Raw genomic sequence first — 246,614 nt, forward strand, 5'->3', positions numbered from 1 at the left:
CCCTCAGAAATATACTGTCGATGCAAGCATTTCAGTTGCATGAGTACTTTGCACCTTTCTCTCCTTCATTGGATACTTTTAAAGCAGAGGTTGGATGGCCATCTGTCAAGGATGTTTTTGTTTAGATTTCTGTTTTGCAAGGGGGTTGTCCCTTCCAATTCTACTATTATGTGATTCTAAAGCAGATCAGCTGCACAAGTACTTTGGACCCAACTGAACCGAAGTAATTCCCACTGAACTCAATGGCGATTGCTGTTAGGGATGTATGTTAAGGATTGCGGCCAGAACTGGTTAGTCTTAAAGGTACACTGCAGAACTGTTAACTAGGGCCCCCATACATTTCCAGACCTATAGGAAAATATTGTGATCCCCCAGGATGTGAAACAAGGTGGAACGGTGCCAGTACAAAAGTATTTTGTGCCCTAATAAACACTGATTCTCCAACCCCCTCTTCACTCGTAATATAACACTCTGCACTTTTGCAGAGGGACCACACTTTCGGCTCGCCACACATCCTTCAGGGAAGCTGAGGCCCACTTCAGATTAAGGTGGAAGGAGGTCCATGCCACCTCAGAAGGCAACAGCTCTAGGTCACACCCCACACATAACACCATCACCCCCCATTTTCCTACAGCCCTTTGAAAGTGGGTGAAGGGAGGCTTAAATGGGCCAGTTTACCTGGAGGGAAAGGTGCGGGTGATGGCAGCGTTTGGATCCTGCCTGTTCTTTCCATGCCCTCCCCTCTTCTTCAGTTGCTGCCTCCTCCGCTTGGACAACCCAGTGGCTGCAGCTGCCCAACACCATCTGAGCTTGTGGAGAGCTTGTCTCCTCTTTTCTTGACAGTAGGGAGGCGGCCAGTCATTGGGGTGACCCCAAGAAGGGGAAACTGGGGCGGGTGCACTGGGCAGGAGCAAAACACAGCCCAGAGGAGTGGTGATGGGGCAGCAGCCCTCAAAGGTGCAAAATATTATGAGCGCCTTTCAAATTTTACTGGCCTTCTATTTTGCCATTCTTAAAATGTTGCTGCCCTAGGTAGAAGCCCCATTCACCTGGTGGTTAAACAAGCTCTGAGATGGAGTGATATTAAGTTGCCTGGGATCTAGGCAATAACGGTTAAAATCACCACTCAGCTATGGAGTTGGCCTTGAGCTAGTCACTGTTTCTCTGCCTAACCTATGTCACAGGGTTGTTTTGAGGATAACATGGGGAAAAGGAGATCCATGAATACCAGCTTGAGATCCTTGGAGGAAAGGTGGAATGGATATAAACTCAGTACTAATAAATAAAGAATAATAATGATAAAAGTCTGCTCTCCCTGGTTTTGAATCTGGGATACAACCAGGAGAAAATGTACATAGATAGACTAAGTCTGCAATCCGCCAAAAGCATTGAAGGGATGTTGTGCTGTCCAAACCACACCTGATGTTGGGGCTTACACTTGAGTAAACATACAAACAGTAAGGCTGCAACCATAAACACACTTACCGTATTTTTCTGTGTATAAGACGCCCTTATTTTGGGGGACTCCAAATTAAGAAAACACCCCTCAGCACTACCCGTGTATAAGATGAGCTCCAATTTTAAACCTAATTTGGTTAAAAAAAACCTAGCCTTATACACGGAAAAATACGGTACGTAGGAGCAAGATCCATTCATTCAATGGGATTAACCTCTAAATAATCATGTTGACGACTGTGCTGTAACTATGTACCTACCAAATACATTAATTAAACAACAGCTATTTACTGTGTTGGATAGTGCAACTATGGTGGAATCTACACACATAAAAAAACGCTGTGAAAATGCTTTAAAAAAAAGTTTTGAAAAATACATTGAATTTGGCATAGCTTGCTGTTGCTGTCTCGTGTGACATTTGTTATATTGCACTTTACAACACATTTAAAACGTCTTATCTGCAGCTGTCTAGCCAAGTCCTACATGTGCAAAGACTAACCTGAGTGTAAGCCCCACTGAGTTCAGTAGGACTTACCTCTGAGTAGACATGGTTAGATTCAGGAAGATGGAGGCCATATATTCCTAGCTTTATAGATGTGGACTTCAAGGAAACAGTTCTGAACATGCTCAGAGCAGACGTATGATTCTACTAGAGGCTGGTGGTGGGGTGGTGGGCGTTCCTGGATTACCCTCATGACAACAGAAAGAGTGGGATCCCACACAACCGGGGCTAGTTACGCAGCAATATAACAATTTCACATGGTTTAATGGCTGGAGACAGATGGGAGTAACCTAATTGCCATAGTAGTACAGTATTTTTGGATTGGGATTGGCTGAATGGTGCAGAGAGCTAATTGGCCAGAGAAGATTGTGTGGCTTTGAGATTTTGGGGGTGGGGGTTTGAGGGCTGTTTGCTTATTTGTTTTTTGTTTTTTTAAAAAAAGCTTGACCTTCACTTTGGCAGGGCTCTTCCCCAGTAGCGCTGCTTGAAGAACCTTCCACTGATCCAGTGTGGTCATGACATTCAGAATGAACTGGATCTCTTTAATGTGAGGGAATGCTCTGTGTGTGCACCAAAGCCCTTGGTTTTTGCAAAGAAACTGTTCTACTTGGAAGGACCTCTGAGTGGTGCTTCCAAAGAAATCAAGATGAAAAATCAACTCAATTTGGGCAGTTAGTCTAATGCAGAGTAAACTGGCTTTTAATTCTCCATGTAAGACCTGATTTGTGGAGAAGAACATGACAGCAGGACTACTGCACTTCTTAGAAAATCAGGGCTTGGCTCTTCCAGCTGTAAACTAGTCTGAAACTTCTGGCTGGTTGACCCTGGACATGCCACCTCTTCTGGGACAACTTGGGACATACTTAGCTGCAGAACAAAATTTGTACTCAAGTGGAAGAATGATTACAGCCCGTTCTGAACAGCTGTACTTTTCATTCTGCCTTTAATTAACCCCAAGTTTTACTTAATTCCTAAAATAACTTCCTGGGGAATGTGGCAATTTTGACATATAATCATGCCCAACAAGATTCTTCACTTGTTCAAATTAATGAGTTTCATTTTTATGGAAGAAGTTCACCAAATGTCAGGTATTTAAGGCCTTGGTCTTGCCTAATCTCATCTGAGTTACATGGCTTTGGTTTTTTAGACATTCCCCTGGTCAGGTTACTCTAGCTCACGTATTAAAAGTAATCCAAGTCTGTAATGGAAAGAAGAAGAGCCAGATGGTTCAAGAAACACTGATAATTGAACAATATTCAAAGGTAAAGGGTAAAGGGACCCCTGACTGTTAAGTCCAGTCGCCGACTCTGGGGTTGCGGCGCTCATCTCGCTTTATTGGCCGAGGGAGCCGGCGTACAGTTCCTGGTTCATGTGGCCAGCATGACTAAGCTGCTTCTGGCGAACCAGAGCAGCGCACGGAAATGCCGTTTACCTTCCCGCCGGAGCGGTACCTATTTATCTACTTGCACTTTGACGTGCTTTCGGACTCCTAGGTTGGCAGGAGCTGGGACTGAACAACGGGAGCTCAACCGGTCGCGGGGATTCGAACCACCAATCTTCTGATCGGCAAGTCCTAGGCTCAGTGGTTTAGACCACAGTGCCACCCATGTCCCGAATAATATTCAAAACAGAGGGCAAATCCAACCTGGAGGTTTGAGCTAGTTATTTCCCTAAATTTATATCCCACCTTCTTCTTCCATCATGAAGCTGCCAAGCAGTCGTACATCCAGGCATTGATCAGACCCAGACCTAGACCTCCAATGAACATCATGGTGTATTACTAGGCCCCACCTCCTCTCTTCAGCAGGGGGGGGGCATTTTTTCACAAGCAACTTCTGTCGACCATGACAGGCACTGAGACCCATTGCTACTCTATTAAAGCTCCCATCCTTCAATCGTTAACCTTCAGGAATCCTTCAGGGACACAGCAATTAGCCTCGAAAGGTGTTCCAGTGGTTCACCAAACCAGTTGATCCCATTTGGAGGCCATCTGGAACAGCTGTCCTGGATCTAAGTCAGCAGGTGCAGAGGGCAAAGAAATATGATTTATTCAACACCATTGCCACCACTTCAAAGGTCTGAAAACAGGGCTTTGGTTTCAGTCATCTACTGCCACAATTCAAGCCGTATACCAGCCTGCTTCATGATACCAGCCAAAGAGCTAAAGGTAAAGGTAAAGGGACCCCTGACCATTAGGTCCAGTCGTGACCGACTCTGGGGTTGCAGCGCTCATCCCGCTTTATTGGCTGAGGGAGCCGGCGTACAGCTTCCGGGTCATGTGGCCAGCAGGACTAAGCCCTTCTGGCAAACCAGAACAGCGCACGGAAATGCTGTTTACCTTCCCACTGGAGTGGTACCTATTTATCTACTTGCACTTTGATGTGCTCTTGAACTGCTAGGTTGGCAGGAGCAGGGACCGAGCAATGGGAGCTCACCCTGTTGCGGGGATTCGAACCGCCGACCTTCTGATCGGCAAGTCCTAGGCTCTGTGGTTTAACCCACAGCGCCACTTGCATCCCTAGCCAAAGAGCTAGGCATCTCTAAAAGGCAGGAGGGGAGGGGGTACCAGAGCATCTGAACCTTTAGAATTGCTTCACTTCTTATTGCCGACGTGTCGTGCAGTCACAAAGCTTTGAGGGGGTGGCCCTTTTATTGAAAATTGGGGGGGGGCTGGGCCCCCCTGGCACCCCTACTTAGTGTGCCTGCCTCAGGAAGATAGTTCCAGGCTCCAGGGTTGGTAAAAGCCCCCCCTAACAGTTGCAAACAGTGTTGGAAATATGATAAAGCACACTAGGAGACGGAAAATGCTGATCGAGAGTGAGGGCAAAGAAATTGTCTATAAACCATGAAGTCAGCGTGTTCACTACATAGTAGCTGGTTGGAAATCTTATATCAAAACGAGGGTGAAGGGCACACAACTGCAGACGCGACCTTAAGTAACATGAAGATAATCACAAGGGAGAAACACCCACATCATCTCCCCTCATCAGAAACCATTTGTTTCAAGTGGGCCTGCTCTGAGGTAAAGCTGCGGTCTGAGAATTGCAACCCGACTATTCCAGCGCTGTCGGTTTTTGTGAACACCAAGATGGGTATGTCATATAACTTTCCATAATTTATGTTGGATGGGAAATTATGCAAAGGAATTTTGCTTCCAGGTTTTTTTTTCTTTTGTTTTTGTTTTGAGAAATATGGTTTGCATTAATTCTTGGATTATGATTCTGTGTGAATAACAGACTGTCAGATATATCAATTTGCGCCAAAAAGCTCCAACTGCAACATTCAATTGAGCATCCATGCATGCTGTATTTATTTATGATACAAAAGCCTATCAAAGGTTGATCAATGACTCGTCAATGTCCTTTACATAAGAGAATAATTACCTTGCTGGGTTAGATCGAGTCTTGCACATGGATCATCTCTGTCCAGTCACAGGCTTCTGAGAAGCCCATACAGAGAGCATGAAGGCAACAGTTCTGCTCTCTTTCTGCCCACCATTGTTCCTCAGAGATATAGTGCTTCTAAACATGTAGGTTCCAGTGATAGCTATTGTGAGACTTCTCTTCCACCAATTTCTGGATCTTTGGCCTAGCCCATTCCCATCCACATGGGCCAACATTTACAGGGCCTACTTACCTGTCAGGCACTTGGGAACCGTATTCTTTGCCAGCAAAATGCCAAGCATATGTCTAATAATTCTAATAATAATAATTGATTATCTATACCCCACCCATCTGGCTGGGTTTCCCCAGCCACTCTGGGCGGCTTCCAACAGAACACCAAAATACAATAACCTATTAAACATTAAAAGCTTCCCTAATCAGGACTGCCTTCGGATGTCTTATAAAAGTCTGGTGGTTGTTTTTCTCTTTGACATCTACTGGGAGGGCATTCCACAGGGCAGGTGCCACTACTGAGAAGGCCCTCTGCCTGGTTCCCTGTAACTTGGCTTCTCGCACCTCAGTGTCTGGGCAGAACAATGGAGGTGGAGACGCTCCTTCAGATATACTGGACCGAGGCTGCCTTCTGCAGGGAAGGGCTGCGTGCTTGGGTTCCCCACATCTTATTGTTGTACACCAGCTGATGGATAGTGACTCCAACCCCATTCTCTACAGGGATTGGCTGTGTGATCAAGTTTATATCGGGAGGGGTGGTCCTCAAGGTATTGGTCCAAGCCAGGTTTATTGAGCCTAGAAATCCAATCTGTAGTCAATACAGATGGGTCTGGATCTGCAGGAGGCAGTTTCCATGAATCTGTTGCAGCTGTGGGCAGCACACAGAAGTATTTTGCAATATCCTATGTGTGAACAGACATTTGAACATGCCTATTGTACATCCCTGGCACCAGAAAAAGAAAGATAAATTGAAATGGCTCGATTCCCCAGCTAGGGAAATTGATGATCTGGAGACAATTTTCAAGTTTGCCCAGAACAATAAAAGTCCCCTACAGTTTTTTAATCAACTCAGGAGATAAACACAATAAAAGTTTGTCCAGCCAAACAGAATTTATGCTCAGAAGGCACAACAAAATTACTATGAATGGACTGACATTGTGGATGAACACCTCATCAGGAGACTCAGTACAGGAGGAATTAATAATTCTATTTCTCTCCTGGCCGGGGGGGGGGGGGGAATTGGAGGTTTTTTATCCTCAGCTCTGCAAACAGACTGTTCAAGCAAATCTATCAAATTTCACATAAACCAATCTGCCTTCCGATACTTCAACTTCAGAGCAAGTGTTATTTGTGGGCTAAGACATCTCAATAAAAAAAGATTAAGTGGGCTATGAACACAGCTTGACGGGCAGAGGCAGAAGCCGATTGACACTTGTCAGTGTTCAAAGGAGGTTGCTGTAACCACTGATCAGCTGATTACTGGTTACAGTAACCTTCATTGAAGATGCTCCAATTGGCGCTGGGAGCGTGCCTTCAGAAAGGTTCTATGTCATCTTCTCTGCACCTTCAAACGGGCTCCCAGCAACTGCAGACAGCTGATTGTCACTTACAAGGCGCCCCTTTGAAATCTCTGCAGAGAGGAACCTGCCCCTAAGAGCAGAGCATTTTGCCTTCTGCAGAGAAAGCAGTTTGTATTCAAGGTGCTTTCTCAAGTGCCTTGAATACAAACTGCTTCCCTAGAAAGAATGGGGGGAAATGCTGCATTTTTAAAGGGAATGAGCAGGTGATGGTGTGTTGAATTACAAAACCCATCCCACCAAAGTAGCTGGACCCTTGCTGTCTGAGGTGAGATCTGGCAGCCCCCCTCCCCCTCCCAAAGGAAACAATTTCTTGGCCCTTCATTGCCAAGGGGGAATTATAGATGGTGTTCCTACCAGCAGTGTGCCCCAGGGGCAGGGAGGGAGATGGAGACAGAGGTTCTTCATTGCACGTCCACAAGTTCAAGTGTTACGAGAGAGAAAGAAAAAGCTTTTCTTTGTCTACTTCTGCATGCCATGCACAACTTTATCAAACTATATCAGGTCACCTCTTACCTCTTCTGTAAACTAAAAAGTCCCATATGCTTCACACCTGCATAACATACTTGTTTCATCGGCTTGATCATTTTGGTTGCCCTCTTCTGACCCTTTTCCAGTTCCACGTAGTATTCCAAACGCAGTCACACTATTAATTTGTGTATGTAACTGCATTATGACAACAGCAGTTTTATTTTCAATTCCTTTCCGAATGATCCCTGACATGGGAATTTGCCCTTTTCACAGCTGCTGCACATTGGGTCAACATCTTCAATGAGCTAACCTCTATGACCCCAAGGTCCTGGCCAGTCACTGTCAGTTCAGACCAGTTGTCCAGTCATAAGTGATATGCAGGGCTGTTTCCCTGTGTTTCTTTTGAACATGAATTAAGATGGCATCCAGATTGGACGCTAACTCCTACTCATTTTCCTTCTTCTGGCCGGTTATTTATCTCATTCCTTAACAAATACCAGGGACTTTTAAATATGCATTTAATACGCAGGGGGATAGAAATTGCTTTGCCATATATCACAATGATGGATTGCAAAAAGCATCAGTAGGCCGGGCCCTTATCGCAAAGCATGTCTAAATGGAGAATAATCAGATGCTTGGGCCAAGGTTCCCAGGCGTGTTTCCCAAGAAAACTCCGTGGCAAAGAATCAAAAGAGGGATCTTGATCATGAAAATGAGGCCTCTTCTGGGCTTCCTCTGGGTGGCTCACAGCCTTTTCTCCTTTACTCATTGGCAGCTGCTGTCTGTGCTAGAACAGCCTCTGAGGCAATGGCCCACCAGGCTTCAGCTGTGGTTTCCAATATTGTGCTCCTTCCTGCTACCCTGTCAACCTCCCTTAAGAGTGTAAAGCTGTTCTCTACTAGATGTTCCCCCTCTGCCCTCTCCTGGCTTTCTCTGCTTCTCCTTCTCTTCCTTTACATGGTGCCTTCCTTGCCTTCCTCCTTTTTCTTCCTCTTCCTTTGGATGACTTGAAAGTTGTCCCTTTCTTCACACATCATCCTCTTTTCATACAGTCCCTGCCTGTGCTGTTAGGTATACAGTGGTGCCTCACAAGATGAAATTAATTCGTTCCGCAAGTCTTTTCGTCTTGCGAGTTTTTCGTCTTGCGAAGCACGGTTTCCCATAGGAATGCATTAAAAATCAATTAATGCGTTCCTCTGGAAACCGCCTTCAGACCAGGTCCGGGGACAGTCTGTCCCCCGACCTCTTCTGAAGGCCAGCGGGGGGCAAAGGTCTTTGCTCCCCCCTGCCTGCCTTCCCGGGAGAGCGGAAAACGCAGCGCTGCCTTCCCGCTTTCCGCGGAAGGCAGGCAGGGGGACAAAGACTTTTGCCCCCCGCCCGCCTTCGGAAGAGGTCCAGGACCTCTTCTGAAGGCTGGCGGGGGGCAAAAGTGTTTGCTCCCCCCGCCTGCCTTCAAAAGCCGTCCGGGATAGCGGGAAGCGCTTCCCTGCTATCCCGGACCACTTTTAAAATGCTGGCGGTGGGGAGCAAAACCTTTCGCCCCCGCCGGCCTTCCTGGACCTCTTCTGAAGTCCGGGGGGGGGAAAGGCTTTGCTCCCCACCGCCAGCATTTAAAAGAGGTCCCCGGAGATTTCCCTATGGGCTTTCGTCTTGCGAAGCAAGCCCATAGGGAAAATCATCTAGCGAAGCGACGCAAAAACTGAAAAACCCTTTCGTCTTGCGGGTTTTTCGTCTTGCGAGGCATTCGTCTTGTGGGGCACCACTGTAGTAGTTTAATTCAATGAAATTGAAAATGCTTGCATGCATTCCTATGTGTTTAAATTTGATTGGTTGGTAACTGAATTCTAGAGAGTTCTCTAGCTGTTCTCATGTGATTGGCTAATGTTGGTCACATGGGTGGAATGGAAATCTTTCCTTCACTAGATTCAAAATTCAAAATTCAGAAATCAATTTAGGGGAAATAAGCATTAGATAATCCCCAGGGCTAGCTGGATGAATTGGTCCTACTTGGGCCAGGGAGGAGGCCAGGAGAGAATTAGCTGTGGGGTCTCAGAGCAGGTAATCTTCATAAAAGGGGAGGGGGAGGGAAGAGAAGGGAAATAAAAGATCAGTCTGAGTTCAAATTAAAGGCCAGGCGGATTAGCTCTGTCTTACAGGCCCGATGGAAGGAGGTTAAATCCTGAAGGGCCCTGGTCTCTTGGGACAGAGCATTCCACCAGGTCGGAGCCATCACTGAAACGGCCCTGGCCCTGGTGGAGGATAGTCTGACTTCCTTAGGGCCCGGGACCTCTAAACTATGGTTATTCATGGACCTTAAGGTCCTCTGCGGGGCATACCAGGAGAGGCGGTCCCGTAAATACGAGGGCCCTAAGAGTGGAGGAGAGATTGACTGCTCACAGACACAGTCTCCGATAGCTTGGAAAAAAACCTCTGGAGACGAGGGGACTTAGCAGCTGTGGGAAGGTGGGGACCTTTGATTTCAACAACTGCTTTATGGAGGCGAGACCTACCAGAGATGGATTGCTGCGCTCATTAGGCACGACACTCCAATAAGTCTGAGCAGGTTGTGTTTGTGCGAATAAAGAGTTAACTCCAATTTGCACAGTGTGATTTACTGTCAGCTCACGCCTGACACATACCTACCTCCTCCTCTTCCTGCAAAAAGACTGTGTTCCCCACCCACCCATCCCAGTGCCACCTGCCTTCTGACTCAACACTTCCTTCCGCCTCCTTGCCTCTCCTGGTAACTTTCCAGTGCCTCCCCCTCCTGCTTCTTCTGCTTTCCTTCCTTCCTTTATGGCACCTCTCTTTTCCTTCTGTATTTCATCTCACTCTTAGTAGTCACCACATTAGTGGTGTACATGAAATCAACAGGCTGTAGAACCTTTTTCCATTTATTTATTTACTTAAAATGTTTAGAAAATGCCTTGCTTCCTGACAATAGGCCTCCACAGTGGCGTAGCATGGGGGGTGCAGGGGGGGCCGGCCACACCGGGCGCAACATCTGGGGGGCGCTCGCTCGCACTCGCAGCTCTCTGCCCCTACTAAAATCCACGGGTTAGGGGGCACAAATTACTTGCCTTGCCCTGGGTGCTGACAACCCACGCTACGCCACTGGGCCTCCATGTTAGCTGACAGTAAGTGCTATTAAATAAACATAATGATATTTATTACATTAATTATAGTACAGTGGTACCTCGGGTTAAGTACTTAATTCGTTCCGGAGGTCCGTTCTTAACCTGAAACTGTTCTTAACCTGAAGCTCCACTTTAGCTAATGGGGCCTCCTGCTGCTGCTGCGCTGCTGCTGCACGATTTCTGTTCTTATCCTAAGCAAAGTTCTTAACCTGAAGCACTATTTCTGGGTTAGCGGAGCCTGTAACCTGAAGCGTCTGTAACCCGAGGTACCACTGTATACATCAGTGGAGAGAAAGTATATCCCAAGAATTCATTGAACAGGAAAATCTAATTTTACATTCTTTTTGTTTTCCCAAATTCAAAAAAACTTGTTGGCCACATACACACAAACACAAATACAAATATATGTATATTTGCAGGGAACAGAAAACAAAGGACTGGTATATGTGATAGTGTCTTATTTCTGCACTGTCAAATAAGAATTTGACAGGGAATTTAAAAATCCACCATTGCTCTGAAGGCCAGCAGAATCAATTAACTGTGGTGCAAACATGCCTTGTTTGAAAACTGAGGAAAATAAAGAAGTAACACTTCGAAAAACAGGAAAAATGTCTATTTGCCCTGTTTTTAAAACCATAAAACATTTGTGAGAAGAGTGCCAGATTAGGAAACAAATACTAGCAGTGTGATGCAAGGGGGTAAAATACACAAATATAAGAAAGGGAATATTTGTGTTGTATACAAATCAGCATCTGCTTAGAGGTTTTGTTTGGCTAGCACCAGCATGATCCAGATGTTACCCATCTGTGCTGGATGCTAAAGGCCTGTGCTACACTGGGTTTATCCACACTTACTTTTCCGGGCATGGTTCTAGGCAATTTAAAGCACTGTGTTTGAAGCGACCTTTTTTTAATGACTCCGGAGCTTTACCTGTGAAAACTCACTCTTTAAAGCTCAGTTGGAGCAAATGTCAATATGCCGAAAACCCAAACTGATGTTTGCTCTGATTCAGCTTTAAAGTGTGGCTTTTTGTGGGGAAGCTCAGAGCAAAAGAAAAAATAAAAACACTCAGACACAGAGTATTCAACCTCTGCCTGGAAAAAGCGGAGCAAAAGATAAGCACACTTATCTCAGACCTTCTGTTTCTCAGGAACTACCTCACCCACTAGTGATTCTCCACCATGCCAATGACTCACAGTGGCTACGAAAATGAGGCGCAGGAGCCTGAATCGTAAATGAGCAGAGTCCCCTAGGCTGTACCATTTGAGGACAAAAAGTTTAAAAGAAAGAAACCTTTAAAAAATGAAATCTCCTATGCAGAATTATAATTCTTGTTCCCATGAGTTTTCCAGATACATTTATTTTGCCTGTACAGTGGTACCTCAGGTTAAGTACTTAATTCGTTCCAGAGGTCCGTACTTAACCTGAAACTGTTCTTAACCTGAAGCACCACTTTAGCTAATGGGGCCTCCTACTGCTGCCGCACCGCCGGAGCACAATTTCTGTTCTTATCCTGAAGCAAAGTTCTTAACCTGAAGCACTATTTCTGGGTTAGCTGAGTGTGTAACCTGAAGCGTATGTAACCTGAAGCGTATGTAACCCATGCTGCAGGTATTCGAAAACAACTAACCAAAGCTTTTTTAAAAAAAACACAATACAGTGGTACCTTGGGTTACATACGCTTCAGGTTACATACGCTTCAGGTTACAGACTCCGCTAACCCAGAAATAGTACCTCAGGTTACGAACTTTGCTTCAGGATGAGAACAGATATCGTGCTCCGGCGGCGCGGTGGCAGCGAAAGGCCCCATTAGCTAAAGTGGTGCTTCAGGTTAAGAACAGTTTCAGGTTAAGAACGAACCTCCGGAACGAATTAAGTACTTAAGCCGAGGTACCACTGTATTAGGATTCTTGCTCCGTGTTTGCAGTCATGAGATTGTTGTCTATCACATGACGGTGTATGTTTTCATTCCACAGTGCGTGAAGTGACGGAGACAGGATGTTTTGTACTACTGTGTTCCGGAATGTAGGACTATTGTCCTTTGTTCTTTCTCTTTGCTGTCTGATGAGAAGGAGGAAGAAGCTAATTCAGAATGCTCTAAGTGTATTGTCAGGGAACTGCCATCGGAGCCAGAGGGAGAGGGAGGGCTCCAGAGGGATTCTGGAGAGCGTCCCGGGAGGGAGAGAAGCAGCCCATATTCTGGGGAAGGAAATCAGCGTAGCACCAGTGGAGAAGGGGGGCAGAGGGGGGAATCGGCGAGGTGGCTCCATGACTCCTCGCCAGAGACCAGTGGGGAGAGCCCGGGTCCTCCGCTGCCCACACCCTCCCTGTGCAGAAGCCTTCCGCGCAGGGAGAGTAGGCGGAAACTAGGCGTCAAAGAGCTTCTTTGCTGGAAGAAGTTCAAGAAACGCCCACTGACGGATCCTGCCAGCGATTGAGACAGCCACGGGTGAGTGGCTGTCCGGACAGAAAGAGTTCATCCAGGTAACCCAGCCAGGTGTGGCTCCGATTTACGCACGAGCAACCCCTAGAACCATTACATGTATTATATGTAAATAAAGTAGATTAGCCAAGATGCTGAGCTATTGAGTCTGTTACGCGAACCGCCAATACTCTGCAGGATCGCAAGTGTGCTGATGCTTCTTGGTACCAGTTGCTGTGATGTTCGGGCTGAAGAAAGCTTTTGAAGCTCCCAAACGATCGACCAGGAGGGAGAGAACATGCCAGTCGGGCATGTGTCTCTACCAGGGTCCTACATGAGAGTAGGACGATCCTAACAGCCACTGCTCGTGGGGAAACTCCCAAGTGCATTTCAGTACACTCTTAGGTGGTTGTGCACATTTACAGGCATGTGCAGTATGCACAGAACTGGAGCGCTGTGTGACTGAAACCCCCCTCCCCCAATTTATATGTATACATGGTTAACTGAGAGGATGCCTTTGAAATGTGGAATTGCTGAAGTCTAGTATTTTCGTTTCTTCGGTTGTTTCCACCCTTTCCATTTCTCCATCTCCCTGATTAAATTCAGCGGAGACTGGTCCATTAGAGCAGTGGTGTCCAAACTTTTTTCAAAAAGGGCCAGATTTGATGAAGTGAAGGGCCATGGGGCCAACCAAAGGGCCAACCAAAGTTGTTAAGTTGTTGAGCTTTTTTATGATTTTACCCCAAAGTACTTTGGCGCTGTGGGTTAAACCACGGTTCGAATCCCGGAGACGGGGTGAGCTCCCGTTGCTCGGTCCCTGCTCCTGCCAACCTAGCAGTTCAAAAGCACGAAGTGCAAGTAGATAAATAGGTACCGCTCCGGCGGAAAGGTAAATGGTGTTTCCGTGTGCTGCTCTGGTTCGCCAGAAGCGGGTTAGTCATGCTGGCTACATGACCCGGAAGCTATACGCTGGCTCCCTCGGCCAATAAAGCGAGATGAGCGCCGCAACCCCAGAGTCGGCCACGACTGGACCTAATGGTCAGGGGTCCCTTTACCTTTACCTTTTTACTTTTTTTTAGGGTCGTTGTTGAGGGGTTTTTTTAGGATTATTTTACCTCAGGAAATAAACTGTTGGCGGGCCCCCAAGACAAACTTTGGACATGCCTGCATTAGAGCAACCAGGGCTCAGCCCTACCAAGTGAAATGCCAAGCAATTTGGGTTGTCTTTTTTTAAGTTTCCCACAAAATTTGGAAGCCACACTTTTTCCTGTCCCACGCATCCTTACCTTATCTATTTGAATTTAGCGGAGCTCAGGGAGACATTTCAGTCAGTCTCCCGTTCTCTGGCCGACCAGTTCTCAGCACCACTCAGCCAATCTCACTCCAAAGTTTTGCTATGGCCAGGAGGTCCCACCCATCTGTCTCCAGGCAAGAAAATGTGATAGTATATTAATGGAATTACTGGCTCTAAGCCCTGGTTGTGCACTTTCCCTCTCTCTTTTGTTGTCATGATGGCAATCCAGCCATATTTGCAAGTCTACTTTTATGGTGGACCCAGGAGGCAATACATCTGTTCTGAGCATGCTCAGACCTGTTTCCTTAAAGGCCACACCAACGCAGTAGCAATACTCAGGGCGCAGCTTCCCCGACTAGCCTTTTCATTTGATTCATTATTACTTTTACTATTTGTGGGATTGAGTGCCGCCTGACAGAAATTATGAGTGTGTAAAATAAATTTATTTGGGGGAGGGGAGTTTTGTTTTTTACCTACACCATTTCTTCCCTAGCAAGTGATGCTTGTGTATCTATTTCTTCCAAATGCACCATTATAGTTGATTGGGGGGGTGTCATATAATGCCCATATAAACAAGTAAACAAATTGGCACTGATAGGAAATCCAGTCAGATGGGTGGGGTACAAATAAAACAATAATGTAATAATAATAATTATTAATATTAAACCTACTGGCACTACATAGTGTTCACAGGTTATCTAACATCTTTATTCAATATGTGCCTAGAGTTTTTTGAATGGTTGCTAATTAGCTATTAGCCCAGTTACATGCCAAAATCCTGAACCTCATCCAGTCAGCTGGAATATTAATACATTTTTATTTTCTGTTTTATTAGATTTAAAGCCTGCTTTATGGTTGTACATTGCATTCTGTATATTATGATATATATTATGATATCATATATATTATGATAACCTAAATATTTTTTTCTAGCAAATGTTCAAACCTGTAAATTTGTCCTGAGTTTATATTTTACATTACAGTGGTACCTCGGGTTACATACGCTTCAGGTTACATACGCTTCAGGTTACAGACTCTGCTAACCCAGAAATAATGCTTTAGGTTAAGAACTTTGCTTCAGGATGAGAACAGAAATTGTGCTCCGGCGGCAGCAGCAGGGGGCCCCATTATCTAAAGTGGTACCTCAGGTAAGAACAGTTTCAGGTTAAGTACGGATCTCCGGAACGAATTAAGTACTTAACCTGAGGTACCACTGTACTGCATAAATGTCTAATGCTAGTTTTTAAATTAAAAAAAAATCTGGGTTATTGCTGGTAGACAAGTCTACCCACCATAAAATCTTCCCACAGGAAGATGGGATGGGTTTCCATGAAAATTGGAATTTTCTATTGGTGTGGGCCCTTCTCTGCCAAGGGTGGGCAAAATCTGATGGTTTGTATTGCTCTGCCCGCATGGGCTTCATTTGGGATTCTAGCCAACTCAGTCTCACTATCTCTACATATGGATCTTACATTGGCATGGTTTTTACATCAGATCCTCACCAAACCATCATCAAGTCACAGCCCATACTTGTCTCAATTGAGCGAACCGTTAAAAAATAAGATAAGCCACAAATGTGGTCCATTTCATGTCACAAAAATATGAACCTGAGTTTTGGGTTCATCACGCTATGATTTTTACAGGGAATCAGCCCCAAACCACAATCAAATCACAAATCACATCTGTGGAAACATGTGACCTGTGTTCTGAGTGTGGCTTTGCAGGTGATCTCTAATAAATATCATGAGGATCCATAAGGGTTTATGCTGAATAGCAACATATTCCTGATTTTTATGGCTTTGGTTACATCCATGGAGACAGGTGTGTTCTCTCCTTGGATGATGCTGGAATCCAACAACATCTGGAGGACCAAACACTCCCCATCCTGGCTATAAATGCTTGTCTCTGTGTGAAAAACAGCTTTGAAATGCAAGTTTCCTGAATTTCCATAGTGACTTTTTCCTCCACAATAAATCTCTCAAATTTCCAACCTCAAACTGCGCTTCTGGAAATCAAGAGGAAAGCTGCAAAAGTTTCACAAGCAGATTCAATTTTGTTTAATAATAGTTCTCTTTGCAGACTGATGGAAAGCATAAAATTAGTGTGTCATGCTTCTGTGCGACTCACTGCAGATCTGAACATCCTTTCATGGTAAGATGTGCACCACCACCAAGGGCACAAGATTGTATTGGATTCCCCCACTCCACCCTGGTTTACAGTTTCAAATGTCCTGGGCTGGTGACTAAGAACAGCCTTGCTGTATTAAACCAAATCAATGTAGTCAACACCCTATTTCCATCCACTTGGCTGTGTCTTGCCATTATAGTGTAACAGCATATCATTTGCTATGTGGTATCCCAATGGAAGGGTATCACCCAGGGGTTGCCAACATGGTCTCACAGGCACATATCCATGTGCCCAGGCCTTCCTTGTTGTTTGTAAAGCAACCCAACCTCAACAGGCCAAGAAGAAGAAGAAGAAGAAGAAGGAGGAGGAGGAGGAGGAGGAGGAGGAGGAGGAGGAGGAGGAGGAGGAGGAGGAATAAGAATGTTAAGTTGTGGGTGAACATATCAGACGACACAGCGATTCTTCAAACAGCTCTTGTTTATTCACAGGCCAGAACAGAACTGAACTGAAGGGTTCAGCCAGCCTGCTTATATAGAGCTCCAGTACAACGCAACAGTAACCACTTTTTGTAACTATCCAATCACTGAACGTCACTTTCGATCCCTTATTCGCATATGTGGACCTGAGTGTAAACTATCTACCCCTGCTGGGCCAGGGTGAGAACTTTGGTACATGAAGAAGAAGAAGAAGGAGGAGGAGGAGGAGGAGGAGGAGGAGGAGGAGGAGGAGGAGGAGGAGAAGAAGGAGAAGAAGAAGATCTCTTGGTGCAAGGCTTCACATTCTTCAGAGCTCACAGCGGTTCCTTGGCTGTGAAGAGCATGTCTCCCCTTCCCTTCTGATTGGCCAACAACAATGGAGCTTCCTCCCTTCCTGTGTGGAAGAGAGAAGCGGCAGAGAATGCCCTGCTCCCCGTCATCCCATCCACCTGTCTTGCGGCACCTGTGCAGTCCAGAATGACCCTTTCTTTGAATGTGGCAGAAGTGAATAGTAGTGCGGAAGGCCCCCACTCACCTGTATCCTGCCCACCAGGCAAGTGGTGGCCTTCCTCTAGAGCAACCTTTCTCAACCTGTGGATCCCCAGATGTTGTTGAACTACAACTCCCATCACCCCTAGCTAGCAAGGCCAGAGCTCTGGGATGATGGGAGTTGTAGTCCAACAACATCTAGGGACCCACAGGTTGAGAACCGCTGCATTATCTCTTTCAACTGTGGGGGGTGAGAGAGAAGTAATGGGGTGTCAGGGAGCCAATAAGAGCAGAACATTCACAGATCAGAGAAAGACAGTGAAACACTGGCTAACTTATTGTTAGTTTCGTTATTGAGGAAGCAGAACAGCGAACACATGGAGACTTCTAAGGGTTACTCCTGTCTAGATGAAGCAGTTGCCTGGGCTTGCTTGTAGCTCCCCCTTTACTCCCTAGCCCTCTGTGTCAGGCCCTTCCCTCTGTCTATGCTATGGGAATGTTCAGAGTTGTAGGAGAGGATATATTGTTTATTAATATCCTTCCTAACTTGCGCTAGCAAGTTCCTTTATGTAGCAGAGTTAAAAGGTAAAGGTAAAGGTACCCCTGCCCGTTCTGACCGACTCTAGAGTTGCGTGCTCATCTCGCTCAAGAGGCCAGGAGCCGGCGCTGTCCGAAGACACTTCCGGGTCATGTGGCCAGCGTGACGAAGCTGCTCTGGCGATCCAGCACCAGCGCCGCACACGGAAACACCATTTACCTTCCCGCTAGAAAGTGGTCCCTATTTATCTACTTGCACTTAGGGGTGCTTTCGAACTTCTAGGTGGGCAGGAGCTGGGACCAAACAACAGGAGCTCACCCCGCCATGGGGATTCGAACCGCCGACCTTTCGATCAGCAGGTCCTAGGCTCTGTGGTTTAACCCACAGCGCCACCCGCGTCCCAGAGTTACATTCCCCTTTATATTTGAACAGCAGATAGCTGGTTGCAGGCTCGTGTGAGCCTCTCACTATTATACAATTCAATCTGTCCCAGACTGAATTGCACATTCCTGGTCAGCCAGAATGCGTTTTACATTGTTGGAAAGATCATGTCAAATGAAAAAGTTATCAGGCAAGGAGAATGGAGTCAGGAGAATGGAGTAAAGTGCAGTCTGTATGTAACCAGAGTGGGTGTCTTGCATCAGCAGGGAATAGGACTAGGTAACTTTTGAGCTCCCCAAACTATGACACACAAGCAGTGAGATGCTCCCCACAGCCTGTGTCAGTGCTGCAGTCGTATATTGACTCATAAAAGTCTGAAAAGAGGGGGGAGGGAATCCCCAAATCCCATGGCAGTGTCTCGAAATGACTGAATGGCTTCAACCGAACCAAATTATGTTTTCATCATCGTATGCTGTTTGTTATTTCCTGGGTAAGTTGTTTTTATCAGTACAAGGAAAATGAATTAGTGAGTCATGGGATACAACAGCAATTTGGCTTGTGGTTTTCTGCCTCCATCCAAAAGAGAGCTATCATTCAAATCAAAATGCTGAACTTTCCTTCTGAGCTAGCAGGAAACCCGCGGTTCCTTAATTTTTAAGGTAGCTGAAACGATGTTTGGAAGGACTGCAGGATAAGCCAAGAGCAAAGGGAAACCTCTTAACGTGATTGTATTTAGGATACTGCCATGCAATTAAGTAAATAGTTTATGATATTATACTACTACTACTACTACTACTACTACTAATAATAATAATAATAATAATTTATTATTTATACCCCGCCCATCTGGCTGAGTTTCCCTAGCCACTCTGGGCAGCTTCCAATCAGGTGTTAAAAACAATACAGCATTAAATATTAAAAACTTCCCTAAACAGGGCTGTCTTCAGATGTCTCTTAAAGATAAGATAGCTGCTTATTTCCTTGACATCTGATGGGAGGGCGTTCCACAGGGCGGGCGCCACTACCGAGAAGGCCCTCTGTCTGGTTCCCTGTAACCTCACTTCTCGCAATGAGGGAACCACCAGAAGGCCCTCGAAGCTGGACCTCAGTGTCCGGGCAGAACAATCAGTGACCATTATCAGGTATTCTGGCAGACAGGATTTCTGCTGTAGATGGCCTCCTCTGCTGTAGACCGCCTCCTTCTGTGATGTATGTATGATGTTTTGGGGGATGGTCTTGGGCTACAGGGTGGGCAATTTCAAAAGTCTATATAAGGGCTTGCGCACCATTGTTCAGGGTTCTCTCCTCCCCCCTGTGTGTGGGGAGTGGGGACCCTCTTGCAACAGTACTTTTCTATTTCAATAAAGATCAGGCTTATTAGCCTCTTTGTTTCTCAATATACTCTGGTTGGCCTGTTATTTTCTCCTACTGATAGGGAACCCACTTAAGGACTATATACAGGCTCTTGCATACCCCATAAGGGAAAAGGAGCAGGTTTTTTCCCCTTATAACAGCATTTTCCCTTCATTTTAGCAGCAGTTCCAATGCAACCGTGGTAGGATGGCATGACATGCCCCAAACTGCCTCCTGGGTCACATGGGGAAGCCTGGTAGGTCAAGTTTTGCCTGCAGGCAAAAGTCTGTCTATCTTCAGGTATTGTTTCTCTGTGTTGTGTATATTTTTTCTATACTTTGAATGTTTTTAAAAAATGAAATATACTCGGAGTCAAGAGTGGATTTTATGCTCTTTATTCAGCTCATAGTGGTGAGGAGGAATGGAAGTTCCCCCAGAATGTCCGCTTTATATACATTATTTACACAATGGGCCCCACGTGATTGGCTAATTCCGGGATTCACCTGTAGGCCAATCAGGTTGAGGATTCACTTCCACCTGGAGTTGGATTGGGTGGCTCCTGTGGACCAATCAGACTGCTGCATTCTGGGCCCTATTGTTCTAGGACCAATCAGACTGCTGCATTCTGAATTCTATTGTTCTAGGACCAATCAGACTGCTGCCTTTTGGATCCTATTCATCTCAGTACATAACAAAAATATTTTTAAGAAGAAGAGGCTTGCTTATTAGGCACATTTTACCTTGTAGTGCTTTGGATCAAGACTATCTTAGGTTTAGCTTGTTATTAAGACCACATGACTTTTCACTCGCAATCTGGTTGCCTATAGAAACAAGTCCCACTGCATTCAATGAGACATGTGTTGTTGCAATCTGGAATTGCTGAAACATGCTGGAGAGCCAAGATTACTATTATTGCTTTTTAATATATAAAACCTTTCTCTGACAATGGAAAAATATGGCAATAACATCCCAAGCATGCACAAAGAAAAAATATTCAGGGACAAAACTGCCTCTTCTTTCTTTCTTTTTTTGGTTGTTGCTGTTTCCCAAAATTAGCAAGCTGATAAATTGCTAGAGCAAAGGATTTCCTTTTTCTGTATACAGGGGGAGAAAAGAGAGTAGCGCTCGCTTAAAATGATTAATTACTAATAAAAGACTGACAAAAGTAAACAAGCTGGGCTGGGATGGCTGTCATGCAAATTCTAGTCTATGGCTAAGCAGATGTTTTTACTTATGAGAAGGAAAACTTGAACTCCTACTGAGTCCAGTGGAAAGAGCTATATTGATTTCAGAGCTGTCTGGATATGAGGAGAATGTAAATTACGTGTAACTATGGAAGCAGAAATAAATAAGATATTTGAAGTTAACTCCCCTCCCCTTTTGACTCATTATAGGGATGTTTTTCTCTACACCTTGATTACCAACTAAAAGGTAAAGGTACCCCTGACCACTAGGTCCAGTCGCGGACAACTCTCAACTCGTTCTATAGGCCGAGGGAGAAGGCGTTTGTCCGGGTCATGTGGCCAGCATGACTAAGCCACTTCTGGTGAACCAGAGCAGCGCACGGAAACGCTGTTTACCTTCCCTGTTTATCTGCTTGCACTGATGTGCTTTCGAACTGCTAGGAGCTGGGACCGAACAACAGGAGCTCACCCCATCACAGGGATTCGAACCGCCAACCTTCTGATCGGCAAGCCCTAGGCTCTGTGGTTTAGACCACAGTGCCACCCGTGTCCCTGATTACCAACCTAGGTATGCCCAAACACCTAGAATTTAAACTGATGGCCCTTGTCTTTCTCTCTAGGTTACAATCCCACAAAGCCAGCTTAATGTCAGGGTTTCTGATGTTTGCCAGCAGAAAGAAATTCCCTGTAATATTGGCTTGGCATGTCGGTGTGAAGCCATAGCTGTATATTTACTGTGTAGGGGATTTTGCCAACATGGTGTGACAGAATACCATGCACGGGGATTGCCAGTAAAAAGTGAAGCCAGTAGTTACAAGTCTCAGTGTGAAGCTGACCAAATAGCTGCGAGAATGCACAACCACAACTATCACATAGCAATGATGGCAGCGAAAAGGACCCACATCACTGCCCCCATCACATTCTCAAGTAGCTGCCCAGCAGAGCCCTTTGGAGTGGTGAAAAAGTTGGAACTACCTGCCCCAGTGCACGGAGCTTTAGAACAAAGGCTTGCTATGATACGTTCACTGGGAACTTCGAGGACTAAGCAAAGTGGGACTCACTGGATGTTAATGCATTTTTGCATGAGGTGGGGTAGTCCCAACTTGCAAATGGTAGCCTGCTGTGCTGTTGGGTGAAATGACCTGTAAAAGTGGTGCATGGTATGGGTCAGGATCACACCGACTCGCCCTGCCACCTCCATTAGTTTGAGGTCCTCTCTGTACTGTGTTTATGCAGTTTGGTGTGTGGGGGCTCTGCATACAATCTCCACTTTTCCAAAACGCCCACCTTTTTCTGTAAAAGGCCTTCCACACCGGTGGTAACCCTGGCTGTATAATGGATTGTTTTACTTACCTGGTTCTCCATGCATGGCCTGTACCACGGTATGGCTAATCACTAGCTAACTCCCAAGAGCATCCCAAGACAGAAGTATTGTTTTTGAGGGACAGGGGGCGGGCGGGTGTGGGGGATTCCCTGGTCCTGAATAGGGTAACTGTGCCCCTGAAGGACCAGGTGCGCAGCCTGGGAGTCATTTTGGACTCACAGCTGTCCATGGAGGCACAGGTTAATTCTGTGTCCAGGGCAGCTGTCTACCTGCTCCATCTGGTACGCAGGCTAAGACCCTACCTGCCCGCAGACTGTCTCGCCAGAGTGGTGCATGCTCTAGTTATCTCCCGCTTGGACTACTGCAACACGCTCTATGTGCTACCTTTGAAGGTGACCCGGAAACTGCAATTAATCCAGAATGCAGCAGCTAGACTGGTGACTGGGAGTGGCCACCGGGACCACATAACACTGGTTCTGAGAGATCTGCATTGGCTCCCAGTACATTTCCGAGCACAATTCAAAGTGTTGGTGCTGACCTTTAAAGCCCTAAACAGCCTCGGTCCTGTATACCTGAAGGAGCGTCTCCACCCCCATCGTTCAGCCCGGACACTGAGATCCAGCGCCGAGGGCCTTCTGGCGGTTCCCTCATTGCGAGAAGTGAGGTTACAGGGAACCAGACAGAGGGCCTTCTCGGTGGTGGCGCCCACCCTGTGGAACACCCTCCCTTCAGATGTGAAGGAAATAAGCAGCTATCCTATCTTTAAAAGACATCTGAAGGCAGCCCTGTTCAGGGAAGTTTTTAATATTTAACACTGTACTGTTTTTAACACTTGATTGGGAGCCGCCCAGAGTGGCTGGGGAAACTCAGCCAGATAGGCGGGGTATAAATAAATTATTATTATTATTATTATTATTATTATTATTATTATTATTATTATTTCCCAACCAGTTGGCTAGGATGAGCATTCCAACAGCAAGAGCTGTTCAAATGCAAACCAGATCCTTTTCCCTGCTGTCATGCCAACCATGCTTACTGCCTGTTGTGTACTAAACTGATAAAGTCGTGGCCTGTTCATAATCCAAGCAGGTGTTTGGTCTGAGCTTATTCCCTCTGCTCCAAGCAGTGACATCCTGCAACTACCAAGAAATAGTTTTCAGTGCTTAGTTGTAGGGTGTACTTGGTGTCCATGGCAGTTTCTCTGACTTGCAAATATTTCCAAAGCCCAAAAAAGGTTGGCAACCCTTGAATTATTACATAAGCCCATTAGGGTGCCAACTAAACTATGTACAAATGCACATATAAGTTCTTCAATAAACTTTAATTTTGTTTGTTTCGCAAAATTGTAAGGGAGTGTGGAAGCAGATGACGGCAGCGCCTGGAGACAGACAATCAGGTTGTGCATTCGTAGCAGTGACGAAAGGATGAATGACCGCTGGAAGGAGCACAGAGGGAAGTAACTCCATGGTGCATCTGCAGCAGCACAACAGGACATCTTCATCTGCCCCAACTGCGACAAAACATGACTCTCCTTTATTGGTCTCTACAGCAACAGTATACACTGTAACCTTCCAACAATTTGACTTCACCCCTAAAGGTGCAGGTAAAAATAAAAACCAAAAAAGGTAAAGGACCCCATGGCGGTTAAGTCCAGTCAAAGGCGACTATGGGGTTGTAATGCTCATCTTGCTTTCATGCCGAGGGAGCAGGCGTTTGTCCACAGACAGCTTTCCGGGTCATGTGGCCAGCATGTCTAAAACGCTCCTGGTGCAATTGGACACCATGACGGAAGCTGGAGTGCACGAAAACGCCGTTTACCTTCCCATTGCAGTGGTACCTATTGATCTACTTGCACTGGTATGCTTTCGAACTGCTAGGTTGGCAGGAGGTGGGACAGAGCAATGGGAGTTCATCCCGTTGTGGGGATTAGAACCGCCGACCTTCTGATCAGCAAGCCCAAGAGGCTCAGTGGTTTAGACCATAGCGCCACCCATGTCCCAACTCTCCAAAAGTGCACTCCTCCAATGTCTCCCAAGACAGATGGTTGCCAATCAATCAATCAATCAATGGAAGTGGAAAGGGGAGCCACTTCCCCCACTTCAGATTACCCGTGGTGGGATGAATATATATAGCAGGAATGAGTAAACAAATTTTAGCTGCTTGGACCCATTTGTATCGAAGACCCAGGTGTCCAACTAAGAAGGTACTGCTTGGGAGAAGAGAACAACAATGGCCAGAGGGCGAGAGCAACTGTTCTTCCCAAGATCCTTATGTGGTTCTATGAAAGAAAGTCATTGCGAGATGCTAGAAAAAGCCAGGAAACTCAGACAGAGCTCTCTGTAATGAGGGGTGGTCTGGCCCTTTATATTGCAAAGGAATTCAGCTATTAAGAGTCAATTCCACGAGCTGATTAAGGGGTGCACATCTGGGAAAGAACACACAATCTTGATTTTTGCTACATTCAGCAATGGAAAAGATCAGGTCTTTGTTCTCTGAAAAGAGCGTTTTTAGAAACCTTTTAATGCCATTAAATAATGTGGGAAACAGAGAAAAAAATGTGGCTATGTCAAGCTTGGTCCTGCCAATTGCTGTTATAATTACAGGGGGGCTTTATCCAGAAGCCGCTGAAGCCAGTGGAAAGACTCTGTCAGTCCTCTTGGGCTTTGGAAGAGGCCCAGGATGCTATAAAGCCCTTCGCCAAGTCAGCCATCTTATCGCTGTATAGTACATTTAGTTATTTTTGCGTTTAAAGTAAAGTCAGGAGCTACAAGACTCAGTGTGAAGCTGACCAAATAGCTGCTAGGATGCACAACCACAACTATCACATAGCAATGATGGCAGCAAAAAAAGGCCCACATCACTGCCTCCATCATGTTCTCAAGTAGATGCCCAGCAGAGCTCTTTGGAGTGGTAAAAGAGTTGGAACTACCTGCCACAGTGCACGGAACTTTAGAGCAAAGACTGGACACTCTGAGGACTAGGCACCGTCTTATCCAGTTCTGTGGGATCAGTTCAAGCTGTCAAGGCCTGAGAATGTGGACAAGCTGCTTCTGGCTGTCCATTCCAGAACTTGCCCTCTCAACTCTTGCCCATTCTAGCTTGTTCGTGGAAGTGGGACTCACTGGTAGGTGCCGAAATCCCAAGGGAGCAGAAAAGACTACAGTGGTACCTCGGGTTACAAACGCTTCAGGTTACAGACTCCACTAATCCAGAAATAGTACCTCGGGTTAAGAACTTTGCTTCAGGATGAGAACAGAAATCGTGCGGCGGCAGCTGGAGGCCCCATTAGCTAAAGTGGTTCTTCAGGTTAAGAACAGTTTCAGGTTAAGAACAGACCTCCAGAACAAATTAAGTTCTTAACCTGAGGTACCACTGTATTCATGTACGCAACCACGGCTGTGCAGATGTTATTGACCCAGAAATGAAAAGAAGATAAAGTCCCTACCAGAGAAGAATGGCAGATTAAGTTGATGGATTATGCCAAAATGGCTAAAATGACCAGAAGGATCAGAAATCAGGAAGACCAAAATGTTAATAAGGAATGGGCAAAATTTATAACCTATCTTAAAAACCATTGTAAACAGTTAACATCGTTAGTAGGATTGGAATATCACTTGTAGCTTAATGATGAACTTTGGACACAATGGAGATGTAAAGGATGTGGATTATCATAAAAGATGAAGGAGGAAATGATTAACAATAGGAGCCACAAAGGGTAGGAGGGAAGTCCTAGAGATTCCTTGGAATCTTGTTTCTGTGATGTATGTTCAATATGTGACTGGACCAAAATTTTAATCTGAAAAACCAAGTAAATAAATGTATGGAAGTTACTGGATGTTAATGCATTTTTGCATGAGGTGGGGTAGTCCCAGCTTGCTTGAAAGAAGCAGTTGTGCACTCACTTCTCAAAGACGCACACTGGGCCAGTGGTGGACCTACATTTCTGGGGCCCTGAAGCTTCAACAGTTATGGGGGCCCATTTGCAACCAGCAACAAGGTCTGGGTAACCTTGTTGTTATCTTCTTTTGTTAGCTTCTGGGTCTGTTATCTTCTTCAATGCAGTTCTTACATGACAGACCACACCTTTACAACATCTGTGCTACTGACTCTCAAACTTCTGGATTGTTGAAATGCATACCTCCCCCCCCCAAAAAAAAAATGAATTTGAGTCGTGCAACTCAGTTTGGGTCTACTGGACCCATTTTTTAAAGCAATGTGGACTTAAGTCACTTCCGTCGCCCCTCTGGGATTAGGGCCCTGCAGTTTAAGATTAGTTAGTTTCATGGTAGATCTGCCCCTACTCTGGACTCTAATGTGTCTGACAATTATGGCACAGTCTCTTAATACCCACATTTGGATTAAAGTACTTGAAGCAAACCTAGACAGCATCTTAAAAAGCAGAGACATCACCTTGCCAACAAAGGTCCGTATAGTAAAAGCTATGGTTTTCCCAGTAGTGATGTATGGAAGTGAGAGCTGGACCATAAAGAAGGCTGATCACCGAAGAATTGATGCTTTTGAATTATGGTGCTGGAGGAGACTCTTGAGAGTCCCATGGACTGCAAGAAGATCAAACCTATTCATTCTTAAGGAAATCTGCCCTGAGTGCTCACTGGAAGGACAGATTGTGAAGCTGAGGCTCCAATACTTTGGCCATCTCATGAGAAGAGAAGACTCCCTGGAAAAGACCCTGATGTTGGGAAAGATGGAGGGCACAAGGAGAAGGGGACGACAGAGGACGAGATGGTTGGATAGTGTTCTCGAAGCTAGTAACATGAGTTTGGCCAGGCTGCGGGAGGCAGTGGAGGACTAAACAACAAAAACTTGAAACAGACTATATACACCCATTTCAATCTGGGTTCAGACCTGGGTTTGGCATGGAATCAGCTCTGGTTGCCCAGACAGATTATGTCCTTCAAGGAAGAGACAAGGGGAGTCCTATCACTCTACTCTTGGATCTCTCAGCAGCTTGTGATACCATTGACCATGGTAACCTTCTGGACCATCTTTGTGGATTGGGAGTCGGAGGTACAATTTTACAGTGGTTCCACTCCTACCTGTATAAGTGGCAACAGAAACTAGGGTTATGAGACTACATCTGGGCTACAGCTATTTAACGCCTATATGAAGCCATTGTGAGCAATCATCAGGAAGTTTGGAACCCAGTGTAAACAGTAAACTGATGTTTACCTCTACATTCCCATTAAATGCGAGTCAGGAGAATGGTGGTGTGGATGAAGGTCAATTGACTGAAGCTGAGATACTGTGAGTAAGTGGTTCCTAGGACTGAGAATTGGGGTGTCTTCTTGACCTAGGTGGTGTTAACAATTCTTCTGAAAGAATAGTATGAGATATTAGGAATATTCCTGAGGAGATTTCACCCCTCCCATATCCAAGAATCTGCTGATGAGTCTGGTGATTTTCCAGAGTGGAGGGGCGGTCTTCTGCTCTCTACTTATTCCGCTCCAGCCTAACATCAGTCAGTCAGTCAGTCAGTCAGTCAGTCAGTCAGTCAGTCAGTCAGTCAGTGTGTCGGAGAGAGAGAGACTGAGTGTTAGAGATTGTGTGTGTAGATAAGGTTGCTGCTAAGACAGCTGCAGACACTCAGTGCAGTTCAGTTTTTTAGTTTAGACCTCATTTAGCTCTGTATATAGTTGTATATTATAGTTGTAGATAGAATAAAGAAGATACTCTACAGAGCTGCTCTCCGAGCCGTTTATGCTCTGCTATACTCTGCTATACTCTGCTGTGCAACGACTGTCTTCTTGTTGGAGTGAATCCGGTGCTCACAACTCTAAGCTGTGAGTCCACAGCACTTTGACCTGTTCCTGTGCAGAAGGTGGTCTCTGGAAGTGCTACCCAGCTCGCCTAGCCCAGTCGGGGCTGAAGTGTGTGAGTCCAGTTGGTGGCACTGGCTCAAGGGCAATGCTGACAATTCCTGGAACCATCTTTGTCCATGCCCTCTGTGGCAAAGACCTCCTATCATCAGCTTCAGCTGACATGTCAACTGCACCCTTTCCTGGGCAGGGATAACTTTGCCACTGTGACACACGCCTTGGTAACTTCATGTCTGGACTTTCTACAATGTGCTGGGGGGGGCTTTCCTTGAAGCTGGTCCAGAGGCTGCAGCTGGTGCAGAATGCCTAACTTACGTGGTGGTGGAGTTCCTTATCAGATACATATCACATCAGTCCTCAGGGATGTGCACTGGCTGCCTATTACTCACCAAGCCAGTTTTAAGGTTCTGTTTTAAGTTTCAGTTTTAAGTTTAAGTTTTAAGGACACAGGTGGCGCTGTGGGTTAAAGCCTCAGCGCCTAGGACTTGCTGATCGAAAGGTCGGCGGTTCGAATCCCTGCTGCGGGGTGCGCTCCCGCTGCTCGGTCCCAGCGCCTGCCAACCTAGCAGTTCGAAAGCACCTCCGGGTGCAAGTAGATAAATAGGGACCGCTTACTAGCGGGAAGGTAAACGGCGTTTCCGTGTGCAGCTCTGGCTCGCCAGATGCAGCGATGTCACACTGGCCACGTGACCCGGAAGTGTCTCCGGGCAGCGCTGGCCCCTGGCCTCTTAAGTGAGATGGGCGCACAACCCCAGAGTCTGGCAAGACTGGCCCGTACGGGCAGGGGTACCTTTACCTTTACCTTTTACTTACATACAAACCCCTAAATAACTCTGGGCCAGGTGATCTAAAAATAATAATTTTTTCTTTACTGTTTGGTAAGGGCACTATGATCACCTTGATGATTATCAGCTTGTGGAAGCATGAAGGCAAGCTGTTTCACTGGTGGCACCACTTTGTGGAATGCCCTCCCTGCTGAAATACGAGAGGCTTCAACCATGTTCTCTGGCTGCTGTTTAGGCAAGCTTTCCTCTGAGCGGAACTTCCAATTTTATTGTTTCAACTGCTTTTAAACTGCTTTGTTATGCTCTTTGTTTTTATTAAATAGCCTTCAATACATAACAGTTTTAGAGTACATTTTTGTTAAGGAGGTTTAGATTACCCTGTGGATTTCTTGCTATGTGTCAGGAACTGGTAGGACACTGATGGGTGTGCACTGAGGGAAGCAAGGCTGGAGTCTGATTCAGGAGAGTGGGCAGTGATTTGTGGGGAATTGTACCAGCCAGGAGGCAAGAGTCAGAGGCAGGGGAAGCTTTAGAGCTGGGGTTAGAATGGGTCAGATGAAGAGGAGGAAGTGGTAGGTTAGGTAAGTGAAGGGCCAGGTGCTTCTCTACCCTCTATGGTGGGTAGCGGGTGGCAGGTGGCGCTGTGCTCTAACCCACTGAGCCTCTTGGGCTTACCAATTGGAAGGTCGGAGGTTCGAATCCCCATGTCAGAGTGAGTTCCTGTTACTCTGTCCCAGCTCCTCCCAACCTAGCAGTTCAAAAGCACAACAGTGCAAGTAGATCAATAGGTACCACTGTGGCGGGAAGGTAAACAGCGTTTCCATGCGCTCTGGCTTCTGTCATGGTGTCCTGTTGCACCAGAAGCGGTTTAGTCATGTTGGCCACATGACCCGGAAAGCTGTCTGTGGACAAACGCCGACTCCCTTGGCCTGAAAGCGAGATGAGCGCTGCAACCCCATAGTCACCTTTGACTGGACTTAACCATCCAGGGATCCTTTACCTTTTTACCTCCCTACCCTCTCCTGTACCCCTGCCCCCCAGAACCAGAAGGGGATTGAAGAGGGATGAGCAGAAGCAGCTTCCATGCAGGCGTAGTCTCTGGCTGCATGTGTGCAGCCCATCAGGGGAAGGTACATAAACTGGTGGAGGTTGAGTGGACCCATTTCTTCCACTGTTCCACTGAGTACAGACCTGGGAACAGTTGCCTAGATGCTAGAGATTGATGCGTGTGCTGTAGAATGACTGTGTTAGTTTGACAATAAAGAGTTAACTATCTTTATTACAAGAAGAAATGAGATTCCGACAAAACACTAGGAAGAACTTTCTGGCAGTAAGCTAGAAGAGACCCCCACAAGAGGTGGTGGACTCTCCCTCTCCTTGGAGATTTTTAAGCAGAGGTTGGAGGGCCATCTGTCATGTATGATATGGTTGAGATTCCTGCATCGCAGGGGGTTGGACTAGATGACCCTCTGGGTCCCTTCCAACTCTATCATCTGTTGTGTGCATTCCTTTGACCAGGGAGACCCTTGACACTAAACTTTAGTTAAGTATTGATTTTATCATTCTCAACGACTTAGAAGCCCCTTTAGCATATAAGCTGTATGTATGTATGTATGTATGTATGTATATAAAATAAACCTTGACTTTTTCATCTTACCAATCCCTGTCTGTAGCAGCAAAGGGGCTGGTTATAAAAAGAGAAATGGCATTGCATGCCTAGTGCCCCAGTGTATTTTGAATCAAAGAATTAAGCAAGCAGGAAACATGGTTTTTCATAACACACAGGACAAAGACCCAGAATGCAGCCACCTCCACCTACAGATTGATATTAACTGAGCTGAGCAATGCTCTTCCCTTGCAGCTAGCCACTGATTATACTTAAGTGGGCAGTAGCCATTTCTGCAGCTCTATGGTTAGACCAGAGATGCTTTCCTCGCCATCTCCAGTGACTACCTCACTATTTAGCCACTATGTTCCTTAACCTGGCCAAACCCTTCTTTAAAACTCAGTTAAATTGAAGAAAAGAGCATTGCCAATTTAAGTATAGAATTTTGGAGGGTGTGTTGTTGTGTTTTCCAGACCAATTAGTTTTAATTCTTATTTCTTCAAAAAAACACTTACCAGGATATTGTAAGATTTTCCATAATGTTTTACATGCATAGGTTTAACAGCTGTGTGCTGTGTTTTATAAATGGAACTGCCTGCCAAAAAGTTAATTTTTTTATATTAAAAAAGTGTTCAAGTGCTGGTGCATTGCCATGGAAAATGTTGTTCCCTGTAAGGGTAACTGGGGGGAGATCGCTCCAACGGCTTCTCGCGAAAACAGTCGCGTCTGGGGGCTCTATCCCTTGGTGTCCCTTCTTCCTTCCCCTTGACCATTCCTATGTGTGCATGGACGTGAATGTACAAACTCAAGACATTTAGTTGTGCATGTGAAACAATGTGCACATCCAAGTTAACAGGAAAAAAGTAATGCTTCACTCCCCTACCTTATGCATATGCCAAAGCTGATCAAGTCATGTAATGACAGTTCCATGGAACTGGAAGCAGGAGTGGAGCCAGCTGTTTGCGCTGCCAATCTCCCGGGCTGTGGTGCAGGAGGAGCGACAGGGAGCAGCAAAAAGGCAGTTAGCAATTAGTTGACTTCTAGCAATCTCTATAGACCGCCAGGGCTAGCACAACAATGCAGGGAGGACCCTTCATCTTAGGGATGGAGTCCCCACAAGGCTGCACAAAGAAGTGGGAACATAACATATCCCTCTCCCTGCTCCCTAATGAGTGCCATCTGCGACTGAGAGTTCAAGCTGTTCAAAAAGAGACAGCAGATTACATCAATCTCTTAGCTGAAAATGTGGTGCGTCCGTTGACAGTACTCACGAACAAACATACACCCAGAAATGTTTCCTAGATCAAAACTCCAGACTGCAAAGTGTATAAGTGACTTGGCTGCTGTTGTCGAGGGTTTGGGTGCCTTTCCAACAGAGCTGCGCTTCTAACGTTCAGCCAAACATTTGACTCTTTAGTTCAAGTCCATATGTGAAATTCAGCAGACACATTCCTACTCGAGAATCACCCTTTGGCCTCAAGGCTCTCAACCTTCCCAGCTCCCTTGCCTGTCTGCTTCTTTCTGCCAACAGCCTGCCCTAATTTTCCTCCTGGAGACCCAGTTGTCTCATTTATGGCTCCTCTGCTGTTCTTGATCAAGATTCTGTCTCCTCTCTGCCCAACAAATTCTCAGTTGTCCGGTGACTCTATTTCTATGTGCACTTGTACATCCAGAGTAAAATCTTTGCAGGAGTTTGAAAAGGGATTATAGTATGGCGGAGGGGAGGAGGGACTTGGGTAGACATCTGGAAACTGGGGTATTTATTAAATAATCACCGGTCCCTGGCTGTGGAATATTCAACTGGCAGCCTCGCTTTTGACTTTCAAGTATCTCTAGAAGAGTTTTTCCCCCTTGCCCACAGAGAATTATTACTTATATTGTTTTTATGTGTTGTAAACTGCCCAGATATTTTATGATATGGCAGAATAGAAATACTTAAATAAATAATAACTAAATAGGTGATGATGTCACTAGTGACATATATATTTATGATATAAATGCATATGCAGGCGCCAGTATTTTTAAACATCATCCAGGAAACATACATCAGTAGTGATGTCATTAACTACCCAAATTCCAGATGTGTGTGCTAACCAAGATTGTCCGTCTTTCCGCAGGAGACTCTGCAAAGGTTTTCCTCTGGTACAGACTTTCCAATTTTTGGGGAGAGGGGGTGAGTCAAAAACTAGGAAAGGACAGTTACAGGCCAGGGTTATAATGGTACCTCTGTGGTCTCCCACTATGACCTGTCTTTGAAATTTGTTTTTAGAGTCACTTTAAGATTTGCAAATGTGCATAAAACAAATCGTTGCTGGACAGTCTACATGCAAGAGAATAAACGGACACAGATTTGACATTAATATTAATATTCCAGGCCATTTGATTGCAGGAGTCTTGCTTCTCCTTTATTCAGAAGGCTGACATATCAATATGAAATTATACCATCATGGCTAAAGAAATGGTTGTATTATCTGAGCCAAGGGCTGCATCAGCTGACTGGGCTCCCCCCCCCCCAAAGCGCAGGCAGGCAGCTCAGCACTGTCCCGCTTTGCTCCAGTGAGGGTGGGGTCACACCAGCGGCATTGACAGTGAGGGCTGGGATGGCTGTAGGTGCACTTTCACCAGTGGAAAAAGCAACTACAGAATGGGTTTTCTGCTTTCTAATAACAAATCTATCTGTGGTGAACTGGTGAGAATGGTGGACTGAACGCAATTCAAGTACAGTGGATGCTCGGGTTGCGAACGTGATCCGTGCGGGAGGCACATTCGCAACCCACAGCGCCGCGTCTGCACACACGTGGGTCGCAATTCATTGCTTCTGCGCATGCACAAAGTGTGATTTAGCGCTTCTGCGCATGCACAAGTGCCAAAACCCGGAAGTAACCTGTTCCAGTACTTCCGGGTTTCGGCACATCCATAACCTGAAAACACGCAACCTGAAGCATCTGTAACCCGAGGTATGACTATCAAATTTCTGCAGGCGTGTTGCAACCATTCTAGACCCCAGTATATTCACTGATAAAAGAAAACCTGCCAGTTTAACACACAGGTTAAGGCTCATATTGGCTCAAGCTGGCCAGCTGAACACAGTCCCATTAACTGACAAAAACCCTCTCTCATACCCACTCTTTTAAGCAGTTTGACATTCTTTTTATTAGAAAAAAATGAACAATTTGCCTCCTCCAGCAGATGTGTGAGTGAAGAATCAGACAAGGTGAACATATAGCCAACTCAACTTCCTGGAAATTCAGTTACAGATCTTAAAGTCATTAAGCTCAGGAACACAAGGGTTTTAACTTCAAAACAATCTCAAGATGCCACATGTCTCCAGTTAGGCTATTTTTTAAAAAAATGAAATAATGTTTGTTTCTTTGTTTATTGTATAATCTGTTGTTATTATTTAAAATTCACAGACTCTTTGCTGTTGTTTTTCCATGGTGATTGAGAGACAACCCCTCTTCCCAACCATGACAAAACAATTATTGTCCCTCTTGAAGTCAGAGTAGTGAAAACACAACTAAGAAGCTCAAATCATATGTATGACTGGTTTAATTTCCAAAGAAGGGTGTCAATGTCCAGAATCTAACATTCAAAAAAATTACTTGAAGAAACTTAGTTTATAGATGAATTAAAACATAATATTTACAATCACATGCTTGTCCAAGATGGGCCTATAGTCTCTACTAAGAACTTTAAAACAACTGTATTTTCCTCCCTTTCCAGAGCTCAACACTCAGCCTTATGTATCTCAGTTAAGCCATGTCTTGCAGCTCCTATGAGAGATTTCCACTTTTACCTTTTCCTGCAGCTTTGCTCTCTCACACTCTCTCTTTGAAGCAGAGAAGAGTCACTCCAACGCTCTATTCAACTTAGCAGTGTTCACAGTGGAGTCTGAAACACAGTCATCTTGCTTCAGATAAAATGGAATCTCTCCTTCACTAGATACCTCCCATGAGACTGTTCGTCAATCACATGAGAACTACTAGAACTACTCTCTAGAATTCAATTAACAACCAATCAAATTTAAACACATAGTAATGCATGCAAGCATTTTCCATTTCAGTAAATTAAATTACTATACTTAACAGTCCCTGTAAAACATTGTTGCGTGCCATTCCAGTCTCCAGGCGGTGTGAGGTTCCAGGGGTTCTAGCAGCTTACCCAGGTTCGGTTTCCTCGAATGAGGAATTTGGAGGCCCAGACTGTGCGATCCCCAGCCCTCCTCCACTCTGACGAGCTACCAATACTGTCTTTCCCCGAAAGTAAGACATCCCCCCAAAATAAGACCTACTTCCAGTTTTGCCTCTCGCTGTAATATAAGACATCCCCCCAAAATAAGGCCTCCCCGATAATAAGGCCTCCCCAGAATATAAGGCCCCCGAAGCTACCATAAGGCATCTGACTCCTCTGGAACGTAGCGGCGGGCGCCACGGCACAGCTCACTGATTGGCCGCAGCACAGCCGGAACTCTTCAGGCAGTGCAAGGTCTCTTTAAATCAGAGAGCCCGCGCCACCGCCAGGCCAAGATGCCGCCTGCTGCTCGCTCTGCCCTGACGGAGTCTGGCTGACTCACAATTAGACAATAAATGTGTACCGCATTCTTCTTCATGGAAAAATAAGACAGCCCCTGGAAATAAGACCTAGCGCATCTTTGGGAGCAAAAATGTCTTATTTTGAGGGGGAAAGGGTAAAAGACGCCACACTAGCAGACATCTGGTGTATTTACACACATACACGTATATATACAACCTGAGCCCACTGTTAAGTTGTGGGTGAACATATCAGACGACACAGCGATTCTTCAAACAGCTCTTGTTTATTCACAGGCCAGAACAGAACTGAACTGAAGGGCTCAGTTAGCCTGCTTATATAGAGCTCCAGTAGAACGTAACTGTAACAATTTTCTAAAACTATCCAATCACTGAACGTCACTTTCGATCCCTTATTTGCATAATTATCTACAGTATCCCCCTGCTGGCCCAGGGTGAGAACTTCAATACATAACACCTACAATCGAGGGGCTCACAGTCTTAACATCCCAAGAGGGTCTTGTTTCTCCATAGCCACAGCCTTGGATTACAACAGAAATCAGGCATGGCTCTGTCTCTCTGCTGCCCAGCCTGCAGCCTCCCAGCTTCTTGCTTCTAACTCACACACAACTCTCAACTCTGCCTTTCTCATTCTAACCCCCAGCGAGTTGCGGGATGGAGGTTTAGCTTTGCAGCCTCTTGGGCCCAAATCAAGCCTTGCAGTCTGTCGCTCCATAGAAAGCGGGTGCAGCCAGCAGATTTAAGGACTAAGCCACTTTGCGATGGCCACAAGCCCTTTAGGGCAGGGTATAAATTCTTAGTAAACACACAAGCAATACAGGCAAACAGGACCAAAGACCTGATGGCCATCTTCAAATACCGAAAGGGCTGTCACGTGAAAAATGGAGCAAGCTTGTTTTCTTCTGCTCCAGAGGCTAGGATCTAAACCAATGGCTTCAAGTTACAAGGAAGGAGATTTCAACAAATTATCAGGAAGAACTTTATGACAGTAAATCGGGTCCTCCCTTAAAGAAGGCACGTATTGCGGTGAGACCTGGAAAACCGACACCCTGTGTTGTGGGTGGGTACGATTGGTCAGCCACAACACCCGATTGGTAGGTCCCTCAAAGCTGGGTGCAATCTGGCCAATGGGACGCAGTCCAAGTGGTTCAAGGGACCTATTTATACCCATGCACGTGACCCAGAGCTTCATCTTTCGGCGTGTGCATTCGGAACACCCGTCCACCCCTCCCTACTTTGGGGGCTTTGCGCTTGACCTTGCTATGCCGTCATGTGTCATCTGTCGTTGAGACAGGGGCACGGCAGGAATTTTCCCCACTTGGCTGATTGGCTGTTGCCATTTGGGTTTCGCCTGCCGTGTAGCAAATCGTCACAACTTGTAAGGTTGCGGATAGGCTCTGGTTCAGGTGTTAGGGATGGAAGAATGCTCTCGCCATCCCTATGTGAAGGGTATTCCATTAAAGGAATCCAGGGACTCAATGGTTTGGTCAACCCCTGAGATGGGGTTATGCCCGTGCCTGAGTCCAGGGGGACATTTGGGTGGCGGAGATAGCCTGTTCCCAGCTTTCTGCTTACCCAGGTGTTCACCCCTGGCTGACCTATGCTGGAACCCTGGGTCAGTGCTACCTGCATGGCAGGGAGCTAGTTGAACCAGAACCTAAGCAACCAGTCACTTTCTGTAATCAATAAAGTTGTGGCCTAAATTCTGCCAAAAACCAAAACCAAAATTTGAGTCAAGTGTGAATTTATTTAGGGGGAAGGTTTCTGGGTCTGAACAGGCAAGAACTGTTTGGCAGTGGAACAGACTCCCTCAGGAGGTGGTGGACTCTTTTCCTTGGATGCTTTTAAGCAGAGGTTGGGTGGCCATCTGTCACGGATGCTTTACCTGAAATTCCTGCATTGCAGGGGGTTGGACTAGATGACCCTCAGGGTCCCTTCCAATTTTACAATTCCATGATCTCTCAACTCACAGATGTTTCTTGACCAGCAGGAATCATGCTGCTTAATTCCACACAGGATTCTGGGGAAAGAGAGCAACATCAGGACCAGGATTAAAAGCATGGTCCCTCTCTCAAGTCAACACACCATAGCTCTACCCATACATAAATCATGTACAAGGCTAATGATTCATACTTATTAGAGCCCTGATATCGCTCTCCTGGATACTCTGTGAGGACAGCTGAGAGGCCCAATCTGTGCAGTGCAGGCCACAGCCTTTGCAGAGGCATGTATGTACCAGTAGCCCAGGGTGCTATGTGGTGGTCCAGTCCTTCAAAGGGACCCTGTGTGAAATGGTAAGTTCCTAGCCATTCTGGGAAGAAGCCACTTTGAGTTCTAGAGTAGCTGAGCAGAAACTCAAGCCTTGATTTCAAGAGGGAAGGATTTGTGCATGGATAGATCCTTACTTTGTTTTCATGTCAGTAACATTAAAGCTATGAATGTACAACACCATGTATCACTGAAACCAGCAATTTATGCTAAGCAAATATGCACTCAAGCTTGTTGAAGCACAAAATGTATTTCTTCTGCCCTCAAATACTGTGGTTACTGGGAGAACATGCAAGCAAATAGCCTGATTTAACAAACCGTAGGGCTTGAGGTTTAGCTGATTTGGTTAACCAAAGCATGTCAATTACACTGTAGAAACCAGCATCTAAAGGCAGCAGAAGCAGACATTTCTTCCCTATTTTGTGACTCACACACTGTTTGCCATGTGGAAGCATGCATATTTACTTGCTTGCTTGCTTGCTTAGTTACTTACTTACAAAGCTGTTTGGAGTATCGGGCAAAGCCAGTGAACCACATGGGAATCTACTGGTGTGGCTAATTCTCCTCAAAGGCTGAAACATTTTACTTTGTAAAGCAAAGAGTGTGTCCATAGTTACTGTCATTGTTCAAGTTTGTGACAAAGAACGTGTATACAGACAGACAGACACAGGCAGACACACACACACACACACACACACACACACACACTTGTGTTACTGACCAAATCCATTCTCCCTACTAATCTCCTGAGTACCAGGAGAGGATTAAGGATCCTGCCACAATACAAATATTGCAAGCAAGACAACATCACAGCATACACTCCAACATTTCTCTGATGAAAACAGGAATGTCCTATTCCATAACAACAACAACGCTATTATTTATACCATGCCTACACGTGCTCTCCATGAAGGAGAACATGCTTTGTTGTTTCTTTTTAAGCAGCCTAATTGTAAGCGTATTCTAATTAAATAAAAAATTCAGTTTCGAGCAATGGTTAAAAAAAATGCATATTTGAAAGTAACTCTCATGTTTGCTTCCAGCAGCATTAAGAAAATGAAAGATAGGATGCAGGAGCAGCTCAGATTTTGCCAGATTTATTAAGCTCTTAAGTTCCAAGTTTCTTTGCTAAATATAGAAGCTCTGGTTTTTCGTGCGGATTTTCCATTTGGCAAAACAAAGGCTTCCATCTCCGTTTGGCAAACGAAAACGCCGGTTCAGCAATTTAACACAGGCCTAGCTTATACATGCAGCAGAATGAATGGGGAACTCTGCTTTCATTGAAATGAATGGATTATTCCACTTCAGGCTGTAAAACAGGCCATTCCCTATATTACTGACGTTAGCTGCTCAAGCGTGATTTAGTAGAAAGGCAGGATATAAGTTTAACAAATAAATAGTCATGTACACAAAAGGGATCACTAACCTGCTGAAAGAGCATCCAAGGGGCGTTACAATCCTTGAAAAGGCATTTGCGATTCCCAAGAAAAAGAGTTTGGATTTGATATCCTGCTTTATCACTACCCGAAGGAGTCTCAAAGCGGCTAACATTCTCCTTTCCCTTCCTCCCCCACAACAAACACTCTGTGAGGTGAGTGGGGCTGAGAGACTTCAGAGAAGTGTGACCAGCCCAAGGTCACCCAGCAGCTGCATGTGGAGGAGCGGGGAATCGAACCCGGTTCACCAGATTACAAGTCCACCACTCTTAACCACTACACCACACTGGCTCTCCTCCAAGTGCCATCAGCATTGTACAGCAAGTGTCCTATGCTTCAGTGTTGCTCTGGGACCACGGGCTTACCCCAGCAAATGCCTGAGATGATGCACTGATCCCTGAAACTTTTGCATTGCTGCATCTGTTGCAAGTGGCTTGGGCAAGAACAGTATGGACAGAAATCAGCTTCCCTACAAAAATAAATCTGATTTCACATCCATCTGAGTTGTCGCAGAAGGACACCATGATTAATGGTGTCAAAAGCAGTTGACAGATCAGGGAGCACCAGCAGGGTCAGGTTCACCATGCATAACAGTTTATAACAAAATTGTTATAAAGCTGTGACAAAGTAATACACAATACCAATAGTCAGGGCTTTTTTCCCAGCCAAAACTCAGTTCCGGCACCTCTCAGGTGGGTGCCGTTGCCATTATACGATAACAGCAAGGGTGTTCATGGTGAATTCCAGCACCTCTTTTTCTAGAACATGGGCTAGCAAACTTTTTCAGCAGGGGGCTGGTCCACTGTCCCTCAGACCTTGTGGGGGGCCAGACTATATTTTTTTTGGGGGGGGGGAATGAACGAATTTCTATGCCCCACAAATACCCCAGAGATGCATTTTAAATAAAAGGACACATTCTACTCATGTAAAAACACACTGATTCCTGGACCGTCCGTGGGCTGGATTTAGAAGGCAACTGGGCCGTATCCGGCCCCCGGGCCTTAGTTTGCCTACCCATGTTCTAGAAAAATAGCACTGCCAGTAATGAAAATCAAAATAGATAAAAAGTACCCTAAGCAGGGGCCAGGAGCAGGCATGTGGAGGGCCAGGGGGGCATAGCCCCAGGCACATGTTTTTTAGGGGTCACAAGCAAGGCACCCCCATCCAGGGATCCTGCTCTGCCACCGTGCCCCCGGCCCCCTTGCTGAATGGCCGCTCAGCCAGCGTTGGGGTGGGACGTGCCCTCCATGGGCTGCGTTGGCTGGCTAGGCTCCCCCATGTGTGGGCAGGTGGTCAGGCACACGCAGCCCCGTGAACCCTCACAAACACCTTGTGAATGCTGCACCTGGGGCAGCGAGGGTTGGGCTGACATGCCAACGAAGGATGAACCGCTACTGGCAGGGGTGGATTTAGGGCTGTGAGAGCGGAGCGCACACACTGGGCGCTGAGCTGAGGGAGTGCCATCTTTAAGCCTGGTAAGCAAGGCCCAGGACATGCGGAAGGAGACGTAAGGCTCTGACAAGGTCCTTGAGATCTCCCACCTCCTTCCCAAGGCCTGGTTAGCACTTTCCCACCTTTGGGAAGGAGGTAGGAAACCTTTGGAACCCTCCCATTGCCCTCATGCCTCCTTCCCAAAGCCAGGTGTCTCTTTACCTGCTTTTGGGAAGGCTGCATGAGGACAGGGGGGCATCAAATTTTGGGCTCCTGCAGGACTCCATGGTACAGTGGTACCTCGGGTTACAGACGCTTCAGGTTACAGACGTTTCAGGTTACAGACTCGGCAAACCCAGAAATAGTACCTCGGGTTAAGAACTTTGCTTCAGGATGAGAACAGAAATCATGCTCTAGCGGCGGGAGGCCCCATTAGCTAAAGTGGTACCTCAGGTTAAGAACAGTTTCAGGTTAAGAACGGACCTCCAGAACGAATTATGTTCTTAACCCAAGGTACCACTGTACCCAAGTCCGCCACTGCCCTAATGAGTGTTGGAAATCTAAAAAATGAACTCTTTGAAAGTGCCCAATAGCAAAGCAACATTGGGAAAAGATTAAAAGGAGAGTGAAAGCCATTTTCAAGTGTGCAATCCCGTTAAAGCCTCTTTCCCCTTTTTTAAATAGGATAAACCATTACGTCAGTCGATCACATAGCTCACATATGATAACAGTGTCCAGAGTTTCGTATACAAAAAATTGAGATTATTATTTTTTTACCTCACACCACTGCAGTCACTGCCTTGCAGCCTCCTTATAGTAGCACACAGTAAACGTTTGGGAAACCCTTGAGATCTTCAGTTTGTTGCTTTTGAGATAAAATAGGCTGTAAAATACACAACAGTGAGTAAAGGAAAGACTCTGTGCCTGGAGTGGATTGCTTGAACATATACAGGGAATTTTGTCCTCCTGGCCAGGAGCAGCTGGCAGAAATGCTTGAGGAAAGCAACTCCTATGACTAATCCTGGGAGAAGATCAGGTAACTGAGCAAATGGAAAGAATTGAAGTGTCTTTCATAGTTATATCATCGGTTTCTCCTGCATTTGGGTTTGAGGCCAAATCACCTGAAGGGGAAAAGCAGGGAATATGAAGCGTTTAACTTCTATACAAATTGACTTGTGCAGAAATTGGATATGGTATTCCTGATGCTGTTACTCTTCACATTTCCTCCCCCCAAAAACAGTTTGGAACATCAAGTCTTTGGAAGGCATTCTGCAATCCTTGGGGAACTCTGATGTAAACAATGATAATGAGCAAATGACCAAAATATGCATTTATAGCTCAAAATTGCGAAAGAGTTGCCCAGTTATTTCATGTGTTTTTACTTTATACCAAACATTTTGTAATTGGTTTGGAAAGTGCCTATGTAGCTTTCCTCCCAACGCCAATAGAATAAATCTGGGAGGAGAAATTTTTATCAGGATCACAGTAGAGGAAAGAGTTGAACCCACCCTCCAGCCCTACACAGTCCTGATTTTGCTGAGGCTGCAGGCAGCAGCTGAGGAATGTATGTTCCTTATTAAACCATGTGTGCTAGTGACATAAAGCATATTTAACATCCTATTGAGTTTAGCCCTTTGAACATTCACATGGTACACAGTATTTCCTGGTCAAGCACTTTCTTCTCTGTTTTTTAGTAGCCTCTATAAACAGATAGTTAACGCCTTCTCCACAAGTTCTGAAAGGTGAATCAGTGCTTTTGAAAAACGAATATGAGGTATTGAATTGCCAGCTAAAAGTGAAATGGTTTTGCTTGCAATGAAAGCAAAAATAATGCTAATGCTACAATCATTTGTTTTAGAGGGCTCAAAGCATATTTTCGTTGGGCCAGTAAAGGTATTGCCCTACCAGGGTATTTTAAAACAGTGTGCATCTTCTGTGTGCTAACAGATGGTTTTAACTGAAAATTATAAAAATGGGGTCAGAACTAGCAGTGCATTCTGGAGAACTTTGTTGGTCCAAATAGGAAAAGTGAGTGAGTTGCTGCAGTTTTGTTGGAAATAAAAATAATATTTTAAAATGCTTTTAAAAGGACAAAAACACGGGAATTCCTGAGAAATAGTTTGGCCTCAAAATTACCATAATTCTTCAGAAATGAGTAGTCAAATAATGTCAATTCCAATGAAAATGTGATGCCGCAGCAACAACAACCTCCCCCCATCCTACAGGAACCTCTCCACTGGGGACAGAGAGCTTTCTGGTGAAGGGATAGCAAAAGGCAGCTGCTGTCTCTGCCTTCAAGCAGCCAAATTCCAGTAGCTTGCTTGACTTGCTCCTGGACAGCAGGCACATATTTTCAACTTCACATCATGTGGCTTCTCTGCAGATGCCCAATTCAGCTGCTAAAGATTTCCGACCGCCACCACTCTCTCTGTCCTCCCCCTCACCAACAAGCACTCTTCTCAACTGATGCCTTTCATCAGGCTCAACTATTGATAGTCTCCTATCAATAGTGCCATCATTGCCATCCTCTGTGCCCAGGAAGGGTTGACACCCCCCTCCCCCACTGTAAGGCAGGTAAGCCTCCACCACAAACCTAGCAAGTGACTCTAGTCACCTTTCATTCTACCAAGGCCCAGGCCCAACAGCATCAGTCATGGGGCAGGCAGTCTGCCATGCAGGTAGACCACAATCCATGTCACTAGGGCGGTGGCACCACGGCAACACCCACAATGGGAGGGCACAAAGCATTCTACCACAACATCGAGACCATTGGCCTGGAGAGGAGTAGAAACCTTGGAACCATGAACCGATCATGCATCCAGTGCCTGGAGAAGGTATCCCACTACCATCCTCCTCACCCCAAAGCAGGGATGGATGATCCTGTGATAGGAATTTTGAGGTCTTAAAGGTAAAGGTAAAGGGACCCCTGACTATTAGGTCCAGTCGTGTCTGACTCTGGGGTTGCGGCGCTCATCTCGCTATACTGGCCCAGGGAGCCGGCGTACAGCTTCCGGGTCATGTGGACAGCATGACTAAGCCGCTTCTGGTGAACCAGAGGAGCGCACGGAAATGCCGGAGCGGTAACTATTTATCTACTTGCACTTTGACGTGCTTTCAAACTGCTAGGTTGGCAGGAGCAGGGACTGAGCAACGGGAGCTCACCCCGTTGCGGGGATTTGAACCGCCAACCTTCTGATCGGCAAGTCCTAGGCTCTGTGGTTTAACTCACAGTGCTGCCCGCATCCCTTTGAGGTCTTAAATATATATAAAATGTTCATATATGTGCCAACCAAGCACTTACATAGATCAGCACAGGAAGACTGACCTGAAATCATTTTTTATTCCCAGGCTGACTGGGTGTTTTCTCTGCAAGGAGGGGGGGGGTCAGGGAGCCTTCCCATTGTCTCAGGAATTGAGTATTCAGCATTTTAATGGGTGACAGACTATCAGGAAAGGCAATCAGGAAAGACAATCAGATAACCTGGCAGACAGGAAAAACAACAACACCTTTTCTGTAATGTAGATATGATGTTTGTGGGGATGGTCTTGGGTTACACCCCTTCTGTGATGTATGTATGATGTATGGAGGGGTGGTCTTGAGCTCCAGGGCACGGAATTTAAAATGTCTATATAAGGCCTTGCGCGCCATTGTTCTGGGTTCCTCCTCCTTTCCTGCGTGTGAGGGGAGCACCCTGTTGCAACAGATCAATAAAGATCAGGCTTACTAGCTGCTTTGCTTCTCAATATTCTCTGGTTGGCCTCTGTTATTTTCTCCTACCAATAGGGAACCTACATAAGGACTCTATATGGGCTCTTGGATACCCCATAAGGGGGAAAGGGCAGATTTTTATTTATAACAATGCCTCCATTGACCAAAGTAACCACACCTACTTCTAGGACCCATGGTGATGGCCTTGTGCTCTGGAATGGCAGGGACAGGGGTCACTGGAAGGAGCATCACTAGCTTCTCTGGTAGCAGCACAGCTTGCTCCCTGTGAACCTCAGCCACAGGAACTTCCTTAGCTCAGGCCAGATTCCCACCGTCATCTTCTGCAGCGGCTTGGCGGAGTAGAGGTAGAGGCAGGGAGGAAGGAAAGATGGTCAGAGAAGCACCCCTGTTCTGCAACACTAGGAAGAGCCACCTGTTACGATAACCAATCCCATGCCACACACTGCCTCTTGGGGCCCAATTGAAAGAAATATCTATTTGTCTGGACCCCATGGAATGAAGTGCATGCTGGAATGGGCAAGCGCCCATTGGTTAGATTTGCCTCTGCCCTCATCCACCTTTAAACAAACATTTCCCATGGAAATACTTAGGCTAGAATAAATCACAGACTCTTAGTGAAGATTTTACTCACAGTTTCCAGACACTACCACAAGCAAGTCTCCATCTACTGCCGATAAAATTAAGATGAAAAAAATGTTCCAAATGACTTTTAAAAGAAAAGCACTTTGTTTCCTTACAAAAAGGATCTTGAGAGATTGTTCTAAAAAGAATGAAGGGAGACTGAGAAAGGGAGAGCAGAGCCAGCCGACAGCCTGCTAATCCACTTACGACCTGAGCTATGGGCTCAGACTACCTCTTTCATCCACAAGTGTGAGTCAATAACTGTATATTACAGCAGGCCAGTTGTGGCAGAGTAGCCTGCCACCCACCACACCTTCCCAGTCCCCTGACATGCCCCTAACCCAAAACTGAACTACGTTACCAATAGATTCTGAAGGAAGGGGAAGTTTGTTTGTTTTAACGGTGAGAGCCTAGCAGGGTGCTAGACAAAAAACCTGATCACTCATTCTGTAGATTCAGAATTTTCAGTTTTTGCCGAGTATGCCTTGTGGATTCCCCTACTCACGTAACTTTTGGGGGAACTGTTTCAAGAATTCTCTAGAAAAGTGAGTTAATATCTTGCCATACATAACACACTAGATTTGTGTGCAGTTCAGATGCAGGTGTTTGGAAGTTTCCCAGTCCTCAGTGTATTTATTTCCCAGGAAGACAAACTGAAGAGCTTTGGCTTCTTTGTCAAGTCAATGGCAGGATTTCCCTTGAGAAAAGGGAATATATTCTGATATTCTGATATTCTCAGTTGTTCCCTGCAGAGAATTTTACTGCAGGTCCCACTCCCACCCTTGGCCACTGTTTGAAGAAGTTGCATGCAACTAAATTCCAAAGTATTAAATGCTTGGTTTGGAACAGAAATGTTTTATTTAGGTTGGTTCTTTCCCCAAATGGCTCCTTTAAGTTCATTCAGATAGATTTGTGGACTGTCAGTTGTTCCATGTGTCGCACCACTGCAAAGCAAATTAACACAATGGCTAGATGTGAGGCTCTCCATGTGAAGCAGAACTGGGGATAAATATATCATTTCCAAGAAACATGATGTGCTGGCCTCATTCAAATTGCCTAATATCCCTTCTGGGCCTAGAGATTTTGTTGTCTCTTTTTCTGCTTGACCGCCCTGGGTTGATTCCTTTTCAAATGATCTTCAGTAGTCAGTTCTGTTCTCTCTGTGTCTCCTTTTGAGCAGGTCAAGTCATATTGAATAGGGCCCAGCAATGTTAACACTGCAGGCTAGATCCTAACATAAAATATTGAGTTGAAAGGGAAAACCAAACGGATCAGACAGTACTGTACAAAAAAAAGTTAAAGTTAGACATATGTCTGAGACAGATGTAAAATATTGGCCAGTCAGCATATTAGTTAAACACAGACTGCTGAAGCTGTCAAATGGGAGTTATAGTATGGTATCTCTGGCAAATCTTCAATACGTCAGCAGGTTTTGAAGGGAATGGAGGAATAATGTGCTGTAGAAATACATAATATTTCCACATTTCTGTCTCACACGCACACTCTGTCATATTTAAATGGTCTTTAGGTTATTTTTAAACAGGTCAACGTATATGGGAGATTGGGGATATGAAAGATCCTTTTTCATTGCCTGTAGATGATAAAACTACTTCTCAAGAAACCCCCCTGGATTTGGAAAATCTAAGTAATTACAGGCCAATTTCTTGAGCCGGTGATTGTGGACTAGATGTAGGTGCTCCTAGAGGAAACTGATTTTCTAAATCCATTTCCACTGAGGTTTAGGCCTGGTTTGGGTACAGAAATTGCTTTGGTTGCCCTGTATGATGGCTAAATATGTCAGAATCGCTTCAGGTAGTATGAAGATGTCTCCAAGATGCTTTATTTACATCATGGGTGTCCAGGTATATGAGTAACTTCCCATTTTCCTTTTCTGTAATTACAAGACTGCTTACTCAGTCCAAGGGACTGAAACCCTAGATATCATTCCTGCACTTTCCAACCGACTCAAGGTGCACTTTATTGAGTATTGCAAAAGCAACCTTTTGACACTCATTTCTAACAGGAATTACTGCTGGTAAGGTCCATCGGGCTCAGCAAGACAAACAAAAATGTCAGAGTATATAGAAATAGCTACTCCTATGTCAGAAATTCAACCCAATAAACAAGGTCCGGTGTCTCACAAGCTGCCCTGTCCAATATTGGAAGGGTTGAAAAGCTTGTTGTGAGTCGAGGACCCGCCACCCGCTTAGGGATAAATAAGACACAAGGACACATGTATTTGAGGTAATGGGCTAAATAAGGCCACAACTTTATTGGTCACAGCATGTGAGTGGTATTGGATCTAACAATCTATACATGACTCCACCCCGCTCAGTCATTCAAGGCTTAACAACCCATGGGAGGAGCTTGTTGATGCAGATACAACTGGAAGCTTCCCCTGATGTCACCGGGGGTCATGCCATGGCACTAGCCACCAGCAGGGCATCGGACAGGATCCACGACCGCCAGATCCCTTTAACGGAATACCCAACAAGGGGAGGGGTAGGTGATGGCCACAACCTCCCCTCCAACACCACAGATATTCCAATGCCTAACCGCCAATACCCGAAAAGTTGTGACGATTTTGTTACAAGGTAGGCAAAAAACCAAGAGGCTAGTGCCAATTTGCCAAATGGATAAAAATTCCTACCAGGCCCCCTGGGCAACCAAGGCAACCGACCAAAGTCCATAGCAAGGTCAAAAGCAAAGATATGGCCCTATTGGCTGGCTAAAGGGCGTGGCACGGCAGCTGGGATAACTGAGGCAGGGGGCCAAATAGCTCCCCTGCCAAAGCAGGAACCGGCTCCCGCTCACAACCCCTCCCCTCTGGTAGGACGAGAGGTCTTATAAAAAACAGTAGCCTGGCTGTTTTCTGTAGAACACAGATTTAAGAACGATGGTCCCCAATGACTGTATCTGAGGTCCAGCATAAGCCACAAGGGTTACAGCATTCTCAGTTAATTCTTTCCCACCAGATAATTATCAAAGGGTTTAACAGGCAAAATATTCCCCTCTGCTCCTGTATTCAGTCAGAATTTCACTGGAAGTCTCTGGAAGGTTAAACCAGCACACTGGCCAATCTGCTTGGCTTTCAGGCTGCCAAGCTGTATTATGAGCTAACTCCCATTAAGCTACTGTTGAAATCAAGCTCTTGATCTTGAGTTGACATTCTTGTTTTTGCTAGAACCTAATGGCTTTAATTGCCTTACCCTGGTATAATGGTTTTTCATGGCACATTTGTGCCAAGTCTTCGCAAATGTTAGTTTTATACTGCATCACAGTGGGGGCACATATCCTCTCTGGTTTGGTCAGATCCATATTTAGGTTGTGACTTCTCAGAGTCCATGCAGGAAACCCCTAATTACTGGATGTGGCTTCTTGCCAGATATTAAAGAAGATGTCATGGTGTTCAGTTGAACTCTTGCTACTTCTGTTATGTTGCACTTTTCAATTGTTCCAGAGAAAAATCAGATTCCTTTGGGAGCTTTTCCTCCTTCACACTGAAATAATCTTATCCTCTGTGTATCATTGCCTGCAGGGCCAAATCAACCATTACTAGCACTAAGTCTGAGTTCAATAGCAAACTGTTCAGTAACGTCTGCATGAGGCTGCATACGATTTCATCATCATCGATCTTTATTACGGTCCAGAGACCCAACAAATCGTTACAAAGCAATATACAATCCATACAGCCTACCTCCAGGTTAAACAAGCATTTTGTTCAGACTTATAGATAGGGATCATTGGTTCTTGCAACCACTGATAAAAACTTTGCCACTGCTAATGTTCTAGCGTTTGTCTGGTCTTCCAATAGGAACCTGACATAGTGAGCCTCTGATTTTCCCGGGAAAGGTACCAGCAAGGGTAATATCAGTTCAGCCCTGGCTTGCTCATATTTTGCACAGTGCAACAAAATACCGGTATGTTTTATGGAATCAATGTCTTGAGCACACAAGCAAAGTCTGTCCTGGTAGGGAACTCCATATGATTTCAAAAGAAATATTGCTCAAGCACTAGATTATTGCAAGGGGTGTAGCTTGTACTAAATCCTGCAAGGACCTCTGTGATATAATTTCAGCCATCAACATCAGGAAAAACAAAGGTATTGTCCCCAACACAGCTCAACGAAATGTTTACCTGCCATTCTTAGGTACCTTATCAACTCCAGTATCAGTGAGATATAGCTGAAAAGCTTTCTCCCAACAATTCTAATTTTCAACTAAATTTCATTGTAAAAGTAGCAGAGGCAAAGGCTAAAAATGTTGGGGGGGGGTACATCAACAATCAAATAATAGATCTTATTCTAACTGCCCCTGCTAAAACCTTGCAGTTTTTGCTGTCACCTGATCATCTTGATCTGCTAAAAGAAAGGACAGAGTAGCAATGGGGGAGCAACCCGGCATGGACAATAATAGAGGGATAATCACCTCACTCCTCAAATCTTTATAAAGAGTGGAGGCCAGAAGCACATGAGCCACTGACTCAATACTGCCATTTCCACAGGGACATAACCGTTTTTCTAGTGAATTTCTTTGAAATCGACCCTCAAGTACAGCTGAAGGCAGTATATTCAATCTCGAGAAAGTGAAAGCGCGTTTGTATTTTGGAATTGTTAAATTTTGCAAATAGGGTGCCAAAGTGTCAGAATGACTAGGTGGCCTGGCTGACAGTCATGTGTTATATCTTTTCCCTCAGCTGGTATTTTTGTCCAATATAATAATTCTTTCAGAGATCCCTTCATAGAACATATTTATGAGATTTTCTCATTCTTTTTTTTCCATATTTCCCCAATACATGGTACCTCAGGTTACAGACGCCTCAGGTTACAGACACTTCAGGTTACAGACTCCGCTAACCCAGAAATAGTACTTCGGGTTGGGAACTTTGCTTCAGGATGAGAACAGAAATTGTGTGGTGGCAGTGGGAGGCCCCATTAGCTAAAGTGGTACCTCAGGTTAAGAACAGTTTCAGATTAAGAACAGACCTCCAGAACGAATTAACTTCTTAACCCGAGGTACCACTGTACTACATGAGTTCAGAAAAACATTTTTTTGTCCTTAATCAGTCATGTCACTCTTTTTCTACAGCTGCAACATACATGGAAGTCTTTACAAAGTGTAATTGGAAGGCTCATTGGTAGATATAACTGCAGAATAATTTTCTATTTTCTATTATTGCTGCTGTTTGGCAAGATTAGACGTTTACAGCCAGCTGGGCGATTGCGGCCTGGCCTCAGCCTCAGTTGACTTTGGATTCCCCACTCACCCCACTCCATGCTTTAGGTGTGGTCTGCTCAAAGGTAAGTGCATAAAATCTTGCTATGGAAGCCTTTGGCCATCGTATTCAGGACAAAGGAGGAATTTGCCTTCAGAAAAATTTGGCTTGTCTGGGGTTTTGCCTAAAGGTAAAGGTAAAGGTACCCCTGCCCGTATGGGCCAGTCTTGCCAGACTCTAGGGTTGTGCGCTCATCTCACTCTATAGGCCGGGAGCCAGCGCTGTCTGCAGACACGGGTCACGTGGCCAGCGTGACAAGCTGCATCTGGCGAGCCAGCGCAGCACAAGGAACGCCGTTTACCTTCCCGCTGGTAAGCGGTCCCTATTTATCTACTTGCACCCAGAGGTGCTTTCGAACTGCTAGGTTGGCAGGCACTGGGACCGAACGACAGGAGCGCACCCCGCCGCGGGGATTCGAACTGCCGACCATACGATTGGCAAGTCCTAGGCGCTGAGGTTTTACCCACAGTGCCACCCATGTCCCTGGGGTTTTGCCTACCTCATAGCAATTGTCACAACTTGATGGTGGATAGACATTGGGTTGGATCCTCAATGTAGATGGACAGGAGGCCAGGAGAACCCACCACCACAAGGAATCAAGGTAAAAGGATCCAGGGGAGGACGCCCAGATGGTGATCTCAGTGGGATGCCCCAATTTGATGTACGTCAAAGGGTGATCCTTAACCTTGGTTAACCCTGCCAAATAATCAGCCAGCAGACGGGCTGGTTGATTCAAGATACACACCCAACACTTGTACCAAAACCTACTGACATCTGTAATCAATAAAGTTGTGGCCTGTGGTTGTCCTGTGTTTATTACTAATTCACCATGCCTTGGCCCTACTGCCCATAGCTTCACTGTGCCTGGAGCCGCAATCTTCTTCAAAATGCAACTTATTCAAATCTTGTAAATTCCAGGACTATCTCTTAAAATGAGATCTGGATTGTAGCGAGTATGAACGGTAGTTTTACCATAAAACTGTAAACATGGTTGCACTGTCCAGCTGATTCTCCCAAGCCTATTATATAATCCCTTACATCACTCCCATGTCTCCAGGTTTCATTTTTCACTGCAGTTTCTTGTATGCTATTTTGGACAGTGTCCTTAGAATCCCTGTAAAGCAGCTGGAGGTTCAGCTGGTGGGGCCTGACTCAAACAGTTGCTCAGCAGTGAAAACAATTTCTCTGTAGATTGGGGTGCATGTAGCCCTGAGGATTTTTGAACCCATCTATTCAAATACCTACAGGATCAGACTCATGTATGAAATGAGTTCAAAAGCTGGATGAACCTTGGACTATCGTAACAATTCAGCTGAATCCAGAATCAAATTGGGCTCATTCAGCACGATTTGGATCTGGTCCAAAGCAAGTCATCACATCTCCAGATCAGTCCTGAGCAGGTTCCATGAATCTCTCTAAGGAAGCCAGGAAGGCTGTCTCCAGAAATAGCCCTCTGGGGCCCCCTCCCATAGCTGTCAACTTTTCCCTTTTCTACAAGGAATCCTATTCGGAATACAGTGGTACCTCGGGTTAAGTACTTAATTCATTCTGGAGGTCCATTCTTAACCTGAAACTGTTCTTAACCTGAAGCACCACTTTAGCTAATGGGGCCTCCTGCTGCCACCGTACCGCCAGAGCATGATTTCTGTTCTCATCCTGAAGCAAAGTTCTTAACCTGAGGTAATATTTCTGGGTTAGCAGAGTCTGTAACCTGAAGCGTATGTAACCTGAAGCATATGTAACATGAGGTACCACTGTAAGGGAATTTCCCTTAAAAAAAGGAAAACGTTGACAGCTATGCCCCCTCCCCAGTTGACCAGCAGTGCTATTAGAAGTGTGAACAGACTCCCAGCGGGGCTGGGAGGAAAGAAAGACAGAGAGTGTGGTTGAAAGTTGCAGGAAGGGGGAAAAGGAAAGAAGGGAGGAAGGAGGCAGAAGGAAAAGCAGTGAGTGGAGAGAGGGAGGGGAGGCATTAAGGCACACCACTGACAGACTGATGGAGGAGGTAGAAGGAGAGGGAGAGGGGATGCAGAGCAGAACAGACTCGACCCTGATGGTTATGGAGGAAGTCACTAGCAGAGTGTGAAAGGTGATAAAAAGCAAACTTTTGAGCTTCTGGTCCGTGGTCTCTCCTGGCTTCAGAGGCTCCCTTGTACCTTTGGCGAGATGTACCAGCGCCTCTGAACCCAGCATCCTGTAATTTGGCAGGATCCACCCCATTAAACAGCACCTTGTAGATGACATGATACTGATGATGTGTCAGCCATCATTTCTGCTACCATGTAGGCTCAATAATGAGCCCTTCTCTGGGTTCATTGACACTTGTGCTGAGCCTAGAAAGCATGCGTCTGAATGTTTTCCTGTTTGGCCCATGCTTTCTAGGTATGGGCTTGAGTGGTTTTCCCTTGCCCAGCTCTTTTCCAAGGGAAAACCTGAATTGCAGTTCCCTTCAATTGAATGCTAAAGAGTGGTTTTCCCCAGGGGAAAACAGTGGGACAAGGGGAAGTGTGGATAAGCTGATGTGTTCCTAGAATTCATATATTCTACAGTACTGTAACTCTCTCTCCCTGCTTCCATCACTGTCCCTCTATTTCCTGGAAAACCAGTTGGCTGAGCTGGATCTGCATCGTGCAAGAGGTGCTTGGAGAAATCATGTCACCTAAGTAGCCCACAAGCCATCTAGGACATCAGTTCCCATAGGAGCATCAGGAATCCCTCTTGATTCTATTAGCCTTCAGTGGAGGACTAGCTGAAGTTGTCGACACACACAAAGAAAAGAAGTAGCTTTTGCTCTAGCATGGCAGATTACTGTTGTTAACTGTAGTTACATAAAAACCTGCAATCAGCTAATAATTGTCCGTGTGTTTTAAGCCAAACCTCACTCTGTTGCAGTTGCCTGTATATTAATCAAATTCCAAGCATGATGAGATAATCAACTTCACTTCCAATGTATTGGTGCAATCCAGCTGCTTTTCTTCAACTCATACACTTGAGATCTGGAGCTGGCACTCCTGCAGAAATCATTATATATGATTTATATATTGCCCTTTGCTGGCAAATGATCCTACCCATTCATTCGAGGTCTAAAATTTGCGCCCCAAATCATGAGGACATTCCATCCTAACAGCCTATGGAGTAGACTGAGGACATCTCCCTCAATAATAACGACCCTCCTTTCCTCTTCATGGCACTCTGTTAGAATTAAAACATTTCCACTCTTCCACGCCAGATGACATAACCTAAGGGACTGAGATTCTATAGTCCAAAAAAGTAGACTAACGTGTTTGTAGTGTTTGTAGTTTGTTTGTTTCTTAATGAATTCTTTTTTTTCTGGCAACGTAAATCGGTGGGACTCCATAAGATGTCGCTTGTGCATGCACTGCATGGAAAAGGTAAAAGGTAAAGGACCCCTGGACAGTTAAGTTCAGTCAAAGATAACTATGGGGTGCAGCATTCACCTCCGCTTTCAGGCTGAGGGAGCTGGCGTTTGTCTTTATTTTATTTATTATTTTTTTAGAAGACTACTATAAAACTTTATTGATACATAATTCACAAATATGCTGTGGCTTGGCTTACTTCAGAGAAAATATAGGCACAGTCATAGCACTAAGTGAAAGGATTCAGTCAACAGAAATTTGGGTTGCTTATATATAAAGGGGTAGATTGGAAGTCACAGGGGCTGAAATGTGAATATCCTTCCTCTGAGACACAGATGCAATAAAAATGCTCAACTCCCTTGGTAACATTAGGGACCACTGAGGAATGGCAGGGAAGACAGCAACCTCCAAATTGAGTTTCACATACTAGTTTCTGCAACAAATTTTAAGGACTAAGAACAAATGAGCTGCTTTCCAGTAAGATGGTAGTCCTTTTTTTAAAAAAAGAATCCTTGCAGTCTCCAGCAAATGTACCATGGTGGAGATTGGATCACCTTTTCTGAAAGCCATACTTCTTTCGCTCATAGAAGAAATCTGTTTTTGAGCTGCCCAGATTGATGATCTTGGGACAGCCATCTCGATTTTTCACATAGTCGTCCAATAGCCACGCCCGCCGGCTTGCGGCAGAATATCAAATCTGGGTGGTACTTGGCCATCCCTAAAACCCTTCGCCTCGCCCTGGCATTTGTCTTTAGACAGCTTTCTGGGACAAGAACTGGAGTAGGGAGAAGAGGTACTGAGATGTATTTATTCCATTTAATTAACTCATCTTAGGGCCACATTTGTGGGCCTGTTATTAATTGGGTTGGCTGAACAGCTTTCTCAGCATTCCAATGAGAACAAGGTTCTGGATTTCCTTTGAGAGGAATGGCAGAATATAAATTTAATAAACAAATAAGATGACAAGCTTGCAATCAATCAATGGATTGGCTTGAAACTCGGCAGTGTAGGAGAAGAAGCTTTGTAGGTGGTATATGCCACACATGGGTTAGAAAATATTTTCAAAATTGCTTCTTTGGAATGAGTTTAACATTTGATGAGGGACTTGGGCATGTTGACAGGTGCAGGGAGAAAAATATTATGGGAAAGTTATCCATTTTGTACCATGCATTTTGGGAAATGGGTTGTAGTTAAAGGGGAAAAGCTAGTATTTACTTTTGCCCATCAGTTGTGTAACTCGTGGAAAGCTTTTATTTAAAAGGGATTTATTTATTTTTCTGGTGAACGTTAGTCAATGGACATGCTTATTCTGCTGTTGCTAAGCAATGGTTTCCAGGCAACGATCTGATAGACCAGGCCTCAGCCTCGTAATTTAGGTAGACCCAGAGATTAGAAGTTAGGCCTGGAAGGAGACAGAAAGGGAACAAAACCCACAGCAGATGAATAAAAATAGTTTTTTATTCAGTAGGTGGATTTGTGACAGGAAGCTTTTGAAGACACAGGAGAGCCTTCAGAAGCAAGCATGAGGGGAAGGGGGATTTTGGGGGTGGCTGTGTGCGCTTTAACCGGTTGAATTTCCTCCTTTTCGTTGTGGCCATTAAAGGCTGGGCTTGCCAACTGACTTGAAAGGCTTGCTCCTATGCCTTTAACAATTATGCAACCTGCAGAAATCAGCTGGGGTGATTATAGGGCTTGGGAACCCCCTGCTAATGCCACCTGATGAACCCATAAAAGTTGGCAATCCTATGAAATACACATAAGCCTGCTTTTGGGGGGGGAATTGCAACCTTTATTTTTAACTTGACTTGACTTGCTTAGCCACTTAATAGGCATTCTGAGTTGAATGTGAATATGTGTGCTTCTAAATAATATGATTTTTTCTTTTTCAAGTATTTCCCCCCCCCCCCTTTATTTCTGCACTGAATTTCAAACCCTACAGTTGGCAGGCGGTGGTGATACCAGTTTGGCATTGACTCTTGTCAGAGCCTTTCAATGCTGGTTCCCTGGTTGTAGAATGCCCTCCCTTCTGAGGTGTGTTTGTCTCCCCTATTATTTAACTATAAAGAAAGATGCTATAAGGAAAGATACTGTTCCTGGCAACCTTGAAATCATTGGCTGAGAGAATGTGACTTTTCAAACTTAATAAACTTAATAAACAAATTAGGGCAACATTTGTGGGCCTGTTGTATAATGTTTATAATTATATGATGTGTTGGCTGCCCTGATAGCCTTTGGGCAGAATGGTGGCTATGAAAGAAAGAAAGAAAGAAAGAAAGAAAGAAAGAAAGAAAGAAAGAAAGAAAGAAAGAAAGAAAGAAAGAAAGAAAGAAATTTCAGTTTCCAAGGCATAGCCTTCTCAAAGCACAATAAAATTCAATTAACTAACAAAAAATATTCCTGCTTAGCATGCTGTATTGAGGGTTTTCCATGTTCACTATAACATAAGTCATGTCCTTGGACTCAGCTACATTTGTAAAGATAAAACGCTTTATATGCGTTATAACACTGTGACACCAGATGGTGTTGTGGAGTCCCGTTTTTTGCCAATGGGATTTCCTTGTACGAAGTTTACAACATGTTTACCTGATGTAAAACATAGCTAAATGTAAAACATAGATAAAAACATCAGAGTGCAAATGTCTCTTGAAATAAACAGATGACAAATTTCATTCCCAAAACTCCAAACTGAAAAAATGAATTTTCATCCAGTTTAGATATATGCATAACCAAGAAGAGAGAAGAATGAAACATGTAGTGGTGGAAACGCCATCTCTTGTATAACATCCAGTTCAGCCTTTGACGAGCTTCTAAATAAAGCCAAATGACTAGTACTAGCAATGTTGTTGATACCCAGTGTTGGACATCAAAAAGACATGAGGGTGGAGATGGAATACATCTGGAGCTTGTGCATGATTCCTGGACGGACATATGTGAGTAATATATTTCCACATCTGTTCCTCAGCAAATAAAATGCTAGAGAGCATGGAAACGCTGTCAGCCCTTTAAAAATTCATGGGTCTATTTTCTGTCTGGAAGAGGATGCAGTTCACACAATTGCAGGCTTAGTATTTCTGTGCCAGTTCGTTTATATTTGCTTGTGTTTCATAGATGCATTTTTAATAGTTACTGACACTCTGTGCATCTATTTAATAATGCATTTACAACTACCGGTTGATTACATTCTGTAGCCTAGGGTAGGCAATGGAATTGAAATGGTTTTAAAATGCAGTAAAACTGCTGTTATAACTTTGAATGAACCTTTTTATAGTCTCATAACTATGTATTCCTGGGTCTGTTGTATCTCACCATCTTCCTCCCCCCCCCCCCATTTATCACTCAACATTTATAATCCTATTCTACGTATCTCACAATCTTCCTGGTTACCAAAAGAAATAAAATCAATCCAGATTGTTGAGAATGAGTATGTCTTCCTTTGGGCTTCTTAGTGCCTTAAGGTGGCATGTTAATTTCTCCCAATATTGCAGAGTTCCAAAGCTTGCAGACCCTCCAAGTGTCCCTCCTTCCCAAGGGACAGCCCCGGATTTACAAAGGCCATCCTGGTTTCTGATTTGATCCCGGAATGTCCCATCTTTCCTTGTGTTGTTGTTGTTTAGTCGTTTAGTCGTGTCCGACTCTTCGTGACCCCATGGACCAGAGCACGACAGGCACTCCTGTCTTCCACTGCCTCCTGCAGTTGAGTCAAACTCATGTTGGTAGCTTCGAGAACACTGTCCAACCATCTCGTCTTCTGTCGTCTCCTTCTCCTTGTGCCCTCCATCTTTCCCAACACCAGGGTCTTTTCCAGGGAGTCTTCTCTTCTCATGAGGTGGCCAAAGTACTGGAGCCTTAGCTTCACGATCTGTCCTTCCAGTGAGCACTCAGGGCTGATTTCCTTAAGAATGGATAGGTTTGATCTTCTTGCAGTCCATGGGACTCTCAAGAGTCTCCTTCAGCACCATAATTCAAAAGCATCAATTCTTTGGCGATCAGCCTTCTTTATGGTCTTTTCCTTAGGATGCCCCTATTTTCATCAAAGAAATGTCGGAGGGTATGAGGTTGGCAGACCTGTTCTGAATATTCCGTCTTGAAGCATTTTTCCTCAAAAGGCATTTGGGAGCAGGGCTTAACTGGTGCCACTAACAGCAATTAAGGTTGCCATACGTCTGGAATTTCCTGGACATATCTGTAATCCTGCAGTCAGAAGTAGAGTCCGGGAAAAGCAGAAAGAAAGAAAAAGCTCCACAACCACAATCCCTCTCAGAATTCCCCATCCTGAGGAACTGTTTATAAGAACAGCTGAATGAAGTTGTAAAGATTTTCATTTTCTTTGAAAAAACAAAAATAGCTTACTGGCACTGAAAAACAACATGTTGGAGAGAAGCCTATATAGATCTTCTCTCCCAAATTAAGCTAATAATTTTACCAATAGGAATAGATTTTTTAAAATGTTTTATTTCCAATTTTCCATTTTTTGTGCATTAAGTTTGGTTTTGTAGTCAAGTGTTTTTATTTATATAGCCAACAAAATTATTCCTTGAAAAGATTGCTTGGTGCTAATTAAAAGGATTTTCTCAGTGAGCAATGTTCTGAAAGTAAGCAGAAAAATTTGGTATGACTTGTGGTTTTGGTGGGAAGCACTGATTGGGCTCTCCACTATTTCAGATGTGTGAATGGCTATGAATCGCATTAGAGGAAGTCTGGATGGGTAGCTGTATTACTCTATTGTAGCAAACACATGAAAAAATAGCCTCATGGCACATTTAAGGCTAACAAAGGGCTTATGGTGAAACAGAAAAGGTAGTCTCAAACATTGGGAGGTCTTTAATCATTTAATACATTGGGGGCCATTTGGATAAACAAACAAACAAACAGTTCTGTCCAGAGAAATGAGAGGAGATAAGTTCATCTCTCCCTTAAAAACCTGGGACCAGTTTACCTATGAGATTCTTCTCTCTGTAAGCGTAGTATATATTTATGGCATCCTTTTGCACACATGACACTTTTATGGCTGTTTAGTTGCCCCAAGAGAAAAGTGGCTTGAATTGCTGCTGTCGTTATTTATGTGGAAAACAGGTATGATTGCTCTTTCTACATGGAAAAAGTCTCCGTTATGCATGCTTTTTTTCTCCACAGATGGAATATTTTCAGACCTCACTTTGACAATTTTATGCCTTTGCAGCATAAAATGCCCATAACACTTTCTTGCAAAGAGAAGAGAGCCATATTTTTGCTGAGAATGATTTTTTCAGCAACAAAAATTGCCACGATTAGTCTATCGCCAATATAATCAGACACATCTTCCTACAGCCAGGAAAGTTATCATTACCAGCATCTCCTCTTCCCCAAACAGTGAATGAATTGTCAAGTGGCTTCAGAAATTACTCTGCATAAATCTAAAGGGCTGCTACTAAACAAAGTGTGTCTGACACATTGTGGAAAGATACCTGCAGCAGGTAGTTATTAAAAAGCAGTAACAGCAATAAAAAGTCAAGACTATAATTTCTTTGTAGGCAATTTATCAGTGGTTTGGCATGGATAGATGAAGTGAAATACCCAAGAGTTACAAAGGAACATAAGATATATTACTGAAGTGAGAATTCAGAAGCAAGCTGGGTTATAGAGCATTAACAAAATTGGGGAGGGGGGTTGACATCATCTGTTTAATATGGTGGCTTAGCCCAGAGCTTGTCATCCAGCTGCTAGCCAATGGCCATGATAATTACTATAAACCAAAATACAAATTTAATAGTAAAGGTAAAGGTATCCCTGACTGTTAGGTCTACTCACAGACAACTCTGGAGTTGCGCGCTCATCTCTCTCTATAGGGCAAGGGAGCCGGTGTTTGTCCGCAGACAGCTTCCGGGTCATGTGGCCAGCATGACTAAGCTGCTTCTGGCGAACCAAAGCAGCGCACGGAAACGCCGTTTACTTTCCCACCAGAGCGGTACCTATTTATCTACTTGAACTTTGACATGCTTTCAAACTGCTAGGTGGGCAGGAGCTGGGACCGAACAACGGGAGCTCACCCCATTGCGGGGATTCGAACCGCCAACCTTCTGATCAGCAAGCCCTAGGCTCTGTGGTTTAGACCACAGCACCACCATAACTGTCAACCATCCCTTATTTGGTGGGAAACTCCCTTATCCCAGCGCTGTGTCCTGCTGCTGTCCTTTATTGATGATGTCCCTTAAATTTCTTGTGTTTCAAAGGAAGCAGCTCCTCTCCCTCCCTCCCTGCCAGCCAGGGAGGAGGGAGGCTCCAACTGTGTTGCTTGGCTGCGTTGCTCACCCAATAAGGAGTCTAAGAATGACTGGGGGGTGGAGCTTGCATGCCTTGTGCCAATCAAATCGGCCGCGTTGCCTGGGAACTCACCTTTGCTCAGCACTTCCCAGCGGAGAGGTGATGGTGGTTTTCCTTGCTGCATCCCTTTGCCTGGTTGCTGCGCTGTGGGAACCACCGCTTGAGGCTTCGTTTCGCTGCTGGCTGGGCTTTCTGCCTTGGCTTGGAGGGGCTCAAAGTTGAACATACCTGCGCCCAGAAAATCCCTTACTTTGGCTGCTGATCCCTAATTTTCGAGGCTGCTGGTCCCTTATTTTCAAATCTGTAAGTTGACAGCTATGAGCGCCACCCGTGTCCCAAATAGTAGCAAACATCAAATGATATAAGGAAGAGAAAAAAATCAGAAGAACCATCAGTTAACTCAACTTCAGATTATACCTCCAAATCTCCGAAACCATTTGTAGCAGTATAATCCAACTCTCTAGTCTGTTTTATGGCAGCTTCAGCTATTTTACAGCCAAAAGAGCTAGCGTTATGTGTCACAAAACCATTAGTGTCACTCAAGAGAAGCTGAACAATTTCTGCCAGGGCGGTCCTGCTGCCATATGTCAACAAGGGTTTCAAAAATCTCTCTCCAAATACATAAATGAACAAGTTTGTTCTATAATTTGCTGATCTGAACTCCATTTATACATCAGGCTGTGTCTAACAAAACTCACGACCACAGTTTTGAAATTATAGATAGACTTTCCAGTTTGCAGATATACTAAATGGATCAAAATATTTTTAAGCCCCAAGCGGGGAAGAGATATAAGTACCAAATCATCTGCGTACATCAAGATAATATTTCTGTTCCTGATTAGTGAGGAATGAGAGTTTAATAAAGGTAACTGTGGTAGCTAATAAGCATCCTTGTTTCACTCCTCACAATGTTTCAAAGGCTTCTGCCATACCACCTTATAAACCAACTCTAACCCTCATTTCTATTACAGATAGGTAGCCGTGTTGGTCTGCCATAGTCAAAACAAAAAAAATTCCTTCCAGTAGCACCTTAAAGACCAACTAAGTTAGTTCTTGGTATGAGCTTTCATGTGCATGCACACTTCTTCAGATACGAAGAAGTGTATATTTCTATATTACTCATTTCTATATTACTGTATAATTTTTGTATTGCCAAAAGTCTGTGGCCAATGCTGGAGCTTTGTAGTTTCGCCCACAATCTATGTTGATTCATATAGTCACAGTGGCGTAGCATGGGTTGTCAGCACCCGGGGCAAGGCAAGTAATTTGCGCCCCCTAACCCGTGGATTTGCGCCCCCTAACCCTAACCCCCAGATGTTGCGCCCGGTGTGCCCAGCCCCCCCTGCACCTCCCACGCTATGCCACTGTATGGTCAAAAGCAATGGAGAGATCAATAAAGGCTACAAATATGGCACTATTCTTAGTATTCTTACTATAGTATCTTATGATTCAAAGTAAAATGTTCATCAATAGTGCCATATTCTCTTCTAAATCCTGCTCGTTCTTGATGAATAATGTTATTAGTTTGCGTCCAGTCTAATAAAGAGAATACCGGGCATATAGCTTCAAAGAAATATCTAGCAGACTAATTGGCTGGTAGTTTTGTGGGTCATTCCTATCCTCTTTCTCATAAATCAGAAGGATGATACTCATTTTCCACTGAGGCAGCGTGTTTTACACTGTTTATTGTGGTAAACAAGCCAGCCAGAATTGGCATCCACCATGGTGAATATTCTTTGTAAAGCTCTGGAGGAAACAGGTCTTCCTTGGGAGCTTATGGGATTTCAGGCAAGAGATAAGAGTCTTTTATTTTATTGCCAAGAGACTGAATGCTCCTCTGGTAAATTTGAGAAATCCTGACACCCTCCCAACTCATGCCTAGATTGGTGCCTAGATTAGCCACCAAATATATTAGAGAAATAATCTAGAGGCAGGAATTGAAGTTTCCAGCACTGATCTCACTTCTTTTAAAGGAGTTCCCAGAATTTGTCTTCCTTCTGTTATATTACTACAAGAACTGAATCATGCCACTGGGTTTTAATGTATTCATCTTAAGCAATCTTTTATATTCCATCTTAATTTTAATTAATTTTTCTGGAAATTCCTCAGTTGGTTTCTAAACGCAATTACTTTCCTAGCCAGATATTTCTTAGTCACTTTGCATTCAGCATGAAACCAGCATTGGCATTTTGACTATTTGTGGGCAAAATGGAGCAGGGCCTGAGCTCTGAAAGAATTTGCTGGAGAACATTTACATGGTTCAGATATTTATCCAAAAACAATTGGCACAAACTAGTCAGAAAAAAATGCCACATAGTTTCTCTTGAATGTCACCACTCAGTATGAAAGTCCATTTCAATCTATTCACACCTAGCAATTCTCCAGTCAAGTTTACCATTTCATTTAGTAATGCATATTCAATTAGTGGACAGGGGGACATATTGGGAAATGATAATTTTCAGTTCTTTATAACACTTCAAAAGTATTAGCTAGCAGAAATAAAGATGAGGTTATTATCTGGTCAATAGCGCTACCTCCACATTTGTTCAGTTATGTATGATGTCCATTAGAAAAGTCTACATTGCTGCCATGAAGAATATAAAAAGTTACACCCTCCAACATTTCTCCAGTGAAAATAGGGGTGTCCTATATAATAATAATAATATCCCACCCATTTAGCTGGGTTGTCCCAGCCACTCTGGGTGGCTTCCAACATATATAGAACACAATAAAACATTAAACGTTTAAAAACTTCCCTATACAGGGCTGCCTTCACATATCTTCTAAAGGTTGTATAGTTACTTATCTTGATTCAGGGTTTGCATAACTCCGAACCCTCCAACATTTCTTTGATGAAAATAGGGGCATCCTAAGTAAAAGTGAAGGGACACGGGTGGCGCTGTGGGTTAAACCACAGAGCCTAGGACTTGCCAATCAGAAGGTCGGTGGTTCGAATCCCCACGACGGGGTGAGCTCCCATTGCTCGGTCCCTGCTCCTGCCAACCTAGCAGTTCAAAAGCATGTCAAAGTGCAAGTAGATAAATAGGTACCACTCTGGCAGGAAGGTAAACGGCGTTTCCGTGCGCTGCTCTGGTTCGCCAGAAGCGGCTTAGTCATGCTGGCCACATGACCCGGAAGCTGTACGCTGGCTCCCTTGGCCAATAAAGCAAGATGAGCGCCGCAACCCCAGAGTCGGCCACTACTGGACCTAATGGTCAGGGGTCCCATTACCTTTAAGGAAAAGTGGGACATTCCGAGATCAAATCAGAAACCGGTACGGCTTCTATAAATCCGTGACTGTCCCTGGGAAATGGCGACACCTGGAGGGTCTGCAAATTCAGTTGCTATGCTTCTGAAAGAATTGTGAGAGCCTCACAATCATTTTGTTAATACCCCAATCGAGGAGGAAAAGGTCATGTTAAAATATAGCAAGTCCCCAGGACTTCATGAGCTTGTGGTGGAGTTTTACAGGACTTTGAAAGAGTTGTTACTGCCTCCACCTCTGCGCTCTGTTTAAAAGCATTTTTGATGGAGAAGTTCCGCCAGGCATTTGGTTGGAGGCAAAGATCACAGCAGTTTTAAAGCCCAGCAAGAGGCCAGGGGGAAAAAATGATTCCCATCAGCCTTGTTAAACCTGGATGCCAATAATTTTTACTCCAGGCCTTACCTCTCATATTGAAAGAATAATTAGCTACCATTTAGGTGGGCTTCATTACACAGAGGCAGATCATGGACTCCATCAGAATAATATTGAATCCTATTCATTTTAGCAAGATAAATCAGAGACCTCTGGGTGTGGTGTCCCTGGATGCTCACAAGGCCTTCAGTTACCTGAATTGGCACTTTTTGCTACATGTTCTAGAAGTCATGAACTTTAGGCAATGATTCTTAGCCGCCATAAAAGTTCTTTACAAGCCTTCCACAGCTGCGATCAGAGTCCACTCTAGACAGTTTAAAATGAACAGAGGGTCAAAACAGGGGTGTCCTCTGCCCCCTCTTCTTTTTGCACTTTGCTTGGAACCATTGGCAGAAGCTATCCACAAAAGCAATGCAACAATTGGAGTCAAGATATGAGCAGGAGAGTAAAATCAGCCAATTTGCTGATGATAAAAAACTCATGATCTAATTGCCCAATCATAGCAATTCCTGTAGGCATGGTAGAAATTGGGGAATATGGCAGCATAACCCCAAAACTTAAAATGGCAGCAACTAAATTTATAACCAGTAGAGAGAGTTTAAACCTTGAAAAGAAACTAAACTCACCATATTAGGTCAGATTAATGCAGTCAAAATGACCCTGCTTCCCAAGTTAAACTTTTACTTCCATGTTTTACATGTTGTCCCCACCAAGACATGGGCTTAGTGGCAGGGTATTTTAATGAAATTCATCCATCTGAAAACAAGACTCAGACCGAATAGGGGTTTGTTGGGGGGGGGGGGATGAAATACAACAAGCAGAACGGAACAAAAAAATTTTTTTCCTTCCAGTAGCACCTTAAAGACCAACTAAGTTAGTTCTTGGTATGAGCTTTCGTGTGCATGCACACTTCTGTATCTGATAATAGACCTTGGCTTCCTATGGAAGTAGCTACAACAAAACCAAATGTTTCATTCTGGGGTCTTCCCTTACAGGGAATTTTGACAGGATTTCAAACCCTTTTACACTGGCCAATTTATTGGTTTGGAAACTGCAGAGATACAAACTTAGGAAAGAAACCTTACCTCTAGTCCCATTACTGCTACATTTGTAGTTTTGTAGTAACGTGAAATTGGTGCATTATAAAGCTTAGAAGGAAAGGAGTCTTTTTCATCTCATAGAATTTTATGAATACAAAGCATCTGTAACCCGAGGCACCACTGTACAGGCAACTGTTAACGCTGGATAAAAGACAAATTATAAGACATGCCCATTAATTGGATATTTACACCACATGCTTTATCTTAGTACTAATCCAACTAATAAGGGAAATGTTACAAGGAATATGATACACTTTGAACACTTTAATAGGTGAATATAAACACACTGAAAAGAATAGTGTCATATTTACATTAATAGATACATCAATAACATCTAAAGTGATCTTGGGGTGCAAATAGTGATGAGCATTGGAACAAAATATGGGACAAGCAGCCAATTAAATCTATTTTTGCAATAGTGAGGGAAAGCTCACTGAAGCAGCTTTATAGCTGGCATATAGCTCCCTTAAGGCTGGTTCCCATTATGGGAAATAGAAGTTATTATTCTTGGTGGAATTGCTCAAAGGTAGCAAATTAGCCAGGCAGTGACACTTTCCCCAGTGTTAGCACTATGGAAAATGTAGGGAGAAGAAAATGCATCACTACTATGCTTAAAAAGCCTTTGATCCCCTTTATGCAAGCTGCTGCTAGAATTCAAGATGGCAGAGGAACTGAATTATTGGAAGGTGGGAGAGACATTAGCTTATGAAGTCATGGCAGAAAAATGTGTATTTAAGGAAAAATGAGGAAAGGGTATATTGAAACCAATGGATTATCAGCTGCATTTCTCAAACTTTGGGACCGTGATTAGTACATATGCGCAAAAACAAAGAAATATCATTTCAGTGCTGTTAATACTCAGATCTCAGTGGCAGTTTCTACAGGTGACCTCTAGGGAACGGTGAAGGAGGGAGCAGGGAATTTGTTGGTGTCTGGTTTATTGATATTTGATATGAATTGTTACGTTTATTAATCCTGAATGTGTATTGTATTAATTACTTATATCACACACCATGGGCTTAGCTGTATATGGCTTGTAGAAAATCCAATAAAATAGTTTTTAAGGAAATAAATATCCTTTAATTAAAAATAAATAAACCTTATTTGTACTGGCCAGAACAGACTATTATGTCACATGTAGGACTGCTGGATTTGTTCAGTTGTTCTTAGGGAAGTGGAAGTAACTTACAATTTCAGATAATAACACATGTCAAAGACTTGTTTTAATGGCATCACATAATCATGTTTTTATAGGGATTACTGTATTCTTTGTGAATGTATTTTGCTGCCTTTATTGTCTGGTTGACTAAAACAATAACATTTGGATTTTAGATTTGGAAAACATTGAGATGGACCTTTAAAACAAAGCCTTTTGGGCTGTTATTGACTCAAGCCACATTATCCTCTTTCTGCAAGCATGAATGCAGACATCTCTTTCCTTTCTAAACAAAATAGGTTTTTCAAAATCTGTAGCAAGTGCCAATTAAAGCTATGCAAACAAGGAAAGCTTCAAAAAGACAATAAAAAGCCCATATATTTATGTATTTAACATCCTTACTTTTTAATGGAATTTTAAATTATCGGAATCCTAGCAGAATTCCCATATGCAAGGGTTCACATGAGACCAATAGCCACGGTTTCCTTTAATGACATAGAACAGTAAACATATTCAAGCCTGTAGTTCCATAATATAGTTGTGGCGTTTGCCTCCTAGGTGGGTCATAAGGAAAGGGTTAATGAGTGTGATGTGATTGGCCAGTGGGTATGCAAGGAAGGAGTAAAAGTTAGAGTGGGAGGTTTTGAGGTTGAGGTTGAGAGTTGGAGAAGGAAGAGGGAGGATAAGTCTGTGGGTTGGTCGCATTGTGTTGTGAGAGAGTGAGAGGAACTGTTAGGTGGAGTCAGATAGATACCATATTTTTCGCCCTATATGATGCACTTTTTCCCCTCCAAAAATGAAGGGGAAATGTGTGTGCGTCCTATGGGGCGAATGCAGGCTTCGCGGACCTCTCCGCAAGCAGCAGGAGTGCTCCCGCTGCTTGCGGAGAGTTGCCTGCATGCCGAAGCCTGCGCGCGCTGAGATCAGCGCGTCCAGGCTTCGCGGACCTCTCCGCAAGCAGCGGGAGCCAGCGCTGGGCTCCCACGACTTGCAGAGAGCTGCCTGTTTGGGGGCTAGGGTCGGGGGAAGCTCGGGCCCCAGCCCCGCGCCTGGGGGGGAAATAATTTCCCCCCCTTTATTTTCCCCCAAAAAACTAGGTGCACCTTATGGGATGGTGTGTCCTATAGGGCGAAAAATACGGTAGTTGGGATAATCAGTTTGAAGTTGTTAGGAACGTATAGGTCAGTAAAGAAACTAAGATTAAGAAACTGACAAGAAAAATTAACTGAAACCTTAAACTTGTTCATGCTTATAAAAATAAACTTGATTATTTGTTAATGTTAAGAATTATCTGGACTCTGTGTGTACCTGAGAGAAACAGGTTGGTGGCAGCGAAGAGGCAATCACAGTGGTGGCACAGGGATCAATAGATGGTCAAACGTCTGGGGACCCTGTGTGATCGCCACAATAGTCTATTTTTTTACTGTCTCTCTCTTCTCCCCCATTGGTCAGTCAGTGGGCCAATATCTAATCCTCCATTACCCTTTAGTTTGCTGATAAGACCAAATGCTATTCTCTACTTTCTATTATCTCAGGTGGTAAAAGTGATTACCCTTGGTGAGATGGATTTGGAAGTCTTCAGCTACTGGTCCTTATTACAGGACCTCTAGTTCCACAAACAGAAGCAATGTACACATATAGAAGTGTATATGAAAATTGCTATACAGATTTTATTTTAAATTACAGCTAAAATTACAAATCAGTAGGACCAATCACGTTTTAGTAGTGGGGAAGAACTCGAAATTTTTGTCAGACAATTTTTTTGTTAGCTGTAGCAGATAAAAAGTGCACTGGTGTCTAACCTACCCAATTTTCTTAGCCTGGCTCAGTTCTGCTGCATTGCAGGACTCCTGACACTCAGTCCATGATTGACTTGCTTGGTCTTCAGAAAAGTAATTGAAAGGGTTATTCCTGCAGCTGTTTTAGCTCTTTGGTAATATTCTCCAGCTGTTGCAAATAGAGCTTGAAGGAAGAAATGATATATGTGGACTCCCTGGCTACAAGGGGTTTGAGGGGATGCAAATCACACTGATTACATCTGAAATTCAATTTATGGTGCCTATCTCTTTAAAAGCAAAGCCAAAGGTCTTCATTTGTTTACTAGCATGTATGAGTATATCTGCTCGCTATTAAATGAACACCGAAATGCTCATAAATGGTTTCACCTTTCTCAAACTTCTGTTATGGCAATTTACGTGGTAACAGAGGACCTTGCTGTGCTTCACAGGACAACTATCTTCATTGAAATATGTCCTTGTCTCCTAGTTGAGCAGGAGAGACTTACTTCCAAAGGTATTTTTCCAAATGATTTTCCCATCAACATTACTAAGCATCAACCTTTCCTTTTCACATCATTCAGATACTGTGTTCAGTGGGTTGCTTTTCATGACTTCCAAAACCAACACTTACTGTATATGTGATTTCTCCTGTTCCGGGTTATTTTGTGGGGTCAGATAGAGATAGCATTCCAAACTAAAACAAAACAGTAGTATTGATCCCCATATACTTATTTTAATGACAATCTGCTTTGAACAGATTATGTGTTTGTACAAATAATAAAATATTCTGGTACTTACAATTTCCTGTATATTAATTAATTACAAATATGCCAGACTTTGCCTTTCTTACATTAACTGAAGAGTGTATAATGAAGGATATTACAATATATCATCATATCTAAATAAACAAGTGCCTTGTTTGTTGTTTTATTTATAAAAATATTTATATACTGCTATTATTTTTTAAAAATCAGCAAATAATACAATAATACAACAATTATACAGTACGAAAAAACAAAGATTGAAAATATGTTGGACATCTGTGGATATGAAGGCTTGCCCTGAATCGATTTGTAGAGCTTTGTGGCAGTGTATAGCTCAAAACAGACTCTCAGAATGCAGGACAGAGTATCTCTGAGATATTGCAATTATTAATCACAACACCGTATAGTACTGTATAGACTAAGACAGTCTCATATAACCAGCATGCTTGAGTCTAATTAATGCATGAAAGGGTTAATGCCATAGAGTAAAGCTATCCTGCCAGGCTTAGCCTATGCTACTTCCTGTTACCTTGGGGGAAAATAGGTAACATGTGGACTTCAGTGTGCGAGGAGCTCTTTGCTGCTTCCTCCAGCTGCATGGCTTTAATCAGCCTCTTTTGTGCCCATGCAAAAGCCTTTGACTGTGTCTACCACAGCAAACTATGGCAAGTTCTTAAAGAAATGGGAGTGCCTGATCGCCTCATCTATCTCCTGAGAAATCTCTATGTGGGACAAGAAGCTACAGTTAGAACTGGATATGGAACAACTGATTGGTTCAAAATTGGGAAAGGAGTACGACAAGGCTGTATTTTGTCTCCCTGCTTATTTAACTTATATGCAGAATTCAGCATGCAAAAAGCTGGGCTGGATGAATCCCAAGCCGGAATTAAGATTGCCGGAAGAAATATCAACAACCTCTGATATGCAGGTGACACAACCTTGATGGCAGAAAATGAAGAGGAATTAAAGAATCTTTTAATGAGGGTGAAAGAGGAGAGCGCAAAATATGGTCTGAAGCTCAACATCAAAAAAATGAAGATCATGGCAACTGGTCCCATCACCTCCTGGCAAATAGAAGGGGAAGAAATGGAGGCAGTGAGAGATTTTATTTTCTTGGGTTCCATGATCACTGCAGATGGTGACAGCAGTCACAAAATTAAAAGACACTTGCTTCTTGGGAGAAAAGCAATGACCAACCTAGACAGCTTCTTAAAAAGCAGAGACATCACCTTGCCAACAAAGGTCCGTATAGTTAAAGCTATGGTTTTCCCAGTAGTGATGTATGGAAGTGAGAGCTGCACCATAAAGAAGGCTGATCGCCGAAGAATTGGTGCTTTTGAATTCGGGTGCTGGAGGAGACTCTTGAGAGTCCCATGGACTGCAAGAAGATCAAACTTATCCATTCTTAAGGAAATCAGCCCCGAGTGCTCACTGGAAGGACAGATCCTGAAGCTGAGGCTCCAATACTTTGGCCACCTCATGAGAAGAGAAGACTCCCTAGAAAAGACCCTGATGTGGGAAAAATGGAGGACATAAGGAGAAGGGGACGACAGAGGACGAGATGGTTGGACAGTGTTCTCAAAGCTACCAGTATGAGTCTGACCAAACTGCGGGAGGCAGAGGAAGACAGGAGTGCCTGGCGTGCTCTGGTCCATGGGGTCACGAAGAGTCGGACACGACTAAACGACTAAACAACAACAAAAGTGCCCTTTCCTGTGGGAATAGTGGTAGCCTTGAGATGCTCCCTTGACACTCACATATCTTCTGCTACCCCACACTGACTTTCCCCGTGTTTATGAGCTGAAAAGAGCAATTCCTTTTTTTCCTCCCTTGAAAATACACAGAGCTAAAGGAGGAACTTAAAAGAGTGACACTCTTTTCTCACATCATCGTTCCGTTCTATGTGCTTGTCAAGGTTCAGGTTCATTCTGCGGGATCCAACTTTTAACCAGATCCTGTAGAAAAGTGAGTTTGTGTGCTGGAACGTCCATCCTGTGGGAGGATCTAAGGGGAGGGAGGAAAGTGACCGGAGAGGGAGGCGCCCATGGCACCTGCTCAAAAATTCAAATCTGCCCTCCCATGTTCCTAAAAAGGATCGTGACCCCTGCTGTAAATGAATTATAAAACTATAGAATTGACCCTTGCTCGGGGCATCTGTGGCTCAGAGTTGTTATTGCAGCAAGATGGCTTTTCAAACTTTATTTAAAGATCATGTACTTATGAGCAATGGGGAGGAAAATTGCTAACACATCAAATGTTTAAGCCATTAGCTATTCTTCTGGATGAAGTCTGTCTCTGGTTTTTTTGTGTTTTTTTGTGTGTGTGGAGAGTTTGCTTGGCAAGTAGAATTGCTAGACACTTCCATCCCATGCAAAAAGACGATTTTCCAGGCATGGTTTGAACACAGTCCAATCGTTTTTATATCATAATTTTGTCACTTTTTTTGGCAGATTCCCAAATTAAGTGTTAGATACCACCTTGTAGGGTCTCTTCTAGAGAGAGGAAATTAAAAAAGATGATTCCCAGCCCACATATACAGGTTTCTGGTGCTACTGAGTATCCATTCCAGAAGAGGAGAAAAGGCACTTCAAAAGGGATGTTGTTAGCTTTGAAGAATCTGTAAGGGAAAATGAGAACGCAAGATAAGATTCACCTTTACAAAGAATTGTTCTCTGCTCAATTAAGAGAAGGAGATGGTCAAAAAAGCCCATGGAATACTGGCTAAATTTGATGGATAGACTTAGTGCTGCTGGATGATCTCCTGATAATAAACAAAATAATAATAATTGGTACCTTTAATAAAAGAATATTCTCCATTTGTTTCAGGCATTTGTGCAAAGTTAAACCCAAAGTTGAAAATAGTTCTGGCAGATTTTTAAATGGATAGGCATGTGCTCTGTACTGATCAAAGCTCTACTGGATCAAATTATGCAGCCAAAGAAAGACAAAGGGAAAGGAAATTTGTATGTGGGCCACCTAAAGGCCAATTAGGAAAGGGAGCTGAAGCTTAATTGTGGTCAGAAAGGACATTTTAAAAGAAACTTTTCAGCCAATGGGCTAGGAAGCAAGAAAGGCAGAGAAAGAATGGTTCTAACACTTCTAAGCCCTTTGCATTGTAAAGGTGTCTCTGCAAGATGAAATAACTCAGGATCTAATTTTGGATCCTAGACAATGGGGCCAATTCCCACGTGACATCCGATATTAGATATCTCCAAAAATCTCACCACAAATGAAAATGGAAACATGCTCTCAGCGGATGGAAACTCTGTGGCCATTAACAGGTGTGGAGAAGGAATTTTGATTTCTAATACAGAGCGTCATGTGAGTAGCCAGGATTTTTGTTAGAGGGGGCAGGACTTGGTTAGGGGGAAAAGTATCGATGTGATTGGTCAGTAAGTTAAGTATTTCTGTTGCCCTAAGGGGGGCAAATACGCTCATGCAGAGCATATATCTAGGGGACAAAAGTAAGAGGTGTCATGTATGTTCCAGAATTAGATGCAGATGCCATACCCTCCCAACATTTCTTTGATGAAAATAGGGATGTCCTAATGGACGCAGGTGGCGCTGTGGGTTAAAGCCTCAGTGCCTAGGACTTGCCGATCGAAAGGTCAGCGGTTCGAATCCCTGCGGCGGGGTGCGCTCCCGCTGCTCGGTCCCAGCGCCTGCCAACCTAGCAGTTCGAAAGCACCTCCGGGTGCAAGTAGATAAATAGGGACCGCTTACCAGCGGGAAGGTAAACGGCGTTTCCGTGTGCAGCTCTGGCTCGCCAGATGCAGCTTTGTCACGCTGGCCACGTGACCCGGAAGTGTCTCCAGACAGCGCTGGCCCCTGGCCTCTTAAGTGAGATGGGCGCACAACCCCAGAGTCTGTCAAGACTGGTCCGTACGGGCAGGGGTACCTTTACCTTTACCTTAAGGAAAAGCAGGACATTCTGGGATCAAATCAGAAACTGGAATGGCTTCTATAAATCCAGGACTGTTCCTGGAAAATAGGGACACTTGGAGGGTCTGAGATGTATTGAACATTTCTACATTAACCAAAAAGGGCTTTGATATGGACTTTTGTGATAACTTGTACACAATAACCATGGATGGAAATCTTTAAACCTTTGAAAAACAGGGTGTTTTTTAATTCGACTCTGCAAGAGAACAGGCAAACATAACAAAGTGCTGTGTAAGTACAAACTGTCTTGAGTTATGGCAAGCTGACTTGGTCATCGCAATGCAAACACCACATTTGATCTGAAAAGGATAAGGATATTGCAAAAGACGTAAAAATGAAAGAGTGTAGTAGTGGCAAAGGCAGGTGTATGATTTGCAAAAGAGGAAGAAGTGCAAAGTCCTCATTCCCAAAGTGTAATGTACTCAAGGAAGTGCCTGGACCTACTACACACTGACCTGTGCGAACCCATTCAGACACCTTCCAAGCCAAGAAATTGCTACTCATTAAGTTTTATAGATAAATATTCCAGATACTGTGTTGGGCTACCTAGTGAAGGAGAAAAGCCAGTTCTGTGCAACTGGTTAAAAGAATATTGTTGCAAAAGTCGGATACCTGCCCCTCTCTCTGCTGAGTGGTGGCAAAGACTCATACTGTGGTCCTTTGAAGAATTGAGATGGTGGAAACTGTTGTGGCTTTAAGAAATATGGTTTACTCACCTGTTTACACCTTCAGTCTGCATGGAGGGAGTCCAGATCTTACAGCATGGTCATTTCAAGAGGGGTTTGTTCCCACAGCAGTGCAGCAATCCAGTTCAAGGCAACTCCTAATACTGCTGTTCCTAAACACTCAGCCTCCTTTATCCAGTCAGGAGTTCCCCTGAGTTCATCAACACTTAGACTGAGTAGGATTAAGGACTGGTACACACTTAGGGCATTTGCATCGGCTAATTAACTCATGCTAATTGCTGATGCTCAGAAGTAGGTACACACATTCCAATACTCATGGGTCTTGATTACAGTACATTCTCAAAGTCCGGCACACAGTCTTTACACATAAACACTAATTAAACATCTCAAACCCCTTTCTAAGACTGTCTTATAATGTGTTCCAATTATAACATACAAGTTCTAATTAAATCCTAATATTTACTATACCTAATCGTTTAGCACCACAGATCTATTACAATCTGTTACCACCGTGAGCAACAAATTTGACATTTGGTATTAATGAGAGGAAAGTCTCTATTAAAAACAGCTCCAGGAATAAAAAAAATGAGTTACGAAGATGACTGTGTGAATCGTTTTTCAGTTATTCTTGAAACTCCAGTGTACGACCTAAATCAAACACCTGTCCGAGCAGAAGACCGAGTTGGCTCCTGTCTGCTAGCAGCTGGGAGAACGTTGTGTTAATAGGTCGAAGCAAAACCTGATGGAACAAAAATACTTGGTGATTGAATTATATTCATTTTAATATATCCGAGGGACGTCAGTAAGGGAATGATCAGACATGTTTCCACAACCCAGACTGCCCTGGTAATGAAATTATATTCTTAGAAAGCTATCTTAAGTCTTTGAGCCTCAGCAAATAGGACATGGAAGAAAGGAAACTAAATCTCCTTCTGAAATCAAAAGCATATGTTTGCTGAGCAGTTTGCCATCACTAAACCCGCTAGCCATATGCTTAGTGTGAGAGATGTGGGCAAGACATAATTAACCACAAGGAAGACTTGCTAATGACTTCCACCAAAACATGTGGGGGGAGGTGAGAAAACAAAAATTTCTCCCCTTTTTTTGGACAGCATATTGTCATTATTATCTAAGAATTAACACCCTTGTGTAGGTTACATCTCCATAACTGAAGTAAACTGTGCATGGTGGGCTTGACCATAAAGAAGGCTAATTGCCAAATAATTGATGCTTTTGAATTATGGTGCTGGAGGAGACGCTTGAGAGTCCCGTGGACTGCAAGAAGATCAAACTATCCATTCTGAAGGAACTCAGCCCTGAGTGCTCACTGGAAGGACAGATCCTGAAGCTGAGGCTCCAATACTTTGGCTACTTCATGAGAAGAGAAGACTCCCTGGAAAAGACCCTGGTGTTAGGAAAGATGGAGGGCACAAGGAGAAGGGGATGACAGAGGATGAGATGGTTGGACAGTGTTCTCGAAGCTACCAACATGAGTTTGACCAAACTGGGGGAGGCAGTGGAAGACAGGAGTGCCTGGCGTGCTCTGGTCCATGAGGTCACGAAGAGTCAGACATGACTAAACGACTAAACAACAACAAACTGTAAAATTGTTTGGGATCCTGAGGGTCATCAATGCAGGAATCTCAGCTAAAGCATACATGACAGATGGCCATTCATTGAACTTCTGCTTAGAGAGCTCCAATGAAGCAGAGTCCACCACCTTCTGAGGGGGTCCATTCCACTTTTGAACAGCTCTTACACTCAGAAAGTTCTTCCTTGTGTTTAGTTGGGATCCAGAAGAGCTGTTTGATAATGGAACGGACCCCCTCAGAAGGTGGTGGACTCTCCTACTTTGGAGGTGGGAATTGAATGATGGCAGCAGACCCTGCCAACATGTTGTTGGCATTCATCTATCTGAAGAGACAATGGAGTATGCCTCTGCGGGTGAAGTCACTGTTGGGATACTGCCAGGGAGACATCGTCCAGCACTGCCTCCAGCCGGACTCCGGACGTCCATCGATCCCCCGTAGATACAGTATCAGCGATTAGCGACACCAGCTCCAGAAATAGATTGCCACATTCCTGTGCTGATGCACACTCTGTCAGCAGAATTCACACAGCAAAAGTTGCACAGCAGGAGAGCATATTTTAGAAAGTTTATTCAACGTTGGACAGAACAAAGAAAAGCATGACCGCCTGCTAGCGTATTCAGGCACAGAGAGAGAAAACGAAAGCAACAGCAAACATAAACATCCTGTGAACAGGAAATATGCAGACTCTGTGACACTCAAAAGCCTGCTGCCTTTTAAGGTGGAACGGAAATATCCTAACATCCACACTGTTGCATTAGCATCACCAAAGTGTCCTCTCCGGGGCTCAAGTCTGAGCAGTGTGTATAGAGGTCCTGGGCTTCACAGATGACAACACCCCCACCCCATCCTTTTGGCCCTGCTGATGAGGTCCAAAGGAGAGCAGAGCAATACGTTTGACACCAGCTTGGCTGCAGGGGTTGCCGAAAGGAGACATGCAAGGTGCCATCTAACAGCCTTGAAAACTCTGTTGTGGATTTGTGTAGGGTTTACTCCTTACTGTCCTTCTCCCAAAGATATTCCACAAGCCAGCAGAGGTTTAGGATCAGACTTCTAGATGGGCTGCCTTCCCAGGTTAACAAGTCCCATTTTCCCCTCTCTTTCCTCTACAGCACTTATTTCATGTATTGAGTGTACCCTGTTTGATACAGTCATCTGCACAGGGCCATTGTCAAATCCCATGGAGAAGTGAAATAGGTTAAGGACTACCTAGCATGGCCTTTTTCAACCTTGGGTCCCCAGATGTTGTTGAACTACAACTCCCATCATGCCTAGCTATCAGGAGAGGTGATCAGGGATGATGGGGGTTGTAGTCCAACCCAACGTTGGACCCAAAGTTGAGAAAGGCTGAGCTATGCTAGTTGTACTCACTAAACAGCTGCCATCTCACATTTGGAATTTTTGTGTAATGGGGAGAGAAGTTGTTCCTCCACTGTTCATTAGCAATCCACAAAGAAATATTACTCATTTCCTATGGAGGGCCAGATATGTCTGGAAATTTCTGCCAGGAAAGGGTACTTCACATGCAAAAACTGCTTCAAAGTGCTGGATGCTCAGCTACTTTCTCACCATAGAGGTCTTTACTGCACCATGTGGCCTGGAAGCACAACTTAGAGCTGCAGTGTATGGGATTGGCTGTGCGTTGCCAGTGAGCTCATTTCAACTGCGCAAACTATTTGTGTCTTGTGTGTTTCAAAAGGCTATGAAGTCACATGCAGAGCATTTCCCTAAGATTAAAGAAGGACTTACTGCCCCCAGATGTTCTGCACAATCTCTGAAGAGGCATCATGGAAACATTGGAGCTGCAAACTGGGAAGGAATCCAGACTTCAGCCCTTCGTAAAGGCAGATCAGCTGACTGGGAACAGTTTTCCTTCTGGGTTTTTGGCATCAAACTGTTATAGCCTTCTGGTTTCACAGTAAACTGAATGCCACTACTACTGTCAATACTACTGCTGCTCCTGCTGATATTTTTGTAGGTATAAACCATACAATCACCAAGTGCAACAGCAGTGGAACATTCAGGGGAGAAGACCATAAAAAGACAGCAATACCAGTATCCGTGCCCTAGCAAGGGGAATCATGTGTTAATAACAGTCTGAATGTGAAATCCTAAGCATGTTTGTATATAAATGTTTTAAATTAATTAGATTTACTCAGAAATAATTCCAGCTGTCTTTAACAGAGCTTAATCTCCGGTAAGGTGCATAGTACTGCAGTCTCAAATAGGGAATGCCAAGTTACCAACTTTATTGCAGATATTAATATTATGCAGTTTGAAGCAACTAGGTGGGGAAAAACTGAGTCCTTTTGGAATAAAAACATTGCCAAGGCCCATGAGTTTGCTTCAAAGCTTTTCTTGCAGAATTTTCTTCAAAACAGAACAGAAACATCAAAGATACATCATAATAACTCCATACAATATGTTGTGCAAGTCCAACACAGGTTCATTTTCTTAGAAATAAAAGATAATTCCAAACAGACCTAGAAGTCTCTGTCTTCCTACAGCCTCCATTTTGCCTGTGGCTGTGTGCTCCTGGAGTGAGCTCCATTATCACATCTTACTCTCACACAGCCTGAGAGCAAAGACTCAGCCACCACCCTTCCAAGATGGCAAATTTGCAACCAATACCTTTGTCACTTGATCTAAGGTTAAACACTCACATGTTAGCTAGCAGAAAGCAACGATAGTTTTTCAACCCAACAAGATGCTCAGAGACCACTTTGTATAGCCCCATGGAAAATCCCCATGTTAAAGTCTTCAGTAATACACATTTAGGCATTTTCCATTTCAGTTTCAATTAAACAGTGAAATATACTCAGAGTCGCAAAGTGATTTCATGCTCTTTATTCAGCTCATAGTGGTGAGGAGGAATGAATGAGTGTCCCCTCAAAGTATCTGCTTTATATTCATTATTTACACAATGGGCTGCACATGATTGGCTAATTCCGGAATTCTACTGTAAGCCAATCAGGTTGTGGATTCACTTCTATCTGGAGCATGATTGGGTCGTTCCTGCCAACCAATCATACTGCTGCATTGTTCTAGGACCAATCAGACTGCTGCATTCTGAATCCTATTGTTCTAGGACCAATCAGACTGATGTAGTTTGGATCCTATTCAACTCAGTACATAACAAACAGTGTCTAGGATCATTCTTGGGACTTAGGGCAACTTCCGCTCCATGTTTTTCAATTTTCTCAACTGAATTTGCAGAAAGCCCTTCTTCCAGAACGTATTATGTTCGAGAACCAAGGTACCACTGTACTTGGATCTTAAGCCATTTAGGGCTTTATATGCTAGTACTGACTCCTTGAACTGGGCCCAGTAACTCACTGGCAGCCAGTGAATGACCACCAACTTAAAAGGTAAAGGTACCCCTGACCGTTAGTTCCCATTGCAGACGACTCTGGGGTTGCACACTCATCTTGCTCTATAGGCCGAGGGAGCCGGCGTTTGTCTGCAGACAGCCTCCAGGTCATGTGGCCAGCATGACTAAGCCGTTTCTGGAGAACCAGAGCAGTGCACGGAAACGCCATTTACCTTCCCACCGGAGCAGTACCTATTTATCTACTTGCACTGCATGCTTTCGAACTGCTAGGTTGGCAGGAGCAGGGACCGAGGAACAGGAGCTCACCTCGTGACGGGGATTCGAACCGCCAACCTTCTGATGGGCAAGCCCTAGGCCCTGTGGTTTAACCCACAGAGCCACCCGCGTCCCTACCACCAACTTGGAAGGCTTTTAAAAAGAGGATTCAACCAGTTCATGAAGGATAATGACTTGGCTGTGCTTTTTCTCCATGATCAGAGGCAGTATGACTCTGATTACCAGTTGATAGGAAGTCTAAGAGCTGATAGTGCTCTTACAATTGTGTCCTGCTCATAGCAGAGGCGGTTTTAGGGCAGCACAACCAGTTCCCCCACACTGGGCACCAAGTGGAAAGAGCACCCAGTAAGTACTTGCTTGGCTACAAAAAGGATGCATGAAGGCTCTGTCAAGGTCCTAGAATCCTTCCAGCTGACCACTACACTGGTCGAAGGACACTGATTGGAGGGGAAGTTATGAAGTGCTTTCAGCTGGTTGGTTGTGGGTGCCAGTCTGGAGGAAAGTGCTTTATCTAAATTGCGGCAAATAAAGCTATCCTGATTAGCTAGGTGTTTCCATTCACCAGGAAACAAGGCTTTTGGGAGGATCCGTGGGTCTCTTGTCACCCTTAACAGCTTGGGACCAGGGTGCAGTGATACCTCGGGTTACAGACACTTCAGGTTACAGACGCTTCAGGTTACAGATTCCACTAACCCAGAAATAGTACCTCAGGTTTGCTTCAGGATGAGAACAGAAATTGTGCGGTGGCGGCAGCGGGAGCGCCCATTAGCTAAAGTGGTACCTCAGGTTAAGAATAGTTTCAGGTTAAAAACAGACCTCCAGAACAAATTAAGTTCTTAACCCAAGGTACCACTGAACTTTCTTTTTCTAAATATGAGGTGGTAAATAAATCATTATTTTAAAATGGGGAAATCCTTGAAAAGGGAAGTGGACTTGAAATGAAGCTGAATTTTGTCTCGATTATTAAAAACATGGGATAAATATAAAACAAAATTAAGCTCTGATATTTCACATATAGCATCTGTGGTATTGCATCATAGGTTTTCTGTGAGAAATCAGGATATGGATTTTATTAGCAGGCAGAGAAATAGGATTTCATGGTTTGGAGAACTAAATGAAGACGAGCTTTTATTTGTGACAGTTCTCTGACTACAGCTGGATGGCAATCACCATGGTTTCAATACTTTCAAATTAGGAGTTTCCTGTTGGAGTTAATGGGGCCAAGGAGGAAGCTTCTGCAGGAGACAGCTTGGAGAAAAGTTATGAATGGGATACCAAAAAAGTTATTGGCGGATGTGGTGGTGGTGGGATATTAGTTAGCATATTGAGATTTATTTGTCTATTCAGTTTCTACACTGCCCTTCATCCGAAGATCACAGAGAGGTTTACAGTATAGATAGGAACAGGTGTGGTGGGTGTTGAACACATGGATTCTTACAGAACTATACAAGTCTGGTAAATCAGGATGCAGTTTTCTTACAAATATTTTAGCACAAAGCCCCCAGCATATTCAGACCCATGAAGGAAAACATCAGCTCTGGTTTATCATATTTTAAAAAATTAAAATCTCAATAGTATCTGTGTCTCTTATCTGTAGATGCATCAAAACATCAAAACAGCATGCTGGTTTTTAACTATAAAGCCTTAAAACGGCTCTGGACCTCAATACCGCAAGCACCGCCTCTTTCATATGAATCTACCCAGACCCTGGTATAATCTTTTGAGGCCTTTCTTCGTGAGCCTTCTCCTCAAGAGGTGCGGAGGGTGGCAACACGAGAAGGGACAGGAGTGCCTGATGTGCTCTGGTCCATTCGGTCACAAAGAGTCGGACATGACTAAACGACTAAACAACAACAACAACAAAACATATGTAACACGTACTTGGAGAACATAACTCAATGCACCTCAGACATAACTGGATGTGTAATAGGTAAAGGACCCCTGGACGATTAAGTCCAGTCAAAGGCGACTATGAGGTTGTGGCTCTCATTTCGCTTTCAGGCCGAGGGAGCCGGCATTTGTCCACAGACAGCTTTCCGGGTCATGTGGCCAGCATGACTAAACCGCTTCTGGTGCAACGGGACACTGTGACAGAAGCCAGAGCGCATGGAAATGCCATTTACCTTCCTGCCACAGTGGTACCTACTTATCTACTTGCACGGGCGTGCTTTCAAACTGCTAGGCTGGCAGGAGGTGGGACAGAGCAAAGTCAGGGATTCAAACCGCTGAGCTTCTGACTGGCAAACCCAAGAGGCTCAGTGGTTTAGACTACAACACCACCCCCATCCTACAGCATTGCTGATCTTGTTTAACATTACTGAAGAAGAAAAGAACAAGAATTTAAACCGTTAGTCTCTATCCTAATACTTGCCGCAAAAAATCCTATGTCCAACACTCCAGCCAACAAGTCCAATACTATAACCATTATTTCACACAGGACACCTAAGAAGTAGTACGTAGTAATTATTACTATGTAATACTTTGTCATTCGTTTATTCATTTTTCTTTTCACCCCACTGTTTGTTCTTCAAACAATTGTAATTGTACTGAATGTTCAAGGGAAAGTTTTTAAATGAAGGGAGAGCTGACCACAGGCGCCACCCGGTGGCTCGACATATGGTTAGGCAAGAAATTGAGTAGCAAAAGAAAAAGACTACAATGTAAATAATTAGGAAAGACAGGCCATTTAAAAAGAAAGCAAAACAAATATAGCTTTGTGTCGTTGCAAGAGGACAGCAATTGAATGGAAGAAGCCCACTTTAATGAAAACATGTCGGAAGAGAAATTGAAACCTTGCTAATGGTGTTCAGGCAGCCTGCGCTACAATTGCACAAAACTAGGTAGAATTTGATTCAATGGAATATCTGGAGTTTGTAAAAGGAATGCTACAAATACAACTGTATTTTGACATCCAATGATAGATGAATCTATTTAAATTGAGTGCTAAACTTGAACTCTGGACTATTAAGGGATTAAGTATGTCACACTTTAAAGCCAGGAAAACATGGATCACTATAAACTCAATTACAAATGAGTCATACAGAACTCAGGTTTGGCTTCAAAGGCATTAGAAAGAGTTGTTGCTTGATTGCCAGATAACAAGGTTTCACATTCTCTTTCCTTTGGAATGCCAAATCTGCATGGGCCAACAAAATTATCTGAAAGGGCAAATTCCTTTCTTCTCACTCAGTTCTTCTTCATAATGCTGTTGGATGCTCAAAAAAACAGCCCCCGAGCTGGGTGGTGCTTTGTCTAAGACTTGAGACAGTGTTGTCACAGCATTATCTCTTGACCTTATCTGCTTTGTCTTAGGCATGATTCACAATAATGTGGTCACCATCACCTCTTCAGTCTAGCCAGACCTGAACTAAAATTAGTCTGAAAAACAAAAATCAAATATAAAAATCCATAAATATTTGGAAGAACACTCAAGGAGAGGCTGCACCACAGATGGGACGGTCCCAGTGGTGGAGCTTCATGCTCCGGCACCCGGGGGGTGTGGAGAGCAGGCGGGGGCAGGGCTGGTGCGCGTACCGGGGGTGTGGCGCACCACCCGCAGGGGCATGGCATTGCCCTGGGGGGCAGCCGCGATGGCACCCCACCGGGATCGCGCTGCTGGGGGGGTGCGCTCCCCCCCCAGTCCTCTTCCTCTGCCAGTGGACAGTCCATAACAAATTGTTGTTGCTGCTGTTCCATTTACGTATGTCTTAATTGCAAAGAGTGGCTTCTAAGTGGGTTACAAGGATAGAACCATAAATAAAATACACAATAAAGCTTTCCTCTTTCAAATCTTGCTTCAGTTGAACTGTGCTAGCATTTTAACCAGGAGATCTGAATTGCCTTATTCAATATCCCTTTTTGTGTTGTTTTTTTTTTGCAGTTCTTGCTGCCATAGTTGGTCCACCTATATCACCCTTGAGGCTTTCGAGTTCTCTGCCCGAAAACATTCTGTGCACCTGCTGCATGCAGGGAAGCATCCACACACTTGAAGCCTGCTTTGGTTTGGTTTCCCTGTACTTTAGTGGCTGCCCAAGCTGTATTTGCAATGGCTACATGCGATGTCACACACAGAGAGACAGGCACCATACTCTCCAACATTTCTCTGATTAAAGTAGGGACGTCCTAATGAAAAGGGGGAAATTCCAGGATCAAATCAAAAACTGGGGTGGCTTCTGTAAATCTGAGACTGTCCCTTGAAAATAGGGACACCTGGAGGGTCTGAGATACACGCAATCTCTGGTTTTCTTTCATTAAAGAAATGCGGTGCTTTTTTCTGGTGTGACGCAGGGGGACACATACCCCTAAACATTTTGTGAATCTAAGTTTGGCCTCGTTGAGGGGCAGTATTTCAATATGAGTAGGAAAATGAGAGTACAGTCATACCTCGGGTTACAGACACTTTGGGTAGTGCGTTTTCGGGTTGCGCACTGTGCCAAACCCAGAAATACTGGAACAGGTTACTTCTGGGTTTTGGCACTCGCACATGCGCAGAAGCACTATGTCGTGCTTTGCATATGCGCAGAAGCGCCAAATTGAAACCCGCGCATGCGCAGATGCGACACTGCGGGTTGTGAACACTGCAGAATGCAAATGTGCCTCCCGCACGGATCACCTTCTCAACCCAACCATCCACTGTACCCCTAAACATTTTTTTAGGAAAAAAGCACCGCGAAAAGGTAAAAATGGATGAGCTCTCAAAAACAGTATGAAGATTCCTTCAGATCCCTCCCCATCTGTTGAAAAAATGTTGAAGGGGAGCTATGTGAGTTAGTCTTGCCCCCACAATAGCTGACACACTCAGGGACCACACTATTTGCTCATTCCACTGGCATTAGAAAGGGGCACACATGAACATCTTCTCTACATGAGGAAGCGGGCCTATTTATGCCAAGTTCCACCCTCACACAGAGGTCCCATGTAGAGTTCCATCACACACTAGCCCAAAGTGCAGAGGCCATTGCTACTGCACACAGGAGTGGGGTGCAGACCCACAACCACCCATGCATTCTTTCAAGTGGAGAGGGGGGGTCACCTGAACATCCCCAAGGTACCTAGGCAGCAGAGGGGCCTCTGTCCAAGCTTGAATGCAGATCATTGGCACCCACGGTAGTTGCAGTTGGTGAAGAAAATCTCCGTTCACTAGTAGTCTGGCTTTAGGGGCAAGTGGTTCTGTCACAACTGAAGCATTTCCTGGAGCAAGATCATCTGGCTGGTTGATTGATCACTGCTCAGTCTGAACAGATAACTACAGCATATGGAAAGTCCATAAAACGCCTAGTGCCAGACCTTGGAAGACAGGCAGGGCTTCTGAAAACATTCCAGTGGAGGATCATAGAACAGATGCAAGTTCAGAAAAGTTCAGCCAGTGTGTGTGTTGCAGACCAGCCGACATCTTAGCAGTCGCTAGCAGGCCTATTGCACAGATTAGGCTAGGCTTACACTCTGTTATATCATGCAGAGAGTCGGAGCCAAATGTATGCAAGGAGCACACCAGATGTTCGGAACCTGCCACCCTCTGAAAGACCATGGCTAGCAAAGTAGACATGATGAGACATACAGGTCCGCTCCAGTTCAACCCATGTCTGCTATGAGAAATGCTTGAAAAAACAGAATGTAAAAGCCTCCCCCCCCTTTCATTTTTCGAACCTACATTTTAGCTGTGCTATTTCTGCTTCATAGTTAAATTCTGAGATGCTTGAAATGTCTGGTGCTCTAGTTCTTCTGACATGGCATTATTCATTGGCAAAGAAGAAAAACGGGGAGAAGCAGAAATGAGCTCATATTGAAATAATACAGGAAAGTGCAGACGGTCAAAATAAGACTCTTATGGCTGACCCATTAGTTTCAAAACAGAAAGTGTAATGTGATATTTTCCCACTTAAGATGTAGCTCTTGATTCTCATCATCTGGATTGATCAGGTGATCAGGGGCCTTAAAAAAAAAAGCACTTTGTGTCAAGAAGCAAGCAACTTGTGTTGGACAGAAGCCATGTCAAATCCATCAGTCTGCTATGTATATCCTACAGCTTAACGATATAAAAGCTGAAGCTTAGTGATCATTCAAAACATAAGTTACAAATCCACTGATTGGACTTTTCCTTCCTGCCATTTTCACGATCCTTGAAGATGTTGTGATCTCCAAAAAACAGTTTTTATTGGATTTTGTACCAAAATTATATAAGCAGTGTCAAACTGCCACGAACTTGAGGCACAAATCCATGTTGTCATACTGGGGAAATTGTGGCATGTGTCTCATTGGGGGGAAAGACTTGAGAATTTACCTTCTGTTGGATGCATTTTTCTGCAATTTTCACATGGTCAAATTCCCCTTCTGTTTCCATTTCTCTGTTTTGAAGAGGAGCTAGTGGGCACTGCAAATTGTATAGATTTCTCCCGTGTACTCCCACTGGACGAAGTGGGTTGAACGCAGTAAACTACCATTTACTTTGCTGTTTCTAGAAAGCATGCAAATTGCTTTTTGCATATGTTTTTTCACAACAGTTTAAAAGACATTAAAATATAGGCATTTTAGGATATGCAGTTTCACAATACCTTATTTTCTTCTTGTTTAATTACAGTGGTATCTTGGTTCCCAAACGGCTTGGTTATTGAACAAATCGGCTCCCGAACACCACAAACCTGGAAGTAAGCATTCCGGTTTGTGAACGTTTTTCAGAAACTGAACGTCCAAAGCGACTTTCTCAGCTTCCAATTGAGTGCAGGAAGCTCCTGCAGCCAACTGGAAGCTGTGCCTTGGTTTTCGAATGGTTTCGGGAGTTGAATGGACTCCCGGAACAGATTAAGTTCAAAAACCAAGGTTACCACTGTATATGAAAGCTTTAGTTAATACTGTTGCTCGTCACCCCAGTCCATAGCTGTCAACCGTCCCTTATTTGGCGGGAAACTCCCTTATCCCAGCGCCGTGTCCCACTGCTGTCCCGGATTGATGATGTCCCTTAAATTTCCTGGGTTTCATGCTCGCCCGGCTCAGAAGGGAAGCAGCGGCTTGGGGTCCTCTGCCGAGAGAGAGCGAGAGAGAGAGCGCACGCGAGCTGCCGCGTATCTGTCTCTCCGTTCCCCCCCTCAGGGGCACATTGTGAAAGACGGGTGGCGGTGGTCAGGCAGGCAGCCCCTCTCTTGCGAGGCTTCCACTGTGCTGCCAGGGGAATCTGGAGACGGCAGAGGCAGCGGCGGCCTGAGGGAGGAGGAAGAGGAGGGACGCAGAAGGGTGGCACTTCAGCGGCTGCCATGGCGCCGCAACCACCTCATGCCAGGCTCGCGGGCGGTGTGGGTGAGTGTCTCTCTCCCTCCCTCTTGGGTGGGGAAGGGCCAATGGAACTCATAAGCTAAGCAAAATCCCTTATTTTGGCTGCTGATCCCTTATTTTCGAGGCTGCTGGTCCCTTATTTTCCAATCTGTAAATTGACAGCTATGCCCCAATCTCGAAGCAATCCAAGAGTCCAGGGATTCCAGGTGCTTACCTAGGGTTCATGCTTTCTTTTGGAAACGAGGCAGAGGATCATATTTATACAACCTCAGCCTGCGATTGAGGGGTTCTTGTTTTTCCCATAGCCACAGCCTGGGATTCAAGCAGAAAAACATTAAGCTCTCTCCCTGCCTTTTCCAGCCTACAACCTCCCCACCCCACAGGTCACATCACAGCCAACCCTCCACTCTAAAACACAGGCTTTTGTCCTTCTAACTATCTAAGAGCAAGAGAAAGGGCCCCAGCCATTTTCTGTCTAGCACAGAGCCCCCTCTCCTTGGCTTTCTTAATGGCCCATCACTTTTGCTATCTTCTCTTAATGGCCCATCACCCAGGCAATTACCTCATCAGTAAACTAGCATAGGTTATATTTTAGCACTTGCTAAATCCAGGGGTTCAGTGTCTGGCACCCAGTTTAACACTTCAAGCCTTGATAAAATTCTTACTGGATCCAGGAATTATACATATCTGGCATCCCTGAAGTCACAACAACCAGTTTTTCTGCTTGCACAGTGGTTCCCACAGAACCTACAATGGAGGTGCCATTAGAGGCTTATAGATGCCAGTCTCAGAACAATGCACAGCTAAATGATTATTTTGCAGTCCATTTCTGTTCAAATTTTCCTCTGAGAGAGGTGGAAATCTTTCTCATGCGTCATGTTTGTGCCAGAAGGAAGGACTAGGGGAGAACCATTTGAGGTTCTATTCCTGGATTTTCAAACTTTTTAAAAGAACAATGAGCAATTCTTTGTGTTATGGAAATAGAAGGGAAAATATGTAACCAGTATTTTACCTAACTACTCGGTAAGATATCAACCTGCTACTATTTCCTTTTATACTGACCAGTCACTTAGAATGCATTGGACTGCTTGATAAAACTTTGGCACATGTTTCTTTAATTTCATTTTGGACTGTAAGTCAAAGGAATTATTATTATTAGTAGTAGTATTAGTATTAGTATTAATTCAGCTTATACACCGCCCTATACCCGGAGGTCTCAGGGCAGTTCACAACAAGACCACAACATATACAATCAAACAAAAAGCAGTAACTCAATAATGTTAACTTATATATTTTAATCAATTAATATTGTGATTAAACATGGTCAGATTTGCATATGTGTAAAGAGAATTTCTGATGCAAAACTCACTTTGTTTTTAAACATAGCACACATTAACAAGGAATGAGAAAGATGCAGAATACATCTTAGGACATTGCTTAATAATTTGCTTATAAAAAAAACTCTCCTGTCTCACGGTGCCTTTTTAGTTAGTTAAACACTTTTTAATTGATTAATATAGGTGGTGAATTAAATACTGCAGCCCTAATTTTATTATACAATTTAGCACTGATCACATTAGACTGTTTTTATTTAGGCCAGGGTTGGCTAATTTATGGCTGTAGGCTTTGCTAAGCTTCAGGAAGCAGTCTGCCAGCAGTCCGGCAGAGAGCAGGCGGGGGAGTGGCTGGCGCACATGGGGGGGCATGGTGTGCATCCCTGGGGGCATGGTGTGCCACCTGCAGGGTCGTGGCTTGCGTCTTGGGAGCATGGCGCATCGCCTGCGGGGGCATGGCACCCAGCGCATGGGGGGCAGCCACAATGGCACCCCACGGGGATCGTGGTGCTGGGGGTGGTGCGCTCCCCCACCCCCCTCTTCCTCCTCCAGTGCCACCAGCCCCTGAAACTCTCAATGTTACTCAGCTACCCAAGAGGGGTGGGGGCCAGGCTTAGAACCTGAGGATGTAGCATAATATTTACTAAGGTAGCATTTGCTCTGATAGGCTTTCTAAGTGTAAAGTGGGCGTTTCTTGGGGAGGTTTAGTTTAACTCCTCTCCAAAAGCAGTACCCCTCAGTTTCTTTCTGCTCAAGTTGTAAACCGTTTTGTTGTGTTTCTTCAGTAAAGATTTTATCTCTTGGTCTGCTTTCTTCAAGTGCCTCTGCTAACAACAAGAAGCAGAAGCCTTGTGTTCTTTAGAGAGTGATCTCTGAAAAGCCAGAAGAGCCCTTTATCTCCTGACTGGGAGATAAAATCCCCCTGACTCTGAAAGGATCTAGAGTTCCTCTCTAATGAGTGAGCAGAAGGATCTTTTATCTCTGATCTCTACAGCTCAGTGATTAATGTTAAGCCCCTTGGGAGATGCTCACCATCCCTCAATCAGAGGGTTCTTTTACTCGGCTCACATTGACTTACACTATCTACCCAACCACAGAATATTTCCTTACAGCCTGTCCATCATGCGTAAGGTGACTCCATTGCTCTGCAACCTTGGCCACCCATTTTTCACATTGCCTTATTCCCTTTGCATTCCATATAAAGTGGTCCCTTGGTTAACGAACTTAATCCGTTCTGGGAGTCCATTTGACTCCCAAAACTGTTTGAAAACCAAGGCAGGGTTTCTCATTGGCTGCAGGGGCTTCCTGCACTCAAGCGGAAGCCGCGTCGGACATTCGGCATCTGAAAAACGTTCGCAAACTGGAACACTTACTTTCCCAGTTTGTGGCATTTGGGAGCCGATTTATTCAACAACTAAGCCGTTTGAGAACCAAGGTACCACTGTATTGACTGCTTGTTGCCTCTGCCTCTGCCTCCCCTACCCAAACCAATCCTGACTGAAAATCTATCTTATAATTTATTACTTATACCCCGTCCATCTGGCCAAGCCTCCCCAGCCACTCTGGGCAGCTTCCAACAGGATATTAAAAACACATTAAAAGATCAAACATTCAAAATCTTTCCCCCACCCTTGCACCCGCCACACAAAACCCTGTTGTAGTTCTACCCCCTTGCTAGTACTAACCATAACAGAGTAAAAACTCATGCTTAAGCATCACTTTTATCCAACTTCACATCCTGACTTTCTCCAAAGACCGCTTAATGCCCACTGACTCAGGCCAGAACAAAGAAAGATGTTTGACCCCTCTGGATCACTTCCCATGCAGCAAAGGACGTCCCAGAACTGGGAAGTGGATTCAGCCTGCTTGCACAATTGGCCAGTTGTGAGCAGGTTGGGGGATGGGCACTCCCAGGGGACGAAACTGGCTGGGCCTGCTGGCTTTGCTTGGGTCCGCTCCCTGAGGATTAAATGGGGCATCGTGGCTGCTCTTATCAGCCACTTTGTCACCGCTCCTGCCATCTGGTTTCCACCATCCTCATAGCAATCGTCACAACTTTGGTGTTTTTTTTAATTAATATTTATTGAAGTTTCAACAAGAATTACAAAAATAAAAGAAACTAAAACAGAAAAAACACAAAATACAGAAAAACAGAAACAATTAAAAACAAATCAATTTTTCCATATCTTATCTTTCATTTGCTTGTTTCCTTGACCTCCTCACACCTCCCTTTTTTGTATTCTAGTTCAGTTAGTTAATTCAGCAAATCCTTTCCATCTTTGTTTTTATCTTATTAATTTATCTTAATAAATTGTAACTTTACATTCTCACCTGTTAACAATCCATTTTTACATACTCCTTTGCAACATTACTGCTAAAACCACATAACTTCATTCCAGCATCCTTCTAACATTCCTTAATTTTACAATGTTTCTGTAGTTAGTCTTTAAATTTCTTCCAACCTTCTTCTACCGACTCTTCTCCCTGGTCTCAGATTCTGCCAGTCATTTCCGCCAGTTCCATGTAGTCCATCACCTTCATTTGCCATTCTTCCCGGTCAATCGTCACAACTTTGGTGGTTGAGTAGGCATAGTCTTGGATGGAGGGAAGGTTGTGGCCTCTGCTTACCCCTCCAGAAAATGGGGTGTCCTGTTAAAGGGATCCAGGGGAGGTGCTTCTGTCTGGGTGCCCAGGTAGGGTGAAGCATCAGCACTCCCCAAGGGCAATCCAGAGAGGGAGCTACTCTTTGATGAAGGTCAAGAACTCCCTCTCTTCTGGTTGACCCCATCTTAAGTACTTCCAGCAGGTGGGTCGGAAGGGGCTGGGCCTACCCAATGCCTATGCCAAATGTCTTACATCTGTAGTCAAGGTTGTGGCCTGATTTGACCCAAAAGTAGAACTTGTATCTCATTATTTATGGTTTAAGATGGTCCGTTGGGCAGGGCATGCAATAGGAATAAAGTAAAGAGACAAGAGGAGAGTCAAGAGAAGAGGCCAGTCCATGCTGTCCTTTGTGGACTGGCCATGTGGTAATGTGACTTTGAGTCCGAAAGAGTTTAATAACAACAACAACTTCTTCTTCTTCTTCTTCTTCTTCTTCTTCTTCTTCTTCTTCTTCTTCTTCCCCGCCCATCTGGCTGGGTTTCCCCAGCCCCACTCTGGGTGGCTCCCAACAGAATATTAAAAACACGATAAAACATTAAGCATTAAAAATTCCCTTCATGGATCACTGCCTTGTCGTGGCAAAGGGGCTTGAAGAACTCCACGAAGCTATGAGCTATGCCGTGCAGGGCCACTCAAGACAGACAGGTCATAGCTGAGAGTTTAGACTAAATGTGATCCACCTGGAGAAGGAACTGGCAAACCACTCCAGTATTTTGCCAAGAAAACTCCACAGACATGAAAAAGGAGAAGCTTTGGGAAGAAAGTGAGAGTTTCCAAGGCATGCTCTAGTTCATGGGGTCAAGAAGAGTCGAACACGACTAAGACGACTAAACAACAAATTAAAAACTTCCCTAATCAGGGCTGCCTTCGGATGTTTTCTAAGTCAGATAGTTGTTTATTTCCTTGACATCCAATGGGAGAGTGTGCCACTGGGTGGGCGCCGCTAACAAGAAGGCCCTCTTGCGTGGTCCCTTTAACCTCACTTCTTGCAGTGAGGGAACCGCCAGAAGGCCCTCGACACTGGACCTCAGTGTCCAGGCAGAACAGTGGGGATGGAAACACTCCTTCAGGTATACTGAGCCAAGGCCGTTTAGGGCTTTAAAGGTCAGCACCAACACTTTTGAATTGTGCTCGGAAACATACTGGGAGACAATGTAGGTTTTTCAGGACTGGTTTATATGGTCTCGGCGGCCACTCCCAGCCACCAGTCTAGCTGCCACATTCTAGATTAGTTGTAGTTTCTGGGTCACCTTCAAAGGTAGCCCCACGTAGAGCACATTGCAGTAGTCCAAGCGGGAGATAACTAGAGAATGCAGCACTCTGGCAAGACAGTCCGCAGGCAAGTAGGGTCTCAGCCTGCGTACCAGATGGAGCTGGTAGACAGCTGCCCTGAACACAGAATTGACCTGCACCTCCATGGACAGTTGTGAGTCCAAAATGACTCCCAGGCTGTGCATCTGTCCTTCAGAGGCACAATTACCTCATTCAGGACCAGGGAGTCCTCTACACCTGCCCACCCCCTGTCTCCCAAAAACAGTACTTCTGTCTTGTCAGGATTCAACCTCAATCTGTTAGCTGCCCTCCTTCCTCCAACCACCTCCAGACACTCCCACAGGATATTCATCACCTTCACTGGTTCGGATTTAAAAGTGAGGTAGAGCTGGGTGTCATTCACATACTGATAAACACCCAGCCCAACCCCCCTGATGATCTCTGCTTATGAGACTGATTCTTTTAAGGACTATAGCTGATGTTCACAGCAAGTTCTTCTGCGATGTACAGATCCCACTAGGCGGAGATTTGAAAGCTAATCTCGACAGGAAAAAGTAACCTAACGTACAAAAATAATACTGGCTTCTGGTTTGGAAAGGTTTGCTTTGGGGGACGGGGATAAGAAAAGTTCAGGGTAGATCCCATTTCATGTTAACTGTGCCAGCTGTGAAACTTGGCCGCGGCACACATGGCAGGCTGCCAGTAGATAGAAAGGCTGTGCTTCGAGCTGGGATGCCCTTCTTAGGATTTCTTTGTGGCCTTCTCGTGAGCAAACAAGATTTCCAGGTAAATTTACTCATAAACACAGCAGCTGTGAATAATTACTGAAGACCGGCTGGTGGAAGACTGGCTGGTAGCCATATCCTCTTAGTACAGAACAGTGGAAGGATGTCCATAGTGTTTCTTACACCTCATACCATTAAAATGAATGAGTACTGGGTATCTGTGAGTCATGATAATTCCATTTGGTCACTGAGCACACATTGCTGTCTGCACAAAAGAGGGTGAACAGACTTGGTTCTCTTCATTTTGCCTCTGGTGTTGGCCTAGCCTACTCATTAATGCTTCAAATTTGTACACAGCTTTTCAACATCTGTTCACCAAGTGTCCTAAAAAAGAAACAGAAAACAGTTTTGTAATAACAAATCCAATGCTAGCTATATTATCCTTTTAACCAGTTGGTTAAAACTAGGAGCTGTGATAAATCCAGGGTTTTTCCATCTGGAACTTGCCGGAACTCAGCTCCAGCACCTCTCAGGTGGCCACCATTGTTCTAAGACAATGAGGGAGGTGTTCATGGTGAGTTCTGGCACTTCTTTTTCTAGAAAAATAGCACCAGATAAATCACTTCACTTTTCCAATTATCATAGCAAAGGCCCAGAGATACATGGGGTGAGAGGGACCTGCCATAGCTATGATTTTAGATTAGGACTGGTTAAGTGCAACAGAGACCTCATTGGCCCGAGCAGATTGAAAGAAATGTTTGTGGAGCATCTCTGAATTCCAGAAGAAGTATAAAATGTCTGTGAGACAGGAAAGAGTGTGTGACTTTGAGATTTGGGGTGGGCTTAGATGTTCTTCTTGGGAGGGCTGTGCCCCAGTAGCCCTAGTGGACCAGTTTCCTTCGCTTCCTGGTCAGGAAACAGCTCTATCCATTCCTTAAGTTGCTACTTTACGCACCCTCTCATGTTCAGTCATAATTGCTGGTGGTTCTTTCCACCAGTGTAAAGGTGATAGTGACCTTGAAAAATCCACCGAGGGCAATTTCTAAAGTAGTAAAGTCCAGGGCAGCCTGTACTTCTTGAAAGTAGAGATTCAAGAGATGCTATGTCATTTCATAATAATCTTTTCAGTTAGCACTGTAGGTGGATTTTACTGAGGTGCAGAAACAAGAATGTATGGATAAGCAATGCTAGATTCATAGGCATGCATAGAGGGTGTGTTGCGTGTGCCCTCACACACCATTTTTTTAATTAAAAAAACGGGGATCATGGGAAACCACGAGAGAGAGAGATGTAGGCAGAATACAAAGGCTGGAAAGGATCTAGAATGGATCTGGAGTTTCTGCCTGCGTCTCTCTGGAAGTTGTGGGCTGATTTGCTCCAGCAGCACCGATAAGGGAGGAGGAGGGACTCTCTCTTCTGCAAACAGAACCTACAGATCCATTCCAGTCTTTTTCTTCTGCCTGCTTCTGTCTCTGTCTCTTGGCTCTGTTTCTGTCTGAGCTCCACTGACCACCTTTTGTGGAGAGACATCTATGAGGATGAGGAGCTGCTTTTGTGGTTCGCAAGCAAGGTAGAGGAGAGGTCATCTCTGCAGGGAAAATCTCCTGTTTTGGACTTCTGGACCACTCTTGTCGTAGTTGTTTTGTTAGTTTTTTTGCCTCTTACTTCTTCCTTCCCCTTACTTGTTTGCCTTAGCATTCCCTCCACACACACCCCACACCCTATCTTCTTGTTTTGTTGAAATAAATAATCCCTGTGTGCACACCCAAATTAAATTTGTTGCTCAAGCCTATGACTTGGTTCAAAAAAAGCAGCACCCCATATCTGCACCCCTCAAGCTGCTCCAAGTGACAGAAATGAATGCATCTCACTCATAAAAACACAAAGGTTCAGGGGTCCCACGGTAGAAAGTGGGAAATTCATTGTTTGGCTGTATTTGTCATAGTGTCAATGGAATTGTTTTACTGAAGTTTTTAAGACAATGAACGACATTTATTTTAAATAAACTTTTATTTTTGACTTCCAGCCCAATGTAGCTTTGTATGTCTGTAGATCTGCTCCATAAATTATAACGCAGTTGTTGCACATATGTTGATTTTTTTTACAGCAAATTAAAAACATGTGTGACTAAATGTGTAATGTTTAATATGAAAAGTGAACAGATTTGACTTAGCACTTCTCAGCACATGCCAAAACATTCCAACAGTATTAATTCACCGAGCACTTGGCAGTAAGGAAGGGCTTATAATTGAAAAAGGCCACCCTTTAATTTTCAAGTGATAAACCTGCAAACATTGCTTTCAATTGATAACTGCTGGACATATTTTTTTCTTCCTTAGCTTTTATGCCAGAAACAGGATGCCATTGCATTGATGTGGATAATGGCAGAAGAACACACTGAAGCAGACTTTGGTTGGTGACTTGTTGACTGAAATCAGCATAGAGAATTGGACATTGGACATACTTCCCTCCCTACCCCCCAAGGCCCTCTGCTATGCTTTACTATAAGATAACACTTTTACTACTTTATTGATTTATTTATTTATTTATGTGTTGAAGGGCAGATGGGGCTCATCAGCCTGGAAGGTGGTCCCTCTAGGAGAAGGAAAATTCTGGTCCTAAACCTCCATTGCCTTGTGGGGTATCTTCGGGTGAAGAAAAGGCTAAGAAGTGGCATACAAAGGATGAACAGGTTAAATCAGTGATGATAGATTGGGCAAGAGATGTGGGACATAACATAATGTTTGAAGACTGGGAAAGACTGTGGAAGAAAGGGGTCAAGTTCACTGCATGTACAGTGTTAAAGGAAAATATAATGAAAATGTTGTATAGATGGTATTTGACTCCTGTAAAATTAGCAAAGATTTACCATAACAGTGATAACTTATGTTGGAAATGTAAAGATAAAGAGGGTACTTTTTATCACATGTGGTGGACCTGCCCCAAGGTCAAAGACTTCTGGGAGAAGATTTATAATGAACTTTTAAAAATGTTGAAATATACATTTAGTAAGAAACCAGAGGCCTTTCTTCTTGGAATAACAGGTTTGGAATTGCCCAAGAAAGATGTTAAATTATTTTTGTATGCCACAACTGCTACTCGATATTATTTTATTAGCTAAGAACTGGAAAACACAAGAAGTACCAACAGTGGGAGATTGGCAAATGAAGATGATGGACTTTTCGGAGCTAGCTGACCTGACTGGAAGAGTCCGTGACCAGAAGGAGGAAGACTATCAGGAAGAATGGAAATTTAAAGACTATTTAGTTAAATATGTTAAGGTAAATTAATTGGAGAAGCTTGCAAATAACAGATAGGCTTAGGATATAGTTAGGTAATGAGATGAATTAATATGTTTAATACTGAATTGGAAAGGAAAATATAATGATGTTAAGTGATTAAGTTAATTTTATAAGAATAGCGGTTTTGGAAACCATTAAAATGATATACACTGAAATTCAACCAGGGGGATACGAGGAAGTCACTTAACAATGTTATTAAGCTTGGTTTAAATACGGTTGAGATTTATGTTTGTTTGTTTGTTTAAAAAATTCTTTGGAAAATCAATAAAAAATTGGGGGGGGGGAGGAGTAAACTGTCCACAAATCTGAAGTGGAGTCCCTAAGATGGTTGGATCGTGTCTTGTACGCCTCCTTCTGGCAACTCCTGCAGCCAAGCTGGTGCCAAATGTCTTGCTCTGATTTCCTCTGGACCACATCATCAAGGCTGAAAGGGAGGTATTGTCATCTGGGCAGCCCAGGACCTCCTTACGCAATGCCCAGGCTTGTGCCACTTTGAAAGAAATATGGCCTGGTTGTCTTGGCCCCAGTGGCTAGAATGTCTTCCTGTCAACATCCAAGTTTGAGACAGTAGCTTTCAGAGAAGTGGCTTCTCAGGGATCAGTTCCAACAGCATTCTTCTGCGCTAAGGAGGATTTGAATGACACACTTCCTTCCCCTGCAACCTTCTGCCCTCTTCCCATGGGATTTCTATAAACACATGCTTCCCACATATGATGAGCATGAGGCTGACTCCAGATGGCAAGGGGGTGGGGGTGGGAATCACATAAAAGCCATCCATGTCAGGGAACTCTTCCCTGGGGGTTCTGTCAAGACCACATGTGAGCTGGGAGTTTATTCTTGCTAGCAAAGTTATGGGTGCTGGCAGGGGCTTTGTTTTGCTCAGCATAGCCTTATTGGTTGCCACCTGGAAAGTACATAATTGCCGAAGTGTTTATCATCTGGCTTGGAAAACAAACAAGAGAGGAACTCTTGAAGCACACCATGTCCTAGGTTCATCACAAGTTGGCTTTTATAGCAGATCCAGTGGTGTCTTTTTTCGATGGCTACAATTAGTGGCTTAAAACAGGGGATTGGGCTACAAGCTCAAGTGTAGAGACTGGAAGCCAACTTTCATGCACACCTCTGAATGATACATACATGTGATGAGAAAAGGAAAGAATCTCTCTATTTCATATGCTGTGATCAGTTACCATTGGAATTTTGGGAGCTTGACCATTCAAAACATCTGAGATGTGCCGGTTAATAGATTGGGTGGTCCGTAAAAGCAGTATCAGCAGTTAAATTTTTCCGGGACAAAGGGCATAGAAATGAAAACATGTGTATGCAATACTGTGGGTGTCTGAGTGCCCAGATTCCTCCCCCCGCCCCAATCAGCATGAATCACCCTTATTGCAAATTAGTGTTTCTTGCTTTGCATGACAACATGTCTTTTAAGAGCAATGAGTCTGTGTAATAGGATTATATCACAATATTATATAAGTTTATTGCTTTGGAATCCCTTTTATATGGGACATGCACTTCTGATCAGACTGCAGGACTCTCTCTGTGAAGGAAAGCATGAAGCAATCAGATCAGAAAATAAGCTATGCAGGGGCTTCCATTTTTCCATGTTCCATCAGTAGTGAAATGCCAGCGTCAGCTAATTCATTGACTGTCTTCTGATTCAAATTATTTTCCATGGGCAGCATGGACCAGTTTTGGGCGGGCCAGACAGAAAGGATGACTCATGTTTGCAGGAACAGAAGAGTTATAAGCAATGCTCAGTTTTGTTTATTTATAATATGAATATCCCATTGTTCTTTCCTCAGGATCCTCAGGGTGCCAACAGTTAATATGCCACACTTTCAAATAACTAAGATTTAACTTGACCTCCCACTTATTGTACACCATAAGTTAGCCTTTCCATAAGGACAATAAGGTGTCATATACGTGGGTGGGGCTGTGGTCTAAACCACTGAGCCTCTTAGGCTTGCTGATCAGATGATTGGCTGTTCAAATCTGCGCGGCGGGGTGAGCTCCCATTGCTCTGTCCCAGCTCCTGCCAACCTAGCAGTTCGAAAGCACACAGTGCAATTAGATAAATAGTGCTGTGGCAAGAAGGTAAACAGCATTTCTATGTGCTCTGGCTTCCCTCCTGGTGTTCCATTGTGCCAGAAGCGGTTTAGTCATGCTGGCCACATGACCCAGAAAGCTGTCTGTGGACAAATTGGGTCCTCCCTTAAAGAGGGCACGTATTGCGGTGAGACCTGGAAGCCGACACCCTGTGTTGTGGGTGGGTACGATTGGTCAGCCACAACACCCGATTGATAGGTCCCTTGTAGCTGGGTGCAATCTGGCCAATGGGACGCAGTCCAAATGGTTTGAGTGACCTATTTTACTCATGCACGTGACCCAGAGATTCCTCTTTCGGCGTGTGCATTTGGAACACCTGCCTACCTCTCCCTACTTTTAGGGCTTTGTGCTTGACCTTGCTATGCTGTCATGTGTCGTCTGTTGTTGGGACAGGGGCACAGCAGGAATTTCCCCCACTTGATTGGCTGTTGCCATTTGGGTTTCGCCTGCCGCATAGCAAATCGTCACAACTTGTAAGGTTGCAGATAGGCTCTGGTTCAGGTGATAGGGATGGGAGAATGCTCTCGCCATCCCTATGTGAAGGGTATTCCATTAAAGGAATCCAGGGACTTGATGGTTTGGTCAACCCCTGAGATGGGGTTGTGCCCGTGCCTGAGTCCTGGGAGACATTTGGGTGACAAAGATAGCCTGTTCCTGGCTTTCTGCTTATCCAGGTGTTCACCCTTGGCTGACCTATGCTGGAACCCTGAGTCAGCACTACCTGCATGGCAGGGAGCTAGTTGAATCAGAGCCTATGCAACCAGTCACTTTCTCTGATCATTAAAGTTGTGGCCTAAATTCTGCCAAAAACCAAAACCAAAATTTGAGTCAAGTGTGAATTTATTTAGGGGGGAGGTTTCTGGTTCTGAACTTGCAAATGCTGGCTCCCTTGGCCTGAAAGCAAGATGAGTGTCTGCAACCCCATAGTCGCCTTTGACTGGACTTAACCATCCAGGGATCCTTTACTTTTACCTTTTACCTATTTCATAAGCAGCTACGGGATAAACACAGGACAGATTGTGGCTAACATTGTGTGTACACTGTTTCCCAACTCAGCAGTGGGAGCACACTGGATGCAGAGTAGACAAGTGTGTGTGCCTAACCATTGATTCTTGGACAAAAAACATGTTAACAGGATCTTCACCATAGTAACGAGCATTGTTGGGTTTTACAGTGCTATATTCTGCCATGTTGCAACACCAGTTAGATTCTACCTCCAGCTGATTGCAGAAAAGTAATGACTCAGGAGTGCCTTAGTGTGAAAGCAACCCAGGAGACAAGGACTGCTGTCATAATCCAGAATACAGACCTGAACCTGTTTCTTCATGTGCACTGCCCAGCATCCGATTCAGTGAGACCCAAGACTTTGGAATGGTATGTCCAGGCTTAGTATGAACACCAAAGGGAACAGCAATGTGCAGCCGTTGTTCACACATTCCTTGGCTTCATAATGCTGTTGTTGTTTTTTCTAACATGGCACCTCACCTTAACTCTTTGGCGTGTTCATTGTGATAAAAAATCCTGAAGGACACCTCCTTGCCAATTTTCTGACTAGCTAACTTGCTGGAATCTTACGTGCCATGTTCATTCCAAAAGAGTTAGTGCAACAGTTTTGAATGCTTCCATATGTGAGTGATTTCAAAGGCTTAACACACACACACACACACACACACACACACAATGTCAGTGCAGTTTAAGCTCCCTTTCTAAGGCATGACACAAAGCAAATATAGCAATTTGAAAAAGAAGGGAAATGATCAGAGACTATAATCACGAACAGCTGTACTATTCAGCATTTCAGATCAAGGGTGGGTGGCTAAACTATAAAACTATAAAACAAAGTTAGGAGTTGTCTGTTGATAAGTGACAGAACTAGATTTGTCATACACATGGTCCTCAGGGCTCTCAAGCTTAATTGGGGGGTCACGTTCATCACCTGTACTTTTTCTACATGGCTGATATAATAACCATGTCAATTAAAATAGCACTCAAACAGTCAAGGGCATACATTTAATTTTTTGATTTGAGAGAGTCTGTGCTCTTAATTGTGTCTCTTCTAATCTTCCTAGCTCCCAGGTCAAAATCTGAAGATGTGCACAGGTCTTTGGCTTCTGGGTCTCAAAGGAATTGAATAATCTGTTCCAGAAAATGGACTGGAAGCACTTCACACAGTCTAATACTGAACCTGTACAGGTCTGAATTCAAAGTTGCCTTGATGGTGGCTGTTCTTAAGACGGAAATTATTCAGAGAAAAAACAAATTTTGATGGTATGGAATAGGAAGGCTCTCCCCACTAATGGACTCCCCTTTTATCATAAGGGTCCACACCAATGTCATTGATGGCTTATCCTTCCTTCCTTCCTTGCAATCTCTCATGCCAGAAGTCTGATTTTGCATTCTATGTCACAAACAAGTGTGAGGGTCACCGAGGGCCGATACCATAATGCAACACAAACTAGACTGATGCCTTATTCCATAAAAATGAAAGGTCAGGTCAAGCATTCTCCTATTACAGATCTTTTAATTATGGCTAGAACACTCTTCTGGCTGTAACATAAATAAAATGCATTATTGTTACTATGGTGTTATAGCACTGTGGCACAGTAATAAATTAACATTATACCAGCATGGTATTCTAATGCTTTACTTCTCTTTCACAAAGGAAAATAAAAAGGAAGAAATGTGTTTTAGCTATAATTACATGTTTGCTTATGCCATGGGGATCATAAAATGGAACCTACCACACGGGTGCTTATGTGCTGAATTTCAAAAGGCTGCTCAATTGGCTTGGAGATCCCACTTTCTCACCTGCACCAGCTATGTTACAACCACTGGTGTTGACGGGATAAAGAGAAATGTACAAAGAGGTCTGCCAAGTGGTAGGGGAATGGGCATACCCTCCAACATTTCTCTGATGAAAATAGGGACGTCCCATTTCATAATGATAATTTTACTATTTATACCCTACACAACTTACTGGGTTGCCTCAGCACTCTGGGCAGCTCCCAACATATATAAAAACATAATAAAAGATTTTAAAAACTTCCCTACTGCCTGCAGAAGCCCCGGGGGTTGGATAACTCCATACCCTCCAACATTTCTCCAAAGAAAATAGGGACATCCTAAGGAAAAGCAGGACATTCTGGGATCAAATCAGAAACAGGTACGGCTCCTCTAAAATCAGGGATGGCCCTGGAAAATAGGGACACTTGGAGGGTCTGATATAGTACTGTTACTGTAACATGTACTACATTGGTTGCTAGAGCACTTCCAGACCCAATTTAAGGTGCTTTCAAAACCCTAGATGATTTGGGCTTTTTAAAGGACTATACCCATATAGTCCTGCCCACCCTCTAAAATCTGCAACATAGAGCTACGCCTGAGGCCTTTCTTTATTGCCCTCCTGCTAAATAAGGGAGATTGGAAAGAGCAAAAGCTAGGGGGCTTCTGTGGTGGCTTCATGTATCTGGGGGGGGGGGGGGCTTAACATCTGGAAACCCAGCAAAACTCCAAACTTTCGATATATCTGTTTCACACAGCTTTTATTGCTCAGCTGTGGTGATCTTTTACAGAGGATTCCATGAACAATGTGTTACAGAAAGGTGGAGAAAACACCTGCATGAGACCCTTGGAGAGCTTCTGGCATTCAGCACAGGGATAGACAGTGAAGTAGATGAACTAGAGGCATGATTCGTGTCCTGTCTCAAGTGAAAAACTATCCACTTACAAATTTTGTATTAATTAGAACAACCCAAAATGCAATCCTGACATCTAGTGGGCAGAATAATAACTTGTCAACCTAGTCAGCTGGTGGTTGAGCACACCCATCAATGGGGATTTGATGTAATTGATGTCCAGAGGGGATTTCTGAAATTTGTCCTGGATCTTTGTCCTGGATCTTGGGCAAGTCAATCAAAAAATTGTGGGCTTTGGGGCGTTTTTGTAAAAAAATAAAAATAAAAATGGAGTTTTCCTTAAAAAAAAAGGCTTGTTTGGGGTGTCCTGTTTTTTCCTTCTTGAAATATGGCAACCCTAGAATGATAACTTGACTTTATGGGATAACCTGATTGATGATAGGGAGTCAAACATTATTATGGAAGAAACCTCATGGTGCAGTGACTTGAATGCCTCTGTGTTGAGCTTTTAAATGCCTTATTGTTTCTTTGTTGGCACAAAATAAGAGCCAAGTAAAGAAGATAATGGAACTCATCTTTTATGAGGCAGTGGTTAGGGCAGTGGTTCTCAAAGGTGCCATGCTGGTGTGGCAGGAAAAGATGGCAAGTGTGGCAGGAAGATTCAAGGCCAATAAAGGAAACATTTAAACATTTCAGTGCAGCGCAGCAGGGTATCCTATCGAAATATATCTATTTTTTAATCTTTTGAAAATGAGAGCAAGTGAGAACAATCTCCTCCTATAAATGAGATTACCCTTGGAGGCATCAATGTAAATAATGATAACGTGCTGTTCTCTTTGACATGAGGGGGGGGCAGGCGGGAGGGGGGATTAAGATTTTTATTGAAATTGGTTCTCCGTGTGGTTGCTACGTGTCTATGGAAGCTGGGCCTTTGGAACTGAACGAGCTCCCGGCGACAACAACAACAACAACAAGCAGCAGCGCTCGGCCGCTTCCCGCGTTTCCGTGGCAACCGCGAGCGTCCGCTGCACCCCAGCGCGCCTGCGCGGGTCTCGCTTTCTCGAGAGCCCCGGAAGCACTTACGGCGGAAGTGGGCGATGGAAGCGCCGCTCGGACAGAGGCGGAGGCGGGTAGGTCTCCCGTTCGCCTGGGGGGGGGGAATGTAAAGGAAAGGGGTTGCTGAGCGAGGGGTCGTGCTGGGGGTGGGGTGGGGCGGCAAAGCATGGGTACCCCCCACCCCCCTGCATGGAGGATGGGGGACCGCCGCCCCTTCTGCTCCTTCCTCTTCTGTTTCTGTTTCCTTCTCCTCTCCCCCCATGAACATTTCTGGAGGGGTTATTTACACGGAATTGTGAAGCTGCGGCGGCTCCCTTCACGGTTTCTCTATAGGTGGCCATTCCCCCCGTCGTCGTTACATAGTGCGCATTTGTTTCTCAAGCTTAGGGCTCCAGCTGTTGTTGGACTACATCTCCCATCATCCCTGGCCACTGGTCCTGCTAGCTAGGGATGTTGGGAGTTGTAGTCCAAAAGCAGCTGGAGACCCAAGCTTGGGAAACACTGATCTAATTAAATGAAATGCAGGTACAGTGGTACCTCTGGTTACATACGCTTCAGGTTGCAGACTCCGCTAACCCAGAAATAGTGCTTCAGGTTAAGAACTTTGCTTCAGGATGAGAACTGAAATCGTGCTCCTGCGGCATGGCAGCAGCAGGAGGCCCCATTAGCTAAAGTGGTACCTCAGGTTAAGAACAGTTTCAGGTTAAGTACGGACCTCCGGAACGAATTAAGTACTTAACCCGAGGTACCACTGTATACTTAATATCAGTGTTTTTTTTCTAAAAACAAATGTTTAGGGGTACAGTGGTACCTCGGGTTACAGACGCTTCAGGTTACAGACTCCACTAACCCAGAAATAGTACCTCGGGTTAAGAACTTTGATTCAGGATGAGAACAGAAATCATGCTCCAGCGGCGCAGCAGCAGCAGGAGGCCCCATTAGCTAAAGTGGTACCTCAGGTTAAGAACAGTTTCAGGTTAAGAACGGACCTCTGGAACGAATTAAGATCTTAACCCAAGGTACAACTTTACTCTCATTTTCCTACTCGTATTGAAACACTGCCCCTCAAAGATTGATGGGAGTTGTAGTCCAGCAACAGTTGCTGGAGACCCAAGTTTGAGAAGTCTGTTAATTGCGCCTACATCTTTAGCTGCTCTTCTTTTTCACCAGTAAGCCGCCTCAATGACCAGGGTGTTTGTGCAGGGAAACCCCAGAGTCCTATCTCAGTCAACCCCCCCCCCCTATTTTTGACAAGTACATAGAATGTAAATAGAATGCCTTATCTATTTTTGCAATAAGTACTTTTCCTCTTCTCTCACCAATTCTAGAGTGCCTTAAACATGGACACAGGAAACTGACAGTGCTCTTCTGTGCCCAACTCCAAAAAAGTCATTTTTGGATGTTGTCATTGGGCTCCAGTCATGATGGTAAGATTTTTCTCTCTTCTGTCAGATTCTGGTTTCTGAAATGCGTGCTTGGGACAGGGCAGAATAAATTAACTGTATCTTCTCTTTTTATTATTTGTAATTAGATTCAAAACATTGTGCTATAAGGCACGTTCAGACCTTGGTCAGATTAAACCACGGTGTATTAGACCAAGAATGCTACATCTGAACCAGTTCAGGGCTTTTCAAGATGATAGCGAAATGTGGATAGTGAACAGAGGAGCCAGATGTGCAGCATCTTAGGATCTTTCTTGAAGCTCCTCTCTTTTCTAGTGAACACTTGCAAGCAAGATGGCGTGAAAGGGTTATTTGCTGATTGTTGTGCAGCGGGCGGCGCTGTGGGTAAAACCTCAGTGCCTAGGACTTGCTGATCGTAAGGTCGGCGGTTTGAATCCCCGTGACGGGGTGAGCTCCCGTCGTTCGGTCCCAGCTCCTGTCAACCTAGCAGTTCGAAAGCACCTCTAAGTGCAAGTAGATAAATAGGGACCGCTTTATAGCGGGAAGGTAAACGGCGTTTCCGTGTGCGGCGCTGGTGCTGGCTCGCCAGATGCAGCTTCGTCACGCTGGCCATGTGACCCGGAAGTGTCTTTGGACAGCGCCGGCTCCCGGCCTCTTGAGCGAGATGAGCGCGCAACCCTAGAGTCGGTCATGACTGGCCTTGATGGGCAGGGGTACCTTTACCTTTACCTTTAGATTATACAGGCAGTGACCCATTTGCATTACGTTCTGGACTTCCATGTGCTTCGACTACACTGCCCTGTTCCTCCCCTTTTTGTGACTTTTGGGGTTTCTTGGATTCAGGCCAGTGTACATATGCACGGTTGCACACATTTTGGAAAAGCGTAAAATGGCCATTGCCTGTATAGCAGGATATGTGTGAGTGCTGTTGACATGTCTGTTTGCCTCTGTCAGTCACTATACTAATAGAGTATAGTCTTGAATGGATGAAATAAAAAGCAAGATGCTAATCTGATGGAAAGCTACTTTTAAGTCCTGCTACTAGTTAGTGACAAGTGATGAAAAGCCAAGAACAGCTCATTTCATCACCAACTTTTCCAGTATTGCCTGAGATTATTAATACAATTAGCTCCATTTTTGTGAATATAGTTTAAGATTATTTTCTTTATCTTGTACCAACAAGCTTTATAGAGCACATGCAGTTGTGTATCTTACTATAATTATAAAATCATGGTCCTTTCTTCCTGTTTTCCTGTCTAGGAAGTGAATTCTTAATTGTGATTAAGCATTAATGTTAATTGTGGATTATGATACCCAGGCTTCCTGTTTAACCCTGATTTGAAATTAGCGTTAGTTCTGTCTTGAAACCATAATTTCAAAACAGTTTAACAAGAGTCTTGTTCAGCCATATTTAACAACAGTTCTGACATGCTAAACTGCTAAAGGAAAAACTGGAGAATTTGCTGTCAAGGTGGGAGAGAGCAGCCTGCTCATGGTCTCTTAAGCATATGTCTGCATCAGACTATAGTGTAGGCATTGCCAGTTATACATCTGCTTTGAGGTAGCTGCTGTTGTCAAAAACCACAATGTAAGCAAACTTGTGCTTGTCTCAAATATTGTCTTAATTGTCTGTGACTTGATGATTGTTGATAACTTATTGCTTGCACTCAAGTCCTAATTATATTTACTCAGAAGTCTGATTAATTTTCATGAGATTTGCTTCTAGGTAACTACACTATTAAATGAGGTATTTGTAATAATAATAATAATTTTTATTTATACCCCGCCCTCCCCAGCCAAGGCTGGGCTCAGGGCGGCTAACAAGCAATAATAAAACAAGTTGAATGAATACAACTTAAAAACAAGATTAAAATACAACAATTAAAATATTGAAACATTAAAATATTAAAATGCAGCCTCATCACAGGAGGAGAAAGGAAAAAGGAAAAAGAAAGAGGGGAGGGAATCAAATTGGCTCCAAGCCAAAGGCCAGGCGGAACAACTCTGTCTTACAGGCCCTGCGGAAAGAAATCAGATCCAGCAGGGCCCTGGTCTCATGAGACAGAGCATTCCACCAGGCCGGAGCCAGTGTTGAAAAGGCCCTGCCTCTGGTTGAAGCTAATCTAACTTCCTTAGGGCCCGGGACCACTAGGGTGTTGCTATTTACGGACCTTGAGGCTCTCCGTGGGGCATACCGGGAGAGGTGGTCCAATATTTGGTCAGAATTATTGGAGGACCAATAATTGGTCAGAACACTTTATCTGGTGAAAAAATGATAGAATTAATGAATATTATATGATACTATTGGTGTTCAAAATTAACCAGGGGCCAGGTGCATTTTACACCTGAATATTGACCCCTTGTAACCAAGTGAAGATGCCCGGGTGTCAGAATGGCATCTGGCATCTCCACTATCTGGAAGGGCATGCCTGGGGAATCATTGATCATTGATTGTTTTCACACACTAATACCCCATCCTGTAGAATTCTTCAGTTCTATTTTATCTGCACAATCAGAATGAATTTCAGGAACCAAAAAGTTATATTGAAAAATATGGTTTTAGAAGAAGAAGAGTTTGGATTTGATATCCTGCCTTTCACTCCCCTTCAGGAGTCTCAAAGCGGCTAACATTCTCCTTTACCTTCCTTCCCCACAACAAACACTCGGTGAGGTGAGTGGGGCTGAGAGACTTCACAGAAGTGTGACTAGCCCAAGGTCACCCAACAGCTGCAGGTGGAGGAACGGGGAAGCGAACCCGGTTCCCCAGATTACGAGACTACCACTCTTAACCACTACACAACACTGGCTCTCTTAGAGCCATTTCCCCCCAAAATGGCAACTAGACATTCCGCTTTGGCGACTAACCCTGGTTAAAGGATCCATTTGGTGCCAAGAGTTTCTAACACTGGGTACTATTTTATATCAGACGATATAGTACAAGAATCTATATTAACATATCAGACGATATAGTACAAGAATCTATATTAACATATATTAACATCTATATTAACATATTATCTATATTAACATATAACAAAGGTCTTTTTATCATTTTGCAGCAGCAGGCTTTAGAACTTGCATTGGATCGTGCTGAGGTAAGTAGTAGATTGTGTGAATTGCACACATATTTAATGTTACATTTAATCATCATCTGCATTGTACCACAGTTTCACCAGTTATTCAGAACACTGTACAGAAAATAAATTTCATAATCTGAAAATGTAATAGGAGAGAAAGAGATTTATCACTCATTTTTTGTTTAATTTAATGTAAACACAATTCATGTAAACATAATTTAATGTAAACATACACACTCCTAAATCCCCCCAAGCAGTTTGCATATCTTTGTACCACTAAGCTTATTTGTGTGGGGTTTGTTTTTTTCAGTATATCATTGAAAGTGCACGCCAGAAGCCTCCCAAACGAAAATATTTATCCAGTGGGAGGTAAGAATTATTTAGTGCCTCTTGTTTACTTCAACAGACAAAATGGTTACTGAATTGTGTTTCCTCTTCACAATTTTAGAAAATCTGTGTTTCAAAAATTATATGAACTGTATCTGGAAGAATGCGATAAAGAGCCTGAAGTAAAGGTAAGTGGGACTTATTTGCCAAGCACTCGCTCCATTACTGTCTTTGTGGTCTGTACTAGAGCTCTGATAAGCCCCGCTTTCTTTTTGTTTTTTTGTTTTTTATATATATAAAAGCTATTAAAGGAATTGGCATTTTAACGCAATGCCCAGTGCCTGACTTGAGCATGGGGAGAAGTAACACCTCCCTGAAAGTAAAATCCAAAAGCAATAAGAGTCCAGCCAGAATGTGTGCTTCTCCACATAGTTCTTCCCAGAGGCAGGTTACTAGATTGGCAGGTTACTAGATTGAAGGGCGCATGGTGGGGCTGGCCATCATGGCTTTGGTGGTACAGCAAAGAGCACTTGTTTCCTAGATCTGACCTGACAGTAGAGCAGATAACAATGTTTGGGTGAGATCAGGACTGCTCCTGCCATATAGGTCTTCCTACAGATTTGTTGGCAGGTAGAACTTGAGCAATGCTAAACGACTCCTTCCTTATAGAATCGAATTTGGAAACTGTGGCCCTCCAAATGTTGAACTCCCATCAGCCCCAGCCTGCATAGCATAAGGTCAGAGATGTTGGGAGTTGTAGGACCAGAGCTTCCCCATCCCACCTATAGAAGGTGATGAGGAAAGCCCTCTCTGTGAGAGATGATCTAAAACCCCACAGCCCTTATTTTTCAGCAGGAGCAGTTCAAGGGTGACCAACAAGAAGGAAATGGGGACACTCTTTTGGGAAGCGATCAAGAGATTGTAATTCTGGACAGGGCAACATTCTATGAAAATGCATTGCAGCAAATGCACGCTAAAGCCTCGTTTTCTTAGTGGATGGCTTTATTAACTCAGGAAAGTGGTGGTGTTAAATTATTTTGAGAGATTCAAGGCAGTTCTTAAAACCGTCACATAAATGAAGGTGCACCAACTTTGCTGAATAAAAGTAGGTCGAGGGGGCGCTGCAGAACCTCTATGTGCTGCCTTGAGTTCTGTGGCAGGATATACATGTAATAGATAAACAGTAAACATAATTATTTGTTATTGGGAAGTGGAGTGGATAGGAATGGTTGAAGGCAGGACGAGTGTAGTAGCGGGTGAAATTTTCCTTCTGGGAGAGAGGTCTCCTATTCTTGGCTCTACCTTCACCAGGAGAGCAGAGTGAATAATTTGTCCCTAGGCTTTTCTCAAGAATGTTCCAAAAGATCGAGCCCTTCCCTTTTTGTTTCTTTCCCTGCAACCATTAGTTCTTCAGCACATAGAATGAAATGTTACTTATGAAACCAAGGTAGACTTAGTAAGGTAATTATAGTGAATAGCTGCTCGTTTCCGTATTCATTATTTCATGTTGGTAGCTCCTGGATGCGTTGTTTTCATGAGTGTCACCCATTTTGAAACAGAAGCTGAGGCGAAATGTGAACTTGTTGGAGAAGCTGGTTTTGCAAGAGACATTGTCATGCCTAGTAGTGAACCTCTATCCAGGAAACGAAGGCTATTCGCTGATGCTGAGAGGGAAGAATGGGTCAGGTAAAGTTAACACTAAATGGCTGTTAACAACCTGATTGTGCTGCAAAATAAAGCTGTTGGCTTTATAAAAAACTCTTTTGTGCCATTGCTGTCTTTAGCTGTGAGTAAACCTGTTTAAAGCCTGATATGATCTTCTGGTTTTCTGTGTACTCTGTGTGTCTGTTTGAATTATTTCAGCTACTGGATTTTGTTTTACTTAGTAGAAGAAAGACCATAGCTGTCTTTCTCTTGATCGGGGTGGCTAACCAGTGTGCCCCTATCCCCAGAATTTTTCCTCACCACCACCCTGAGTTTTTTCTCACCATGCCCTCAAAGTTGTCATTGAGGAAAAAGCATTTTTTTTGATTGATTGATTGATAGATAGACAGACAGACAGACATCCTTGGGATCCTCCACTGTCACAATGTACGGTACTCCAAGGCCTCTCTGAAACATATCCTTTTTAAAAATTACTGACTGCTCCCTTTTATCCATATATTAAATTGTACTGATCACACCTGTTGTGACGCCAAAAGTAATTTTGTGACCACTGCCCCTGAGACTGTTAAAAATGTGCCCTTTACGTTTTCTGGCCACGTCCACTTTTAAACATTTTGGCTGTGCCCACTTTGACATGCTCCCCCCCACGAGAGTTGACAGTGTGGCCTTGACTAGAATGAAGGTCGGCCACCCCTGTTCTAGATCATCTATTCATTTAAAACATTTTTAACCAGCCTCTCCTCAGTGTGAGGTAGCTTGTTACGTAACAGAATCACAATTTTGTAAGTTAATTTCCCCCCTCTTTTTTCTAGAAAGGAATAATTGTGAAAGCAAATAGTTCACACACATATTCATAGTCAAATACATTCTTTGGTTTTAACGCAGATTCAGAAACCATTCGGCTTCCTTATGAAGAGGGAGAATTGCTTGAATATTTGGATGCAGAAGAGCTGCCTCCTATTTTAGTTGATCTCCTGGAAAAATCACAGGTTTGAAAGACTTTGAAATGGTGTTTTTGTTTTAGTGGTTATGGGGAGGGTAGTGGAAGTACAGTGGTGCCCCGCAAGACGGAAAACCCGCTAGACGAAAGGGTTTTCCGTTTTGGAGACGCTTCGCAAAACGAATTTCCCTATGGGCTTGCTTCGCAAGACGAAAAAATCTTGCGAGTCCCCGCGGGTTTTTCCCGCTTTTTTCGTCCTTTTCCTAAGCCGCTTAACAGCTGATCCGCTGATAAGCCGCTTAACAGCTGATCGCTAGAAACCGCTAGACCGCTGTAGCGCTAATCCGCTACAACGAAAAAACCGCTAGACGAAGAGAATCGCGGAACGGATTCTTTTCGTCTTGCGAGGCACCACTGTAACAGTAACCATATACAGTAGTAACTATATGGGGGGGGGGCGTTGTCTACCAATGTGGCTGAACCAGAACTTGTCTTGCTATGCTTTCTGAGGCTGCTAGGGGCTGTGATTCAGCAGCCTTTGGAGGACCAAGGATTTCCCCATTCCTGCTGTATATAGTGTATGTTCAACTAACTGACCAAATTCAGTGCTGAAGCAATGATTCTTCAACATCAACTTTGTTGGACTGGTCATGTTGTGCGGATGCCCGATTATCATCTTGCAAAGCAACTACTCTATTCTGAACTTAAAAATGGAAAGCGTAATGCTGGTGGTCAACAAAAGAGGTTTAAAGACTCTCTCAAGGCAAATCTTTAAAAATGTAGTATAAACCCCGACAATGGGGAAACACTGGCTTGCGAGCGCTCCAATTGGAAAACAGCCTTTACCAAAGGTGTCATGGATTTTGAAGACACTCAAACTCAGGACGCAAGGGAGAAATGTACTAAGAGGAAGGCACGCTTGGCAAATCCACACCATGATCAGCTCCCACCCGGAAACCAATGTCCCCGCTGTGGAAAGACGTGTGCATCCAGAATTGGCCTCCACAGTCACTTACTGACTCATTGTTAAAACCGTGTTTATGGAAGACAATCTTATTCTGCTATGAGTGATCGCCAAATAAGGAGTATATGTTCAACTAACTGACCAAATTCGCTATCCTGTCTGGAGACCAAATTACCATTTGGGTTCTAAAACTATGGTTACAACAAACCACAGTTTGGCATAATGTCTAAACTGAGCACTAGTATAAAAATAAAAAATTCAAAACTTATGAGCAACGCTTGAAAAATATTTCTAACCCTTAAGAAGAAGCACCAGTTTTTACATAATTTGGTTATTGTCCTTGTTAAGTTTAATAATAATGATAATAATAATAATAATAATAATAATAATAATAATAATAATAATAATAATAGAGTTTTTAAAAAGAGAGAGGAAGTATTCCCAGAGATCTAAAGATCTGTTTAGTTCCAGGTATAAATATATAGAAGTGCTGATATGTACATTTTTGTTTGCTTTTAAACAGATAAATATTTTCCATTGTGGCTGCGTCATAACAGAAATACGTGACTATAGACAATCTGGTAATCTCAAATCTCCAACATACCAAAGCAAGTACATACTTCTGCGCCCAACAATGCAGGTAAACAACTCGTGTTTTTCAGCTTTGGTGTTGCTCTTAATTTTTTAAAAAACCAATCCTGATGCATCGTATTTAGAAATCCTGTACTTCACAAGTAATGAAAGGTTTGCCTCATTTTTCTAGACCTTGATTTGTGATGTGCATTCCATTACAAGCGACAACCACAAATGGACGCAGGTAACAAACGTGGCAGCTAAAGGAGTTGGTTTCACTAGTGTGGTAGTTTCCTAGTATTATGGTATATTGTGATGATAATTTCTGGTGCAATGTGGTCTTCCAACCCCAGGAAAGGCCATCTTGTTCAGCGGCATAAAGGTCTACAAGGAGATGAATAGGCCTAGGTTTCAGTGAAGTGGCAAGGTTATTTCTGGGCTCTGCTAGAGGTCTCAAATGATTTAATTCAGTGCCATAGATAGATAGATAGATAGATAGATAGATAGATAGATAGATAGATAGATAGATATTTAAAACCCTTCCAGATAAGATTGGAAAGCAAGCATGTTGGAGAAAAGGCTAGTTTAGAGTCTTCCCTGACATCTAACATTCTTTGTGCTGGAAATGTTTTGTATGAAGGAAAATTTGCGCAAGACCCGACCCTGGAGTTTGCCACTTCAGTGAGAATATGTCATAGTGAGTCGGAGGTGTAGACCTATTTTGCATGATTCTGTTTATTAATATCAATATTAGGCAGAATCCAGAACATTTCTTCTGCAAGATCTGCTTGTATTGTGGGAGTTCAAGATCCTCTTAACACATCCCATGCCATTTGGTGGGGGGGAGGGGGCAGGAGCTGACCTTCCGGGCAGCTTTGGGGGTTGCCCATAAGGGGCTGCAGCAGGAAAGAGGAGGCCGAAAAGCATTGTTGCCCAAGTAGAATACCACCTGACCCCATCTGTAATTATAATTACCCACGCGCAGCCCTAAGGTCCCATTGAGATGATGGATGGCAGAAAGGGACTTGCGTGCATGCTCTGATTCTTTAGTGATGCTCACATGTGCAATTTCAAATTGGGAATCTTCCGAAGATTCTGTTAATAGAAATTTCAGTTTAGATTATTGAAACTTTGGCAAGAACCATAGTAGTTCTGAAGAGAGGAGAGAGATGTCAGATTTTGGGCTATTGTGTTTGCTGGTCTCTCTCAAACACAATCTTAAGTCCCTGCGATATGAAAGTATAATAATCACTTAGATTACAAGTCAAGAACAGCTGTTTGACACTGTGCAGACACTCAACTATCATGTATGTCAATGCCAAAAATACTGTTCAAATATTTACAAATACTGTTTAAAATATTTGTAACGTGCAACCAGTCCTAAGCAGGCTTATTTATTTATAAAAATATTTATCTATTGAAATGGTTTGCCACAATACAACATAAAACTGTACCGTAAACACCATATAAAAAGGTTAAAAACAGGCATCAATTAACCATTGTGGAAAGGCGTACTTTAGTTGCAGGGTGTTCAGCAAGCGTACAAAAGCTGGCACAGAAGTTGCCTGCTGTGTACTTGAAAATAAGTCCTATTGAGTTAAATGGGACTTACTCCCACGTAAATGTGTATAGGATTGCAGCCTTTACTGCAGTTTTAGAACACCCTCTGTATTATAGGAAGACAAACTCCTGCTAGAAAGCCAACTGATACTGGCTACAGCGGAACCTCTGTGTCTGGATCCTTCGATTGCAGTAACTTGCACAGCAAACAGACTTCACTATAACAAGCAGAAGATGAATACTCGCCCAATGAAAAGGTATCGGAAAGTCATAATCTACTGGTCCTTGATTTATAAAAAGTCTGGTTGAGCAGAATAGGCTGCTTTAATGGGGTCAAGTTATTTGTTGTTAAATTTTGAAGAACTTCAAAGACCTGGAATGTCTGTTTTCCCTAGAACAAACACCCTTAACATTTTGTTTGGAGCAAAACACATTTGTGATGAACAGTGATCATTTTAAAAATGAATCACTCACCAGCCCCTAGAATTGCATCATTGGATAGCTCTTTGAGTGAATGCAAGCTTTAGAGCATGGGTAGGCAACCTAAGGCCCAGGGGCTGGATGCGGCCCAATTGCCTTCTCAATCTGGCCTGCGGATGGTCTGCAAATCAGCATGTTTTTACATGAGTAGAATATGTCCTTTTATTTAAAATGCATCTCTGGGTAATTTGGGGGCCTGCATGGGGTTTTTACATGAGTAGGGTGTATATCTGGTATCGGACACACAGTAAATTAGATGCCCATCCACACAGTGCCCTTCATGCTGGATTATCTGCTATGAAAGAGGATGCCTGGCCACTCTAGCAAGCTTGTATGAAAATTGTCCAAGCTGCCTGTATTCTTTCCATTAATATTTTCAATATTTTACAGGTGCTTCAAGAGATACTCCAGGTCATCTCTGAATCGGCAGCAGGAGGTGTCTCACTGCACAACACCGCCGCAGCTCAGGTTGTTTGATTATTTGCAGAAAAGAAAGGAAAAGAAGGGAGCCCAGCAGTACGACCTCAAAATTTCCAAAGCTGGAAATGTATGCATGTTTTTAAAAGACAGCACATTAGATAATTAGATAATCTTACTTACTCTGATAACTATTGTTCATTTCTATATTTGCTTTCCTTTTTTCCAGTGTGTGGATATGTGGAAACAGAATCCTTGTTATTTGACGGCGCCTTCTGAAGTGGATGTAAGTTCATAGATTTCTGAAACATGCTGAGATGAGTAAAATTTGTCATTCCTAGGATTGTGTCCAGAGCTGTCAGTCTTCTGATGGAGCTCTGGCCCAGGAGCTTGTGCATATAGATCTGTACATGCCAATGTAATCTCTTAGCTTCTGAAACATCTTGTTCAAGAAGTTCTGCTTATACAAGCCGGCTGCTAGCAGAACAAGTTCAACACTACCTCTGTTTAGCATAGCTTTTTTCATTCTCTTCTGAAAAGAAGAACAGTCTAAGAAGAACAATCTAAGAACAGTGCTTAGCTCTGAATGACCTTGAAACATAATTGACAAGCATGCATGTCTCTACGGTATATGCCATTGGGTAGATAAAAAATATATGGGATCATAATCAAAACTGATAAAGCTTCTCTTCTTTTTTCATTTTCTTCTGAAAAGAAGACAGATCCCAATCCTTAAGAATAAATTGGCTAGCTTAAGAAGAAGAACATTTGAAAATGAAAACTTCTAGATTTGAAATCAGATTAATTACACCGTTTTTGTGAGGCCTGTTAAAATAAGTGGACATGTAAGAGCCATTATGTAAAGGATGTATTATATTTGAAGAGGGTGGGATCTGTCAAGATACAAACTGGACTGAAAACATGAGGTTTATAATCATGCCTGTTCTGGGAATTCTTTTTCTCCCGCTTGTAAGGATAATCACAACTCAATAAACCCTCATTAGGATTGTCTTGCCTTCACTCTCTGAACCCATCAGTATGATTATAATTCTTTTTTCAATTATAAGGACATTTATGCTCCTCATCCACATCTTTCATCTGCTCTCATTTTAATTTACTGATCTCTTAACTGTTTCTGAAGGTGGAAAAATACGCCAAAGTGGAAAAATCTATCAAACCTGATGACTCACAACCCAGTGTCTGGCCTGCTCATGTGAGTAATAGTAGATTGCTTGCTAACCTTTTCGATAATTAAGAGACTTCGTGTTCCAAAAGATAGGAACACAGAGAACAATCAGTACTTGAATGTGTTTAGGTGAGTAAGGGAAGGCTCTAGGAATCATTTCAAATTGTTATTAGGAAATACGGGGAAATGGGTCTTGTGACTTTTTCAGGAGTGCGGTTACATGGCATTGAGAGGTAACTGCTGTTGCTGCTGTTGATTGTGCAACTAAAACCAACATGGATCTGTAGTCTTCTCTGTTCATGAGCCATGTCTCACGTTGAGCCTCAGAAGCAACTGCCTCTGAACTAGGGTGTTTGATCAGTTAGATCAAACACTCGGTGGTATTGGTAGCAGTTTAAAATGTGATATATATTTTTTAGCAAATTGAAACCACTTTATGTACTCCATGTACTTCTCATCAATTACGTGGTCAGTTGCCCTGTGTTGTTTCATTTCAACCACCATCCCTTCTCAGTTTTTTAAAAATACAGTTTAACTCAGGGATTTGATTTGCCCCTATTGAAATGAATGAGAAACTGAAACCATTAGACTGTCGGCAGCAGCTTCTCAAAATCAGGGTGGGAAAAATAACGACTTTCCGCCCATATCGTGAATCCTATATTTTTGTTGTTAGATCTTTCCCCCCATTTTTGTAGTTTTTCCTCAGTACATTATTGTGGTGATACCCAAAGTTGGTGCAGATTCGTTGAAATCGATAGACAAACTGGGTAGACAAGGATTTTTCCTTTCCCCAAATTGCTAGCCTATATTGAATGTGCCTTGTACGCACATTGAAATCGTGTCGGAGCAGAGCTGCCTTTCTGCTGTTTGGGTTCAGAAACCTAGCAAGGAGGAGGAAGTTTTAAGTCTTTGCTGAATATGAAACTGCTGAGATTAGAAGCATACTTGTTCTTCAGATGAGCTGAAGAACAAGTTCTTCTGTTCACTATTGGGACAGAAGAAGTAGGCTAGACTCTTACAAAAGGCATGGACATTTGTAGCTTCACTTAGCTGTGTGGTTAACTTGGGTGGCAACTTTGGAGCCGGCAAAGAATGTCACCTAGGATGTCTAGGCAACATGATGACCATGTACATATGCAATAGACAATCTTTATAGAATTCCTTCAAACCATAACAAGTACTTTAACAAGTACAAAATGAAGTCTTTCGTCTCAAAGTCTCTGAAAATCTTTAAATGGAACGAGGTACCAGACTTTGTACGATGAAAGACAAGCTGTGAAGCTTTGTGTATTCAGGAAATATGATGTCCAACACTGAACAGTGATTCCGGATATTGACTACTGTAGAATTCTTAGTCAGCGTGGTGGTAGGATATAGAATTACTTCATAAACCCTTCTTATTTCAAATGAATGTATGTGAATGAAAATATCAAATGCTGTGGAACAGTGCTCATGTAATAATGTGACTACAAAGTCTGGTACCTCGCTTCATTTAAAGTTTTTCAGAGACTTTGAGACTAAAGATTTCATTTTGTACTCGTTATGGTTTGAAGGAATTCTATAAAGATTTTCTATTGCATGTGTACATGGTCATCGTGTTGCCTAGACATTGCTGATGTTCTCTTTGCAACACAGGAGTTTATTCTGAGCCAGTGTGGTGTAGTGGTTAAGAGCGGTAGTCTCGTAATCTGGGGAACCGGGTTAACGTCTCCGCTCCTCCACGTGCAGCTACTGGGTGACCTTGGGCTAGTCACACTTCTTTGAAGTCTCTCAGCCCCACTCACCTCACAGAGTGCTTGTTGTGGGGGAGGAAGGGAAAGGAGAATGTTAGCCACTTTGAGACTCCTTAAAGGGAGTGAAAGGCAGGATATCAAATCCAAACTCTTCTTATTGCTGTACCATGGCCAGAAGGATGTCACCTGGCAAGAGTTCTCTTGCAGCTCATTACCATAGCTGCTTTTCTCTGCTCCCTGAAACTGCTCAAATAGTGGCCCATTTGGAACTCATTTGGAGACAGGCCTAAAGGCACTGATACTCTGGTGCAGCAATAAAACTGCTGGCATATTTACAAAGCTAAGCAAGGACAAGTATGGTTTCACATTGGATGGGGGACTGCTTGTTGAGATTCTTGCATCGCGGGGAGTTGGACCAGATGACCTTTGGGTTGTCCCTTCCAACTCTACAATTCTGTGATTCTATTATTCTTCCTCTAGAATTAACTTGGAAGCAAAATTTAAAAATGTACACCCTGCCTCTTCTCTCAAGGGCTCTCCAGCGGTTTGTCTCCTTTTAATCTGTGAATTGGAGGGATCTTTTGAAATGGTCTGCTTGTATCAATATTTCTCTCTTTGACAGGAAATAAAAGATGATTATGTCTTCGAATGCGAAGTTGGCAGTCATCTTCAGAAAACAAAACTGACCATTTTCCAGTCGTTGGGAAATCCATTATACTATGGTAAAATACAAATGATTAAAAATGACGAAGACAATGAGAGCTCAACAATTCCATCACAGTAAGTGGCCTTCATCTTAAATTTTGGAGAAAAACACATATTTTATCATTTTAGACACATTTATGTGGATTTATAGAAAATGGCATTTCTTTTGTTTTTCAGAAAAATAAATTTTACCTGTTACTGTTTGAGTTAGTGAAGAAATGAGGATTAGTGCAGGAAGACAGCTAGCCAGCTCCTTCAGCATAAGAGCCATACTGAGTTAGACTTTGCAGCCCATTATTCTTTTCCAAAAGTGTTCTGACAAAAATCTCTGGTACAATCAAGCTGAGCCTCAAGGCAACAGACCTTCCCCTGTTGCTCATTCCCAGTATCTAATATTTTGAAATACGCAGCTTCTGAATATAAAGAAGCTTCCATTTCCAGCAATGACTAATAGTTGTTTTATTTATTCCATTTATATTGCATCTGTTCTCCAAGGGAATTTGGATTAATGTGCTGTATTGAATGTAGAATGCAGAATGTTCCACCAGCGCAAGGATTTATTCTGTGCAGTGGAATGTTCTGCTCCTCTCCTCTCTCTGAGCTCCCCCTAATTCTGTTTTGGGGTTTGCCCAACCCTCCAGAACAGGTTTGGGGATGGTATGGGGTGTGCAGGGGGGCAAGGGCAAAGTCCCATTGTATTAGTGCTAGCCCAAATATCTAGTTGAATAGTATTGGTGTTTTGCAACTTTGACCTGTTGCAGGACCTTAGCCAGACCTTAGCAGAGCATACGCAGAGTTCCAGAAAGCAATCAGTTGCAGGCAGGATGGACGAAGCAGGAATACATGCTGCTGCTAGTAACTTGGTTACTTATAGGTGTTTATTATTTACAGCAGACTCTACAAGTTACTATATACAAGAACAGATACACTGATCTTAACTAGCACTCTCTTAACAAACTCCAAGCGGCTCTCAGAACACCACACTGACCAACAGCAAACATTCCAGTCAGTAAGGTCATAAATCATTAAGCCTGTGTGAGATCTTAACCAATGGAGAAGCTGTTTCCAGGCTTCCATATCTCCAGGCAGGTGACTCCTCTCTGCTCAGTCGTCTTGGCTGTTGGCCAACTCTTAATTGACTCTGTGTGAAGCTGCACAGAATTGCACGTAGTCAAAAATCCCAAAAAATAGTTCCCCAAGTTTACAGTCCTAATCAACGCTCTAATGAAACTCTAAGCATTAGTCCACACTGGCTTTATAATAGTGTCCACCTCAACTGATCAGATGTACGTCAACTCTTCTTTTTACCTTAAACAAATCTTTAATTCCTGTATTGTGTCCCCTACAGTTTTCTTATTGGCTCAAAGACAGAGGCAGAAAGGTAAGGGGTTCATCAGTATTTTTGTGATTCATGCTTTGTGATTCAGTATTTTCCATTCATGCTTCTTAGCGCTAGAATTAACATCGGTCCATCTGACCTGCATTTTCCGAGTTTATTTCCCAACTTTGCTGTTGGAACACTTTGGGCTGGATCCATGGAAGGAAATCCCATGGAAAGGGACTGGCAGAAGCTGACTTTGGAGCCTTCTCTTGCTTACCTGCTCACTGTAAAGCCACTCGCAAGGGTAGAAAGTCCTCGGAAATGCTTGGTCTGGGGAAAGGGGAAATCCCTAAATATCAGAAGGAGACCCTTAGGAAAGAAATAAGCTTTTTATTGGCCAGTCAAGGGGAGGAAGAGGTAGAAAAGGCAGCTTCCTCCAGCTCACATTTCCATGGGCATTATTCACACTTTTATACTAACAGTATATGCACATTTATTTATTTTTTAAAAAGGACTCCTGGTGGTACTAGGTGAAAGTCTCCAAAGCATCTTTCACTCTTCTTTGTGTCCTGTAGCTGAAATGTTTCTTACATATTACCAAAACCCTTTTGTTACTACAATTCTGGGGAGGGCGAAATTTCATCCCTCTAATAAGGCAAAGGCAATTTGTCATCTAATCGTACTCCTGTAATGGAACCTGACTGCTGTTTCTTTAATTATACAATGCTAACTTCATTAGTCATTTATTGTCTCACTTTAAATATTTCTTGTTTTGCTAAGAACTAAGTTCTCCTCCAGAATCTTATTAGGCAGCTTTCCAAGCTGTGTTTATTTTCTGTTTCATCCTCCCTTCATACTTGCACATATAGACTTGCTCACTAAAGGTAAAGGTACCCCTGCCCGTACGGGCCAGTTGTGTCCGACTCTAGGGTTGTGCACCCATCTCACTTAAGAGGCCGGGGGCCAGCGCTGTCCAGAGACACTTCCGGGTCACGTGGCCAGCATGACGAAGCTGCTCTGGCGAGCCAGAGCCGCACACGGAAACGCCGTTTACCTTCCCGCTATAAAGCGGTACCTATTTATCTACTTGCACTTAGGGGTGCTTTTGAACTGCTAGGTGGGCAGGAGCTGGGACCGAAAGATGGGAGCTCACCCTGCCACGGGGATTCGAACCGCCGACCATGCGATCAGCAAGCCCTAGGCACTGAGGTTTTACCCAAAAGCGCCACCCACGTCCCAGCCTTGCTCACTAGCAAGCTTTTATTCCTGAGCAGTCTGCACCCTTTAGCAGTGTGCTTTGAGCGGCTGTTCTCCTGCTCCCAGATCAGCTGCGTGGAAGATGCCTGCAACTAACCGCCACCTCTACGGCAAGACTCTTGCTCCTGCCGTAGCCTTCAGCTTGATAGCGACCCTCAGTTTTCTTTGTCCTCTTCTTCATGAATGAATTCTGTTCCTGAGATCTATGAACTCAGTGCCATGAGGCCAGCCCTTCAAATGTTGCAGGGCTCCAACTCTTGTCAGCCTCAGCATTGGCAATGGTCAGGGATGATGGGAGTTGTAGTCTTGCAACATCTGGAGGGCCACCATTTTCCCATCCTGCTTTTAGATCAGTAGTTATCAATAGACTAGCTTCCTGTCAGCATCGCCCTTGAGCCAGTGCCACCAACTGGACTCATGCACTTCAGCCCCGACTGGGCTAGGCGAGCTGGGTAGCACTTCCAGAGACCACCTTCTGCACAGGAACAGGTCAAAGTGCTGTGGACTCACAGCTTAAAGTTGTGAGCACCGGATTCACTTCCACAAGTAGACAGTCGTCGCACAGCAGAGTATAGCAGAGTATATAAACGACTTGGAGAGCAGCTCTGTAGAATATTCTATCTACAACTATTATACAACTATATACAGAGCTTAATGAGGTCTAAGCATAAATGAATGCTGCACTACACTGAGTGTCTGCAGCTGCTCTTAGCAGCAACCTTATCTCTAGACACGATCTGTAACACTCAGTCTCTCTCTCTCCGACACACTGACTGACTGACTGACTGACTGACTTGGTGCTGGAGTAGAATAAGTAGAGAGCAGAACATTGCTCCTCCTCTCTGGAGAGTCAGCAGAGATCATCAGGAGATTCTTAGATATGGGAGGGGTGAAATCTCACTTCCGTGGTTAGTGCTGGTCATTTCCTGCATGACAGCATGAGGATTTTTATTTTATATTTTACAGAATTTGGAAAAACAACATGCACATAATCCAAACTCTCTTATTTTCTCTAGCCCTTAATGGTTTCAGCACGATGTTTAGAAACAAAAGGAATCTCTGATAGCTCAGTTTGTAGAGCATCAGATCCTTAACTTCAGGGTGGTGGATTTGAGTCCCATGTTGGGCAAAAGATTTCTGCATAGCAGGGGGTTGGACTAGATGACCCCGTGGTCCCTTCCAACTCTATGGTTATGTGATTCTGTTGTGTGTGGTTTTTTTTTAAAAAAACCTTCAGTGTTCATGGAAGGGTTTCATCCTCTACATGTTACCGTGCTCATCCATCCCCTGGTTGCCTTTATTCGTTATGCACATACCTCCTCATTGTGCTGCTTTTTGTACTATCCCAACCCAATTTGCTTCTCAAAATACCGTATTTTTCGCTCTATAGGACGCACTTTTTCCTCTTCAAAAATGAAGGGGAAATGTGTGTGCGTCCTATGGAGTGAAGACACCGTAGCCCCGCAGCCATCTCCTAGCTGGAGAGGTGACACATGACTATGGCAGCAGCCTCTCCGCTGCACCTTTCGCTGCTCCCTGACCTGCTCTTTGGGGCTGGTGGTGGGCTTCCCCCCGCCAGCCCCAAAGAGCAGGTCGAAAGGAACCTGAAGCCTGGAGAGCGAGAGGGGTCGGTGCGCACTGACCCCTCTAGCTCTCCAGGCTTCCAAGGTAGCCGCCTGAACGCACCTTAAACGGCACCTTGTTTTAGAGGGGGGAAATTCTCCCACTCTCTGCGCAGCGCTTCCTGCCACTTCGCTGAAGGGGCGCTGGGCAGAGAGCGGAAGAATTTTTTCCCCTTGTTCTCCCCCCTCTAAAACAAGGTGCGTCCTATTGTCTGGTGCATCCAATGGTGCGAAAAATACGGTAAATATTGAGCTTGGTAGAAGAGGATGCCTAATTAGACTGCATTTGTAAAACAGGAGAATTTGAAAAAAATTGAGTAAAATCTGCTCATGTCACTTTAATTATCGTTGCATCTTAGGTCTGGTCTTTTACTTCAGTTCCATAATTTGTTGATTGAAAGTAATGAATGGAGAAAAGGCAAGAATATAGAAGCCTCTGCATTGTTTTGGTTCTGGAGACGCCTTCACCTAGTATTTATGTGATCTCATGAATGCCCTCTGCTTAATGTCACATTACAGAGTAGTCAATCAGTACCAGGAGCTAGTTCAAAACGAAGCTAAATGCCCAGTGAAAATGCTTCACAACTCCTGTGGATCTGTCCATCTAAGCCAGCTCTCTCCTGGGAAGGAAATGGAAGTAAGTTATTAATGAATGAATTAAATGACACCTTTGTAATTCTTTAAAAAAATAGGATTCCATTTAATCTCAAGTTTACAGAACAGGGACAATCATTTTTCCCCCCTAGGACTTTTTAACTGCTTGGCTTTTGCCCCATCCACTTTCTTCTATCTTAAGACTCTGCTTCTCCCGATATTCATGAATGAAAGCCACGAGGATAGGGCTAAATCTGTCCACTGGTGAAATTTTGGCCCCTTTTAATTACATCTTCAACTACAACCCCAGTAATTTGTGTGATAGAACCAAATCAGCCCCAGCCAGCATAGCCCAACGCCCTGTTCTGTTTCCTGAGCAGCCTGAAACATTTTCAGAATGTTGGGAGAGTCGGGTGGAATGCCGGGAACTAGTCTTAAAATAGAGGTACCAGTGAATTAGGGACGGGTGTTTTGCAGAATCAAAAATTAGGAACTCGGGTGTTCGTTCTCCTGTCAAATTCAGAAAGGGAAGAACGAAAAAGGATGAAAGCTGGAAGAAAAGGTTGACATCTAGTAAGAAGGGTTGTTGTTTTTCTGTTTTGCTTCTAGCAGCCTGAGAGTGTGTCGGGCTATATTCAGTCTTCAGTGCTGGGGAAAGGTGTGAAACATCGACCACCTCCTATCAAACTACCTTCAAGTTCAGGAAGTAGCTCATCAGGTAATTGTTGTTTTTTTAAAAAAATAGGGTATGAGAGCAGAAAACATCACATCTGGCAACCAGTGTTCCCCTTTGCTTTCAGATAGTACATGGGTAAACAAGTCTAAAAAGCCCAGGACACAAATCTTCACTGCTCTCTAGCAGCTATGGTGACTCATTTACCAGAAGCAATATGTTTAGTGTTTGGAGACGTATACTCGATTCTGGCCAAACTAAGCTTCCTGATGTATATTTTGCTCAAGGAGACTTTAGTTTGATCAGAATCGAATATACACTTCCACAGGTAACTCTAAATATATTACTTCTGGTAAGTGAGCCACCATAGCCGCTAGAGAGCTGTGAAAGTTTGTGTACTGGGCTTTTTAGACTTATCTACCCATGTACTAGGGACGCGGGTGGTGCTGTGGGTTAAACCACAGAGCCTAGGGCTTGCCGATCAGAAGGTCAGCGGTTCGAATCCCCGCAATGATGGGGTGAGCTCCCGTTGCTCGGTCCTTGCTCCTGCCAACCTATCAGTTCAAAAGCATGTCAAAGTGCAAGTAGATAAATAGGTTCTGGCAGGAAGGTAAACGGCGTTTCTGTGCGCTGCTCTGGCTCGCCAGAAGCGGCTTAGTCATGCTGGCCACATGACCCGGAAGCTGTATGCCGGCTCCCTTGGCCAATAAAGCGAGATGAGCGCTGCAACCCCAGAGTCAGCCACAACTGGACCTAATGTACTATCTGAAACCAAAAAGGTGCATTGGTTTCCAGATATGAAATATATTTGCATTAGCTTCAGCTTTCCTACCCCTTTGTTTCTCCTTTGTTTCAATTACTACATATCTTTGAGAGAGTAAACCTGGCTGTGCTTTCCTTCCCCCCTCCAAATACATTTATAAATTTGCCTTCCTCACCCTTTTACTTGCTGTTGCAATACAATAGCAACAGCCAACCTAGTCAGCTTTTATTAAATCTGCTCGAGGAACAAAATCCCCTTGTCTTAAACTGCCGTCATGCCCTCCTTGGCAGCAGTTTTGATTGGGAAGAGTCTGCCCTCTGAATAGACTGGCAGGTACCCCTTTCCACTGGGAAATGAGGTGTAGTCAGGCTTCGAGAAAACGGCTTCCTACTTCCCTTTGGCCATGCATAAGCAGAACAAAGCAAAATTAGTCTCCTACCATTTAAAGAGATTTTAATGATCACAGCTCAAGAACAAAGAATCCATCTCAGAGAAAATGTGCCCCCAGTTAAGGTGTCCACCCACTTCCCCCCTAGTCACTTGCATCTTGCAATGTGATCTCGCAACCACCATGCCTTTTGTGCAGCCACCTCACCTGCTTTACGTGACCTTGGACTGATAGGCTGGACGCTTTCTAGCAAGCGAGAGAGAGTCTGTTAGCTCTCTCCCAGTTCTTCTTCACTTTGCTGTTCATCTGCCCCCAGTTCTTCCCAACTTTTGTTTTCAGAACTATGACCCTCTGCAAATCACTGATACAAATCTGTACTGCTCCACTGCTCCTGGGCAGCTTCAGGATCCTGTGTAGGGGGAGAGGTAGACTCCCACCATTCCTCATCAGAGCTGTACTCCTCAGCCTGGTCTCTGACAGGTGTCATCCTAGAGCAGGCTTCCTCTACCTCGGCCCTCCAGCTGTTTTTGGCCTACAACTCCCATGATCCCTAGCTAGCAGGACCAGTGGTCAGGGACGATGGGAATTGTAGTCTCAAAACATCTGGAGAGCTGAGGTCGAGGAAGCCTGTCCTAGAGGGTCCCTCAGTTTTTATTTTTTAACCAACAACCAAAACACTAACAGTGAGAACCCCCAGGCGGCTGATACATTGGGTATACATAATCAATACAGTGGTGCCCCGCAAGACGAACGCCTCGCAAGACGAAAAACCCGCTAGACGAAAGGGTTTTCCGTTTTGGAGGCGCTTCGCAAAACGAATTTCCCTATGGGCTTGCTTTGCAAGAAGAAAGCCCATAGGGAAATCTCCGGGGACCTCTTTTAAATGCTGGCGGTGGGGAGCAAAGCCTTTCCCCCCCCTCCGGCCTTCAGAAGAGGTCCAGGAAGGCCGGCGGGGGCCGAAAGGCTTTGCTCCCCACCGCCAGCATTTTAAAAGCAGTCCGGGATAGCAGGGAAGCGCTTCCCGCTATCCCGGATGACTTTTGAGGGCAGGCGGGGGGGGAGCAAAGACTTTTGCCCCCCGCCCGCCTTCAGAAGAGGTCCCGGACCTCTTCTGAAGGCGGGCGGGGGGCAAAAGTCTTTGCTCCCCCCTGCCTGCCTTCCCGGGAGAGCAGAGAAACGCAGCGCGTTTCTCCACTGTCCCGGACGGCTTTTGAAGGCAGGCGGGGGGGAGCAAAGATTTTTGCCCCCCGCCCGCTTTCAGAAGAGGTCCTGGACCTCTTCTGAAGGCCGGCGGGGGGCAAAAGTCTTTGCTCCCCCCCACCTGCCTTCAAAAGCCGTCCTCTGCTGTCCCAGGGTTTTTTAAAATGCTGGGGGTGGGAAGAAAAGCCCTTGTCCCCCCCCCCCCCAGCCTTCAGAAGAGGTCGGGGGACAGACTGTCCCCGGACCTGGTCTGAAGGCGGTTTCCATAGGAACGCATTGATTGATTTTCAATGCATTCCTATGGGAAACTGTGCTTCGCAAGATGAAAAACTCGCAAGACGAAAAAACTTGCGGAACGAATTAATTTCGTCTTGCGAGGCACCACTGTAATAACATATTCAAATCAACCATATGTACAATTCTATATACTTTAACACTCCTCCCTCCACAAGGTTTATTTAACTTTTAACATTTTAATTGCCCCAGATTGTTCAAACCTGCCCAAATAATGCAATATTTTCTCAAACCAATCCTCCTCCTTCTCACTGACCTTAAACCCTTTCATTTTATGTATTTTCACAGTTAGATATTCTACGTTTATAATATTTTTCAATTTTTCCCTCCATTGGTTCACCCCTAGCTCTTCTGCATTTTTCCAGTTACTCGTTATAACCTGTCTGGCTGCAATTACCATCAGTTTTATAGAGGGTCCCTCATGCTTCAAACTTTGGCACAGGAAGGGGGTGAAGATATATACATACCTGCAATATGTAGATTCAGGTTACCTTTTGCTTCAGGTAGCAATGGCAGATGTTGCTATGCACTTTTTATTTTGCACACCTAAAGCGCACACTTTAGAGAGCAAAGTATCGTATTTTTTGCTCCATAAGACGCACTTTTTCCCTCCTAAAAAGTAAGGGGGAATGTGTGTGCATCTTATGGAGCGAATGCAGGGGGGAGGCAGGCAGGAAAAGCCCCCAAGAGCTGCACACAAGCTCTGTGTGGCTCTTGTTGGTTTTTCCCCAGGAGGGAGAATGGACTGACGCAGCCAATCAGTCCCTTCTCCCTCCTTGTAGAAAAGCCTGCAGCAGCCGCGCGCTCCTTAAATGGTGCGCGGCTCCCAGTGTCGTAGCGTGGGTTGTCAGCACCCGGGGCAAGGCAAGTAATTTGCGCTCCCTAACCCATGGATTTGCGCCTCCTAACCCGTGGATTTGCGCCCCCTAATCCTAACCCCCAGATGTTGCACCCAGTGCGGCCGGGGCCCCCCTGCACCCCCCACGCTACGCCACTGGCGGCTCCTGTAGGCTTTTGCGGGAGGTGGGGGAATTGCCATTCCCAGCCGGAGAGGCTGCATGCGGCTATGGCACAAGCCAAGACAGCGAGCGGGATAGATCCCGCTCTCTGTCTTGGTTTCTTTGCTCTTTGGGGCTGGGTGGGGACCTGGGCTTCCCCCAGCAGCCCCAAGAATCTCTGGGAGAAGTGGACAGGCTGCTCTTTGGGGCTGGGGAACAATTTTTTTTAAAAAAGCCTTGATTTCCCCCTCTAAAAACTAGGTGCGCCTTATGGTCCGGTGCGCCTTATGGAGCGAAAAATACGGTAACTCTTTTCTGGTGTTGGTTCACAGAACGTAACATGGATTATTTGTGCTTTTTCAGGTAACATTTTTAGTTCACAGCAGTCAAGTGGCCACCTAAAATCCCCAACTCCTCCTCCTCCCAAGCCTCCCAGTGTGTCTCGGAAGCAGTCTCTGGATCTGAATCAACTGAGCATGCTTTCTCCCACCGCCATGTCCCCTGCAAGCTCGTCACAAAGTGAGTCCCGCCCTAAATTGTCCATTAAGTCTTCCTAGGCTTCTCGTGCTATAAACTTCCTAACCAGCTGATTGGAGAATCTAAATGTCCATTGTACCCTAGATTGTGTATAAAGTTTGCATCACTTAAGGCAGGCTGTATGTACTGTATGTACTTCGTTTGCTGTAACTGTACTTGTTTCTCTGTATAAATATATGTATGCACCGTTCGTGTATACGTTCTATTCTGTTTTATGCAAGAAGCATTGGTCCCTCGCTTTGACACAGTCTGGTAATTAATGTGACTGTAGACGCTCCCAAAGTTCGGCCCTTTCTGCTAGTGTATAAACAGTAGCTCGTTTAATGCCTCCTTAAATTTGCATTTTTTTTTTAAAGCAGCTAAAACTTCTTAAATGTCGTCAAATACGGTGCAGTTGTATCTCTGTGTATGTAAATAACATGATCAGTCTCGAGGTGGTGATACAATAAACTACAAACTGATTTTTTAAAACACTCCTATATCGTTTTACAAATCATTGCTGATGATGAAAATGTAAGAATAATTTCAAGGCAACACCATTTTGCTAAGTGTTTACTCAGTTGAGTGGCAGCCAAGTTTTAATTTTGGGACAGAATCACTGCATCGCTGTGGATTTTTACCTACTTTTGAAATAGTTTCATGTCTCAATAGATAGGCAATAGCTCGTAAGGCGAGAAAGAGGGAATCGGTAAGAATAGCTCATAGCTGCCTGCTCAGTTCTTTAGTCTGCTGCACAATGTCCTGTCGCTTGAGTGTGGCATAATCTAAAATTGTCTGGGTGGCTCAAAAGGTGTCATTTTTCTGCCTTCCTGTTTTGCACAAAGAAAACCTGTAAGGAAGCTTTGATCAATTTTCCAACCGTTTGATTCACACAGCCCTCTCCCTTCTTTTTATGTTGCTAGTGGTAATTGTATAAATCTGTTGCACACAGTTGTTGCTGTAAATAAGGCTTTGCTCACAGCTTCTGGACATTCACATTTCTTTCCTTTCTTTCTGCAGGACATGAAAGCTAAAAAAAACAAAACATAAAACGAAAACACCTCAAGAGCTTTGGTTTTTTTGTTTTCGTTCCATTGATATGATGTCATCATGCCAAATTTATGCTTTAAAACACACAAGTGTTTGTTTTCTGCCACAAGCAATGCTTCCTTCCTTCCTTCCTTTGCAAATTAGGCCTAAATTAAGCAAGCTCATTACCGATAACTATTTGTACTGTTCCCCCTGCCCCAGTTTGATCATTGTCTGTGTTTTTTGTTCAAATCCGTTTTTCTTTGTTTTATGACGTGTGTTGAATGCCTGTATTTTTGGCAAGCAAAATGCTTTGTTTAAAGGTAGCTTCATAGCAGTTGCATAAGTGTATTGCCAGTGTTAGAACGATTTAATAGGGAAATGCAGCGTTGGTGTTCATTTGCAGGATTAAGCCTAATGATATCGTTTGTGTACACATGTAATTAACAGCAATTACTAACCCTTGCGTTTCGCTGGTTTTTATTTATTTTTTTAAACTGGAGCAAGCTATCAGAGCTAAGTGAGATTCCGCGAACCTTATTTTACCAAAGGACTGGCCTTTTATAACAAACTAGTGCTTTTTATTTTTCTCAATGAGCAGGGTCTGGAACTCCTAAGCCATCTACTCCTACTCCAACCAGCACCCCTTCATCGACCCCACACCCTTCTGAGGCTCAGAGCTCAACTCTGATTACCCATTCTGCCTCCCCTACTCCCCACGATTCAGGCTTCACCCCTCAGCCCACCTTGCTCTCCCCGTTCGCTCAGCAGCACATGTCTCTGAGCCAGGCATTGCCTGTAATGACCATTCCTCTTTCCACCATGGTAACGTCCGTTACTACAGGAACCTCCTCCAACCAGGTCATGGCAAACTCTGCAGGACTTAACTTCATCAATGTAGTGGGCTCTGTGTGGTAAGTTGGTTTCTGTCTACGGCGCTTCACACTTCTTGATTGTTACAGTCGTTTTGCCCCAGAATTATGCTGTGCTGATGACACGACGCCAGGCTTGAGAAGGGCTTGCCAACCCTCGTCGGCTCCCTGTCTTTGAAAGTGAACCCTTTTATGCGCTGCATTCTTAAGTATTAAAAGATAACCATAATTACCGTATTTTTTGCTCTATAAGACTCACTTTTTCCCTCCTAAAAAGTAAGGGGAAATGTATGTATGTCTTACGGAACGAATTCAGGCTGCGCAGCTATCCCAGAAGCCAGAACAGCAAGAGGGATTGCTGCTTTCGCTGTGCGGCAATCTTGCTGTTCTGGCTTCTGAGATTCAGAATATTTTTTTTCTTCTTTCCTCCTCCAAAAACTAGGTGCGTCTTATAGAGCGAAAAGTGCGGTATGTGGATTTGGCGCAAAAAGCAAAGAATTGCTAAAAGCTTCGTTTTTGCTTAGCGTGGAGACGTCATTCCTTGTTAGATTTGAGAGCTTAAAGTTAAGTATTACACGTGAAAAGTGGAAAGAACAAGAAATTTCCCCTAAAGACGAGTGGCAAAATGAGTTGATTGAATACATAGAATTAGCCAGCATAATGACAAAAGTCAGAGATCAGGGTGAGACACAGCTGAGGGTAGATTACTTAAAGAGACAAACAAACCAAATGTTGATAAGCACACATTTTTGTTTTTGTTTTCTTTATTATTATTTAGAAATATAAGTTTAGTCATGGGAGAAGCGAGATGTTATAATGTGATTCTATGAATGTAAATTAAAAGAAACCAATAAAGATGATTTGCCAAAAAAAGATAACATAAGATCTATGAGCAGCAGTAATTAACAACCAAGAGAAAGACTAGAATGAAATAGTGTGGTTAAAGAGGATATGCGGCATAACAAGTAAATAGGATGTCACGGAGGGAAGAGATGGGAAGTCTAGAGGTATTAGATGGGGGGGTGATATTTACAATCTGTATTGAAATATTGGAAATAATAATTATAATAATAATAATAATGAAGAAATAGTTTATTTCAGCATTATTCTCACTGTCATTGGAGTTGTGTTTTAGGCACTTTTTCATATGCTACCTAATATGGGAGAGTTCATGTAGCACTATGGGAATGTCTAAACCAGGGTTTCCCAAACTTGGGTCTCCATCTGTTTTTGGACTACAACTCCCATCATCCCTGTGTAGCAGGACCAGTGGTTAGGGATGATGGGAATTGTAGTCCAAAAACAGATGGAGACCCAAGTTTGGGAAACCCTGGTCTAACTAAAAGATGGCATCTAGACAGTGTGGAGAAATGGATCCATTTCCGATTTGTTTATTTTAGAGCAGCAAATTCTCCTTGCAAGTTTCAGTGCATATTTTTTTTCTGAGTAATAAGACATAATAAAATCAGCTGGGGACTGAACTATATAACCCCAACAATAATGATGCAAAAGCATATTCACCCAGTGCTTTTCCAGCTGCAGTGGCTCCCGTGGAGTACAGGGTCAGATTTAAGGTGCTGGTTTTGACTTTTAAAGCCCTTCACGGCCTAGGACCCTCGTACCTATGGGACCGCCTCTCCCAGTATGCCCCACAGAGAGCCTCAAGGTCCATAAATAGCAACACCCTAGTGGTCCCAGGCCCTAAGGAAGTTAGATTGGCTTCAACCAGAGCCAGGGCCTTTTCACCACTGGTGGAACGCTCTGCCTCATGAGACCAGGGCCCTGCAGGATCTGATTTCTTTCCGCAGGGCCTGTAAGACAGAGTTGTTCTGCCTGGCCTTTGGCTTGGAGCCAATTTGATTCCCTCCCCCTCTTTCTTTTTTCCTTTCTCCTCCTGTGATGAGGCTGCATTTTAATGTTTTAATGTTGTATTTAGGTTGTATTCATTCAACTTGTTTTTATTATTGGTTGTTAGCCGCCCTGAGCCCAGCCTTTGCTGGGGAGGGTGGGGTATAAATATTATTATTATTATTATTATTATTATTAGATACCAAAAACGGTACTTTGTGCTGTTTTATGACATTCTGGTCTCATGCTTGCTCATTTCCTTTTGCACAGTGGAGCGCAGACATTGATGAGTGGCTCAAACCCCATGCTGGGGTGTAGTAGTAGTGCACTAACCCCTGCAGGCCTCAACCTAAGTGGCATTTTACCATCAGGAGGCCTGGTGCCAAGTGTGCTGCCTGCTGCAGTGCAACCCTCCTCACAGCCAGGTCAGTAGGAAATTTCATCTTGGTTGAATGGGAACGGCACAGTGTGGGACTACTGTAACGGGAAAAGTCATGGAAAAATTGAATGCAGTTGTTGGTTGGCTCATTAATAACGTGTGTAGTCAGTGATAAAAAATTAGAAATTACTTCTGGTTACAATTGCTAGCATGTGAATTAGCCATCTCCAGGGCTTTGGAAAAATCCCTTTATGCCATGTGACTGAATCTCCTAAATATGGTCGTTCCTTGGTTTTCGAACAGCTTAGTTATCGAACGTTTTGGCTCCCGAATGCCGCAAACCCAGAAGTGACTGTTCTGGTTTGCGAACTATTTTTGGAAGCCGATCATCCGATGCAGCTTCCTGCAGCCAATCAGAAGCCACACTTTAGTTTCCAAACTTTTTGGAAGTTGAACGGACTTCCAGAAAGGACTCCGTTTGACTTCCAAGGTACGACTGTACTGTAAGAAGTTCATGTGTATATGTCGGCTACCTTTTTTCTTTATTCGCCATTTTTCCTTGCCCACGTCAAATCTTTTTTTTTATTATTATTTTTTTAAATATATTTTATTGAATTTTGACATAAATATATTTCACAAACGTACAAAAGACAAAATGAAAAAGAAAAAACAGAGAAAAGGATAAAAAGAGAAAAAAAAGAAAAAAAAAGAAAAACACGAAAAACATACAACTTTAAAAAACATTGATCGACTTCCCCTTATCTCGATTTCGGAAAATATTACCTTGTATATCTATCTGCTGTGTCTATTCCTTAATAAAACTTTTTACGTAGTAAGCGTTATCTCATGCCTACTGTGATTTCTGTAAGTACATATATGTTTCTGATCAATATTTTGATTTTCCCTTTATCTCTATTTCCATATATATCCTAAATTTATCCCATTCATTATTAAATTTTGCACTTCTTTGATTTCTTATTTTCTGTGTCAATTTAGCCAACTCCAAATAATCGGATAATTTAAGTTGCCACTCCTTTAGTGTTGGGATTTTTGGTGTTTTCCAGTACTGTGCTATGAGGGTTCTGGCGGCTGCCATTGCATATTGAAAAAAGGTTCTATCTTCTTCTTTGATATCCTTACCAATTATCCCCAGCAGGAAGGCTTCGGGTTTTTTAACAAACGTATATTTGAGAATTTTTTTTAATTCATTATAGATGGATTCCCAAAATTTTTTGAGAATCTCGCACGTCCACCACGTATGGATGAAGTCGCCCTCCTTGCTCTTACATTTCCAACACAATTTATCGCCTGTTCTATACATTTTATGTAGTTTTACCGGCGTTATGTACCATCTGTACATCATCTTATATATGTTTTCCTTTAGTGTCGTGCATGCTGAGAAATTCATATCTTTACACCACAATGCCTTCCATTTGTCAAACTCTATGTTGTACCCTAGGTCTACCGCCCACTTCACCATCACATCCTTTACTTCCTCGTCCTTGGTGTCCCACTCAAGCAACTGGTTGTACATTTTTGATAATAATTTTGTTTTACTTTCTATTATTTCAATCTGAAATCTAGATTTCTTGTCATTTATTCCGATCTTATTATCTTCTCTCCACATTGAATTAATTTGATGGTATTGAATCCAGCCAGTCAGCTTGCTTTTTATTTCTTCGTAAGGTCTAATCCTCCACCCGGATTCTGTTTTAGTTAGTAAGTCTTCATATGTCCATCTTTCCCCCTCAATGTTTGATCTTTTAATTGTTAAAATGTCTATTGGTGATAACCACCAGGGCGTTTTCTGCTCCAACAATTTTTTGTTCCTTTCCCACACTTCCAGCAGTGGCCCTCTGAAAATGTGGTTAGAAAAACCTTTATGAACCCTTCCTTTGTCTCGCCATAAATAGGCATGCCAACCGAATCTTAGATTAAACCCCTCTAGATCTAACAAATTTTTGTTTTTGATGACAATCCAGTCTTTTACCCAACAGAGGCATGCAGCTTCATAATATAACCTCAAATTTGGGACCGCGAGACCACCCCTATCTCTTTGGTCTGTGAGCAGTTTAAATCTAATTCTTGGTCTCTTTCCCTGCCAAATGAATTTGGAAAGTAATCTCTGCCATTCTTTGAATATTGAGGTTCCTCTAATTATCGGTATATTCTGAAATAGGAAGAGTAATTTAGGTAGTAAGCTCATTTTAATCGCCGCCATTCTCCCCAACCACGAGAGATGTATTCTGTTCCATGTATCCAAGTCTTTCATTATTTCTTTCCATGTTTTCTTATAGTTATTTTCAATCAGATTTATATTTTTTATAGTTAACCAGATTCCAAGGTATTTTACTTTTTTAGTTATTTTAATTCCAGTTTGACTTTCAAGATCGTCTTTGGTTTCTTCTTCCATATTTTTGGTCATTATTTTGGTTTTTGCTCTGTTCAATTTAAATCCGGATAATTTTCCAAATTCCTCTAGTAGCTTTAACACTTTGCCGACGCTCTCTTTTGGTTCTTCCAATGACAGCATAAGATCGTCTGCATATGTTTTCAGTTTATATTCTTTCGCCCCTATTTTTATGCCACGGATCTCTGGGGTTTTTCTTATCTTGTTTGTGATTATCTCTAAAACCATGATAAACAACAACGGTGACAGAGGGCACCCCTGTCGAGTGCCTTTTGCTATTTCAAACTGTTCTGTCAAGGTATTGTTGATAATTAATCTAGCTCTTTGTTGTGTGTAGATTGCTCTAACTCCTTCCAGGAATGTGCCATCTATCCCTGATCTTTCCAGGCACTTTATCAGAAAACCCCAGGAGACATTGTCGAAAGCCTTCTCGGCATCAACGAACATTAAAGCCGCGGGAATTTCATTATGACATTCTAAATATTCGATAATGTCTATCGTATGTCTAATGTTATCTTTTATTTGTCTATTGGGAAGGAAACCGGCCTGGTCAATATGAATGAGATTAGTTAAACACTTTTTAAGTCTGTGTGCCATTATATCTGCAAATATCTTGTAGTCATTATTCAATAATGAAATCGGTCTGTAATTCTTAATGTTAAGTTTGTCTGAGTCTGGTTTCGGGATCAGCGTGATGTAGGCTTCTTTCCAGGATGCTGGCATTTTTCCTCCTCTTAGTATCTCGTTGATTACGTCACGTAGTACTGGTGTTATGTATTCCTCTAGGACCTTGTAATACTTGGCGGATAACCCATCTGGGCCTGGGGCTTTCCCCAGTTTCATCCTTTTGATTGCCTCCCGGATCTCCTCTATTTTTATGGGTTTATTTAAGGCGGTTCTTTCCTCTTCTGATATACTTTTGGGGCTATTTTCTTCTAGGTATTTTGCGATGCCCGTTAAATCTTCTTCTTCTCTTTTATATAGGTTCTCATAGAATTTAAGGAAGTTCTTTTTTATTTCATTAGGGTTTTCCAGGACTTGTTCTTCAACTTTTATTTTATTGATGGTACTAAGTTTTCTTCTTTTTCTCAGTTGCCACGCCAGAAACTTTCCAATTTTATTTGCCGATTCGAAGGACCTTTGTTTCATTAACTTTATTCCCCATTCCACCTCTTGGCTTATTAATATCGAATATTCTGTTTGGAGCATTTTATATTGTTGCTTATGGCCATCGTCGTTTGGATTTTTTATCATATTTTTTTCACATTCTTTCAATTGATGGATTAACTCTTCTTTCTTTTTTTCTTTGGCCTTTTTTCTTTGGGTATTTTGTTGTATCAGGAGGCCTCTTAACACAGCCTTGCTAGCATCCCATACTGTGTCTATACCTGTTCCTTTATTGATGTTTAAGTCAAAATAGTCTTTTATGGTAGTTTTAGCTTTTTCGATCACTTCTTCTTTTTCAAGTAGGTAGTCATTCATTCTCCATCTGTACAACCCTTGGATCTTCCACTTTAATTGTAATGTTATTGGGCTATGATCCGATAGGGTTCTGGGTAGAATTTCACATTTCTCCGTTCTTATTATTAATTCTCTTGAGATCCATATCTGATCCAGCCTGCTCCAGCTCTGATGTGGTTCAGAGAAATGGGTAAATTGTTTCGTTGTAGGGTTTTTGTATCTCCATATATCTATTAGGTCCAGATTTTCTTCCAGATCATTAAACGATTTCGGTAGTTTCCCTTGATTTATGTTCTTTTTTCTTGTACTTCTATCTAGTTCTGGCGTCGGAACCGCATTTAAATCTCCGAGTAAGACCAATTTATTGTTATCTAGCTCTAATAAAGATTGTTCCAGTTTTTTAAAGAACTCCATTCTATTTGAGTTTGGGGCATAGACTGTTACCACGTTTATTTTCTCTCCCTGATAGTTAATTTGAATTCCTAAAACTCTTCCATCCTCATCCTTGCAAATTTGTTTGGGTTCTAGTTTCTCCTTCGCATAGATTACTACCCCTCTTTTTTTCTTTGAGTTTGAATTGATGAATTCTATTCCCAACTTCTTGTTTATTAGAATATGCTTATGTTTTTTGGCAACATGAGTTTCTTGGCAACAAATGACATCAATATTTTTTTTCTTTATAATCTTTTCAAATTTATTTCTCTTGGGCTTATCATTAAAACCATTCACATTCCACGAAAGAAACTTAAGAGACATTTTGGGTTATTATTGCGTGCGCTTTATCCTTGTTTCTGGTTTAGAATCTGGTGTTATTCTTTCTGTTAGATTCTCTGTCTTCTCCTTCCTCTTCTTCCTCTGATTTGGTGTCTTCCGTCTCCTCCTCCGTCCCCCCCCCGCCCCCAACTCCACTCCCCCCTCCCGCATCCAAGTCACCTCCTCGCTGTCTTGCTTCCTCTCTACCCAGATCTTTTTCGTACCTTCTCAGGAATTTTTCTGCTTCATGTGTGTCTGTCAACTTGAATTTTTTGTTCTTGTAATAGAAGGAAACCCCTTCTGGGAATTCCCATTTATACTGAATTGTGCTTCTCTTCAGCACAGTTGTCAACTGTGTATATCCTTCCCTTTTACGTAGAATCCTGACTGGAATTTCTTTAAAAATGATGATTGGACGATCTCCAATTATCAGTTTTTTTTTAAAGCTAGTTCTTAGAATTGTGTCTTTCATTTCTATGGTGTTAAAAATTACTAAGCAGTCTCCCGGGGTTTTTTTTTATTTAATTTGTTGTGGTTTCCCTCTTATTCTAAATGCGTTCTCTATGGTATATGCTACTTGTTCCTCTTTCATCTGCAGCCATTTTGCTAGTTCCTTAACTATTCTTTCCCTTATGTTTTCGTTTGCCTCTTCGGCAATCCCTCTGAATTTTAAATTAAGATATTTTTGACGCAACTCTGCCATGGCCAGATTGTCCCATAGTTGATCTTGTGTTTTATTTAAGTTTTTTACTTCATCCTTTAGCTTTTCTGTTTCTTTCTTTTGATCCCTCAAATCTTTCTGTGTTCTTTTATTTGATTCTTCGAGTATTTTTGATTTGACTGTCAGATCTTGTATCTTTTTTGTGAGTTCGCCTACAGCACTTTCTATTTTACTATCTATTTGTTCCTGCAATTCTCCTAACTTACTTTCCATGTGCATTTCTCTTTGTTTGAATTCCTCTTTGATTTTTAGCCATAGAATGTCTAGGTCTTTAATCTCTTCTTGCCGGGATGCCTTTCTATCTCCTGGAGTCCCTCCAACTTTTTTACCATCTTTCCACGACATTTCGTAAGTTGTCTCTCTCTCCCCAAAGGGGCTCACAATCTTACTTATCCTTATTTTATTTTTTATTTTTATTCTTTCCCCTTGTATGTATATATATTCTCCACCCCAGAGATACTCTAGGCTATGTAAATTGTTCTCCTATCTTCCTGTCTTTTTATCCTCTTTCGTTTTTCCCCGTTTTAGTTAACAGCTTTCGTTATCTTAATTCAGTTCACCTCTTTCCAATTATTCACTCAAAGTTGTTAAATCCCATTTACATTTCTAAAAACCTTTGGATTATTAAATACTCAAATTGAATTAGTATATTAGTGTAGTTGTTATTAGAGACAGGACAAAGTTAAACAAGATAAGAGGGAATAGACAAAAATCAAATATAGAGTCTTTCTTTTTTAATCCAGGAGGGGTTGTATAGTCCTTCTATATTCCTGTAATTTTCAGCCACTTGTTGACTTAATCCAGTTTTCAGGAGTTGTGCTGAGTCTTTGCACTCTGGTGACTCTGATGCCACGTTCCAGTAGGTCTCTTTCTGCAGTTTCTATAGAGATATAATTATGTCCCTGAAGCCGCTCTGCACCAGTTGTGACCAACAGCAGACTATAGTTAATCACCTTATCATTCAGCGTAAAAGGTTATAACCAGCAAATTTGCCCACGTCAAATCTTAATAAATTCCAGAAGACAGGTTCCTCTTTGCATGGTAATGTAACTTACAGCAGGTCTTTCTCAATGTTCCTCCATCTGCTGAGATTAGACAGGCTGTTGCCAAAGAGTGGGCCTTTAAGTCATGGCACCTAGTCACTGGAATTTCCTTTCTAGATTTGTTTGCCCAGTGCAAGTTGTTAAAACAGAGCTATCAGTGCCAAGTAAAATCGATTTTGCTTATCTAGACATTTAAATTTGGTGCATTGGTACAGTATTGGCTGCTGTTTTTAGAGTTTTTCACTTTTATCTGACACCATGCAGTCTTCAGTTTTGCTCTGTTGCGGTTTGTTTTCTTTCTTCATTTCTTTAAGAGTTTTAGTAACACCCTTTAGAAGTTAGGATGCAGAGTACCTCACATCAACAATAATATAAAACCACACAACAGAATAAAAATCAAATATAATGAAAGTAATTCCATAACTTCCTGATTTGTTTGGTGTTTCATTGATCCATGATTTGTAAACTGCCACACACATTTTGATCTATCGGGTATAAATATATCAAATAAGTATTAAATATATGACTTGTATGCTTGCTCTCCTCCAGACTTCAGAGAGAAGGAACTGGATTCAGAGTTTAGGTGCCATTGTTCTGTCCATTGAAACCAGATAATATATGAGAGGTTCACTGCAGATGCTCTCAACCATTCTTCTGAGCCTTAAGATTGTATTGTTGAATATATTTAATAACCAGATTTTTTGTCTCTTGTTGTTTTTATAAATTTTGGTTGAGTCAATCAGACAGTTTTGTGAAAAGCTTTAGTTTAATTTGAAAGGGGCGAGATATTTTTGCTTTTATCAGCTGCTGTTGTTTTACTATTACTTAGCAATACAATTCTACCTCTAGTTTGGATGTAACTGAAGAGGGAGGGAAATCACAATGTTCTCTTAATCTCAGCAGGTGGCCCTTTTGGCTTAAAAAATGCTCCAGGCCTTCGCCCTTTGAATTTGCTACAGGTAATATTGTATGGTCATGTATGTTGTCCTATTTTTCTATATTGATTGGGAAATCAATACTTTGATACTGGTTTTGTGAGGGGCATATAAGTTGTGGATTCAGATAGCTCCATCCCCCTTGACTGACAATTAAGAACATCCAGGCTGTTGAAAATATTTTAATTTCACATATGCAGATGGTTATCTGTCTCCCTTGGTATATAGCAATAGGAAAGCAAATGATAAGAATGCTATAGCCATGAAACGTTGTTGACATCAAAACTAGAACTGCCTGTTCTTTGGAGACCTGGGTCTCAGAATATAGTTCTCTATCAAAGATTTACAAATCAGGAGGCTGTGAGTTCATAGGACCTGGGGGTAACACTCTTGCCCACTTGCCACAAAGCCCTTGCAGTCACCTCTGCCCAGCTGTTTTCCTGCCAGCTAAGGAAGCTATGCAAAAGCCTTTGACTGTGTCGACCACAGCAAACTATGGCAAGTTCTTAAAGAAATGGGAGTGCCTGATCACCTCATCTGTCTCCTGAGAAATCTCTATGTGGGACAAGAAGCTACAGTTAGAACTGGATATGGAACAACTGATTGGTTCAAAATTGGGAAAGGAGTACGACAAGGCTTATTTAACTTATATGCAGAATTCATCATGCAAAAGGCTGGGCTGGATGAATCCCTAGCCGGAATTAAGATCACCGGAAGAAATATCAACAACCTCAGATATGCAGATGACACAACCTTGATGGCAGAAAGTGAGGAGGAATTAAAGAACCTTTTAATGAGGGTGAAAGAGGAGAGCGCAAAATATGGTCTGAAGCTTAGACAGCATCTTAAAAAGTAGAGACATCACCTTGCCAACAAAGGTCCGTATAGTAAAAGCTATGGTTTTCCCAGTAGTGATGTATGGAAGTGAAAGCTGGACCATAAAGAAGGCTGATCGCCGAAGAATTGATGCTTTTGAATTATGGTGCTGGAGGAGACTCTTGAGAGTCCCATGGACTGCAAGAAGATCAAACCTATCCATTCTTAAGGAAATCAGCCCTGAGTGCTCACTGAAAGGACAGATCCTGAAGCTGAGGCTCCAGTACTTTGGCCACCTCATGAGAAGAGAAGACTCTCTGGAAAAGACCCTGATGTTGGGAAAGATTGGGGGCACAAGGAGAAGGGGACGACAGAGGACGAGATGGTTGGACAGTGTTCTCGAAGCTACCAGCATGAGTTTGACCAAGCTGCGGGAGGCAGTGGAAGACAGGAGTGCCTGGCGTGCTCTGGTCCATGGGGTCACAAAGAGTCGGACATGACTAAACGACTAAACAACAACAACAGCGGCAAGACTGCTGTTAGCTAAAAATTGGAAATCACAAGAAATTCCAACGGTGGAAGAATGGCAGATGAAGATATTGGACTTTGTGGAGCTAGCCGACCTGACTGGAAGAATCCGCTACCAGAAGGAAGAGGAATATCAAGAAGACTGGAAGAACTTTAAAGACTATTTAACTAAATATTGTAATATAAATAATTAGAAGATACTTGAAGGCACCAAACAGGCCTAGGATTAAAATAAGACTTAATTGTAAGTAAGTTGGATTTAGAATATTAAGAAAAGAGAAGAAGATAGTTAATTGCTACGAAAAATGTTAGTAGAAGAATGATAAAAGACCCTGATATTGGGGAAGATGGAGGGCACAAGGAGAAGGGGACGACAGAGGACGAGATGGTTGTATAGTGTTCTCAAGGCTACCAGCATGAGTTTGAGCAGACTGCAGGAGGCAGTGGAAGACAGGAGTGCCTGGCGTGCTCTGGTCCATGGGGTCACGAAGAGGCGGACACGACTAAACAACTGAACAACAACAACAAAGGAAGTTAGACACATATTTCTTTACTCTGCAAGGAAAAATGGATAGGGGGGAGCAGTTGAAGAAGAAATTTAGCAAGCTAGGTTAAATGCTCTTTCCAGCATTTCTCAAGTGCAAATTTTGCAGCTATTAGCAGAGATTGTGGTTCTTGGGGGACCTAGGCTGGAAATACAAGTCTGACCAAATGAGTAGAATGAATTGTGGACTGGGTGAGCAGGTTAGACTTTTTTGTGTGTGGCTGCACAAAACATACTGTATTTTTTCGCTCTACAAGTCGCACCAGACCACAAGACGCACCTAGTTTTTGGAGGAGGAAAACAAGAAAAAAAATATTCTGAATCTCAGAAGCCAGAACAGCAAGAGGGATCACCGTGCAGTGAAAGCAGCAATCCCTCTTGCTGTTCTGGCTTCTGGGATAGCTTCGCAGCCTGCATTCGCTCCATAAGACGCACACACATTTCCCCTTACTTTTTAGGAGGGAAAAAGTGAGTCTTATAGAGCAAAAAATACGGTACTTTGTTTTCTTTGCTTTTGGCTTCTTTCCTGATTGTGATCTAGATGCACCACACTAGAACCCCCAACCCCAAATTTTGTTGAAAAGGAGGAGAGGACTTCACTAGGAGGGGTGCTATTGTAGCAAGTTCTTTCCTGCTGACACCAGTCTTGAAAACAGCAATACTATTTTTTTGTGAAGCCACAAACAAAATTTTCAAAGAATATTAAATGTCATCTCTGTCTTGGTTGTGATGTAGCTTATCATAGGAGAATGAGGCAAACTGACCTATCCCTCCCTTGTCTTTAAACCTAATAGCTTCCAGGTGGCTCCCTGATTTTCAACCCCCTCCAGCAACAACAGCAGCAGCTATCCCAGTTTTCATCACAGCAGCCTACAACATCTAGTCCTCAACAGCAGGGAGATCAGGTGAGGCATTCCTTTTGAAACTAATATTATAAGCACATACATGCTGCCTGTGGGAATATGTGTGGAGAGATAGTTACTTGTAACTACACATGAAAAGGACTTGGAATAAGGACAGTCAAAGTCAAGAGTTAACCTCATCAAAGAACAATTGAGCAGCTAAAGCTACCTTAAACTGAATCAAGCCATTTTTTGCTGTAGATTGGAAATGTCTGTTTTGACTGGCAGTGGTTCTCAGCAAAATATCTTTCCTAACCTTCAGAACCATGCCCCCCAAATCTGCTCCATGGTGTTAGATGAACCCCCAGAAAAGCTGTGAGGGGTTCCACACAGGAAGAGGAAATCATCATCATCATCATCAAACCTTTTATTGGCATCACATACAAACAAGGAAGAGGAAATCCTCTTGCATAAGCAGAAGTCCTTGCCAAATGGGATGACTTCATTAGATACAACCCAATAAAAAAAATTAATCACATGCATTATTTGGCATGATACTGATAAGCAAACAGCCACATAAATTTTGCTGAAATTGTTATCATGCAATGAGGTTTATTCAAGTGAGAGAGAAATATTTTTTATATCTGGGCATGTTAAAATTGCTACTTGGGCAGCAATATCAATTAGATAGTTGTTCACTGTAGGGCATAATTTCCAGAGTTGGTACTTCCCATAGGTAGCTACTCAGAGAAAGTTCCCTGTGAGTAATAAGCTTTTAGAAGTTCATAGACTCATCTTTTTCTTGTAGAAGCTTGCTTTGAACAGAGAAATAGTAGGGTGGTCCTTCTTGGATAGCACCTTAATAGTCCACGAATAGACTGCACAGACAAGAGAGCTGGTATAGATGGAAGCCAGGCTCCATGCAAACCATGGTTTGCAATTTGAGAGTCAATGTTTTGAGGACTTCCCCCCCCACCCCACCCCCGCTTCTCAGAATTCACCAGTTTCACGTTATGCACACCCCACTATGAACTGTGGTTAATGGGTAATCGGTGTTTATGTTAACCATTGCTTCCATCAGCACCCACATAGAGAGAAATACATTGGTACCTCGGGTTACATACGCTTCACGTTACATACGCTTCAGGTTACAGACTCCGCTAACCCAGAAATAGTGCTTCAGGTTAAGAACTTTGCTTCAGGATGAGAACAGAAATCCTGCTCTGGCGGCGCAACAGCAGCAGCAGCAGCAGCAGCAGGAGGCCCCATTTGCTAAAGTGGTGCTTCAGGTTAAGAACAGTTTCAGGTTAAGTACGGACCTCCGGAATGAATTAAGTACTTAACCCGAGGTACCACTGTACTGTGAATGCTGGAAAGGGGAGATGTCACTATGGAGGGGTAGGAGTCCACCTACCTTAGACTGGCTCCTAATTTACACACTATGGCTTGCAGGAAACCACTCTGCACCATCCTAGAAAGTACTTTGGAAATTATCTTGTGGTCCTCATCAGTTATATGGCAGATAGCTCTTGTACTCTTGCTATAGCTAGGAGTATTGTTGTTGTTTTTCCAGAGGAAGATGAAATGCTTTGTGCTTAGGCCCTGATTTGGGGCTTCCTATAAGCATCCAGCTGGCCACCAAGAAAGCAACAGAACATTGTCCAGTGCCGAGTGTTCCGGTATTAACCGGGGTCTGCTCCGTTACCATTTTTTACCTATTAACCTCCTCTCTCTTTGCTAGGGTTCTGATCAAGCTTCCACGAATCAAGACCAGACCTTATCAGCTCAGCAGTCAACTGTCGTTAACCTGACCGGAGTAGGGAATTTTATGCAGCCTCAGGCAGCAGCAGGTATGTTGCTCAAGCATCCTTACAGGGCTGTTTTGCTGCAAATTTGTTTCTTAACCACTGTTGCCCTGGAGGTCGGGTTTTTTCTACCTATGCTCTATACCAGGGGTCAGCAAACTTTTTCAGCAGAGAGCCAGTCCACTGTCCCTCAGACCTTGTGGGGGGGGCCGGACTATATTTTGAAAAAAAATAAAAATGAATTCCTATGCCCACAAATAACTCAGTGCATTTTAAATAAAAACACATATTCTACTCATGTAAAAACACGCTGATTCCAGGACTGTCCGCGGGCCGAATTTAGAAGGCGATTGGGCCAGATCCGGCCCCCAGGCCTTAGTTTGCCTACCCATGCTCTATACCTTCGTCATACAGCATGACACCACCAATACTCCTCCAGGAATAGCCCTATCCCATTGGTTCCCTCCATTCCACCGGGTTTCCATTACATCTACTCTGTCTATGGGCTCATTAAAAAGCATTCCAGCACTCCCCTTGCAGCCACCTGTTACTATTGTGTCCATCTTTAAATGCATTTTCCCTTGCAGACCTTCAGTTTATTTACATATGGGTGTTGCATCTTACTGCACTCTCATTTCCCTGTTCTAGCATGTCCTCATTGGAATACCTGGAACATTTTCATCCTCATCCCCTATGCAATAATAATCCCCAAACCACATGCTGACGGGCTGCTGTCCGTTTTCTGCATGAGCCAAGTTTTAAAAGCTGCTCTGCAACTTTTTGATACTCATTTCCTACAGCTTGCCTCTGCTTTGGTTCAGAGAGAGCCCATCCTTTCTAAGCTTCCTTGTCCAAAAACATTTCCCAGTGCTTAACACAAACCCCCTGCACCTGACCACCACTGCGCTGACACAGATCCCCATCATTTCTAAAGGCTTATATTTTATATTGGCTTATATTTTACTTCCGCACACGAGTGGGACTGCAGCAGCATGTTTTTTCTATATAAAATGTGCGAACTGCGGCTGCCATTTGTGTGAAAAAATTAACTGATCTAGAGTGTATTCATACTGAAATTGCTAACTACCACAAGTGGTTACAAAAGCCATTGGCAAGGCTGTTCTCAGTGTTCCCACATGTAGTGGACAGGGCTGGTTATTTTGACTGCATTGAATTACATAAGCAAGAGTGCTCCAACTGCATGGTATATGACCTGTCTAATCAAACTGTAGTGCAGAGACAGGCAAGATCTAACCTGTTTTCACCAAAGCTTGTCCACTGGGCATCATGTGAGACAGGGATAATATAAAAATAATAATTTATTATTTATACCCGGCCCATCTGGCTGGGTTTTCCCAGCCACTTTGGGCAGCTCCCAGCAGAATATTTAAAACACAATAAAACATTTTTAAAAATTCCTAAACATCTGCCTTCAGATGTTTTCTAAAAAAACAGATAATTGTTTATTTCCTTGACATCTGATGGGAGGTTGTTCCACAGGGTGGGTGCCACTACCGAGAAGGCCCTCTGCCTGGTTCCCTGTAGCCTCACTTCTTGCGGTGAGGAAACCGCCAGAAGGCCCTCAGAGCTGGACCTCAGTGTCCAGGCTGAACAATGGGGATGGAGATGCTCCTTCAGGTATATTGGGAGACATGGCTTATTTGTGGCGAGTCGAAACCTGCTTGGTTGCTATCTCCCCTCACCCGACAGGCACTTTTGACTGGTGGGCAGGGCAGCCCACCTGTCAGTCAATTGGCATACGGTGATTCAGAAGGAATGGTCACACCCACCTATCCAAATTAGGCCACAAGGTTCGAGGAAATAAAACATCTGGGTCCCCAAAAAAGCTCCCTGCATCTACCATAGTGAGAAGTCTTGCTGACTTGTTTTCCTCCTGTGATAAGCCAAGCCTTTAAAAACTGGCAACTTGATTTTTTAAGTTCCTAAATTCATTTTTGAATATATCAAAATTTTTGTCCTTGCCTTCTTGTGAAGACAAGTAAAAGCCATATATTTTCTAATTATTTCGAACGTCTCACATGGGGGGAAAACCCCCTGATGAATCATGTCATCATTTTTTTCTTGAAGTGAAATCTCAGCTCTAAAAGGTTTCTTCTTTTCTCCTTCCTGGCAGCAGTTACGCTTCTTGCACCTTCAAATGGTTATGGCGGTGGCAGCAGCACAAGCACCTCAACTACGACACCATCATTCAGGCAGGCAGTCAAAAAACAAAGAGAAGTACCTCAGTGATTCTGCACTTAAGATAGAATGTATATTTAAATTTAAAGGGGATTTTTAAAATAGAAAAATATAGTTTTCTGGGGAAATTGAATGTTGAGGCTATATTGAAGCATGTAGGATTGCACTTGACAACAACAAATCCTGAAGAACAAGATTTATTTCGCTAACAAAAATTTGTGGTTTTTTTTTATAAAAAGTCATAATATTTTAAGAAGCAGTTTGCAGTATTGTACATATTTCAAGGTGGACTGATATTTTGAAATAATTGAGCTTTATCAATGTAGCCTCTGTTTGAGATAAGGAGTTTGTGCAACATAGCAAATACACTTTTTACAAATTACTTAAGAGACCCATTGTTTATGTTGGTTGTACGCTTTTGATCACTTTATCCATTAGTTTCTTCACTTCTTTGTGCCGTACTGTTGCCCGGCTGATACAGTCTTGAAGCTTTGTGCCTGTTATTACACTTCCTCCTTAAAAGGAAATAGAAAAAAAAACCAATGTCAGTATAATTCTAACATTTCTATCACATTGGCTTTAAAAGAGATTTGAGAGCTGCCACACTAATGAGTGAAACCTGTTGCCTATTACAGTTTCATGGAGTAAAGCAATACTTCAAATGGAGATGAAAATGAATATAGCGCTTTGGGGAAGCTATAGGTGCAGTTAAAATATGCTGTGTGTTCATTGCAGAACTGCAGTTTGCCAAATACTTTTGTTGAAAGACTGATTAGTTGACCTATCCACAAAGTCATTACAGTTTAGCACAGTACCTGGCTTATAAACAGAACACAGTTTGCCTTCTTCATCAGTTACAATCGTTAGATTCCCAGTTGCCAGGTCTTCCTCTTCAGCAGTTGGGTCAACAAGTATTACTGTGCTTTTGAGGACACACAAAAATGCAAAAGTTGGAGTGATTTTATATAAGAGGTACAGACATGTTGCTTGCAAGATATAGGAAGAGTTATGCAGGAATTTGCATGGGTTTACACAGTTCAGTGCTATTCTGAGATAGTCTAATGCATGAGAGTTAACAACAGCAAAGCTGTTTTGCTCGTTTACATACTCCCTGAAATAATTATTAGAAAGTTAACAACAGTAGACTAGTCTTGAAATAAAACTAGGTTCTTACAAGAGGGTGATTAAAAGTAATAATAAATTCGTAGAATGGTTTATACAGTGAAGGTTCTACCAAGCTGATGCTCTCAGAAACACTTAAGAAGCAAAACTGTCATACAAGAGCTATAATATGGTACCTGCCCCCAATATTCTCCACAGTCCCGTTTCACATTTAACGTGCTTTAGGAAACTTTGTGGATACTTACTCAAGCAGCACAAATGATGTAGCCACTGGTTGCTTTTTAATTGTTAAAGGAGTCTTCTCTTTGAAGTTAACTTCTGCTAACCCCGTTTCTTCATTTACAATAACGGCAGGTAAAAGGACTGAAATAACAAAAGCAATTATTGAGAAAGCAGAACTGAGGTGTTCCTTTAAAGAGAGGGGTGTTTTTTTGGTAAGGGAGGAATAGGGGCATTCTGGAAGGAATGTGTGACAATGAAGAGAAAGTAATATGCAGCACTATGCTTCTGACTTAGAAGTTTGGAAAAACATAGAAATACTTGATTACTGTGTATTTGTCATTAGCAACCGGAACTGAAGTGTAAAATAAGATATTTAGGGTGCCTTAGGTCTCTGAAAAGGCATCTCAGGAGCCATAGGATAAATTGGATTTATCCAAAGGTAGAGCTCTGGTGTCCGTAGGGCCAATGTATCAAAGGCCAATGTATCAAAAGACCTGATTTAAACAGAACCTCTCCCTTTGAAAAAGAAAGAAATTGTTTTTTCAGCCAAAAAGAGAGAAACCACACTTGGAAATAGATGTAGGAACACAAAGTTTTCCTCCATCCTTACCCTACTAGCAGAGTCTTAAAATTGTCTTTGGGAATATAAATGATCATATTCTTTTTCCAAACTGCAAAAGAGCCACTGGGGAAAGGCCAGGATACTGCACAGTGCAGCATTTGAGCTAGGTTAAAATTTCAAAGCTATTTGTGGTTTTTTATTTCTATTTTGGCAGGTGAGACTTACAAGACTTGGGACACAAATGGGGGGGGGGGGATATCTGAGAGACTGGGCCAATACAAAGCCGGGTACTTCTGCTTCTCAGTTGGGTTATTGCTTCTTCAGCTTGCTTGAAGGCTTTGCTGACCTGGCCCCTTTTCCTACTGCTCCTTCAGTTTCGTCTCCTGTCTTTTCCTTCAAGCTAAAGCAATCCTGTCTTCTCCAGCATGCAAGCTACCTCTACTCTTACTCACATTGCTCTCTTAACACCTTCTTTGCCTTTCCCAGTTTCCTGTCCTCCATTCTTTTCAAACAAAAACCCAATGCCTCTTCACTCATTCCCTTTTCCACTTCATCTCATAGCACCTCCTTTTTAACTCTATATTCCAACCAGGCAGCACTCTGCAGCTAAGGTCAAACTGCAGATCGCTCATTGTCCCACAGTCTCTCGCTACAATCCCACTTGGCTGCCAGGACTCATCCTGCGAAATGAACTCCAGCACCGCCCAGCCTAGTTCTGCCTCTAGGTGGATGCTGCAGTTCCATTCCAATACCAATCAAATCTCAGTATTTTCCTGGCCACCAAATGGCACAGGAACATTCCATAAGCCCATATGTTCCTGACTGGTGGCAATGCTACAAAGGGAACAACTGATTGGCAAGAGGTACCTGCTCTTACAGAATTCTAATACTTCTGAGACTCCCAATTTAAAAGATGCTATTGCTGTTAGGTTTCCGTACAGAGTAAAAGGTAAGGGACAAATGCTCATAGAAGTGCAGCCCTTTCCTCATTGTTCTCTGAACCATCTCCTGTCAAGGGGAAGACCCACAGGAGGTTAAAGCATAGACTTGATTCTGGGAAAGCTATAGTGCATAAGATCCTTACTTTAAGATAGTTGCTTATTATTCCCCAGATCCTCAGTTTTGCTGCCCAGAGATTTATCCTCTTACTGACTCAACAATCAACCTACTCGACCACTGGGTTCTCAGGTTGACCCAACCACCAATACTACAGCACAGGATCCTCTTCCCATGAGAAATCAGTTGGTTTTATTTCTGGAATCCAAATTCCAGCAAGAAGTAATAGTATTAAATGTACTCAAGGTGAAATGGGTTGCCCCTTTACTAAGTAAGAAATCCAGTAACTTTGCTCAAAGGCTTTCCATCAGTGAGCAGACTATGGAGGACCTTAATATCACTGCTTGAAGTACCCACAGCAGCTCTTTTCTGATACCACTTTGCCAATGAATGGGAATGAGGTTTTGAAAGACTCGGGAGAAAAATGCAGACAGGCCACCTTACAGCAGGAACCCAAGGCGTCCGCTTTATCAGAGGCTCCTCTTCAGGTTCCCTGTTTGCATCTGCTTTCCTTCTTTGCTGAATGATCCAAAAGAAAATCCAAACCAAGATCCAGCCAGGCTTTGCAGAATGTATCAGAAACTCACTAAGCAATAGCTTTCATTACTGATGCCACCCTCGACTTTCCCCACTTTGCAGCCTGGTCCTTTGCAACTAATGCCTACGGCTGAAGCTAAGAAACATGAATACAGCTTCAAGATCTAACTTGGCTTCTGTTCCCTAAAAGGAAACCAAGTTGTCTGAGGTGAAGGCACTGGGAAGTCCTTGTGCAAACAAAGGACAAATGCAAGACTGTGCCTTCTGTCCCCAAACAAAATAGCAGATTCCACCCAGTTCAGAAAGGGGAGAAATAAGTAAATTTAAGTTCTGTGAGATACAGCTTTAATATGTAGGTTAATAGCAAAAGATAATACGCTTCAACATCCCATCTGTCCTTTGGGATTGACTCTATATAGTTTTGGCCAGACCTGCAACTAACCTTGTTTTGTTTTGTTTGTCTTTTTGTTACTGTAGCCATCATTGTCTACCACATTTTTCTCATGCTTTGTGCTACTACGGTGATTTTGTACTACTTTGTTTTTGTGGAAAAAGTTCAATAAAAAACTTATTTAAAACAAAAACGTGAATACTCGGAGTGCCTAATGTCCTGTCTTCTGTCCCAGTCTGAAATTTCCTGAGGATTAAGCCATTACTCAGCTGTCTTAACTGTCTCCAGGTTCCACCCTGGAAACTGCACATCATCTTGCAGGGAAAAGCCTCAAGTTTCACATTTTGCAATCACTACAATAACAGAGAACAATGGGAGCTTTATCTCCTTTCAATAGCCAGCTCTGCATCATTCCACAGAGATATGGGATCTTAAGGCCAAACCCTTCCTATATCCCAAAGGTTTACTATCTCAGACCCTCCCTGTTGAATAAGTTGGATATCAACTCTCCGGTTAGGTAGATTAAAGCATCTATAGCATGTGTTTACGAGACCCAAAAATACACTTTGCCCCTTCATGTCAGGACTCATTTAGGCAGGCCGGCAGGCCCTGCTAGCTAACACCCCCTACCTCTCATCTATGGGGCAGCCAATCCCCCCTGCAAAGGTATATCTTGTGGGGTTAGAAGGGTTTGCAATGTGAGACGCCACCTCCAGGCATGTCTGCTGGATGGGTAAGTGGTCTTACCGAGGAGAACAAACAGTGAAGGTATAGTGCCTAGGGTTGCCATATTAACAGTGAAAATCTGGACAGAAAAGTTGTTGCGGTTTTTTAGATGGGCAAAATCACTTTCCAAAAATGGCAATTTTTGAGCTCTTTTTATGGGGAAACGGCACTGCCGACATGGGCTGCCATACGTCTGGATTTTCCCAGACATTTCACCTGATTTCCACCCAGGCATTGCTGCCAATTGCAGTATTCTAGCTATGTGCAGGGAAATCCGGGCATATGGCAACCCTGGTAGTACCACAACACTCATGAAGGTTGGGGATCCAACTTTATATTAGTATAACAGCATAATTCTAGGGTATTGTAGGCAATTAAAATTGCAGCTGCTAACCTTCAGAGGAGCACTGGAAAAAGGGAACCAGAGCAGTGATGCCAGCAGCAGTGGACACTCAATTGCTACCCAGTTGGCTTACATCTCTACTACAAGGTCCAGGCCTTCATAGGGAATTCACTGCATACTTTTAAAAATACTGGATGGCACAATCTACAATCGTTTAAAGTTTGCAACTATAACGGGGCAACTCACCATTTTTTAAGGCTGCTAGTAAAGCACACATACAGGCATCCAGGAGGTTCCCATCATAGTCTAAGCATATAATGTCGCAGTATAGAACCCAAGCAATCTAAGGAAATAAGCTCTGTTAATTTAAATACTGAAAAGGCTCTTAAGGGGCATCACAAGAGTGAAAAGGTTTGAAAAACACTTTCGTAAGTAAGTCAATGTGTTCCTTCACAGGACTTTCTCAAAAACTAAGACTGAAAAGAATTAAAAAGCACGGGCCATTACCCAGAAAACTAAAGTCCCAGTTTGTAAATGTACACAACAAAATGCAGCTATATTGTACTATAACAATGCACTATAACTTTATAAACATTCACTGGCTCTTGCACAAGAGCACTGGCTGTCGATTTGTTTCCAGGCCCAATGCAAGGTGCTGGTTTTGACCTTTAAGGCCTTTGTGCAGCTCAGGACCACCTTTTCCCATATGAAGTTGCTTAGATTTCAGCACCTTTTTCTTTCCCCAGGCATCTCTGCATTATACTGTATTGCAGGCATGTCCAACTCCCAAGAGACTGTGATCTACTCCCACTATTAAAAAACTGGCAGTGATCTACCCATTGGATTGATTGGGGGGGGGGAGACAATCTATCACACCACGATCGACCAGTTGGACATGTCTGCTGTATTATATAGCTAAATGTGGACTTGGGAGTTTATGGAAGTTGTAGTCCGGTGGAATCTGGAGAACACCACATTAGTTACCCCTGGGTTATAAGCTCCCTGTCATAATAGTAGGAGTAGGAAGATATCACAATAATTAATTAACACTTAGAACTTTTCTATGTGAGCTGGAGCTGAACTGGTTCAAGGGTGCCCAACTAGTCCTCAAATCACTCCCCAATTAATATTCTTTATGAACTTTTACTTACCTTCTCCTCTACAATGCACAGGTCTTCTTTCTGAACCATCTGTGAACTAAACCAGTAATGCAATGAAGACAAAAATCCATTTGATCTCCCCATTTTCATTGAAAAAACAAAACAAAAACATTTCTTACTTTTCAATCACATCTGCAATGAATTGACTAGCTGCCTGAGCCTCTTCCCCTGGAGGTCCAGGTCGAAACCTTGATGAACAGAGTGGAGGAAGGTCCACGTTAGGAACTGAGGGGAAAAAATTGTGAATCAAAAAGCAAATTGAATAAATTAGTTTGAAACACGTTTATCACTTGGTTGTTTGTTTATTAGTGGAGAATGAATCAAAAAAGCTATCTAAATTTTATTAAAGTGCAGGGTTTGAAGTGGTGGGGGAATAAGAAGCTTCACTAGAAGCTACGAAGTAGAGTACTATTCTACAAAATAGTTTAAGCTGATGTAAGATAGAGCAGTTTCCCAACTTTTTTCTGACCATGACCCCCTTTCGATCTGGTTTCCTGCCTGTGCCCCCCCCCCCCCATGAGCATAGCCAAGAAGGGCAGGGCGGGACTGCTATTATATATATTTCCCTGTGGAATTTTGTGGGCTTTATTTGAAATTACTTCATTTTAAAATTTTTGTGCCTGAAAAGTGCGACTTAAAAATAAATTGCTTTCCAGCAGACATGCATAGGATAATACTTTTACTGTAAGATAATTTGTGTAAAATCAGCAGCATAGCAAGCAACTCGGGGAGGGGGTGCGCGTGCTGCGCACGGGGGCAAGGCAAACTGCCCACAGGGGAAGGGTGTTCCGAGTGCCCTCCAGGCACCACCCCCCGTGCTGTTTTTTTCCGGCAGCGCTGGGCCCGCTGGAGGGTGGCCACGGTTGAGCGGGAGAAGGTGGCTGGGGCACCCTGCAGGCTGTGCACCACCCATGTTCTATGGTTTGGCCGCCCTCCGGAAGCTGCCACCCAGTGCTGACTGCCGCCCCGCCCCTCCTTAACTACGCCACTGTGTAAAATACAAGTACTGTATATCAATTCACCAATACGCTAACTACATTTCAGAATAAGTGTAATGTTGTAAAACATCAGGAGTACCATGAATTCAAATGGAATTGCCAAAGTATCATTCTAATCACTAGAGAATCAACAAAATCACTTGTCGTTTCAGGAAAATAGTAACTAACCAAACCTTACCAATATATCCCTTGTTACTGGAATCAATAGGGGGTGCTGCAAATTCCTGTATGCAAAACGTTAAGAGGAAATGTTAAGTTCAACACACATTTGGTATCACTGTTTATTTTCCCTATGTTTTACAAATATTTAAAGCAGTTCATTATTATTTTAATGACAAAATGTACACATCCATTAAAATACAATGGCATATCTAGTATTGCATTCTCATTTATTCATGAAGTAATAAATTTAAATGGAAACATTGTAAACAGCAGGCTGGGGGCTTTTTCCTATCCGAGTATAACACTTTTTCATGCCATATGATGCCATAATCTTTTTCATGCCATATGATTTGACGTGGGACTAATTTTTGATTCTAACCATTTTCAGGTAACTCCCAATTCTCTTGATATTTTAACGTTTTATCCCACCCAGATTCTAGCAAATTGCAAAACGCACAGCATTTTACTCTGAAAATTTAAAAATAGCAGAGGTAAAAATTCCAAACACACAATGACTCTAAATTGGAGTGGGTGGTGCTTCTGATGCATGGGCCAGACAGGCCATCCCCTCACGCCGGGCCTTTTCCCGCATCCAGCCTTTAGTTTCTCCTCTACACAACATCTTACTAACTGGCATCTATGGACGCTGATTTTTAACCCTAATTGTTGTGGGGAAGGCAAATGAGCAGAAGTTAGCTCCCACTGTGCCCTTGTGCTGCAAGCTTCCTGAAAATCCCCCTAGTGCACCAATTAAGCTTAAAGAGCTGGGGGAGAAAGAAAAAGAGGACAGAGAGGAGTGCCTCTGGGCCCTTTGCACTTTTGGCTCCACTCCCACCCACTGCCGCCATGCAGTCCCGGAGAGATGTCCTCCAAGGAAATGTGGCCTACACACACACACACAGCTTCTCTCTGGCTATCAAATGTTGTATTCCTGCCCCTTGCCCCTGTAGGCAATATCCAAGTATTCCATTATCCAAACAGCCAAGAGTTTGTGCCTGCCAAATGGGCAGACAGCCTCAGGTGTAGTCAGCGATTCCTACCCTGAACAGTTCTGGTGGATAGTGCTTTATAGACACTATGGTGGTTCAACACAGCATTTCTACTGCTTGTAGCAAAAAAAGTGCTCTGTGCGGCAATCAATGAGATACAACACAAGTTGCATGTCACCTGTGGATAGCCAAGGGCGTTTATCCACCCTCTCACTTCATCATCTGGGCTCTTCAGGAAAGCAGTTATAGAAGGCCCTTGGAAGACACTGATCGGGCTTAGCAGTAATGGAAAACTGGTTGCTTGTTATGGGAATGCAACATAGCAAGCCTCAACTTCTGTGCTTCCCTCATTCCCTTTCCTCTTTCACACATGAAGTTGAAAGTTTCCTTTTGTGGTCAGGCATAAGCCAGTTTTCCTTTATGTCTGAATGTGGGGAAGTGTGATCAAGGCAGTTAAATGAACAGGATGCTTTTTGACCCTCCTTTAACCATTTGTAGTTTGAACAAGCCAGCTTCCCATATTTGGATATACAAGAAAGCCCATTTATTTCAAACCACAAAAAGCTTTCATTGCATATGAAGGAGGGAAGGGGACTGGCTTAGTGCTTGAGGCCAAGGCTTGCCACTAATGGGAAAAGATTAGTTTTCGTCACATCTGAAGTGGATAACTGTCAAGTCTGTTATTCCGTCAACAGAGTAAGGCAGAGAAAAAATGCTACAGAGTTCTGAGGCCTTATTGGATCTATAAGGATTGTGTAGCCTGAAACTACATTAAGTTAAAAGAAAACTATTCACGAACATACCGCCTTAATGCCGCATATCACTGTTGTGTTTCCTAACTTCACAAGGGCAGAGCCATCCGCAGTTGTAATCGAACCTAAAGAGAGACCATTTAACAAAATCAAAGCTTTCTACCTGTGAAATAACCTTTGCAAATCACACTGGCAGCACTAACACTGCTTGCAGAATAAGACATTGATTACAAATAGATTATTAGCTATTCAGAGTTGTCGAGGCATTCCATACTCAGGGGTTTTGCTGAGGTTTTTTTTGAAGAAAAATTCTAAGATTTGTTTTCTTGTGACCCTGCCTTTCTATAATTCTGCAAGAAGCCACCCACCTTTTGAATTCTTACTCTCTGGAATCAGAGCCATATTTTCTAATCTCTTTGGCTGTATTAGCAGCTGGGGTAAGAGAGTGATGCTTATACGTCTAGAGCAGCCTAGTGAGGGAGCCCCAGCTGATGAAGGGTCAAGCAAATAGGCGAGTTAAGCAGTGCTGAGCAGAAAGAGGCCAGGGCAGACTACTCTGTCCCTCCACCCTTTGAACAAACTCCCAAGTCCCCAAATAAAGTAACACAATAAACTAATAAAAAAACAAGGAGTATGGTGGCTTTCCAGCACATGGTACAGCTTGTCACATGTAAAACTATCTGCCTGATGGACAGATGGGTCATGGGTGTGTAATGATGCAATGAGCTCCTGGCCCTCAGGGAACAAATTTGTTCCCTTGAGGTCAAGTTGGCTGACCTGGAGAAACTGAGAGAGGCAGACAGGCTGGTTGGGGATGAGATAACACTGCCCCACTCCCAGGATGACAGTTCCCCTGCTATCATGGAGAATGAGCGTCTTGAGGAAGGGAAATGATCCCTTAGGTGGGATCTATTCCTTGAGGGGCAAACAGTTATCCTCTCATGTTGAGGATACTCCTCCATGCGGTGGAGGGATTCTGGTAGTGGGTGACTCGCTTGTTAGAAACAGAGAAAGTTGGGTGTGATGGACAGGCAGATCACAGGGGAAATTGCCTGCCAGCTGGTGCTAAGGTTGGATGTCACGACAAGTGCTTATTGTTACATCATTAATTAAATTAGAACCTGTCTTTGGTGAGGGTGAGAAAAACGGAATCTGTACAGTGGTACCTCGAGTTACAAACACCTCGGGTTACAAACACTTCGGGTAACAGACTCCACTAACCCGGAAGTAGTACCTCAGGTTAAGAACTTTACCTCAGGATGAGAAGAGAAATCGTGCAGCAGCAGCGTGGCAGGCCCCATTAGCTAAAGTGGTACCTCATGTTAAGAATGGTTTCAGGTTAAGAATGGACCTCCAGAAATAATTACTGTGAGGTCATAATCAGAGGTACCACTGTATCTGTGTTACACTTCTATCAGTTCCCACAGGAAAAGTTCTGCAATATACAGAAGACCATATCTTTTCTAGTACAGTGGTACCTTGGCTTATGAACTTAATCCGTTCTGGAAGTCTGTTCTTAAACCAAAACCGTTCTTAAACCAAGGTGCACTTTCCTGAAGAGGCCTCCAGCCGCCAGTGCCCTTCCAGTGTTCAGCTTCCTTTCTTAGACCAAGGTAAAGTTCAGAAACCAGGACACTACTTCCGGTTTTACGGAGTTCGTAAACCAAATCGTTTGTAAACAGGGGTGTTCTTAAACCAAGGTACCACTATACATTCAAAGCACAGCCAGTCTACCAAGAAACACTCACCTATGTTGACAGTTGTGGTTCTGAATTCACCAAGGTCCCTTCCATCAGGACGGCAGTTTTCTTTCTAAAAAGATCACCAAGTCTCAAATACAAGCAACTAATCTGATCCACTAGCAATGTAAGAGCTTAACTAAAACAGGCTCTTAAATACCAGCATTTGATGGACTGCTATGACGTGTGGGCAGAATCCAAGAACAAAGGCATTTTTTTCCTGATTGTTCATATTATATGCACATTTTTTGTTATTTAGATTTTATTTTATCGAAGTGATTTCAATTAAAAGAAATAAAGTGATACAGGGGAAAAAGAAGGAACAGTAAGAGGGAAGAGAAAAACAAATATATAAATATAAATATAATATTTATGTGCAAAAATGCAATATACGATATGCCCATACATTCTGATATAAATTGGTATTATATGCACATTTATGTAGAAAAAAAAATCAGGCCATAGCAGATAAAAACCCATCTCTGAGTACAGTCCAAAGTTTGGCACATTCATGGAATTTCAATCTATCTCTCACAACTGATAATATGAAAGTGCCAAATAGGAACACCCATTCCTGTATCAGTTATTACATAAGCCAATAGGACATTAGCTTCTAGGTCATTAACTGTCTTCATTTTACATGCAACATTGTCGTATACCCGATAAATGATACAGAAGAAGTTGTGGTTTTGCATGACCTTCCAGGAGGGCTTCTCCCATGCCAGGAAACAGCACTGCAATGCTACAGAGGTGCTGGAACGCACCAAAGAGGTACTGGAACTCAGCTCCAGTGAGTTCCAGATGGAAAAAAAGCCATGCCTTCTAGGTATATGAAAAGGAACTGTGAAATTGGCTAAACCAGATGTGAAAGCAGCTTCTAGTCTAGTCAACTGCACTTTTAAGAGACTTCTGATACAAACGTCGTACCACAAAGGGCCAATTCAGACAGCCACCAACCAGATTTTCTTTGTATGTAAAATCCTACCTGAGAAAGACATGAACATGGTACATGTCATGTCTGAACAATTTGGGTCTTCATGCATTGAATTTGATATGTAGAGACCCAATTCCAAAGCTATCTGGAAATCAAGCAGTCTGAAAAGTGGAAGAAGCAGGCCCAACAGGCAAATATCATCCCACGGTGCCTTGGGGGAAGATTTTCTGATCCAGACCAAAGGTTCTGGAAAATCAAAAGGCCACTTTTGGCTCATCTGATTTTGAAATTCAAAGATATAGCTCACTTTTTAAAAATTCAGGGCCAACAATGTTTTAACACACACAAATGCTCACTGTACTCACTAAGAATCTTCTGTAATACTCCAAAGGTTCCACAGTTCTGAAAACAAATAGAATTGTAAAGACAAAATGTTTTGCAAGGAGACTGCTTGCAAAATGACAAAGAGCGAGACTCGGACTGAATAATGTTTACAGTAGACCCAATGAAGTAAGTAGTACAAAGTAGTCATGACTTACTGAAATCCCATTGATTTCAGTGGGTCTACTCTGAGTAAAACTTTGCTAAATATGTATCTCGGGGGACAATGGAGGAGTGCGCCCTTAGGGGTAAAGTCAAATCGCTGGAGGGTTACATCATCTGCAATTGTATAGTTTTAAAACTGACAAGCAGCTCTGTGAGGCTGTTTCAATTTTACCTCCAAGAGTAAGGTGGAGCCTAATTATTATCTATTGTGGAAAAATGGTTATTGAAGTAAATGACTTTAGCTGAGATGGCAAAGTTGACATGCTTAATTTGAGAAGAATCACTGATGGCATTTACTAATGATTGGAAACCAAATTCTGAGAAAATTAATAATTTGAAATGGATAATGAAAAATAAAATAAGAAATAAATAAATAAATAATATTTTAACTGCCTGGTTGACAGATGTGTCCTATTAACTCAGATACAACTAACCACAAATGTGAATTTGGTTTCAGTAAAAATAACTATGATTAGAGACTTCTCCAAGTTATTTTGCTGCTTGTAAATGGTCACTATTTTCTAAACATTAATTACACCTCTTCAAAGCTGGGCTAGTGCCATGATGGTTTTTGACATTGAATTTATGTAGCCCTCTATCTTTTTAAATGAAAAAGCATGTCTGTGTGTGTATACATATATATATGTAGAGGCTTTTCTTCTTCTCTTCCCTTTCACTAAACAGGTACAATTATTTTCTACATGACAACATGCTCAATGCTTGGGCTATGCTGCCATCCTCTCTTTTCTCTTTATGTGCCATCCTACATTACCAAAGCACATTATTCTTGTTCCATCAATAACATAGATTTTTCACACACTTTCCTCTGCCAAAGGACACTTTCCCTGCTAGGTCTAAGAATTGAATATGGACCAGAGCACTCCAGGCACGCCTGTCTTTCACTGCCTCCCGCAGTTTGGTCAAACCCATGCTGGTAGCTTCGAGAACACTGTCCCACCATCTCATCCTCTGTCGTCCCCTTCTCCTTGCACCCTCCATCTTTCCCAACATCAGGGTCTTCTCCAGGGAGTCTTCTCTTCTCAGGAGGTGGCCAAAGTATTGGAGCCTCAGCTTCAGGATCTGTACACGAATATCTACTTACTTATTTTATGTGTTCCCAACTGGGGAAACAGAATTTTTGTTTTCCACTCTAGTGAGGATAAAATTGAACTGAAAGTGAGAAATTTGGCATGGGAAAGGGAAGAGAACTCCAGATATCTGTCCAGCCTCATTCTGGAAAAGGGGGGAAGCTCCTGTGTAATGTATTATGCAGTTGACCTCCTTTGTAATGTTCTATTTTGAAATCTTCGAGATAATATTTTCGGTTTTTGTTATGTTATAACTGTATACTCTATATTTGACTTTCTTCAGATTGTTTTATTGACATAATATGCTGCAAACCGCTTTGAGATTTTCTTAAAAATATAAAGCGGAATGGAAATAAAATTCTCATTCTTTTAAGCACACTTCTGCATTGAAATATTTATTCATATTTAATACAATTATTTCCCAGAAAAACATGCTCAATGCTTGGGCTATACTGACATCCTCTTTCTTTTTCTCTTCCTGTGTCAGCCCATAGTTTGGGGGGGAAAACAAGATTCCCGCCCTCAGGGCTCGGCTTGCTCTCCGGCAACGTGAGGCAAAAAAAAAAAAAGGCGGCGAAACCCGCCATGAGGGAACAGCAGGACCTCGGCCGGCGCCAAACACCTGAGCGAAAACTCCCGCCGCCAACTCCTCCTCCCTCGTGCGGTTAGTTAGGGGTTCGCGCCCCGGAATCCCGGCGACTCGCTGCGTTCACACGTGCAGAGCGCTTTCACGAGACCAGGGGGAGGGAGGGTAGCGGCGAGGGCCTGGGAAGCAACGACGCCGCGTCCCGGCCTCGGGCTCCGGCTGAGAACCCAGAGCTCGGGCGCCGTGAGGGGAGAAGAGGAGCCGCCGCTCGAAGCGAGTTCAACCCACCTGAAGCCAGCCGCCGCCGCCGCCATCGCCATCATCGCCGCCTCAGAGGAGCCGCTGCTTTTTCGGCGGTTGCTGCAAGCCTCCCAGGCGCAGAGGGCGCTGCTGAGGCCAGGCCGGAAGTGGCCCTCCAAGGGCGGGGGAGGGGTTCTTCGCAACATTTCCGGCAGGGACAGGAAGCTGTCGTTGACCACCAGCCTCTCACAAAACATAAATATATTTTTTTAAAAACAAGAGTAGGTCATCTCACCTTCTGGGCATGGAGCTTCCGGGTTTGCGTTGGAAGGCTTCTTTTTCTTCTTCAACTCAGCGTGGAAGCGAGAGGCGCCCATCATAAACTAGCAGAGAAATGCATGAGATAAAATTAATTACAGCGAAGCAACCCACTCTCCCTCTCCCCCCTGGAGCAATGAAACTTTATCGCAAAACAAACAGTCAGTTTAAAAACAAACGGAACAGACTGAACGATCATCATTTCTAAGACCTTAATATGCTTGAGCAAATATATAAGTCGTGGTCAGGCGCTGAACTGATTTTAAGAGGTGGGGCTTTGGGTTCACTGTCAATTCCCTATGCAAAAAACCAGTCAGCTCGCAGCATACATGAAAACCTTCGGGTGAAGTGCGGAAAACTATATATTTCTTATTGTTATGCCCCGCCTTTCTCCCCCGACAGGTACTCAAGGCGGTTTACAGATAATTAATACCAATAGTGATAATAACACTTTTAAGTGTGCTTCAGATCCCAAACTGAACCCTAATTTGGACGCCATTGTTATATTATTAATTATAAGTATTAATTGCAATTATTTGTTGTTGCTGCTGTTGTTATTGTTATTATTTTATAATATATCTCCCATCATCCGAAAATCACGGGGAGGTTTACAAGCACAAAATCGCAAAATGGAAAACACAAAATACATATCTTAATAAGAAACAGAACAAAACAGAACAATATCCGCCCTCCCTGTAAAGTCTTGAAATCCCCTGATTCTCCCAAACTTATCAATCCTACAGTTCCAGAGTTTGGTTCGGAGGGGGCGAGGAGAATGAGTCCAAAGCCGACTTGCAAGTCCGCCTCTGTCCACGCATCTACACGCTATGGCTCTAGGAGGGCCTTGGTGTCGACCAATAGCAACGCTCGACGTGCCTCCGGAAGTGAGTGCCGCGCTCCCTCTGCCTCCTGGTCCTTCTCCACTTCCGCCTCCGTGTCCCTGTGCTCCGAGTCTCTGCCGGCGGCGCAAGGGCGATGGAGCTGCTTTGGCTGGCTGAAGCGTCCGTGGCTCTGGCGGTCTCGGGGCTGGTCCTGGTGAGGGGGGACGGGGCGCGGGGTCCTAGTCCTGGAGCTTCCCCCCTTTTCCCAGCCTGGTCTTCTTTCCATCCCTCACCATCATCCCCCTCCCAAGCAAGAGGACCTCTGAGCTCGCGCAGAGTGCCGTTCACTGACCGCCGAGTAGCCCCTTCTCATGACTGTGGCGCTTGGCATCCCCAGGCCCTGCAGTTCACGACTCCTCTTTATATGGGATTTAAGCGGCTGGAGCCTGTAAAACAGCAGTGACCCCAAAGGAGGGCTGTTTGCATTTCGCTTTGAGGGGTTTTGTTGTTGTTTCACAAGCATTGGATCGCAGTACAGTGGTACCTCGGGTTACATACGCTTCAGCTTACACACTCAGCTAACCCAGAAATAGTGCTTCAGGTTAAGAACTTTGCTTCAGAATGATTACAGAAATCGGGCTCCGGCGGTGCGGTGGCAGCGGGAGGCCCCATTAGCTAAAGTGGTGCTTCAGGTTAAGAACAGTTTCAGGTTAAGAACGGACCTCTAGAACGAATTAAGTACTTAACCCGAGGTACCACTCTATTGCAGAACTGGAAGGGACCACAAGGTTCATCTAGTCCTGCGATGAAAGAATCTTTCGCCCAGTTTGGGGCCCTGAGATTAAGAGTCCCGCGCTCTGCCCAGTTTTGGTGTATAAAACATTTATAATGTAAAAATTGTATTAAATGAATCAATAAATAATATCAGGGCCACCTTCAGAATTTGATTACAATCAGAGTTGTAGAGTCAGAAGGGACCCACAAGGGTCATCTACTTCAACCCCCTGCAGTTTAGGAATCTTTCAAACCCACGACCCTCAGATTAAGGATCTCCTGCAGTAGAAGTCTATGTTTCTATGTTCAACTAGATCATACATGACAGAACTGTAGCGGTGGAGGGGAACCCAAGGGCCATCTAGTCCACCCCCTACAACCCAGCAATCCTGCCCATAGCCATCCATGGGGTAGGTTTTCACCACCAGCCTTCTGGTTAGCAGCCAGACATTGACCTATTGTGCCACTGGGGACCAGTAATTGAAATGTTCCCCACCCCTTACCAATGTAATCTCCTATATTTTATATTGTGCTTTGACTTGCTAATCTTATTATTTTTTGATAGCAGGCCAGAGAATTACTGCTTTTATTACTGTTGTGTGGAGGAGGTCAGTAGCCATGAAAAGTCTCCACAGGAATCTGAATCCATGCCCACCTAGCCTTCATCCCAGTGTTCTTTTAACGGGAACCTGCTATAAATTAACTTCAACCTCTTTTGCTTTCTTCCTCTCCTCAATAAACTTAACTTGACTGGGCTATGAGTATATTGTAGTTTCTTCTTTCCCAACTTTTCTTTTGGAAAAGGCAACTGAATCTTTCTCAAATGACTGACAGGAATCTGTGCTTGCTGTCTGTAGGTAGATGCCAGTCAGCTGATTGGAGCCCTAGGATTTGAAAATGTAGCATAAAGGCTTTCTCGTTATTTCATGCAATTTAAAGGAAACAGGCCACAAAGAAAAAAAATACTTAAGTTCTAGGCAGACAGCAAAGCAGGAGCTCAGAAATTGTGAGGGTCTGATCTAATTTTACACGTCATGTCCACACCAAGTTGCTTTTGTGCAATCGCAAGAGGCACTAATGCAACTGTTGTAAGAGCTCAAAAGTGCTGAGTTGCAATAGCTTCTTACATATTATGCAGAAAGCAGTTTCTTTCCCCACAAAACCCTTGCTTGCCAATTGTATTCCTTTTGATAGTGATAGGTACTTGGCGATTGCAGCTTCACCCTTTCTAAATTTAAGAGGAATTATTTTCTCTCTGCAGAATGCTATTGTGTAAATATTATATAACTCTTAACTGGAAATCTTCTTTCCCCCCCCTCCCAGATTGCTGTCATTGCCCACATAACTGCAACAAAAGTTCCAAACCTTAATCGACACGAGGATGAAAGATACTTTTTGAATGCTGAAAATGAGAAGGAACTTGTGCCCAGCATCCATGATCCCCCAACACGAGACCTTTCCGTAGTTGTGCCTTCATATAACGAGGAAGAACGGTGTAAGAATAAGTCTTTGTTTTCTTTGTGTGCATGTATAACACTGAATGTTGTCTTATCTTTTTTTATTTTACCTGTTCAGCGTTACTCAAACCAGATCTGTGGTTTTATTTCCTTCTTTTTCTTACAGTACCATCGATGCTGAATGAAGCTTTGGACTACCTAGAGAAGAGACAGGTATTTTTTTAAAAAAATCACATTTAATTGCAATATTTAATAACCATGAGATAAAAATATCATTTTGCTCCTGTTCTAGTCATCGTGGTAAGAGAACATATGATGCTAAGGCAAATGCGTGTTTCCTTTCCAGAGGCAAGATCCTGCATTCACATATGAGGTCATAGTAGTTGATGACGGCAGCAGAGATCAAACCACAAAGGTAGGAGACATATTTATGACTCGCCGGTCCTAAATATATTGACAGTGCCAGCAAAAGGTAGAACATAAACAGAAGTTCATATTTTCTGTTTTCATGATTACGATTTTGAGGGACTGACTCAAGGCAGTTTACATTTGAGGCTGCCCCTCAAGGGGATTACACTAGCTATTTATGTGCTTACATATAAAAAAAAAATCCCCACTGGATTTCTGTGAATTTGTACTTAAGGTGCCTCGAGCACAAATTCTGAGAGAATTAATAATTAAATAATAATTTGAAGTGGATAATTAAAATTAATAAAGAAATACTTTAGCTGTCTGGTTTCATCTTGATAAACGTGTCCTATTTACGCAGATATGACTAACCACAGATGTGAATTTGGTTTCCTTAAAATAACTATTATTAGAGACTTCTCCAAGTTGCTTTGCCTCTTATAAAGGGTCACCATTTTCTAAAGATTAATACCAGCATTACACCCCTTCAAAGCTGGGCTAGTGCCATGGTCTGTGATATTGAATTTATGCCGCCTCTGTCTTTATACATGAAAAAGCTTTTTTTTTTTTAAAGTAGAGGCTTTTCTTCTTCTCTTCCCTTTCACTAAACAGATACAATTATTTTCTACACCACAACATGCTCAATGCTTGGGCTATGCTGCCATCCTCTTTCTTTTCTCTTTATGTCCCATCCCACATTATCAAAACACATTATTCTTGTTACGTCAATGACATAGATTTTTCATACACTTTCCGCTCTTCAAGTTCTGCCAAAGGACACTTTCCCTGCTGATAGGTCTAAGAACTGAATATACAAATCCTATATATGTGATATATGAGCACTTAAAGTAGAAGGCGTTACACAAATATCTACTTAACTATTTTATATGCTCCCAGTCGGGGAAATTTAATTTTTGTTTTCAACTCTAGTGAGGATAAAATTGAACTGAAAGTGAGACATTTGGCATGGGAAAGGGAAGAGAACTCCACGTATCTGTCTAGCCTCACATTCTTTTAAGCACACTTGTGCACTGGAATAGTTATTCATATTTAATGTAGGCTTTGTTATATCATTAATATAAATGAGGAGAGAAGGAGACATTCAGTTCCTATTTGTGATTGCTGTTCTCTTATTCTGATTTGCACATGCCCTGTAGGTTGCGCTGAAGTATACCCAAAAATATGGTAGCGACAAAGTGAGAGTCCTCCCTCTGGTGAAGAATCGTGGAAAGGGGGGAGCTGTTAGAATGGTAATGAATTTATGCAGTTTTCCTTTCTGTAATTAAGATTATTTTCTTGGTGAAAGCAAACATTTTCTTCACTGAGCATTTAGGTTAATTTTGACATAATACCTCAAAAATCCGACTATTGGCAAATACAGCATGCCCCAACTTGCACATATTTAACTTTTGCACATTCAGCTGTACGCAGTTGGGGGGGGACATTTAAAAAGGGGGTGGGCATCTGGGCGGAAAGACTTTGGCAATACCATCCACCATTGAACCAAATGTATTTTGACTGTACGCAGTTTTGGCTTTGGCTGCAATCCCAGGAACCTAACCCCCACATAAGTTGCAGGCTTACTGTGGTCATTTTCTATGAATTTCCATATGTAAGGAGAGCCTATGGTGATCATTTTATCCTCGAGTGATCATTTTTATAAGATGGGCATGAAGTAATCCGCTTCTCTGTATTTTATTACTATAATTCATTTGGTACACTATTTGTATTTATATCAAACCATTCCTGACACGAGTCTTGGGAAGAAGCAGAAGAGAAACCTGGAATTGAAAGGAAATACAGTGGTACCTCGGGTTACATACGCTTCAGGTTACAGACTCCGCTAACCCAGAAATAGTGCTTCAGGTTAAGAACTTTGCTTCAGGATGAGAACAGAATTCGTGCTTCGGCAGCAGCAGGAGCCCCCTTTAGCTAAAGTGATGCTTCAGGTTAAGAACAGTTGCAGGTTAAGAATGGACCCCCGGAACGAATTAAGTACTTAACCCAAGGTACCACTGTACATAGAAAGGTTTCATTTTTTTGACATCTGAGCTGTTCTGCATTTGATTTCTCTGCCTACCCAAAATGCTTTGAAGCATGCCTGCTTTAAGGGGAGGAGATGAAGAATGAATTTGCTTCTGATAGGATCCTCATAAGAGACACAGGGCCTTTGGCCCACTGCCTCTTTAGAATTTGCAAGAAATGGAAATGCAGTCATAACTATATAAAAGAAGTGCCCTTCATTCCACTAGAATTTAGTCCACAGCTGCAACACCATCACTTTCTAGGCACCATTCGGCTGATTGGATGCATCCCTGTATGGGGCCTACTGATTATTTTGCAGGGTTACTGTACCCGGGCTGTAGATTCTGTGTCCAGGGCAGCTGTTTATCAGCTCCATCTGGTACGCAGGCAGAGACCCTACCTGCCTGCAGACTGTCTCACCAGAGTGGTGCATCCTCTAGTTATCTCTCGCTTGGACTACTGCAATGTGCTCTATGTGGGGCTACCTTTGAAGGTGACCCGTAAACTACAACTAATCCAGAATGCAACAGCTAGACTGGTGACTGGGAGTGGCTGCCGAGACCACATAACACCCGTCTCGAAAGACCTACACTGGCTCCCAGTAAGATTCCGAGCACAATTCAAAGTGTTGGTGCTGACCTTTAAAGCCCTAAACGGCCTCAGTCCAGTATACCTGAAGGAGCGTCTCCACCTCTATCGTTCTGCCCGGACACTGAGGTCCAGTGCCGAGGGCCTTCTGGCGGTTCCCTCCCTGCGAGAAGCCAAGTTACAGGGAACCAGGCAGAGGACCTTCTCGGTAGTGGCACCTGTGGAACGCCCTCCCACCAGATGTCAAAGAGAAAAAGAACTACCAGACTTTTAGAAGACATCTGAAGGCAGCCCTGTTTAGGGAAGCTTTTAATGTTTAATAGATTCTTGTATTTTAATATTCTGTTGGGAGCCGCCCAGGGTGGATGGGGGAACCCAGCCAGATGGGCAGGGTATAAAAACATTATTATTATTATTATTATTATTCATCCAAAATGCAAAGAATTAGGCTAATGCATGCAGGTGGAGGGGTGGCTCCGTCAAAGAGATTTGAAGTCCTGTAGTTTCGCAGTATAATTTGCCGAATATGCCCTAATACAAGACTTTGGATCATTCTTACATACAGGGTGTGTTCAGTTCAAGAGGGGAAAAAATACTCATGGCCGATGCTGATGGAGCTACAAAATTTGAAGACGTTGAAAAAGTAGAAAAGGGTCTTGAGAGTCTGCAGCCCTGGCCTGTGAGTTTTCATTCAGTCACATTTTAATTTTATTTCCTTTCTGCTTCCTTAAAAATATATTAAAATCCTGCTTTGTTAACCTGTCTGTATGCCAAGGGACTTCTTATACCATAGGCAGATCTTGCTGCTTGCAGTTCTTCAGCCCTTAAAATTTTAGGTATAATCCAGAGAAAGTTGAATATTCTTATTTCCAACTCAGAATCAATATGACTGGAGCACACAGCTTCTAGGAGAGATTTGTGTCCCCTTCTTCTTTCTCCATTCAAATTAGGTATCCCTGACTTACCCCCTACATCTTCAACTACTTCTTGGCGATTGCCTCTTGTCTGGTTCTGTAAGACAGATCCACAGTTTTGGTCTTCTGACACAGTACACTGTGCCCTGCCTCAGGTTCCTCATTTAGCCATTTGTCAAACTCTTCTTACCAAAACTCTGTGTTCACTAACTTCCTATTTAAGATTCTTGCTCAAGCTAAGTGCTCAGTTTTACTTCTGCTTATTCTGTAAGCGGTGACTGCTGGTAGGTATGCGTCGGTGTTAGGCTTCATGATTCCATAAATTCTGAGTCTCCTTGAGTTCCCCTGTAATTAATAAGAAAATGATTTATTAGCTATATAAATATATAAAGGTAAAAAGGGACCCCTGACCATTAGGTCCAGTCATGGCCGACTCCGGGGTTGCGGCGCTCATCTCGCTTTACTGGCCGAGGGAGCTGGCATACATGTGGCCAGCATGACTAAGCCACTTCTGGCGAACCAGAGCAGCGAACGGAAACGTCATTTACCTTCCCGCCAGAGTGGTACCTATTTATCTACTTGCACTTCGACCTTTCGAACTGCTAGGTTGGCAGGGCAGGAGAATTTGCAGGGCAAGTCGTGGGGATGCGAACCGCCGACCTTCTGATCGGCAAGTCCTAGGCTCTGTGGTTTAACCCACAGCGCCACCTGCGTCCCTTATATAAATATATAAGGTACCCCTGCCCGTACGGGCCAGTCGTGTCCGACTCTAGGGTTGCGTGCTCATCTCGCTCTCAAGGCCGTGAGCCAGCGCCGTCCGAAGACACTTCCGGGTCAGGTGGCTAGCGTGACGAAGCTGCTCTGGCGAGCCAGCACCAGCGCAGCACACGGAAACGCCGTTTACCTTCCCACTATAAAGCGGTACCTATTTATCTACTTGCACTTAAGAGTGCTTTCAAACTGCTAGGTGGGCAGGAGCTGGGACCGAACGACAGGAGCTCACCCTGCCGCGGGGATTTGAACCGCTGACCATATGATCGGCAAGTCCTAGGCACTGAGGTTTTATCCACAGCACCACCCGCGTCGCCATATAAATACATAAGCACACCTATATGTTTATATACACATTTTACAGTAGCCCCACATTATAGATTTTGTAGTTGGCATCTGTCTGTCTTGGGAGACAGTGGAGTGTGTCTCTGGGGGTGAAGTCAGACCACTGTGTTAGCAGCACTGAAGTCTCCTCCCCCAGGGTGCAAGCCTGGGCATTATGTATGGAGGTCCTGAGCTGTGCAGATGACAAACCCCCGCTGTCGGCCCCACTGATGGGGTCCAAAGGAAAGCTGAGCAATATGTTTGGCACCAGCTTGGCTGTGGAAGTTGCCAGGAAGGAGGTGTACAAGGTGCCATCTAGCTGTCTTAGGGACCCCACTCCAAATTTGTGTAGGGGTTTTTTTACTCAGCCTTTTCTTCTCCTGAAGATACAGTGGTACCTCGGGTTACAGACGCTTCAGGTTACAGACTCTGCTAACCCAGAAATAGTACCTTGGGTTAAGAACTTTGCTTCAGGATGAGAACAGAAATCATGCGGTGGCGGCAGCGGGAGGTCCCATTAGCTAAAGTGGTGCTTCAGGTTAAGAACAGTTTCAGGTTAAGAACGGACCTCCAGAATGAATTAAGTTCTTAACCTGAGGTACCACTGTATACAGAAAGACAACAGAGGTTTAGGATCAGAGTTTTCCTTCACCAAGATGGGCTCCTTTCCAATGTTGACGAGCCCCACCTGCCCTTCAGTTCCCTCTACATCACATGCAGAAACCACCTTCTTGACTGCTGGACCCACTATTGGTCTCGTTCTATGTTATGTTAATTGGTAACCCTATGAGTGCATGAATCTTGGTGTCACAACTATCCCTTACCAGCAATGGGCATGGTTGTGGTATCAGCTGAATGCGTTCAATAGATATTCCTTGCCACAGAGGCATGGTTTGGTGTATGTTTCTTAACTATTAATGTTTTTCTTTTTTCTTTTAGGACCAAATGGCTATTGCCTGTGGCTCTAGAGCTCACTTGGAGCAAGACTCCATAGCACAGGTAAACTTCCGTTTGCTAGTTCTTTGGCTGGTGGTCTTTTGCAGTCAGAAGAAGTGGAGTACATGCCTTCCTAAGCTCAGCTTCTAGCCCCCTGTAACTTGCATGATTTTTAAAAAATAATGAGATTAGATAAGACCTTCCCCTCCCTGGGAGCTGCAAGGGTTTTTTGGGAGGTGGGGGTGTAGAGGCTAGTCCTCCAGATGAAGACTGTCTAGGTAGACCATCAGAACTCGTTGACTTCCCACGGCCTTGCTTCCTTTTGATTGCTTGTATCTTCAGCAACAGCAGTCTGAAACTATGCACATGAGAACACTTGGGGACTTGGAAAAACTAGCTGAAACTGGCTTTAGTTCTAATGCTTGGTTCTTCTAGTTGCAGGGTTTTATTTGTCTTCATTTTAAATTATTCTAGTGTTTTATTAGAACAATGACTTGTACTCGTAAGCAACAGCTATCAACGAAATATAAGTTGGCAAAACTTTCACATGCACCCTTTGAGTAAAGAACACTTAAAAAGTTGGATATAACATATTCAAAAGCGTTACTGCAGGTCTATATTGTGTCAGCACTTCTACTTGTACATGTTGAAACTATCATGGATTCTGTGTTGTCATTTCTTTTAAAACTTAAGTCACACAAAAATGTACAGTATAGGCATTATGAACATTGACATTATAAAGTGACTGGACATATTGAGCTAGTTCCTGTGCTATCTTACCTTTTCTGCAGCGGTCTTATTTCCGTACACTTCTCATGTATGGATTCCACTTTCTAGTATGGTTCCTCTGTGTTAAGGAAATCAAAGACACCCAGTGTGGTTTTAAACTATTAACCCGAGAGGCAGCTTCCCGGACTTTTTCATTTCTTCATATAGAGCGCTGGTAGGTATCACCCTCAGTTTTATTTGATTGGAAACAGCAGTTGGAGCTAGTAATATATGCATTTTCAAGAGCTTAGTTCATGTGTGTGCTGTGCAGTGTTGAATTTCTTACTTTTGTAATCAGTGAAGCTCCTCATCAACGGGCGATTTATGGAGATATAATGTGATGTCCAATGTTAGTCATATTTTGATTTCTGTACATTGTGTGTTGTAATTGCTAGTAATCCACCCTGTTATAAAGTCCATCTTTCTGAAAATCTCATCACGCCATCAATCAATTGAATATTTCTGAGATATTAGACGAGACAAGGAGAGTACAGTAAAAGTAGCAAATGTTTGCCTAGGCTGCCTTGAATGTAATGAAAGCAAAACGAAAAAAGGCTGATACCCATGCAGGCGACTGCAAATTGGAATAGGTCTGCACTGCTTTATTTTATTGGCAATTGTCCCTCTTTTAACACACCTATAAATACTAGCTTCTTTATAAAGGAAGAGGAAGAAGAAAGGCCGATATGCCAAAATGCTTTTTGAGGTTTTTTTTATTTCACAAGAGAGAAAATAGCGAGTTGCAACATGTATACCTATATCAGTTTTATTCCAGTTCTTTGTTATGCTCAGAAGGTGGTCAGTAATACAAGCATAAAAAAATATGTGATTTCATCACAGTACTGAGCATTCATTCTGTTCTCTTGCAGGGCATTTGATGTGGAACTTCTGTATATAGCTCAGTGCTTTAAAATACCAATAGCAGAGGTCGCTGTCAACTGGACAGAAATTGAAGGTCAGTCATCAACACTTTTCTGTCAATAGGGATTATTCTAGAAAGCAGTTAGGCCAATTCCCCCAGGAGACTGAACATTCCCCTTTAATGTCAGAATATTAAATATGGTCTCCACAAACCCCATATGGGGCAGTTACCAAAAAATGAAGGTCGCCGCCTCCATTCAATGCTTGTTTTGTATGCTCTCTCCTGCCCCTTAACCTCTTAGTAGGATTTATGCTACATGTTAATACATTCCATGTACCTGTGGAAAACTGCAGACTTAACCAGAATCCCTGAGTAGTGTCTTCTCTATGACAGCATACAGTCACCTCACAGTGGGTGGAGCAGTGGCTGCAGAGCGTTCATTCTTCCCCATGTATCCATGCTTATTATTATTTATTATTATCATTTATTGAATTTATATACCGCCCTAAATAAAAGTTGGTCATCTTTGTTTGGGTCAGCGCATACACACAAACACACACACACACATATTCTTATTGTCTCCTGTGACATCTTCTGGCCATAAAAAGTGACTAACACTGTCTATTTAACAGCTTACAATTTTTTCCTGTATTTAATCACCATAGGTTCTAAGTTGGTTCCAGTCTGGAGTTGGTTGCAGATGGGCAGGGACCTTCTTTTTATACGACTGCGATATCTGACTGGTGCCTGGCAGCTTCGAACAAGAAAAGTTAATTAGGTTATTTATACTTACCAAATGGGTTGTCTGATACAGCAAATTATTTCTACAGTATGAAATAAGGAAAAAGCCAGGACTATTCTTCCTTACTGTTGTTCTGTGCTGCGCCTATTTTTTAAAAAATTGCCAAGAATGTGGATGTCCTATATAATAAGTGTTGGGTGTGGGTTTTTTTAAGTTTTGCAACTGGGAGTCAGTCTTTTTACTTTTGTATCAGCATTTTCCATTTTCACAAATTATTATTTCACAAAATGTACAGCAGAAATTAATACATGCTAAAAAATCCCATGGACTACTTTTTTATTATAAAGTCTGCCATTGCGGTTAGCCAAAGCTTTGTTCTTTGTATATTAATGTACAAGATGTCAGTTTCAATGGGGAAACCCTTGTGTGTGAGATGTCTTCAGTACCTGCAGCAAAACAAGTAATTTGGGCATCTGTTTCTGTACTTGAACTGGTCACTGGCATTTCAGAATGGCACCATCCATTTCTAGAATTGCCAAGGATGGTGTAGACATTTTTACATTAATTGGAGGGAGTTCTGCACAAATTTCATTTGCTCATTGAATTCAGCAGCATGTATTCTTCTAAATGTACATTTGTGAGCTAGAATGGATTTCCAATAAACCCAAGGAGTTCAGAAGACAAGAAAATGTTTTTGTGACAGGCATCAGTTTTCTGCAGTAATTTTTATCATGTTAAAATTCCACCAAATTGTCAAGGCATTATCTCTAAATTAAGGAACATTAAAGATAAAATGGTGCTGTCAAAGTGTCTGAGGATCACTGAGGTCTCTACTACCACCATCACAGGTCTGACAGCTTATGAGGGCTTGCAAAGAGCAAACCAGAATACACAGAACCAATAGAACATTTTATTTTAAGCCTAATTCCCCCTGCCTAGCGTCATATTTCTATACCAGTATTTTTGTCAGGGTTTCCTTATCCTCATGGAAAAGCAAAAGGTTAACTGACATTCCCAATCAATATTTTCATTTCTCATGTTAGTACAGCGGTTCTTGGTTTAAGAACATTCCTGTTTACAAACGATTCGGTTTACGAACTCCGCAAAACCAGAAGTAGTGTCCTGATTTACAAACTTTACCTTGGTCTAAGAACGGAATCCAAACGGTGGAAGGGCACCGGTGGTGGGAGGCCTCATTAGGGAAAGCGCACCTCGGTTTAAGAACAGTTTCAGTTTAAGAACAGACTTCCCGAACGGATTAAGTTCGTAAGCCAAGGTACCACTGTATTTTAGTCTCTTAAAAACTGGCTAATGGATTAACGGTGAATCACTATGCAATCCTAGGCATATTTTTTTAAAAGTAAGGGACCCCTAACAGTTAAGTCCAGTTGCGAACGAATCGAGGGTTGCGGCGCTCATCTCACTTTACTGGCCAAGGGAGCCAACATTTGTCCGCAGACAGTTTTTCCAGGTCATGTGGCCAGCATGACTAAGCCGCTTCTGGCGAAACCAGAGGAGTGCATGGAAACGCCGTTTACCTTCCCAGCGGTATGGTACCTATTTATCTACTTGCACTTTGACATGCTTTCAAACTGCTAGGTTGGCAGGAGCTGGGACAGAGCAACAGGAGCTCATCCTGTCGCGGGGATTCGAACCGCTGACCTTCCGACCAACGAGCCCAAGGCTCAGTGGTTTACACCACAGCCAGTAGTGGAGGAACCCTCTCCGGCACCTGGGGAGGCACAGCCCGCACGGACTGCGCATGTGTGGCATCCCGCACGTGCTCACTCTGTACGGAATGCTACACATGCGTACTCCGTATGGGCTGCTGCTTGCGCACGGTGGCTGTACAGGCTGCTGCATGAGCGGCATCCCCTATGGAGTGCGCATGTGCGGTGACCGTATGGGATGCCGCACATGCACAGTCCGTACGGGATGCCACTTGTGTGCGGTGGCATCCCGTACGGACTGCGCACATGTGGCAGCCCATACAGTTGCCATTCAAGAGGCAGCCCGTATGGATGCCGCGAGAGTGGCGCCCATAGGGACTGCGCACGCCCTCTGCCACTCTACAGCTGGAGGAAGGCAGGCCATCTTGTCAGCCCTCCCAGAGTGTCACCCAGGGCAGCTTGCCCCCTCCACCCTCACCCTTCCTACGCCCCTGACCACAGCACCACCCACATATTTACTGATAAGTAAATCCCATTAAATTCCTTGGACCTTACTCCCATAGGACTGTTGTCTTGGTTCTTGATGTGCATTTGGAGTTACAGTATTATAGAACTGTATAAGGGAGGCTGGAAATGGAGGAGTATGCCGTGCACACAAGTGAGGAGGCAACAACTTAATACTGCTCCATCTCCCTCAACCTTTCCAACACCCTCCGGATGTATCTGTGCCTCTAAACACCCCCATGAGTGATCTATTAGGGTGTGCACTATAAGCAGCAAAATTAATCTTCCCTGCTATTTCCCACTGCTTGCCACGTTGCAACTTTACTTTACCTACAAGACTTTACTGCAGAGACTGTGTGTGTGAGAACAGTTTTCAAACCTGTTGCAGAGCGACTTTGAGATGCAGATATCAAAATATCAACATTTGCCCTCAAATGAAATTGACAGCATGTCCCAGAAAGCCAATACACCTTTTAACCCTAAAGTTAAAATTCTGTGGGTGGAAGAGCAAGGTAGGGTGAATGGAAACCTGCACCTTTGCTTAACAAATCCAAAAAGTGAACCGTGTGTGTGAGTGTAGTAGCATCCCATAGGAACCTATTGCTCTGTTTCTTTGTGTGTCTAGTGTCTATAGGCTCATTCCATAGGATCCTATTTTTGTGTGTGAATGCACGTGCGTTTGTGCATGGAATTTTACACATACACACACACCACATATGTTGTTGTTTAGTCGTGTCCGACTCTTCGTGACCCCATGGACCAGAGGACACCTGGCACTCCTGTCTTCCACTGCCTCCTGCAGCTTGGTCAAACTCATGTTCGTAGCTTCGAGAACACCATCCAACCATCTCATCCTCACCCCTTCTCCTTGTGCCCTCCATCTTTCCCAACATCAGGGTCTTTTCCAGGGAGTCTTCTCTTCTCATGAAGTGGCCAAAGTCTTGGAGCCTCAGCTTCAGGATCTGTCCTTCCAGTGAGCACTCAGGGCTGATTTCCTTCAGAATGGAGAGGTTTGATCTTCTTGCAGTCCATGGGACTCTCAAGAGTCTCCTCCAGCACCAAAATTCAAAAGCATCAATTCTTCGGCGATCAGCCTTCTTTATGGTCCAGCTCTCACTTCCATACATCACTACTGGGAAAACCATAGCTTTAACTATACGGACCTTTGTTGGCAAGGTGATGTCTCTGCTTTTTAAGATGCTGTCTAGGTTTGTCATCGCTTTTCTCCCAAGACACACCACATATAGGAGTATTTTATTCCAGTAGTTGCGTAGCAACCGCTTGAGCGACGGGGAACCCGTGAGTGAGCGGCTTTGGGGGGGGGCACAGCGTTGCTTTCAAGCGTACGCCTATGGTGCAACATATAGGTAAATATATATCGCACTGACGACGCTTCCATCGCCGGCACCAGCCGAGCTGCTACCCGCTTCAGCCAAATGACGGGGGAAAGCGCCGGACGGGCAGCAGGCGTCCTTTGCCACTCCCAACATGGCCGCCGCAGCAGCCGCCGCCACTCACCTTCGCGCACTCTTCCCTTCCCGGGTTGGCCGCCGCCTCCTCCGCCGCCCCTCCCTCGTCGCACGCTGATGAGCGCATCAGCCCCTCATTGCCACGTCTCTTCAGGGCGGCAGGAGCTGCAGTCGCCGCCGCGACAACGAGCGAAGGAGGGACAAGAGGAAACGGGGAGCCGGACCGGGACGTTCCGGGACGGGTCCCCTCCGCAGCCTGGCGGGCCCCCGAGAGCGGGCAGGCGGCTGCTGCTGCTGCGGCGGCGGGACCCCCTCATGGTGCTGCTAGAGAGGCGGTGAGTGGGCGCGAGCGAGAGAGCGAGCGAGCGGCCGCTCCTTCCTTCCTTCCTTCCTTCTCTCCCTCACGCTCGTGTTTTCCTCACGGCGTGGGGTGCCCGGACGGGGCGCCCCACCGTCCCAGGAAGGCCCTTCCAAGGGAGGAGGAGAGGGGAGCCTCCCCCGTCGGCCTAGCTCCCGCCCGCCTTTCTTTGTCTCTCAGCCAAAGGGGAAGACCTCCTTTTTTTTTAATTTCCTCTCCTTCTCCTCTTTCTTCCCCCTTCTGCTGCTCTTCATCCATTCCTCCTTCCCGTTGGGTTAATTGCCAGTTTGCTGCTGCTCAGTTACTCACTGGCATCCCAACCCGCCCCCTCCTCCCCAATACATACACTTTTCTTCCTCAGGTGCCTTTCACTTCTTTCTTTCTTTCTTTCTTTCTTTCTTTCTTTCTTTCTTTCTTTCTTTCTTTCTTTCTTTCTCTTCCTCAGGTGCCTTTCACTTCTTTCTTTCTCTCTCTCTCTCTCTCTCTCTCTCTCTCTTTCTTACTTTCTTTCTTTCTCTTTCTTTCTCTCTCTCTCTCTCTCTCTCTCTCTCTCTCTCTCTTTCTTTCTTTCTTTCTCTCTCTCTCTCTCTCTCTCTCTCAAACACCACTTGAGAATATTTCTTATTTACTTACTTATACATTATTGATGGATTGATTTATAGGTTTCTATGCCGTCCTTCACGTAAGGATCGCAGGGCGGTTTGTGACACAGAAACATGAAAACGCATTAAGAAGCCAAAACTCTAGCCGCGGTTTAAATGCCCATAGGGTGTATAATTAGCCAAAGGCCCAAGGAAAGAGGAACACTTTTGCTTGGCGCCCAAAGGTAGGTAATGAAGGTGCCAGGCGAGCCTCCCTGGAGACAGCATTTCACAAGCAGGGAGCCACTTCAGAAAAGGCCGGTTCCTATGTTCAGGCCTTACAGACATTGATTGCAGGGTCGAGGTTGATTCATATGGGGAGAGGCGGTTCTTCTTCCTCCTACCACTCCCCTTGATACAGTGTGGCACTCTTTCCCTCACCCAGTCCTATTTTTCTAGGACAAGAGGTGCTGGACTTAACCACGAACACCTCCCTCATTCTCTTAGAATGCCAATGGCACTCACCTGAGAGGTGGCAGAACTGAGTTCCGGTGAGTTCCAGCTGAAAAAAGTCATGCCCCCACCTCATTTTTCACCCCCCCCTTTTTCGTATAGGAATTAGGTTGCCTCACATTTAAAATAAAGAAATGCCACCTCCCGTTCTCCTTGGGTGATATTATGGTTGTAGATGAAAACCTAGGGTTACCTAGTTTGTTCCCTCTGAATGTTGCTAGACTTCCAGCTTCCACGTGGCCAACCAGTGACTGGGGTGGTTGGATTTGTAGTCCAACAACACCTGAACATGATCCCTAGCTAACAGGACCAGCGGTCAGGGATGATGGGAGTTGTAGTCCCAAAACATCTCGAGGGCCGAGTTTACCTAGGCTGTTGAGGCTTATTTAAACTTCTCCTTTTTCTGTCTACAAAAAAAAATATCTGGACTTGAAAGGTTTGGCTCTGCATATTAGTGTCAAGCACTTCAGGAATATCCCTCAGAATCAGGCGTTCAGCAGGAGCAAGTGACTAGCACATTTGACTGCCTCTCTAAACATTGTGTAATTTTGCCTAGGCTTCATCCTGTGCACACTTTATGGGGAAATAAGCCCGACTGAACTCAAAAAACGTCTGTCCGATTAAACATGTGGCACAAGATAAGGTTGCACATGTGCTAAACAGTAAGGCTTGCCACATTTCAGTTAGAAGGACTAAACAGGTGGGTTCCAAACATAGCAGAGCAAACCCCAAAAAACAGGTTCAGAATTCTGATCAATTTGGTGCCCATCTAAGCCAAAACAGACACTGAAACTGAAACGATTAAAGCATAATATTGTTACCGTACTCAAATGTGTGCAGTTTGCCTGTGTAAATGTAACTTGCGTATGTGGGTAAGAATGGGATTTGCTTTTTTCAGTTATCCCCCAAATTTGCAGGTATTTGGGATCTGTCTTTCAAAACACCTCCAACAGAATTTGTGGCTTCTGGCCCCAGTTGAGAAATTGCCCCAACAGGACAATGTTGATCAGCACCTTGAAAGTGTTAATTACAATGCAACCACTTACCTATGTTGTCATCAAAATGCACATTAACACTACATTCCTAAATGTTACTACCTCTGGAAGGAAATCCTGTGTGGATGATGGTGGTTGTTTTAAGGCGAAAGGTACTTTGAAATAATCTTGTGTGGTTTTGCTGGCTCAACATGAAATGACAAAATTTGTTATATTTTTAGTTCAGCCATGGATTCAGATGTAGTTAAGTAGGGCTTAACTCTCAGGAAGGTGAATTGCAGCTTTAATTTTCTAGTTTAAATAGCATCTCTTCCTACTATGTCAGGAAGCTATATCTTGTGGTCACTTGAACTCAGGAAGTGGCTCATGAATTTTGGACTAAAATAGGTTTGGTTTTGGTTTCACATTAGTGCACATGTGAGTAATGTCTTCATGAATAATAGATATGAAATAATGAATAATTCTTATTCTTAAAAGGGTAAATTCCCATTACTGTGAATTCATTTTTCTGAAGAATAGGCAGGAGAGGTTGGACACTCTGGTGAAGATTGGAAAAACGGGGAATTTTTGGAAACAGACACAATGAAGGGAAGCTGCCTGCTCCATTTTGAAAAATATGCTAATGGAAAAGTTTATGAAGGGCCTACTTCTGACTTACACTCAGAAACTTCTTGATATGAAGGGTCACCAAACAGTGTTTTCCTTTTTCTCAACCTTTAAAATGTGTGGATGCTCAACTTAATTTACAGCACTCTGAAACAAGTAGGTTAGCTGTCTCTCACAGATTTTCCATTTTGAAGTTGATCATTTGAATATTTCCATTGGTATCTGCAAAGGGCGTGTTCCTACTTAGGTTCCTTGTAATTACTGGTGAGGAATAGATAAATGTATTCATCACTCTACTCTCTGCTAAGAACCATAGGCTGTGCTTACATGCAATGCCAACAAACCATGGCTATCAGCTGGTTTAGAATGCGGCCCACGGACGGTCCCGGAATCAGCATGTTTTTACATGAGTAGAATGTGTCCTTTTATTTAAAATGCATCTCTGGGTTATTTGTGGGGCCTGCCTGGTGTTTTTGTGAGTAGAATGTGTGTTTTTATTTAAAATGCATCTCTGGGTTATTTGTGGGGCATAGGAATTCGTTCATTCCACCCCCCCCCCCATATAGTCTGGCCCACCACATGGTCTTGAGGGGTGGTGGACCGGCCCACAACCGAAAAAGGTTGCTGATCCCTGCTCTACTCCTTAGAAAAAGAGGAGCAAAGTAGGGACTCCTTGCTAATGTGCAGACTAATTAGATTTCTTGGTAGCATTATGGACGAATGTGGCCATTGTCCAGTGAATCGAGTGTTGAGTTTAAATCCAGTCTTTTTCATGTAGCACTGTACACTGTTGTGCTGCTGTGCAGTTCTAGGTATAGCCAAGCTGTTGTAAGTGGTGTGAGCATTGGCAACAATACTGGTAAGGATCAACAAGGCCGTGGTGCTATATTCCTGGCTAGGAAACTGTTTTGATTCCTCCAGCTGGTTGTAGCAGTTGCCAGCTGCTGTTGCAAAGCAACTGGGCCATACTGTTTTTCAGTCCTAGGTATGTCTGAGCTTTGCCATGGGCTTTATGCACATGGGCACCTGCATGGCAGTTTTAGTGGGTCACACTTTCTAGTTAGCAATCCTAAGAGTATTTTGAAATGAGACTTTAAAATAAGCATATTGAGGATCGGAGTACTGATACTTGTGGCGATAAATGATTAGATTTCATCCTCATCTCTGATTTTAAAGACAAAATGTGCTAAGGCACAATATATATATCCAAACTAATCCTTGTCACACCTTTATATTTTTCATGAATATAAAAGTCTATTTTAATTGAAGTCTCTGTCTCTCTCTCTCTAGATATATATCTTCAAGGCTAAATGCTAAGAGTGGCTTTATCTCTCCATTCCATCTGAATCAGGCTAGGTGTCTGAGGTTCTAGAACAGTGCCTAGAGGCATTAACAGGCTGGATGGGGGCCAGCAAATTGAAACTTGAGTTAGACAAGATGGCAGTATTATGCTTGCAGAGTTTTCCAAGAAATGAAAAGACAAGGCTGCTTTGGATGGGATTGCACTCCCCAGAGAAGGGCAGGTTCATAGTTCAGATGTTTTGGCAAAATGATGGTTGGTGCTAAACAGGAAATAGAGAGAGAAGCCATGTACTAGAGGCTGGAAGGGGAGGAAAGCATGGAAGTCCGTGACTCATTCATAATCTTCCAAACTATGTTGGAAAGGTGCCACTCTTTAAATATGCAATATCTTGCTCCCTTGGTTAGTTAAATTAAGAAGCAGGTGACATAGCTTCTTTGTGTGTGTGTTTTTAATTTTCCCCAAGCTTGGTTTCTAAATTGGTGCAACGTTACAAAATATAGTTCCGAATTTGGAAGTACTTGAAGGCTATAAACAGTGTTAGAAACTGAGATATGAAAACTAGGGGCTAAATGGTACCTTAAACCTAGGTTATGGGCGCAACAATGGAATGTCTACGCACACTTTTTTATAACACGAATACAAAGCTGAAAATGAATGAACTGCAGCTAAAATCTTATGTTCATTTTTCACATGGTCTAGTCCTTCCCCTGCCCACCCCCCCTAATATTCTTAAGAGGGTCTCTTCTCCAGTCTTCAGAGAGCAGCTGGAAGTGGGGAGGCAGAAAAGGGTCCTCCTTTCCTTCCACTCTGCAGTTTTAATCTGCACCCAGAGCTCAGAAACTGCTCTCGCTAATGCAATTCCCTGTCGCAAAATGCACCTAGAACAATGGGAGTTTCGAACACTGGATATAATCTGATGTAAATATTACAATTTATGTAGTCAAAAGAAGAGTATTTCTAGGAAAAATATCCCTTCAAATTCAGGAAAGAATATTTCCCCCTTAATCTGCCTAATGGTTGCTATGATTTCATTGGTGTCCTGAGCACACCCAGCCCAAGGAAGACAAACGGTGGGCAGCATAATTCTTTATTGACAAAGCACACAATTACAGTAGTTCCTAAGGTGCACAGAACATGTGCACATACTTCTGCCGACAAGTGGCTGGCATCCCCTCCTCAGGGTTATTCTCTGAGCTGGACTGTTGGTATAACCACGTCTCCATGCAAACTTAGGTACCTCCGTCTGACGGTCCACGTGCACCATCCAGGTAATAATAATAATAATAATAAATTTTATTTATATCCCGCCCTCCCCAGCCGAAGCCGGGCTCAGGGCGGCTAACAATAAAACAGTACAAAAGTACAGCATAAACAACACTCTAAAATCATTCATTATAAAATTAATTAATTCAAGCCACTGGCAGCCATTGGGCCAGAGCTCCGCGAAGATTGCCGAGGGAGGGAGTCAGGCTGTGCCCTGGCCAAAGGCCTGGTGGAACAGCTCTGTCTTGCAGGCCCTGCGGAAAGATGTCAAGTCCCGCAGGGCCCTGGCCTCTTGTGACAGGTACCCTGTCTTCCTCCTCTCCTGGTGCATCCTACCCTTCATCTCACTCGAGCTCCTGTCCTGCATCCTGCACCCCTTCCCCATCTGTTCCTGCTCAGACTCTTCCCTTCCCTCCAGCCCTGACTCCTGTCTCACAAGAGGCATAAACCCCATAAATTGCTGCTCCCTTCCCCTGGGTCAGCCTCTGGCCCTGCAGCCACCGCCAACAACAGTTCATCTCCTCTGTGCCCTGCCAGTTCACCCTGTTCCATGTTTTCAGTATGAGCACATTCAACCTTGCCCATGATCTTTCCTTCTCTGGCTTCACTGTCTTTCACTGTGCAAAGGTCTTCTACTCCCTCAAAAGATACTGCAACTTTCTTGATGCCCCTCTTGATCTCACCTCGGAACTCAACTTTTTCCATAAAGCCTTTGACATAACCCCTTAGTTCCTACGCGCTATGGTAACTAGGGATGGAACTAAGCCTAAATTAAATACATATGAACAGAAGCACCCACATGTTGCTTGATGTTTACCCCATCTCCTCTTTGTTGTAAGATTACACTGCAAGCTCCTCAATGTAGGAAAACCTTTTTATACACTATAAAACATCATGCTTACTGATGGTGCTGTATAAATATAGGTTTACTTTTATCTTCCTTTAATCTACGCAAACAAATGTTACATATGTTTCAGTAAATAATTATCCCCTATGTATTTAGTTAGGCTGATCTTCAACTCTCCTCCTGTAATAAATCCTGCTTGGTCACACTTGGTATGCAACTAGTCACTATTGATAAGAGGAAGTTGATTAATAGTTTATAAATCCTAGTTCAATAATGAGATTGGGTGGTAGAGGTGAATCAGAATCTCTCACTTAAAAGAATGTCCCCGCCCCCATCATTTTTGCAGAGGATTCCATGCAAACCTGTATGGGTTCCTCTGCTAAAACAGTTTGGTGGGGCACTTCCCAACTTTAAGATTCCAAAGCATCTTGCACATGGCATTGTTGTGATGTCATGTGATTGATGGGTAGTTTGGCCCATTCACCTGTCAAATATGACCAGGAACTGCCTGTGGAACCAAAAAGGTTTCTTACTCCTGCTTTATAAGTTTAGATCCAGACTTAGTCTGGTATTCAGTGTTAGTCAGAACAGATGCACTAAAATCAGTGGTCTTATGTAATTCATAGCACAGTCCCATACATGTCTGCTTAGAAGTAAGTCCTGTTGAGGTCAAAGGGGCTTACTTGCAGGTATGTGGTGCAGGTCATCAACCTAAGTTGGATATCACCCACAGTTCTATCTTCAGTCCCAGTGATTTCAGTAGGGTCTTCTCTAAGCACGACTAAGTATGGATCCAATCTTGGTCTTTTTCCAGCACCTGTATCTCTTTCACTAGTGTCCCACTAGTCCAGAGGTCGCAAATGTTTTGAGTGGGCACATTTGAGAATATTGAAAAAGTAGTATAGGTGCATGTATTGCTAGAAACTGGGATAGGAATGCTAGGAGCCATGTGGCTCCTGGGACCTAGGCTGTGGGTGCCAAAACAAAATGTCAAGGCGCCTTTTTTCTTTCTACCCCACTACCAGACCAGGCAGCCCCACAACAACAACAAACAAAATGCTGCTGGCCAGTCTGGGGGTCGGGAGGGTAGCACAGCTGCTATACCCCACCAAACATCTCATTTGCCCAGCAGCAAAAAATATTATTATTGTTGTTGTTATTTTATTATTGCTGCTTGGTGAATCAGGTGACTGCAGAGTAGTGCAGCAGCACAAAATGTGTCTTTCCCTACCAGTCTACCTTGCTAAACACCTGATTCACCTTGGGAGTGCGGCAGCAAGAAAAAGGAAAAAAGGTGTATCTTTTGCTGCTGCGCTGCTGGGCAAATCAGTTGTTTGGCAGGGTTGCGCAGCAGCAAGAGACATGCGTCCTTTGTTGCCCCAGCTTTTGCTGCCGCTGTACCTGGCAGACCAGCTGACTGCAACTAGGAAAGTGAAGATGCTAGGTGCTAAGCGTGGCTCCTGGACATTTCCATTCATTCGCAAAATGTGACTGGTGCCTGGCTAGTTTTGAACGCTGGAACATGGCAGCTGTAGTGTGTCCGACATAACACAAAATGGCTGCCACATGTAAAGGAATGAAAAGAGACAGAAAAAGATGTGGGCATCCCCCTACCACTGCCAGTCCTCATGCATTTTGGATTTTTGAGGAGATATTTACTGAGCCTTTTGCAGGCATCATAGGAGGTACTAGTGGGCACACCAGTACCCATGGGCACCAGGTTGGCAATCCGTGCTCTAATGTTTTCAATCAATTCATTTTTCTAAGCTCAATAAATGTAAACTGAGAGACCAGTTCCATGCTCTTGGTAAAATGGTGCTGTATAAATAATAAACAGTAATAATGTAAACTGATATTTCTTAAAAGGATTCAGTGAGTTTCTGTGGTGAAACAAAAATAAAAAATAGATTGAATCCAATCCATGTTAGTCGTGACTAACAAGACCCATTGATTTCAGTGGAACTTATGTGTGACTACATTAAACTGGATCCATTCCAGTATATTTTTAAAAGAAATGTCCTTCAAGACAAGGCACCAATCGTGCAAATTATGTTGAACTGATATAAAATACCTATATTTTTTGAATACTTTTAATTAGCTTATCCGTCCATCTCCTGATTCTTAGGGTCATTAAAATCTCTTCCCGTCACTCAACATGTCATTTCTAGTGGTTTTCAATAGAAGCAAAAAAAAATGTGTGCCAAGTTGACTGCTTGTATGTTAACAGAAAGAATGTGTATCCCTAATTCACAACTTGTAAAAATATATCTGCTTTCAGAATCCGCCTTCATTGTGAAAATGTCACCTTGCGAAAAGCCTTTCTCTTGTTTACTCATTTCGTTTTCAAAATCCAGTCAGTACTTACGATTGCACCATATTATGCAAAAAAAATTGCACTATTTTGTGCATCTTATTTAGATTATCTCACTTGTTTTGATTCTCTTATGGTGTGGAGTTCCTTGGTGGACAGGTTCTTCGTGGTGTTTATGAGGAGGGATAGGTCCCCCCCTCCCTTCATTCATTTGGGCATGTGCCCTTCTGTGCATTCTACACTCTCTCTTGGACTACAGGAGAACAAATTATTTCTAGTAGCAATACAGCAGCGTAGCATGGTTTGCCAGGGCCTGGGGCGGATACGCGACGCTTCAGCCCTCACTGCCACCACCACTGGAATATGCCCCTCCCCACTAGAGCCAAGCAGAACCATATTGCACTGCCTGCCCACCCTCACGGGGGACTGGCCGGCGCAGCCCTTGGATCGCCCCAGCCTCACACATTAGATTGGGACTGGCAGGGTGGCGTGCAAAGGATGCAACAGCCATGCTCCCTTCAATCCCTGCTTCACAAAGCAAGGGGAGAGGCTGGTATTGAAAGGTACATGGCTGTTGCGTCCTTCTCATATCGCTCTGCCGGGCAAATCATTCAGATCAGATCCCAGCCTTGCAAAGCAGCACAGGGCTGGCAGGGCAGCATGAGGGGCCAAATGTGCCGCGCCCCCTGAAAAAATGTGCCCAGGGCCATCACCCTGGCAACCCCCTCCACCCTACGCCCCTGAATTAATGTGTTTTTCAACCTTGCTTCCATGCATAGTATCTTATTCTGAGGCTGCTGCATTCGTGTTGGCTTGTAAGAACTTGTTTTTTAATCACTTGTAAACATACCTTGTGGTGAAGCAATATGTTTTGCAGACCGCATTGATCAGGTCTGTAGCTGTATAAATATCTGGGATAACACACATAAGGGAATGAATGCACCGAAATAAGAATGACTTAGATTCAGAACAGAATGACTCTGTGAAATTCCCCCAAGTTTGGAAAAACAAATAGCTGGGAATTGCAGCGTGCTTATACTTGGCAGAAACCATTTAGGGCTTCCCAAAGAAAAGCAAGACCCTTCTCAGATTATTTGTTGCAGTGCGGTCCTATCTTCTCTGGGACCTTAACTTCATGGTACAGTGGTACCTCGCAAGACGAATGCCTCGTAAGACGAAAAACTCGCAAGACGAAAGAGTTTTTCGTTTTTTGAGTTGCTTCGCAAGACGGATTTCCCTATGGGCTTGCTTCGCAAGATGAAAACGTCTTGCAAGTTTGTTTCCTTTTTCTTTTTCAATGCATTCCTATGGGAATCCGTGCTTCGCAAGACGAAAAAACTCGCAGAATCAATTAATTTCGTCTTGCGAGGTACCACTGTACTTGCGACCTTGCATGTGACTGGGAAAAGCCACTTCTGGTGGGCATTAATCAGGTTGTGGCAGAAAGCAGGTGGTTCCCAGACTTCCTACTTGCATGCTTTTGCCAGGTCCAAACTATCTCCGTTATGGAAAAAGCTGCTGAGCTGTGCAAAACCATCTAATACGGGGAAAGTCTAATACTTTTCCTTCCTAGTACTGTTTACCTGCTCCTGGCCGCCCCCACCGATGGTGGCTCGTTGGGATTTTAATGGGTTGTTGGTGCCAAGCTAAACATGGATTAAATATTTGCTACCCACGTGTATACCAGTGATCATATCTCGGTTACAGAATTTAAATTGTCGGCTGCGCTTGGGCCAGCCCTGTTTCCGACTGTCTGTGGGAGTAGTCAGGTTTCGTTTGTGTGAAGTAAACGGGCAAAGTCCCAGTGCTTGATGGTGGCCCACTTTTTGGCTAATACCTAAGCCTTAGTCTAATGTCTTAGATGTGGGGTTCCTTTTTAAGACAGCAGCTGTATAGGTTCTGAGTAGTACAGCAAGAATGAACCACATAATACTGGTTCTGCTGGTGCACTGGCTACCAGTTTGTGCCCAATTCAAGGGATTAACTTTGGTTTATAAAGCTTTTAATGACTTAAGAGCCAAATATCTGAAGGAGTGCCTTCCTTGGTACAGTGGTGCCTCGCAAGACGAAATTAATCTGTTCCGCGAGTCTCTTCGTCTTGCGGTTTTTTCGTCTTGCGAAGCACGGCTATTAGCGGCTTAGCGGCTATTAGCGGCTTAGCGGCTTTAAGAAAAAGGAAACAAACTCGCAAGACGTTTCGTCTTGCAAAGCAAGCCCATAGGGAAATTCGTCTTGCGGAATGACTCAAAAAATGGAAAACTCTTTTGTCTTGCGTGTTTTTCGTCTTGCGGGGCATTCGTCTTGCGAGGTACCACTGTACTGTATTTGCAGGCCTGTGCCTGAGGGCCCAATCCAGCTAATCCATCTTGCTAGCAGAAGCGCACACAAGGACTTCCACAGTGATTCTTCCTCCTCGACCACCAAATTGGCCTGGGTGGGTTGCGATAGCCTCCAGAATAGCGCACTGGGACAGAGAGGGGGAGATCTTGCTATCAGGCAAGCAAAAATGATATTCCTAGTGCTGCGTTGAATTCCTCTCTTAGGATTGACTGAGGGGTCTTTCTCATGGTTCTGCCAACGAGTGTGGGAGTTGAGAGGGAGCATAATGCAGAGCTTTCTCTGTGAGGGTGCCCCATTTTCCTGGAACTTTCTCCCCGTCAGTGGTGCATTGGTTGTCTACCACGTTAAGCTCCTTTGCATGTTTAATCACTTTTTTATGCTGGTGTGTGGAGGAGCTGCTGCTGAATTACTGATTTGGTTCCGTTGACTGTAATTACGTTGTATATCCATGTGTTTATAATGTTAATTTTATATTGATTTGTACAGAAACACACACATCCAGGGTGCCTTTATGATGAAGGGCAGTTTAAAAGTTCAAAAATAATTAATAGTAATGGTTCCTAATAAAACTGAAGGGTGCACAGTATGAGTAATTTGGCTACTGCATGTAAGCAAACATGGCAAGTTATCTGTATGTATTATGTTTATATGCAATGACACTGAATATGGTGTTTGCAGCACCAGTGAATACAACAGATAGAATTGCCTAACCATTAGCAAGATGAGGCTGAAGCGGTTTGCCAGTTCTTTTGATTTGTGGGCCTTCTACTATAAGAGTATATATATACTATAAATGTGTATATATACACATTTCAAATCAAGATTTCTTGCATAGTAAAAGTATTGCCTTACAGTATATTGGTCCAGTTCACACATAACGTTAAGCGAGTTAAAACTGTGAGCCTGGATGCAGACATAATGCTAGGCCAAACCACGGCTGTAACCCACCCAGGAACCTTAGGGTGAAGGGTGGATAATAAATTAGTAGTAGTAATAGTCCCTCATTCCATATGATAACAATTCAGTGTTAGAAACTGAGATATGAAAGCTAGGAGCTAAATGGCACCTTAAACCTAGGTTATGGGCGCAACAATGGAATGTCTAGGCACACTTTTTTATAACAAGAATACAAAGCTGAAAATGAATGAACTGCAGCTAAAATCTTATGTTCATTTTTCACATGTGCCTAGAATAATGGGAATTTCAAATGCTGTCACAATTGTCCAAAATCTAGCCACATTTTTCTCTATTACCTAGCTCTATCCAAAGCTTAAGAGAAAAGTTTCCTTTTTAGCAAGTTTTTAAAATTCTACATTTTGTGATTAGTTGTTCTTGTGATGCCAGTAGAATCACTTTTTCTACCAAAGTGGCAGCTGTTTAGGATCTTGTCAGCCTTTGTCGCCAGTAATTCTGGCTTCCCTTTAATGCACATATGTGTTTGTGTTCTCTCACATAACATCATTTTCTCTACACTCTTTAAAATGTTTATCTTTAGTCACAAAGCAGAAATCAGGGAATCTGAACGAAAAGTCAGTTTTATGTACATGCTGCTTTTCCCCCTACTAATAGCATTTTATTCTGATTGACAGTGTTATCCAAGGTCAGTAAATAAAATATTTTGCCAACTTTGAACTCAAAAGTCCAGTGTGTCAATATGGAAGCTGGACTCCATAAGGCAAACAGTGTTGCTGCAATACATACAGGTCTTTAGACATACAAAATAATTGCAACTGAGCAAAGACTTGGCTCTCCAGATCGTAACAGAATGTTGCATATATTTTAATTAAAGCTTTCAGTGATAAAACTAAGCACATTCTGATATCTTTCTCATTAGAATCAACAGGACTGAAGCACTTCTAATGTGGTTGGACCATGCCCTTGTTTTGTAAAACACAGTTGAAAGTGAATCCATGCTGTCATGTGATGCAGTTACTAAATGATCCCAGGAAATCTGCCTAGATACGTATCCTGTCTTGCAGTTTTAATGTGGCAGTAGATAACTCTTACCATGGGCAGGAATGTAGATAACAACACTGAAAGTAAGAAACAGGAAGTGATTAGGACATTGAGTTCTTATCCCCTGAATAAGGGGTAATATTTTGATCTAAGTTTGTATGGCCACAAAACCTATTTTGATATACACAATGTTCTCATCTTTCATTTGCATCTTTTGGCAGCCCCACCATATCAACATGCTTGCTTCACATGTTAATTCTCAATAGAGGCCCATGGCTTGGCAGCTAAATGTCATATTGTAGCATCTCAACTGGTCAAGTGAAGTAACGCCATAATCGAAGAGCGCTGCTTGTTCAACAGTTCATCTATTTTGGAATCCTGTTTCCAGCAGTGGCTCCAACCGCATGAGATTTCCAGCCAAATGTCTCCAGGATGTTCACAAGCAGAGCATGAAGACAAGGGACCTCCCTTGTTTTGATCCTTGGCAGCTGGTATCCAGAGGTGCAGTGCTTCTGAACATGGGCGCCCCTTTAGATTAATCAGTGACAAGTTTCTACGATCGCTACGCTCCATGAACTTGTATTACCCCCTTTTGAAGTCATCCAAGACAAAGGCGATTGTCAGGGAACTGCCATCGGAGAGTCAGGTGGTGGAAGGGCTCAAGGAGGCTAGGAGAGCCTCGGATGCGGAGGAAGGAACCAGTAGGGGGAGAGGGAGAGTTCCTGCAGAAACTCAATCGGAGGAAGGGCTCCAAGATGTTTCCAGTGAGAATAGCGGGGAGGGCTCAGGACCTCCGCTGGGGACGCCCACTCCGCGGAGGAAACTGTCACGCAGAGAATCCAGAAGAAGAGTTTCCGTCAAGGAACTCTTATGTTGGAGTAAATTCCGGAAACGCCCACTGACGGATTCTGCCAGCGATTGAGGTAGCCACGCACCCATGGCTCCTCAAACTGGGAACGTTTAGGAACTGATGTGAAGCTTGGAGGACTTAAACGCTTACGCACGAGCAGCCCCCCCCCTTTCCCATTACAGCGATTTTCACAACTTACAGAATTCACTCTAATTATGCCTCATAGGAGGTACTCTCTTCTGTTAGTCCTAAATCAACTGCCATTTTCACTGTGCAACCCTGAGGTCTGGTATTGAGGAGGAAACAATTCTCTAGGCTGCTCAAGCACTTCCTCAAAGGGAAATTCCTATGGGAACTCCTCTGGAACTCCCTGCCCTGAGTGATCTGGTGCCTGTTAAAGGTTCATCTGCTTTGTCAGACATTTGCCAGTCGTATTTTCTGTGGCTCTACCTGCTTTTAGAAGTTCTTATTGCATTACTTCTGACCTTGTTTTTTATAATGTTAGTTGCCTTGGGCATTATTAATGGAAAGGCAGGGTACATATTTATGTACTAAAATACAAATAAATTAAGGGACTCCAACCCTTTGAGTTTTGTTGCCCTTCTCTGAACTTATACTGCAGATGAGGCAAGCAGGACTGTATACAGATTGCAAACACAATGTACACTATAAACACATATTGGCTGTCTTTTTTTCATTTTCTCCCCTAATAATCCCTAACATGGAATTGTCCTTTCGTTTTTGCTGTGTACCAAGTTGATTGTTTCTGTTCTGGGTTTCCACCATCCCAAATAAATCGGTGTCAGCCACAACCTAGGCCACATCATTGTTCATATAAACCTCCCAATAGGAAACGTCGTATGCTGGTTTTCAACTTTCAATACTAATTAAATATAGGACCAATAGCTATTACTGACAATTATTTTGAAGTAAAGGAGGAAAGCTTGGAATGATGGTTAGTCATGGCAACTTACTCCTTTGTGTGAGTCTAGATTAAAACAATGTCATGCACATCGGTGGTGCTATAAAAATGGTCTGCATTATGTGCCCTAACTATATTATCTTCCTAATTCTGGTGGCTATGTGGCCTTCCTAATGTCTAAAATGTCTATAAAGGTAAAGGGTATAGGGACCCCTGACCATTAGGTAGTGACCGACTGGGGTTGCGGTGCTCACCTCGCTTTATTGGCTAAGGGAGCCCGGCGTACAGCTTCCGGGTCATGTGGACAGCATGACTAAGATGCTTCTGGCAAACCAGAGCAGCGCATGGAAATGCCGTTTACCTTCCCACCGGAGCGGTACCTATTTATCTACTTGCACTTTGACGTGCTTTCGAACTGCTAGGTGGGCAGGAGCAGGGACCGAGCAACAAGAGCTCACCCTGTCATGGGGATTCAAACCGCCAACCTTCCGATCGGCAAGTCCTAGGCTCTGTGGTTTAACCCACAGCTCCACCCAGGTCCCTACAATGTCTATAGTCCATCACTATTGACCATGCTGGCTGGGGTAGATAGGAACGAGGCACAGGACATTTGGAGAGGCCACAGATTCCCCACCTATCTTCTAACCTATAATGGTTATGTTCCCTGGCGTGGGCTGAGGGTGAGGTGTGGATTTCTACTCCCAGGTGGTAGTTGGGGATCAGTGAAAGTAGAAACAAAAGCGCAATTAATAGGCTGGGATCCAGAAATCCAGGTACTGTCTCATATTTGCCATTGTTGTGAAACAACACTGTCTTCATTCAAATCTGTCTTTTCCGATGTATCAGAGCGGAAATATAATTATTTGTTTTAGTAGAATCCAAAGTATCGTGCTTCAAGTTACACTTGCCAAAATGCCCTGTTCATATGAGGGGTCCAGTAGCATTGACTTCTTTGCAGCTAGTCACCCATGTGAGGATTTCTGCAGACATTTTGCAGAAGTCAAAACTCTCGGGTACTGTAAATTGTTAAGGAATGTTGCTAATATTTTAGATAAGAATGTAAGAAGGGCCCTGCAAAATCGGACCAAAAACCAGTATAGTCCAATACTAATCCTAGGGGAATTTCACTTCATCCTTCCAATGGGAAAACTGCCTGTTGTTTCTTCTTTCTGTTTCCTGTTCCTTAAACTTAAGTTAGTACTCCCTAAGTCCTGTTGTCTTATCTCATGGCTGATAAGCTGGTTCAGGATTCTTTGTTGCAGGATTTTATTGAAAGTGTCTGAAGTACACCGTGCCAGCTGAATTCCTCCTATCCATATGCTTCTTGACACTTTGTAAAAGGCTAGTTTTGGGGCCATGGGAGTTATCCAAGGCACTTAGTTCATTTTAGCAGATGCTTGAGGCACAGTTGAACTAATTTCTTTCTTTTTTCCCTCATTTGCAGAGCTGGAAAGTCTTGCGAATTGTTACCTAGATCTCAGGGCAAAGGCTGCCAGAGGTGGAAGAGGTGGATTGGTTCCTGGTCATGCCCGGTGGAAGGAGGGGACCCAGTCGGCAGCAGCTAAGCCGTTCAGCTTTGCCTTCTCTCCAGACGTTAGTTGGTGGGAACTGTGGCAACGGCACTAGTCTAAGAAACAGGTTAAGTCAAAACATAATATTGTGGGCTTAAATGTGGGAGGCAGAACTTTTGTTATTACTTGTCATCATCAGGTCACACTTGGGTTCACAAGAATCTTGTTTCTTTACACTTGTTGTTGCCCTGAATTTGGCAGTGTGTGATTGCCTGACTCTGTGTTTGGCTCATTTTATATCTCATACTCCTGTTGGGCAATGGAGGTATTCAGGTGGGTTGGCACCTCAGGCATTTGTCTGGAAGACAGAAAATACCTGACCTGAAAGCCTTTGCATACCCCTTTCCCTCAGGTGGCCCATCCGTTACAGTTCATAAGGTACAGCACACATGAAAAGAAAGCAATAGTTCTTATATCAAGGTTACACATACAAGTGTTTTCATCCAAGCATCTTGTAAGTGTCACAAAAAACCAGTTGTTTTTTGTTGTTCTGGGCATTCCAAGAGTTAGCGCTCAGATTTGGATATTCACTGGGTCATGGGGTGTCTCTTCCAGCTAGTTGGATTTTAATTTCCAGTTGTTCCTTCAAATTGTGGCCTTGACTTGAGCATTGCTCATTAATAAACATTGCATATCATAGACGTTTTGAAGGTTGAGAAAGCTAAGATAAGGAAGCCAGAGGATTGGAATGCACTGCTAGGCATCTAATGTCAGGGGGTTGCTTGGTTACATTATCTTATTCTTGGTACAACAGACAAAGCTGGAACAGGATTAGGCTGGGGAAAATTTGGTATCTCTGCATGAGGGTCTGAGCTCCATTTTTTTCTGGTATTGGCTTCTGCAGAAGTGGAAAAACAAGGGGCACCTGTGGAAGGACACAGGACATAAGTGACATGTGTGCTTTCATCCCACCATACTAGGCTAAAAAGTGTCAAATTCTTGACAAAGGCATGCATCGCGCTTGCCTGTGGTGAGGTGCTACTCATCATTCATGTCACAGCCCATACTACCAAAGGCCGTGTGTAGAGAGAGAGAAATCACTTGTTCTGAATCACTGAGAGTGCTGTGTGTAGTACTTTGCTTTTTTGTGTTAAGGACTGTTCAGTGTAGTACATGCGGTTAAGCTGCATATCAAAAAGTGCCCAGTTCAGACCTTTCTTCTGTGATTTTCTTACTAGTTGACCTTAGACAAATCAGCCCCATATCTGCAATATGGGGATGAACATATTGACCTATGTTAAAGAATTGTAAGGATCTCTTGAGGTAGTTAACGTTGAACAATTTAAACCTGGTGTTGAACAATTTAAACCAGCACACCAGATCCTTTCTTTCCCCATCCCCCCTAGTGTTAGCTTTGCCAGGAGTGAGCAAACCTTGCAGGACTTTGGAACCGCTGGAGATCATGGTGGCACTTGCATCACTGAAGGTCAGTTGATTGACAGTGCTTGCAAAGTGCACTGTATTTGCAAGCAGCAATAACCAAGCTAGCATTTTGCAGGCGGCAACAATAGCTTGATTTGCCTGTTCTTGCAAAGGAAAGGTAGACCCTACAGGAGCCATGGCTAGAGCATGTGGGTGTTGCTTGGCCAAAATTGCAGGCAGAGGTTTCCCCCAGCACCGATTTAAATACTCTGAATGCTAAGCATTTAACCCACAATAGGGTGAGATATCCCAGGAACACAGGCAAGAGTTAGTGTGATGTGTTGTTTCTCTCTTTTTCAGGAATGGTAGTGCTATCAGCCTCTCTGCTCCTCCAATTACAGCCTTGATCACCCCTGAGCCTGTGCGACACTGCCGAATCCCTGAGCTGCCTGTAGACGGGAACCTTCTGTTTGAGTTCTTCTTTTTCATCTACTTGCTGGTGGCCCTCTTTATTCAGTATATTAATATCTATAAGACCGTGTGGTGGTACCCATACAACCACCCTGCCTCCTGTACGTCACTGGTGAGTCCATGTTGCTGGCCGCATGCCCTTCTTGCGGTTTGCTTAGGGAAGTTTAATCATGGTGTCTCTGTGGCTCAGCTGACATCACCAAGTCTGCCATCCTTTCTTTTTCCCAGACATTATGAAATACACCCCTTTTCTCCCTCAAAGGTAGCCTTTGGGTTACGACTTCTCAAGGCAGCTCTACACTTGGGGGAGTGGGAAGGAAGGGCATTTTGGAGGTTTTGGCCCTGGGGTGCACTGTCTCTCAACATTCCTTAAACTAGCTGCCTTCCTCCCCTAACGGGAGCAATGAATCTTCTGGACTTGCCTGTGAATTCCTGTTTTTATCAAGGGAACGAGGGCAGCCAGGTCTTCCCTCTACATGCTCTCTTTATTGGGTTACTATCTACTGGGCTAATGGAGTTCTAAAAGGTTCCCAATCTACCCCTCCCTCCTTGCTTTGTGACTCATCCTGATCTGGTCATTTTCCCACTTACAGCCCCTTCCCCCACCTCCTGTTTTCCTTCAAGGAAGTGAGGCTGTTGCCAGTGCAGTTTTTGTGTTTGACCATTTTTCTCTTCATTTAATGTTTGAGTGTGAGTGTGTGTGTGCGTTACTGTAGTGTCTGGAGATTGATGGGAGAGTCCCTTCCTCCAGATCCCAAAGGCTGGCTTCACAACCCCAGAAGAGTGGGGCCTTCCCCCCTTATGCTTACTGCCTTCCTTCCCTCAAAAAACCCCCAGAAATTCACAGGTAACTACAGAATGTCTGCTCCTAGGTTTTCCTTTCTACGTGGCAGTTGTAAATACGGTAGCCTTCCCAAGCTGCTTCTATGTGCTTAATCTGTCCCCTTCTCTTCCCTCTTTATCTGGCAGACTTGGAATGGTTCACAGTGTGTCCTGGTTCTCCTTTATAGGAATTTCCATGCTTCTGCTATGTCATCTCAGCAGCTCCTGCCTTTCTGGCCTCTCCTTCACCCTGGTGAATACGCTGTTCTTTTCTCCTTTAGAACTTTCACCTCATTGATTACCATCTGGCAGCATTTATCACAGTGATGCTGGCGCGGAGGCTGGTATGGGCCCTCATCTCTGAGGTAATGTTGTCACAATTAACTCTCCCAAAGAAATCGGAGGTTTAGAATGAGCTCAGTATGATGCTTGTCATTTTTTTATTTGCCACACATGAAAGCCTACATCATGGGTAGGCACACTAAGGCCCGGGGGCCATATCCAGCCCAATTGCCTTCTAAATTCTGCCCGCGGATGGTCCAGGAATCAGCATGTTTTTACATGAGTAGAATGTGTCCTTTTATTTAAAATGCATCTTTGGGTTATTTGGGGGGGCATAGGAATTTGTTCATTATTTTTTTTCAAAATATAGTCTGGCCCCACAAGGTCTGAGTGACAGTGAACCAGCCCCCTGCTGAAAAATTTTGCTGACCCCTGGTCTAAATGTTCACTCACCTTGGTGAAGTGCTGCCATTTATTGATGTTAACAGCTGCCACGTCAGGTGAAAAGAAAAAGGAACTGAGGGAGGATTTGTTGGGAATCGTCTTAAATTTTAACAAACAAAAAGTGGATTAGCCCAGGGTGATTTGCACTAGTGGTAGAGTCAGTGAGGTTCCAGTAGGAACCTATAGCAATACATCAGGCAGAGATTAAGTGAACAGCACTTCGTTTCAAGCAAGATTGACAGTGTCAGTAGAGGTTGCATCTTAACTGTATTAACCAAGGGAGAAATTGTGAAATTAACAGACAAGCAAACAGAGTGGGATTCATCTCTTGAGTGCCAGTTTGAAAGTCAGTTCTTCATAGGTCATTTTAAAATGTGCATGGCATTCCAAGTCCAAGCTTCTGATGACTTTATATAAGATTTTTGGGTTGAACAGAGTTTGGACTGTTATTGATGGGGCACAAAATAGTGGTTCCTAGACCTCTGATACTGCATGTTCTGTTTCCAAAACTTACTTTGTTACAAGGATCTCAGATAGCTCTAGATGCTGCAACCTCTAAGGCCACTGGAAATTATGAGAAAGGTTAAGAAACAAAAGCACAACAAAACTAAAACAATGCAAAATAGACACTTAGGGCAAAGACACATTTGTCCAGCTTGGAAACCCTGTGTTGGAACAAAAATGTCTTCAGTTGTTTTGAGAAAGTGCAGATACAGTGATACCTCAGTTTTCGAACATCTCCGTTGACAAACATTTTGGTTTTCGAACGCCATAAACCTGGAAGTAAATGTTTCAGTTTTCAAACACGCCTCAGAAGTCAAATATGCCACACGGCTTCCGCTGAGTGCAAGATCCTAAAACCTAGCTGTCGGCTATTGAGTTTTTTGTTTTTGAACGTTTCAGAACTCAAATGGTCTTCCAGAATGGATTGCGTTTGAAAACCGAGGTACCACTGTAGTGTGTATCTTTCCACAGAACAGGAGCAGCCACCCTGAAAGCCCTATTATGTATTACTGTGGAGCAGGCTTCTGAGATCTTTAGAGCTTGCAGACCTGAGGGCTCTACTGGGTACATAAGGGATAAGGCAGTCTCTAAAGTAACCTGGTCCTGAGCTTTATAGGACTTTATGTTAGTACCAACACCTTGAATTTGGGTCCCAATGTCCCAGGCTATGGAAATTACTCTTTCCATGATTCCTCTAATCTTGAATGCCGCTGCACATGTTCATGACACCAACTCAAGCAGGGATAGCCAACTTGATGCTGTTGTGCAACTCCCACCATCCCTGACCATTGGAGTCAATGGTCCATCTGGAGAGTAGAACGTTAGCTATCCCTGATCTAGAGCCTTCTTGCCATAGAAGTTTGGAAAAGGGAAGTGGTTGGCTTACTTGATCTGCATTTGGTTAGCCCCGCACTTTGGAGATGGCTGGGTCTGGTCTTAGATGGATTCCCCAAGCATGGTCCTCAGAAATCCAGTGTTTGACACATGCACACACCCATTCAAAACAGGCATAGCCAGCCTTGTGCCCTCCAGATATTTTGAGCTCCCATCGTCCCCCAGCATGGCCAATGGTCAGATATAACGGGAGCTGTAGTCCACAGCATCAACCAAATTGGCTACTCCTGATGAAAAAACAAGCTTTGTTATTTACTGAAGGTACTATAGTGGGGTAGCACTCACCCCTTGTGGTAGGTTTTGTTTTGATTGGTTCTGCATCTTAACAGTACAGTTGTACCTTGGTTTCCGAACAGCTTAGTTCTCGAATGTTTTGGCTCCCGAACACCGCAAACCCGGAAGTGACTGTTCCGGTCTGCGAACTATTTTTGGAAGGCGAACGTCTGGGGCTTCAGCGACTTCCGATTGGCTGCAGGAGCTTCCTGCAGCCAATCGGAAGCCACACTTTGGTTTCTGAACATTTTGGAAGTCAGAATGGACTTCCAGAACGGATTCTGTTCAACTTCCAAGGTACAACTGTAATGCCATTTCCCCCCTGTCTTGCTACTGTCAGAGAGAACACTAAGCTAATATTTTACCCTCACAAACACCTGCAGTATTAAGGAGGATATAATTACTTGCTTTCAGTACTCGCCCCCCAAAAAACTATATTTAAAGCATTCATTACTATTTTGTTAAGTCTAGCAAAGAAATAAAATAAAAATAAAAATGGTTTCCTTTTGGCTTTGAGAGCCATGCTATACCATGTGGGGATGGTAGGTCAGGCTGTTTCTTGGGATGTATTGTGGCATATAGCAAGAGAAACTGTAGGGCTGATGGTTCCTGGTGTTTGAATTTGCAGGCCTCTCAGGTGGGAACTACATCAGTGATTCACTACACGGCACTGATTTTGGCACGCCTGGTGCTGCTCACTTTGTGTGGATGGGTGCTCTGCTGGACACTAGTTAACCTTTTCCGTAGCCATTCTGTTCTGAATCTCCTCTTTCTTGGCTACCCGTGAGTATCATTCTCTTGTATCCCGAATGTAATAAATAGGAAAGGGTCCAAAAGTACAAGACATGACAAAGAGAAGCCCTGTTGATCCACACAAGATTGGCAGAGAATCGACAGGGTTAAAAGCCGCCAGTTGAATAGGTCTTTCGGGGGAAATGGATAGGAGGAAAACGATGCCTCTCTCAACATCTTTTCCCTGCTAGAATCATTATAAAGGTCAAGAGACATCTGGTCCATCGACTTAATGCAATATATGAGCCAATGAGGAAGAGTAGATTTTAAAGGTGGGTAGGAAAGGGGAGAAGAATGGCAGCAATTGAAGAGATAGAGCCAACACAATGATTGTGCTCCTTTACCTATGGCCTCACTGCTTAGCCCTGGGAGTTGAGGCATACCACAAAAGTAGCATATGAGCGAATAACCTGGGTGTAGGAAATGCAAGCCTCTTGCTCAGGAAGCTTCTTTCAGATGTTCATGGTTGGAATGCCTAATATACCACAGGCTGTAATTTCACCTTCGCTTTTCCCTTCCCTGCAGGTTTGGTGTCTATGTCCCACTGTGCTGCTTCCACCAAGACAGCAGAACACAGCCTCTTCCCACAGACTGTGGCTATTTGGTGCAGGATCAGCTGGTAGATTCTGGTGCCACGGGGGTTGGCAGCCTCGTCAAGCCCAAAGACTTCCTCTCTCTCCTGAGAGAGTCCCTGAAAGAACAGTTCAACAACCCTGTGCCCATCCCCACACACAGCTGCCCCTTGTCTCCAGACCTCATTCGCAACGAGGTGGAATGCCTGAAAGCAGACTTCAACCGCAGAATCAAGGAGGTTCTATTCAACTCCCTCTTCAGTGCCTATTATGTGGCATTCCTGCCACTGTGCTTTGTGAAGGTAGCTGTTGCCCTATTCCTTCATTGCTATTACTGCTGCTGCTGCTGCCACCACCTTCTAAATCTTGTCTGTGGATTGTTAACACAGTGGGTTTCTGGTTAAATTTCCCTTTCTCTGTCTCCCCTCTGGCAGCCTGGATGGCAGAATGTGGCTTGATTCTGGAGTATCACTCCCAATTGGCAGATAGGTGTTGCCATACATGTAGTGCCGCTGTGGTTCGTCCACTCATTTTTCATCGCATCTATTAGCCCCATCCTCTTTCCCAGACAACTGTAACAAGTATACAGTGGTACCTTGGTTCTTGAACTTAACCCCGAAACCGTTCGAAAACAAGGTAAGGTGCTGCTTCTGAATGGCTGCTGGAGCTTCCTGCACTCAAGCAGAAGCCGTGCCGGACGTTCAGCTTCCAAAAAACGTTTGCAAACCAGAACACTTACTTCAGGGTTTGTGGCATTCAGGAGCCAATTTGTTCGGGAGCCAAGCCATTTGAGTACCAAGGTACCACTGTATTTTGCTACTGTTAGCAGGCATTTGATGCCAAGCTCACTTCATGATTTGGCAGTGCCTTCGGTGTTCATACTACTAGTAATAATAATAATAAAATTTTATTTATATTCTGCCCTCCCCAGCTGAAGCCAGGCTCAGAGTGGCTAACAACAATAAAAGTAGCACAGCGTTCTAAAATCAATTCAAAGTCAAATTAATGGCAACCATTGGGCTAGAGTTCTGTGAGGATTACCAAAGGAGGGGGTCAGACTGTGCCTTGGCCAAAGGCCTTGTGGAACAGCTCTGTCTTGCAGGCCCTGCGGAAAGATGTCAAGTCCCGCAGGGCCCTAGTCTCTTGTGACAGAGCGTTCCACCAGATCGGGGCCACAGCCAAAAAAGCCCTGGCTCTGGTTGAGGCCAGCCTAACTTCTCTGTGGCCCGGGACCTCCAAGATGTTTTTGTTTGAAGACCGTAAGATCCTCCATGGGACATACCAGGAGAGGCGATCCCGTAGGTTCGAGGGTCCTAGGCCGTATAGGGCTTTAAAGGTTAAAACCAGCACCTTAAACCTGATCCTGTACTCCACCGGGAGCCATTGCAGGATTTGAATTAATATGGTTAGAGAATAGAGGCAGCTGTGATATCCAGGCTGACTTACCAGAGACCTCAGAAAGCTGTCCAGATAGATCACAGGAGGTCTTATCAGGCTGGTGTCTAATGTGCAGATCTGGACCTTCCACACCCAATTCAGTTTCTCTCTGTGTACCCAAGAAGCGATCTTGGGCTTGTTGTTTTACTTCCACACCAGTGACCATGGGTGTGCATATTCCACAATGGCATATACATCGGCTGTGCAAAAAATTCATGTAATGTATGCCAAGGAGAAAGGAGGATCTCAAAGAGTCCTTTGCTGGCCTTGCAATTCTTAAATCTACTTAAATCTATGGCTGTAGGGCACCGCCTTCCCACTCTTGAGATCTCTGGGGCGTTGGCATTAACACCCTCTTTGGTTTCTTGCAGAGCACACAGTACTATGACATGCGCTGGTCCTGTGAACACCTCATCATGGTGTGGATCAACGCCTTTGTCATGCTCACCACCCAGCTGCTTCCTCCCAAGTATTGTGACTTGCTACACAGATCAGCTGCCCACCTGGGCAAGTGGCAGAAGCTGGAACATGGCTCATACAGCAATGCCCCCCAGCACATGTGAGTGTGACCTCAAAGCATTTGTTGACAGGGGTCAAGGGAAAGAAAATAGGGCAGCTGAAGGTATCCTAATGTTGTACCTTTCTTTAGTTGGACCCAAGACTACATTGTCTGTGTCAGTATTCTACAATGATTTTGTTGTGCGCCATACTTGCAGTTCCTGTTATTGAGATCTGCTTTTGATAGGCTTACCTGAGACTCTTTGCATAATTTATTGTGGTAACTGGCAGGGTGGGCGTTTTGTTTTGTTTTTTTTGTCTTCTCATCCAGTGAGAATTGTAGGAAGAGGGCGCAGAGAATTAGTGTAACATCATTCTCCCTAGCTTAAATCACTTAACAGACAAATCACAAGTTTTCAAATCATCATTTCGTCTCATTTGAATTTAGGTGATCTAGTGCCTGCCCTTCAGGCAACAAAGTGAGTCACCCAAAAATAAAACAGTGGATTCTACATACTTAGGGCACTGCCCAGGTATGGATAAAAATGGGTCCACAAACCAAACCAAAAATTGTGAGTGCCCAGGACCCTACCTCTCTCTTTCAGTACATTTCTATTCTGAAGCAAGTCCTGCTGTGTTTAATTGTGCTTACTGCAAGGTAACTGCAAGCATGCGCATGCTTAATTGAAAGTATATCGGATTGAACTCAGTCGTACTTATCTCTGAGTAGACAGGCTTAGGTAAGGATTAGACTGTGATTCTTGACCTCACACTGTGGCTGGGGATAAATCCCTTGCTTCCCTCTCCCAGCTCCAAATTTGAAATTGGACAGGATAGGGTTCTTGCAGTTAATACAGGGCAGTTTCTGCCCTGTGCACATTAGTGGTACTAAAGCAGGCCTTCTCATCAAGTTAGCTTACTTCATTGCTAATCTTTCCAAAAAAAGTCCACTTGTTTATTTCAGCTTTTAGTGTCTAGTTTTACATAATTTCATCTGTACACCTCCAAAGCAAAAATAAAGAAGAGAATTAGGATTCCTATTAAATTGGTTTTTACTTATTCAAATTCACATCTAATTGTACAATTGGCTGTAGGTTCAAAGTTGTAGTCCAAAATATTTTGGAGGGTATATGCAAAGCTATTTATGATTTTACCCTTGGGGTTTCTTTCCTTTTGTTCTTCAATATATATACCTGAGGCATTCTTCTTTTCAGTTGCATATATTTTTAACCTACGTACAAGAAGATTGTCAGCTTTATTACATAACTCAATGTATCTTTGTTTTCTGTATTTTATGGCTACCAGAGAAAGATTCCACTTTCCGAAACAGAGTTAAAACCTCAGATTTTATGTATGTTTGTATTGACCAATCTAATTCAGAATTTACAACTTGGTTGAAACCTCTTGCTGTTATTTCAGTGTCTACTGCTTGAAAATATGTGTATATAAATGCCTAAACAAATCAACACAAATTCGGGGTGTATATATTACCAAGTGTATATATATAACATTTTGAATTGTGAAATTACTCCGGGTTGGTTTTCTGATGCTCACCGAGTCCCTTTGTCATACTCCACAGCTGGTCTGAGAGCACAATATGGCCACAGGGAGTGCTAGTGCGACATAGTCGATGCCTATACAAAGCAGTCGGGCCTTATAACGTAGCAGTGCCTTCAGATGTGTCCCATGCCCGCTTTTATGTAAGTACCGTAAGTATTATTACGTAAGAATTCATACGCCCCACCACCACAGTTAAGCACAATTTTTCTGACGCCTGCAAATAAATAAATGGATGTAACCTGCGGAATGGGCAAAAATGGCCCCCAAATAGCGGGAAAGCAGCTGACAATCCCAGGAGCCTTTGCAACTGCAATCCCATGAGTCTTCGAGGCCTGTTGGAGGGAGGGATTGTGGTGAAGTTGGGAGGATGATTGTGGGTTTTTGGTGGAGTTTGGCTTTTTAAGATGGCGTTCCCCACTATGCACAATTTCACATATACAGCAGTACAGTGGTACCTCGGGTTACATACGCTTCAGGTTACAAACTCTGCTAACCCAGAAATAGTGCTTCAGGTTAAGCACTTTGCTTCAGGATAAGAACAGAAATTGTGCTCCGGCGGCGCGGCAGCAGTAAGAGGTCCCATTAGCTAAAGTGGTGCTTCAGGTTAAGAACAGTTTCAGGTTAAGTACAGACCTACGGAACAAATTAAGTACTTAACCTGAGGTACCACTGTATCTGGTAATATAACCCCTGAGTAAGTTTTTGTAGTCCAAAAACAGCCAGAGACCCAAAACTGGGAAACCCTGTATTAGCCATATAACGGGGTGGATTTCAGTGTAGCGCTAAGCTGAGGAGGAGGGGGAGTAATAATAATATTTTATTATTTATACCCTGCCCATTTGGCTGGGTTTCCCCTGCCACTCTGGGCAGCTCCCAACAGAATATTAATAACATGATAAAACATCAAACATTAAAAACTTCCCTAAACAGGGTTGCCTTCAGATGTCTTCTAAAAGTCAGATAGTTGTTTATTTCCTTGACATCTGATGGGAGGGCGTTCCACAGGGCGGGCACCACAACAGGCCTTCTGCCTGGTTCCCTGTAACCTCACTTCTCGCAGTGAGAGAACCACCAGAAGGCCCTCTGAGCTGGACCTCAGTGTCCGGGCTGAACAATGGGCTTGGAGACGCTCCTTCAGGTATACTGAGGAGGCTCTTCCATCAACACAAGCATTACTGCTTGCCCGACAGAATGATCTCCTTGCCTCTAGAGAAGGTTTGGGATAGGCGCATGGTGGGGGGAAGCCCTGTTGCACTAGCACAAGTTCTTGCATGGCTTCCTCTAGCAAAACTGAGTAGTTGAATCTGATCCAGTGGTTCAAATAACAGAACCACAGCAGTGTTCTTAGTGGCTACAGCCCTGGGGCTTCAGATGCAGTTGTTGGGCCTCTATTCCTTTTCCCCTGCCCCCCAGAATTTGGTTTTCATGAAACGGTCTGCTTTCTGACCCTTCAAGCACTGTTTTTTTCCCTCCCTACAGTTCCTCTTTCACCGTCCATTACGGCTTCTCAACCTGCTGATTCTCATTGAAGGCAGCGTGGTCTGCTATCAGCTCTACTCCCTGTTGCGGTCGGAGAAGTGGAACCATACCCTTTCCATGGCCCTGATCCTCTTCTGCAATTACTATGTCTTATTTAAACTCCTGCGGGACCGTATAGTGTTGGGCAGGGCATACTCGTATCCTCTGAACAGCTACGGATTAAAAGCCCATTAATCACCTGAAGAAGGGAAGGATATTTTCATACAGTTCTATTTTTTCCTTGCAACTGTTTATAAATATTTAAAAAATATTTTATATTTTGTATACTGCTGGTTTTTTTGTGGGTTAAGGAAGGGCCAAGTGGCAATTAAATGTCGCTATATAAACAAGGTGTTATTTTATATAAAGCAATCATTGTGTATATACTGTATTATCAACATACATCTATGAAGCAAGAGCATTGTATGTGTGGTCACTCCATCTACTTTGCATGCACAAGCTTTAGGGTCCCCGTCCTGCCCCATTCCCTCTCACCACTTCTGTTCTTGCAGCTCAGCTGAAGCATGCAGCTGGCGGTTTTGCCTACCCAAAAACCTGACTCTGAGAATGAGACCGCTAGAAGCCTAGACTTGTTGACTACCTCAAAACAGCAGAATGAAAAGTATTCTGCATCTTCTTGTCAGGAAGGCAAGATGGATCTTTTGTACTCTGCACCTGCCCTAATCTGAAACCACAGATGCAGTTCGTGGGAGCAGGAAAACAGCAGAGGGAGAGGCTTCAATACCAGGTGACTAGAAGGGAAAAGAAGGGCAGCATCCCCCACCTCTGCCACACAATTGCTTTTCACTGCTACTTCCACAGCTTGCCTATATATAGCTTAAATGCAAGCAGTAAGGTATATATTTCCAATATAACCAGCAGGGTACAGTGCACTGAGGTGTAGACACACATTCAACCCACTGTAGACCACTGGGGAGTTAAGAGGTTTGTGGCTAAGGCCCTTGCAGGCTAGGCCTCACCCTAACAGAACTGACAAGTCCAGTTTGTTACTTCATCCATGGGAATGAATGAATGAATGACAACTACTTGTGAGAAACTAAGGATCAGGATGGGCGTGGGCACTAAGCTTGGCCCTTTCCCTTGGTACTGCTAGTCCCAGCCTGCGCCAATTTCATTTTAACTGCACTGAACCTAATAGTACCAGGTTTGATTTCAGATGTTTAATTTGAAATGTAAAATTTGAAAATTTAATAAAAATTATTAATGAAAAGAAAGAAGGAAGGAAGCAACCAACCAACAAGGAATGCACCCCCGGAATTTTTGGGGTGTGACGCTTGATCACATTACGGTGCTGCTGTCTTTAGCTCAAAACTACTGCACAACCAAAGAGGCAAATAAAAACTTGTTTTTAAAATAAACTTTGAATTTTACCAGAGCGGAACCAGGAAGGGTTGACGCGATCAGAAAATGACATCTCTATGCTGCACCCAGTTCCTCAAACATGTGGCTGTTGGGTGATAGAGGTGCAGCAGAAAGTATGTTTGCGTGCCCGACGTATTCTGTGCCAAGCTCAAGTAGCTAAACTTAGTTTACCTGCTCTGAGTGCTCTCAGGAATTGGGTACAGCTAACCCAGTGTGGTGTAGTGGTTAAGAGCGGTAGACTCGTAATCTGGTGAACCAGGTTCGCATCTCCGCTCCTCCACATGCAGCTGCTGGGTGTCCTTGGGCCAGTCACACTTCCTTGAAGTCTCTCAGCCCCACTCACCTCACAAAGTGTTTGTTGTGGGGGAGGAAGGGAAAGGAGAATGTTAGCTGCTTTGAGACTCCTTCGGGTAGTGATTGTTGGTATTCTTGCCCGTCTCAGAGGTATGTGCCTATCTGTTCAGGCACCGGCTGAATTCCTTAGACCTCCCTCCGGCGACTCCCGGCAGGATAAAACATACGCGAGGTCCGTTCCGGCGATTTTCCTCAGGCTGTGAGGAAAACACACCAACTGCTCCTCTCTCCCCTTTAGTGTCCCCAGGGAGGGGAAAGAAGCAGACAGAAATCTATTTACATCTTTTATTCCTGTCTTTTACTTCAGTACAGAGAAAACATGTCTGCACTCATCAGCAGTTAGAATAAACTCCACCCATGTACATCCTGTACAGGTCATATGACAAACCCACTGAGCTAACATCCGGTGCTCAGTACAGAATGGACTGCCCCTTTGTTCCCATGGCAACAGTCACAAACTTCCTGTTTGGCTTTCCAGCCACAAGCAGCAGACTTGGCTGCTATAGCCTTTGCTTGCTGCCGCATTGCTGCTTTAGAATAACATACTCCCCCTAAAGTATCAATGCGTGCTGCGAGCAAAGCGTCATCCAGAGAAGAAAACAAACAGTTGTTATACTTATAACATTCCCCTGTTGTTTCAGTTCCACCCTTGGAACTACCCGCCACTGGTTTTACCAATGTACCTCTCTGGTTGTGTGACTTCCAAGGAATGAGTGCTTCTGCATTACCTTGGTTAGCAACTCTCTGTTGTGCCTTTGTCTCTGACTCAGACACAGCTTCAATTTGACCTTGGTCGTTTACAACAGCAACAGCTAAGTTAGCAAACTCTTGTGAATACCTCTTGGGTGATACACCCTTCGTTGCTCTCTCAGACCTACGTAAGAGGTGCTGCTCTTCTCTACTTTCTGGTTCAGCCTTTGGACTCTCTGGAGAACCAGTACTAAGCTTAATCAGTGGTTCATCCTCCTCTTCTGAGGGTCTAGTCATTATGTGAGATTTCCTCTCAATGACTGTGACAACTGAGCTGTCTGAGCTATCGCTGTCATCATCAGTAGTACTGAACTCAATAAGATCAAACTCATCATCATCATCATCAGAATCATCATCACCTGTGGGAAATGTGTGAACAATCACTCTCTCCTGTTCAGGAGCACTCTCTAGAAATTCTGTGAGAATCACCTGACCAGATTCAGACAAAATTACTCTGTAGAGACCCTTTTCATAACCCACAAAAATGCCTCTGGCATTCTTTACTCCACCTGGAGCTTCTGTTCTCACATGAGACCCAAAAACCTTGAAATGGGCAACAGAAGGTTTTCTGTGGAACAGTTTCTCAAAAGGAGAACATCCCAACTCTTTTGAAAACTTTCTCAACCACGTGTAACAGAATGACATTAGCGACTCAGTACTCATGTGGCAGATGTGAACTAAGCAATTGCGCTTCCATTCCCTTTTGCAATTCTTTGTTCACCCTAACACAAACACATTTGTTCCAAGCTTCTTCGGAACTAGCAATTTTGTGTCTTATCCCTTTCTTCTTCAGGAACCTCTGGAAATCCTGTAAAAAGAAAATTGGCTTCTCATCTGTGCAAAGACAATCTATGTCAGCATCATGCATGTTTTTAACCTTGTCACAAAACTCTTTAAACCTTTCTAAGGCTTCTTTCGGTCTCTCCAAAAGATAAATCCAGACAAAACCTGTAAAAGAATCAACACATATTAGGTAATACTTTGCATTGCCTCTAGAAGGCGCTAGAGGACCAATCACATCAGCATACACCCACTGAAATGCCTTGTTGACCCTCGAGGTGACCTGCTTGGTGTTCTTCTTGGCTACACCTGTAAAAGAGATCATGTTAGAATCACAAGAATTACATTTCATGTAATCACTTTGATCAAAAGTCAACAAATACAGTCCATCTTTCTCTTTGGCAGAAAGATACAACTCTCCATCTTTGTAGATCTCGCAGTTCTGATCATCATAGGACAGTTTTAGTCCCTTCTTGGCAATCTGCGAAACGCTGAGCAGATTAAACTTCAACTCTGGAACCAAATAGACATTGTTTATAGTCAAGTTCAGACTTTTAAGATACACAGTTCCAATCCCGGTCGCTTCCAGCTTTTGACCGTTGGCTAGTTGCACAGCGAAGCTTTGCTTCTCAAACGTAGAAAATAGTCCTCTGTGTCCTGTCATGTGAACCGTCGCGCCCGTGTCTAGGACAAAGAAGTTTCCCACCTCTGGTGTGGCTTTTAGCGACATCAAAGCTTTTGCAGTCTTTGCCTTTGGCTTGGTGTGACCTTTGTCTGACGCCTCAGACTTTGCGGAGCTCGCCTTAGCTCCTCTGTTCTTACGTGGCTTCTTGCAGTACCGCTGAAGATGCCCAGTTTGGTCACAATTGTAGCATCGGACAACGTTTAAAGCTTCAGCGCTTTCTCCAGTAGCAACAGCAGTAGGGGCGTTAGAACTCCGTTCTTGGCTCCCCCTGTCTTTGACTTCCAGGGCGGCAAGTCTGTCATGTTCACAAAGAACCACGGCAAAGACCCTCTCCGAAGTGAGATCCGCTGCTGGGAGAGACCCCAGCTGACTGGCAACTGTTTTGTAAATCCGATTCAGGCTGTTGATCACCATGAAGCAAAACACTTCCTCCTGCAAACGGAAATTGCGTTCCACCATCTGTTGACGCAGAAATTTCATTTTCGTCAGGTGCGCTTGAACATCTCCATCAGGCGCAAGCCTCAGGTTGGTCAGCTTCTCAAAATACAGCAACGCTGAAGAACCTGCATCTCTCTGATGTGTCCTTCTCAGCGTGTCCCAAACATCTTTCGCGTGGTCTAAATCTTGTATGTGGATCAACTGCGAATCTGACACGCACAGAATTATAGCAGTTCTGGCCTTCACATCCTGTGACTCCCAAGCACGCGTTGGTGCTGCTGGAATGGGGTTCTCAATCACCCCAAACAGTCGCTGATTCTGCAGCAGGGCCTTCATCTTAATAGACCAAGATGCATAATTGTCACTGGTCAGAAGGTCTGGAGTAGGCAGGCCTCCCCCCCTCTTGGCATCCATTTTGAGTCCTTGCACTGACTCTCAAACACAAGCCTCTAAAATCCAATAGCTGGCTTGTTTACACTCTGTGCCACCTGGCAGCTCTGAACGCTGGCTGCGTTGGAATGTTTCTTCCAACAGTTCGTTTGCTTGGGCCTAATCATAACAAAAACTTTGTTTTTGCCTCTCCGAGGCAAAAAAAAACCTGACTTGTCCAGCCCTCTCGTGAAACTGGCCTTCGTTGCTAAGCAACAGCATTCCTTCCCTTGGACAGGATTAACCACAGGAATGTTTGGAATGCGGTTTCTCTTTTGACTGGAGCTGTGTTTCCCAAACGTTTCTCCCTCGAAGCAGAGAATGAATCAATCTGCATTCACACTTCTAAGCCCGAAAAACTCATACCTGGGCTCCGTTGCTTGGCTTTCAGATTCTTCTGGTCAGCTTCTGGCTGCAGAGAATCAGCCTTCTCACCTCAGGCGTCCATGGAGGCCACTCCTTGATGCAGAGGTCGATGAAAACAGCAACCGGCGTCTGCTACCACTTGTTGGTATTCTTGCCCGTCTCAGAGGTATGTGCCTATCTGTTCAGGCACCGGCTGAATTCCTTAGACCTCCCTCCGGCGACTCCCGGCAGGATAAAACATACGCGAGGTCCGTTCCGGCGATTTTCCTCAGGCTGTGAGGAAAACACACCAACTGCTCCTCTCTCCCCTTTAGTGTCCCCAGGGAGGGGAAAGAAGCAGACAGAAATCTATTTACATCTTTTATTCCTGTCTTTTACTTCAGTACAGAGAAAACATGTCTGCACTCATCAGCAGTTAGAATAAACTCCACCCATGTACATCCTGTACAGGTCATATGACAAACCCACTGAGCTAACATCCGGTGCTCAGTACAGAATGGACTGCCCCTTTGTTCCCATGGCAACAGTCACAAACTTCCTGTTTGGCTTTCCAGCCACAAGCAGCAGACTTGGCTGCTATAGCCTTTGCTTGCTGCCGCATTGCTGCTTTAGAATAACAGTGATAAAGCGGGATATCAAATCCAAACTCTTCTTCTTCTTCCCATTCATTTTGTGATTTGATGTCTACACACCTTGATTTTACACTGCTGTAGTACAAAGTGGGATGCGGGTGGCGCTGTGGCTAGGACTTGCCGATCAGAAGGTCGGCAGTTCGAATCCCCGCGACGGGGTGAGCTCCCATTGCTCGGTCCCTGCTCCTGCCAACCTAGCAGTTCGAAAGCACGTCAAAGTGCAAGTAGATAAATAGGTACCGCTCCAGCGGGAAGGTAAACAGCGTTTCCATGCACTGCTCTGGTTCGCCAGAAGCGGCTTAGTCATGATGGCTACATGACCCGGAAGCTGTACGCTGGCTCCCTCGGCCAATAAAGCGAGATGAGCGCTGCAACCCTTGACCTAATGGTCAGGGGTCTCTTTACCTTTTAGTACCAAGTGTGCTCACTCTATTCAAAAGGGAGGAAGTACTATACAGGAGGAGTTGGCTTGAGGGGGACTTTGGTAAAACATTTTATTTTGGACTGAGTGTCACAGATTTAGTCAGATAAACAACTACTCTCCCATTTTGTGTCTGTGTGAACCAGTGAACAAGTGAAACAGTACTGGCACATATCTGTCCCAAGAAACAATGGGTGCACCTCTGGGGGTGAAATTAAACCACTGGAGTGATCTGCCTGGGATGCAAGCCAGGGCAGTGTGTATGGAGATCCTGGGCTGGCCAGAGAATAAGACACTCCTCTCATCTTCACTGGTGGGGTCCAAAGGAAAGCAGAGCAATACGTTTGGCACCAGCTTGGCTGCAGGAGTAGCCAGAAGGAAGTGTACAAGGCTAAGTACAGATCCTCAATTTGGCCTGATCTCAGGATTACTGCGGTTAACTATAACCTAGGAACAATAGGGCATGCCATTTTAGGGGGGGGGTGAAACTCTATTTTTGCAAATTTATTCAGTGAGGGGTCTTAAAAATACGTTTCTGGGTGTTAGAAATTCAAATCTTCTATTCCTTTTGAGATTGGACCACATTCACAAGTCTACATTTGATGAAGCGGCACATAAACTGCTTTCAGAAAAGCAAACAATTTTACTTTCTGAAAATGACAGGTAATTAGAAATAAAATAACTGCAAGTACTTAGTAATCATTTTAATGTTTCTTATGCAATTTTACACCATCTTTCCTTACCAAGGAAAACTGAATTATATTTATTTAACCACAGTATCTTTTGAATTCCCAGCTCATGTTACAACTTTTTAGAACCCCTCATTTTTGGAATCTGAAAGTTGCAAAATTCAACACACCCTAACAGGACAACCTGCAGACCACAACTCATCAGTTCAGACCTCTGGCAAGAGCAGTCTATTCCTCCCATGGCCTCCTACTGGGTAGGTAGGGGGAGAGAAGATGTGGGGAGTTGTCTAAACAATGCCATGCAGCACCAAACAGATTATCCCCCTCATCTAGCCTGGTTCATCAAATCCTGGGTGGAGATGGCAGCTATGTTTATATATAGATATATAGATATAGATATTTATTCTTTGGTTCCTCACCAGTTTGCCTTCTGTATAATGGTTTTGTACGCCTGCCAAATTTTGTGAATGGGTATATGCCCCACCACAGCCCTCTTAGTCTGAATCCTGAGAAAATGATCCTGTCTCCATCAGTGCAAAGATCTTGGCAACTGCCTAGCCTTAACCATTTTGACTGCATTTGTAAGAGAACCTATATGGCAACAAGCCCTTTTTCATGCCCCCATAATCATGGCAACAGATCAATATTAAGGTAATGAGCTATGACCTTATTTATGCTGTTTCATTTTGACGGGATGGGCAGTTTTTTTGCAAAAGCCCAAGGCCCATCATTCCTCTGTATCTGTGGTTCAAATACTCTGTATTAACCTTTCTACCTCTAAAAAACAAAGAGGCAAAATGAACTTTGTAACCATGGTCATTCTCCCCAGTATATTTTCAATTAGGCTTTTAGTCTATTTGATTTAGAGGGTTATTAGTTCAGAGCGCCTATTTCTGCTGGCCTCTGCTGCATGTAATTTAAGCCGTGGAGCATTCATTGGCTCAGGATCGGGTACCCTAAATCTGGCCAGTCCCAAAGTAGCATGGGTGTAGATCTAAAGATCTAAAACCTCAACCCAAACCCAAACAATAAGTTATTACTTAATATTCCATGAATAGCAAAGATTTTGATGCACAGAAAAAGTGCCTGTTCACCTGCCTCAAGCCACCCAAAACTTCCAAACGCTTTAAAAAAAAGTTTTACTTTGTATTGGTTCGAGACAGCTGGCCCTATTGCCCAAGAATGTCGTAATAAATGGCTGGTTTTGCTGTTATGCCATGAAATTGCTCCAGCTTCAGGCCAATCCGGAACAGTAGTGCTTCATCCCACCACTTCGCCATGATCTGTGTGAGAAAGAGAAGAGTACCTCTATCAAGGTCATTTGTGCTCTAGGTAGACCAACTGAAAGGGCCTGAAGGTATCTCAGTTTAGGGAAAGGGGACTTAATAGCTGTAAGAGAACTGGGATATGAAGTAAAGTCAGGTTGGGAAGAGAACCGGCACAACTTCTTCAGTGTTTTACGGTATTGACATTTTAGAAGCCTGCCCCTTATCCAGTTGAAGGAGGCTCAGCTAGACATTACGAATACCACAGAGGGAGCTTCCTGAAAGGCAGTTCCCCCCTTGCTACGAGCCGTGAGGGCTAGTGTTTACCTTGGTCATCCGAGGCTGGATGACTTGAATACCAGCTGATGGGAATAGCGAGAGGGGACATGGCGAAACTTAGGCATCTGGTTGGCATGGGGCAAAACTAGACTTTATTTCACCTGGGTCAAAGACCCAGTTTGGCATACACACCCCAATGCACATTTGTGCACGCACACAGGCTGGGAGCCCCAATGGCACCTCTCTGGGGACTTCCACTGGGGGCAAAAAAACACAGCTAGCACCCCCACCCCCAAGCTATGGCCCTGGGTTGGCCCCTGTGAGAAGGGGTTGCTGGAATAGATGGCTTCTGGGTTTCCTGCAGCAGGGCTGCTCTTGCATTCTTCAAAATCACACCCTTTGAATGTTCTCATTTGGCAGGTTCTCCTGCGTGTATCCTAACAAACCATGGGGGTAATTGTGTCTTTTTTGAGCTACCAACCTGCCAGCGGATGTATTTCATCTATATGATGGTGTGTGAAAAAGAATGGGGTAGTTGCATTTCCATTGTTACATGGCATTAGCATTTTACGTCTGGCTAACACATCTAGTATTTGGTCACTGTTGAAACAAAACCAGCCAAGGGCTGCTTGGCCAAGAAGCAAGAAAAAGAGGCCTACATACATTTCAGTAGGATCCTGCAGTAATATAAAATGTGACCAGAGAGCACCCATTTTTTCAGAGGAAAACAAACCAGCTTTCAGAGCAGCACATGTGATCCTTGGCCAGGAAGGGGCAAACTCTCATCCTCATTGCCACATTTGAGAGGAACCAGGGTGAGAGGCATCAGGCAGGTGCCAAGTTAGGAGTGAATTAATGTGGTTGTTTCTGCTGTGTGTATGGGGATGAGCTATGAGGTGCCAGCAAGAGAGGGAGGGGGTGGAGCTGAGCTTCTTGGGCTTGGTGATCGTAAGGTCAGCGGTTCGAATCTGCATGACGGGGTGAGCCCCTGTTGCTTTGCCCCGGCTTTATGCCAACCTAGCAGTTCGAAAGCACACCAGTGCAAGTAGATAAATCGGTACTGCTGCAGTGGGAAGCTAAATGGCGTTTTCATGTGCTCTGGCTCCCGTCACAGTGTTCCATTACACCAGAAGCGGTTTAGTCATGCTGGCCACATGACCCGGAGAGCTGTCTGGACAAATGCTAGCTCTCCCGGCCTGAAAGCGAGATGAGCGCCACAACAACCCCATAGTGACCTCTGACTGGACTTAACCATCCAGGGGTCCTTTACCCATTTTACTAGCAAGAGAAAGTCGTATTTACCTGGATGCTGATAGGAAGCCCTGAAATAGAATACCCAACTGGTATTACCAGTGCTGGGATGCCAGTCAAGTTGGCCAGTTGCATGTACCTACAAATATCAAGAGAGAAGGGGCACATCAGAGGTGGCCCAGCAGACATCTTTCTCTGATCATTAGGACTCCCTAAGCCACACCCTCTCCCTCCTAGACCATTGTTTCCCAAACCTGGTTCTCCAGTTGTTTTTGGACTACAATTCCCATCACCTCTGACCGCTGGTACTGCTAGCTAGGGATGATGGGAATTCTAGTCCAAAAACAGCTGGAGAACCAAGTTTGGGAAAGTCTACCCTAACACCATATCCCTCAACAGCCCAGCTTCACATCCTCCTTGAGTACAGTGGTATCTCGGGTTACATACTCTTCAGGTTACTGACTCCGCTAACCCAGAAATAGTGCTTCAGGTTAAGAACTTTACTTCAGGATGAGAACAGAAATTGTGCTCCGGCAGCGCAGCAGCAGCAGGAGGCCCCATTAGCTAAAGTGGCGCTTCAGGTTAAGAACAGTTTCAGGTTAAGTACGGACCTCTGGAACAAATTAAGTACTTAACCTGAGGTACCACTGTACTGGAATGTGAACTGTGACAACTGAAATACTTTATTGTCGCTTGTACAATTTGTATACAGTGAGATTACATGAGCACCCCCCACTCAGCTCTTTTAGTCTTAATTCCCCTCGTTTACTGACGCACACCCACCAAACCCGAAAGTCAGTTGCCCTGTTGTTATCTTTTCATTCAGCAGCCTAACAGCCCACGGATAGAAGCCGTTCTTTACCCTGTTGATGTGACTAATTATGCTTCTATATCTTCTGCCTGAGGGCAGGAGATCAAGAAAGTGCCGGCCAGGATGTCAATCATCCCTGAGAATTCTCCTCACTCTCCTGAGGCAACATTCTTCCACTACTTTCTTGCCTGGATGGAAAGATGTTTGTAGAACCCTCCAACATCTGCACGCCTTAAATGCAGCCTACTGCTCAAGGGTCACATCCATGCCCACTTTTCCCTTTGGCCCTATCCTCCATTGGCATGCAGCTCCCAGCCCTGCTATAGCAGATATATACTTGTTGAGCAATGAAGGTCAAGCTGGAAAATGACTTGGGCTGCACATCTAGAACCCCTTTCTCTCCCATCAAAGAAGTCTAGCCAACTGGGGTGTTTCTATCAGCTGAAACCCAGCCAACATGGAGTGTTAAAAATCCCAAGAGCATTATTTCTTCTTTAAGATGGCAAAGACAGCAAACCAAAGCAAGTCTCAGTTTCCATATATCCAATGGCCAATTTCACTTTGGAGGGAGCCAGGTCCCCCTAGAATCCTGCCCTCCTTCCTCATTGCCAAAGTTTTGCTTTGAAAAACACATGTCTTTACCTCATGGTCCGGAGCGTTGTCCTAACATCGCTACACCCAGTCAGAAGATCAGAGTCCTGGATTCTTGGGGCACAGCATGCAGTACCTTGCACAAGAGAAAAATGTTTGTGTGGAGTGGTTTTGTCCCATTAAACTTTAATTAGTTTAATGCTGAGTAAATGTCCAGTGCGCTTCCATCGTCACAAGTCCCATTACAGCAGAGCATTTCGCGCAGCGGTTTAAGAAGGGCAGGAGAGGCAGTATCTTTTCAAAGAGGAATCTTGGAGCAAGCGGTTTGGAACTCAAAGAAAAGGTTTATTTACAAAAGAAAAAAAAACCCTGGCAACGAACCACACACATCAGCAAACACGCCCAAAAGGAACAAACACATGGGTGAACTGATTATTTATACAAACTCACATTCCTGGAAGCTTAATGACCTCCAGCTGCTCAGTGATTAGAGCGTCTTGCCACCTCTTAACCCTTTGGTACCCTTTGGTAGCAACAGGTTTTTTGGGGTGTTTTTTATAAGTTTTATAAGTATAGGCTCTTAACAGTCCCTCTTATCCCTCACTGTGAACATTTCCAGTCAACCCCCATAATTGTCTCCCAGTAAAAAAGGATCAGAAGGTTGGTGGTTCGAATCCCCGCAATGGGGTGAGCTCCCGTTGCTCGTTCCCAGCTCCTGCCAACATAGCAGTTCGAAAGCATGTCAAAGTGCAAGTAGATAATTAGGTACCGCTCCAGCAGGAAGGTAAACGGCGTTTCCATGTGCTGCTCTGGTTCGCCAGAAGCGGCTTAGTCATGCTGGCCACATGACCTGGAAGCTGTATGCCAGCTCCCTCGGACAGTAAAGTGAGATGAGCGCCGCAACCCTAGAGTCATCTGCAACTGGACCTAACAGTCAGGGGTCCCTTTACCTTTATGCCACACATAAGACTTAGCTGAGCTGGTTCTGAAAGCCAAAATTTAATGAAAACTGCAATTTACTCACAGGAAGGTGATGGATGACTGATGAAGGACCCTGCGTGAGAGGCAGGGAAGGGAACAAGTCTCAGGATGGGAGACTGGCAGAAGAAATGGAAGCTCCCAAATGAGAGCAGGGAGGGTCCTCTCTCTTTTGTGTGAGATAAGGGTTAAAATCTACCCCTGACAGAGGGTTCTGTATTTTTATATTTTCCCCTCTTATTTTCTCTCTTTGTTTTCTCTCTCTTTTCTTTTGCTTTTCTTTTCTATTTAGATTAGTGTGACTTTTATTGCATTGTATGTTGAAAACTTTCAATAAAAAAATAACTGAAAAAGGGATGTTAGGTCAAAGGCGAAAAAACATTTTTATTTTTTTTTGCTGATGAAATCTGCCTGCAAAACACAAATCCTTTAAACAGGCACTATGGATTGAATCTGAAATGATACACATACAAAGTGCATGTTCTGCTATCTAAGTACCACTTTAATTCACCTAGTTCAGCAAACAATCTTTAGCATATTCCTGGCTGCATTAGGCCAGTTGTTTTTTTTAGTATATACGTTTTATGACATAAATCCATATTTTTCTTTACCTATTTAATTTATATCCCCTTCTTCCTCCCAAAGGTGCCCGGGGGAGTAAAAACACCAAGAAAGTGAGCCAAGCCACAAATTACAGTTCAAATCTCCCTTGATATGCCTTATAGGGCGAGGGCATGTAGAAGATGGCTTACGAAACGTGCCCATTTTAGAGATTCAGCGCCTGGTAGGTGACAACACATATAATTTCCTTTTTTTAACATACACCACCTCTCTCTAGGAACCTCATGATGACCTCATGCCCTGCTGCATTTAAAACACCCAACGTCATTTGGCCAGGCGCTACTACACTCAGTATGAAAACATTTTAATTTAGACCAGAGCACATGCAGGACGGGAAGCAAATCAGGCCAATAAAGCCCCTACAAGTTAATATAAATAGTGTTAAATTCAGCTGGCATCAGATACCTGGGGTAATAAGGCAGTTCACATTCACAAACATCTGTTGTAGAAGGGCCATGGTGCGGCTACGCTGCCGATTTGCCTGCAAACACAAGTGGGAATTGAGTCCATGGGGAAGACAGGAAAGCATACCCTACTGTAATACAGCAAAAAAATAAGAATAATGGTGCAATCTTGCAATTAATTGCCTTTTACCTTAATATAATCCAGAGCTGTGAACTGAGAAGCGATTGCAAGATTAAGACGAGTCTCCAGATTCTGGAAAAGGAAGAAACACGGGGGTAAACCCTAATCCTAGATAGTCATGGACAACCTGCCTACCTAGAACAGACATGTAGGTATTGTAACGGCACAGAGCTATGCTGAAGTTAAGACCCCTCTACACACACAACCTTCTGCCAGAGAACAGAGACAAAAAGGCACAGATACAGGCAGAGTTGAGCCATATGCAGATGTGTTTTCCTCCTCGTCGTCGAGCAAGGTGTGTCGCAATCTCCACAGGGCCAAAACGGAAAGAAATATGGGAACTGCTAGGCCAGTTCACGTGCCACTCAGTGCGGTAAGCAAGGGAGGGAAAGCACCATTTCTGTGTTTGGAGAAACTGTGGTTAATTGGTGGCCCTGGCGAGGAAGATGCGGCTTCACAATCTATCCCAGGGTTTCCCAAACTTGAGTCTCCGGCTGTTTTGGGACTACAGTTCCAAGTCAGCCCTCCACTTACCATTTGGTCAAAGGAATTGTTGAAGTCAGGCTGCAGGAAATCTCTCATCTCACTAAGGATGCAGATCACATGAGCCACTCGGATCTCCTCCAGTTCTGGCAGGGACACATCAACCACGGAGGCACCTAAACCTTCTAGGAACTTCACAGCTGATGATCAGTTGCAGCCGCCGCCAGGGGGTGGGGGAGGGAAATAAGAGAGACTTAATAGCCTAACAAGTGTCCCCATTTGTTTCGGCAAATCTGTGATGTAGTTTACCTTGCTTTCTTTTTTGAGGGTTTTTTTAAATTAAATTTCTGTTTTACATTTTAGAATATTCCCTTAAAGTATCAATGACTTCCCTTCCTCTCTTTCCATGGTTCATTTTGCACAGCACAAATCCCTGCAAATTTTATATAAACTAAACCATTCAGTAATCTGTTATTACATTGGTCAAAACTTATTTACACTGTTGAATTTATCCACGTTTTCAAATAAAACACAATTTTCCTGCATATATTCAATAAACATTTTCCAATCTTCTTTAAACGTATGTTCTTGTTCTCTTATTCTATATGTTAGGTACGCAAGCTGCGCATATTCCATCTATTTAAGTTGCCTATCTTCTCTGGTTGGGACTTTGCTCATTTTCCATTTTGGGGCAAACAAACATGAGTCGCAGTAGTGGCATACATAAATAACCTTTTCTGACATCTGTGAATTTCCTTCTGAGTTATTCCCAACAAAAAGGACTCTGGGTTTGTTTGTTTTTTGGGAAACTACTTTTAAACTTTTTTTTTCAGTTCATTATGAATGATTTACCTTTCTGGCAGGTGGCTAGGATTTCAGCATCACATGCCTGGCGGAGAAGCAAAAAGAAAGAGTTATCCCCAAGGATCCACCTTTGCGGAACCACAATTAAAGAACTTTTCTCCTCCTTTCGTCTATGGCACCCACCACGTTCCCAGTCATGTGACAGAGTCATAGGGCGGCCTTACATCTCCTTAGGGGACGTGGAATTGTAGAGTTGAAAGGGGACCCCAGGGTCACCTGATTCAACCCCCTGCAATGCAGGAATCTTTTGCCCAACAAGTGGGACCCAGACTCATGATCCTGAGATTAAGAGCCGCATGAAGTGCTCGGAGTCCTCCATCAAACACCCAGGAAGCATCATTCTGAAGATGGAATGGCTGCATCTCAATATAATAGTAAAAGTAAAGGGACCCCTGACCATTCGGTCCAGTCGTGACCGACCCTGGGGTTGCGGCGCTCATGTCGCTTTATTGGCCGAGGGAGCTGGTGTACAGCTTCCGGATCATGTGGCCAGCATGACTAAGCCGCTTCTGGCGAACAAGAACAGCGCATGCAAACACCGTTTACCTTCCTGCCGCAGTGGTACCTATTTATCTACTTGCACTTTGATGTGCTTTCGAACTGCTAGGTTGGCAGGAGCAGGGACCGAGCAACGGGAGTTCACCCCGTCACAGGGATTCAAACCGCCGACCTTCTGATCGGCAAGTCCTAGGCTCTGTGGTTTAACCCACAGCGCCACCTGCATCCCTCTCGATATAATAATAATATAATAATAATTTATTATTTATACCCCGCCCATCTGGCTGGATTTCCCCAGCCACTCTGGCGGCTTCCAGCACAATATTAAAATACAGTAATGCATCAAACATTAAAAGCTTCCCTAAACAGGGCTGCCTTCAAATGTCTTCTAAAAGTCTGGTAGTTGTTGTTCTCTTTGACATCTGGTGGGAGGGGATTCCACAGGGCAGATCCCACTACCGAGAAGGCCCTCTGCCTGGTTCCCTGTAACTTGGCTTCTCGTAGTGAGGGAACCGCCAGAAGGTCCTCGGTTCTGGACCTCAGTGTCTGGGCAGAATGATGGGGGTGAAGACGAAGAGGTAAACAGGCACCTTAAAGAAAGTCCAGTCAATCCCCAACTTCAAGTCCTTCAGATCAGGTGTGAGGACTCCAGAGAGGGATGGTTTGGGCTGGCCTAATCCTGAAACAGGTGAAAAAGAAACCATCAACAGGCATGCAGTGGAAGGAAGGTAAGTCGTTCTACCTCGGATGGGAGCGAACGGGCAGTTAAGACTCACCATACGGATAGCGGGGGTCAGGACCAGCCAAGATCGCATAAGCAACAGCCGCGTCTGCCACTGATGTAGACAAGGGGCCTAGCCAAAAAAAAGGGGGGGGGGGGAGAACTTGCATTCTGGATCCTTATAAAAGAAATACCTTGCAAGTAGAAAAAAAATCACAGCAGGCCAAGGTTCTAGGTTCTGCCGTAATCAAAACAAAATAAAAAAAATTCCTTCCAGTAGCACCTTAGACACCAACTAAGTTTGTTATTGGTATGAGCTTTTGTGTGCATTTCAGAAATAGACGGAATAGAAATAGAATTTCAGAAATAGACTGGAAAGAGAAGTTGCTGAATTGCAATTTATTACCAAACTTAAAGCCATGGAGAGAACTGGTCTGAATAGAGACATTGGATTCTTCTCACATTATAGACGATAAAGCTATTTTTAGCCATTTCACCCCTTGCTTTTTCCTGTAAGACCAATTGCAGTCATTAACAGGTTTACCACACCTATCAGCCAATCACCCATTCTCACCACCCTTCTGAGTAATACCCCTCCCCACCCTCTCACTTTATATAAGGGTCTGGTGACTTCTGTTTCAGTGTATCTGAAGAAGTGTGCATGCACACGAAAGCTCATACCAATAACAAACTTAGTTGGTCTCTAAGGTGCTACTGGAAGGAATTTTTATTATTTTTTATCTGCAGGGAGTTATACGTGTGGAGCATCAGAATCAATTGGCTGCACGTATATAATCTGATGTGGCACAGTCTGTTCCACCACCTTATCCCAACCCCTTTCAAGTGGACGGAAGAATGTGTGAGGGTTTGACGTGGCAGGCGACGTGGGAGCTTCATTTTCGTCTGGTGCTATAATTGTTCTCTCTGTTTTATATTATACAGTGAAATAAGAAAGTACATTAACAACAAGCAAGTTTCCAGTTCATATAGAAAGCTGCCTGTGTTCTCAAGAATATGGTAGACACAGATTCTCTCTCTCTCTCTCTCTCTCTCTCTCTCTCTCTCTCTCTCTCACACACACACACACACACACCAAATTCACACATCACACTAAGCCAAACCACGGCTTCGGAGACTGCAGCTGTTTTGCTTTTCAGATCAGTGCACCACAGCAGCTAAGCCAAAAGTCTGGCTTAGCATGTCATCCAAATCCAGGATTGTGGTTAAGCTCTCCATAATCATCATTATCATCATCATCATTAATAGGTTATTATTTATACCCTGCCCATCTGGCTGGGTTTCCCCAGCCACTCTGGGTGGCTTCCAACCAAATATTAAAAGCTGCCCTAAACAGGGCTGCCTTCAGATGTCTTCTAAAAGTCTGGTAGTTGTTCTTCTCTTTGATATCTGATGGGAGGGTTTCCACAGGGCAGGTGCCACTACCGAGAAGGCCCTCTGCCTGGTTCCCTGTAACCTCGCTTCTCGCAGGGAGGGAACCACCAGAAGGCCCTCGGCACTGGACCTCAGTGTCGGGGCTGAATGATGGGCGTGGAGATGCTCCTTCAGGTATACTGAAGCCACATTTGCAACAGGTCCTGGTTGCGACACGCTAAACCAAACCTTGATTTAGCTGCCAGCTCACACTGACCTAAAAAGACCAGGCATAAGCTCCTCTCTGGAAGACGGCTTGTTCATTAATCTATTTCAGGCTTTAATCTATTTATAGACATGCCACTATTCATTTAAAAAAATCAGGAAGTCTTACAATTAAAAAAAATGATATACAAAATTAAAATCGAAAACCAGCCAACTACCCTACCTGCCCACAGACTGTCTCGCCAGAGTGGTGCATGCTCTAGTTATCTCCCGCTTGGACTCTTGCAATGCGCTCTACGTGGGGCTACCTTTGAAGGTGACCCAGAAACTACAACTAATCCAGAATGCGGCAGCTAGACTGGTGACTGGGAGCGGCTGCCGAGACCACATAACACAGGTCTTGAAAGACCTACATTGGCTCCTAGTACATTTCTGAGCACAATTCAAAGTGTTGGTATTGTCCTTTAAAGCCCTAAACCGCCTTAGTCCAGTATACCTGAAGGAGCGTCTCCACCTCCATTGTTCTGCCTGGACACTGAGGTCCAGCACTGAGGGCCTTCTGGCAGTTCCCTCACTGTGAGAAGCCAAGTTACAGGGAAGCAGGCAGAAGGCTTTCTCGGTAGTAGTGCCTGCCCTGTGGAACGCCTTCCCGTCAGATGTCAAAGAGAAAAACAACTACCTGACATTTAGAAGACATCTGAAGGCAGCCCTGTTTAGGGAAGTTTTTAATGTGAGACATTTTAATGTATTTTTAATCTTTATTGGAAGCCGCCCATAGTGGCTGGGAAAACCCAGCCAGATGGGTGGGGTACAAATAATAAATTATTATTATTATTATTATTATTATTATTATTATTATTATTATTATTATTATCTGCCTGCAAAGGCATGACGGAACAAGTTTTCAGCAGATGCACACACACTTTCATCAGCTAGACAGACAACTCCAAAGACCTCCTTCTTACCAAGGCTTACGGTAGAATAGGAGAGAGGGTGACAGCCAAATTCACTGGTGCGTCCAAAGGTACCTTCAGATGACACAAAGCAAGTGGATTAGAGGCATGATGAAGTAGCAGGTGGCCAAAAGGAGAGGCCAGAGGCTAGTTTGGCCTGAACGCTGAATCATATCAGGCTCCAAGCAGCAGCCTATGGAAGGGGAAATATGGAAGGGCTCCATATTCTCCTTCCCCTGCTTTAAGCACCAAACCAAGCAAGGGTCTTAGTCCAAAGGACCGGCTGGTACCCAGGAGTGCTGGATTTGATCCCTGCTCAGCCATGAAGCTCCCTCGGTGGCTGTGGTGCCATGGCCGGCTCTCATGATAAACAGAGAATTATCCATCTCTAGTTAGACCTCTCGCTACAGTTAACTGGTTAATTACAGTTAATTGGTGCCCAGCCAGGATACCCAGGGAAGAACATGGATATTACTTCTGGACTGGTCATGTTGTGCTGATGCCCGATTATCATCTTCCAAAGCAACTACTCTATTCCGAACTTAAAAATGGAAAGCGTAACGCTGGTGGTCAACAAAAGAAGTTTAAAGACTCTCTCAGGGCAAATCTTTAAAAATGTAGTATAAACACCAACAACTGGGAAACACTGGCCTGCAAGAACTCCAGTTGGAGAACAGCCTTTACCAAAGGTGTCATGGGCTTTGAAGACGCTCAAACTCAGGACAAAAGGGAGAAACGTGCTAAGAGGAAGGCACACTTGGCAAATCCACACCGTGATCAACTCCCGCCCAGAAACCTATGTCCCCACTGTGGAAGGACGTGTGGATCCAAAATTGGCCTCCACAGTCACTTACGGACTCACTGTTAAAACCGTGTTTATGGAAGGCAATCTTACTCGGCAATGAGCGATCGCCAAAGAAGATTACCTTTGAGTCCCACAATGCCACAGAAAGACGCAGGGATCCTCACTGAGCCGCCCCCATCTGTACCAAGAGCCAACGGGCAAAGGCCTACAAAAAGAAGCAGAATTACGAGCCTTCCGTTGAGGGAAACCATCTAGTTCTGCATTCCCCCACACAATCTCCTCAGAATCACAGAACTGTAGAGTTGGAAGGGACCCCGCCGCTGCAGAGAGGTACGGCGGGACCCTCTGCCTCCATGAGAAGGGCCCCGCTGGGAGGTATGGTGGGACCCTCTGCCGCCGCAGGGAAGCCCAGCAATGCCCGCCGCTGCTGCCGATATATATCATGATATATTGAGATATCGTGATATTTAGCTGGCGATAACCAGCTATCGCCCAGCTCTATCACTGATGGAGTGCAAAAGGTTATGAAAAGCAAACTTGTTGAGTTTCTGGTCCATTGTGGTGTAATGTGTATGGGCAGGGGTGTAGGAAGGGGGGGCGGTCTAGCCCGGGTGCCATTATGGAGGGGGTGACAAATTATCAAGGAACGATTACTGCCCTACTAGGGCAGTTCATAAAAAACTTCTTTTTGAAGAACTGGAAAGGGGAGAAAATATCATCATTATTAGAATGGCAAAGTAAACTCTGTGAGTTTGTGGAAACGGCAAAATTGACAGCAACTATTAGAGGCCATTCAAATCAGAGAATAATTAAAGAGTAGGAGGCAATGAAGGAATATATGAAAAAATATCGTTCCGGAACTGGAATATTAATAGATAACATGTAAAACGTGCAGGGGTAAGCAAGGAAATAATAAAAGAATCAGCTGAATAATGATTAAATTATAACAACACAACAAGACGGAAGAAGTAAAATAAAAATAAAAATGAGATCACACATGGGTGAAGGAACGGGAGGTATAGGGGAATTTGAAATATTATTTATAATATAAAAGCTTTTATATAAAATTTCTAACTGTGTTGTATTTGTATACAGCAAAGAGAAGTTTATAGTAATTAGGTATATTTTAATTTAGTTAATTATGTAATAGGTTTTTGTTAGAAAATGAATATGGATGTTGAATTTGAGGTTTGTAATTTTTCTTTTTTCGGTTTTGGAAATACAAAAAAATAATTATTATTATTAAAAAAACTTTTTTAAAAAAATGCCTGCTCCAAAGGTCTCATCTTACTACACTAGGGATTATACAGCCATATCTGAAATTTCATGCATTTTAGTTAATATCTTGACCCTCCTCCATGAAAATAACTGTTTACTTGGCCTTTTTCATATGTCGTGAAGGCTGAAATTTCAATTCAGTGGAGCCAAAACACAACCCATCCTGTAGATTTAAGTATCTGTCCACAATCGCCTACTTGTTATCAGGGGCCCAGAATCCACATTCCTTTGTAAGAAAATATGAAATAACGTAAAACCATTTTTGCAGGCAAATAATAAAAAAAAATCAATGTGGGCGGGGGATGACAAGAAATTTTCTGCACCGGGTACCACCTGACCTTCCTACGCCTCTGTGTACAGGGGATACAATTCCTTGCGAAGGGCACAAGGGAACCTCTGTTGAACTGCCGCTCTCCTTCTTCCCGCCTCCCCAACTCACTGGACAACCTCACCTGAAGCCACGGCTGCTGCTGACCCACTAGAGCTGCCCCCAGTGAAGTGCTGGGGGTTGTAGGGGTTCCTCGCCGTACCGTGGTATCTGGAGGGAGACAGAGAAAGATTCTGAAGGCAGTGCCGCCAAGACTGTTGGAGGAAGGGAAGGATCTCACCATCTTGCCACACAGGTGAACATCCTGAAACAGGTGAGGTTCAAGGCAGAGGCCACGAGGTACGGCACCCAGTCTCCATGCTCTACCTAGCCCCGTGGTTCCCAACGTGGGGCACACGCTCCACAGAGGGGCAATTTGATTTTTTTTGGGGGGGGGGCAATTTGAGAATGAGTTAGACCAAGTTAATGGCCTTTTAGGTTTCTTCCACAAGAATAGGAGTTGATTTTTTGAGTACAGTGGTACCTCGGGTTAAGTACTTAATTCATTCCGGAGGTCTGTTCTTAACCTGAAACTGTTCTTAACCTGAAGCACCACTTTAGCTAATGGGGCCTCCTGCTGCTGCCGCGCCGCCGGAACACAATTTCTGGTCTCATCCTGAAGCAAAGTTCTTAATCTGAGGTAATATTTCTAGGTTAGCGGAGTCTGTAACCTGAAGCGTATGTAACCTGAAGCGTGTGTAACCCGAGGTACCACTGTAATAAGAAGTACTGTATTTTTCACTCTATAAGACGCACCCGACCATAAGACGCACCTAGTTTTAGAGGAGAACAAGAAAAAAAATGTTCTCTCCCTCTCTGCTCAGCACCTCTCCAGCAAAGCGGGAGGAGAAACAGAGCCCCTTCCATTTCTCCTCCCGCTTCGCTGAAGGGGCGCTGCGCAGAGAGGGAAAGCTGTGCAGCGCCTCTCCAGCGAAGCGAAGCCTGGGGTGCAAGAGGGATCGATCCCTCTTGCTCTCCTGGCTTCAGCGAAAGCTGCGCAGCCTGCATTCGCTCCATAAGACGCACACACATTTCCCCTTACTTTTTAGGAGGGGAAAAGTGTGTCTTATAGAGCGAAAAATACGGTATATGTCACGGAGGGGGCAGTATCAGGATTTTAGAGATGCATAGGTGGAGCATGGCCAAAAATGTTGGGAACCACTGGCCTAGCCTCACAGAGCCACCGAGACCTCTGCAGAGGCTGAACTGGGCAGAGACCATGCAAATGGTAAAGGGCAGCTTCCCTCTCAAATTCCAATACCTTCTATTTTCTCTTTAGTGGGCAGCGGGGTTATTGGGTCATTCTTGCTTTTATTTTTATTATACATTCTGTTTTTATATTGCGATTTTACCTTGTGGACTGCCCTGAGACCTGCAGGTATAGGGTGGCATACAAATTTAATTAACAACAACAACAACAACACCGCCACACATATTAACATTTAAGGAACCACACAATTCAGTGTTAATACCATAAAGATTTACAGTGGTACCTCAGGTTAAGTACTTAATTCGTTCCGGAGGTCCGTACTTAACCTGAAACTGTTCTTAACCTGAAGCACCACTTTAGCTAATGGGGCCTCCTGCTGCTGCCGCGCCGCCAAACCACAATTTCTGTTCTCATCCTGAAGCAAAGTTCTTAACCTGAAGCATTATTTCAGTTAAAGTACCACTGTACTTTAAACCCTTCCTTTTTCACGTCTCTTCCTTTAAAGTGAGTTTTACTGCTGACAGTGATAGCTAGTGGTTCTAAACATAATCGCAATTCAGACTTTGTCTGGACCCTTTTGACCAAAATTATTCACCAACCTTTTAACTTGAGCATTCCAATACAGTGGTACCTCAGGTTACATACGCCTCAGGTTACAGACTCCGCTAATCCAGAAATATTACCTCAGGTTAAGAAGTTTGTTTCAGGATGAGAACAGAAATTGTGCTCCGGCAGTGCGGTGGCAGCAGGAGGCCCCATTAGCTAAAGTGGTGCTTCAGGTTAAGAACAGTTTCAGGTTGAGAACGGACCTCCGGAACGAATTAAGTACTTAACCCGAAGTACCACTGTATAATGCTTTGCTCCACATTTATTACCTTTCTTATTCCACTCATGTTTTAAAGAGAAAGCTCCATCTTAATCGTAATCTTTTCTTATGAATGGCTAATATCTGCCCTTGTGAGTTGTGAATTGTGTTATATTATTTGTGGTATTTGCTGTTTTATTTGATTTTGTTGTTGTTGTTGTTGTGTGTCTTTCATGATGGGCGTAAAGCCGAGTAAACATTTTGACTCCATTCAGTGTTATCAACAAGCCCCTGTTTAATGAATGTGAGCTATTTTACCTGTTAGGGTTACAACCAGTAGTTCCAATACCCAATTCATGCATGTTTGAGACACCGATAATAATGGCCCCAGCCTCTCGCAGTTTTTGGGCCGCAGTGGCATCTTCGGTTTCTGGCTCTGTGCCCAGGTATTGTGTTCCACTTCGGTGATGATAGGGCACCTAAAAAAATGCAGGGAATCAAGGGTTTTTTCCCTATAGAATCACAGAATTGTAGTCCAATGACGGCAGCAAGAATATTATTGGCACAAAAATGGAAGCAAGAAGAATTACCGACAAAAGAAGAATGGAGGGTGAAATTGATGGACTATGCAGAACTGGATAAACTAACTGGAAGAATTCTAAACCTGCGGGACCAGGGATTCACAGAAGACTGGTGTAAATTTACAGACTATTTGAAAAGTAATTGTGATGACCGGATTACGTTTGTAGGTTTGCAAGAAGTTTTGTGAGGTAAATTATTTGAATTATTGCAAAAATGGTTAAAGAGGTGGATTGTGAGTTAAGATAATTAAAGGCAGTAGGAATTTAAGAAATAAAGAAGAAATTATAAAAATGGTGGATCATCAGAGGTGCTGATGGAAGTCCAAAAAGATTGTATAAGATGTGAAGTTCTGTGGAATGTATAATAATTGGTATGTTGAAATTAATAAAAATTATATATATATATATATATATATATATATATATATATAAAAAGAATCACAGAATTGTAGAGTTGGAATGAACCATGAGGGTCATCTGAGATTAATAATAATAATAATAATAATAATAATTTATTATTTATACCCTGCCCATCTGGCTGGGCCTCCCCAGCCACTCTCATTAAGAGTCTCATTTCATTTCAATGATATATAATGAAATGAAAAGGATGTTTAAAATAACCTTTGTAAAAAAAAACAACCCATAAGCTTTTCTCTTGGGAATTATAGGGACAGAACTACCTAAAATGTATAGAAACTTATTCATGTAAGTTACTACAGCGGCAAGAATGTTACTCGTCCAAAAATGGAAAGAAGCAGAAGTTCCAGCAAAGGAAGAACGGATACAAAAACTTATGGAATATGCAGAAATGGCAAAACTTACCAGAAGAATAAGAAACCAAGATAACAAACTTTTTATAAAAGAATGGAAATGGTTTATTGGATATTTACAGATAAATTGTAAACAGATAAGAACATTGGCAGGGGTATTGCAGTAACCTGCAGTTTTATAAGAGTATATATTTAAAGCAGGTGAATAAATGAGCAAATTACCGTATTTTTCGCCCTATAGGACGCACCTTTTCCCCTCCAAAAATGAAGGGGAAATGTGTGTGCGTCCTATGGGGCGAATCCAGGCTTTCGCTGAAGCCTGGAGAGCGAGAGGGGTTGGTGCGCACCGACCCCTCTCGCTCTCCAGGCTTCAGGAAGCTATCCGCAAGCCTTAGGAGGTCCGCGGGAGTTCCCGTCAGGCTCCGAAGGCTTGCGGATAGCAGCCTGCATCCTGAAGCCTGGGGCGCACTCCACAGCGCACCCCGGGCTTCGTGCAGATATAGGGCAGCCCCACAAGCTCGGGGGACAGCTGGGAGGCGGAGTGCCGCCATCCCGCTGTTCCTCGACCTGGTTTGAAGGCTGGCGCTGGGAGAAGTGGGCTTCTCCCCAGCGCCAGCCCCACAAGCTCGGGGGACAGCGGGGAGTGCAAGCCTGGGGAGACCGGCGCAACTTCCCGCCGGGCTCCCTAGGCTTGCGGATAGCAGCCTGTTCTGGGGGCTGGGGTCGGGGAAAGCTCAGGCATCTCCCGCCGCAGCCCTGCGCCTGGGGGAGAAACAATTTCGCCCCTTTATTTCCCCCCCCCAAAAAAACTAGGTGCGTCCTATGGGCCGGTGTGCCCTATGGGGCGAAAAATACAGTGATTGAATTTGGATATGCAGAAGATATTAAATATAAATTTAAGGAACCGCAGAAAGAAGGAGAAGTTAAGTTTTAAAAGGTCAAAATGATTGTAAAATTAGTGAAATGTATGAACTTGAAAAGCATAAAAAAAGAAATTAAAAGTTATTAAGAGTTTCATGTTCCACTGCTGGTTCTTTTCATAGGCTCGCCAGTTTAGGATTACATTTCATTGTATTTGATGAAGTGGACTGTGATCCAAGGAAGCCTATTTCATAATAAATGTCTTAGGTCTTTAAGGTGTCACAAGACTCTCATTAAACAAACACACAAGCTGCAATATGCTGTGATTCCTGGTGAACGCAGCCAAGCTGCCCCCTTCTCCCCCCTGCGGCAGTCCAAGCAGGATTCCTCAGATCAATCCCAAACCCAGCAGCAATAATTCAGGCAGACCACCACCTCCCTTTCTTAAGACCGGCCTTATTCAGCAAAGGCAACTAAGCGAACTGTGCCTACCACTTTAATCTCCTCCTTCAAGCACACTGGGATCCCGTCCAAAAGAGAGAGGGTCTGCTTGCTTTGATAGCGAGCAGTGGAGTCCTCCGCCATCTGAGCAGGAAGAGATTTGTAAAGTCGTGTAGCTTTCATTAATATAATTGCTGAGCAGGAAGAGAGATAGGAACAAGTGGCAGACCAAAGCAGTCCCAACCTGGTCTGAGTCAAAGGCTTCAGCATTAATAATAATAATAATAATAATAATAATAATAATAATAATAATAATTTATTTGTACCCCACCCATCTGGCTGGGCTTCCCCAGCCACTCTGGGAGGCTTCCAACAAAGATTAAAAATACATTAAAATGTCACACATTAAAAACTTCCCTGAACAGGGAATAATCAGACCCTCCTTCCCCCTGGCCAAAGGTTCTCAGTGGTTCTCAAACATTTTTCCTCTGGGCCACACTTTCAGAACAAAAATTTGCTCGCACCACACTAATTTTTCCCCCCGATACAAAATACATTGGAAAGCAGAAAGGAACAACTCCCAGCAGTGCTTTATTTATAATAAAGAACACAACTACTTTATAATATGATGATAAAAGTACAAAACAATGTAGCTACAGAAGAATATGAATCCTTCCCCAAATATAATGATAAAAGGGCCTCTTACATATGTAACTTAAGTAGGTATACAAACTAAAGGAGAGGTGTGGCGCTTGCTTTCGCTGAGCCATCTCATTTATACGACGTCTCACTTGAAAGAAACAAACTCATCTCATCCCCACGAAGAAGCCTTTCTCTTTTCTGATCTCCCATCTTTGTCAAGAGTTTAAAATCCCAGCTCACAACAATATGTTGCGGGGAACTGTAGAAAAATAGCTGAGGCTCTCAAAGAGAGGCACAGAAGCAAAGAAGCGTAGAATTGGAAGGGACCCTGAGGATCATCTAGTCCAACCCCCTGCAATGCAGGAATATGCAGGTGTCCCATATGGGGATCAAACCTGCAACCCTAGCATTATCAACACCATGCTCCATCCAGCTGCTATATTGGGGTCAGCAACCTTTTTCAGCAGGGGGCTGGTCCACTGTCCCTCAGACCTTATGGGGGGGGGCCAGACTATATTGGGGGGCAATGAACCAATTCCTATGCCCCACAAATAACCCACAGATGCATTTTAAATAAAAGGACACATTCTAATTATGTAAAAACGCTGATTCCTGGACCGTCCGCGGGCAGGATTGAGAAGGCGATTGGGCTGCATCCGGCCCCTGGGCCTAAGTTGCCTACCCCTGTTGCTATAACGTGGATACTATGTGTGTGTAGGGATGCAGGTAGCGCTGTGATCTAAACTACTGAGCCTCTTGGGCTTGCCGATCGGAAGGTCGGCGGTTCGAATCCCCACGATGGAGTGAGCTCCCGTTGCTCTGTCCCAGCTCCTACCAACCTAGCAGTTCAAAAGCACATCAAAGTGCAAGTAGCTAAATAGGTACCGCTCCAGCGGGAAGGTAAATGGTATTTCTGTGCGCTCTGGCACTCGCCACTGTGTCCTGTTGAATGAGAAGTGGTTTAGTCATGCTGGCAACACGACCTGGAAAGCTGTCTTATTTATCTACTTGCACTTTGATGTGCTTTCGAACTGCTAGGTTGACAGGAGCAGGGATCGAGAAACAGGAGCTCACCCCGTCACGGGGATTCGAACCGCCAACCTTCTGATCGGCAAGTCCTAGGCTCTGTGGTTTAACCCACAGCGCCACCTGCGTAATGTTTAGATGAGCCCTTCAAGTAAAGTAGCACAGCTTCGGCCAACCTACTTTGAGGATCTCTTTGCGGTCCCACTGAACAATTGCTTGAAGGGGGAGACTGGACCTCTCATCATCTTCCAACGTGGCAATAATGTTCTTGGCAACCTGAAGTGGTGTAACCTCACCGGATCTAGCAAACAGAGAACAGTCTCCTTGTAAGACTGCACACTTCCCCACAGTCAGGCTGTGGGAAGCTGTACCCAAATCCAGCTCTAAATTGCAGAGTCTCTATTATTCGTTATGCTTCTATCCCACCTTTCCTCTAAGGCGTGCTTTTCATCCTCACAAACAGCCCTGAGAGGGAGGTTAGGCTGAGCAAATGTGACTGGCCCAAAATCACCCAGTGAGCTTCATGGCTGAGCTTGAATCCTGGTCTCCCAAGTGCTAGTCCAACACTCTAACCATTACACCACACTGCCTCCATGTAGGTATCAATCCCTGGGTCTCCAAAGAGCTGGACGCCTTGATTCCACACTTTGGGAGCCCATTTCTGTTTTTGCGAGGCTACAAAGTCCTGCTTCAGGGACACGTGACAGTTTAGCTGATACCTGCAGTCACTTACCGGTAGCAGTTCAAATAATCCTGGATCCCTTTGAAGTTGAACATAGGGCGAGCGGAACGTGAACTGTAAAGAGAGGAAAGGTAAAGACCAAAAGAGAACGGCGCTGGTCGCCTGAGAGCGTGAGATTGATGATCAAGCCATCGTGGACCCAGCACTCATCATCCACAGCTAAACAACTTGTGCCGATGACCAATAACGCTTCGCTTTCTGCTGCCTGTTAGGACCTTGTGGAAGCAACTGCATCCCAAATTCACATGTACAGGGAAGTTTTTAATGTTTGACGTTTTATTGTGTTTGTATATTTTGGTAGTAGCCGCCCAGAGTGACTGGGGAAACTCAGTCAGATGGGTGGCATATACTTCTTCTTCTTTTTATTAATATTACAAAGAAAATACTCTGCTTAGCACACCTGTGACCTTGCGATGAAGAAGGGCGGGGGGGGGGGAGAGAGAAAGGGGGGAAATACCGTACTTTTCCGTGTATAAGACTAGGGTTTTTTACTTTAAAAATAATGTTAAAAGGGGGGGTAGTCTTATACACGGGAGCAACCTCCCCCCATTTTCTTAAAATTGAGTCCCCCAAAATAAGGGGCATCTTATACATGAGGGTGTGTTATACACAGAAAAATACGGTAAGTGACACTCTGGGCTCTGGCCCCACCACCAAAATTGCCCTCCAAGGGAACATGGCACTTGACAGGAAGAAGATTCCCTCACCCATTCTGGAAGGATTCAGTAAGTCACAAACAGCATCATACACGCCTATATGTTCCGTATACATAAAGAACCAGAGCCAATATGATAAATATACCTGCCCTTCTTACCTAAACATCTGTTTTCAATAGAAGCAGCTGCATATTTAACCACTTGCCTAGGAATCATAGGCGACCAAGAATTCCACACAGACGACTGAGTGGATTGGCAGGGAAGTTGTTATGTGCTAAATTGAATAAGATCCAAAATGCAGCAGTCTGGTTGGTCCTAGAACAATAGGATCCGAATGCAGCAGTCTGATTGGTCCTAGAACAATAGGATCCAGAATGCAGCAGTCTGATTGGCCCTAGAACAATAGGATCCAGAATGCAGAAGTCTGATTGGCCCTAGAACAATAGGATCCAGAATGCAGCAGTCTGATTGGTCCTAGAACAATAGGATCCAGAATGCAGCAGTCTGATTGGTCCGCAGGAGCCACCCCATCTAACTCCAGGTGGGAGTGAATCCGCAACCTGATTGGCCTACCGGAGAATCCCAGAATTAGCCAATCAGGTGGGGCCCATTGTGTAAATAATGTATATAAAGCAGACATTTCGGGGGAACTTCCAAATCCTCACTACTACGAGCTGAATAAAGAGCATGAAATCCACACTCGACTCCGAGCATATCTCATAAGTGGTGGATCAACGTTCCATATCCGCTTTGTAGAAGCAAATATTTTTGTTGGCCGGCTAAAATGTTGTAATAGCCTTCAGTTCCGTGTTGGTCGTGTGGAAGAGTTCTTCAGCAGCTTGTTCCTTCCATCACCAGCATGGAAACGCAGGCGGGGGACTTTTGAGGGCAGTATACTAAATGCCTCTTCCACTTTCCCAGCAAATGATTTCCCCTGAGCTATCTAGTGTCCATGCTGATCAGAAAGTTGGTGGTTCGAATCTCCATGACGGGGTGAGCTCCTGTTTCTTGGTCCCTGCTCCTGTCAACCTAGCAGTTCGAAAGCACATCAAAGTGCAAGTAGATAAATAGGTACCACTCCAGCAGGAAGGTAAACGGCATTTCCATGCACTGCTCTGGTTCGCCAGAAGCGGCTTAGTCATGCTGGCCACATGACCCGGAAGCTGTACACCGGCTCCCTCGACCAATAAAGCAAGATGAGCGCCGCAACCCCAGAGTCGGTCACGACTGGACCTAATGGTCAGGTGTCCCTTTACCTTTACCCTTTTATCTAGTGTCCAAACGTAGCTCATTTCCAACCGTTCCCAGCGCCCCAGTTCTCCCGTCCCTTTTCCATTTCTGTACTTACCTTACTTCCATCAGTTTGGGGAGAATTTCCAATACATTTTCAGACTCTGGTTGGTTGTTTTTCTCTTCCTCAGAGACTACCGGCACAAACGTAGGGTCTTCGGCAAGATCAAGGAAGCGCAGGGCGGTAAAGTTGTTGACCCTGCAAATAAGTGTGTGAAATGGGGGCTTGAAACAGGAAGGGAGCGTGGCAACATTTTAATTCAGAATTGCACTCCTTCTCTCTGTCGCCCATAGTTTTCCTTCAACAAGATGCTACAAAGAAGGTCTTGCAGATCCTGCCAATAAAAACCATCTTGGCAAACAGATTTTAGCAGAGAAGACCAATTTTTACACCAGTAGTTCCATGACTGTCAAGAAACAGCTTTTTCTTTTAATTTGAAAAAAGAAAAATCAGGAGGGTACCAAGACTCGGAAGGCTGTCTCATTGCATCCACAGATTGTAAGTCACAAGTTAAATCACTTTCCCACACCTCCAACATCTAGGCTACCTTCAGAGTATCCTCTGAAGCATAGAAACCATCATGAGGCACAATGCCTTCTTCCCTGACACTGTTCTTCATCCACAAAAGGAGACGCTTCCAATCATGGTTTCAAACAAACAGCAGTTTCCCATGTTTGGGTAAACCAGGCAACTGTGGTTGGAAGTTTCATATATCTTTCCTTTGAACCCAGAGGATGGGGAGAGCATATGGGCACAAACGTTGTGCCAGATTGTTGTTATAATGCCAAGTAACAGAGAGAAGGAAACAGCTGGTTTACCAAACTCTCCGTTTATTTATTTCTCCCCACCCACCCAAATAAGGTTGTGATCACATGTGAGAAGCGAGCCGAAGTTGCTATTCAGACCAAGTGAAATAAATGAACATGGCTAAGTTAGGTCTGTTAATTTTGATGGGTCTGTCATGAGTAAAGCTTAGTTGAATCTCACCCCTTGTACCCAGTAGCTTGTTGAAGTGGCCCCCATTGAGGACCATTACAGTGGTACCTCGGGTTAAGTACTTAATTTGTTCCAGAGGTCCGAACTTAGCCTGAAACTATTCTTAACCTGAAGCACCACTTTAGCTAATGGGGCCTCCTGCTGCTGCCGCGCCGCCAGAGCACAATTTCTGTTCTCATCCTGAAGCAAAGTACTTAACCTGAGGTAATATTTCTGGGTTAGCGGAGTCTGTAACCTGAAGCGTATGTAACCTGAAGCGTATGTAACCTGAGGTACCACTGTAATGCCAAAATGATTAAAAGTTAATTGGGAAACACAAGACGCACAGTTAGTTTTGTATGTCTGCACAGCTAAAATTGTCCGATGTATTCCCTGCAGTGGGACATGGGAGTTTTCTGTGAATTCTGGACTGTTTAACCAAACCAACCACATAGATATACCCCAAAACGCAACTTTGTGGTGTATAAATGCATCACGATGCCGTTGCAAAAAGCTGGCTGTCCTCAGTATGCATGCAAGATAGAGGAGTTGGCGTCTTAAGAATTTTAGACCATCTGTTTAAAATGCTAGTATTACCCCCCCCCCCGAAATGCCAAGGTGCCACTCATCTTCTGCACTTTGCCTTGGCTGGGATACGGTGTTGCTTCTATTCAGACCCGCCCCTTCAAGATGCCAGTAGCTTGTGTCAGGCATTGCCAAGCGCACCATGCTTGATACAGAATGTGTATTAAGGCAAGCAAGGCGTCAAAATAGGAAAGAGATCCCGCAGGCTCATCTCTTCAACAGAGAAGGGAATACCAGCACCCAGATAACTGCAGAGTTCAGCAAAACTGGAAGCAGGAGCCAAATCAAATCAGAGCCCCAGAAGATGCTGAAAAGCAACAACCATCCACAAGTTCCTCCATATATGGCCTATGGAAAATCTGTAAAATGTAGACACTGGACAGCATTCTATGAATTATTTGCACTAGTGCAAGGATTAGGACTAATACAACAAATTACATTAAGCGAGGAGGAATTGAAGAACCTTTTAATAAGGGTGAAAGAGGAGAGCGCAAAATATGGTCTGAAGCTCAACATCAGAAAAACTAAGATCATGGCCACTGGTCCCATCACCTCCTGGCAAATAGAAGGGGAAGAAATGGAGGCAGTGAGAGATTTTACTTTCTTGGGTTCCATGATCACTGCAGATGGTGACAGCAGTCATGAAATTAAGACACCTGCTTCTTGGGAGAAAAGCAATGACAAACCCAGACAGCATCTTAAAAAGCAGAGACATCACCTTGCTATGGTTTTCCCAGTGGTGATGTATGGAAGTGAGAGCTGGACCATAAAGAAGGCTGATTGCCAAAGAATTGATGCTTTTGAATTCGGGTGCTGGAGGAGACACTTGAGAGTCCCATGGACTGCAAGAAGATCAAACCTATCCATTCTGTAGGAAATCAGCCCTGAGTACTCACTGGAAGGACAGATCCTGAAGCTGAGGCTCCAGTACTTTGGCCACCTCATGAGACGAGAAGACTCCCTGGAAAAGACCCTGATGTTGGGAAAGATGGAGGGCACAAGGAGAAGGGGACGACAGAGGATGAGATGGTTGGCCAGTGTTCTCGAAGCTACCAGCATGAGTTTGACCCAACTGCGGGAGGCAGTGGAAGACAGGAGTGCCTGGCATGCTCTGCTCCATGGGGTCATGAAGAGTCAGACACGGCTAAGCAACAACAAATTTCTACCCTCTCTTTCCCTGACATGTGCACTGTGCTGTCCCCAAATCTGCTCTGGAGAGTTGATGATCCCCTTCCTTGCAGATATAGTGGTACCTCTGGATGCGAGCGGGGATCCGTTCCAGAGCCCCGTGCGCATCCTGAAGAGAACACAACCTGCGTCTGCGCATCTGCGTGTGTTGTGATTCACCGCTTCTGTGCATGCGTGTGACGTCATTTTGAGCGTCTGCGCATGCGCGAGCGGAGAAACCCGAAAGTAACACATTCCATTACTTCCGGGTCACCTCAAAGCGCAACCCAAAAATGCTCAACCTGAAGCAACTTTAACCCAAGGTATGACTGTATTAGGGTGCGTAGGGAGAAGAAGGGGAGAGCACTCCATTGCGCAAAGAGAAATCCTTGCGCTGACAGAATAGTCTCCTTGGCGCTATGTTGAATGCAACCCACTTCTTCCAGCAACACAGATCTGCTCCCCAGTTTGAACTCTAAAATAAAAAAATACTCACCGCATTAGAAGTGGAACTAAAAAATGCTGTCCGAAAGCCTATAAGTGGGTATAAAAACAAATAAAATAATTGCAGTTCTAGTAGATTTGCTGTCGATTCTCTTGAGCTGCTTAAATATACACATAATTTCAGGGGGCAAACCTGCTGCACATTCAACACATTTTGGGCATATGGCTCATCCCTTCTCCGGGATTATATTCAGCAGAAACACATTCTTTCAGGAGGAGCCAGATTTGCACGATATTGACTGGTCAGACCTTGCCTCAATGATAAGGCCCCTTCCACTGTTTCTGGAACAGTTTGTGAAGTGTCGAAAAGCCATTAAAAAAGAATGTGACTAGGAGCCCAGGTGTGTCTCATCGCAGGAGCAATGATGGAGAGGCAGAGAAGCAGGACCACTCCTTCCCTTATTTTTTGCAGTTAAGTGTAAATAACTTGAGACTGGCAGAAGAAGATGCAGTCCTTACAGTTCTGCACATCAAACCCAGGCTGAGCTAGATTGCTTGGTCTCTCTAAGTCAGTCACATGCCCTGAAACCATGAAATGTTTCAGTGTAGTATGTTTTTTTTTTATGAAAGTCAAAGGAACTACTGCTAAGCAGTAATTGAAAGCACATCTCCCTTTGACTGCCAACTCCTGTTCTCCTTTCACTTTCACTGTACAGGGGGAGCCACAACAAAATGCTGCGTCGCCTCCCAGTTTTCCCATCCCGCACGCCACTTTGCTACTCAGGTTTCCGTGCTGCTGAGTCCTTATCAGGCTGGTTTTTGTGGGTTCCCCTCCCATTTAAGGTTTAACTGCTAGAGATTTTGTTGTCCTTCTGCAAATCTTCACATTCTTCCCAGCCTGCTACTACCTCCCCCTCTTGTGCCGGAGGTATTATGTTGCTGTCCTGGCTACCCACGTGAAGGCATGGAAAACCCGAATGCTGGAAATGCAGGTGCAATGATTGCTTAACAACCGGAGCCCAAACCCAGGAAGCTCAAGTTCCTGCAGCCGTGCTCAAAATACAAAGCATGGTTGGGCCATTCTAGGCTGCTCAAGTTCCTTCATTATCACTGCTCCATCATGGGAGGGTCTGGCTTCACTGAGAACAAGGATAGGAGTTCTAGATATCCACAAGATACTTTTAAAAAGGGCAAAGACTAATCAGATTGGAACGGCTGTATACTCACAGTGTTGGCCAGGTGTACGCAAAGCCGCAGCGAGAAGCCAGACAACCTGGGACTCCACTGTGAGGAAAAAGAGGGGAAGGGGAGACAGAAGAGTTTAGGGTTAAGGTTGCACCGATAGCCCCCCCTAACTCTCATAGCATTAAATCCAACAGCATTCAAAAACCAGCAGCAGAACATTTCAGTCCTCTAAGACACACTGCTGCTGACCTGGAGGCAATTACAGTACACACTGTACTGACCTTGCGTCAGTATGACCCACAGTTAAATTCCTCTTCCGCACAGAGGTTCGGACTGCAAAACTTAGGGAAAGGGGAAAAGAGATAGATGGACATGCATATTGATTTGGAATGATACTGGGTTGTTTTTGTGGGAATGTTATGGATAGTAGGAGAGGATATATTGATTAAATATTATCCTCCCTCCCTCGCGCTAGTGAGTCGCGTAGCAGAGCACATTTCCCTTATACACCAGGAAGCTAGTTTGCAGATTTGTTTGAATCTCTTTAGTTAAGCAATCCAGTCTGGCATGCCCAGATTGGATTTATTATTGGTAAGTCCCCTTTTGATCCCTCGCTAAAGAATAAAGACACAACAGTCTTTCTTCAAAAGTAGCAAGAAGCTTCCTTACATTCAGTTCACAGTATGATCCCTGAAGGCAGGCTTTGGCTTATAGTTACAGAGAAAGGTGTGGATTCATCCCATGTGCTGAGAGCCAGCAGTGAAGTCCAAGAGAATCAAAAAGAGTCAGAAGGGAAAAGAGAGCAAAAAGAGAAGGATATCTACGTGACTGCACCTTTTGTGGGGTCTCCCGGGGTCACGCCCACCTACCTGGTTACATGCAGGGGGAGGATGCTCCAGACCAGGTGTAACAGGAAGTTATTCTGGCTGGAGGAACACCCCCCTGTCTGCGTCCACTCTAGGGAAACAAGGAATGTTGTATTTGACTGCTCCAATGGATTACATCCCAGAGTTTTTGTTTTTTAATAGACCTAGGCTGTGGTATGGCTACAGTCCCAGTAGTAGTACGGAACCAGAGGTTATATGGGAACGTTGCTACAACACCCACAACAAAATGACGCCACATTTCCTCAGCCCAGCCCCTGAGCAGGAGTGCTCCTATTCAGCCTGGCATAGGGGCCTTTGGGTGCTCTTTGGGACATGTGTCAGGGGGTAGGGGTGGTTTTTCATCTCCCAATGTGCATCTACTTTTATCTCTCCTCGGAATAATCTATTTAGAGCTCAAGCAGGCCAATCGCTCCATCTCCAGCCGACATGCTCAGCATTATGTATGTCCCAGAAGCTCAAGGGGCCTTACCAGGACATTTAAACAACATTTTAATATACAAACTAATATATTTCCATGTACAGTGGTACCTCAGCTGTCGAACGTAATCCGTTCTGGAAGACAGTTTGACTTCCGAAACGTTCAACAACTGAGGTGCAGTGGGCAGTCAGCAAATATTGTTACAAAACGGAAGCATTTACTTCCGGGTTTTCTGTGTTCAAAAACCGAAACGTTCGGCTTCCAAAGCGTTTGACAACTGAGGTACCACTGTACTAGGAATCCTCCCCTCTCCAAAATGACTTTATTTTGGGGTGGCGCCATTTTGCTTCTAAATCTATAGGTGTGGGTTCACTCATGTTCAAATATTTTTCTTTAGTACCAAATTTTTAATTCCATTACAGAATTAATATCGGAGAATGACATTTAGCATAAGGTTAGTACAGTTAATACTCTCAGTCATAGGTTCCTGTTTTAGGTAAGAAGCCGAGGGAAGGGGTAATGTTATTTTATTATCCATTTATACCCCACCCCCATCTCTGTTTACAAAAATCAGCATAATACAAAACCAGATTAAAAATACAAAACGTATCCGGCAAAGGTAGCAATTCAAAACAGCAGACAAATTCAAAAACCAATTTAAATTGCTGCTCTGAAGGGAAGCAAGTAGTGATAAGGCAAGGAAGGCTAAAAAATGACCTTTGCACAGAGAAAAAGTAGCTCTTGAAGTGTCGACATTCAAAGTGTTTGCTATACACATTAGCCAAACCAGTCATCATATGCTCTTTCTGGCTGGAGACAGAATAAGTTTTAAAGGGAAGAGAAAGTAGCTTGAAAGAAAAGCCACTTCCCACAGTGTCACGCGCATTTATTTTGTCCCACTATAGGAACGCCGGTGGCGCTGTGAGTTAAACCACAGAGCCTAGGACTTGCCGATCAGAAGGTTGGCGGTTCGAATCCCTGCAACAGGGTGAGCTTGGTCCCTGCTCCTGCCAACCTAGCAGTTCGAAAGCACGTCAAAGTGCAAGTAGATAAATAGGTACCACTCTGGCGGGAAGGTAAACGGCGTTTCTGTGCGCTGCTCTGATTCGCCCGAAGCGGCTTAGTCATGCTGGCCACATGACCCGGAAGCTGTACGCCGGCTCCCTCAGCCAATAAAGCGAGATGAGTGCCGCAACCCCAGAGTCGGCCACGACTGGACCTAATGGTCAGGGGTCCCTTTACCTTTTATCAAGTATAAAATCTGATAAACCTTCTTTCCAGAGGCAAAAGAAAGCAGCATGATGGTACAGAAACTGAACACACAGTTCTGAGGAATCCTTTCATATACAGCAGTCTTTTCAACCTGGGGATCGCAACCCGCAGGTAGATCCCAAAGCCCGTGTAAGTGGGTCACGGGCTTTATAAGTAAGCCCAAAATAATGACTGCTTTTAGTTCTTAATTGGTATGATGTAAACCTCTTAAGAACTTTTTGTTTCGTTGGGACATCAAAATGATGTGTTAACCTATGTCTGACATTTTAACTCTTAGGAAATGTTCTCTGGCAGGAGACGGCAGTCAGCTTGCGACAAAATGCTCCGACCTGTCAAACCACTCTGCCGCCAGGGTTAATTAACAGTTAAATCAAGTCTGACTTGAAGTTTGCTTAGGCAACGTTTGTCCATTACCCTTCCTCTGAATAAACAGAGAAGTCTGAATTATGTTACTCAAAAGTGGTGTTTGTCATGGCTCCAAAATAGCATGGCTCCATCAGCAAGCTCAGGCTATTTAGAGAGCGTTGGAAGGATCCTCTAGTCCAGGGGTCAGCAACATTTTTCAGCTGTGGGCCGGTCCACTGTCCCTCAGACCTTGTGGGGGGCCGGACTATATTTTGAAGGGGGGGGATGAATGAATTCCTATGCCCCCCAAATAACCCAGAGATGCATTTAAAATAAAAGCAGACATTCTACTCATGGAAAAACACCAGGCAGTCCCCACAAATAAAGAATTCTACAATTCTACAAAGAAGCGTAGAATTGGAAGGGAATATAACGCTGTCCCATATGGGGATCAAACCTGCAACCGTGGCATTATCAACACCATGCTCCATCCAACTGCTTTTTCAGCAAGGGGCCGGTCCGCTGTCCCTCAGACCTTGTGGGGGACCGGACTATATTTTGAAGGGGGGGAAATGAATGAATTCCTATGCCCCACAAATAACCCAGAGATGCATTTTAAATAAAGGGACACATTCTACTCAGGTAAAAACACGCTGATTCTCGGACCATCCGCGGGCCGGATTTAGAAGGCGATTGGGCCGGATCCAGCCCCCGGGCCTTAGTTTGCCTACCCATGCTCTAATTCAACCCCCTGCAATGAAGGAACCTCAACTAAAGCGTTCGTGACAGATGGTCATTCAACCTCAGCTTAAAAACATGCAAGGAAGGAGAAACCAAACCTCCCGAGGGAGTCTGTTCCACTGTTGAACAGCTCTTGCTGTCAGAAAGTTATTCCTGATGTGTTGTCAGAATCTTCTTGTAACTCAAATCCATTGATTCGAGTCCTACCCTCCAGAGCAGGAGAAAACTAGCTTGCTCCATCTTCCATGTGACCGCCCTTTTAGGTATTTGAAGATGGCTATCTCCTCTCAGTCTCCTCTTCTCCAGACTAAACACACCCCACCCCTTCAACCATTCCTCATAAGGCTTGATTTCCAAACCCTTGATCATCTTGGTCACCCTCCTCTGCACACGTTCCAGATTGTCTATATCCTGCTTAAATTGTGGCACCCAGAACTGGTATTCCAGGTGTGGTCTGGCCAGGGCAGAAATGAGTGGTACTATTACTTCCCCTAGCATCTTGAGAAGTAGACTATACGAACCTTGCCAACAAAGGTTCGTATAGTTAAAGCTATGGTTTTCCCAGTAGTGATGTATGGAAGTGAGAGCTGGACCATAAAGAAGGCTGATCGCCGAAGAATTGATGCTTTTGAATTATGGTGCTGGAGGAGACTCTTGAGAGTCCCATGGACTGCAAGAAGATCAAACCTCTCCATACTGAAGGAAATCAACCCTGAGTGCTCACTGGAAGGACAGATCCTGAAGCTGAGGCTCCAATACTTTGGCCACCTCATGAGAAGAGAAGACTCCCTGGAGAAGACCCTGATGTTGGGAAAGATGGAGGGCACAAGGAGAAGGGGACGACAGAGGACGAGATGGTTGGATAGAGTTTTCGAGGTTACCAGCATGAGTTTGAGCAAACTGCGGGAGTCAGTGGAGGACAGAGGTGCCTGGCGTTCTCTGGTCCATGGGGTCACGAAGAGTCGGACACAACTAAACGACTAAACAACAACAATTACTTCCCCTGTTCTGCACCCTATACTTCTGTTGATACAGCTAAGAATAGCATTAACTTTATTTGCTGCTGCATCACACTGTTGACTCATGTTAAGCTTGTGGTCCACTACCTAGGCGCCATCTCCCTAAGACCCTGGGAGCCAAGGCACTCATAATATGTCCCATATAGGGACCAGGCGCCCACAAAATGTGGGGACACCACACCCCACGGAAAGAGTAGGGAGTTCGTGCCAGGGTGTGGAAGAGAGAGCACGGAGTTTGGGCAGGGAAAGGGGAGGAGACTCCAAGATCCTTTTCACATATACTGCTGGTGAGCCAGGTGTCCCCAATCTTATCACAAGCATAGCTGTCGACCTTCCCTTTTTTGCGGGAAATTCCCTTATTCCAGCGCCATTTCCCGCTGCTTCCCGCTGCTATCCTGGATTCTTAGATATCCCGTAGACTGTCCCCGGGACGGGTGAGGCTGCTGATCCCTTATTTTCGAGGCTGCTGATCCCTTAATTTTCAAATCTGACAGTTATGATCACAAGGTGCAGACAGGATATGCCAAGGGGGCAGAACCTCCCTTACTTAAGCAAATTTTATTTCCTCGATTTCAGCTGCCACTCTTGGCTACGCCCGTGCATCTGATATTGAAGCATCTGGTTCTTCCTGCCTAAGTGCGCAACCTTGCATTTGTCCTGTGGTATTATCCCATTATTCTGTGGTAGCCGTGCAGTTTTTGGTAACAGGAAACCCCAAATTCAGCGGAAACCTTCCATAGCTGTCAACCTTCCTTTTTTTTTGCAGGAAATTCCCTTACTCCAGCGCCGTTTCCCGCTGCTATCCCGGATTGTTAGATATCCTGCAGACTGTCCCCAGGACAGGTGAGGCTACTGATCCCTTAATTTTGAGGCTCCCCAGCAGTGGCGTAGCGTGGGGGGTGCAGGAGGGGCCGGCCGCACCGGGCGCAACATCTGGGAGTTAGGGTTAGGGGGGCGCAAATCCACGGGTTAGGGGGCGCAAATCCACGGGTTAGGGGGCGCAAATCCACGGGTTAGGGGGCGCAAATTACTTGCCTTGCCCTGGGTGCTGACAACCCACGCTACGCCACTGCTCCCCAGGACAGGTGAGGCTGTTAATCCCTTATTTTCGAGGCTGCTGTTCCCTTATTTTCAAATCTGAAAGTTGACAGCTATGAAACCTTCTCTTTTAATAATAATTTCTTATTTATTATCATTATTATTTGAGGTTCCTATCGCAGAGCACTTAAGTATCCTGGGCTGGCAGGGCGATCATCCGAGATCGAGGCTCTCCAGCCGCGGGGCCAGCGGAGAGCGGATCGCCCCGACGCCCCGCACTCACCGCATCGACCGGCGGCCTACCGCCTCCTCCTGCGGCTCGGCCGGGCTCCCTCCGCGGGAAGGCGGTGCGCGCAGCCCCGGTGACGCGCCGCACGAAGCCCAGGTAGAAGAGCAAGAGGCCGGCGACTGCCGTCGACCACAGCAGCAGCGCGCAGCTTTCGCCCTCCATCGCGGCGCAGCCAGGCAGCTCTTCTGCAACCCCGGCGGCTGCCGAGCGCCGCCTCCTCCCTTCTCCTCCCCTGCGGCCTTGGCGGGCTGGAGGCGGAGTTGCGCCTGCGGGGAAAAGAGGCCGTGGGGTTTTTGCGCCCCCGGAAGGAAACGCCAACGGTTGCTCCTGTAGTTCTTTTACTCCGGGGTAACTGCCAGCTCACGTCTAAGGGGGAACTGCGCGCCGAGACTCCGGAGGGACAAGGCCAAAGAGGACTGGCCCCTTTCTGACCCCAAAGTGAAAGAACTGCGTTAGCCGAGTCTTTCCGCCAAGTTGGATAAAATGTGGGAGGGGGGCGCCAAGTAAGCGATCACATGACACTATTTGAATGGCAATGCCCATCAACTTTGGGGAGAGGCCCCTGCACCCTCAATTTTTTATTGGGGGGATTGGCCCCTAGGATTGGCTCTTATGCTTTCTGCACTCTGGGTTTTTTTGGTTCGCTTTTACGCACAGCACCGGTGCGGCAGGAACAAATTATTATTATTATTATTATTAATACCCCGCTTCAGTGGCATAGCGTGGGTTGTCAGCACCCGGGGCAAGGCAAGTAATTTGCGCCCCCTAACCCGTGGATTTGCGCCCCCTAACCGTAACCCCCAGATGTTGCGGCCGGCCCCCCCTGCACTCCCCACGCTACGCCACTGCCCCGCTTTTAATTGATTTCTGAATCTTTCATTCAGCCTAAAGACAGAAAGACAGAGAGCTAGAGCAATGGGGATAAGTCATATGCAAAGCATTAAAACTTAGGCCGAAATCCTAAGCACCCTTTACATACTGATTGTGGAACTTCTGAATGTACAAATACCGTGTTTCATGGCGGCAGCAGCAAGCTTTAAACTTTGGGAATCCAAGCGCTTCTTTATCTCGTCTCTTTGCTGGCGCACAGCCTCCCTTGCAGTTCAGTAACTGCCTTCAAAGGGAAAGAGTTACACCTCGCTTCCTAAGGAGAGCAATTGGCACGTGGAGCTCCAATTACTTTTATCAACAGCCTGGGAGAACCTTTCATTAAAGTCCTATATCAGCTCTTTGGCTCTCCCTCTAGGATGAGATAAAAAAAAAAATTGCACTCCCCACCAAGGATTCCCTTATATCTTGCAGCTGCAATTATAAACGTGGTGAGCTTGTAATCAAAGGGGTCTGGGTTAAAGGACATGGATCCTCCACTTTTTAAAAAATAACTCCAACAAATCCAGTGTCAAATCACACCTGGAAGGCACACGTACAGACTGGACTATAAAAAACGTGGATCCAACACTGCTTCGCTGCAGTACCACAGAAACATGGATCCGAGGCATGGATCTTCATGAATTCATATGGTTTTTATATTGAAAGGAAATAAAAACACCATGATACTGTAGACCACATCTTAGTCTATAGGTAGATCCAAAAAAACATGCATCCACTGTTTCGTGGTGCCGCAATGGCACTTAAACATGGTTAAAAAACATGGATCCTCATGATTTTTGCACTAGGTCAGCCCAGAGTCACCATCAGATCAAATATCATGGCCATGAGCACAGCATGCACCACAAAAATCATGGATCCACGGCTTCCTGGCGACACCGTGGCCCAAAAACGTGGTTTCGAAGCATGGATATTCATGGATCCTCACACTTTTTGCATTGGGGCAACCCAAACTCACCGTCAAATCACACATCATAGCCAGGGGCACAGCCTGCACCACAAAAAACACAGATCCACGGCTTCTTGGCCACTCCATGGCCCAAAAACGTGGTTCTGAAGCACGTATCCTCATGGATCATCATGCCTTTTGCATTGGGGAACCCCAAATTCACCCTTTATTCAAATATCTTGTACATGACCACAAACATCATGGCCCTGGCCAGATGCTACCGTGGATATATTGGCCAATTTTTTGGTGGGTGTGCTGGGACGGAGGAAACAGAGTCAGCTGACTCTCAATCCATTAAAGATGGGGGTCCAATGGCTGGGCTGGAATGATTTCAGTTCGGTTTCCAGCTCCCAGCTCTTCATGGGGCACAGTAGTCACCTGTAGCCGCCATCAGGAGTCCCGGTGTGATCCTGGACACTTCTGTCTCTATGGAGGCACTGGTCACAAATGTAGCCAAACTGACATTTTTTAATCTATGTCAGGTTAGGCGATTGGTACCGTACCTGTCCCTTTCCAACCTAGCCATGGTGATCCATGCAGCAGTCACCTGCAGACTAACTTGCTCTATACCTGAGCTGCGGAGGGCAGGGTATAAATGCCATAGAGAGAGAGAGACAGAGAGGGGGGGGGAGGGAGGGAGAGAGAGAGATGCAGGGCTACCTTCGAGACTGCTCCAGAAACTCCAAATGGTCTAAAATGCAGATGCATGAGTTCTTACTTGGACTTTGTGGAGAGCCCACATTCAGTTGGTTGTTCATCAGCTGGACTGGCTCTAGGTGGAGTATCGAATCAGGTTCAAGGTTTTGGTGCTAACCTTTAAAGCCCTAAACAGTCTATGACCTTTCTTATCTGTGGGAATTATCTTCCAGTACACCCCCCAAAGAGTGTGACGCTCATCTAACAGCAACCTACTGGTGGTCCCTGGCCCAAAACATATCCAGCTGTTCTCAACCAGAGCCAGAGCCTTTTTGGTGGAACGCTTTGTCTAATGAGACCAGGGCTCAGTGCAATCTATCTCAGTTCTCTCACTTGTTGTGGTGAGTGTTTACATCATTCAGGGGTGACCAACTTGTGACCCAGATCTGGCCCCTCATGCCATGAGAAGTGGCTCACCAGCCCCTTTATTTCTGATCAGGAAATAAAACAAAGCGCACATGGAAGGTTTTTCTTTCTGATCCTTGCACTGAGCACCATGTAAGAGAAGAGTACAAAACACAACATTTCCAGACACTCTCATCCCAGCACTGGAGTGGTGAGGATTGGCTCTCATCCCAGCACTGGAGTGGTGAGATGACTGGCAGAATCCGAGACCTGGGAGAAGAGAGGGTTGAAGAAGACTGGAAGAAATTTAAGATTTATTTACAAAAATACTGTAATTTGATTGAATGTTAAGAAGGATGCTTGATCATAAATAATTGTCCACCACTAAACTAGATCTGAATCTGACGATAAGTGAGATTAAGGAAAATATAAATTTTCTGGAGAATTGTTAGATTGTATTTAAACGAGCGGATATAAGATTGTAAACAAGATGATAATTTGCTTGAAAAAATTTTTTAACGATGTAAGTGGGAGCGGGAGACGTGAGGGAGTCCAAAGAAGTGACGAAAATATGTTATATAAGCAAAGTTGTTTATTACCTATGCATTTGTATTAAAAAAAAAAACTTTAATAAATATTTATATAAAAAAAAGGATTGGCAATGCTGCGTATGGAAATGAGTGTGGAGAATGAGAAAAGGACGAGTGTACTTTGTGGTGACATGTCTGGTGAAAAAACTGTGTGTGGTGAATGTGCTTGTGTAGCGAGTGCATGTGTGCTCTCTGTGTTGTGTTGTGCTGGATGCAGTCACAGGAAGCTCTGCATAGTACATTGGATTAGCTGTGTTGCTGAGCCAAAAACCACGTTGAGTTCCATGCTGCCTTGTCTTTTCCTCTCTCCCTTTTGGTACCAGCAGTGACACATGGTGTTGGAGAGCTGGAAGAGCAATGCAGCCTCAGCCATGCTGGCTACTACTGGCTGTATTTGTAGTTAGCCTGTACGCACACATATCCTTTGGCCATGCCCACTGCTGCTTGGACAGGTGGCTACTGCTCAATGTGGCCCTCAGGCTAAAAAGGGTTTGCCACTTATACCATAAATAATAAAGGTGTTCTCAAACCTGATAGACCTGTATATGACTCAGTGTGCTAAGGACTTCAGTGGAAGTGGAACTTGTGGTAAATTGGCTTTATTGCTGTTGATAAATCCAAAGATGATCAAGGTAAAGGTAAAGGGACCCCTGACCATTAGGTCCAGTCGTGGCCGACTCTGGGGTTCCGGCGCTCATCTCGCTTTATTGGCCGAGGGACCCGGCATACAGCTTCCGGGTCATGTGGCCAGCATGGCAAAGCCGCTTCTGGCAAACCAGAGCAGCGCATGGAAATGCTGTTTACCTTCCCACCGGAGCGGTACCTATTTATCCACTAGCACTTTGATGTGCTTTTGAACTGCTAGGTTGGCAGGAGCAGGGACTGAACAATGGGAGTTCACCCCATCGCAGGGATTCGAACCGCCAACCTTCTGATTGGCAAGTCCTAGGCTCTGTGGTTTAACCCACAGTGCCACCCGCGTCCCAATGATCAAGGTACAAGATTCTAAATGTTATGAAAATGATATATAGGTGGTATATCACCCCTGTAAAGTTAGCAAAAATGTACAAAATGTGTAATAAGTGTTGGAAATGTAAAGAAAAAGAAGGAACTTTTTATCATATGTGGTGGGAATGTAAGAAGGTGAAGGGCTTCTGGGAAATGATATATAATGAATTGGGAAAAATGTTGAAATATACATTTGTTAAGAAACCAGAGGCATTTTTGTTAGGAATGGTAGGAAATGAAATAAAGAGAAAGGATTGTAAAGTTTTCCAATATGCAGTAACAGCAGCAAGAATACTACTGGCTCAAAAATGGAAACAAGAAGAATTACCGATGATGGAAGAATGGAGAATGTAGTTAATGGACTACGCAGAACTTGATAAATTAACAGGAAAGATCCGATATCTACGGGATCACAGGTTCATCGAGGACTGGAGTAAATTTGCAGATTATTTGAAAAGTACATGCGATGAGCAAATAACGCTTGTGGGTTTGCAAGAAGCTCTGTAAAAACATCTGAAATATTGTAAAAAAGGGAATAGGGAGGGGGAAGGTGTGATAAAAGGCAATATAAAATTAGGAGGTGCGTTAAAAAAGAGTCAAAATGGAAGATTGGCAGAAGAACTGAGGGAAGTCCAAAAGTATATATTTGTGATAAAAATTTGGTATGGTTTTATAAATTTGTATTGGAAAATGAATAAAAAATTTTATTAAAAAGGTACA

The 246,614-nt window shown here is 44.0% G+C and overlaps 5 protein-coding genes and 1 long non-coding RNA gene across 14 annotated transcripts; 4 read left to right on the forward strand and 2 right to left on the reverse strand.

The window, feature by feature from the left end:
• The first annotated feature begins 53,177 nt into the window (after positions 1-53,177).
• Positions 53,178-55,871, forward strand: LOC309360409. 2 transcript variants are annotated; one of them, XR_014164114.1, is made up of 3 exons: positions 53,178-53,833; positions 54,980-55,071; positions 55,755-55,871. It is a non-coding gene; the product is annotated as an uncharacterized lncRNA (long non-coding RNA). The 2 variants fall into 2 exon arrangements; XR_014164115.1 differs by lacking the exon at positions 53,178-53,833 and having other exon boundaries at positions 54,437-55,071.
• Positions 55,872-100,952: 45,081 nt separating this feature from the next.
• SUPT20H (SPT20 homolog, SAGA complex component) lies at positions 100,953-144,034 on the forward strand. 6 transcript variants are annotated; one of them, XM_081894018.1, is made up of 24 exons: positions 100,953-101,039; positions 102,294-102,392; positions 105,428-105,463; positions 105,756-105,814; positions 105,894-105,960; positions 107,332-107,458; positions 108,323-108,426; positions 109,865-109,981; positions 110,105-110,158; positions 111,592-111,731; positions 112,345-112,501; positions 112,601-112,657; positions 113,513-113,584; positions 115,913-116,070; positions 117,344-117,376; positions 120,715-120,832; positions 121,399-121,507; positions 125,469-125,624; positions 127,252-127,564; positions 129,641-129,795; positions 137,038-137,096; positions 139,755-139,865; positions 141,544-141,652; positions 143,745-144,034. In XM_081894018.1, exons 2-24 carry the CDS (start codon positions 102,387-102,389, stop codon positions 143,855-143,857), a joined length of 2,430 nt encoding a protein of 809 aa, XP_081750144.1. In that variant the 5' UTR covers positions 100,953-101,039; positions 102,294-102,386; the 3' UTR covers positions 143,858-144,034. The 6 variants fall into 6 exon arrangements, with proteins under 6 accessions (XP_081750144.1, XP_081750145.1, XP_081750142.1 ...); XM_081894019.1 differs by having other exon boundaries at positions 105,431-105,463; positions 143,742-144,034; XM_081894016.1 differs by having other exon boundaries at positions 100,954-101,039; positions 143,742-144,034.
• Positions 143,988-158,180, reverse strand: EXOSC8 (exosome component 8). Its single transcript, XM_081894666.1, has 11 exons — positions 158,008-158,180; positions 155,865-155,901; positions 154,575-154,638; positions 152,878-152,951; positions 151,102-151,147; positions 150,045-150,150; positions 149,917-149,962; positions 149,012-149,108; positions 145,174-145,291; positions 144,622-144,728; positions 143,988-144,321 (listed from the first exon to the last, which is right to left on the reverse strand). Exons 1-11 carry the CDS (start codon positions 158,163-158,165, stop codon positions 144,206-144,208), a joined length of 969 nt encoding a protein of 322 aa, XP_081750792.1. The 5' UTR covers positions 158,166-158,180; the 3' UTR covers positions 143,988-144,205.
• Positions 158,181-159,089: 909 nt separating this feature from the next.
• ALG5 (ALG5 dolichyl-phosphate beta-glucosyltransferase) lies at positions 159,090-170,474 on the forward strand. The gene is given in 11 exon segments (XM_081894600.1): positions 159,090-159,166; positions 159,168-159,312; positions 161,196-161,367; positions 161,496-161,542; positions 161,676-161,744; positions 162,895-162,987; positions 164,916-165,029; positions 167,299-167,358; positions 168,087-168,238; positions 168,933-169,018; positions 169,591-170,474. Coding segments are annotated over 11 exon segments (1,113 nt in total). The 5' UTR covers positions 159,090-159,104; the 3' UTR covers positions 169,704-170,474.
• Positions 170,475-173,458: 2,984 nt separating this feature from the next.
• Positions 173,459-201,426, forward strand: TMEM39A (transmembrane protein 39A). Of its 2 annotated transcripts, none has more exons than XM_081894427.1 (9): positions 173,459-173,645; positions 189,600-189,793; positions 191,449-191,671; positions 192,663-192,746; positions 195,407-195,561; positions 196,096-196,444; positions 197,951-198,138; positions 199,657-199,786; positions 201,117-201,426. In XM_081894427.1, exons 2-9 carry the CDS (start codon positions 189,681-189,683, stop codon positions 201,348-201,350), a joined length of 1,476 nt encoding a protein of 491 aa, XP_081750553.1. In that variant the 5' UTR covers positions 173,459-173,645; positions 189,600-189,680; the 3' UTR covers positions 201,351-201,426. The 2 variants fall into 2 exon arrangements, with proteins under 2 accessions (XP_081750553.1, XP_081750554.1); XM_081894428.1 differs by having other exon boundaries at positions 173,460-173,645; positions 199,657-199,777.
• Positions 201,427-208,082: 6,656 nt separating this feature from the next.
• LOC309359896 (uncharacterized protein) lies at positions 208,083-241,898 on the reverse strand. Of its 2 annotated transcripts, XM_081894239.1 has the most exons (20): positions 241,413-241,898; positions 235,452-235,508; positions 234,277-234,314; positions 231,111-231,251; positions 229,098-229,160; positions 228,545-228,665; positions 226,748-226,840; positions 224,362-224,522; positions 222,114-222,199; positions 220,505-220,588; positions 219,591-219,653; positions 217,085-217,162; positions 216,899-216,987; positions 215,799-215,835; positions 214,998-215,146; positions 214,473-214,535; positions 214,284-214,359; positions 212,331-212,415; positions 210,929-211,016; positions 208,083-209,365 (listed from the first exon to the last, which is right to left on the reverse strand). In XM_081894239.1, exons 1-20 carry the CDS (start codon positions 241,578-241,580, stop codon positions 209,252-209,254), a joined length of 1,854 nt encoding a protein of 617 aa, XP_081750365.1. In that variant the 5' UTR covers positions 241,581-241,898; the 3' UTR covers positions 208,083-209,251. The 2 variants fall into 2 exon arrangements, with proteins under 2 accessions (XP_081750365.1, XP_081750366.1); XM_081894240.1 differs by lacking the exon at positions 234,277-234,314 and having other exon boundaries at positions 241,413-241,541.
• Between the last annotated feature and the right edge of the window lie 4,716 nt (positions 241,899-246,614).

This window comes from Podarcis melisellensis, assembly GCF_964234715.1.
Source record: "Podarcis melisellensis genome assembly, chromosome: 17".
NCBI classification, from domain to species: Eukaryota; Metazoa; Chordata; class Lepidosauria; order Squamata; family Lacertidae; genus Podarcis; species Podarcis melisellensis.

Excerpts from the sequence above, each read along its gene's own strand:
- LOC309359896 (XM_081894239.1), bottom strand. The coding sequence starts at position 241,580 with ATGGAGGGCGAAAGCTGCGCGCTGCTGCTGTGGTCGACGGCAGTCGCC. Across the intron at positions 235,509-241,412 it reads GTAGGCCGCCGGTCGATGCG|TGGAGTCCCAGGTTGTCTGG; the intron begins GTGAGTGCGGGG and ends TTTTCCTCACAG. Across the intron at positions 217,163-219,590 it reads CTATTCTACCGTAAGCCTTG|GCCCCTTGTCTACATCAGTG; the intron begins GTAAGAAGGAGG and ends TTTTTTGGCTAG.
- EXOSC8 (XM_081894666.1), bottom strand. The coding sequence starts at position 158,165 with ATGTTGCGAAGAACCCCTCCCCCGCCCTTGGAGGGCCACTTCCGGCCT. Across the intron at positions 152,952-154,574 it reads AACCACAACTGTCAACATAG|GTTCGATTACAACTGCGGAT; the intron begins GTGAGTGTTTCT and ends GTCTCTCTTTAG. Across the intron at positions 151,148-152,877 it reads TGATATGCGGCATTAAGGCG|GAATTTGCAGCACCCCCTAT; the intron begins GTATGTTCGTGA and ends TTTTGCATACAG.
- TMEM39A (XM_081894427.1), top strand. The coding sequence starts at position 189,681 with ATGCCCGGTGGAAGGAGGGGACCCAGTCGGCAGCAGCTAAGCCGTTCA. Across the intron at positions 189,794-191,448 it reads GGCACTAGTCTAAGAAACAG|GAATGGTAGTGCTATCAGCC; the intron begins GTTAAGTCAAAA and ends TCTCTTTTTCAG. Across the intron at positions 196,445-197,950 it reads TGCCACTGTGCTTTGTGAAG|AGCACACAGTACTATGACAT; the intron begins GTAGCTGTTGCC and ends GGTTTCTTGCAG.
- SUPT20H (XM_081894016.1), top strand. Across the intron at positions 105,815-105,893 it reads AAATATTTATCCAGTGGGAG|AAAATCTGTGTTTCAAAAAT; the intron begins GTAAGAATTATT and ends TCACAATTTTAG. Across the intron at positions 112,502-112,600 it reads AAATTTCCAAAGCTGGAAAT|TGTGTGGATATGTGGAAACA; the intron begins GTATGCATGTTT and ends CCTTTTTTCCAG.